General features: G+C 39.6%; 6 protein-coding genes, 1 long non-coding RNA gene, 2 other non-coding genes and 4 pseudogenes across 25 annotated transcripts; 11 read left to right on the top strand and 2 right to left on the bottom strand.

Moving 5' to 3' along the window:
- The first annotated feature begins 28,970 nt into the window (after positions 1-28,970).
- LOC144249690 (ornithine decarboxylase) lies at positions 28,971-30,925 on the top strand. The gene has a single exon (XM_077791829.1). The coding sequence runs from the start codon at positions 29,222-29,224 to the stop codon at positions 30,605-30,607; it is 1,386 nt and encodes a 461-aa protein (XP_077647955.1). The 5' UTR covers positions 28,971-29,221; the 3' UTR covers positions 30,608-30,925.
- A 64,563-nt stretch (positions 30,926-95,488) lies between these two features.
- Positions 95,489-95,562, top strand: Trnav-cac (transfer RNA valine (anticodon CAC)). The gene has a single exon. It is a non-coding gene; the product is annotated as a tRNA-Val (tRNA).
- Positions 95,563-125,626: 30,064 nt separating this feature from the next.
- On the top strand, positions 125,627-130,481 carry Fam136a (family with sequence similarity 136 member A). Its single transcript, XM_026405139.2, has 3 exons — positions 125,627-125,786; positions 126,720-126,860; positions 128,977-130,481. Exons 1-3 carry the CDS (start codon positions 125,700-125,702, stop codon positions 129,163-129,165), a joined length of 417 nt encoding a protein of 138 aa, XP_026260924.2. The 5' UTR covers positions 125,627-125,699; the 3' UTR covers positions 129,166-130,481.
- Positions 130,482-131,611: 1,130 nt separating this feature from the next.
- Snrpg (small nuclear ribonucleoprotein polypeptide G) lies at positions 131,612-145,419 on the top strand. The gene is made up of 4 exons (XM_026405135.2): positions 131,612-131,743; positions 137,344-137,366; positions 138,366-138,490; positions 145,172-145,419. Exons 1-4 carry the CDS (start codon positions 131,712-131,714, stop codon positions 145,220-145,222), a joined length of 231 nt encoding a protein of 76 aa, XP_026260920.1. The 5' UTR covers positions 131,612-131,711; the 3' UTR covers positions 145,223-145,419.
- Positions 145,420-145,985: 566 nt separating this feature from the next.
- On the bottom strand, positions 145,986-166,132 carry Pcyox1 (prenylcysteine oxidase 1). The gene is made up of 6 exons (XM_026405111.2): positions 165,962-166,132; positions 164,761-164,967; positions 163,445-163,619; positions 150,522-150,733; positions 149,799-149,948; positions 145,986-149,387 (listed from the first exon to the last, which is right to left on the bottom strand). The coding sequence occupies exons 1-6, from the start codon at positions 166,071-166,073 to the stop codon at positions 148,729-148,731; spliced, it is 1,515 nt and encodes a 504-aa protein (XP_026260896.1). The 5' UTR covers positions 166,074-166,132; the 3' UTR covers positions 145,986-148,728.
- On the top strand, positions 155,956-156,851 carry LOC144249829 (ceramide synthase 2-like; annotated as a pseudogene).
- A 417-nt stretch (positions 166,133-166,549) lies between the features above and the next one.
- Positions 166,550-169,991, top strand: LOC113194153 (eukaryotic translation elongation factor 1 epsilon-1 pseudogene; annotated as a pseudogene).
- Positions 169,992-177,590: 7,599 nt separating this feature from the next.
- Trnag-ccc (transfer RNA glycine (anticodon CCC)) lies at positions 177,591-177,661 on the top strand. Its single transcript has one exon. It is a non-coding gene; the product is annotated as a tRNA-Gly (tRNA).
- Positions 177,662-177,973: 312 nt separating this feature from the next.
- Positions 177,974-210,835, top strand: Tia1 (TIA1 cytotoxic granule associated RNA binding protein). 8 transcript variants are annotated; one of them, XM_026405114.2, is made up of 13 exons: positions 177,974-178,227; positions 190,085-190,181; positions 193,894-193,992; positions 194,820-194,874; positions 195,044-195,076; positions 196,294-196,381; positions 199,450-199,525; positions 203,876-203,984; positions 204,376-204,471; positions 204,592-204,676; positions 205,050-205,173; positions 206,274-206,419; positions 208,131-210,835. In XM_026405114.2, the coding sequence occupies exons 1-13, from the start codon at positions 178,202-178,204 to the stop codon at positions 208,255-208,257; spliced, it is 1,161 nt and encodes a 386-aa protein (XP_026260899.1). In that variant the 5' UTR covers positions 177,974-178,201; the 3' UTR covers positions 208,258-210,835. The 8 variants fall into 8 exon arrangements, 7 of the variants coding, with proteins under 7 accessions (XP_026260899.1, XP_026260900.1, XP_026260904.1 ...); XM_026405115.2 differs by lacking the exon at positions 195,044-195,076; XR_013342256.1 differs by lacking the exons at positions 203,876-203,984; positions 205,050-205,173; positions 206,274-206,419; positions 208,131-210,835 and having other exon boundaries at positions 204,592-204,674.
- A 1,396-nt stretch (positions 210,836-212,231) lies between these two features.
- Positions 212,232-212,330, top strand: LOC113194171 (U6 spliceosomal RNA; annotated as a pseudogene).
- Positions 212,331-216,484: 4,154 nt separating this feature from the next.
- On the top strand, positions 216,485-251,284 carry C12H2orf42 (chromosome 12 C2orf42 homolog). Of its 8 annotated transcripts, XM_077791828.1 has the most exons (11): positions 216,673-216,720; positions 219,975-220,067; positions 223,322-223,600; positions 224,343-225,177; positions 226,449-226,559; positions 231,439-231,543; positions 235,605-235,709; positions 237,960-238,067; positions 240,446-240,546; positions 242,232-242,394; positions 249,687-251,283. In XM_077791828.1, exons 4-11 carry the CDS (start codon positions 224,355-224,357, stop codon positions 249,893-249,895), a joined length of 1,725 nt encoding a protein of 574 aa, XP_077647954.1. In that variant the 5' UTR covers positions 216,673-216,720; positions 219,975-220,067; positions 223,322-223,600; positions 224,343-224,354; the 3' UTR covers positions 249,896-251,283. The 8 variants fall into 8 exon arrangements, with proteins under 8 accessions (XP_026260887.1, XP_026260891.1, XP_026260892.1 ...); XM_026405102.2 differs by lacking the exons at positions 216,673-216,720; positions 219,975-220,067 and adding an exon at positions 216,485-216,558; XM_026405107.2 differs by lacking the exon at positions 219,975-220,067 and having other exon boundaries at positions 216,642-216,720; positions 226,479-226,559; positions 249,687-251,284.
- A 3,346-nt stretch (positions 251,285-254,630) lies between these two features.
- LOC113194145 (uncharacterized) lies at positions 254,631-271,197 on the top strand. Of its 3 annotated transcripts, none has more exons than XR_013342322.1 (3): positions 254,631-254,694; positions 262,863-263,092; positions 270,851-271,197. It is a non-coding gene; the product is annotated as an uncharacterized LOC113194145 (long non-coding RNA). The 3 variants fall into 3 exon arrangements; XR_003302234.1 differs by having other exon boundaries at positions 262,863-263,110; XR_003302235.1 differs by lacking the exon at positions 270,851-271,197 and adding an exon at positions 263,987-264,068.
- LOC113194172 (small nucleolar RNA SNORA70) lies at positions 257,074-257,185 on the bottom strand (annotated as a pseudogene).
- Positions 271,198-288,358: the final 17,161 nt, after the last annotated feature.

The raw sequence follows: 288,358 nt of genomic DNA, 5'->3' as shown, positions 1-288,358 counted from the left end.
TATATACACAGCTGATAATAGATTGAAGATTCCACCTTCCTTCAAAAAGAATGACATGCACACCTGCACTTACCAATCCCATAGGACAAATCATCAACAAATGCTCTGAGGAGATATTTGAGGACTGTAGAATGTGAGGTAGAGTCACACAAGTATTGCTTTTTATGACTTACAGTATCAACCTGAAGACATGTTAAATTTTTTAAATAATAAGTAAGCTACATCTTTTTACACAAAAACAAAGGAAGAAGTGCTTTAAATACTGTATTAAGGGTTTGTGAGAGTTGCACATGAAAATAAAATTATTTCAAAAGGTCCTTCCTGATATGGTCTGAATATGTCCCCAAAAGTTAATTTTGGAAAGTTAATATGCACTCAACAGTAACTGGAAGATGGGGCCTGACAAAAGGCAATTAGGTGGTGAGGGTGCCTGGGTTAATGCTTTATCACAGCCGTGGGTTAGTTAACCCAGAAGTGGATTTGTTATAAAAGAGACGCCTTGATAGAAACATTAATGACACTGACTTGATCACTGTAGTGAACGTACACTGTATACATGTGCATGGGTGTATTGAAACATCACACATAAATATGTACAATTATTATGTGATAATTTAAATCACTTAAAGATAAAATAAATAAACAAAAGAACTTCTTTCACGTGCACCTACCCTCCTGTCCTTTGACCTTCTGCTATAGGATGACACAGCAAGATTCTTGCCAGATTCCTGCACCTTGGTATTGGACTTCCTAGTCTCCAGAACTAAGAAAAATAAATTTCTTTTTATTATCAATTAAAAAAAAAAAAGAAAGAAAGGGTCAAATGGAACACTGTACAGATAAGACAGCCAAGTTTTCGTTAAGCAAGGTCCAGTTCCACCAAAGGAAGAGGTTGAGGACATAATCAATTTTTCTGGTAATCAAGAGTTCTGTAGGGCATGGTAGGAGGACTAGGGGCAGAGAGGCGTGGGAGATTAGTCAGACCGGGAATATGCAGAGCTGCCTTAAGGAGTTGTGCCAGGTGTGGTAGCTCATGCCTTGTAATCCCAGCAACTCAGGAGGCTGAGCCAGGAGGATCCCAAGTTCAAAGCCAGCCTTAACAACTTAGCAAGGCCCTGAGCAACTTGGTAAAACCCTATCTCAAAAAAAAAAAAAATTAAAGGGGTGGGGATGTGGCTCAGTGGTTAAGCTCCCCTGGGTTCAGTCCCCAGTACCAAAAATAAAAAATAAAAATAGATAAAAGAAGAAGAAGAAGAGTTTTCTGGATGATACCCCAAGAGTCTAAACAGAAAGGCAAAGCTCATGGGATGGGTCTTATTATGTCTGAAGGAAAGTGCGCCTCTATCTTAGGACTGGTCTTTTAATAAACTCTATAGTAGTGAAGCAGGCTTGTTGAGCATCAGGAAATAGTTATTTTCCCACTTAGCAGAAGCACATAGAACTCAGTTGACCTCCCTCAAATCATTTTATTCAATAACACTTTTGCCCCAAGCTCTAACTGATCTCTTGGTGAACTCAATTGTGTACAGCTATCAGCCTCCCTTGGCTGAAGTCCCAACTCTCAACCCCATCTGCCTCTGGATCCTTTCTCCTCAAGGCCTCCAGTTCCTTTGGCGCTTACCTTTTATGGCCTTGAGGAGACACCAGTTCTCTTAAGACCAAATGGAACTGACCCCCTTCCAGTCTTCCCAAGTTCCCAGGCTGGCAGCAGCTGCTAGAACATCTTTGCACACAGAACCAACAGGAGAATACCAAGCCTCATGCAAAAACAGGCCCAGGCCCTTGGAGGAAGACCCAGGAAATGTACTTGTGCATGGTTGCCATGTGAGTGGAGATGTCTGAGGGAGGGAATCTTGAACATACCATAGTAGATGAAAGGAGTCCTCTTGGTTTGTACACTTAAAATCCAGGCCCTTGTACAAAATACAGCATCCCAGTGCGAGGACAGAAGGTTACATCACAGCTGCTCTGCTGCATCAGTTCAGCCTTAGATTGTAAGCTGCAGGTATCTCAATAGTAGGTAACTCAAGCAGGCGAGAAATATCCATCCCTTTATTTTTTGTAACTCAGTTTCTGGCTCTAGGTCCCCTTCCCAGTGGGATGGGAAAAAAAAAAGGAAAAAAAAAAGTAACTTGATTATCCTTGGTGCTTCCTCCCTAGGGTTATATAAGACTATCAGGATCAGGCATTAGCCATGTGTCCCCACAGGCTTTCTCTAAAAGGCTTCCATGGTTCTTTGGACCTAGGGACTTCCTACTGGGACTGTGTCATATACTGAGCAAAGAATTATTATTATTTTTTGCAGCCACCAAAAGGCTTATGTGCCTAGAGTCCCCACATATCCATTCTCTGGGGTCCGACCATCTCCCAGTTATACTCTCTGAGGCAGGACTCAACTCCAACTGCTCTCTCCTTTCTTCTCCCCTATCAGTTTTGGAAACATCTCGAGTTTGGGGGAAGATCCCAATCTCCCCTGACTCTGCTCTGAATTCCTGTTCTCCCTTCCAGCTTCTCCTCACTGAGCTTTCCTAAAGGATTAGGCTTTCTGAAATACTAGACTAGATGTAGAGCAAGGAAAGGGGAATACCCAGGGTGAAAATGTTGATATCCAAAAAGAGCTAGCTACTGCTTGTATTGAACGCAATGTCATCAAAATCCCTCACATACTTTAAAGGGTGCTGCTGTGTAGACTTATCCCCCCCCCCACATCTTACTGTTTGTTTGCTTGCTTTTAATGAAGTCCATGACTTAACATTTTATCCTATTAAATTGTAATCTGTTAGTTTCTGTAAATTACTATGCAGATGGATTATAAGCTTGACTCCATGACCCAACATAATATAAAAACTATCATTCTATTGTCTCTATTCTAAAATGCAGATTTTTTAACATTTTAATGCTATGCAAATTGAAATATAACTCACATGTCCAAAGAAACTTAACCAGCTACCAGGCAAAGAAACAAATTAAAATGCTATTGTTACTAGCTGTGCATGTGAGAAATTATGTATGCATAGATATATCTGTTCATTTGACTCTTGTTTCTGTTGAATATTTATATTCACTTTTTAAACTTAAGTCTATATCCCTAATTACCAATTAAAATGCCTTTGGAAAGGATTATATTATGATGAAAAATTAAAACAGAAAGTTTTGTTACACAGAAGGGTTCCTGTCACATACAAAGCAGCTCAGTTAAATAATCCTCAAGAATAGATTCTAGAATTTTCAAAGCTAGGAGAAATTAGAGTGACCAATTCAAGCCCATTGTGAAGAATTATTCATGAGAAACTGAACATCCATGTGTCAAAAGCTGACTCCAAGCTGACATTCAAAGACACTTTCAATTTCCAATAATATTAACTCAACAAAACGGAGAGTCTAAGCTAATCAATTTAACTAATAGGCATATATTTTTTGTTGTGCCTCACATTTACCTTCATTTTCAGAGTCCAAGATCTCCATTCATGAAGGACAACCAACACCACGTAGGGGTACATTCTCTTTGGCAAACAATATGGCGGCCCCATCCCATGTCAAAGATCAATAGTGACTCCATTCTTCCACTCAGCTTCTAGCAGGGTTCTTCCTTTCTAAGAAAAAGATAGAGAAATGGCCCTTCTTGATCTCTAGACATGCTGTATCTGCATGCAAAGTCAGAACAGCTCCATCTACCTGCCAGAGCCTGTTCTGAAGAGAAGAGTGATGAACACAAGCTGGGACTTTGATGACATGGTTGAAAGGCTGAATTAGCCAGCCCTGAAACCCGTTTGATCTCAAAACTTTTAAGTCTGTTAGATGATAGATTTCCTGATTGCTTCAGCCTGGGGGTGTTAAGAGGCCAGTCTGTCACTGCAATTATTATCAATGGCTAAAAGTGGCTTAAAAGGATTATCTAATTTTGAATGTAATGTAATGTCTTGGTTTGGTTTTCAAATCTATCATGAGATTGATGATGTCAAGTAGACCCAGCATAATAGAGGTGCTGCCCAGAGGGAGAAGATGCATTTTGGAAAAATGTCAATTCCCTTAAGTTATTTGGAAGAATCGAAAGTTACATAACAAGGTAAAGAAAATATTTTTAATATAGATGGCAGTCAATATAGAGAATTTTGTTACAGTTGATAAGAGAAAAATGGAAAGGAGCCAACAAAGTGAACTTGCAACTGACAGAAGAAAAATGTGCAAATACTCAATGATAAAAATTTATTGTACTGTTATATGTAACTAATTAAAACAAAACAAAAAACTTCTACCTCACAAATGATGAAAGATGCATTTCAGAGCCATGACCAGGATTGATATGCATTAATGTTGCTAATAAACCCACATTCCCTGGGAAAGTGCTCAGTACCCAAAGCCCTCTCAGGCCTCCACCCTACAGTAGGATACCCCTACTGTTCCCCACTGCAGCCCTGCAGCTCTTTGAACCATTCCCATGATCCAGTAACTAATGGGTTTTTGCCTCACCAGCAGGGATTCCCCAGGTCCCTGCATCTCTGTTATGTCTGGCATCTGTTCCTGGGTTATTGGGAATACTAACAAAGAAAGTGTAATTTGGTGTAACTTTCCTAGAGGGAAATTTAGTGGCAACATAAAAACTATAAACTAGATATTTTCTTTGGCTCAGCAATTTCACTTCCAGGAATTTATCCTGAGGGAAGAGACAGATGCAAGGTAAGAAACAACCCAGGAGAAGATCAACCTCTCCAAAAACTGAAGAAATGTTTATTAGTATGACAGGGGATGCTACTTTAAATTACTAGAAGTGTGAATGGACACAATTTCCTGAAGAACTTAACTCATTGTTAAAAAGTGCAATTTCATATATGAAAAAAATGTGCAATATCTCTAGCAATTAGAGAAATGCAAATCAAAACTACTCTAAGATTTCATTTCACTCCAGTCAGAATAGCGGATATTAAGAATACAAATAACAATAATTGTTGGTGAGGATGTGGGAAAAAAGGCACACTCATACATTACTGGTTGGATTGCAAAATGATGCAGCCAATATGGAAAGCAGTATGGAGATTCCTTGGAAAATTGGAAATGGAACCACCATTTGACCTAGCTATCCCTCTCCTCAGTCTATACCCAAAGAACTTAAAAACAGCATACTACAGGGACACAGCCACATCAATGTTTATAGCAGCATAATTCACAATAACTAAACTGTGGAACCAACCTAGATTCCCTTCAATAGATGAATATATAAAGAAAATGTGGTATATATACACAATGGAATATTACTTATCAATAAAAGAGAATAAAATCATGGCATTTGTAGGTAAATTGATAGAGCTGGAGAATATAATGAAGGTAGCCAATCCCAAAAAAACAAATGCCGAATGTTTTCTCTGACATAAGGAGGCTCATTCATAGTGGCATTGGGAGGGGGAGCATGGGAATATTAGATGAACCCTAGATAGAGCAAAGGGGAGGAAGGAGATGGGAAGGGGCAAGGGGGTAAAAAAGATGTGGAATTAAATGGATATCATTACCCTAAGTACATGTATGAAGACACGAATGGTGTGACTCTACTTTGTATACAACCAGGGATATGAAAAATTGTGCCCTATATGTGTAATATGAATTATATGTGTAATGCATTCTGTTGTCATATATTAACAGATGAGAATTTAAACATTTTAAACTACAATTTCAACTATAATCTCTAGGAAATCATGATGAATGTAGTAAAATTTTTACCTACAAGATTATTACCAAAATTTTACAACAGAAGAAAACTGTTATGTGTCCATCAATAGGGATATGGTTGAATAAATCATAGTACATCAGTGGAATTCTATGAAATCATTAAAAATTGTCAGAGATAATAAAAAATACCACAGACAAAATGTTCCTGTTGTTTTTTAAATGAATTAGCAGATTATAAAATAGTATACAGTTCTATTTTTATAAAACAAATATTGGTTTATGCATATGAATACAGATTTTTAATGAAATTATTCTGGGCATATGGTAAGAATTTTTCAATATTAGTCATTTTTAAGTTTTAATAAAGAGGTTTATTTTTTCTTTTTTTTAATTTGTTCTAATTTAATTTGCTCCACCCATTTACTCCACCCATATACATGACAGTAGAATGATTTTGACACATCAAATATAAATGGAGTATAACTTCTCATTCTTCTGGTAGTATATGATGTAGAGCAAACTGTAATCATATATGCACATAGGGTAATAATGTCTGATTTAATTTACTATCCTTCTTACCCCCGAACCTGCTCCATTCCCTTCACTACTCTCTATCTAACCCAAAGTATCTATTTTTCCCCTGCACCACCATCCCAGTTTTATTGTGAGTTAGCATCTGCATATCAGAAAACATTGGAACTTTGGTTTTTGGATTGGCTTATTTTGCTTAGCATGATATTCTCCAGCTCCACCCATTTACTGGTAAATGCCATAATTTCATTCTTTTTTAAGGCTGAGTAATAGTTCATTGTATATTTATATACATATGTATATGTACCACATTTTCTTTATCCATTCATCTGTTGAAGGGCACTTAGGTTGGTTCCAGAGTTTAGCTATTTTGAGTTGAGCTGCTATAAACACTGATGTGACTGTGTCACTGTAGCATGCTGATTTTAAGTCCTTTCGAAATAAACAGAGGAGTGGGATAACTGGATCAAATGGTGATTACGTTCCAACTTTTCTAATGAATCTATACAGCTTCCCAGAATGGTTGCACCAATTTGCAGTCCCACCAGCAATGTAGGAGTGTACCTTTTTAGCCACATCCTCACCAACATTTATTGTTGCTTATATTCTAGATAACTGCCATTCTTATTTGAATGAGATGAAATCTTAAAGTAGTTTTGATTTGCATTTCTCTAATTGCTAGAGATGTTGAACATTTTTTCATATATTTATTGATCAATTGTATTTCTTCATCTGTGAAGTGTCTGTTCAGTTCTTTAGCCCACTTATCAATTGGGTTATTTGGGGTTTTTTGGTGTTTCTTACACTCTTTATACATCCTGGAGATTATTGCTCTATCTTAGGTGCATGTGGTAATGATTTTTTCCCATTCTAAAGGCTCTCTGTTCAAGTTCCTTTTTTTAATATTTTTTAGTTGTAGGTGGACAAGATTCCTTTATTTTATTTTTGTGTGGTGCTGAGGATCGAACCCAATGTGCCAAAAACATACATTGGAGAAAAGATAGCCTCTTCAACAAATGTTGCTGGGAAAATTGGAAATCCATATGTGGCAAAATGAAATTAAACCCCTAGCTGTCATCTGGCACAAAAATCAACTCCAAGTGGATCAAAGGACACGTTACTATGCGAGCACTCTACCACTGAGCCACAACCCCAGCCCCTCTCTGTTCAAGTTCTTGATTGTTTCCTTTGCTATGAAGAAGCTTTTTTAGTTTGAATCCTTCCCAATTATTGATTCTTGATTTTACTTCTTGCACTTTAGGGGTCTTGTTAAGGAAGTCCATTTCTAAGCTGACATGGTGAAATCGTAGGCCTACTTTTTCTTCTATTAGGCACAGGGTCTCTGTTCTAGTGCCACTTGGAGTTGATTTTTGTGCCAGGTGACAGATATGGGTTTAATTTCATTTTGCCACATATGGATTTCCAATTTTCCCAGCAACATTTGTTGAAGAGGCTATCTTTTCTCCAATGTATGTTTTTGGCACAAAAGAGGTCTATTTTGGCTCATGGTTCTAGGTCCAAGGTCAAGAGGCCACATCTAGTGATGGACTTCTTGCTGGTAGAATTCTGACAGCCATTATTTTTTAATCCTCACTTTCATCCTATAAGGGAGGCACACTATTATTACCTCCAATTTCAGATGTAGAATCTGAGACAAAGGATGAAGTTACTTGTCCAAGTTCACATAGCTTATAAGAAGAGTTAACATAAGTCCAAGTTCACATAGCTCATTGAAGAATTAACATGTGATGCCTGGAGGAAAATGACGGGGACATAGTAAAACTCCATTACTTTTTAAATTTTATTTGGATCCTATGAAAACCAACTCAGATTTAACTGGGTATTATCTTTTCCTGGGAACTTATGAAATGTTTAAAAATGGAAAGAAATAAAAAAGAGTATCCCTACTCTTGACCATGGAGAAACCCACTAATAGTTTCTTGCTATTGCTGGTCCTTATATCCTCTCTCAGCTCTCCCCAGTGGCATGATGACTTTATTTTTCAGCCTTCAGGACAACCTGTTGAGAATCATCCTAGGTGGCCCAGAGTTCGGCACTGGCCAACACCAGTGGATGGGACATTTTGTTCTCACATTCCTGGCATCTGATCTGGCTGCTTGTTATAGAAAGTTTACTTTTCCCACTGAATCCAAGCTAAATGAAAACCCACCCACTGGTGTTTCTTTACATACACTGATGCCCTTTCTAGAATATTCCTTGAGAATGGAATTTAAGAAGTTTCTCAGCCATCAAACATCTCCTTCACATTTAGAAAGTGAATGTGGATGAATTAAATAGAAGGGCAATTAGAAAGACTCAAATTAAAGAAACCAAATTAGAATATATAAGGGGTGAAGACTTACTTATTGGACTCTAAACAGTTACTTAATTTCATAGTGGAGGTCTTAAAAGTGGAAGATGTAGGGAGAGACACTTAGAAACCTTGGATGTTTCATGTGGATACTGAGTTTCTTCAAACAGGACTATACCTGAAACTTTCTCAGAGGTTGTCCAGGAATGCGCACCTCCCACCTTCACACTCTGCAGATGAAGCAGTGTCTTGCTAGCATGCTGTCGCTCCAGGTTTCCCCTGTGCTCAGGAGGAAAGTACAAACTGAGTACACAGCTCAGTGTTACTGCATTATATGCTTGATATGCAAGAAGCACTGAGTTCTATCCCCAGCATTAAAAATAAATAAATAAATAAATAAGAAAATTACACAGAGTTAGGCAAATCAGTAGGTATATCTGCACTTATGCAAAGTAATGAATAACATATATATAACTTAATTCATTGTAAGCCATTCCAGCTCAAAGATTTTAATAAGCTTGATGACAATAATTGGGACACCTCCACCTAGACATTCACCTGACCTTCATTAGCTTCCTTTCCAGTTTACAGCTTTATGGGGTGTTTAATGTGTCTCTTCAAATGACATTCTTCTCCCTGGGAGCTCTCAGTGGTCCTCCCAGGGACCCCCTCACCATCCTTGAGGGAGCATCATGGCTATTCTTTAAGCCTCATTAGGAAAGATAATGATCTCTCACTGCTTTTAGCCACTGTTTCCCTCCCATCCTAATCCTAAGGAGGCTCTAGATAGAATGTCTGATCACAGTTCTTGCTACAGTGACCTCAGTTCTTTGGAGAAAATATGCCCCTCAAAAAGCTAAAAGCTAAGACTTACCTTGTCTAACAATCACTTGCCTGGTGTTCTTAAGCACCTTTTGTTCAGGAGGAAAGTGACGAATGATAGCATCCCCCTCCCCTTACACTTGGCTTGGTACTAATTGTCTAGCACACATGCTTTACCACTGAACTACATCCCTAGCCCTTTTTTAATTTTATTTTGAGACAGAGTCTCATTCAGTTGCTAAGGCTAGCTGTGAGGAGATGCCACTCATCTCTTGGAGCAGGGAGCTGGCAGCCAAATCAACCCATCAATTTTTTTTTTCCTTTTTTTTAACTGTATAATGCACAAGCTCTAAGAACAATTTTTACATTTTTTAATGATGTAAGGAAAAAATCAAAAAACTTTATGATATATGCAATTCAAATTTCTGTGTCCATGCGTGACATTTTTGGGACACAGTCTATGTACATTCAAGTATTATCTGTGGCTACTTTCAAGCTAAATAGCAGAGATAAATAAGTGTGACAGAAGCCAAATGACCCACTAAAACCAATATGCATACTATCTGGCCTTTCCAGAAAAACCTTGGAGTAATATCCTTGACAGGTAGCCTGTGTTGGTCAGCTTTCCATTACTATAACAAAACGTCTGAGATAACTTTTAAAAATGGAAAAGTTTATTTTGGTTCACTTTTGAAATTTTCACAAGATGGCTGGTTGGTCCCATTGCTTCTGGGCCTGTGGTGAGGCCATACGTCATGGCAGGATGGCATGGAGGAAGAAGCTGCTTACCTCATGGCAACTGGGAAGCAAAGAGAGAAGAGAGGCCAAGGTCATAACATCCTTTTCAAGGTCACACCCCCAGTGACCTAATTCCTTCCACTTGGCCTCACCTACTAAAAGTTCCACCACCTCCCAGTCAAACCATGGGCTGGAGACCAAACTTTCAACACATAGTCCCTTGGAAGACATTCAAGATCCGAACTATAACAGGCCTCCAGGCATTAGGTGGGGCCATACCTGGAGCTTCCAGAGGAGTCATCCCTCAGCGCATTTGCAAACCCAGCCTTTTCCCATCTGAACTGGCTAAGAACACATCTAATGGGAACAGAATTTTTAGACCTGACTGCACATCGGAATCACCTGAAAAAGCTTAAGCTGTAGCCCAGTGGTAGAGAGCTTGCTGAGGCCCTGGATGAGATTCCCAGCTACACACACATATACACACACAAGAATCACTTAGGGACCTTTTCGAAAACCACATGCTTGGTGGCACACACCATCCTAGTGACTCAGGAGGCTGAGGCAGGAGGATTGCAAGTCTGAGGCCTGCCTCAGCAACTTAGTGAGGCTCTAAGAAACTTTGTGAGACCCTGTCTCAAGATGAAAAAATAGAAGGTTGGGGACTTAGCTCAGCGGTAAAGTACCCCTGGCTTTAATTCCCAGTACCAAACAAACAACAACTACAAAATACCATGATTGATTCCTACCCAGACTAATTAAATCAAAATCTCATACTGGGGAATGAGATGGATCAAAATATATAATGTGCATGTATAAATATGGCAATCCCACTGCTATACATAATTTTAATGCACCAATTAAAAAAACAGAAAAGAAAGAAAGAAAAATCTGAGGATGACCCAGCCATCTTTGTCTTTCAGAAGATCCCCAGGTGATTGCAAGTCATTTCTTGCCAATGTCAGGCCTAGTTTCTGGAGCTTTTTTCTAAGCAAACACCACCTCCCACCCTCAGGCAAGTGTTTTGGGAACAACCCATCAGCACCATGCTGGGGTGGAGCTGGGCAAAGAGGTGGAGGAGCAAGCTGTGGTTAACCCCACCTTCCATTTTTACAGGTGCACAGCCAAATGACCTCACCTGTGTACAGGAGAGTTCCTGAGGTTTCCCAGGCTGGGGAGTCCTTGCCACAAGAGCTCTCCTCGTATCTCATGCCAACTCTCAGCACAGAAAATACAGTGTGTCACCCTAACTGCCCCTTCCTGGCTTATTTTCCTTCATCTAAGAAGGAAACAAAAGCTGGTCACTGCCCACCCAGAGACACTTTAGATGCACATCTTTCTTAATGACACCAGACAACTCTATTCTCCTTGGCATATAATTGGAACTATAGACTCCTTTCCTTCATTCACTCACTCAACAGATATTGGCTAAACAGCAACCTCTCACCAAGAAAGATGGATATTAAAAATATAGTTATGAATAAGAGCTCCACAACTAGGGGAAGAGACAGGCAAATTAGCCTATGATGCTACAGAGCTGCCCTTGAGAGATATCCACGAGAGGCCACCAGGGCTCAGTGCCGGCCTTCCCTCCAATGGTTGTGTTTGAAGAATTCTTTGTCAAGTGAAGGAAGGCACTTCATGCTGAGGATAGAGAATCTATTAATATGGTGACTGGAAAGAGCGTGGCAGGGATACGACTGGAGCAGAAGGCTCTTGAGGTGGGCAGGAGTTGAGGTTGGAGAAGAAAGTTGGAGGAAGCTTTGGGAATGGCAGCCCAGCCAAACCAACAGAGCTTTCCAGGAGGAGAGGAGCGAGCTTCTGCAGGAAGCCCTGGCTGGGTTGCTGGATTCCAGAGGACAGCAGGGAGGGAGGGGGAAGTAGAGGAGGAAAGAAAAGAATAAAAGGGAGGAAGGCTCAGGGTGAGATGTGCTCAGCTCCTGAACGGCCGCCATGCGGGTGGGTACAGAACAGAGGAGCTGGAATCAAGAAACATTTCAGAAATGCATCCAGCTGGACTTGGAGATCAATTTATGAGGGGTGACAGAGTCCCTGCCAAACTCACCCAATGCCCACCCCACTTCCCAAGGTTGCCACATCTCTGTTCCCATCCCCAGCCAGGGCCAGCAGGAGAGAATATCAGGAAGGGAAATAATACTATTTGGGGTTTGGGGGTTTGTTTTTTCTTTGTGTTCTTTAATACCTGTTATGGTTGTGGGTAAGCCATCCAAAAGTGTCCTGTTTTTATATATAATTTTTTTCTGGTTTGGTTTGGTTTGGTTTTTTGGTTTTTGTTTATTTTTTTCAGATGGGGTCTTACTATGTTGCCCAGGCTGATCTTAAACTTGAAATCCTCCTGCCTTAACCTCCCAAGTAGCTGGGATTATGAGTACACCACTGCTCCTAGCTTCCCTTAACTATTCTTTAAAGTGGATTTTTTTTTTTAAAGAGAGAGTGAGAGAGGGGGGAGAGAGAGAGAGAGAGAGAGAATTTTTAATTTGGTTTGGTTTGGTTTTTTGGTTTTTGTTTATTTTTTTCAGATGGGGTCTTACTATGTTGCCCAGGCTGATCTTAAACTTGAAATCCTCCTGCCTTAACCTCCCAAGTAGCTGGGATTATGAGTACACCACTGCTCCTAGCTTCCCTTAACTATTCTTTAAAGTGGATTTTTTTTTTAAAGAGAGAGTGAGAGAGGGGAGAGAGAGAGAGAGAGAGAGAGAATTTTTAATATTTATTTTTTAGTTCTCGGCGGACACAACATCTTTGTTGGTATGTGGTGCTGAGGATCGAACCCGGGCCGCACGCATGCCAGGCGAGCGCGCTACCGCTTGAGCCACATCCCCAGCCCCTAAAGTGGATTTTTTGAAAACAGTTCTGGGAGCCTCCCGCGTAGGCCATGATCTCATTGCTGAAGCTCCGTAGCACCCTTGAGAGACAGTGTTGCTCTCTGGCTATCCTCATGGGCTCCGGCATCACAAAGGTCTAGATTTAAACCATGGCTCCACCATTTACCGGCTGAAAAGCCTGGTCAAGTCATATAGCCTTGTATCCAATCCTCAGTCTTTTCATCTGTCACATGTGTAGAATTCCCACCCTCTGAGATTGCACTGAGGATTAAGTGAGATAGTAAAATAAAGCCTTTAGCACAGAGCCTTGCACTTAAATCTGCTTGATAAATTCGAGCTATAGCTAGCTGAGGCCCCAGTGAACCCTTATCTATTCATTCATCCAAATGAATCTTCAAGAATGTTTATCAAGGGTCTTTACATATTCCAGTGGTGGTACTAGACATTAGGAATACAGAAGTGAGCCTAAAAGTAAAGATCCCCGTCCACTTGGAGCATATATTTTTAGGGGAGAGATAAGCAAAGTAATAAATAGGATAATTACAGATTGAGAAAGTTGAAAAGAAATGCACTAAAAGATGTTGGCACTATGATGAGCCCAAGACAGAAAGGCTGAAGTGATAGTGGAGAAAAGACAATGTTTAAGAAACTAAAAGAATTGTAGCAGCTGCGTGGTGTCATGAGCAAGCTCCACCATTCACATAGACCAAGCACCCTTGTGTTCGTGTATATGTGTATGTTTTTTTCCTCTCCTTGCTGAGGAAAATCGCCACAGTGCTGACCCTCTAATTTCTTGTCCCCTTGGGCTTCTGCACAGTGTGGTTTTCCCTGCCCGTAATGAAGACACACAGGTCACTCCAAGCCGGCTCCTCAAACTGGCACTCTGAAGCTGAAACTATTGTCCTACTGGACTCTCTGCCTTGACAGCTCTTGACAAATCATTGGAATCCTCACCTGGCCAAATTCTACTCTTATATTGTATGCACGTATGAATATATAACAAAGCATCCCACCATGATGTATGATGATGTTGCACTGATAAAAATGTGGGGGAAAAAAACACAAAAATTAAAAAGGCTGTTCGAGTTCAAAAAATCTGTAGATCTTTAACCACCTACAGTGCCTCTTTGACTCTTCCAATTACCTCTTTCCCTGCCTGTACTCTTGGCACAGCATCCTATAATCCTGTGATTGCCATAACTTTCTTAGAATATATATGTCTTCTAAGAAAGCATATATATATATATGATATATATGATGTGGTACACATATGTCCCTTTGTTTATATATACAAAGATATTTAAATAAATAGGTAGATATAAATATATACATGCAGATATAGCTATTTAGATCACAACATATACAAACAATGTGTTGATTAAATTTTGCATACTTTTCACCTTTAGAAAAAGGTATTATGTGATAGCCTTCTAGGACTTGCTTTTTCACTTGACATCATTTTGCTAATATTTATCCTTAGTGATACATATAGTCAGAGACCCATTTTCACTGCTATGTAATATTCCATTGTGTGGCCACTCTACGATTTATATGTATTATTATTAACTAAAGTCCATACATCATTTAATTTGATTTTGTTTTGTTTTTACCAAATGTCTTCTTTCTGTTCCAGAATCCCATTCAGAACCCCACATTGCATTTAGTAGTTGTGTCTCCTTGAGCTGTTCTTGGCTGTGATAGTTTCTTAGGCTTCTGTTGTTTTTGATGATCTTGACCATTTGGGGAGAATCTGGTCAGGTGTTTTATAGATGCCTCAATTGGGATTTGTCTGATGTTTTCCTCATAATTAGGTTATGGTTGTGTGGTTTGGGGAGAATGATCACAGAGGTGGCATGCCAAGGAAACATACTATCAACATGATTTACCATTATTGATGTTGAACTTGATTATCTGACTGAGTTCAGGTTTCTCCACTGGAACATCACTCATGTTTCCCCTTTTATGTACTGTCCTTGGGTGGAAGTCAGTGTGTCAGCCCATATTTAAGGAGTAGAGAATGTGCTGGACTGAACAGTGGCCCCTGACTGTGCCCATGTTCTAATCCCCAGAACCTTCAGTATTAGCCATTTCCATGTGCATATGGATCGAAAGTGATTTTGCAATTGTGATTAAATTAAGGATCTTGGCATGTGGAGATGATCCTGGATTATCTGAATGGGCCCTAACTGTAGTCACTAGGATTCTTATAAGAGAGGGGCAGAGGAAGGTTGACACAGGATAGGAGACTGAGACAGAGATTGAAGTGATATGGCCAACATGACTTCCAGAAACTGGAAGAGGCAAGTAGCAGATTCTTCCCTGGAGCCTCCAGAAGAAGCTCAGACCTGCCCGCACCTTGATTTTGGTTCAGCGATATGGACTTCAGACTTCAGGCTTCTGCAACTATAAAAAGAATAGATCATTGTTTCAAGTCCCAAGTTTGTGGTGATTTGTTACAACAGCCACAGGAAACTAATACAGACTTCTGTCCCACCCAATTCAGGGTGGAGCATCTAACAAATCTATTGAAATCCTTCAGCATGACATCTTTTTCTCTTTATTCGATCATTTATTTACAACAGTATGGACTCAAGTTGTTTTGTTTTGGCTGTGTTTCTCACCAACTCTGAGACCTTGGGCAAGTTAACGCCCTGGTCTCTTCTCATCTGTGAAGTTGAGATCATATTCATGTCATGGGTCATGTGAGGAGTAGAAGGAGTCATGCGCCTACTCAGGACATGCAGAGCTGGGACCACTACAACCCTCACCTCTGTTATTACCGTGATGGTACTCAGTGAAATCATAATAACAGCACAATCTCTGCAGTCAGAGAAAGTTGGTTTCAAATGCCAGCTCCACCACTAGACCTCTTGATCTCCCTGTCCGCAAAATGGGTAAAAGTCTCATAGATCTGAAGATTAAAATGAAATAAAATTAAATTGGAAGATGCATATGAGGCACTTAGTATAGTGCTCAGAACATTGAATGAATTCAATAATATTGTTATCATATTGTTTTTGTACTCCACATCATACCTATCAATATGTGTTGGTCCATGTTAACATAGTTGCTGAGGTCCAGCAAGCTCAGTCCCTGGTTGTGAGTTGACCTTAATCAGACCAGGAATTTCGTTAGGAGCCCAACCCTCATCTCATCCTTCCTCCCCCCACTACACAAGTGGGTTCCTAAATTGTTCTTACTGACTTAAATTAATGTAGACCCAAATTGCCATCTGCAATCTTGTCCCTAACTCTAACCATTGACTCTCCTTCTGCCTTGGGTTTCTAAGTAGGCCCTTGAAAAGGCCAAAAGGGAGCCCCGGCCCCATGCTTAGCACGCCCTAAACTTGACTCCCTGCCTAGCAGGCATGAGCCCACTCTCAAGCCTGGAGCATTCTACCTCCACCTGCTGGCTACAGCCTGCCTCACCTCCCACACCCCTCTCTACAGCTAAGTAAGGGCTTGCTCAAACCCCATAAGGCTCACCTCAGCCACCAGGTATGACCCCATGGATGCTGGCACAGGCTGGCTCAAACTGGAGGCCACTGTGACCACTAAGACTCTGACATCCCAAATGCCATCCCCCTCCCAGTCCCTCTATCCCGGGCCCACACCCTCTAGCTATCTCCTGCCCTGCTGATCTCCTGCTTGCTCCACAGCTGAGACACCGAGTGTTCCCATTACCTTGTTTTATCTCCATAACTTTCCAATTGTCCCATTTCACTGAGGAGGAGACCAAGATATTCTGTGATTTGCCCAGTGTCCTGTGACTAGTGAGTTCCAGAGAACTTGGGCTCCTCTAACCTCTAATTCAGGGTCCACTTAGCTTCTTCTGTCACCAGTCCAAAGTTCAGGAGAGCCAGCTCCCTAATTTTCACTTTGGATGGCAGCGAATCAAACTTGAAAGACTTGGCAGGTAGAGCTGTTCCTGACTCCCAGGCATTTGGCACTGGTTGGTGTATGTTTCCAGAGATACTTTTCTGCATGGAGGAAAAAAAGGAGGTGACATATTTCTGTTTGACTAATAAACATGTAATTCTCCAGAACTTTACAATGTTTTATGCTTCCAAATAGCACAGAGACCTGTGCATGTGGGAGAGACAGAGTGGTATTGAGTTGGGTGGAAACATCTGAATTTTATTGCAAAAAGGTCCTTTAGGATATAAGTGCTGTTAAAAAAAAAAAAAGAAGAAGAAGAAAGAAAGAAAGAAAGAAAGAAAGAAAGAAAGGAAGGAAGGAAGGAAGGAAGGAAGGAAGGAAGGAAGGAAGGAAGGAAGGAAGGATATAAGTGCTGTTAGCATGATCCCAAGTGGAAGCAAACAAGATTTTCCAAGATTCTCTCACACTTGGTGGTATTATTTTATCTCAGAGGAGTTAGGGCCCTTGGTATCTGACCAATTAGAACCTCCTTTCACCTGTCTTGGGAAGGAATGGGCATAGATGAATTAATTTACAGGAGTGTTCCAGAGCTCTGGGCACAAAGTGCCCTGAGACAATCATCTTAACGAAGCCTTCATTAGGTCATGTACCCATCCTCATGTACCCATCCTCTACCTAGGGAAGATCAAGGCCCATCCAGAATTCTTCCTGATGATATTTTACTTTTTAAATGTTTTTAATTGTGCATTATAGTTATACGTAATAGTGCGGTTCATTTTGTCGTATCCATACAGGCACGGGATATAATTTGCTCTATTTCAGTTCAGTACTTTCTCTTTCCCTTCCCATCCTCTCTCCCCCTGTTCCCTTTCCTCTACCCTACAGATCTTCCTTCTATTTAGTTCTTGTTTTTTTTTAATTGGTGCTTTACAGATATGCATAAAGGTGGAATTCACTGTGGTATATTCATAGAGGTACATAGCGTAATTTGGTCAAATCCATTCCGCAGTTCCTCCCTTTTCCCATCCTTCCTTCTTCCCCCTGAAACTTCCTTTACTCCACTGATCTTCCTTCTATTTTTGTGGCATCACCACCCACCTTTTTTTCCCCTTATTTTGCACTAGCTTCTGCATATGAGAGAGAATAGCTGGCCCTTGACCTTCTGAGTCTGGCTTATTTCACTTATCATTATGCTCTCCAGTTCCACCCAAACACCAGCAAAGGGCATAATTTCATTCCTCTTCATGGCTAAGTAAAATTAAATAATGAAGGCACCATGGACTCTGCTATAGTTTGAATATGGTTTGAGTATGTCCCCCAACTGTTTATATGTTAGAAGCTTTGTCCCCACTTTGACAATATTAAGGGGGTAAAACCTTTTAAGAGGTAGAAACAAAGAATAAAACTGGGATCTCTCCACCTTCTCTGACTTCCTGTCTCACCATGTGATCTCTCGGTCTCATGGGTGTTCTCACTATGATGCCACAAAATCATGCAGCTAAGGGGAACTTCACCAGATTCCAAACAGATGAGGCCACACTTTCAGCCTCCAAAACTATGAACTAAATAAATTTATTTTCTTTATAAAGTACCCAGATTGGGTATTTTTATTATAGCAACTGAAAATGGAATAATACAGCCTGCTAACACCCTCCAAGGAGGTGGTTCTCCCAAAGAACTACAAAAAGAAAATCTGTTCTTTCCTATTAGATTTGTGTCCCATAATAGTTGGACATGGGCTGTGGCCTCTTGCAGCATGCTTTGTCTTGAACCCTCAACCTCACCTGGCCAACCATCACGTTAATTCCCACGACAACACCACCTCTATCCTCTTAGAAGGAGACCAGGGTCTCCATCCAACAGGGAAAGGGGAAACAGTCTAATTCAGGAAGTATGGAGGCCTACCAGTGTCTCTTTTCTAGAGAAGGGCTTTGTAGACATCCTAGATTCCACTCCTTTCCAGAAGACACACCCCACATCATCTCTAGTGGCCACCTCAGGGAAGAACATGCAATATCCCTCAGCTTTCCACAGGGCTGATCTCCAAAACCAATCTCTCCTCTGCCCACTGGCAGTGATTCCATTTTGGGTGCCAAGAAAGTGGTACTTTAGCTGGGAGGTCAAACGGAAAGGAAAAGATACATAACTGCAGCTGCCCCATGTCATGAAGTCAGGGTCTGGAAACCAAAGAAGGCACAGGATGGAGAAAGGGGAGGGAGGTTTGTTTGGAAACCATCTCACACAGTCCAAATTAAACAGTCTGTTTGCTCAAGTCCAATTTCCACCTCTGATCCCCCCCACCTCTCTCTCTCCCTCCTCCTAATTCTCACCTCTCCTAAGAGCTTTCTCCCTCTCCCCAGTGTCCCATTTCTATGAGAATCTACGAAATTCTTGCAGATCTTCCCCAGCTTGAGTTGCCCTCAGAAACCTAGGATCACCTGCCCCAAATTTCCCAATGCCAAGGATAGGTCAAGGTTCACCTCTCCTCTTTGATCTTTCTTGACACTTGCAGTTGTTCCTAAACTCTGCTTCCTCGCCCGTCTTGGAATGTGTCAAGAGCACTAGCGCCTCTGCTCTGACCAGCTGAGGTTATGACTTTTTCAACTTGACGACTCGCAGCTTGTTTCATGCAAGTATCCTGTCTTCCCAGGAAAACCGCAAGCTCCCTGGAGTCTAGAACCGGGTCACGTAGTTCTTTGGTTTGTGACATGGTTGGTGTACCCCTCATGGTTCTGAATACCTAGAAAATATTCAAATTTCTGGAGTTGCACTGAGCTGAACAAAATTAAAAAGAGGCTATAACAAAACATGAAGCCACTGGGCACTCATCAGGAAAATGGTTAGTGGCCTCCAATTTCAGATGAGTAATGCCTAGGATGGGTCCAAGGTGTGTGCCAGAATGACAAATGAGCCAGTACCTGTTATAACAGGTAGGCTGATGGCAGTGCAGAGCTCTGAATTGAGCAGTCTGAATGTGAAGAGGAAAAGGAAGGAAAGTCCATTATTTGCACCAAGATTCAATACAAAACCACAGGCCAGGCCAAGCTGCAAAATGACAAAGATCCTCAAGATCAGCGGGCAGGTTCACATGACTTACTGTTTGTCAGTCCACTCTTGCTACCACCTAATTTTACTTCAATCGCCACCTTTGTTAAAGCAAAAAATAAATCCCCAGTTTGTCTGATGGAAAGAAGTCAGTCTGAAGAAGCATTGGGAGGTAAATTGACAGCCCTGCAGTTCCCAGTCTGCTCCCTGGAATTAGAACTAGGCTTCCCTGTCCTCTCATAAACATATGTGAACTCCAAGAGGACTATTTATTTTGATGACCTCCCAGGCAGATGTTAACAAAAAGAAATTTCCTGGCCACGTTATAAATGGGAGAAATCAGCAACCTGAGAAAAGATTGAGTTCACAAGAGTGTACAGTGTGAGGCTAATGGCAGAAGTGCTTAGAGTAGGTGTCTGAGATAGGAGGAACTCCAGAGACCACCTGCTCAACTGCTGATGTGACAGACCAGAAGCCTGAGGGCCCAGGAGGTTGCATGACCTCCCCAAGGTCACACAATCTGATAACTGCTTCTGGAGCTGAGGCTCCAGTCTCCTACTCCCAGTCCTCCAGGATCCAAGAAAAGAATGCAAAGAATAAAAAAGCAAAGTATAAACTTTATGGTTACACTTGGGGGAGCAGGACATCCTTGGAGAGCTCTCAGTGAACTGCAAAAGAAACATCCCACAGGACAACTGAAGTCTATTAAGTACTCATAGTTGCCAAAAACCCACACAGTGCCCACCAGACCCAGCATATCTGCTTGCTAGGGCATCTACAACTATGGACTGGGAGGCTTAGACAACAGAAATCCCTGTTCTCACAGTCTAAAGGCAGGAAGTCAGAGATTGAGGTGTGGGTAGGGTTGGTGTCTTCTGAGGCCTCTCCTGGCTCATACATGGCGCCTCCCCCTGGGTCTCCACACAGTCTTCCTTGTGTACACCCGTATCCTATTCTCCTCTTCTAAGAAGGACACTTATTAAGACCCATGCTAATGACCTCATTTTAATTACCTCCTTAAAATCTCTACCTGCAAATACATTCCTAGTTACTACAGGTTAGGACTTTTTTTTTTTTTTTTTTTTAGTTCTCGGCGGACACAACATTTTTGTTGGTATGTGGTGCTGAGGATGGAACCCCGGGCCGCACACATACCAGGCGAGCGCGCTACTGCTTGAGCCACATCCCCAGCCCCAGGTTAGGACTTTAACATATGAATTTGGAGAGGACCCAATTCAATCCATAGTCCTCCGTACCATTTTCTTGTGGATGTAGAGTGGGAAGTTGTCAAATTCTCCTCCCTGAAGAGAGATTGGACAAGACTAGTAGGACTCTGACCTAGAACTACAGTGGGATTGGGATCCCTCAGTTCAACAACCAGGCTAGGACACAAGAGTCACAGCCAGCCATCTGGGAGCTGCTGTTCTAGAACATTCCAGGCACTCTTGTCAGATTCTCCAAGGATCTCCGTATACACAAGTACATAATAAACAAAGGACTTTCTAGAAGAAGTGGGCTTTCAACATTACTCTATTCATGAAGAACAGAACTTCTGGGTTAAAGAATGAGAGGCAATTGTGAAGGAAATGAAGGTTCCACTGCTTGTCTGACCTCGTCCCAAGCAGCAGCCTTGGGTCCTCAGGCTGGTCAGGCTGCGGCCAACACAGGCACCCAGCCTGCATTTAGCCGGGTGAGCTGGGGCGGGGCAGCCCCTCCTTCTGGCTTCACACTCTCTTCAGATTCTTCACACATCTGCAGCAGCTTCCTGAAGACAGAAATCTGTTGGTGCCTGCCTATGTTTGGAAAGCCACCAAAGCAAAAAGAGCATCCAAATTTGTAGGAAAGCTGTTTCAAATCTGCAAAATAGTCTTTAATTCTGTAAAAGGGGGCGGGGTCGGTAAAGCCATAAAGGTGACACAGAAATTGTATTACTCAGGGAAAATTGTGTGTTTTTAAAATGCAAGGAATGGGAGCTGTGTTGTGAATTATGTCCCACAATTGGGGGAAGAAGAACCAATGCGTACAAGAGGCCAACTAAGCAAAAACAAAACAAATAAAAACTCATCTTCCCTCCTGTCAAGGGACTTGCGACATGGACAGGTTTGCCTGGCTCCCGCTGGGACAACAACAAACATCAAGGGAACATCAAAAACACTTCTCAAACCTTGCCTAACCCACTTGACAGTTTGCAAATGAGCCCTGCCTGCCGACAGATGTCCAGCTTTCTATGAAAAGGATGAAATTGGTTACTTTGTTGACTTCTTGGTCATGTTTGTCATAATCTCTTGGTCCACGGTTGTTAGAGGGACTGGACATCCTTGGACACAAAACTCAAGGTCGAGAACCACCTACACCTTTTGTCTTCATGCCCCTGTGCAGCTATGGGCTTCCTTAACAAGGTTGGGGGAGCAGAGCTTGCGGGCTCCTTTGCTTGTGGTTGATTATTCAGCATTAGCCAGTCTCCAGGACCTCTCAGGGGCCACCAAGCACTGTCTTTATGGAAAGCACAGCATATTCAGGATAGGAAGTAGCTCCCATGGCTGTTTTACTTAAGGAACATGTTGCTTTACCTAAGGTGAAATTTTTCTTCTTTATTTTTAAATATTTTTTTTTAGTTGTAGATGGACACAATATCTTTATTTATTTTTATGTGGTGCTGAGGATTGAACCCAGCGCCTAACACATGCGAGGCAAGCGTTTTACCACTGAGCTACAATCCCAACCTGAACTTTTCTTCTTAATGTCCAACCACACGTGAACTCAAAATAGGTCCAAGTTAACCAAGCACATGCTGTATAGGAATTTTAAAAATGGAAAGGACAAAACAGAGCATTCCTAAATAAGCAGACCAAAAAAAATGCTGTGTTCTTATATTTGTAAGGACTTAGCAGATACATAATAATAAAATGTGAGTAAGTAAATGCTCCTGAGGAGTGTGTTCCATGCTGGTCCCCAGACTCAGTGGGAACCAGGAAGGCCATAGGCCCTTCATCCCCTCCCAGGGCCCTTCCCAGAGGCCATTCCACATACCACACAGGGGTGTGCAGATTCAGCCTTATTTCTTATTTCTTATTTGAATGTGAGATTGCTAGAATGTCAGTGATGATATTTAATATTCACATTGGTTTAATAAAAAGGGTTAGTTTTCCCCCATATAATCAAAATGAAACTTGACACCCTGACAAAGAAAATCCAAAGAGTTCCAGTAATATCCATCCAATTAGACATCCCGTGACACAACTGGCTTTCATAATAAAGGAACGCTAATTGTTCTGTAGAAGAACAAGGTATATAAACACTCATTGGCAGAAACTTCCAGTTCATTTTTCAGTTGGTAACGAAAGGCTGCCCACTGGCCAAATTTAGGATGTTATTATCCTAATCAGGATAAAGGCCCAGAACTGTCACACAATAGCCTCAAGGAATAAGCAGGGTAGTATGAGCCAACTCAACCTGCTAGGATAGTGAATTGAAGTAGAGACCCGGATATGGGAGAAGTTTAAATGAAACTTCCACAGCCTGGATGAGGAAAGGAAGCCCCAGCCCTGGGCAGGAACAGGTTGGTAGAACATTCTACCTGGGCCACACTTCCTGCTGCACCCAGCACCCAACCCCAGCCCCCAGGGCATGCAGATGAGAGAGACAACCCAGCTCTGCCCTGCCCTTGTGGAGGTGAGGGGGGGGGCTGGGAAGAGTTGATTAATGTCCATGGAACTATCAGAAAGTAACCCAGGCTGTGTGTGAAGCAACGCTGGGAAGGTTCTGACCAGACAGGACAGAAATGCAGAAAGGGCAGTGCTGGGGTGGGCCGGGTTAGCCAGAGCTCACAGAGGGAGGACTTAACCCAGTGCTTAGGGGACCTTAGAAGAGGACATCCTGAAACAGGGAAGAGCATCCAGAATAGGAGAAGGGAAAAAGGAAGAAAGAAGATATCTTTATAAAATGAAGCCACCTCTTAAAAGTTTTCTGTCCTAAGTTATTAATTACAGAAAGCTCTTGAGGGCCTGGTGTGTTTGCCCACTTTCTCTTTTTCACTTTTTCACAACTTTTTCACAACTGTGAAACCAAAGGGCATCACCTTGCAAATCAGCATGTTTGAGGTGGCCTAAGGTCATTCACACTTATCACTGGCAAATTTGGGTGACTCACACCACAACCTCTGATAGGCAGAAAGATTGGGTACAAGAGAATCATGATTCATTCTTTCTCACACTAGAAACCAGGTTCCCTGGCATGGCAGACAGCCTGACTTCTCCAGGGCAGTTGACCAAGTACTTCTGGTGGGTTTAATGAACTTGTTCAACCTGCCTTCTCCTGAAGGCTGCTGGGACTTACTACAGAAGACCCAGCTGAGGAGGATGGTGACTTGTCAACCCCAGGGAATCTGAGAACGAGGCATCAAAGCCAGAATTCATTCCACCCTTTACCCACCTTCCATATAACCTCTTTCTGGAATGTCTCATAGGTTCAAAATGTCTTAGAAAGTTGACTACATGAATGGGCTTTATAAATTGCCTCTATGTATCACAGATAAGGGCATAAATCTTAAGAAGTTGAATGATCTACTCAAGGTCACAGAGACAGTTCTATCAGACAGGATGCCTACCAGACAGGATGCCTACCAGACAGGATGTCTACCAGACTGGAACCCAAGCTTCCTGGATCTGAGTCAAGGCTCCCTCAACCACACCTGGTAATATTAAAAGATTTGCCCAGGAATGGGCAAACTATTTCTATAAAGGGCCAGAAAATAAATATTTTGGGCTTTGCAGTCCATATGTACTCAACTGCACCCATTCAACTAGGCCTTTGTAGCTTGAAAGCAGTCTTAGACAATAAGTGAACAAAAGGGTGTGACTGTTGCAATAAAACTTTATTTACAATAATAGGAGGCTGGCAGGGTTTGGCCCACCAGCTACAGCTTGTCAACCTCTGAACAAAAATGTGGATCATTTTTTTGGTCACTTACAATATTTCAAAATCTGTGCCAGGCACTTTGGAGGCATTTTCTCATTCTAGACAATCCTCGGAGAACATTATTCCCACAGCTCCACGGACATGAAAGCTGAGACTCAGCACTATCCACAGCTAACCAATCTGGAAGCTGGGAGCTAGAGGCTGGAAGCTGTAACTGGCAGGGCTGTAAGTCTAACTTAGATCTTAATAATTCCAATTCCAGGCTAGTCAACAATAGACTGTAATATCTCCCAGAGGCACCGAAACCTTTCTGGTTTTGGTTTTGGATGTGTAATGAACTTCCTTTGAAGACTGCTCCTATCTAGGGCCATACTAAGTGATCAAGAATCCCAATTTGCCTGAAACTGAGGAGTCTCCCAAATTGCAGGACTTTCAGTAATGAAATCTGGAGTCCCAGGCAACCTGGATAATGGGTCACCCTGCCATCAGACATTTTTATGACATGCTTAGGACTTGTTCAACTGAACACAGTAAAGAAGACACCGGTGACTACCTCAGTTAAGATTTGAACTGAGGCCCTGTGAATCGAGTGGAGCAGAGCTCAAGAGAGCAAAGACACATTACAGAATAAACCCAGAGGAAATGGATACTAGAAAGAGAAGGATGGGTAATTTTTCTCAAAAGGCCAAGTAGAAGTCATATTTATGCTTCCTGGTTGGTCCCATCCATATTTTTTCTCTGTTTCTCCTCTCTTAACCTCACTCGATCTTCCAGAGTCCTCTAAAGACCACCACCCCCCTTTCTGCAGTCCCCACAATCCTATTTGCACACTGGTTGAATAGGGAAGTAGAATTCCCTGGAAAGGCTGTCCTGGCAGACGCCAGCTAGAGCTTCAGTGTGTGCCTAAAACACATTTGGGCCCATTGCCTATTTCTTCAAGATGTCCCAATCCAGGCTACTTCCTCTGGAAATCTTTTCCCCCTTCCTCTCCCTCAACTCACTCTCTCTCTCTCTCTCTCTCTCTCTCACCTCCCTCTATCACTCTGGATATGGCTCCCATGACTGTGATGTTCTCATGAGCATATAATTACCGGTTTGGCTTGTCTATATGCCTGGTTAGACCTTAAGCTCAGTGTCAGCCACTCCTGTCCCTGGTGCCTATTAAAAGAACATGTCAAAAATAAGTCAAGTCTTCATTGAAAAGGCAGTGCATTAGTTCAAGAGAAAGATAATGGTATTTTTATCAGATTTTTAGGACACAATGAATACCCCATATACATTTTGGGGATAAATGGATGGATGTAGGCCTGATCGTCCTGAACCCATAATGGGTACATTTTTTGAACTTCTCTCCATAGATTTGTCTAGTATATTTTGGTCTTCTTGGCCCTTTAAGACTCCACTCCTCAGAATAACTGGGCAAGACAAATAAATAAAACACATCCAAATTGGAAGGAAAAAGTAAAATTGTATTCAGAGATGATATGATTTTATCATGTCATGATCTTGTATAAAGAAAATCCAAAGAAATCAAGTTAAAAAAATCTATTAAGAATAATTAATAAGTTCAGCAAGGTTGTAGAATATGAGATCAATGTGCAGAAATCAATTCTATTTCTACATAAGTGTGATAAATAACCTTAAAATTAAATTTAGAAAAATAATTTATTCATGATGGCATCAAAAAGACTAAAATACTTAGGAATAAAATTACAAAAATTTTATTCTACTCTGAAAACTACAAAACAGTGCTGAAAGAAATTAAAGATCTAAATCAATGAAAAGCATCCACTGTTTATGAATCTATAGACAACACTGGTAAGATGGCAAAATTCCCCAAACTGACCTAAAAATTCAACAAAAAACTAATCAGAATCCTTTCTGACTTCTTTATAGAAATTGACAACATGATTGTAAAATTCACAGAGTTTCAAGGGACGCCAAGTAGTCAAAGCAATCCTGGAAAAGACCAAAATGGGAGGAGTTACATTCCCTGATTTCAAAACTTATACAAAGCAGCAGTGAAGACAGTATGATAACTAGCACAAAGATAGACGTGTGGATCAATGAAATAAAACTAAAATTAAGTCCAGAAATAAACCCACACACCTATGGCCAACTAATTTTCTACAGAGGTACCAAGATATTAGATGGTGAAAGAATAGTCCTTTGGACAAATGGTTCTGCATAGGCACAGGCAAAAGAATATAGTTGAATCCTTAATCCTCACACCATATGCAAAAATTAGCTCAACTGGTCATTAAGGAAATGCAGATCAAAATGACAATGAAACACTGCTTAATACCCATGAGGATGCCTACAATATTTTTTTCCCAGTACTAGGGATCGAACCCAGAACCCAGAGGCACTTTACCACTGAGCAACATCCCCAGCCCTTTTTAATTTTTATTCGAGAGAGGGTCTCACTAACTTGCCGAGGTTAGCTTGAAACCTGCTATCCTCTTGCCTCAGCTCCCAGAGTAGCTAGTATCATAAACATGCACCACTATGCCCAATTATAATAAATTTTTAAAAACAGAAAAAAATAAGTCTTGAAAAAGATGTAGAGAAATTAGAACTCTCATGCATGGCTGGCAAGAATGGAAAATGAAGCAACTGCTATGAAAAACAGTCTGGAAGTTCCTCAAGATGTTAAACAGAATTACCATGATGTACCACCTTGCCACAGGCCCAAAAGCAACACAGCCAAATGACTGTAGACTGAATCTTCTGAAACTGTGAGCCAAAATAAAGTTTTCCTATCTCTAAGTTTATTAGTGCAGGTATTTCGTCACAGTGACAGAAAGCTGACTATTATGATATACAATTAATATAATTCATCCGTAAAAAAGAAATGAAGTACTAATAGATGCTATAATTTGGAAGATCCTCAAAAACATTATGCTAACTGAAAGAAACCGAATGCAAAAGGTAATACGTTGTAAAACTCCTCTATACTAAAATCCAGAAAAAAGAAAATCCATAGAGACAGAAATCAACTAGTAGTTTTTCAGGAGCAGGGGCTAATAGAGAGTCATTTTTCGATGAAATGTGTTGTTCTTGGGTGGTGAAAGTTTTGAAACCAAAGAGAGGTGATGGTTTCACAACATTATAAATGTACTAAATGTCACTGAATTATACACATTAATTGTATGTTATGTGAATTTTGTCTCAAATTTTTTAAAGTTAATTCAAAATGGATCGAAGACCTAAATTTAAGAACTAAAACTATAAAATTCTGGACAGCAGCTACACGCGCCGGCGGGGAACGCGGACCGGACCCACTAGGACAGGTCCGGCGGACGGCTGAGGGCTAGGCCTGTCCCCTCCCCCAGTGTCTGCAGGTAGGCGGGACTGTGAACACCAGCAGAGCGGGGCCCAAAGCCTGCTGAGGGGCGGAACCGGCCCCTCCCCCAGTGCCTGCAAGCAGGGCGAACCTGCAAGCCACGGGCGGGCGGGTCAGGACCAGCAACCAGCCAAGTGACTGCAGCTACACGCGCCGGCGGGGAACGCAGACCGGACCCACTAGGACAGGTCCGGTGGAGGGCTAGGCCTGTCCCCTCCCCCAGTGTCTGCAGGTAGGCGGGGGACTGTGAACACCAGCAGAGCAGGCCCAAAGCCTGCTGAGGGGCGGAACCGGCCCCTCCCCCAGTGCCTGCAAGCTAGGCCAACCTGCAACCCATCGGGAGGTTAGGCCCAGCAACCTATGGAGTGACGCAGGTGCCCCTGGAGCCTGCTGGGTAGGTGGACCTTTGACAGACCAGCAAAGCAGACCTAGGGCCTGCCAGCATGGTAGACGGATCACACTAATTGGAGGAGGATCACAGCCACTACCTGCCCTGAAAGGGTGATTTTTCAACTATACAAGAGCAATATAAATAAATAGAGGGGGAAAATATCAAAGACACAACAATTTCACCAAGCAGAAAGAAACGCCAGCAGTATGAAACGACAAGGAAAGAAAGGACCACAGGCAATGCAGGTCAACTCAACTTTAGAAGAGGTAATAGCTGCAACAGATGGAATGTCAGATAGAGAGCTCAGGACATACATGCTTCAGATGATCTGGAGTCTCAAGGAAGACATGAGACAGCAAAATCAGACAATGAAAGATCACATTGAGGTCAGTCCCTGCAGCCGCCGCGGCCGGCCGCCCTCAGCCAGCAGCTCGGCGCCACCTCGGGCCGGCGTCTCGGGCGGGCGGGAGCGAGGCGGCTGACGGGCGCGGCGGGGGCGGCCGAGCGCTCCTCCGGCTCCGGCTCCGGCTCCGGCGCGGCGCAGCTCGGGCGGCGGCATCTCCATGGGACCGGCCCGCGGCGCCCGGGCGCTCTGAGAATATTTCCACTGCTGGACCGAGGACACGGGGTTTGGAATTCCTGGAGAATTACCTTTGAGAGAAGCTGGAAATAATTTCTTTAAATTTCATCTCTTAGTTTCCATCTTGTTGCATTTCTGAGGCTTATCCAGGAGCCATGAACAACTTTAGTAATGAAGAGTTTGACTGCCACTTCCTTGATGAAGGCTTTACTGCCAAGGACATTTTGGACCAAAAAATTAATGAAGTGTCTTCTTCTGACGATAAGGATGCCTTTTATGTCGCAGATCTTGGAGACATTCTAAAGAAACATCTAAGATGGTTAAAAGCTCTTCCTCGTGTTACCCCCTTTTATGCAGTCAAATGCAATGATAGCAGAGCCATAGTGAAGACCTTAGCTGCCATTGGGACAGGATTTGACTGTGCTAGCAAGACTGAAATACAGTTGGTGCAGAGTCTCGGAGTGCCTCCAGAGAGGATTATCTATGCAAATCCTTGTAAGCAGGTGTCTCAAATTAAATATGCTGCCAGTATTGGAGTCCAAATGATGACTTTTGACAGTGAAGTTGAGTTGATGAAGGTTGCCAGAGCACATCCAAAGGCAAAGTTGGTTTTGCGGATTGCTACTGATGATTCCAAAGCAGTCTGTCGTCTCAGTGTTAAATTCGGTGCCACACTCAAAACCAGCAGACTTCTTTTGGAACGAGCTAAAGAATTAAATATTGATGTCATTGGTGTCAGCTTTCACGTGGGGAGTGGCTGCACTGATCCTGAGACCTTCGTGCAGGCCATCTCTGACGCCCGCTGTGTCTTTGACATGGGAGCTGAGGCTGGTTTCAGCATGCGTCTGCTGGATATTGGTGGTGGCTTCCCTGGATCTGAGGATGTGAAGCTTAAGTTTGAGGAGATCACCAGTGTGATCAATCCAGCACTGGACAAATACTTTCCATCAGACTCTGGAGTGAGAATCATAGCTGAACCAGGAAGATATTATGTTGCTTCAGCTTTCACGCTTGCAGTTAATATCATTGCCAAAAAACTCGTATTAAAGGAACAGACAGGCTCTGATGATGAAGATGAGGCAAGTGAACAGACCTTTATGTATTATGTGAATGACGGAGTATACGGATCATTTAATTGCATCCTTTATGATCATGCACATGTAAAGCCCCTGCTGCAGAAGAGACCTAAACCAGATGAGAAGTATTATTCATCCAGCATATGGGGACCGACCTGTGATGGCCTTGATCGGATTGTTGAGCGCTGTGACCTTCCTGAAATGCATGTGGGTGATTGGATGCTTTTTGAAAACATGGGTGCATACACTGTTGCTGCTGCTTCTACTTTCAATGGATTCCAGAGGCCAACTATCTATTATGTGATGTCAGGACCAACATGGCAGTGCATGCAGCAAATCCAGAACCATGGCTTCCCACCCGAAGTGGAGGAGCAGGACGTTGGCACTCTGCCCGTGTCTTGTGCTCAGGAAAGCAGCATGAAACGTCACCCAGCAGCGTGCGCCTCCACTAGTATCAATGTGTAGATGCCGCTCTGTAGCTGTTCACTACAGATTTAGCTTAAGTTAAGGGATCTGGGGGGACCATTTAACTTAATTACTGCTAGTTTTGAAATGTCTTTGTAAGAGTAGGGTTGGCACAGATGCAGCAATACGGACGACTAGAAGATGGGGTCACACTTATCTGTGTTCCTATGGAAACTATTTGAATATTTGTTTTATATGGATTTTTATTCACTTTTCAAACAAGCTACTAAAGAGTGCCCCCTCAGCTGCCCAGCAAGCATTTGTAGCTTGTACAGTGGCAGAATGGGCCAAAAGCTTAAAGTTGTGACCTGTTTTGAAAATAAAGTATCTTGAAATAAAAAAAAAAAAAAAAAAAAAAAAAAAAAAAAAAAAAGAAAGAAAGATCACATTGACAAACAAATCCAGGAAGTAAAAGATCAATTTCACAGGGAGATAGAGGTAATAAAAAACAAACAAATAGAAATACTAGAAATGCAGGAAACAATAAACCAACTTAAAAACTCAATTGAGAATACTACCAGCAGAGTGGATCACTTAGAAGATAGAACATCAGACAATGAAGACAGAGTATTTCAACATGAAAAGAACATAGATAGCTCAGCAAGTCTACTAAGAAACCATGAGCAGAACATTCAAGAGCTATGGGATAATATCAAAAGACCAAACTTAAGAGTCATTGGGATACAGGAAGGCACAGAGCTCCAAACCAAAGGATTAAGCAATCTATTCAGTGAAATAATACAAGAAAACTTCACAGACTTGAAGAATGAGACAGAATCCCAAATCCTAGAAGCCTACAGGACGCCGAATGTGCAAAATCATAAGAGATCCACACCTAGACACATTATAATGAAGATGTCCAACATACAGAATAAGGAGAGAATTTTAAAAGCTACAAGGGAAAGGAAGCAGATTACATTTAGGGGTAAACCAATCAGAATAACAGCTGATCTCTCAACACAGATTCTAAAAGCTAGAAGATCCTGGAATAACATATTTCAAACACTGAAAGAAAATGGATTCCAACCAAGAATCTTGTATCCGGCGAAATTAAGCTTCAGGTTAGAAGATGAAATTAAAACCTTCCACGATAAACAAAAGTTAAAAGAATTCGCAGCTAGAAAACCATTTCTTCAAAAAATCCTTGGCAAAACATTACAGGAAGAGGAAATGGAAAATAACATTGAAAACCAACAATGGGAGGTAGGACAGTAAAGGGGGGAAAGTAGTCAAAGAGGATAACAAATCAGGTTTAGTAACATCAATAAACAAACATGGATAGAAGAACAAACCATATCTCAATAATAACCCTAAATGTTAATGGCTTAAACTCACCAATTAAGAGACACAGGCTAGTAGAATGGATCAAAAAACAAGACCCAACAATATGCTGTCTACAGGAGACGCATTTGATAGGAAAAGATATACATAGACTGAAGGTGAAAGGTTGGGAAAAATCATATCACTCATATGGACCGCGGAAACAAGCAGGAGTGTCCATACTCATATCTAATAAAATAGATTTCAAGCCAAAGCTAATCAAAAGGGACAAAGAAGGACACTTCATACTGCTCAAGGGAACCATACACCAACAAGACATAACAATCATAAATATATATGCCCCAAATAATGGTGCAGCTGTGTTCATCAAGCAAACTCTTCTCAAGTTCAAGAGTCTAATAGACCACCATACAATAATCATGGGAGACTTCAACACACCTCTCTCACCACTGGACAGATCTTCCAAACAAAAGTTAAATAAGGAAACTATAGAACTCAATAACACAATTAACAACCTAGACATAATTGACATATATAGACTATACCACCCAACATCAAGTAGCTACACTTTTTTCTCAGCAGCACATGGAACCTTCTCAAAAATAGACCATATACTATGTCACAGGGCAACTCTTAGACAATACAAAGAGGTAGAGATAATACCATGCATCTTGTCTGATCATAATGGAATGAAACTGAAAATCAATGATAAAAGAAGAAAGGAAAAATCAAGCATCACCTGGAGAATGAACAATAGGTTGCTGAGTGATCAATGGGTTTTAGAAGACATCAAGGAGGAAATTAAAAAATTCCTAGAGTTAAATGAAAACACAGACACAACATATCGGAATCTATGGGACACATTGAAAGCAGTTCTAAGAGGAAAATTCATTGCTTGGAGTTCATTCCTCAAAAAAAGAAAAAACCAACAAATAAATGATCTCATACTTCATCTCAAAATCCTAGAAAAAGAAGAGCAAAACAACAGCAAAAGAAGTAGAAGGCAAGAAATAATTAAAATCAGAGCTGAAATTAATGAAATTGAAACAAAAGAAACAATTGAAAAAATTGACAAAACTAAAAGCTGGTTCTTTGAAAAAATAAATAAAATTGACAGACCCTTAGCCATGCTAACGAAGAGAAGAAGAGAGAGAACCCAAATTACTAGCATACGGGATGAAAAAGGCAATATCACAACAGACACTTCAGAAATACAGAAGATAATCAGAAATTACTTTGAATCCTTATACTCCAATAAAATAGAAGATAGTGAAGGCATAGATAAATTCCTTGAGTCTTATGATCTGCCCAGATTGAGCCAGGAGGATATAGACAACCTAAACAGACCAATAACAATAGAGGAAATAGAAGAAACCATGAAAAGACTACCAACTAAGAAAAGCCCAGGACCGGATGGGTATACAGCAGAGTTTTACAAAACCTTTAAAGAGGAACTAACACCAATACTTTTCAAGCTATTTCAGGAAATAGAAAAAGAGGGAGAACTTCCAAATTCGTTCTACGAGGCCAACATCACCCTGATTCCGAAACCAGACAAAGACACTTCAAAGAAAGAAAACTACAGACCAATATCTCTAATGAACCTTGATGCGAAAATCCTCAATAAAATTCTGGCGAATCGGATTCAAATACATATCAAAAAAATTATACACCATGATCAAGTAGGATTCATCCCTGGTATGCAAGGTTGGTTCAATATACGGAAATCAATAAATGTTATCCACCACATCAATAGACTTAAAAATAAAAACCATATGATCATCTCGATAGATGCAGAAAAAGCTTTCGACAAAGTACAGCATCCCTTTATGTTCAAAACTCTAGAAAAATTAGGGATAAATGGATCATACCTCAACATTGTAAAAGCAATCTATGATAAGCCACAGGCCAGCATCATTCTGAATGGAGAAAAATTGAAGGCATTCCCTCTAAGATCTGGTACAAGACAGGGATGCCCTCTCTCACCACTTCTGTTCAACATAGTCCTCGAAACACTGGCCAGAGCAATTAGGCAGACGAAAGAAATTAAAGGCATAAAAATAGGAAAAGAAGAACTTAAATTATCACTATTTGCAGATGATATGATTCTATACCTAGCAGACCCAAAAGGGTCTACAAAGAAGCTTTTAGAGCTAATAAATGAATTCAACAAAGTGGCAGGATATAAGATCAACACGCATAAATCAAAGGCATTCCTGTATATCAGCGACAAATCCTCTGAAACGGAAATGAGGACAACTACTCCATTCACAATATCCCCCCAAAAAATAAAATACTTGGGAATCAACCTAACAAAAGAGGTGAAAGATTTATACAATGAAAATTAGAGAACCCTAAAGAAAGACATAGAAGAAGACCTTAGAAGATGGAAAAATATACCCTGCTCATGGATAGGCAGAACTAACATCATCAAAATGGCGATATTACCAAAAGTCCTATATAAGTTCAATGCAATGACAATCAAAATCCCAACAGCATTTCTTGTAGAAATAGATAAAAGAATCATGAAATTCACATGGAATAATAAAAGACCCAGAATAGCAAAAACAATGCTAAGCAGGAAGTGTGAATCAGGCGGTATAGCGATACCAGACTTCAAACTACACTACAGAGCAATAGTAACAAAAACAGCATGGTACTGGTACCAAAACAGGCGGGTGGACCAATGGTACAGAATAGAGGACACAGTAACCAATCCACAAAACTACAACTATCTTATTTTTGATAAAGGGGCTAAAAGCATGCAATGGAGGAAGGATAGCATCTTCAACAAATGGTGCTGGGAAAACTGGAAATCCATTTGCACCAAAATGAATCTGAATCCCTATCTTTCGCCGTGCACAAAAGTTAACTCAAAATGGATCAAGGAGCTTGATATTAAATCAGAGACATGGCATCTGATAGAAGAAAAAGTTGGTTATGATCTACACGCTGTGGGATCGGGCTCCAAATTCCTCAATAGGACACCCATAGCGCAAGAGTTAACAACTAGAATCAACAAATGGGACTTACTCAAACTAAAAAGTTTTTTCTCAGCAAAAGAAACAATAAGAGAGATAAACAGGGAGCCTACATCCTGGGAACAAATCTTTACTCCACACACTTCAGATAGAGCCCTAATAACCAGAATATACAAAGAACTCAAAAAATTAGACAATAAGATAACAAATAACCCAATCAATAAATGGGCCAAGGACCTGAACAGACACTTCTCAGAGGAGGACATACAATCAATCAACAAGTACATGAAAAAATGCTCACCATCGCTAGCAGTCAGAGAAATGCAAATCAAAACTACCCTAAGATACCATCTCACTCCAGTAAGACTGGCAGCCATTAGGAAGTCAAACAACAATAAGTGCTGGAGAGGATGCGGGGAAAAGGGCACTCTTGTTCATTGCTGGTGGGACTGCAAATTGGTGCAGCCAATTTGGAAAGCAGTATGGAGATTTCTTGGAAAGCTGGGAATGGAACCACCATTTGACCCAGCTATTCCCCTTCTCGGTCTATTCCCTAAAGCCCTAACAAGAGCATGCTACAGGGACACTGCTACATCGATGTTCATAGCAGCTCAATTCACGATAGCAAGACTGTGGAACCAGCCTAGATGCCCTTCAATAGATGAATGGATAAAAAAAATGTGGCATTTATATACTATGGAGTATTACTCTGCATTAAAAAATGACAAAATCATAGAATTTGGAGGAAAATGGATGGCATTAGAGCAGATTATGCTAAGTGAAGCTAGTCAATCTTTAAAAAACAAATACCAAATGACTCCTTTGATATAAGGGGAGTAAACAAGGACAGGGTAGGGACAAAGAGCTTGAGAAGAAGATTTACATTAAACAGGGATGAGAGGTGGGAGGGAAAGGGAGTGAGAAGGGAAATTGCATGGAAATGGAAGGCGATCCTCAGGGTTATACAAAATGTCATATAAGAGGAAAGGAGGGGCAAGACAAGATAATACAAATGGAAGTAATGATTTACAGTAGAAGGGGTAGAGAGAGAAAAGGGGAGGGGAGGGGAGGGGAGGGGAGGGGGGATAGTAGAGAATAGGACAGACAGCAGAATACATCAGACACTAGAAAGGCAATATGTCAATCAATGGAAGGGAAACTGATGTGATACAGCAATTTGTATACGGGGTAAAAGCGGGAGTTCATAATCCACGTGAATCAACCGTGTAATATGATGTATTAAGAACTATGTAATGTTATGAACGACCAATAAAAAAAAAAGCAACACAATTTTTAAAAATAAAAAAAACTATAAAATTCTTAGCAAAAAAAAAATAGGGGCAAATATTTACAACACTGTGATTTGGAAAAAAAAACAATTCTGGGTATGGCATGAGCAACACAACAAATACATAAATTGGACTCCATCACAATTAAAAACTTTAATGCTTCAAAGTTCAACATCAAGAAAACGAAAAGACTACCCATAAAATGAAAAAAATACTTGCAAATCATATACCTGGTACAGGAATAGTACCTAGAATATATAAAGAACTTTTACAACTTCACAGACAAAAAAGAACAAGCATTAGCTAGAAAATGTGGAGCAACTAAAATTCTAATACATTGATTGTGAAAATACAAAATGGTAGGTACTTATGCTGTGGAAAACGGTCTGGCAGTTTCCCAAATGGTTAAACGTGGAGTTATCATATTCAACTAGGTCTATGCCCAAGAGAAATGAAAATGTACTTCCTCACAAAAATCTTGCAGACAAATAATTAATGCAACATTATCATATTAGCCAAAAGGTAAAAAAAAAAACAACCTGAATGGCCAATGAGTGGATTAAACAAAATGTAGCATATACATACAATAGAATAATATTCCACCATAGCAAGGAATGAAGTACTGATACATGCTGCAACACGGGTGACCCTTGAAAACATACCAAGTGAAAGAAGTCAGACACAAAGACCACATACTATGATTCCATTCATGTTAAAGGCCTGTATAGGGAAATCATAGAGACAGAAACTACATCCGTGGTTGTTTGAGGCTGAGGTGGGGGTGGGCAGAGGGGGTGATAGCCACAGGGTATGGGATTTATGTTTGATGTAATGAAATTTTATCAGATTGACTGATGATGATTGCACAACCCTATGTATACACTGAAGACCAGTGACTTGTACATTTTAAATGGGTAAATTGTATGGTTCATGAATTATATCTCAATAAAACTGTTTTACAAAAAAAAAAAATATCCACCAAATCCATTCCTCTCCCACACTTCCATACATCCACACAAAGCCATGTTGTCTTCAGAGCAACACCTGAAACTTCTTAAAATTGGGTCAGCCCATTCTCTGACCTTGGGGAACTTGGTCCTTATTTGAGATTTCTGGGCCCTTTTGACAGTTTGAGGTAATTGGCCATTTACACACAGGGCAAAGTAGTACTTTGGTAATTACTAAAGCCACAGTACTGAATCACGGGGAGTTTGGAGTTTGGAAAAACACATCAACCTCCCAACAGCCAGGGTCCCATGAAAAGAGGCTTCAGCTTCTGATCATCTCAAGCACATTCCTAGCACACTCCACCCGTTTCTAGCTTCTCCTTCCCCGTTTTGGCAAATTTCCCTTCCTCCCCCTACCCCACCCCAACGGACTCTGGACTCTGAAGAAAAAGAGCTTATGCCAACCATCTACTTTCCACCCAGCCCAACTGCCTGCAGCCCCAGCTCACACACCAAGACAACTGACCCTTCTGATTGGAGTTAAAAGCTTTGTGTTGTGTGTGCTAACAAGTTGGTGGGATGGGGGGGGGGGTGCCTCTTTCCTCCAGCTCCGATTACCTGGTTTCCGAGTGGGCCAACTCTGGGAGAAATCCTTCCAATCAATGCCTCCAGTTGAAGTCTAAATGTCCATACTTCTCTCTCTCTCTAGAGGAATAAGAAACAGACCAGAGGAAAAACATGTTGCAACACAGTTATTACATTAGTTCTTTATAACCAAGGTCTCCAGGCTGGGGTGGAGTGAGAGATGAAAGTTTTCATATTTAGTGAATAAATGCCTTGCAGTTCTCTTTGGTTTTTCTTAACTATAAATATGTAGCAAATGTGCTTTGTCCTCCATGTGACTCCCCTCTTGTGAAAGCCATTTCACAGATCCAGAAAGGGAGGCAGCAAGGAACCTGATAACTTCCTGACTCCCAAACAAATTCTTGGGCTACAACTTTCACCATCAAGTTTACCTCCCACCTTTCTTTGAATGCTCTTTCTAGACTCTTCCATTCCAGGCCATGCTTTTCCAGGCCAATCACTACTTCTGTCCAAACCTCTTTCTCCATGATGTGGCCACCAAAACACAGCCCATCCAGATTCTTTTTTCTTTTTTTTTTTTTTCTTTTTCAGTACCGGGGATTGAACTCAGGGGCATTTGACCACTGAACCACATCCCCAGACCTATTTTTGTATTTTATTTAGAGACAGGGTCTCACTGAGTTGCTTAGCACCTCACTTCTGCTGAGACTGGCTTTGAACTCGAGATCCTCCTACCTCAGACTCCTGAGCTACTGGGATTACAGGCGTGCACCACCGCACCTGGCCATCTTGATTATTACTTTTCTGGAACATACAAAATCAAGACACTAATTATATTGTATCAGATTCTCTAATTGTTTTCATGAGGATGGAGTGCCCTGCCAGAGTAGTGGTCTGTCAGATATTAAATTTTAGGGTAATTTTTTCCTTCTTTTTTTTGAGAGATTTTTTTAAAAATTTTTTAGTTTTCAGTGGACACAACATCTTTATTTTTATGTGGTGCTGAGGATTGAACTCAGCGCCCTGCGCATGCCAGACGAGCAAGCTACTGCTTGAGCCACATTCCCAGCCCTTCCTTCCTTTTTATAGAAGGATAATTATCAGCTTCCTCAAGACATTGGCCATGACATGAGGTAAAATAGCCTAAATTGGTATAGTCATTATGAAAAACAGTATGGAGATTCCACAAAAAATTAAAAATGAACTGGGCATGGTGGCACATGCCTATAATCCCAGTTATGAGGGTGGCTGAGGCAGGAGGATTGCAATTTCAAGGCCAGCCTGGGCAACTTAGGGAGAACTTGTTTCAAAATTAGAAGGGCCAGGGATGTTGCTCAGTTACACTGAGTTCAATCCCCAGTACCCCCCCAAAAAAATTGAAAGTAGAACTACTCAGCAAATCCCACTTCTGGATATATATCCAAAGGAAATGAAGTCAGTATATCATAAGAACATCTGCACCCCCATGTTTATCACAGAACTAGAGCAAAGATACAGAATCAAACTAAATTCCTATCCGATGATTAGATTTTAAAAATGTGGTGCATATACACAGTGGGCTACTGTTCACCCATAAAAAAGGATGAAATCCCACAACATGGAGAACATTATGTTCAATGAAATAAGCCAGGCATAGTACCACACAAGCTCACTTATATGTGGCAGCTGAAAAAGTTGATCCCATAGAAGTTGAGAATCAAATAGCATTTACCAGAGCTGGGGAGAGTAAGGGAGATGGGGAGACTGAGAACAGGTTGGTCAACAGGTGTAATGTTATAGTTAGAGGAATAAGTTCTGGCTCTCTATGGCACAGTAGGATGTCTAAAGCTAACAATAATGCACTGTGTATTTCAGATAGCTAGAAGAGAAGGTTTCCAACACTCTCACAACATAGAAATAACAAATGTTTAAGGTGGATGGATATGCTAATGACCCTGATTTGATCATTACCCAATGTATACATGTATCAAAACACATATTGTAGAACAAATAAAAAAAGAAAAATCACACATTGTACTCCATAATATGTACAATTATTATATCAATTAAAAATGCATTTAAAATTTTTTTGAAGAGGCACATTAAAAAGAACCATCAGAAACCCAGATCAGAACAGAGCAGGTGGAGGAAGATAACTGAAAGGCAGAGGAGAAACATGAGTACCTGAAAGAATACCAATGAGAAGCAAGATATTTTCTAAACAGAACTCCAAAAATGCTCAGAAACTGGAGAGAAAAGATTATCACAAGACAGGTGCCATGGTACACACCTGTAATCTCAGCAACTGCAGAGGCTGAGGAAGGAGGATCGCAAGTTCAAAGCCAGTCTCAGCAACATAGCAAGGCTATAAGCAATTCAGTGAGACCCTGTCTCTAAATAAAATATTTTAAAAAGGGCTGGGTATGTGGTTCAGTGTTAAGTGCCCCTGGGTTCAATCCCCACTACAAAAAAAAAATCATAAAAGGGAGAACAGATGCTAAACTAAAGCAGGGAGGTTGATTCAAAGTCCATAAATGGCTCCCTTTACGTTGAAACTGATCCCTTCTTCAGGCAGACATAAGATGACAACAATCTTTCCCCCGCCTCCAAGAAATTTAGTCTCTAAACCCCAGCACCCTCAGAATGGAGTGAGGGAAATGCACACCCCAAACCAGGGAGCTAAATGAAAGTCCACACACTGAACCAGAGTGAGATCCTCAGCCCTGCCAACAGCCTGCATTATAACCCCGGGCAAGGGTCTGAGTGACAACGTGTCTAACTTGGCACATTGAAAGTGTGAGAAGCACATGCTCTGTGATGGAAATGTAACTTAGGAGAACAGGCATCTGAACACAAAGTACCAGGACAGAAGAATGAGCTTGTTCCCTGACATGATTTGAAGTTGACAGGAGAGGGGGGCCTCTGCTGATTGCTAGCTTCAGAGCCACTTCAACTCCAACTGAACGAACTTGAAGACAAGAGGATTCATCTTTTGGGAAAACTGTCAAGCAGATACAATTGGCCTTTACAGGGAGCAAATGTCTTCTTAAATATTCCCAGATGCAGGAAGGGAAATGGGGCATCCAAATGGTTCACCTTGTTCTTAGGATAAAGCCCTTCTGTGTCCTGACCCCTCAGCCCACCTCTAACCCTGAAGCCTTCAAAATTTTCAACACCAGCTAAATCCTTTAGCTCCTCCCACGAAGGTCTCCTGGCCTTCGTCCATCTCTTCACCCCTCACCCTACTTACTCAAAACCAATCTAGATGCAAAGATGAACTGCTGCTTCTGGAGTGGAGTGTAGAGAAAGCTGGAGAAAATGATGGTTCTCGGAAAATAGAAGTTTGCATGTCTAACTTCACACCTTTCAACCTTCAGCCACTAGGAACCTTTTCTCTGTCCTCTCCTGCCCCTGAGGTGTCTCCGGTCAACTTGTCCATGCCAAGAAAGGAGGTCCTCCTCCTGCCCCTGAAGCTTCCTAGGGGAAGTTGTATAGACTCTTTGTCTTTCTCTCTGAATCCCAAGTCCCCAGGTGGTGTCTAAGGAGATGGAAGAGGGTTTGAAGTGTCTGTTCAAGCTAGAGAGATCAGTGAGCCCCCACACCCCCAAGACTTCTGGAAGCTGCAGCAGAAAACACTCAAAAAGGCTCTGAATGACCAGTTACCCAGCCTATTGATTCTAGTAGATCCACTGAAGTAGGACAAAGGATGGGAGTGGCCCCATAAAGGTAGAAGAAAGAACCTTTGGGTGTCTGATGAACTGTGGGCCCCACTAATAAGCCTCAATTCAGTGAGGCAAAAAGCAACAAATAGTAAGTGGTGTGTTCCAACCACCAAGGAACTTAACATTCTAATGCTAATATTGCATTTACTTTCTCTTTTTTTTTTTTTTACAATTAGGAATTTTAAATTTTTTTCAACAAGTATTACAGGGATTATTTATTTATTTTCATTGTGGTAAAATACAAATAACATAATTTCCCACTTTAACCATTTTATATGATACAACTCAGCAGCATTTGGACATTCACAATGTGGTACATCCAGTCACCACCATCTAGTTCCAAAATATTTCTGTTTCCCCAAAAGGAAACTTTATAGCTATTAATTGGAATCCCTCATTTACTACTCCTCCAGCCCCTAGCAGCCACTGACTTGCTTTCTTTCTCTGTGTGTTTAACCATTCTGAATTTAAATTTCATATAAGTAAATTATACAATATGTTGCCTTGTGTGTCTGCCTTCTTTTAGTATAATGTTTTTGAGGTTTATTTATGTCATAGTGTGTATCAGTACTTTACCCCTTTATGGTTGAATAATATTCCACTTGGGGGATTATAACATTTTGTTTCTTCGATCATCAGTTAATAAGATATTTGGGTTGCTTCCAACAGCATTACTTTTGGAATCAGGAAAAGAATTGTTTTATTTGGGTTACAAAATCCCTACTATCCATAAAACAGGAAGAGATTTATGGTCTATCTCTTTCTTCATCCACTGGCCAAAAGCAAATATATTTTCTCAATTCTGACTCAGTTTTTTATTTGTTTCTTGGTTTAGGATTTTCTAAAAAACTATTTCTGAAATATGAGTACATCATGTAACCTATGTTTACTTTCACAGTGGTGATTCTTTTTCCTTCCAGTAAAGCTATTGCTTTATTTCATCAAGTAAAAGCCACCAGGGGCTGGGGTTGTGGCTCAGAGGTAGAGCGCTCGCCAACCATGCGTGAGGCACCGGGTTCGATCCTCAGCACCACAGAAAAATAAAATAAAGATATTGTGTCCACCTATAACTAAAAAAAAATATATTTTTTAAAAAAAGTAAAAGCCACCAACAATGCTAAGACACACCATTATCTTATTTGCCAGGAAGAAAGCAAAACCCCTGGCAATTAAACTATGACACAATGCTTTTCTCCTCTTATGATTTTTCTATTTAAACTTCTTGCAAAAAAAAATTTTTTAAGACTAATCACTGTTTTTTGTTTATTTGTTTTTAATATTATAGATACATACAATACCTCCATTTTGTTTATTTATCCTTATGTGGTGCTGAGGATTGAACCCAGTGCCTCACACCTGTGAGGCAAGTGCTCCGCGCTAAGCCACAACCCCAGCCCTAATCATTGGTTTTTATCTTATATCACTCTTGGGCTTACATTCAAACTGGGTACAGGTATACCCTATTTGATACTATTATCCTACTAGTATAATTTTGCTAAAAGGAAGAATAAGAGAGAAAAAGGAAAGAGTGATGTGTCCCAAATGGACCTTTGCTACGAGGTAATTATGGAGTAGGGACTTTGGAGATTCAGAAAGTCTTTTGAGACCACCCCACTCGTTCTCACTCTACAGATAAGAACCTGTGGAGTCAAGTGAGGTTTGGCAACTTACCGCATCTTACTCAGAAGGAAAGCCAATCATTCTGTAGCATGCATGTTCATGTAGGAATACTGCACATCCCATGCTAACAGCTAAGTAAATCATATTACATCTTGCCAAGACAGGTTGTAAAAGACTTGCAAATGATTAAAAAGATGACTGGGTTATAATTGACCTTCATTTTCTTTGAGCTATTTTACCACTATGCAAATTGTCAAAATTGATAGTAATGCAAATTCCCTATATTCATAAAAATACAAATGAATTGTATTCAGTAAATGCAACTGATTATTGCCCTCTGGGTATTCCAATTTTTTACCTACTTGTAAATTCATTTCATCACTCCTTATTGTCTTTATATATATAGTTCTTTAAGTTCCCTCTTTGAACCAGTTATAACATCTTACTAGTTCCTTCATTAATTGATGAGAAATAAAATCTTTGACATGCTCATTTTATATGTGTATAAGAGTCATAATTTTACCTTTGAAAAATTATCCTTTAACAATCTGTACAAGAGTATCAGTCATCAAAAATTATATTTATAGAGTTTTTTTGCTTGAATAACAATAAGACAGCTTCAGAAATAAATGTCAAGTGCAGAAAGCAAGATATAATATTGAAAAATACAGTGTGAATCAACAATGTCAAAAATACAAAGACAATCTAAGGGAAAGAAGTAAAACAAAAAATGAATAGGGATTGCAAATAGGTACTAAGATTTATTAGTATTTTTTTTCTTGCTTCTTTGTACCATTCTGTACTTGGGACATTTTTACAATGAACATGAAATGCTTTTATAGCCATACACACACACACAAAAAAAAAAACTTTGAAGAGGAAAGAATAAAATATGTTCTCTACTAAGAGAAAGAACTAAGATACTGAGAAACAGGTAGAGCCGGGCCTAGGAAACAAACAGCACCTGCAAGATAATAAATGACCAAATGCCTCCACAGGGGAGAGAGAACTGGCAGTCTGCCAGGAAACTGAAGGGCCCCTTGTAGTTCACCGATATTTTATTTTTCCTCTTTATGATGGAAATATGCATGGCTCAGTGTTTGTTCCTAAGAAAACAAATTCTAGACTAATCAGTGTAAAATAAATAAAGATTAAATTTAAATTATATGTACAGCCTGGAAAAACACCTACATAGGCTTTAATCGCCACAGAGATGCTCATTAGGCAGCTTAGTGAATGCTTATTAACTGTCCCTGTCAGAGATAGGACCAGTGCCTTTTTTTTCCCCCAAGAACATTCTGGAACCTTCCAGAATTACACAAACTAGATCAACATTCCAAACCTTGTGTTTAACAGATGTCAGTCACTGGTACAAAAGGACACATGCCATATAAAGGATGATGTTTAAAGCTTAAACTAGGAAATAAAATGAGTTTGTTCATACTCACTTTTATATCTTTCTTTATAATAAAAGTATATGTAAATGTGTTTGTCAGATGCTTTTCTTAGGCCAAAGCTCAGCTCCCTCCCACTTCTTCTGGATCTGACATAAAGCTGCCCTCTCCCAGTTGCCACCACAACATGAAGGGAGAAGGAGAGAAGGCAGCTAATAAGGTGACCCTCTGGAATTAAACAATCACTCACCTCCTCCATTCACCCCAAACCCTTCTACCTCTGGACAGGGAGGATCAGTGATGGAATCAATAGAAATCATTTTTGGTCAATTAAAGTGACCTGCTACTTTTGCCTAAGTAAAAATTAATTCACAGAAAAATGGAGAAGATTCAAAGTGGGTAGTAATGAGGCTCGGGAGGAAGATATCTGGGAGAACTGGCAGCACTGAGCAAGGTCCCAGTCTGCTGAGAGATCAGGGTTCATCCTGAATTTCACTAGAGATACCACTTAAGATATTCATGTTTATTATTTACAACATTTGCTATGGGCTAAATTGTGTCCACCACCCAAAAAAAAAATATATATATATATATATATGTGTGTGTGTGTGTGTGTGTGTGTGTGTGTGTGTGTGTCAAACCTCAAACCCCAATGTGCTGCATTTGGAATAGCGTTTTAGGAAATATTTGAGATCCAAAAAGGACCATTGGGCAGGGTCTTCAAGCCAGGTAGAGAGCCCTCACCAGAAACTGAACCCTTCCAGAACCTTGATTTTGGAGATTCCAGCCTCTACAACTGTGGGGAAAATAGATTTCTGTTGTTTAAGCCATGCAGTCAATGTTGTTATGGCAGCCTGAGCTGATGAAGATACCACACCCTAAGTTCTTGAAAAACTTGTAACTTTTTCAAAAAAAAAAATTATACACATATCTTATTTAAAACATACATTCATATGTATCCTTAAAAGAAAACAGTTTTAAATCATTTGATTTTCTAAAATCAAGTAAAGTAAGATACTTTAATAAGAATTTAAATATGTACAAGACTCACTACACTCAGCTCTGGAGGTATAAAGATAAATAAGACAGGGAGATCATGCTGTTGCCTAGAGAGAAAACTGCATGTGCACAAAATTTTATTACAAAAATGATGAATGCCATAACTGAAATGTACTGGAGGGCCTGGGGAGTGCAGAAGAAGAAACACAGAACTTGGCCCAGCAAAAACAGTTTCTGGGTTGCAGACAATAAACAGTCAAATTGATTGAGGACGAGAGGTTCTTCCATTTAGAAATAGGGAGAGGATCTTCTAGGACAAGGGCAGAGCACTTGGCATAGAAGAGAAAGACCAATACTGTGGACCCTGTGACAATGCATGGCTGATGTGTAGAAGGAAAATGGCCAAAGGGCCGGACACGGGCCTGGAAAGACAGGGAGAAGCCTGATGACTACATCACAGACATCATGAAGCCTGCAGAGACTGGGCCCATGCAGGTCTTCAAGTGCCTTTTATCACATTGCTGATTACCTTAGCCATGAACAGTCCTGTGAGGCCACTGCTTACCCACTATGGCAAAGTATCATTTTGATTTATTAAAGTATAAACTTTGTAATTGTGCAGTATTCCCAGGCAGCATTAAAAATTGACCTGGATATGCCATTAAAAAAAATCTTCTTAGACCCTGAGAGCTCTGAATCCTTCTCTCAAGATCAGCAGTTTTATAAAAATAAGGTGCCTAGTCATCTGCTCATGTTGTCCTTCTCCCAGCCTGGCCCCTGTGGCCAGGATTCCCAAGCACTGCTAGGGAAAACCACATCATCATTGATGCCAATAAGATTCCAAGACTTGGGGCTAGGGTTGTGGCTCAGCAGTAGAGCACTTGCCTAGCACATGTGAGGAACTGGATTTGATCCTCAGCACCACATAAAAATAAATAAATAAAATAAAGGTATTGTCTTCAACTACAAGTAAAAAAAAAATATTTTAAAAAAAAAAGATTCCAAGACTCCATCCCTGCTGGGCCCTGGCACCATCTTGCACCTCTGCATGGTTTTGCTTAATCATTCCCTCTTCCCTCAACTCCTGTCTCATGCTCGTTCTCTCCCAGGGACTCCTTAAATTCCAAGTCACAGAGAGTTGAGGTTAACAATCCTGAGCTCCTTTGGTTGCTCTGCCCCACCTCCACTACCTGGCATTCCCTCCTGTGAGAGTGTCTACAAGGACCTATCTAGATGCCAACTCCTTCTGACCTTGATTACACCTTATCCGTTGGTCTGATCCATGAGTCCATCACTGGCCATTCACTGGGATTTCCACCCTCTCCCTTCGCCCATTCACCCTTTATCCCATCCAGACTGTTGACACTGTGATCACCTGGGCTGAAAGGAATGGCCTAAATCAGCATTGCTAGCACTGGGAAATTGCATGAGTGATACCCTAGTAGGAACCCAGACATGTCTTCAACTAGGGCTGGGAAGACGGGTCTTCTCAAATAAAAATTAACCCCTGAGCCCCATCCTGGGCTGTCCTACTCCAGCTAGAAACTGGAGCACAGCAAACTGAGTCTAGACTTCGAAAAGTTTAGGAATTCAATTCCTAATGATTCTGCCCCCTGCTCCCCCACCAAAAAGTCAGGATAGCTCCATGAGCCTCAAGTGGGAGATTTGGTTGGGAGATGTGAAGTCCAGGAGCAGAAAACTGTGACTATCAGAGGTTTAGAAACACTTTCTGCTTCTTGTATATCCATTCTCCCAGCGCCACTCTACACCAGAGCCCACCCACACCAAGCCCACAGCCTTCTCCCACCCCCAGTGCCTTGGCATTCGGAAAACTAGTTGTGCCCAGAAGCACATTCCCTGGGATTTTGAAACCCAGTTTGCATTATAAGAGAAAGTCAAGTCGCCCTGCGTGATTTATTTATGCTTACCTCTTCCGCTGGCTGTGCCAAGCTGCTTGAGCCCCCTCCACAATAAGCCTCCTTTCTTTGAAACAGGAAGTACATTTGGCCCAGGCTTAAAAGTGCTATTGGAACCCCTGGAGCAGCACCACCCAGGATTGGCTCTGGCACTTTGGGCACAGGGGGCTATGGGGTGGGATCAGGCAGACCTTAGGGGAAGCAGGAGATGAAGCTTACTGAAAGCTTCTCTGTAGTTAGGGCTTGTAGTTAGAACTGGGCCGAGTTTGCTGGGGAAAGACCTGAATGTTTGGTTTCAAAGAGATGAAATGTCCTCTGCAAGGAAGACTGAACAAGTGGTGTGGGTTTCTTATGACTAGGGCTGGGGGCGGGAAGTAAGATTTGCTGTGGGGCCGTGGGGCTGACCTTAGTGACAGCAGAAGGTTATAATCCATATTAGCCACAGCTGGTTAAGACTCCCCTCATCCTTCAGTCTCCATGCCCCCAAGCACCACCCAACTACAAGAACCACAGCCCTGGTTGAAGAAAACTATGCCTGATTTCCCCTCCAGGTAGTGAGGAGCCAACCAGGGTACTTTGAGAAATTCCAGGCTTGTCTTTGGCCCCACAACCTCAACCCTATTCTCCCTTCCTCTTATGCCACCAGATTTTCACCCAAAGTACTGGAACTCCCTGCCACAAGCTGAAAAGCTCAGAACACACCTGAAGAGTAGAAGACTTTCTGTTAGGAAGAGGAGAGAGCATGGAGGGGTTAGAGGGCCTCTCTTCTTCTTTTCAGGCCCACCTGCCTACCATGAAGAGAACACAAAGTCTACAGAGTCTGAACTGTTCCTGGGATCTAAGTTGGGTGTGTGCAAAAGGCCCCTAGAGGCTGCAATGCAATGAGGTCCAGTCTGCCACCATAGGGACAGGCAAGCATGAAGCAGCCCAGGGCTTGTGGAAAGTATCCATCCCCTGATTCTGGTCCTCTGCCTCTCAGATCACCATCAGTCAGGCAGCCTGAGTCCACTCTCAGGCTCCAGTCCATAAAGATAAATAAGAGATTCTGTTGCCAACCCAGAGGTTCCATTTTCTGACTATGAGGTCTTATGTAGCTCCTTGGGGCTATATGGTAAGTATAATAAAGATCCAGGTCCCTTTTGCCACATGGTGATGTCTCTCCTTCCTTCAAAAGGTGGAGTCTGTGTCTTTAGCCCCTTGAATCTAGGTGATCCTAGACTAGCTTGGTAACTACCTTTGATTAATAAAATATGAAGGAAATGTTCTATATGAGTTCCAGAGGCTGGGCTTTACAAAGCCATCTCCATGAAGATTCCATCTTCATTCTCATGCCTTCCAGTTAGTGTAACTTACTCCTAAGTAAGAGGCTACATGGGGAACCAAGACACCCAGCCAACAACCAGAACCCACAGACCACTTTGGCCCTTCCAATGTTCTAGCCACCATCTGTGGGTTTACAGCATTAGTGAGCCTGGGCAAGATCACAGAACTGCATGGCTCCTCACAAAGTCCTAAGAAATTACAGACTCTTTTTATCTTAAAATGCTCAGTCTTGTAATGATTTACTATGTAGCAGTAAGTAATTGAAATGATTTCTTATAGTGTTACTTGAAGCTGATATGCTAAGCTCAAATGCTCACCCCTGGGCTTCTGCCTTGCTCCAGTATCTCCCCACTTCAAAGCCTGGTGTCAGTCCCACTAACCCACCCCTTGGCAAGCCTGCCTCCATTCAGTAAGCACCAAGAGTGGCAAGACCATCTATCCCAGACTCCCTGCTCTGGGTTGACTGCTTTCTACCCTGGGGAATCCAACTTAGACGTCAACTTCTGCCTGAACCACGTTGGAACTCATCACCCACCTCACCTGCTGCCTGAATTTATACGTCAGCCCATGAACGAGCCTCCAGTGTCTACCCCATTACAAGGCCCTGCTCAGGTCACGTCCCTAAACTCTTTCAGTTTCATTCTGCCAGTCCAGATGGTTTGGGGCTAGATCCTGAAGATACAATAATTGTACTTTAATTAAACATTAATTGTCTTCACAGCTATGGGTTTCTGAAGAACAGGAAATGAATCATATATATTTGAATTTCCAAACTTCTTAGAGCATGGGAGAATTAATGTAGGAAGGAAGGATTTGGTAGGACAGTGGCCTTCCATTATCTTCACCCCTGCCCATTTCCCTAAATAATTGTAAGTCACATTAGATTAAGGGTTTTATCATTCTTCTATCCAATTCTGGTCTCACATTGCCTTTATATGCATAAGCAAAGTGAAGCACAGAGTAACTTGGCGATGAGACAGAATATTTGTACCTTTTCCCCAGGAGTGTCTAGGTGATGCCAGGATAGAGCAGACCTGATAGGGAAATTCAGAGAGACCCCAAAGCTGTCAGTCCCTATAACTGTTGGTTTGCTCCTGATGATCAGTCTCACAGAAAAGATGAGTGAAGTTGGCTTTGTTTCATCAAATCACTACCCAAGCAAAAATAATTCTGCTCTGGTTTGGATATGAGATGTCCCCCAAAAGCTCATGATTAGATTATGAGAGCTGCAATCTAATCGGTGCATTAATCCATTTGATGGTTTAATAATCTGAAAGGACTACCATACTGAATGATAATTGTATGCAGATAGAGTGTGGTTGAAGGAAACAGGTCTCTAGGAGTATGACTTTGGGGCTTATATTTTTCCCTGGTGCCTTGCCCTCTCTCTGCCTTCTGGCTACCATGAGCTGAGCCGCTTTCCTCCACTACCCCTCTCTGCCATGATGTTCTGCCTTACTCCACACCCAGAGCAATGGAATCAATCAGCTGACCACAAACTAAGACCTCTGAAATCATGAGCCAAAATAAACTTTTTCTTCCTCTCAATTGTTATTGTCAGGTATTTTGGTCGTAGAGACAAAAAGCTGACTCACACAGATTATTTCACAAAAATAGTCTAATTATATGTTTAATGAACTTTCTAAGATATTCAAGTAGCACAGCTTCTCTCTTGGTAAAGTACTGTACATGAAAAATAATTTTGTTAGATTGCAATGCTAAAATGTTAGCTAACGAACTCTTCTACATATTAAGCAAGGGTAGAATCCATACATGATGTAAAACAGTAGTTTTGTGAAACTGTCTTCAAAGTCACACAGATCTTGGATTCAAATCCAAGCTCTGCCTTAACTGGTCATGGGACCCCAAACTACTGGGCTCTAATTTCTCCATCTGTAAAATAACCTCAGGTGGTAGTGGGCATCAGAGATAATATATGTAAATTTCCCAAAGAGATCACCTGGAGCAGAATAACTGCCCAAAGAACTGCTTCTATTAATAATAAAAACAGAATAAATATTAGTTATTAGTAATCACAATATTACATAAGAGAAAGTTAAGTTCTCGAGAAGGATAAATTCCCTAAACGTTTCTTGCAGACAAGCCAGAGTCTGGGTGCTGAACAAAGTTGTAGCCTTAGGTCCCCGAGGAATGCACTGCCAGGCAGCCTCACCAAGATTCAGCAACTGAAAGGCACTGGGCAAGGAGGGAGAGTCTAAGTTTAAGGCAGCTGGAGTGACACCATGGGGACCATATGAGAGTGGGAGGAGATTGAGGAAATTCAACAACCCGAAAGGAAGTCTGCAGTTTTGTTTTATTGGGTGCTAGAGGCCTCATGTTTCCTGTGGCCAAGAATCCATAAAGGCACCATCAGGACCTGGCTCTCTTCCCCAGCTTTCCCTCTTTCCCCACTAGAGTTGCACTGATAAATGTTTAACAACCTGTGTGGGTGGGGTGGCATGTTTGCCTATAAATTTTAGGATATAAAGGGTGCAAATAACAATACTTAATATTCTTGATGAAAAAGTTCATCAAATTCCATCAAATCAATTAATTGGTAAGCCAAACAAAACTTCCATTGATTTTTGCCAAACTCTTTCACGGATAACCAACCTAATGTTGTGAATGATAAACAAGAATAGGTCCAACATAAATGCTGGCTGATATTTCATGTTTAGTAACAAGTGACTTGTTCATTATAATGCTAGAAGAATATTTCTTCAAATGTTTCTATTACTAGCAATGTAACAGCTAACAGCAACAGATGTGATACACTTACAAGTTTAGTCTTCAATATATCATTTTCTCCATCCCTACACGGCCATTTTTCAAGCTACTGACAAAATCGCTTCATATAGAGTTGGAAAGATGTTCAATAGCATACCATTACATAATATTTCCACTAATAACCTAATAACCTTGCAAACATAGATAAGCATTTAAATGTAGTTAAATAATTAAGATAATTTTGGTACTTATAATGTATTTAGTAAATGTCTTTAGCTGTAAGTTTATGTAAAGTAATTTTTAATAATAGCTATGTTTAATGGCTTAAAATTTGCTAGAAAGTTAGCAATTGACTCTGGCAGGTCCATAGGAACTGATTCTCATACACTGCTGTCCCAACCCCTACCTTCTCCCAGAATCCTGCTAGCACCATCTGCCTCATCCATCACCCCCAGGCTGAGCCATATACACTTTTCTTGGGTGGGTCTAGTAGGTGGGCTTAACCCAGTCTGGCAACTTTTGGAAAGAGATAAGTTTCCTCTATCAGAGGCACTGAGAGACAAACCAACAAAAAGGCATGAAGCTGGTAATTTTGTAGCCCAGGAATTTGTAAGAATAAAAATTTAAAATTCAGGGCAACCCCCATCAGGGATCCCCCCTTCCCCCTGCAGGAGTTGTTCTTAACACCTGAATAAGTCCTATTCCTTTCACTCTTGCCAGATAAGTAAATAATTATAATTTTTTTTACAAATTCCACAAATTTGTAAATTTGCAGGGATCCAAGTAATCTATGTAAGACTTATTAGTACTTGCTAGGTACCCAGCACTTTTCTAAGCACTCCTTATGTGCTAACTTGCTTAAAGTAGATCATTAATCTCCATATTAGGTAGGTTCTGACATTAAACTGAGGCACAGGAAAGTTAAGTACTTTGCCTGGGGTTACACAGCCAAGAGATGGCAGATCCAGGATTTGAACCACACCCAGAAAGAACTCTCAGCTCTCAGCAGAAAAGAGGCCTGTTTGGGTTTGGAAAAGAGCATTTCCCACTGAAATGACCTCCTCCAGGCATAGTGCCAGCCACTATTCAAGTCTTTGACAGAGGGAGGAGTATTTGGGGTGCGCTGTTACTGGACCCTTATATCCACTCAGAGTGAAATAAGATAAGCCAACAAGCCTCTGGTTTCCATGTTTAAGGACTTTGATCCACTAGGTGGGTGCCCTCCCTCCTTCCAGAGATTGTCGGGTCTAAACTCCTCAAGCATCTCAATGCTGTCCCCCAATGGTCAAAGCTCTAAGTGGAACACTTGCCTGCCACCACCCCTTTCTAGACTTCTCTATCTTTCCTTTAACATTGTTTCCCCCCCCCCCAAATATATGACTTCAGCATCATTTCCCTCTTCCAAATTCATTATTCATTGAAAAATTTGCCACCTGGCTCATACTTTCTCTGCTTCTTGGATGAGTCAGACATCTATCCACAAAATCAACCCATCCAAAACCTTGGCTTCACAGTTCCTCGACATCCTCATCTGCCCCTCAGCCACCCTGGACCTTGTCACCAAGATGCTCTTGTGGTACTCTGCAATTCTTCATGAGCTCCAATTTTGTGTTGAGTCTATTGATGTCTGACACCCTGGTAGAAGGTGAGCTTCAGGGGAGAAGAATCAGTTCTGCCTTGTCCATTATTGTGCCCCCAGCACCATGAAAGGTGCCTAACATATGGTAGGACCTTAGTCAATGTTAAAGTTACTTTGGGGTGGCACAGGGCTCTACCAAGTACTGGCTACTATGAGGTGCTATAGCACTACAGAGAAGGTGAAGGGGTAACAGGGAGAAAAGCTTACTTGCTTTGAAAGGGGGCTTCTGCAGAGAGAGGCAAAAAGCAGTTTGGCAGCCCCTGGAGGTTTATCTCAACAATAAATAGGTGTTACTGGAGCCTGAAGGACACGGGAGTTGTATGGGATCCAGTGCGCCACCTGGGGTGAGGGCGGCCCCAGCAGGGTAAAATGGTTTAAAGGAGGAAAGAGATGAAATCTAGAATGTGGAAGTTCATGGATGTTTGGTGGTCAAAAGAGAATGCAGCACAGACAGGTTCCAGGGGGTGTTACCTGTTCATTCTCACAGATCTATTGATTTCAAAATTTTACTCCCACATATGTCTCTCAGAATAGAAAGCTCTGGTTTTAGTAAGACCCCAATCCAATGCAACACCCCAAGAGAGGGTGCCCACTTTGTATAATGGATAACAGAAATGGGAATGCTGCTGATCACAGGACTGAGCTCCTGACAGCCTGAGGTCCCGACTCCATGGATGGAAGTCAAGTGGTTTGTGCAGGGGCTGAGCCAAAAAGGTCTCCCAAGTCCTACCCAGGATAAATCAGTGGTGGCCCTGAGAAGGTGATAAGGAAACTCCCAGTGAACTTCTCTTTTCAGTGAGGATTATTAGTTGAGAAACACTGAAGGATTCTTCCACTTAAATTGCTAAATAAGAGGCTGGAATCTCACCACACACCCAGCACAAGGATCCATACATTATTCGTTCATTCATTTGGCAATTATTTGCTCAGTGTCTAATGCACCCAGGCACTGTGCTAAGCTGTGATACCCTGAATATAAAGAATATTCCCTTTGGCCCAGAACTCAGAGCCCAATGGAAATGGCTTTTAGACATTACTGAGAAGAGTTATGGGTCGCATAGCCCAGAGTTCAAGAGGCCCAAGCTATCTTCTTTAAAATAAATTTCATTAGGTTTTTTCTTTTATAAAAGACAAATGTATTTATTGCATCTAAAAATACAGAAGTGTGCATGTATAAATATGTAGCAACAAATTCCACCATTATTTACAATTAAAATTCACCAATAAAAAATATGGAAAAATTTAAAAATCTAAAAAATTAAAATACAGAAAAGTAGAGGCAAGAAAGAAATGCCCATTGTCAAACAAGCAGACTACCATATCATTCATATATATGTGCATATATATGTATATATACATGTATGTCCATAAATACATATATATGCATATATAATTTTGAGTTTTTAATTTCTATGACCATAAGCATACTATATATACCAAAATGGCCTATTTTTTCACTAACTATATACATATATATATCATTGTATGCATTTCCTTTATTTTTAATGTTTAAGAACATCACTTTAATGACACCACACTATTTCATGGAATTGATGTATTTTATTCAGCCATGCTTTGAGTATAACACTTCATTAATTTCCATTTATCACTTAAAGAACATCTTTGTACATAAAATTTAGCTTAAGGGTTGGGGTACAGCTCAGTGGTAGAGCACTTACTAAGCATGTTCCACTTGATCCAGAATTTAAATTTGAGGATCAAAGGAGGAAGAAGAGAAAAGGGAATATTTGGGGGAACTCTTGCTATTCTTGCTCACCCCAACATACTTTAGAATACAGCACAACTCATTGGATTTAAGAGGACCACACCTTTGTAGTGGGCACATTTTACTGCCTGCCCTGCCTAGAGTTTCTGCAGGAACTGCCACACCCACTGACTCTGGAAGGGGTAGCTCTCTGTGGCCAATAGCTCTGTCCTTCATGTAGGTGGACAAGTTGATTGGATCAGGTTTGAACACATGATCTCCTTTGGCTGGCTAGAAACCAATGTATTCCTATCTTACCAATAATTGAACAAGAGATCCAGAGACCACAGGAAATAGGTGGTGGATACTTAAGAAGAAAACATAGTAAGTCAAAGTTAAGATGGTCAGCCTAGGTCATGCAGAAAATATGTGAGCAGAAGAGGTTGACCAGGAGGAAAATGAAAAGGGAATATGTACCTAGGAAAACAGAGAGAGAGAAAGAGGCCTTTGTTTCTACCAGCATTCTGGCTCCTACCCCGGCCCAGCTGTTTTCTGCCATGCTTTCCCCCACTAAATAAATCCCACTTAACATTTGATTTAGCTTGAGTAGTGTTTGTTCTCTTTAATCAAAAGATCCCTGATTGATAAATAAATAAATATTTCTTTTTAAAAAATCCCTGATAAAGCAAGTAGAATCTCAGGACTTCTTGGAGTTGCTGAATATTAGAACTGGAAAGTCATTGCTCCTGTTCCCTACTTCCATTCTCTGTTCAGCAGCAGCAGCTGTAGGGAACTTAGGGTTGACCCAGCCCAGCTCCAGGAGAAGTCCACAACCAATCAGGAGAACCCACTCAACTTGCTCCAGTGATAGGTCCTACTTCCTAACCAAAATGGGTTCAAGAATAGTCATTAGACCTAATATGGCCCAGTCAGAGCAAATAGTCTTTGTCTGTATACTGTACAGGAGGAGGAAAAGAAGAGGAAAGAACTCCCTTCGATACTATAAAAGGAGTGAATATGTCCTGAGGAAATTTTTTAAATAAGAAAAGGATGAATAATAAATTAAAATAGCCTCATTGGGAACTAGGGCAATACCAAAGAAAATCAATGAGATACCATTTTTCATTTATTGGATTGGCAATTTTTCCCTCATGATCAAGTGTTGATAAAATTGTAGGAAAGCAATATTTTAATAATGCAATTGGGACTACAATCATTACAGCTTCTATGGAGCACAAGTTGATTGCATCAACCATCAGTGGTTCCTCCATATCTGCCTTGAGAAACCTTCTGTACACATGCCCAGGGAGTCAAGGCTGTTCACATCTTTGTTTTGTTTTTGTGGTGCTGGGAATTGAACTGAGGGCCTCAGACATGCTCTTCCCTAAGCTATATCCCTACCCTCAAGGCTGTTCACTGAAAATTTGCAATGGGTTGCAAGTGGAAAGTACCCAAATGTCCATAAGAAAAGGAATAAATGTATAAATAAGTAAAACATACATAAAACAGAAAGTCATATATAGCTATATAAATATATAGCCATGTGTTGGAATATTTATTATAATAATTTTAATATTTACTATAAAGGTAATAGCTACAACAATAATTGTATTATTGTAAATATTATATGTACATATAATAAAATCACACTATGGACTATCATGCTGTAGTTAAAAGAATGAAGTAGATCTAGGTGTCATAACAGGACATCTTGAGAGGAAAATGCAAGTTGCAGAAAGAATGAACAGTCCAGTATCATTTATGCTTTTTAAAAGCCACTCACACAAAACAGGGATTCTCATCTGTGTGGTTCATTATATGCATGTTAATACAAAGGAAAAGCCACAAATGGAGTGATGGTCAATATGGACATAGTTTACTCTTACATAAAAATAAAATTTTGCATAAGACTGCAGTATTTCCAAAAACAATGGAAAACACACAAAGAAGCAAAAGAAATAACCTCCAATCTCGGCCTCTGCTAGCCCTCTGGAGCTCTGGAGTTCTTCCTTCAGAACTCTTCCTTTCATTGTTTTTGAAATGATCAAGGCTACTGCTGGGGCCACTCAAAGCATGTGGCCATCAGCTGCCCTTCTGCCCACAAGGGATTCTGGCACCATTCAACCCAGCAGAACTCCTAATCCAAATAGCACCTTGACTCTGCAAAGGTCAAGGAGCCCACCTACCATTTGTGATTCAGAATACAAAAACACTAAACAAAGTTCTGAATTTTCCCATGAGGACTTCAATGCTTCTTTTTAAGCAGTGAATATCAAAATCTTTCCAAACAAATGCTTCCCACCTCCTTTTCTTAGTTTGAGTATTTGTTTTGTTTTGCTTTGCTTTGCTTTGTTCTGTCTGGTTTTTTTATGTCCCTGCTTCTCAGTGCCCTAAACCCACACACAGTCTGCTTCTTGATTAATCCTGCACTGCTCCTTTCCCCACCCCCTAAGAAGACTTGTTTGCAAAGACACACCCAGTTTGCTGCCCCCACCCACCCCACATCTATTCCTCCTGTCTCAGTCTTACCATTGTGTCCAGGGCAAGCTGCAGAACAATGAATTCTTAGCAGATGATGGTGTTGCCCTGTCTCCACGTTCTGAGCCAACCCCAGTTATGCACGGCATCCGGGAGTCAGCATTTTGTAGGCTTCTGTGACATTTGAGAGCTCACATCCCACTTCTTCCAGCATTTGGAGAAGGGAAGGGACAGAGAGCTGCTCTTGTCACCACCAATGAGCTCATCCTCCTCTGAGAGGCAATAAGAAAGATAAATCTGACCCCATGAATCAGGAGACCTAACCTCATGAAAATCCCCAACTGCCTGACCCATTGGCTGACCTTTCCAGAAAAAGGAAAAGTAGACAAAGTCCTCCTCCCCAGAATGAAATAATTCATTGAACAAGGAAAGACTTTTTTTTTTTAAACTGGAACAAGCCCTTCATACCATCCACCTAAAGACGTTGATTTCTATAAGCCTTCCAAAGTCACATTTTCTTTTCAGCCCTCTTGGGTCTGAAGTCACACATTTCTGGGAGCTTTTCCCAACTTCAACACTGCTACAATGTAACCATGTCCAAGTCACTTAACCACTCTGAGTTTGGGTTTCTCAACCTGTAAGCTGCGAACATTATTTCCTTTTCTTTTGCATTGCTAAGAGGGTTCACTTTGTCAGCCTAGTACAAAATGCCCTTCAGCATTACTCACTATCTCAAAATAGTGGCCGCCCAACTCATAAATAAGTGGAGCCACAGGATTCTGTTTGAGCCCTCCGTGACTGCTCTGTTCTTTGGGAGGCCAAGCCCAGGAAGGGACAATATAATGTAACAGCACAGGTTCCAGAGAGTTCGACTGGGTTTACACATTCTTTCCTCCAACTTACTGGTGGCCAAATGATGAGCAACTTCTCAAATTCCCCAAATCCTAGTACTTTCCAATTAAAAGTAAGGAATTGGAGATATTAATGCCAAAGAAAAAAAATGCATATAATGCCCTTAGCACTATGCTTTTGATAAGACTTTGATTCTGATAAGATCTTAGCTATTCTTATGTTGGTGGTTATTCTAGGAACACTCTGAGTACACTGCTAGAGGACAGAATCATTAGATGCATCTACGATAAGATCACACATTCCCCGGGAGAAGTGTCAGGCTGGGGAAGGCTGTCAAAATTGATATAGCAAGCAGTGAAGGGATCAACAAGGGCTCCTCAAATTACAAGTGACAGATGTTCAACTCAATTTTCACAAATTTTAATGAAAGGGGGCTGTTAGCCCTTATGGCAGAGTTGGAGTTGGCCTTAAGCGTGACCAACTTAAAATATCCCCATTTATTAAGGCTAACTCCTTCCCTTCGTACTGATTCTCTCTGTGGATTGGTCTCATGAGTACTTTTTACAGATGATTTCCTCTATGCAGCAAGAGGAGAAAAATAGATCTTTAAGCCAGGAGAAAATTCTCATTTGCCTTCTTTCGATCATATGCCCATCCCTGGACCAATCACCTTGGTCAAATGAATGTGTAACAGTGGTCCCTGGTCCCTTCTTCACCTTCCGAAATGTAGCCCTCATTGCTCTAAGGCTTATTTTTATTAAAAAAAAAAAAAGGAGGGGATTCTCTCTTCTCCCCTCTCCCCCTTTCTAACAAGATTAGGGAGACAGTGTTATCTTTTCTTGCCCTAGTTAACTGCCCTTAAACACACCCACTAAGGAAGGAGATGCCCCCTGAGGATTTGAGAAGTGAATCTCTCCCAAATTAACAAATGAATCCTAACACTCCATCAGGGTGCCCTGGGACCCCCACCAGAGCAAACCTGGAATATAATAACCTTTGAAGGTTTCCTTTAAAACCCCCCTGTCCCTCCTGATGGAGAGAGTCACAGCCTTTGGGACAGGAGTCCCCTGTGTTTCTCCTTAGCTAACAAAGCAATAAATCTTCTTTTTCCTTTTTCTCAAAACCATATCCTCATTATAAAATTAACATTGATTGGCATTGGGGACAGGGACTGAGCTTTCAGTTACAAATGCAGTGTCCTGATCAGCCAAGCCTAGGCTACTGCAGTCTTTAGAGTGTTCTTCCTACCACAACCGCACAGAGTGAGGGTTGGTCAGTTCCACCAAGGAGCAGTGGCTACCAAAGAGGAGCACTGCAAATTGGTAAGGGGTACTGATCAGATGCCCTCTTGGCAGCATCTATTTCCTTTCTTTTTCTCCATGTTCAAGGTTCAGCTTTATTACTCAACACATTTCCAATCCTTAGAACACTAATTGCTAATTAAAACTAATTTAAAAATCTATTAATATGTAATATCTAATGTAATACTTATCTGTAGTAGTCCTAGGGAAAAAAAATCATCTCCAAGTTAAGAATGTAAAAAGTATATTATATATTATTAAATATCATTTACTTTCTTATTCCACAGTCATCAATAAGAAAAATCAGTTCTTTAAATTTTTCTGTTAAATCTACAAATGTTTTCTGTTTTCTACAATGGGGAAGGAGTGAAAATCCCCACTGCTTTTCCCCACTCTGTATGCTTGTGATGCATGCTGGAGTTACTTGTGCAAAATTTTTAAAGTCATAGATCACTTGTTCATCAAAATGCATCTCTTGGTCGAGAGAATTGAAGGAGACATGTTGTGGGAGAAGGCCCAGGCTCAGAAGCTTATTCTGGGTTCCTGGAACTCCTTGAGCAACTTGGTGTCTTTGCTGAGTTTTTTCTGGAAGTTTTCAGCCTCTTCAGAGTAAAAAAAAGTTTAACTGGAGCACCAAAAATATATTACTATTTTAGTTATAGGACTGCTGTATTTCTATAACCTCTCTTTCTTTTGATGTGTGGAGGGTTCTACTCTGACCTTCCTCGTTGGGAGATAACATTTCCAACTCTTACAGGATTCTAGAATGCCCTCCTTTCAACAGAATATCCAATAAATGATCTACCATGATTTATAGGTAAATGTGGCATGTTACAAAAGAAAAACAGAAATAAAACCTGTATGTTGAAAGTACTAAGAAGGGCAGATTCTTCCCCATAAATTCAATTAATTAAACTTGAACCATCTTGGCTAATAATTGTTAATGTGGTGTCATTGCACACTGTATGAGAATTGTAGGGTCCATAATTCAAACAACACACTGGAACAACAGGATTACTTTAATCTTTTAAGAACTTCTGCAAGCTATTCACTCCAGCCTGGCGCCATTGAGTTGTTGTCCCCAGTCTTACAAGACAGTGACCTGAGTCTCCCACCATAGGATGTCCAGAAAGGAGAAGTCTCCGTGTTCGTTGGCCATCTGGTCTTCTTCTTTCAAACTCAACTGACCACACAACCTGCTGGTCAACCTTCCTTCAGATCCCATAAATACAGAGCCAGACTGACCCTGTCCTCTTTCTAACATCTTGCTTTTACATTTATTTTAGAGCACATCTCTCTCTGACTTCTGTTTACTTTCCTTAGTGGGAATTTGAAGACTTTGGTATCAGTATCTACAGGGTCTTCATTCTTCTTTGGCCTATAGCCATGATCCTCCCATCTCTGCCAAATACCCAATACCACCTTTACTCTTCTTTGTTTTTCCCTTTCTCATTATCTGGGAACTATTTTTTCTATTATTGCTTGTCATGTTCATTTTTGTCCTCAGACAGCCTTAAATTGTGTCCTGACTTACATACTGAATTAGGGTGGACACTAAATCCAATGACTAGCATCTTTATAAAAACAGGAGAGGACCAGAGACATGAATCCAGCGGAGAATGCCATATGAAGACAGAGGTAGGAACAGGAGTAATGTAGCCACTAACCAAGGATACCAGGGACTGTCACAACCAGAAGCTAAGAGATAGAGATTAATCAGATTCTCCTTCAAGGCCTCCAGAAGGCCAACCCTAACCTTGTCTTGATGTCTGACTCCTGACTTCCAGAACTCTTGTTTTAAGCACCCATCCTCACCCCAAAAGAGAAAAATTCAACAGGTATTGACTGTGATGATGACTGCACAACTCTGTGTATTGTACACTTTGTGTGTGTGTGTGTGTGTGTGTGTGTGTGTGTGGTGCTGGGGATTAAACCCAGGTCTTTGTGCATATGAGGCAAGCACTCTACCAACTGAGCTATATCCCAAATTGGACACTTTAAACGTGTGAACCATGTGGTATGTGAATTGTATCTCAATATAGCTCTGATCTTTAAAACAATGTATCCTGACCTGTCAGTAGCCTCATTTCCTCCCAATTTCAAGACCAGCTTCAGAGCCTCATCAATATATTCCTTGCAGAGGTGTTTGTCCTATTCATACTTCTTGGGCTTCTTGCCCACATTGGTCCTAGTCCATGGACCTTCTCTTGATCCAGGGTTGAGGGTGGAACTGGCTCACACAGTTTGGGGGCTGGCAACTGCAAAATCTGTGGGATGAGCCAGCAATCTGAAAATTCTAACAGGAGCTTAAGTTGTGGTCTTGAATCCAAAGGTAGTCTGGAGACAGAATTTATCCTTTTCAAGTGACTTCAGTCTTTTCTCTTAAGGAGATCAACTAATTGGGTGAGAAATACATTGTGGAGAGAAATCTCTGTTTTCAAAGTCTACTTATTTAAGTGTTAACCTCATCTTTAATACCTTTCCAGCCTCATGCAAACACTATTCTAATCTCTATTTCTATAAAATCAAATTTGATGTTTTCCTATATGAGCAAGGACATATAGTATTTGTGTTTCTGTGCCTGGCTCATTTCACTTAACATAATATTATCTAGCTTATCCATGTTGTGAAAATGAAAAGATTTTTGCTCTTTTTATGGCCAAATAGTACTCCATTGTATGTGTACATATATACCACATATTTTAATCCATTCATCTATTAATGGACACTTAATATAATTCCAAATCTTGACTATTATGAATAATGTTGAAATAAACATGGAGTGCACCTAATATATATATAAATAGAGAGAGAGAGCTATAAAGTACCCTATAATTTTTAGTTATTTTGTTACTAGGGATGCTCTTGAAAGGATAAATTGCTCTTTAAAATACAGAGATTTTTAATTTCTCCAAAGCAATCTGAAGTGTGAGAGGTGAGGAGAAAAGAAGGGGAGAGAAAGAAAGGAAAGAGGAAATTATAAAATGGCTTAAGACTGGGCTTCACTGTCAATACGACCAACAAGAAATCATTAATGGTGGGTGGCAAAATGATTTTAAGAATAACATTCCACTTGCAGTTGCTCATGTTGCCATGATATAAACTCCTCCTCTGCCTCGACCCCAAGTACTCAGTAAAATCTGCTTCACACACAAATTGCCTTGATCAGTGGGAGTACAGATTGTGTGGAAATAAAGGAGGGATTGCATTGCACACATGGATGAGGCAGAGTCAAATGGAAACCATTCTTAAACCAAGCAAGCAGGAGTTTAGAGCCAGTGGGGACCACAGCCTCTCTGCTTCTGTTTTCCCTTCCCCACTCTAGCCCACAGCCCCAAGAACCTCCCAGATATGAACTATATCACTCAGAGGAGTCTTATCTAGTTCTTCGGGCATTAGGTAACCTTGAATGATGCTTGGGCCACATTTCAGTAGATTCAAACAGGCTTTAGTATTCACTTTATTCTGTTATTCAATTATGAGTCATTGAGGATCCAAGATGGCGGGCCAGAGGGAGGCTGCATTCCTTATTGCTCCATGACCTGGGCTTAAAGCAGTGGAAATACTGTTCCTCTGTGAGTTATCAGAGGACTCCCGACAGCTGATCCCACGCAGGTTCCCTGGCCTCAGTGCCCTCACAGGACCTCCCACCACTTTTCCCATGTGGACCCTCATCTCCCAAAGTGGGGCTTCCCTGGTCACCTCCACCTTGGGACACTGCAACCACTGCCATAGTCCCCTCTACACAGTACCCTGCATCTGGGGTCACCAGACAGGGTCTGGAGACAGCTGCCTGCCACAGCACTGCATGCCACTGAACTGCACTTCCAAGCATGCTGCCCAATGCCACTGCCCAGCGTTCCCCAGTGCCCCTTCTCTGAAAGTGGCCACTTCCATCTTGGGACACATTTGTCTCCATCTTGGGGATATGCTCTCTAACGCCATCACTGGTTTTAGTTGGGGCAACTCCCAGCTTGGGCTAGGGCCTAGAAGCAATATCAAGGAGAAGTATTGGAACCCTGCAGGGACACTAAAAGTCTACAGGGTAAACTGTAACAGCTCAGATCTACACTGCTAGAAGGGAAGACACACAAACAATATGAAAAAACAAGGGAATAAAGTGCCCCAAACAAACCAAGACACTACATTATTAGAATCCATGGCCAGCACAGCAGAAGAAATGACAGAGAAAGAGTTCAGGATGTACATAATTAAAATGTTCTGTAAATTAAAGGATAATATGAGAGAGCAAACACAGGCAGCAAAAGATCATTTTGATAAAGAGCTACATAAGCAAATACGAGAAGCAAAAGATTACTTCAATAGGGAGACAGAGATTGTGAAAAAAAATAGAAATCCTTGAAATGAAGGTAACGATAAACCAAATTAAAAACTCAATAAAAAGCATCACCAACAGATTAGATCACTTGGAAAGCAGAACCTCAGACAATGAAGACAAAATATATAATCTTGAAAATAAAGTTGACCATGCAGTGAAGATTGTAAGAAACCATAAGCAGAACATCCAAGAATTATGGGATAACATGAAAAGACCAAATTTAAGAATTATTGGGATAGAGGAAAGCAAACAGTTTCAAACCAAAGGAATGAACAATCTATCAATGAAATAATCACAGAAAACTTTCCAAACCTGAAGAATGAATTGGAAAATCAAATACAAGAGGCTTACAGGATACCAAATGTACAAAATCACAAAGATCTACACCAAAGCACATTATAATGAAAATGCCTAGCATACAAAAAAGGAGAATTTTAGAAACCACAAGAGAAAGGAATTAGATTACCTATAGGGGAAAACCTAACTGGTTTTGAGAAATCTACAGATTTCTCAACCCAGACCCTAAAAGCTAGAAGATCATGTGATAACATACACCAATCTCTGAAAGAAAATGGGTGCCAACCAAGAATCTTGTATCCAGCCAAATTAAGCTTTAGATTTGAAGATGAAAGAAAAACCTTCCACAATAAACAAAAGTTAAAAGAATTTACAACTCGAAATGAGCACGCACTACAGAACATCCTTGGCAAAATATTCCATGAGGAGGAAATGAAAAACAACAATGAAAACCAGCAAAGGGAGGTATTACACTAAAGGAAAAAAAATCAATCAAAGGAGAAACCAAGTCAAGCTAAAAACCAAAAATAAACAAAAATGACCAGAATTGGTTCAATATACGGAAATCAATAAATGTTATTCACCACATCAACAGACTTAAAAATAAGAACCATATGATCATCTCGATAGATGCAGAAAAAGCATTCGACAAAGTACAGCATCCCTTTATGTTCAAAACTCTAGAAAAATTAGGGATAACTGGATCATACCTCAACATTGTAAAAGCAATCTATGATAAGCCACAGGCCAGCATCATTCTGAATGGAGAAAAATTGAAGGCATTCCCTCTAAGATCTGGTACAAGACAGGGATGCCCTCTCTCACCACTTCTGTTCAACATAGTCCTCGAAACACTGGCCAGAGCAATTAGGCAGACGAAAGAAATTAAAGGCATAAAAATAGGAAAAGAAGAACTTAAATTATCACTATTTGCAGATGATATGATCCTATACCTAGCAGACCCAAAAGGGTCTACAAAGAAGCTATTAGAGCTAATAAATGAATTCAGCAAAGTGGCAGGATATAAGATCAACACGCATAAATCAAAGGCATTCCTGTATATCAGTGACAAATCCTCTGAAACTGAAATGAGGACAACTACTCCATTCACAATATCCCCCCAAAAAATAAAATACTTGGGAATCAACCTAACAAAAGAGGTGAAAGATTTATACAATGAAAATTACAGAACCCTAAAGAAAGATATTGAAGAAGACCTTAGAAGATGGAAAAATATACCCTGCTCATGGATAGGCAGAACTAACATCATCAAAATGGCGATATTACCAAAAGTTCTCTATAAGTTCAATGCAATGCCAATCAAAATCCCAACAGCATATCTTGTAGAAATTGATAAAAGAATCATGAAATTCATATGGAATAATAAAAGACCCAGAATAGCAAAAACAATGCTAAGCAGGAAGTGTGAATCACGTGGTATAGCGATACCAGACTTCAAACTATACTACAGAGCAATAGTAACAAAAACAGCATGGTACTGGTACCAAAACAGGCGGGTAGACCAATGGTACAGAATAGAGGACACAGTAACCAATCCACAAAACTACAACTATCTTATATTTGATAAAGGGGCTAAAAGCGTGCAATGGAGGAAGGATAGTATCTTCAACAAATGGTGCTGGGAAAACTGGAAATCCATTTGCATCAAAATGAATCTGAATCCCTATCTCTCGCCATGCACAAAAGTTAACTCAAAATGGATCAAGGAGCTTGATATTAAATCAGAGACACGGCATCTGATAGAAGAAAAAGTTGGTTATGATCTACATGCTGTGGGATCGGGCTCCAAATTCCTCAATAGGACACCCATAGCGCAAGAGTTAACAACTAGAATCAACAAATGGGACTTACTCAAACTAAAAAGTTTTTTCTCAGCAAAAGAAACAATAAGAGAGATAAACAGGGAGCCTACATCCTGGGAACAAATCTTTACTCCACACACTTCAGATAGAGCCCTAATAACCAGAATATGCAAAGAACTCAAAAAATTAGACAATAAGATAACAAATAACCCAATCAATAAATGGGCCAAGGACCTGAACAGACACTTCTCAGAGGAGGACATACAATCAATCAATAAATACATGAAAAAATGCTCACCATCGCTAGCAGTCAGAGAAATGCAAATCAAAACCACCCTAAGATACCATCTCACTCCAGTAAGATTGGCAGCCATTAGGAAGTCAAACAACAATAAGTGCTGGAGAGGATGCGGGGAAAAGGGCACTCTTGTTCATTGCTGGTGGGACTGCAAACTGGTGCAGCCAATTTGGAAAGCAGTATGGAGATTTCTTGGAAAGCTGGGAATGGAACCACCATTTGACCCAGCTATTCCCCTTCTCGGTCTATTCCCTAAAGACCTAATAAGAGCATGCTACAGGGACACTGCTACATCGATGTTCATAGCAGCTCAATTCACGATAGCAAGACTGTGGAATCAGCCTAGATGCCCTTCAATAGATGAATGGATTAAAAAATGTGGCATTTATACACTATGGAGTATTACTCTGCATTAAAAAATGACAAAATCATAGAATTTGGAGGGAAATGGATGGCATTAGAGCAGATTATGCTAAGTGAAGCTAGTCAATCTTTAAAAAATAAATACCAAATGACTCCTTTGATATAAGGGGAGTAAACAAGGACAGGGTAGGGACGAAGAGCTTGAGAAGAAGATTTACATTAAACAGGGATGAGAGGTGGGAGGGAAAGGGAGTGAGAAGGGGAATCGCATGGAAATGGAAGGCGATCCTCAGGGTTATACAAAATGACATATAAGAGGAAAGGAGGGGTAAGACAAGATAATACAAATGGAAGAAATGATTTACAGTAGAAGGGGTAGAGAGAGAAAAGGGGAGGGGAGGGGAGGGGAGGGGGGATAGTAGAGAATAGGACAGACAGCAGAATACATTAGACACTAGAAAGGCAATATGTCAATCAATGGAAGGGTAACTGATGTGATTCAGCAATCTGTATACGGGGTGGAAGTGGGAGTTCATAACCCCCTTGAATCAAACCGTGTAATATGATGTATTAAGAACTATGTAATATTTTGAAAGACCAATAAAAAAAATGACCAGAATTTTACAAACTATGTCTCAATAATATCCTGAATGTGAATGACCTAAACTCACCAATCAAAAGACATAGACTGGCAGATTGGATTTTTAAAAAAGACCCAACAATATGCTTCCTTTAAGAGACTCATCTCATAGGAAAAGACATCCATAGACTGAAAGTGAAAGGTTGAGAAAAAACATATCACTCACATGACTGCGTAAACAAGCAGGAGTTTCCATCCTCAGATCAAATAAAGTAGACTTCAAGCCAAAGTTAATCAAAAGGGACAAAGATGGACATTTCATATTGTTTAAGGGAACCATACATCAACAAGACATAACAATTATAAATACATATGTCCCAAACAATGAAGCAAACTCTTCTCAATTTCAAGAGTCAAATAGACCACAACACAATAATTCTGGGTGACTTTAACACACATCTTTCACCATTGGAAATATTTTCCAAACAAAAGCTAAACAAAGAAACTATAGAACTTGACAATACAATTAATAATTTAGACTTAACAGACATATACAGAATATTTCATCCATCAACAAGTGAATACACTTTCTTCTCTACAGCACATGGATCCTTCTCTGAAATAGACCATATACTATGCCACAAAGCAACTCTTTACAAATATAAAAAAGTAGAGATACTACCCTGCATTCTATCATATCATAATGGAATAAAATTAAAAATCAATGATAAAATAAAAAATAGAAGCTATTCCAACATCAGGAGACTAAATAATATGATATTTAATGAACAATGGATTGCAGAAGACATCAGAGAGGAGATTAAAAAATTCTTAGAGGGGGATGAGAACACTAATACAACATATCAAAATCTCTGGGACAATATGAAGGCAGTCCTAAGAGGAAAGTTCATTGCTTAGAGTTCATTCCTTAAAAGAAGAAAAAGTCAACAAATAAATGACCTAAAATTACATCTCAAAGCCCTAGAAAAAGAAGAACAAATCAACACCAAAAAATCAAAGCTGAAATCAATGAAGTTGAAATAAAAGAAACAATTGAAAAAATTGACAAAATGAAAAGTTGATTCTTTGAAAAAATAAATATAATTGATAAACCCTTAGCCATGCTAATGAAGAGAAGGAGAGCAAAAACTCAATAAAATTGTGATGAAAAAAGAAATATCACAATAGACACAACAGAAGATAATCAGAAACTATTTTGAAAATTTGTACTCCAATAAAATAGAAAATCTTGAAGATATTGACAAATTTCTAGAGACATATGACTTACCCAAACTGAATCAAGATGATATACATAAGTTCAATGGATCAATTTCAAGCAATGAAATAGAAGATGCCATCAAAAGCCTACTAACCAAGAAAAGCCCAGGACCAGATGGATACACAGCTGAATTCTACAAGACCTTCAAAGAAGAACTAATACCAATACTCCTCAAATTATTCCATTAAATAGAAAAAGAGAGAACACTTCCAAACTCATTCTATGAGGCCAATATCACCCTGATTCCAAAACCAGGCAGAGACACATCAAGGAAGGAAACGTCAGACCAATATTTCTAATGAACATAGATATAAAAATTCTAGCAAATCTAATACAAAAATATTAAAAAGATAGTGCACCACAATCTAGTGGGGTTCATCCCAGGTATGCAAGGTTTGTTCAACATTTGGAAATCAATAAATGTAATTCATCACATCAATAGACTTAAAAATAAGAATCAGGGCTGGGATTGTAGTTCAGTAGTGAGAGTACTCACCTCTCACATGTGAGAAACTGGGTTCCATCCTCAGCACCATATAAAAACAAAATAAAAGTATTATGTCCATCTACAACTAAAAAATTATGGGGCTGGGGATGTGGCTCAAGCGGTAGCGCGCTCGCCTGGCATGCGTGCGGCCCGGGTTCGATCCTCAGCACCACATACAAACAAAGATGTTGTGTCTGCCAAATACTAAAAAATAAATATTAAAATTCTCTCTTTCTCTCTCTCTCTCTCTCACTCTCTCTTTTAAAAAAAATTACTTAAAAATGATAAGAATCATATGATCATATTAGTAGATGCGGAAAAGGCATTCGACAAAATACATCACCGCTTCATGTTCAAAACACTAGAACAACTAGGGATATCAGGAACATATCTCAACATTATAAAAACTATCTATGCTAAGCCCAAGGCCAACATCATTCTAAATGGAGAAAAATTGAAAGCATTCCCTCTAAAAACTGGAACAAGACAGAGATGCCCACTTTCACTATAACATAATCCTTGAAACTCTAGCCAGAGCAATTAGATGAATGAAAAAAATTAAAGGGTTACAAATAGAACTCAAATTATCACTATTTGCCAACGACATGATTCTTTATTTAAAAGATCAGAAAACTTCTAGAACTAATAAATTAATTCAACAAAGTAGCAGGATTTATCTACACCCATAAATCAAAGGCATTTCTGTATATCAGTGATGAATCCTCTGAAACAGAAATTAGGAAAACTACCCCATTTACAATAGCCTCAAAAAAAATAATAAAATACTTGGGAATCAACTTTAAAAAAGATGTGAAAGACCTCTAAAATTAAAACTACAGAACACTAAAGAAAGAAATTTAAAAAGACTTTAAAAGATAGAAAGATCTCCCTGTTCTTGGATAGGCAGAATTAATATTGTCAAAATGACCATACTGCCAAAAGCACTATATAGATTTAATGCAATTGCAATCAAAATCCCAAAGACATTCCTCATAGAAATAGAAAAAGCAATCATGAAATTCATTTGGAAATATATAGAGACCCACAATAGCCATAGTAATCCTTAGCAAGAAGAGTGAACCGGTTGGCATCACTATACCAGAACTTAAACTATAATACAGAGCAATTGTATCCAAAAAAAAAAAAAAAAACGGCCTGGTATTGACCAAAAATAGACTTGTAAACCAATGGTACAGAAAAAAGAACACAGAGACAAACCCACATAAATACAGTTATCTCATACTAGGCAAAGGCACCAAAAACATACATTGGAGAAAAGATAGCCTCTTCAACAAATGGTGTTGGGAAAACTGGGAATTCATATGCAGCAAAATGAAACTAAGCCCCTATTTCTCACCATACACAAAACTCAACTCAAAGCGGATCAAGGACCTAGGAATTAGACCATAGACCCTGCTCCTAATAGAGGAAAAATTAGGCCCAAATCTTTATCACATTGGATTAGACCCTGATTTCTTTAACAAGACTCCTAATGTGCAAGAAATAAAATCAAGAATTGATAAATGGGATGGATTCAAACTAAAAAGCTTCTTCTCAGCAAAAGAAACAATCAATGAGGTGAAGAGAGAGCTGATATTTTGGGAACAAATTTTTGCCACATGCACGTCAAATAGAGCACTAATCTCCAGGATATATAAAGAACTCAAAACACTTAACATTAGGGCTGGTGTTGTAGCTCAGCAATAGAGCACTTGCTTAGCAAATGTGAGGCCCTGGGTTCAATCCTCAGCACCAAATAAAGATAAATAAAATAAAGGTACTGTGTCCATCTACAACTAGTATATTTATTAAAAAAAAAACTTAACACCAAAAAAAATCAATAAATGGGCTAAGAAGCTGAACAGACACTTCTCAGAAGAAGATATATAATTAATCAATACATATGAAAAAATGTTCAACATCTCTAGTAACTAGAGAAATGCAAATCAAAACTCTAAGATTTCATTTCACCCTAGTCAGAATGGCAGTTATCAAAAATACAAACAAAAAATAAGTGTAGGTGAGGATGTGGGGGGAAAGGCACACTCATACACTGGTAGTGGGACTACACATTGGTCTTTCCAATCACTCTGGAAAGCAGTATGGTGATTCCTTAGAAAACTTAGAATGGAACCATCATTTCACCCAACTATCCCATTCCTTGGCATATAACCAAAGGACTTAAGAACAGCATACTAAAGTAAAGCAGCCACATCAATGTTTATTGCAGCTCAATTCACACTAGCTAAATTGTGAAAGCAACCTAGATGCCCTTCAGTAGATGAATAGATAAAGAAACTGTGGTATATATACACAATGGAATATTACTCAGCATTAAAGAGAATAAAATTATGGCATTTGCAGGTAAATGGATGGAGTTGGAGAACATCATGCTAAGCAAAGTAAGCCAATCCCCCCCACCCCTCAAAAAAAGACGAAATATTATCTCTGATAAGTGAATGCTGATCCATAATGGAGCGGGACATGGGGGGGGGTCAGAAAAATGGAGGAACTTTAATTGGGAAAAGGGGAGGAAGTAGAAGGGAGTGGGTATGGGGGAAAGATGGTGGAATGAGATGGACACCATACCCTAGGTACATATATGACTGCACATATGGTGCAAAGCTACATCGCTACATCATATACAACTAGAAAAATTAAAAGTTGTGCTGCATTTGCATACAATGACTCCAAATGCATTCTGCTGTCATATACACCTAATTAAAATAAATAAATAATTTTTTAAAAAATATATGAGTCATTTATCCACTCGGGCATGCAGACAGCCAATGAATCACATTTACAGGGAACTGGCTACTTGGAAGGCACTGAACACCAACCACTGAAGAATTCAACCAAACAGTGAACAAGTCACCTGCCCTTCCCCTTGAGGCACTCCTGAGTGATGAGTGACTCCAACAAGATGAGCACAAAAGACTGTGTGCTATGGTCAGATGAACACCTGGGGGAAAGGAGGCACAGGACCCAGCCATCTTGGCAATTGTCCAGGCTCTGGGCAGTACACAAGACAATGAAGCCCTCCCTTTGGACATGACTTGGCTGCAGCTGGCATCTCTTGAGTCCCCCAAAAGGCCTTCCTTTTATCTAGGTTCCAAACCCATTCTAGTTACAGTTACCTTTCCTCCAAGCAGCAAGTTTCTTGCCATCACAGATATGGCCACTCTGACCTCTGGATTCTTCTCCCCTCCTCTTCCCACCCCCTGTTCAAGCAGTAAAGTAGGACATGTTCTCCTCAGCTCCTTTTTTGAATTATTCCCCAAAATGAAGTACTCAGGAATCTTGGGTTTAATTACTATGGAATAATTGGTATTACTATGCATAATATGATAATTACTATGGAATTATAGGAAAATGATAAAATGAGTCTATATTTCATACAGATTCCAAAATCATACCATATTCTTACAGTCCTGTTATTAAGTCAGAAGCTCCTGATTTTCTCTGTGATAGATAGTAAATGAAATACTGATAATAATAGTAGCAGCTATGGGGTTTCTAGGATGTACAGGTTCTTTGAATTCCAAAAAGAACACTAGTTCAGTAAGATGGTGCCCTTTTTATGGAAAGAAAACAGAAGCTTGGTATTAAGTGCCCCATCCAAGGATGCAAAGCTATTAAGAACCAAAAGCCAAGGCCACACCATTTATGGACCTCAACCTTCCATGTGCACGCCTGGATCCAAAACTCACCATATCCCCCCTCCCTCTTTTGCTTAGAGCTTGGGCAAAGGTCAAAAGGACACTTTCTTTCCAGATTCAAAGCTCTTTCTTGTTTCCAGTAGGCAATTTGCCTCGCCAAGGATTTCTGGACTGGGTGGTGCCCACACTATGCTGAGTTCAAGACTGACCTGGTTGCCACAACCCCCTTTCCCTCACAAACCCCTTCTTTCCATGCTTAGGTGAAGAATGAACTCCTCCAAGCATACCTCCTATTTCACATTTTGTTTTTTTTTTTATTTATTTTTTAGTTTTCAGCAGACACAAATCTTTGTTGGTATGTGGTGCTGAGGATCGAACCCGGGCCGCACGCATGCCAGGCGAGCGCGCTACCGCCTGAGCCACATCCCTAGCCCCTCACATTTTGTTGTAAATGACAATACTTAACAAAATGGGCACTGGATGTGTGTGAGCAGAAACTGAACAAGTTTTCACTCATCTCTGACAGACTGGCAAATTATTCTCAAGCATCTACACAGTGAATGCCCCTCCTTCCCAAATCTTGATCTCTTCCCTGTTTTACCATCTCTCCTCTCAGAAGCAGCCTTACTCTTTCAAGTCTCACCCCTCAGTCCGGATGTTGGATCCCACTCCTCCCCAGACCAGGCTGTATCAATTATTCCATTTTAGTCTTTGATTTCTCATCCTTTCCTCTGCCTGTGTACATGCTTAGTCTTATCCAAAAAAAAACTTTAAAAAATGATAATCTCTTGACTATCTCAAGTTATCACCCTTTACTCCCTCTCATCACTTCCAGACTCCCATAATACCATCCTTACCTGACTTCCAGCAAGTGACATTATAAAAGTCATCAGTCACTTCCTCATTGCCAAATCCAATGGTGTCTTTTTAGTCTTGATTTTGCTGCCACACTTGACCCTGAGGACCACTCCCTCTTCCTGGAAACTGACCCAGCACGTGCCACCATTCTCACTGGGTTCTCCTCCTATATCTCAAGCCATACCATCTTAGTCTCCTTTGCTATCTCTTAACTTCAAATGTTGGAGGCTCTCAGTTTTTTCTCCTTGACACCCTTTTCTTCTGACTTCATGCATTTTCCTTGGGCGATCTTACCCACAAATACATGTTCAACAGTCTTCCAAATTAGCACTTCCAGTGCCCAAGTATTGAAAATGTAGAGCCGGCCATAGTTTATTGCAAACTAAGGATACGAGAGGCAGCATTGTTCTTTCCAAAGCTTGCCCTTCTCCTAGTGACCCACAGGCACTTTATGCTTAGTTTTCAGAGTGGATTTTTGTGTAAGGTCTTCTGCTAGGGACTGGGGGAAATGCACAAAGACTTAAAACCCTGCAAATTGGTTACTAGCCCTGCTTCTTTTTTGTTGGGTTCCCTTCCCTTAGGACATCTGCAGAGCCACATACCCCATTGTAGCCACCTCAAGCTCTATGAAACATAAAAAACAATCAATTCCAAAGGATGAACTGTTATATCTTTGCTAACATCCAAATTCCTTTTTCTCTCTTCCCATCGCTCTTCCCAACATTCTCCCCATCCTTCTACCCATGAATCTGATGTCTCATGACAACAGTGCCCTCTAGGGGAGTGTTCTTCAAATTGCAATGGTGCCCTCAATAGGTGTTTTTCAAAGATGATGAGTATCTCCCATCCTTTCTGCTCTTCTTAAAATGAGACTTTGAAGCTCCATCCATCATGGTGATGAAGCCTGTGCTTCCTTCTTTGAATTGCAGTGGAATTGTGAATGTGGAGGAAACGGTGCTATGTGACTTCCAAGGCTAGGCTATCTTCTGCCTGGTCCTTACCTTTGGCACTCTGAGGTACCTTAATCAATTTGACTGCCCTGAGGCTGCCATAATATCAGCCCATGCAGACAGACCACATTAGAAAGACTACATGGAGAAAGCTGATTCAACTGCCACTGTTCCAGCCCCAATTACTATCTATAATCATGTGAAACACCTAAATCAGGACAGCCCTACTGAACCCTTTTTAAATTCCTGCCCTACAGAAAGCATAAGATAATAAAATGATTATTGTTGCTTTAAGCCACTAAGTTTTGGAATGATTTTTTTTGTGCGTGTATCAAAAGATAACCAGAACAGTGGGTCATGAAATCGTGTATCAGCATGTTTTCAAAAATGAAGCAAAACAAAATAGAAAAGAAAATGAAATATAAAGGTAAACATTGTTGAGAAGTTTTTTCAATAAGTATGTTTGCATATGTATATCCTGGATCACGAAGTGAAATGCAGTGGTGGGCACTTATAATCTGAGCTACACAGGAGGCTGAGGCAGGTGAATCACAAGTTCAACGCCAGCCTGGGAAACTTAGTAAGATCCTGTCTCAAAACAAAATAAAAAGTGCTGGGGATGTAGACCGGTGGTGAGATGCTTACCTAACACATGCGAGGCCGTGGGTTCAACCCCCAGTATCGAAAGAAGAAGGAGAAGGAACCAACCCCAGTAAAGTCAGTGAAGTCATTATCTTATGAGTCAAGGAGGCTGGGAATCCTAGAATTCTAAGAGCACATTACATATGGACATATTTAGCTTTATTATCTAGACTAGACAGGAAGGCAGAAAAACTGTCTGCTTGTGAAAGCAAGAACAAAGGGGACTCCTAGGACTGGGGTGTTCCAGGTAGTTCTTGTACATTTTTACTATAATACTTAGGTGCTTTGATTTGCTCAGCACATGCTGTTGCATTTGTGTAATTTCTTAAACAGGTTGATGGCATGTTTCTCCTTGAAATTCCTGCATCAGAATCATTTGGGGACTTGTAAAACTGAACATCCCTGGCCACTTTTCAAACTTACGGAATTAGAGGCTGGGGCCCAAGACCTCATCTCATAAGCACAAAGAATTATGAGGTCTACTGAGTCCCAGGGAAGACTGTCAGAATATCTGAAATCCAAATTCCCATAGAAAATGAAGGGTTAACTCAGGTATACAAAGGCCTTTAAGGTGAACAGAATACTCAGAGGTCACCAGTGCACCTTGGATGCCACTGGAAAAGGCCCTGATTATCAAGGAAGCTTATCAAAGCTCCTATAAAATAAGAACCAAGGAAGGAGATGCCTTTGTTTTTAACACTTTCTGAAAAATAGGTGTGTATGTCTGCCCTGTGTGTGTGTGTTTGTGTGTGTGTGTTGTTGTGTGTATATCTGTATCTGAGTGAGTATGTCTCTGTCTGAATGTGTTTCTATGTGTGCCTGGGTGTTGCATCTTTGTGGCTGTATGGGTGTGTCTGGGGTCTGTGTATGTCCGTCTGTCCCTCTGAATGGGTGGGTGTGTGCCTGTCTGAGTGTGTGTGTGGCCATGGCAGGAGTCTTGAGGAGGCCCGTTAGTCACATGTTCCCTGATAAACTCCAAATACAGTCCTATATGTCCAGGTGACGTAAGCCTTGAACTTGATTGCTTTCGTCATTCACCCACTGTGCACACAGAGAGACACACATACACACACTTCAACTGGAAGATCCCTAAGATCCTATTGGATGGTGCTTCCTCTCTTTTCTTCTTGTTTTCCAGAACTACATCCATATTAGCCTAGATACACTGGCCCAAAAAGAACTTTAGAGATCCTAGTATCCAATGTTTTCTTAAGAAATTTAACAATAATACTTTTTTAAAATTATCATGCTTTGACCTAATGCCAGTAGTTCATTTGGTTTCTACCAAAATGGTCTCATAGGGGAGTTAAATGCTACACAAAATAATCAAAAATTTATTCATGTTGCTTTAACTCATAATGGAGAGAAAATATTAGATAAATTAATTTTTTGTATGAAGAATGAAAAGCATAATCTGTTACAAAAATGTGTATGAGTTGCAAGACAAAAGACATATCATAGAGCAATATAATTAAATCAAAGACAGAATTCAATGCCACCATCATCTGGTGGAGCACACTCTCAACCCCATATTCCCAGGCCAGGTCACTAGCCCTTAAAGGTAGTTTATTACATAATAATAACCAAAACAGGGCTGGGGATGTGGCTCAAGAGGTAGTGTGCTCGCCTGGCATGCGTGCGGCCCGGGTTTGATCCTCAGCACCACATACAAACAAAGATGTTGTGTCCGCCGAGAACTAAAAAATAAATATTAAAATTCTCTCTCTCTCTCTCTCTCTCTCTCTCTCTCTCTCTCTCTCTCTCTCTCTCTTTCTCTTTCTCTTTAAAATAATAATAATAACCACAACATGTGTGCTTACATTTAAGAAAAAATACTGCCTTCATTATTCTGAGAGTTGGTTAGGTTGGTTTTAGGACATTTATGATCATCTCACAAAAAAACGGATTTAGAAACAATGATTTAACCTCATTTTCAGTTGGAAAATAACCTATCCAAGATGGCAAGTTGTTTTTTTTTTTTTCTATCAGACTTTCAGAAGAAAAAATTACTTGGAGAAGACTTAAAGGCATCCTAAGGACTTCCTTGTCTTTGATCTCCCCCAATCTTTATTTTTTGTTGTTGTTTATGGTACTAGGGATGGAATCCAGGGGTGCTTAACCACTGAGCCACATCCCTAGTCCTTTTTATTTTTTATTCTGAGACAGGGTCTCACTAAGTTGCTTAGGGCCTCGCTATATTGCTGAGGTTGACTTTGATTTGCGGTCCTCCTACCTTGACCTCTGATGTCGCTGGGATTACAGGCACACACCACCACCACGCCCAGCTCTTGTCTCTGATCTTAAGGGAACTCTTGGGCCATGAGGGGCCAATGAGCTGCCAGGACTCATGGACAGAGTCAAAAGACCCAGAGCTATTGCTACAATTTTCAAGGTGTTAAGTATTTAAAATAGAGATGTGGTCCTTGGGTCTTATTCAGTGGTGTGATATGATTATTTTCTTAATATGCATAGCTGTCTAAGGAGCTTATAAATAACTTCTGATTTAATTGGGTGAGTCTCATTTGCCTACATGCATTCTTAGTCCCAGCAATCAGTTCAGGGAGTGAACTCACTCCCATTTGCTGTGGTGATGCTGGCAGGAGCCACAATGAAGTCAGATCCCTTCAGCTCCACTGTGCACTTTGGCACAGTTAATATAGACCCTCTGGGATAAACAGCTGGAACAAAGCCACCCTGGTTTCCCTTGAGCATAACACTGAGAAGCTGATGAAAAGCTGGCACCTTGATAATAACTTTATGTACAGCGACCCCTGCTGCCGAGTCCTGGAGACACATGTGAAAACCGTGGTGCCAACCTGAGGAGAGGCTCTGGCCCCTCCATTCTCCCTGTACCAAAGGACTTGTCCAAAGCCTACACTCCCCACCAGCAAAGCTCATAGATAAGCATTGTGTGTGCAGAGTCCAATTGTGGACTAGAAGGTGGCACCACAGAGAAGCTAAGGGTGAGGGATGGCAGTAAAGGCATCAAGGTGAGCATAAACACTAAAGGGAGTAGTCTCAGAGCAATCTACAGCAGTTTTAAACTGAGAAATGCATACACATTTATTTATTTGTTTGTTTGTTTATTTTTATGTGGTGCTGAAAATTGAACCCAGTGCCTCTCACGTGCCAGATGAGTGCGCTACAACTGAGCCACAACCCCAGACTCTGCATACACATTTTTAAGGAAAGTTCCAGGCCCAAAACCAAGAAATTTCTACTGCCTAAGACCACAGTTGGAAAAACACCTCAACTTCTAAGCTAAAAAACATCACTTGAAGACATCATTCAGTTAATTTAAGGCATGCTTGTATTAACTTTTTTTTAGATTGTTAACAAAATGAAAATACAGCCATATAGGACTGCAATCTCATAAATGTGTCATTCGGCAGTTTTGTCAGTGTTCAAACATCGTAGAGTATACTTATATAAACCTATATGGTATAACCTACTATACTCCTAGGTTGTATGGTATAATCACTGTCATACCTGCAGCCTACCATTGACCAAAAGATCATTGTGTGGTACGTGATTGTACAACATTAAAAATCTATACAGAACATACAGGGGCCGGGATTGTAGCTTAGCGGTAGAGCACTCACCTAGCACATGTGAGGCCCCAGGTTCGATCCTCAGCACCACATAAAAATAAAGAAATAAAATAAAGATATTGTGTCCAACTACAACTAAAAAATAAACATAAAAAAAAAGAACATACAAACTCGGAATACACCTGAGGTCCCCAGTGGTTCATGAATCCCTGAAGAAACATAAAGTAGACAGAGTTTGGACTTGTACAGATGGTTGGATCTGGAAAATAAAGGTCTGACTCTGGTAAGGGGAAAAAAAGTGTCTCCCCTGCTTGAACTATGAGCAGTCTGGGATTGATAAGTGAAGTAAAGGTTGCTGAGTCTCCTCTCTGAACAACTGGGATTTCTAAGTTTTACCAGACTGCCCAGTCGGCTCCACCAGCATGAAGGTGTGACCAGCACCAAGGAGAAGGGTGCTCAAAGGCCAGTTAATTTATATATATTGGGAAACAGAGGGGTCAGGTGCAAAAGAGCAGCGTCCCATCCTGGAATGGACACAAGAGGACTGTAGTCAAGGCTGGGCTGGCCCTTGGGAGGAATGGGATCTGGTATTTGGGGTCAGGACACATACTGAAACAAGATTTTACAAAGTCCCCATGTCACAACAGGGAGTAAGAAGGTTAGGATCTCACTGATAATTAGACCAGCCAAACCATAAGCAACTGCTGAGTGGAGAGAGGTTAGTGGGTATAGTACATCAGAGGCTTCCTCCTCAAAATTTTAGATTGGAAATGTAGACTAGGAAATGGAAAGAGTCCACAGTCTTGCATAATATGGAATCCAAAACCAAGTCAAGGTAAGCACAAAGAAAAAAAAATTATATAGGCCATTCTCAAGAATGTTTTTTAAACCCTAAATAAAATATCAGCAAATTGAACCTAACAGTATTTAAAATAATTTTATATCATGACCAAATATAATTTAATTGAAGAATATAAAGACAGTTCTACATGACTAATACTATTAACATAATTTAGTACATAAATGGACCAAGGAAGAAAAGCCCTATGAGCATCTTAACTGAAAAAAAGGGGGAAAAAAGAAAGTGTCCTAACTGGATAAAGTTTATTTACCAAACATTTCATTTAACTTAACACTAGAAGCATTCGCTAAAGCCAGAGAAACAATAAAAATGCCCTCTATTATTAGTAATGGGGGGGGGGATCCTGACCAGAGCATGAACATAAAAATGTACATAAAAAGTGACGCTCATTATTTTCACAATTTACAGAAACCCACCTATTAAGACTATCCAAAGAAAACTACCAGAAAATATAAATAAAAAGAGTTCACTAAGATAATCTGACACAAAATCAATAAATGGAAATCTATAGATTCCTTATACACCAACACCAGATTCTCCCCTAGACCCTTCAAAATGACCAAAGCCCTTTCAATACTTTGACTTTGGCCCAGTGAGACCCATGCCAGGATCTGGCCTCCAAAACTGTAAGAACAAAAATCTGTATTGTTTTAAGCCACTAAGTTTGTGGTAATTTGTTATAGCAGCAATAGGAAATTAATACAGGAAATATTCAATGTTATTAAATTTTTAATTATTCTTACATTATTATCCATAATTCAATGTAATCCCAATCAAAATTTTAAAAATTTATGAAATTTCATAATCTGATTTTAAAACCATCCAGAAAAGAAATGTACAATAGTCATGCAATTTTTTTTTTAAAGAGAGCAACAACCCTGCCTCTACCACGCGGCCTGCGCAGTGGTTTCATTAATGAGGTTCTAGGCATAAAGTTAGTTAGACGAGATCGAAATAAAAACACAAGACTCAATTACCTTAATTCTATTGCTAGGTCCGAGACGGCTCCCCTCTCTGGTTCGCTCCTCTAGCCGCCCAGCAGGGCAGCAAGGATTACTCAGGGCTAGCAGGAGAGAGAGAGCGAGCACGCTGGGGAGTAGCCTTTTATTGGGGAACAAGAGATTCAGGGGAGAATTCCATCCAATGAAGGTTGAGGGGGGGCTGCACTCCAAGGTCAGGGTCAGCGATTGAGTCCCCGGGGTCAGTGGTCAGGCACACCCCCACACGGATGGGCTCTCTCATCAGGAGAGGGCCGGGAAAAACTTCGACTTATGCCAAAGTGCCTCAGACCCTCAACGGGAGGCACCCGATCACGTGTGAGAATGGCTCCCAACACCTGCCCACCCACCCCACCACACAGAGGCCTGGAGATCCAGACAGAGGCCCACCCTGCACCTGCTCAGGGAACCACCCCGCTCTGAAATTCCTTATTCACCAAAGTGTGGCTCCACAGCCCCAAAATCAGGATACATATAGGCTTGAAGCTACCATGGCCACGAAACTGGGATATCCCTGCTTCTATCAAGGGCTAACATTAAGGACCTGGTAAGAAGTCACCAAAGTCCCTGTGGGTCTGGCTGCACCAGAGGTTTCTCTACTAGGGGTGCTAACAGTTATCCCATTGCTGAGGTAATAAGGAGTCTTGCATGGGATAACTGTTAGCACCCCTAGAGTCATGCCTCTCTTGTTTCTCCTACTAAGAGCCAACTTCTTATGATTACTCTCTCACTATTCATATAATCTAATATCTCCATATTCTTACATCCTACCTCATAAACATCTCAGCCAACACTCTTTCCCCCCTTCTACCATTAGAAACTGTAAGTCATTATGCAAACCTTTTGACTATATGGTAGAAGATAACCAAACTCATCATTTCTGATTATAGTGACAAAACTGTAAATGTAAAAATAGAAGCTAACTGATATATGGCTGCACATTGGTTACATTGAGTGCTGTAATATTGATCTCTCCCTTAAAAGTGAGGTACTGGTAACCTATAAGGACACTATAAGACAATAGGGCAAAAGCTGTAATACCTAGGATCTACACTGCAAGAGAGGAAGACACACAGACATCATGAAAAAACAAGGGAGGAAAGTGCCCCAAACAAACCAAGATACTAAAACAATAGAATCCATAGATAGTGAAGTAGGTGAAATGTCAGAGAAGGGGTTCAGAATATACATAACTAAAATGATTTGGGAATTAAAGAACGATCTAGGGCTGGAGTTGTGGCCCAGCGGTAGAGCACTCATCTAGCAAGTGGGAGGCCCTGGGTTCGATCTTCAGCACCACATTAAAATAAAGGTATTGTGTCCAACTAAAAAACAAAATATTAAAAAAAAAAAAAGAACAACCTAAGTGAGCAGATACAGGCAAAATTTGATTGCTCCAACAAAGAGATAAGAGAACAAGTACAGGTGTCCATCAGTCACACCAACAAAGAAATAAGAGAGCAAATACAGGTTGCAAGAGATTATGTCAAGAAAGAAATAGACACTGAAAACAAACAAACAGAAATCCTTGAAATGAAAGAAACAATAAGCCAATTTAAAAATTCAATAGATAGCATCACCAACAGACAAGACATTCAGAAGACAGGATCTCAGGTAATGAAGAAAAAATATAAAATCTTGAAAATAAAGTAGACTTCACAGTAAAGATGGTAAGAAACCATGAACAGATTATTCAACAATTATGGGATATCATCAAAAGACCAAATTTAAGATTTATTGGGATAGAGGAAGATTCAGAGATTCAAACCAAAGGAATGCACAATCTCTTCAATGAAATAATATCAGAAAACTTCCCAAGCATGAATAATGAACTGGAAAATCAAATACAAGAGGCCTATAGGACATTAAATGTATAAAATTACAACACATCTACACCAGGACACATTATAATGAAAATGCCTAGCATACAGAATAAGGATAGAATTTTAAAGGCCACAAGAGAGAAAAACCAGATTATCTATAAGGGAAGACCAATTCAGATCTCAGCATATTTTTCAACCCAGACTCTCAAAGCCAGAAGATCCTGGAACAATATATACCAAGCTCTAAAAGATAATAGATGCCAACCAAGAATCTTATATCCAGCAAAATTAAGCTTCAAATTTGACAATGAAATAAAAACCTTCCATAATAAACAAAAGCTAAAAGAATTTACAGCAAGAAAGCCTGCACTACAGAACATTCTTGGCAAAATATTTCATGAGCAAGAAATGAAAATCTGCAAAGGAAAGAACTACAATAAAGGAACATCCAACCAAAGGAGAAACAAAATCAAGCTAAATACCAAAAATAAGCAAAAATGACCGATAATACAAACCGTGCCTCAATAATAACCCTAAATGTTAATGGCCTAAACTCACCAATCAAAAAACATAGACTGGTAGACAGGATTTTTTTTAAAAAAGACCCAACAATATGCTGCCTTCAAGAGACTCATCTCATAGGAAAAGACATCCCCAGACTGAAGGTGAAAGGTTGAGATAAAATATGCCATTTGCATGTTCTACATAAACAAGCAGGAGTTTCCATCATCATATCAAATAAAGTAGACTTCAAGCCAAAGTTAATCAAAAGGGATAAAGATGGACATTGCATATACTGCATACATCAACAAGACATAACAGTTATAAATACATACGCCCCAAACAATGGATTATCTACATTCATCAATTAAATTCTTCTCAAGTTCAAGAGTCAAATAGACTACAATACAATAATTCAGGGTGACTTTAACCCACCTCTTTCACCACTGGATAGATCTTCCAAACAAAACCTAAACAAAGAAACTATAGAACTCAATAATACAATCAATAATGTAGACTTAACTGACATATATAGAGTATATTATTCATCAATGAGTGAATACATTTTCTTCTCAGCAGCACATAGAACCTTTTCTAAAATAAACTATATATTATGCCACAAAGCAACTCTCAACAAATACAAAAAAGCATTCTATCAGACCACATGGCATGAAATTAGAAATCAATAATAAAATTAAAAAATAGAAGCTACTCCAACACCTGGAGACTAAATAATATGTTACTGAATGAACAATGGGTTGAAAAAGATATCAAGGAGGAAATTAAAAAACTCTTAGAGGTAAATGAGAACACTGATAAAATATATCTCTGCAACACTATGAAGGAAGTTCTAAGAGGAAAGTTCATTGCGTGGAGTACATTCCTTAAAGGAAGAAAAAGTCAACAAATAAATAACCTAACATTACATCTCAAAGTCCTAGAAAAAGAAGAACAAATCAACCCCAAAAGCAGTAAAAGGAAATAATTAAAATCAGAAATGAAATCAATAAAATTGAAACAAAAGAAACAATTGAAAAAACAAAAAGTTGGTTCTTTGAAAACATAAATAAAATTAATAAACCATCAGCCATGCTAATGAACAGAAGGAGAGATAAAACTAAAATTACTAATATCCATGATGAAATAGGAAATACTATGAAGTACACTACAGAAATACAAAATATAATTAGAAGTTATTTTGAAAACTTGTACTCCAATAAAATAGAAAATATCTGAGACATCAACAAATTTCTAAGAGTCCTATTATATGCCCAAACTAAATCAGGATGATATACACAATTTAAACAGATCAATTTCAAGCAAGGAAATAGAGGATGCCATCAGAAGCCTCCCAATCAAGAAAAGCCCAGGACTGGATGGATGCACAGCAGAGTTCTACAAGACCTTTAAAGAAGAACTAATAGTTCTCAGACTATTTCATAAAATAGAAAAAGAAGGAACACTTCCAAACACATTCTATGAAGCAAATATCACCCTGATTCCAAAACCAAAGACACGTCAAAGAAAGGAAACTTCAAACCAATATCTCTAATGAACATAGATGCAAAAATTCTCAATAAAATTCTGGCAAATTGAATAAAAAAAACATATCAAAAAGATAGTGCACCATAATCAAGTAGGGTTCATCCCAGGGATGCAAGGTTGGTTCAACATATGGAAATTAATAAATGTAATTCATCACATCATTAGCTTCAAAGGTAAAAATCATATGATCATCTCAATAAATGCAGAGAAAGCATTTGATAAAATACAGCATCCCTTCATGTTTAAAACACGAGAAAAACTAGAGATATCAGGAACAAATCTCAACATTGTAAAGGCTATCTATGCTAAGCCCAAGGCCAACATAATTCTAAATGGAGAAAAATTGAAATCATTCCCTCTAAAAACTAGAACAAGACAGGGATGCTCTCTTTCACCACTTCTATTTAGCATAGTTCTTGAAAATCTAGCCAGAGCAATCAGACAGATGAAAGAAATTAAAGGGATACGGATAGGAAAAGAAGAATTCAAATTATCACTATTTGCAGACAATATGATTTTATATAGAAGACCCAAAACATTCCACAAGAAATCTCCTAGAACTAATAAATGAATTCAGCAAAGTAGCTGGATTTAAAATCAACACCTATAAATCAAAGGCATTTCTGTACATCAGTGACAAATCCTCTTAAAGAGAAACTATTTACAATAGCCTCAAAAAAAAATAAAATTCGTGGGAATAAACTTAATGAAAGAGGTGAAAGATCTTTACAGTGAAAACTACAGCACGCTGAAGAAAGAAATTAAAGAAGACTTTAGAAGATAGAAAGATCTACCTTGTTCTTGAATAGACAGAATTAAAATTGTCAAAATGACCATACTACCAAAATAACTATATAGAGTCAATGCAATCCCATTCAGAATCCCAATGACATTCCCCATAGAAATAGAAAAAGCAAGCATGAAATTCATCTGGAAAAATAAGAGACCCAGAATATCCAAAGCAATCCTTAGCAAGAAGACCTTAAACTATATTACATAGCAATAGTAACAAAAATAGCATGGTTTTGGCACCAAAATAGACCTGTAGACCAATGGTACAGAATAGAGGACACGGAGTCTAACCCACATAACTACAGTTATCTTATATTAGACAAAGGCACCAAAAACATACATTGGAAAAAAGATAGCCTCTTTAACAAATGGTGCTGGGAAAACTGGGAATCCACATGTAATAAAATGAAATTAAACCTCTATCTCTCACCATGCACAAAACTCAACTCAAAGTGGATCAAGGACCTAGGAATTAAACCACAGACCTTGCACCTAATGGAAGAAAAAATAGACCCAAATCTTCATCATGTCAGATTAGCCCCCAACTTCCTTAATAAGACTCCTATAGCACAAGAATTAAAACCAAGAATCAATAAATGGGATGGATTAAAACTAAAAAGCTTTTTCTAAGCAAAAGAAACAACCAGTGAGATAAATAGAGAGCCTACAGAATGGGAGCAAATCTTTACCACAAGCACATCAGATGGAGCACTAATCTCTAGAATATATAAAGCACTCAAAACCTTAACACCAAAAAAAACAAATAACCCAATCAATAAATGGGCCAAGGAACTGAACACACACTTCTCAGAAGAAGATATACAGTCAACAAACATGAAAAAATGTTCAACATCTCTAGCAATTAGAGAAATGCAAATCAAAACTATTCTAAGATTTCATCTCATTCCAGTCAGAATGGCAACTATCAAGAACATGAACAACAATAAGTATTGGTGAGGATGTGGGAAAAAGGCACACTAATACATTGCTGGTAGGACTGCAAGTTGGTGCAGCCAATCTGGAAAGCAGTATGGAGATTCTTTGGAAAACTTGTAATGGAACCACCATTCGACCCAGCTATCTCTCTCCTCAGTCTATATCCAAAGGACTTAAAAACAGCATACTACAGGGAGACAGGCACATCAATGTTTATAGCAGCACAATTCACAATAGCTAAACTGTGGAACCAACACAGATGCCCTTCAGTAGATGAATCAATAGGGAAACTTTGGTATATATACACAATGGAACATTACTCAGCATTAAAAGAGAATAAATTATGGGATTTGCAGGTAAATAGATGGAGTTGGAGAATATAATGCTAAGTGAAGTAAGCCAATCCCAAAAAACTAAAGGCCGAATGTTTTCTTTGATGTGAGGATGCTGACTCATAATGGCAATGGAGGGGGAGCATAGGTGGAATGGAGGAACTTTAGATAGGGCAAAGGGGGGAGGGGAAGGGAGGGGGGAAAGGGGTAGGAATGATGGTAGAATGATTTAGACATCATTACCCTAAATACATGTATGAAGACATGAATAGTGTGAAAACACTTTGTGTACAATCAGTGACTTGAAAAATTGTGCTCTATATGTGTAATATGAAATGAATTGTATTCTGCCATCATGTATAACAATTTAGAATAAATAAATAATAAAAAGAGCAACAATGTAGGCAGACTTTTTCTCTTAAATATTAAATCATTTTATAAAACTGTATGGGATTAGTGGTCTTAGTTATATGAAAGAACAGAATAAGGTATATATGGAAATTTAGTATATGATCAAGGAACATCTCAAAATGAATACATATTTGAAATACACATTTTTTTCAAATAGACATTTTTTCTATTTGAAAAAGAAAGTAAAGCTACATTTCGACCTGACATGATACCCTCTAAGGAATACATTTTTTAAACTATAATAGTATTAAAAGAAAGTATGTAACTCTCAGGGCAAGCAGGATTTCTTTGGCTCCCCTCTTTTAAAAAATTCCCTGTCCTCCCTGATGGGGAGAATCAAGCCTCTGGGACTGGAGTCCCCTGTGTTTCTCCTTTGCTAGCAAATCAATAAAACTTCTTTTTCTTTTCTCTCCAAAAAAAAAGAAAGAAAGTGAAAATGTGTTTATGTCACATTGAAGATCCTCTCAATCCAAACACAAATAAACAAGTCATAATGGCAGTGTCTTAAGTTTGTTTGAGCTGCTCACACACAGAAATTTATTTCTCTCGGTTCTGGAACCTAGGAAATCCAAGGTCAAGGTGCTAGCAGACTTAATGTCTGATAAGGGCTCACTTTCTGGTTCAGAGATACCAGTCTTCTCCCTGCAACTTCACCTGGTGAAAAGAACAACAACTCTCTATGGTTTATTTTTTGGTTGTTTTTTGTTTGTTTGTTTGTTTGTTTGTTTTTTTATTGATTGTTCAAAATATTACAAAGATTGCAAAATCACATCGGTTACACATCCACATTTTTACATAATGCCATATTAGTAACTGTTGTATTCTGCTACATTTCCTATCCTCTACTATCCCCCTCCCCTCCCCTCCCATCTTCTCTCTCTACCCCATCTACTGTAATTCATTTCTCTCCTTGTTTTTTTTTTCCCATTCCACTCACAACCTCTTATATGTAATTTTGTATAGCAATGAGGGTCTCCTTCTGTTTCCATGCAATTTCCCTTTTCTCTCCCTTTCCCTCCCACCTCATGTCTCTGTTTAATGTTAATCTTTTCCTCTTGCTCTTCCTCCCTGCTCTGTTCTTAGTTGCTCTCATTATGTCAAAGAAGACATTTGGCATTTGTCTTTTAGGGATTGGCTAGCTTCACTTAGCATAATCTGCTCTAGTGCCATCCATTTCCCTGCAAATTCCATGATTTTGTCATTTTTCAGTGCTGCATAATACTCCATTGGGTATAAATGCCACATTTTTTTATCCATTCATCTATTGAAAGGCATCTGGGTTGGTTCCACAGTCTAGCTATTGTGAATTGTGCTGCTATGAACATCGATGTGGCAGTATCCCTGTAGTACGCTCTTTTAAGGTCTTCAGGGAATAGTCCGAGAAGGGCAATAGCTGAGTCAAATGGTGGTTCCATTCCCAGCTTTCCCAGGAATCTCCATACTGCTTTCCAAATTGGCCGCACCAATTTGCAGTCCCACCAGCAATGTACAAGAGTACCCTTTTCCCCACATCCTTGCCAGCACTTGTTGTTGTTTGACTTCATAATGGCTGCCAATCTTACAGGAGTGAGATGGTATCTTAGGGTGGTTTTGATTTGCATTTCTCTGACTGCTAGAGATGGTGAGCATTTTTTCATGTACTTGTTGATTGATTGTATGTCCTCCTCTGAGAAGTGTCTGTTCAGGTCCTTGGCCCATTTGTTGATTGGGTTATTTGTTATCTTATTGTCTAATTTTTTGAGTTCTTTGTATACTCTGGATATTAGGGCTCTATCTGAAGTGTGAGGAGTAAAAATTTGTTCCCATGATGTAGGCTCCCTATTTACCTCTCTTATTGTTTCTCTTGCTGAGAAAAACTTTTTAGTTTAAGTAAGTCCCATTTGTTGATTCTTGTTATTAACTCTTGTGCTATGGGTGTCCTATTAAGGAATTTGGAGCCCGACCCCACAATATGTAGATCAGAGCCAACTTTTTCTTCTATCAGATGCATAGTCTCTGATTTTATATCAAGGTCCTTGATCCATTTTGAGTTAACTTTTGTGCATGGCGAGAGAAGGGGATTCAGTTTCATTTTGTTGCATATGGATTTCCAGTTTTCCCAGCACCATTTGTTGAAGATGCTATCCTTCCTCCATTGCATGCTTTTAGCCCCTTTATCGAATATAAGATAGTTGTAATTTTGTGGATTGGTTTCTGTGTCCTCTATTCTATACCATTGGTCCACCTGCCTGTTTTGGTACCAGTACCATGCTGTTTTTGTTATTAGTGCTCTGTAGTACAGTTTGAAATCTGGTATCGAGACACCTCCTGATTCACACTTCCTGCTTAGAATTGCTTTTGCTATTCTGGGTCTTTTATTTTTCCATATGAATTTCATGATTGCTTTATCTATTTCTACAAGAAATGCCATTGGGATTTTGATTGGCATTGCATTGAACCTATAGAGAATTTTTGGTAATATCGCCATTTTGATGATGTTAGTTCTGCCTATCCATGAACAGGGAACATTTTTCCATCTTCTAAGATCTTTTTCTATTTCACTCTTTAGGGTTCTGTAGTTTTCATTGTATAAATCTTTCACCTCTTTTGTTAGGTTGATTCCCAAGTATTTTTTTTTTTTTTGAGGATACGGTGAATGGGGTGGTTTTCCTCATTTCTAGTTCAGAAGATTTGTTGCTAATATACAGGAATGCCTTTGATTTATGCGTGTTGATTTTATATCCTGCCACTTTGCTGAATTCATTTATTATCTCTAGTAGTTTCTTTGTAGACCCTTTTGTGTCTTCTAGGTATAGGATCATATCATCCACAAATAGTGATAATTAAATTCTTCTTTTCCTATCTTAATGCCTTTAATTTCTTTTGTCTAATTGCTCTGGCCAGTATTTCGAGAACTATATTGAATAGAAGTGGTGAGAGAGGGCATCCCTGTCTTGTTACAGATTTTAGAGGGAATGCCTTCAGTTTTTTTCCATTCAGAATGATGCTAGCCTGAGGCTTAGCATAGATAGCTTTTACAATGTCGAGGTAAGTTCCTGTTATCCCTAATTTTTCTAATGTTTTGAACATAAAGGGATGTTGTACACTGTCAAATGCTTTTTCTGCATCTATCGAGATGATCATATGGTTCTTATCTTTAAGTCTATTGATGTGGTGAATAACATTTATTGATTTCCATATATTGAATCATCCTTGCATCCCAGGAATGAATCCCACTTGATCATGGTGCACAATTTTTTTGATGTGCCTTTGTATCCGATTCGCCAGAATTTTATTGAGGATTTTTGCATCTAGGTTCATCAGAGATATTGGTCTGTAGTTTTCTTTCTTTGAGGTGTCTTTGTCTGGTTTCGGAATCAGGGTGATGTTGGCCTCAAAGAATGAATTTGGAAGAACTCCCTCTTTTTCTATTTCCTGAAATAACTTGAAAAGTATTGGTATTAATTCTTCTTTAAAGGTTTTGTAAAACTCCGCTGTATACCCATCCAGTCCTGGGCTTTTCTTGGTTGGTAGTCTTTTGATTGCTTCTTCTATTTCATCCATTGATATTTGTCTGTTCAAATTGTGTGTATCCTCCTGACTCAGTCTGGGCAAATCATATGACTTAAGAAATTTATCGATGTCTTCACTATCTTCTATTTTATTGGAATATAGGTTTTCAAAATAATTTCTAATTGTCTTCTGTTTTCTGTAGCATCTGTTGTGATATTGCCTTTTTCATCCTGTATGTTAGTAATTTGAGTTCTCTCTCTTCTTCTCTTCATTAGCATGGCTAAGGGTCTGTTGATCTTATTTATTTTTTCGAAGAACCAACTTTTAGTTTTGTTAATTTTTTCAGTAGTTTCTTTTGTTTCAATTTCATTGATTTCCGCTCTTTTTTAAATTATTTCTTGCCTTCTGCTACATTTGCAGTTGTTTTGCTCTTCCTTTTCTAGGGCTTTGAGATGAAGTGTGAGCTCATTTATTTGTTGGTTTTTCCTTTTTTTCAGGAATGACCTCCAGGCGATGAATTTTCCTCTTATAACTGCTTTCATTGTGTCCCATAGATTCCGATATGTTGTGTCTGTATTTTCATTTATCTCTAAGAATTTTTTGATTTCCTCCTTTTTGTTTTCTGTAACCCATTGATCATTCAGTAACATATTGTTCATTTTCCATGTGATGTAGGATTTTTCCTTTCTTCTTTTATCATTGATTTCCAGTTTCATTCCATTATGATCAGATAAGATGCATGGTATTATCTCCACCCCTTTATATTTACTGAGGGTTGCCCTATGGCATAATATATGGTCTATTTTTGAGAAGGATCCATGTGCTGCTGAGAAAAAAGTATATCCACACGATGATGGTTGATATATTCTATATATGTCAGTTAAGTCCAGGTTATTGATTGTGATATTGAGTTCTATAGTTTCTTTATTCAACTTTTGTTTGGAGGATCTGTCCAATGGTGAGAGAGGTGTGTTGAAGTCACCCATAATTATTGTGTTGTTATCTATTTGATTCTTGAACTTGAGGAGAATTTGTTTTATGAACATCGAAGCACCATTATTTGGTGCATAAATATTGATAATTGTTATGTCTTGTTGGTGAATGGTTCCTTTTAACAGTATATAATGTCCTTCCTTATCCCTTTTGATTAACTTAGTCTTGAAGTCGATTTTATTCGATATGAGGATAGCCACCCCTGCTTGCTTATGAGGACTGTGTGCGTGGTATATTTTTTCCCAACCTTTCACCTTCAGCCTGTGTATGTCTTTTCCAATCAGATGTGTCTCCTGGATTTGTTGGATTTGTTTTTTCTAATCCATGTTACCAGCCTATGTCGCTTTATTGGAGAGTTTAAGCCATTATCATTTAGAGTTACTATTGATATATGGTTTGTACTTCCTGCCATGTTTGATTATTTATCTTTTTTTTCTAATTTAGTTTGTTTCTCCATGATTAGCTTTCCCCCCACCCTCCGTCTTTACCAAGGCACTTCCCACTGATGGTTTTGGTTATTGTTTTTCATTTCTTCCTTGTGTAGTGTTTTGCTCAAGACGCTTTGCAATGCTGGTTTTCTGGCTGCAAATTCTTTTAGCTTTTGTTTATAATGAAAGATTTTTATTTTGTTGTCATACCTGAAGCTTAATTTTGCTGGATACAGAATTCTTAATTGGCATCCATTGTCTTTCAGTGTTTGAAATACGTTGTTCCAGGATCTTCTTGCTTTCAGCGTCTGTGATAAAAAATCCATTGTTAACCTTATTGGTTTACCCCTGAATGTAATCTGCCTCCTTTCTCTTGTAGCTTTTAATATTTTCTCTTTGTTTTGTATATTGGATATCTTCATAACAATGTGTCTTGGCATTGGTCTACTGTGATTTTGTGTGCTCGGTGTCCTGTATGCATCAACAATTTGTATATCCGTTTCCTTTTTTATTTCTGGAAAGTTTTCTGTAATTATTTCATTCAGCAGGTTACTCATTCCCTTGGTTTGAATCTCTATACCTTCCTCTATCCTGATGACTGTTAAATTTGTTTTTTTTTTATGTTATTCCATATCTCTTGGATGTTTTTCTCGTGATTTTTAACCAGCCGTTCTGAGTTGGCTAGACTCTTTTCAAGATGATATATTTTGTCTTCATTATCTGACGTTCTGGCTCCTACTTGCTCCACTCTGTTAGTGATACTCTCATTACAGTTTTTAATTTGGTTTATAGTTTCTTTCATTTCTAGAATTATTGTTTGATTTTTTTTATAATCTCTATCTCCTGATAAAGATGCTTAACTTCTTCTTTTATCTGTTTATGTAATTCGTTTTCAATGTATTCTTTCACTGTTTGAATTTGCTGTCTCGTATCCTCTTTAAGGTTCCATTCCATCTGTCTAAGGTATTCCTTGAGTTTTTTATATGACCATTTTTCTGATGACTCTAGGTCCTCCTGAATATTTAGGCTGTCCTGCATTGTTTGTACTCCTTTTTTTCCTTGCTTTTTCATGCTGCTCATGTTACTTCTTGTTCTGTTTGACTGCTGAGTTACTGTTTACTCCTATAAATTTATTTGAATCTTGGGAGGAAAGGTATTAGAAGGGAAGGGAAGAAGTCACTAAAGAGAATGAGAGTAAGCAGGTAGAATTCAAGGAAGGGGGAATAAGAGAATTGAAAAGAAATGAAAAGACAAAAGAAAAAATAGAAATAAAAAAAGAAAAAAATTTAAAAAATAATTAAAAAAATGAAAATTAAAATTTAAAAAATAAAATAAAATAATTTTTAAAAAAATTAAAAAACAACAAAAAAATGAAAATGAAAAAAAAACAAAAAACCCAAGTTTAAAAAAAATTAATAAATGCAGTCTTAGAGTTTGATTAACTTCTCTTCCAGTAGGTGGGGCTGTGCCCACTGGGCCAAGCTTCTCCTCTCAATAGGCGGGAACCAATCACTGTGCAGCAGCTCTTCCTCCCAGACTGGGTGGGTCTCCAATCCTGAGTGCCTAGGGCCTTCTCTTGTGTCTAGTCACTTCCCCACTTTTCCTCAAGCCAGGCCCCGCTCACCGGTGACGCTCACCACAATACTGGCTACACGCCAGGTCTGCTGCTCCTGGGAGCTCTGTTTTCATGAACGCCTGGGCACACTTTCCCTGTTTGCCATTCCCTCAGACCCTAAGTTTGTAGAGCTTGGGGCTGAGAACCCCCAGTGAATTTGCTTGCCCTCTGGTAGCCACGCCCCCAGTAGCTGGTGCAAGGGACCTCAGTTGTCAGCACTGGTGGGAGCAGTAGCCCGGAGTTCCCCACCGCGAGTCCCACGCCACTCCCAATTCCCTCGGTCTAGCTATCGAGCTCACGGGTGAGCTAGGAGGGGCCCTTAAGGTTTCCCTGCTGTGTGGAGAGGGATGGCTAGGGGATTACACACCTGTCACCCCTGTTCAATGAAGTTATCTCCTCCGCTGCATTCTAATGACGTCAGTTCTCTGCCATGGTGGTATCTCATGCAAATGGTGACAGTTCGATCCCTTTGCCAGGTGACCAATGCAACGGGTGACCAATGCAACGGGTGTTTTATGAACGTTGAAGCACCATTATTTGGTGCATAAATATTGATAATTGTTATGTCTTGTTGGTGAATGGTCCCTTTTAACAGTATATAATGAAAAATAAATAAATAACAAGGAAGAAAAGAGAAATAAGAGAAGGAAAAGGAAAGTAAGATAGAAATAAAGAAGAAAAATGAGGGGAAGGTGGGCTATATGCAATTCCTCTATATTATATTACTTTGGTAATTCAGTTGTTCATGCACAGTTCTTGGTTTCACATATGCTGAAGTTGTGGAAGAGAGAGAAGAAAAGAGAGAAAGAAAGAGAAAAAAAAAGTCTCTCAGAACACTGTTTTCCCTGCTTTCAGTAGGTGGCGTTGTCTATTCCTAGCTTGAGCCTCTGTATTCAGGGTGGTGGGTATAGCCAGTGTGAAAGGAAATGAGCTTCCACCTGTATCTTCCCTACTCTAGTCTCTGAGGTAGAAACCAGGTGCCTATACAGTTGTTGTTTTGCGTTGATAGCTACAACCCCCAAAAGCTTGTGGGAAATATTTTGAGTTATGGCCGCTAAGGGTGGGGGAGTTGGAAACCGGGTACCTGGATCAGCCACAGAACCGTGCTGGTAGCCACACCCCCTTTGATGGGTTTTAAGGGTTGATGGGCTTCCTCCGGACTAGCACTCAGGGTGGGGCCGGACTTCCTCCTCCCGTCTGGCTTGGCGCCTAGCGTCTTCCTCCTCTGGTCTTCTATGGTTTCTTATAAAGACACTAATCCTACAACCTAATCACCACACAGAGGTCATACCTCCAAGGACTACCATATTGGGAGTGAGGCTTAACATAGGAATTGTGATGTATACACACATTCAGCCTACCACAGAAAGGAAATAATAAGTATGACCACTTTAAAAGAAAACATTCCAGGTACCCAAAGATATCTTAAATAAAGTCAAAGGGAAAGTTACATTTTGTTTTTGTTGTCATTTAATCGAGGAAGACCTATATCCCATCTAGTATGGAAAGATGGCCAAGTGAAAAACACAAAGTATGAAAGATTGCATACAGTATAATCACATTTGGATAAATGAAAAAACCACAACACTCCAAGTCTTTATAAAGTCATTTGCATATAAATCCATCATTAAAAGTATACAGCATAATAAACACCAGGCTAAAAATAGCAGATTCCCTGTAAACACACAGATAACTGGGTGAGGTTGAGCAAGACATTGTGCCCTATATTTGCACCTTCTAAAATATGCATATTTCTATTATTTATGTAATTTAAAACAAATTCTAAAAGTTATTTAATGGCCCCTTCCACCAAATCCTTTAAGTTTGCAAATTGTGTCTATTGAAACTTTCAAGAAGAGAGAGTGGGGGGGAAAGGAAAGCCAATTGATGTCTTAGGTCAAGCCTAGTTAGGATTGCTTGAGATTCAACAGTTGAATTCTGACATCCCCTTTCCCAAACCAAAGTACTCAAAAAACTGAATTAACCATCAGATTGTCTATGAAAAATGGAATCCTAACAGTGTAATTTGAATAGCTTTAAGGGACATTTACCAAAATCTGGGGAAGCCCAATGAACTATGCCTGCCACACAGTAAACTTCACCTCTGTGGGGCCTCACTAAATAGATAAATGACATGATTCTCAGTGGAATTGTACAGTCATACCATCTTTAGGACACCTTGAAAAGTATAATGCATTTTCCCAAATGCCTAGTTAATTTTTAGAATTGAGTAACCCTAGGATAGATTTTTCTTCTCTTTAAATTAAATTAAAAACTTTTTATGGGGCTGGGGATGTAGCTCAGTTGGTAGAGTGTTTGCCTCACATGCACAAGGCCCTGGGTTCAATCCCCAGCACCACACACACACACACACACACACACACACACACACACAATTATTAACATACTAATACAATGTGGTGTTTTTATATAGGTATACATGTGGAATGATCAAATCAGGATAATTAGCATATCTATTACCTCAAATACTTTTAATTTATTTGTGGTAAAAATAAAGTCCTCTCTTTTAGCTAAAAAAAAAAAAAAAAAAAAAAAAAAATATGTGGGTCTGTCACACCATTGTGGTGCTGATGGTATTATCATCTTCTTGGTACTGGTTGTTTGTTTGTTTTCTCTGTGTGTGTGTGTGTGTGTGTGTGTGTGTGTGTGTGGTGCTGAGGGTTGAACCCAGGGCATTACACATAAGAGGCAAGCACGCTACCAAGTGAGCCATATCTCCAGCCCCCTTGTTACCGTTTTGATTGTTAAAATCATTGGGTGCATTACTGGCATTTGACGGTTGAGAGCCAAAGGTACTGTTGTATTTTTAGGGCATACAACAGTGCCCTACAATGAAGAATTGTTCTGAATCCTGAATGAGGTTTGAACATCAAATTGGACATTTACGTACATGAAAAAGCTGACTTCCAAGTATTTGAGTCAAATTTGAACCAAATTCTATCATACGTATAAATAAAAGTTAACTTGGAACTGTTAGAATGTAATCCAGATTTCCCAGATATACAACTACAGAATAAACCAAAAGAAACTTATGTTTTGTGTTTCCAGAAATTTGCTCAAAGTTGTCCACCATTTTGAAAACACCATCACTGTGGCAATCCCTCTTTTTATATTTGAGTCCCCTGATACAGTTGAGAAGAGGTGCAGCATTTGTAGCTATTGCATTCATGTGTTTGTTCACATGGGTAGAAGCACCTATTTCCTCATGTGTTCTAATTAGTTATGCCTAAGCACTGGAATATATGCTGAGAAATATATCTGATGTGTCAAGGGTGTAGAGTGTATCTGTGGTGGAATACATGCATGAGGCCCCAGTTTCAATTGAAGGAGAGAGACAGACAGATAGACCTGAAATATATACCAAGATAATGAAAGACATTCACTGTGGCAGCCAGATTATGATGCTCTTAACTCCATAAACAATTCTGAGACAAGGCCATATTGTGACCAAATTTGGAGGCAAGGCTACTCTACAACCACAAAAATGACTAAGTATACCCCTTTTATGACTAACAAGAGTGATTACTTCCTTACCAACTGCCACTCTAATTGAACTTTAATCCTCCCCAGAACTTCACTAGAATCCACCTAGATAAAGATTGTTCAGATAGTCAATCCCCACATACCCCGATTTCTTGACAATCTCCCATCCTGGCCCAGCCCCTCCTTTCTTAATCTCTCCTTAGAACCACTCACCTTAAGCCCAAGGCTTATAAGAGGCCTCTCTCACCTCTCTCTTTTTATGCCTCATCTGGGGTGTGTTCTCCCCAGCTGCAGCAAGCTAAGTAACCTAACTTTTTTTACTGCCAGGATGATTCTGGTTGTCTTTTCTCAGTGAACATCAACAATACTATTTTATTATCAATTCTTTTCATTTAATTTTATATGGTGGGCCATGATATTGATTTTTTAATTATGTGTGTACACATAAGTTATATTATTCATGACTTCATTTCAAGAAGGTAAAGAGGGCATTATTATAAATATTTGTTTTAAAAAAGGAGCTCCAAGTCAGGCAGGAATGAGAATCACCAGAAGAAAGAATCCTTTATTTGCCAGATGGCAATACAGGTTTAAATTCTGACATTTTTCAACCTACCCTGAACCAAGCAGGGTCACTGGGCTCCCCAATTGGGCTATATGGCACATTTTCCCAGGTGCTGGTGGGTAACAGCCAGGACTGAGTGGGGACCTCTCAGTTCGTGGGGTCAAGTCAGCCTGAGAAGAAAGGAGTTTCTCCCACAGATGATGCCACCAGGGCCTGGCCACACACAATATCCAGATGGAGCTGGACCAAATGAGAACTCCAAATCAGTGTTCTTCAGCAGAAAGACCCATCATCCTCCACTGGAAGGACCATTAAGAGACTGAGCCATCACACACAAAAGAGCAAGAAGCTGGTGTGAAAGGATAACAGGAAAGCTTGCAGGTCAATCCGTAGTCAAGGAAGCATTGCTGGATCAGAAAAAAAGAGTGACATGACAGCAACAGAGCAGAGAAGACTTTATGATGTCCACTAGAAAAGTATGCACCTACCTAGAACAATCTTCTCCAACTGCCATTTGCCCTGATGAAATGCAGGATTAAGAGGAGACTTAATAGGACCCAGTCTTCTATCCCCTGAGGTAAAGAAGAGAGAATTACTGGGGGTGAGACGCTGCAGCCTCTCTACCACACTCTGTCTCCCTAAGAGCAAAGCAAATGTCTGAGGGGCTGCATGTAGATACCTGGATGTAAGGAACACTGGGAACAAAGGCAATCATAACTAGAAAACATGAGCCCAGAATCTGACCTTTACTCATTTTTCTCAGGAGTCATGTTCTGTAAAGTTGGCTGGAATACCGAATTCCAAAAACTGAACTGCAGCTCCTAGGAGAAATAGAGGTTAGGGTCCCCTGAGCCTCCGGTCACATTTTCCTCAAGTGATCAATACGTATCCCCATTTATGTGTACTTCTGTTTAGAGGCATCTTATACAATACATATTATTGATTCACCAGCACTTTAACTCCAACTTACGTGACCTGTACTTTCTCCATAAGGGGTAGTAACTAGCACTTCAGCACTGTGCCATTTTAACAATGAAATCCTCAATAAAAAGGACAAAAATGCAAATCAAAGTTGCATTAAGTAGACTGCAAAAAGGACAATTGTTTCCAGTCTGAGAGCTGAAACAAGAACCGGCACCTGATTCTGCCTTAGCTGTTTTCCATAAACCACAAAAGCACCACAAGTACTGATTTAGAAGTTAAATAAATAAATAAATAACAAGTAGTCTAATTCAAGTAACCTTTTTATCTCAGCACATGAGGGATGAAGAGTGGTCCTCTTCAGAACTACCCCATGTGAACAGCCCCTCCAGGTAGGGACTACCAGCTGGCTACTCACGATCCTGGCCAGAGCACCAAGGCCAGCCGACCAGGAAGCAACCAATTTAAGCCACTGGTCCAGTGCTTTTATAGTATCATGTAGCCCTGGGCTGACCACCAGGAAAAGATCACATGATCCTTTTGCCATGAATTGAGTGGCCAAGCTGTGCTGCAGGTGGGAAGGCAGGGGACCAGGGTAGTGCTCACAGACACCTCCATCCCCTTCAGAAATGTTTCAGAGCATATGCTAGTATTTGTCAGTGTTCTCCAGAGAAACAGAACTCCAGAGTGGAAAAAATGACAGAGATGAACTGGCTCCTGTAGTTGTGAGGGCTGGAAAGTCTAGGAATCTATGAAGCAGGCCAGCAGCTGGAAATTCCAGCAGAAGCCAATACTGCAGCCTTGAATCCAAAGATAACTCTGGAGACAGAATTCCTTCCTCCCCAGGGAACTTCAGTCCTTGAAGGCCTTTAAAATTGTTTGGGTGAGCCAGATGTAGTGGTGCATGCCTGTAATACCAGTGATTCCTGAGACTGAGGCAGGAAGATTGCAAGTTCAAAGCCAGCCTCAGCAACATAGCAAGACCCTAAACAACTTAGTGAGTCCCTGTCAAAATAAAAAGTAAAAAGTCTAGGAATGTAGCTCAGTGGTAAAGTGCTCCTAGGTTCAATCCCTAGTACCAAAACAAAAACAAAATTAGAGAGAGAGAGAGAGAATTGATTGGATGAGGCCTATACACATATGGAGAGTTGTGGGAGACCAACCTTTCACGTGACTGAGTCAACTCCCCTGCTAAGTGATGAGGCATCAAGCGGCAGCCATGCTGCTAGACTGCCCCACTTTTCTAGGGTTTGAGTAATTGTGTCTTTGTGCATGGGCGTGCTTTCCTGCATACTCATGGGTGAAGCTATGCTCACCTGTTCCTTTGTAATATTACCCCTTGCCCTGTTTGGGATAGAATGTTCCATGGAAACACCCTTTGTGTGTCCCCTTATCTTTCTGTGTCCTTGGGTGTGGCCTACCCAGATGTCAGTCAACCTGCTGACAGTGGACATCATGAAGCTAGACTCAGCCCCTTGAAACCTGACCCCTTGCCTTATTTGAATTGCTTCTCCTCAATAAAAGGGGTCAGCATGTACGGGCTCTCTCTCTCTCTCTCTCTCTCTCTCTCTCTCTCTCTCTCTCTCTCTCTCTCTCTCTCCTCCCCCTCACCCACCCTTAAGGTCAGAGGAGCCATCACAGCACCCCCAAAGAAAAAGGTATTTTTGTCTCTTGTGTGGTTATTTCATGCAGCCCAGTTAGCCCAGTTTCCCTAGAGTAACCCCTGAGTGTTTTAGTCAAGAGCAACCCAGCAGAGAGTAATCTGCTTTACTCTTACTTCTGATTAAATATTAAATTCGTGTAAAAAAATAATGCCTCATAGCAACCTCTAAACTAGTGTGTGACCAAACAATTGGGCACCATTGCCCAGTCAAGTTAACACATAAAACTAATCATCATACTTGAACACAGACCCTACCTCGTCCCTACCTGCCTCTGAACCACCCTATGTCACCACAGGGTACCCCCAGCACCTTCCCATCATCCACTGCCTTAGTCCTGGCCTCTCACCTTGACCCTTCAGTGTTCTCAGAGACTACCAGCTCCAGATCCTCTTAGCTTCTGACTTTACTGGATTATTCTATTTGCTATATTTGCTGACTATATCTATTCACCTTCCCTTCAGGTCCACCCTCAAAAGTGCTTTTCTTTTTTTTTTTTTTTTTTTTCATAGCCTAAATTTCCCACTAACATCACTTGGATTCTCCCTTATACACACTGTGTTCAGGCAGCTTGAGTTTCAGCTTTGACAGGGTCTGAACACACTGGGTTTGGTGGGGGTCAAATAAGAGAACAGGAAAACTGGAGGTGGAAATGAGCAGGGTCCACAAGTCCCATAGCAGGGAGAACACCCAAGAACCAGTTCCAAGTTCAGGATGGAGTTGTCTGATCAGGATACTCTAGGATGAGAGTCAAATCTAGTCTCCAAGAAAGCTGGCTGCAAAGGTTCTGTGACCTTCCTTTGCAGACCAAACTGTGTGCCATGTGCAAATCTTGAGGGCCAAGAGTTCCTCTGGAGATTAACTGGCAAATTAAGTATAGGATATGCTGTAGAGAAGCCAGAATTACTATTAAAGCTCTCTCCATGTACATAGAGAGTTGTTAATAAGTACTTGTAGAGGGGGTCAGATAAAATAGGAAATGTACAGTGAAATTTGAAGTTCAGATAAGATCAAATTTTATTTACATGATACATATACTAAAAAATTACTCATTGTTTATTTAAATTTTTTTTTTAGAGAGAGAGAGAGAGAGAGAGAGAACTTTTTTTTTTTTAATATTTATTTTTTTTTAGTTTTCGGCGGACACAACATCTTTGTTGGTATGTGGTGCTGAGGATCGAACCCGGGCCGCACGCTTGCCAGGCAAGCGCGCTACCGCTTGAGCCACATCCCCAGCCCCTCATTGTTTATTTAAATTCAAGTTTGTCTAGTGCCCTGTATATGTAATTGCTAAATCTGGCAATCCTAAATGTGTGGCTGTTGTGGCATGTGGAATTCAATCTCTTTATCAGTATGATAAAGAGCACTATAAATAGAATGGGAACCCCATGTTTAAATTGATGTTTAACAGGTCTGTTTAAATTAGGGGAGCTTCAAAAGATACTCTTTTAAAAATAACTGTGTAGCCCAATCATAGTTAAGAAAGAACAGCTCCTTCTGTATAATGATTGAAGCTGAAAATAGTCTGGCCCAGGTATAAAGTAGTCCTTCTTAGTTAGGGCTCCCCCTGGAAGAGTGTTCTTTCAATGTCTTTGGGTGGGGGAGAGGACAATAAATAAATAAATAAATAAATAAATAAATAAATAAATTCAATTAAGGCCCAGGCATTCACTGTCTGGCCCTTCATCGGGGCACTGTCCACTGTGGGTTCCTCTGGCTCCACAGGGACACATATAGCTGAGATCAGTTTTTTAAAGTGTTTATAAATTGATTAGTTCATCACACAATGTCTACAGGGCAGAACACTTTACAGGTACAAGACAGTTTGTAGTCAGACTTTCTTTCTAGCTGTGGGATCTTGGGCACGTTACTTATTTTCTCTGAATACTGCACTGCCCCCACTTTCCTCACCTGTGAAATAGGAGTAGCTATATTAGCGCTTGCACGGGTACTAGTGAGGTTGACAGTGGATCCTCAAGACCAATTACAGCACACAAATTGCCAGAATGCCTCTTCTACTTTAAAAACTACTTGGTGTACCCCAGAGAGCCCATCAGAACAGCCAAAGCCCCAGCTGCCCCCATCTCTATGCAGTCTGAACTCCAGGGCTCCTGCCATATACCAGCTCACCTGCTTTTCCAAAGCTCCAGACAAAGGAAAGATAACCCCGTTCAACTTTAAAGTGATTTACAATGGGCAGGGCAGCAGAAGTTAGTAGGAGCGTGTTTTCTTCAAGCTGAAGGAGGTGAGAAGAAAAAAAAAATAGTTGTAACAATCACTTTGTCAGTACCAAGGACACGGTGATGCAGGGCAGGTCCTTGGCAAGCAGACACTGAGCTGGGATAGGCCCACACCCGATAGTCAGAATAGCATTCTGTGATCCAAGAGGGAAGGAATGCATCTGCTCAGGAAACCAGGTGAGGCAAGCCTGTCATTAAGGCAATCTGGGCAGAGCTATGATTACAGATGGACCAGCCTGTCTGGAAGAAAACCAGAATTCACAGTGCCCGCTCCCTACCGTGCAGCCAGCCTCTTCCATGCTGTCCTTTGGTCCAGCTGGTATATCTGGGTAGTGACATGGCCTTAAGTATTTGTGGATAAAGCACCTGATACTTAGCAAAAATAATAATAATTTAAGAGTGTTAATGAGTGAGCTTTTGTTTTACATGAACTAATCAATCCTCACTCTCTTGCTTGTGAATTAGATATAATGTTCTAAATTGAGATGGGTGTTGTTGTTGCTGTTGTTATTTTTGCTTTTTGCTTTGTTTTTCTTTGTTTTGCTTCATTTTTATGGTGTTATAGATTGAACCCAGGGCCTCACACACACTAGAGAAGCACTCTACCATTAAGCCATACCCCCAGCCTTAAGATAATTTTTACTTAACCAACATAGAATCATTTAGAAACCCCACCTGAATATTAAGAAAAAAATTATAAGCTGGTTAGTGGTGCACACCTATAATCTGATGGCTCAGGAGGCTGAGACAGAAGGATCCGTGAGTTCAAGTTCAGCCTCAGCAACTTAGCAAGCCCTAAGCAACTCAGCAAGACCCTGTATCTAAATAAAATATTTTTTAAAGGAGGGGGGCTGGGAATGTGGCCCAGTGGTTAAGCACCCCGGGTTCAGTCCCTGGTACCAAAAAAAAGAAAAAATTGTAATCATTTCTAATCCTGTGACCCATATACAATGACCCTGAACATGTTACAGAGTAACTCTTCACACTTTTCTTCTATGCAGATATAAAACACATTTATTTCTTATGAAAAATAATATCATAAGTACAGACTGTTTTGTTTCTTGATTTTTTTTCTCTCGATCAAGTATAACATACATCTTTCCATGTCAAAAATAAAGCATTCCTCCAGGTGCAGTGGTTCATGCCTGTAATCCCAACAGCTTGATCACGAGTTCAAAGCCAGCCTCAGCAAAAGAAAGGCACTAAATAACTCAGTGAGACCCTGTCTCTAAATAAAATACAAAATAGTGCTGGGGATGTGGCTCAGTGGTTAAGTGTCCCTGGGTTCAATCTCTGGTACCAAAAAAAAAGAAAAGAAAAGAAAAGAAAACATTCCTACAGAATCATTCTTTTTTTTTTATTTGTTCTAATTAGTTATATATGAGAATAGAATGCACATTGACACATCATAACATAAATGGAGTAAAACTTCTCATTCTTCTGGTTGAACATGATGTAGAATCACACAGGTCTAGTAGTTATATATGTACACAGGTTAATAATGTCATTCTATCCTTTCTATCTCCATACCCCTTCTGTCTCTTCACTCCCCTCTACCTAATCCAAAGTAACAACTTGCACAGTGATTTGGTTTTTTGTTTGTTTGTTTGGGGGGTGGGGGGGTACCAGGGGTTGAACTCAGAGGCACTCCACCACTGAGCCACATCCCCAGCAGTATTTTGTATTTTATTTAGAGACAGGGTCATTCTGAGTTGCTCAGTGCCTCGACATTGTTGAGGCTGGCTTTGAACTCGAGATCCTCCTGTCTCAGCCTCCCAAGGCATTGGGATTACAGGCATGTGCCACCGTGCCCAGCCTTGTTTTATTTTTGATCTCTTCAACTTTTAGTGAATCTGGGTGTTAGCTCATGCATGCTAATTCCCTAGGGCTATTGTAACAAAGTATGAAAAACAACAGAAATTGACAGTCCCGTAGTTCTATAAGCCAGAAGTCTGAAATCAAAGCGTCAACAGGGCCATGGGCCAGGCTCCCTCCAGAGTCATCAGGGAGGATTTGTCCCAGGCCTCTCTCCTAACTTCAGGTAGCCTCTTGTAGACAGCTATATTCCCCCTGTCTCTTCATATCATCTTCTCTCTGTCCGTGTCTGCTTTCATGTCCAAATTTTCTCTTTTTTGTAATAAAGGATCCCAGTCACATTGAATTAGGGCCCAATCTAGTCATCTCAATTTAACTTGATTATTTTTGAACAGACTCTATTCCCAAATAAGTCATGTTCTGAGATACTGGAGGCTGTTGGGACTTCAACATATCTTTTGGGGAGGTCATCACCTCCCCAAACAATATGCATGGCTCATGGATCAGCAGCATGGACTTCACCTGGGAGCTTGTTGGAAGCAGAGAATCTTCATTTCCCCCAAGCCTCCTGAATCAGAATCTGCACAGGATGCTGTGTATGCACGCCTGCAGTTGAAGAAGCATAGGAGTAGTGAGGATTTGCTAATTCAAGAAGCAAAGAAAGAAATTAAATTCCTAAACTATGAAAAAAGAAGGAGGAAGAGGAGGAGGAGGAGGAGGAGAAAGAGAAGGAAAGAACGGTTCCTTGAAGATGCCATGAATAGGGGCTGGGGTTGTGGCTCAGCAGTAGAGCACTGCCTAGCATGGGCGAGGCACTGGGTTTGATCCTCAGCACCACATAAAAATAAATAAATAAAATAAAAGTATTGTGTCCAACTACAACCAAAAACTATATATTTAAAAATATAGATGAATGAGTAAACTTACATCTGGAGGAAAAGGAAGCATTAAGTCAACACAGGGAAGGAAGAGTACAGCAGGCAGAGGGGACAGAATGTGTTCAGCCCCTCTGACGATGGAAACCTGATGCATGTAAAGAACCAAAAAGGCCTGCAGGCCTGGAACACAGAGCTCCAGGCAGCGCTCCAGGGGAGATGAGCTTGCAGAGAGAGGAGGGGCCAAATACACAGACCCTTACGGAGGAGTTTTGTTTTATGTTCAAAGCAATAAAAATTTATGGTTATGTTTCAAGCATGGGCATAACTTAATTGCAGTATATTTGGACTACACCTCCTTTATGTCTCTGAGCACAAGCTGGAAGGTTGTGAATTTCCTGTTGCCAAGATCGGCATTCTTCTCCACGTGGAGGATAAAATAGAGCCAACACACAAAGAAATGCAAAAAGGAGAAACTAAAAACTCTCAGACTGCTCTGAGGTCTTTAGATTGAGGCAAAGCTAGCTTCATCTCTGCTCTTTCTTTGTCTGATGACACAAACTAACAAATTCCTTTGATACTTTCTTTTCTTTTTTTTTTTTTCTTTTAACTAGAGATTGACAGAATGAGACACCAGACTCATCTTTTCCTAGAAGGTCTAAAAGAACTCAGCCTGTTTTTATCTTGGACTCATTTTCTCTGGAAATCCCTGAAAAGAATTTTGCCTGCCTTTGCAGGCTGCCCCCCTGTGTGTAGCCTTTCTGGGTTACTTCGTTTTCATGGCGTCTCTTAACAGTGGCTGCCCTTCACTTCAAGTGTACCTCCATGAAGTAATGAAAGGTGAGTGTGGACTTCCAGGACCTTGGTTAGTTTGTGTCTTGCCCTTGGTTGCCAGCTACATTACTCAGCCTTCCATCACTTGACACAATGCCTGAGAAAATCAATTTATAAGGGAATAGTTTATTTCAACTCATGGTTTCAGAGATTTCTGGCCACTAGAATTATCCGTTGTTTGGCACTGTTGCTTTGGGCCTGTGGTGGCACAGTATATTAAGGTAGGAGCATATGGCAGAGGAGGCTGCTCACCTCATGGCATCTGGGAACACAAACAAGAGAGAGAAGGGGTTAGGGCCTCTTCAAGAGTACACCCCCAATGAACTATTTAGGCTCAAACTCCTAAAAGTTCCACCATTTCCCAGTAGCACCCCAAGACAATCATTAAGCCTTTAACACATGGGTCTTTGAAGGACATTTAAGATCCAAACTATAGCACCAGCCCAACCTACCCTGCTTCCCTCTAATGACTATGCAACACAGAAGACTCTCTGGCCAACTTTCTCTTCTCCTCTGGTGTTTTTATCTTCATAACTACTTAGGATTTTCCTGTCCTGATTCAGTTTCTATCTCTTTCCCAAACTTTTCTACTGTGCTCATTCAAATTAATTTTGCATATGTTAAGTCCTCCCATACCATCAACCTCTCCACTAAATGCTTTCAGTGGAAATATTTCTTCACTTCCTTCTCTTAACCAAAACTAGATTTTCCCATGGGATCTCCACTTCTAAAATATATTTAAAGTCTGTGGAAACTCTACCCCCACTATGTCATTTCAACATTCTTTCCCTTTAATTTCTTTTGTATTCCTTTTTATTTATGTGTTCTATTGGGAAGTTCCATGTTATTTTTGCCTACTGTCCCATGATCTCATCTTTTTTTTTTTTAATCTTTCCTGGAAACCACATTTTCTTGACTTTTATCTAACAAAAAAAAAGTGCAGATATTATCTGAAATTTTGTTCTGCTTCTTGCAACAAATATTTTCTAAAAACATGTTTTTCTTTGTTTATTCTGTGTTACAATATTCCTTCAGATCCTAGAAATTTTTATTTCATTGCAGTGCTAGGGATCAAACCAGGATCTTGCATGTACTAAGCAAATGCTCTATACCATTGAGCTACACCCTCAGTCCCAAGTCTTAGAATTTTTTTTAATAGGATTTACATGGGTCTTTTTTCTCAGTTTACTAATTCCTAAAATAAAAGAGTTTGGGGACTCAGTGTTAGAGTGCCTGCCTAGCATGCACAAGACCCCAGCACTGGAAAAAGAAGGAGGAGGAGGAGGAGGAGGAGGAAGAAGTAGAAGTGGAAGTCTGGTTTTTCTCCTAGAAACTGGGTGGGTGGGCTCTCATTAACTCCCCTCACTCTCTATTTGTAGGCAAGAATTCAAGTACCTCAGGTTGAAGGGTGCTGGGCCTATTCAGTGGTCCAGGTATCTCAGGGGAACCAGGGCCAGGTATAATCAAGAGAGAGGAACTTTGCAAGTATCTTCTGCATTTTTAGTGAAGTTGCTATGCTATGCAACTCCTGGTGGTTCATCAGCCCTACTTAACATCCAGAACAAGTTATCAACATCCATAACTATTGCCACAGCCATGACTGATGATAGGCAGGCAACCCCCTAGCAGCCCAGCAGATCTTCCCTTCCCTCTCCCACATCAAGCACCATTAAACCAAACTCACACCTCTTCGATCTGTGAAGAGCTTTTTTTTTTTTTTTTTTTTTTTTGGTGTGGGGAGGGATAACTAGGGATTCAAGTCAAGGGCACTCAACCACTGAGCCACCTCCCCAGCCCTATTTTGTATTTTATTTAGAGACAGGGTCTCACTGAGTTGTTTAGGGCCTCACTATTTCTGAGGCTGACTTTGAACTCATGATCCTCCTGCCTTAGCCTCCTGAATCACTGGGATTATAGACACCATGTGACCAGCTTGTGATGACACTCTAAACTTCTCCACAGAAGCCACTAAATACTTGCTATCTCATTATAGGCCCCTGAGTCTCCACTGCCCCCTGCCACCACTGCCCACAGATCCCACTGGACCACAATGACCATAGGAACTCCTGTCATAAGCAAGAAGGCATGGTGGTTGAGGGTGGCCCAGCTGTGAATCCTGGCTTTGCTACTTGCAAACACATGGCCTTGGGCAAGATATCTGCTTTCCTGTTTCCTCATCTGTAAAATGGGAACAACAACAATCCCATAGGATTATGTTGGTGGTGGTGGTGCTGCTGCTGGGAATTGAACCCAGGACCTTGTACATACAAGGTAAGCACTCTACCAGCTGAGCTACCTCCCCAGCCAAAATATTTTCTTTTTTTTTTTTTTTTAGATGTTAATGGATCTTTATTTCATTCATTCATTTATATGTGGTGCTGAGAATCGAACCCAGCACCTCACACATGCTAGAAGAGCACTCTACCACTGAGCCACCAGCCCAGCCCCATAGGATTATAATGAGGATTAAATGAATAGATATTTGCAAAGTGGCTAGGATTATGCCTGGCACATAGTAAGCTAGATCTTTTTAAATAAGTAACTTAGACTTTCCATACCACCAGACCTATTTACTCTATGCTTGGCATTGATCATGGGGTCCATAGTCTTCTCCATTTGTTTTCCTTCTAATTTTTAATTTGAAATGTTTCATGCAAACAGGAATGTATATTGAGACTAACAAAGTCAATATTTATGTGCTTATCAGTCAAACTACTTTTTAAAATATTTGCATAGCAGATACATATAGATAGATATAGATAAGTAAATTATAAGAATTAAAAGTGAAATTAGCAATGAGGAGAAATTGTTCTTTTACTTAACTTGGAAAACAAGCAAAGCTTCCAAGTCTTGGGCAGGGTGGTCAGAGTAAAACACACAAAAGAAAACTTGGGGATTGGAGCCACAAAGAAAAACACAATAAGAGTGGAGGAAAGAGGACCCAAACCTCATGGCAGGCAGAATGTTCCACATCTCCACTGAAGGTAGGAATGGTGGAACACATTACGAACTCTACTCTCTTTGTTCAAATTAAAGTTGTTTGCTATACTGTGATGCCATATGACTTCTCTTGTTGCCTCAAACTTTCAGTCAACAACTGCCATTCATGCAAGAGAGTGTAGGAACCAAGATGGTACCTAGTAGGATGACAAGGTTTAGAAATGGAAGGGAGAACTCTACACGGGAAGAGAATTCCAGCCAAGGTTAAATAGAGAAATGTAAACCCCTTAGAGTTCTCAGAGGAACTGGGAGAAGGTTGTCATATTTCCTGGCACATGTGGATGAAGGTCCAAAACCATTTTATTTCAATCTTAAAGGGCAAAGAGGAGGCTTTTGCAGACATTCAGTGGCCAATAGTGAATTTATATCTTAAACACGTTTGCCAAAGTGGGAAGAAATGACAGAACTTGGCCTCCAATACAGGGCCCATTAGAAAACGTAAGATACTTTCATGTGTTCTCTTAAATCTCTGTCTACTGAATCTGTTCCTCTTAGTTCAGGCAACAGTGTCTAGCAAATGTGGGTTGGAATGCATTTATTATGTTCTAGATTATTCATACACAAATTGGCTGCCTTCCTCTTAGCACTTAAAAAAAGGAATATTCTTTCCATTACTCCTTTATGCAGTTATTAGGCTATATGTAGGACTTTCCTGGATTCCAAAGGAATTGAGATCAAAACTAAAATGATTTAATGCTCTCAGAGTTCACAGTCAGATCTGATGGGGATGAAGAGCTGGGAGAAAATAATGTTATGCCAACAAGTGCTACAGAAAACCAGAGAAATGGGATAGATCTTCACAAGTAGGAGAATCACAAAAAAAGGCTGGATCTTGAAGGACAGGTAGGTCTGAGTAGGGGAAAAGATGGTCCATATTGACTTGTTCCACTGTCTCCTTAGCATAAGCACATCATTAGCCCATGAGAGCCCCACTTCAAAGAAGCAAGAGCTCAGGATTGTCACTTGAGTTTGCCTAATGTTTAGCAGAACAAAGAATTTACTACCTCTGTGACTTTCCAAACATGGTTCGAACTCCTCCTCCTTTAGTGGTTTGAACAGGGACTATTAAACTTTACCTTCCACACTCTTTTCTTCTAATCAAACTTCCCAGGATCCTTAACCAACCACATAACTAAGAGACCACTGCCACAGACCTAGGAGATTCAAGCACTGTTCTCTAAAGGGAGAAACTGCCTCAGGGGATGTAGGTCTATCTTGGAGATCCCTGCTATGCCATCAGAACAGTCCAAGTCCTTGGATATACAATGCCCCGAGCATCTATAATAGAACTGTGACTGCAACCTGCAACCACCTGCCCAGCAAACCAAACCTTATCTACAATAAACCACCCAGGAAGCCAGCCTGCTGTAAATCAGACTGTGGGAGGCCAGATTGCTATCTCCAGTGACAACCCCAGAACTAAACAACAACTTCCATAGCAATCATCTCAAAATGGCCAGGATTTGATTAATAACCAAAAGCTTCCCTAATTTTTGTCTCCACTTCCAATTTAGAACCAACCAGAGAAAGTCAACTATACTCTCCTAATGAATTATATAGGATGCCTTGTTTCTCCTTAGCCAGGCTAGGCTTCCCCAGGCCAACAAGGCAGGCCTAATGCTTTCCCCATTTTCCATTTACAGTTCTTTCCCACTCCTCTTCCTGACTTTGAGTCTGCTAAAATGCAAGTCATGGTGGCTGACTCCTTATCTAGCAAGTTCAGAATAAATAGTTTTTGCTTTTCTCACTTGATTGGTCTTCAATTATTTCTACAATCCACTAATGTCACATCTCTAGGTTACAGGAGGCCCAAGGTGCCATCAGCATATAAAGGTTCCAGGGGAGGCTCAGTAATCAGAGACAAATAGGCATGAGGAAATTGGTGCTAATATGCACTCGAGGCCCACATACCTATAACCTGCCTTACTCCAGCCAACTCCTTGGCTACCTACCAACTAGTTCCTTCCTTCTTCCTCAGCCGCCACACACAGCCCACTCTTTGTGGATCTCCAGGGACAATATCTGTCTCTTCCATGTCTGCCTGTCAAGTACATTTTAACTTTATTATTTCCATGCAAATAGTGGAGAAAGCCAACCCTTGGCCATGCCCCATAGCTCATTCCCATGAGGAACACACAGCTCCCCTCTGAGTACCTGGAAGTCTTCCCATGCCATGTAGGGGTTTTCTGGTGCAGGTGAACCCAGGGTATTTGTTTTCCCTCTTCTGTCCCTCCATTACAAATGTGCTCACCTAGCCCTCTGGTAAATACTCTTCCTGGTCCCAGTAAGGAAGAGAGAAAATCATGCTGATCATCCTTCTGGTCATTGTCAATATTATCTAACCCCACCTCCTCTGGTGTTCCATAGAGCTGTCCCTGCAAGTCTACTAAGAGTTTAACTGGAACTTGATGGTCCTGCCTCTCTTAGGTTCCTAACCAGGAGCCACAAGCCCAGAAGTCCTAAAGCCCAGAAGTGCTGCTGGTAAAATGACAGCTCTTCTCCCCACTTCAGCATATCTTAAATTATTTCAACACAGACCACCTAAATAAAAACTCTTCCTAATCCACCATCACACCCCATGCCCCAGCAAGTTGTGTTGACTTAGTGAAATAAGTAAATGTGCATATTTGGACTTTAAAAGTTACTTGGGCATAGTGGCATGTGCCTGTATTTCCAACTACTCAAGAGACTGAGGCAAGAGAATGGCAAGTTCAAGGCCAGCCTGGACAACTTAGAAAGAGCCTGTCTCAAAATAAAAATCAAAAAAGGTAGAGGACTTGCCTAGCATGCATTAAACCCTGGCTTCAGGCCCCAGTACCAGGAGAAAAGAAGCTGAAAACAACCTTTTTATATTTCCAGGATCAAATACCCTCAGTGGTCCTGGGCCTGATGGGGAATGAGCTGCTTGTGCTTGGCCTGTCAGATCTGAGCTGTCCTGACTTGACATGAAGTGCCACTCACATTCTAATACCACTAAGAGAAACTATGTCTAGCCCATTTGTATCATACTTCTCGTTGAACTTGGGTGTATTGTTAATATCTGCATCACATGGTGTTTGAAGTACACAAATATTTATTATTTATAGTAGATGAAATAAATCTTCAACAATTCTAGATTTCTCCATAAAGCCCCTCTCCTAATCCCTGGTCCTCTCAGGAGACTAGTGTCCTTATTTGGCAGAACCCATCAATCCTCACCACCTCCACCAAGTCTTTTTAAGACTCTGTTATGATTTGGATGAATGCCTCCCAGAGGCCTGAGTGTTAAAGGCTTGGTCACCTGCTTATGTGCTAGTGAGAAGTGATGGAAACTTGAAGAGGCGGGGTTTAGTGGGAGGAAGTTAGGTCACTGGGGGTATGCCCTTGAAGAGTATAATGGGACCCCAGATCCTTCTCTCCCTTTTTCTTCCCAGATGCCATGAGGTATGCATTTATTATGTTCTAGATATTCTGCCTCACCACAGGACCAAAAGCAATGGGCCAATCAACCATAAACTGAAACCTCCAAAGCTGACCCAAAATAAACATTCTCTCCTTTAAAATTTGATTATCTCAGGTATTTGTTACAGTGACAGAAAGCTAACTAACACAGCCTTAGAACAGACCTTTCCTCACCTCTAACTCTCCAAAATGTGGCTATCTGGTGTATTTCTCAATTAGCAAGGGTCTCTCAGTCTCTTTGGAAAGGGTGTTAAAGGGAGTAAAATTGATGAGAACCATAGATATGGATTAATTCAATTTTGCCCATTTTAGAGATAAAGAAACAGTTCCAGAAAAAAAGAAAAGAAAGCCTAAGACCAGCATATATCCACAGACTTCAACCAAATTTCCCAAAATGGACTTTTATTATAATGAGAAGCAGAGCTCTTTGAGTTAAGAGTGTGAATGACAGGGTCAGGTGGGGTGGTACATGCCTATAATCTCAGTGACTTGGGAGGCTAAGGTAGGATGATCTCAAGTTCCAGGCCAGCCTTGGCAACTTAGTGAGACCCTCAGCAAATTAAAAACACCATGTCTCAAAAAATATAAAAGGTCTGAGGATGGAGCTCAGTAGCAAAACACCCCCTGGAGATTTGGTTCAATCTCCAGTACAAAAAAAAAAAAGAGTGTATGTGACAGGCTCAGGCCCCTCCTCCCAGGCAAACTGAACACTACCCCACAACTGTCCTTCCTTATGGAGGCTCCTCACCACTTCAGCTCCCAAAGCCTGACCCACAACAGGTTCCATGAATCATTATCATTACCATCATTATTATTTTTATTATGACAACCAAAGTAATAAGAGGGAGAGAGAGGGAAATACAGAATTCCCAGCAACAATAATAATTATTTGCCTCATACCTCAGAACCATTAACTACACCCCTGAGACCTAATAACACTGTCTACAATTTACAGAAGAGAAAAGGAAGGAAGGGAAAAGGGAGTGGCTCTGGCATTGAGTTAGCTGAGGGTCAACTTGTCAGAGGTAAGCTGAGAACACACAAAAGAGTTTGTTGCTCAGTCCAAGATTGAACCCGTAGATCAGTGTTTCAACAGAACCTATCTATGTGTCCTACACAATCCCTCAGCTCAGGCTTTCCAAACTCTTTGGACCATTACCCATGGTAAGAATTGAAGGCTATGGGAAATGACAACACCCAAGACGGTATTGACAATCCCTGTGGAGAAAGGCGAAACATTGACCCTTCACAATAAATCTTTCCCCAGTGATAGGACAATCCCTGGGAAGGAGATACTCATCAATTTTAAAATGGCAGTCCCTGGGAAAAGGACAAGCACTGATCCTTTCCCAATAAATTTTTTCCTAGTGTCAGTACAATAGACCCTGGAGGGAAAGAGATAAGCACTGAATGCTAGACCCTCCATCCTTGCCCAATAAAAACATTGCATAAAAACAAGTTTCAGCCGGGCACAGTGCCACATGCCTGTAATCCCAGCAGCTTTGGAGGCTGAGACAGGAGGATTGTGGGTTCAAAGCCAGCCTCAGCAATGGCAAGGCACTAAGTGACTCAGTGAGACACAGTCTCTGAATAAAATACAAAATAGGGCTTGGGATGTGGCTCAGTGGTTTAGTGCCCCTGAATTCAATCCCTGGTACTCCACATCCCCCAAAAAGAATTTCTTTAAATTCTCAAAATTTGTTTACTGTGTAAGGGTAAAATTTCTAAGCTGATTCTAAGCCACAAAGCCTGAGTTAAAGTGTAAAAGACTGGGCATTGTAAAGTTTCCAAGCTGCAGGGCCTGAGTTAAAAAGTGAAGGACCAGGTATTGTTAAAATCCTCTGTTAGGACAATACCCGAACTGCCCAGTAAATATTCCCACTGACTCCCTGGTTGTCTAATAACCTGGGACTCTGTGTAGTTTGTCACGTAGTCCTTTATGCCCTAAAACCAATCAGTTCTAATGTGTACCCCGCTTAAAAGTGACCAATCACCCCCATCCAATCTGTTCCCACCAATGAATGTACTAATCATGTCTCAGAGTTGTTGTTCAATTTTCCCATGCCTCATAATGATTTGTTCTGATGTATGCAAAGCCCCCGCCCTCCCCAAAAAGTGTACTTAAGCACTGCTTGACCTCTGCTCAAGGCTCTGGGCTGCTCTCGATTTTTGAGCAAGCCTGCCTGGGGCCTCAGCGCGCTGAATTGGATCCTCAATAAACTCCCTCCTGCTTATTGCATGAAGCCAGTCTCTTGTGGTCTCTTCCTCCAACGTTTCGCCGGACCCTTACAACTGAATGCCCAAACTTGAAACATTCTGTTAAAGAGATTAAGTCATCTGTCAGTGTAATCTATAAAAACCCAAACCCCTTCTGTAATTGGTGGGCTATTTTCTTTTTCTTTTTTTTAATATTTATTTTTTAGTTTTCGGTGGACACAACACCTTTGTTTGTATGTGGTGCTAAGGATCGAACCCGGGCTGCATGCATGCCAGGCAAGTGCGATACTGCTTAAGTCACATCCCCAGCCCTGGTGGGCTATTTCCTACCCAGAAAGTGAGCCTAACTCTACTGCTGAATAAAAGGCATGACTGATCCATGAACTCGGTTCCCATCCCAGTTATTTGTCCATTTATTATGGTGCCAAAACTGTTTTGGTTATTTTTGCTTACAAGAGTTAATTATTTTACACACCTTTCACACACATACATACACATACACATCTGAGATAAAAGTTTTCACAAAACAATCCTTTTATCCTTACCAGCATAATATACTATTTCAATATTTTCTGTTTCATTCTAGTCTATTCTAGTTTGTTTTTTTTAAAGTACTAGTTACAGGCTGGGGCTGTAGCTCAGTGGTAGAGCACTTGCCTAGTACATGTGAGGCACTGGGTTTGATTTTCAACACCACATAAAAATAAATAAAATATTGGGGCTGGGGATGTGGCTCAAGCGGTAGCGCGCTTGCCTGGCATATGTGCGGCCCGGGTTCGATCCTCAGCACCACATACAAAGATGTTGTGTCCACCGAAAACTAAAAAAATAAATAAATATTGAAATTCTCTCTCTCTCTCTCTCTCTCTCTCTCTCTCTCTCTCTCTTCCTCTCAAAAAAAATTAATTAAATAAAGGTATTGTGTCCATCTACTACTAAAAATATTTTTTAAAAATAAACAAAGTACTAGTTATGATCACATAAATTTACTTCAATGCACATTAATGAGTTATGACTTACAGTTGAAAAAAATACATCTTCAGAGTCAGGCATGGTGCACATACCTATAATTCCAGCAACTCAGAAGGCTGAGGCAGGAGGATCACAGGTTCAAGGCCAGCCTCAGAAATTTAGCAAGATGGCTGGCAAGAGCCACTGACACAATTTTAGACCAGTAAGTTTCTTAGGAGCCAGGGAGCATGTATGGGTTTGGGAGTCATCAGATCTCATTTGAGTCCCTTTTCTACTGTTCTAACTCTGTGACTTTAGACAATTTATTTGTCTAAAAAACTACTTTCTCCTGACAATGTTGAATTTCACTTGAGCCCAATGGTTTTGGAAAACAATAAAGGTTAGAAATTCCTTTGTGTCCCAGAAAAACAGCCTACTGATAGGAACCATATTTTCCTATGTGACCTAGAGAAGACCCACAGATGCCTCCCTTGATAACTAGGACTAGGCCAGACATAGTCCCTACAAATTCCCATTCTTTGCCTTAAAATGACAAGCTGAACCGCTTGTCCTCATTGATCAATCAGAATAAGGGGCTTGTAAACCATATTTTGGGTTGAGATTTTCTTCTCTCTCCAGGCCCTGAACTTGGTCTACTCCTAGCCTGAGCCAGCATACAACCCTCCTTTTAGATCCCTCCCAGACAAAGCTGGCCACAGAGTAAAATCTCCTGTCTCCTCTCTGCTGATCATGCCATCCTTTCATCCCACTTCCCCACACTTGGTTCTTTCTTGCTTTGTTTACTCATCTACAACTGGAAAACTCTTGCCCAGCTTTTGAGGCTTGCAAATCTAATGATGACAGGGTGCTCTCTATTGCAATAGCATCCTTCCTTAGGGCAATAGTCCTCCTTCCTATTGCAACAATATTTTGAATTAAAATATCTTCTTACTAAACCTGGATTTGTTTTTATTTGACACTTCCCTGTCAAAAGGATAAAAGTAACACCCACCACCCTGCAGAAAAGGTTAGAGATTCCACCCATATCACCTAGAATATCTATCACCCAGTATGTGCTCAATTAACAGATGCTACTGTTATCATTATTCAAGGCAACATCCCAGAAAAGAAAAATGAGCTCTACTCAGCTCTCAGCATAGGTCCAGCCCCAGGCCCCACTCTTCAACAAGAAGCATTACCTCGATGTGATAGTATTAATAGAGGAAAGTGATCACATGGGACATTTCAAAAGCCACATGCTTGCCCATCTACCTAATCCCCTTGGAACTAGACCACCAGTTTCTCCAAGGAAGCTTTGTTCTCTGCCCACCAGAGTTATTACCAGGTGAGAATAAGAAAAAGAGCTGATTTGGGTGGAACCCTCTCAAGTATTGTTGGGTTTGTCATATGTGAATCATAGAATTTCCCACAAGGAGAACTCTGTTGCTCTTTCCGGTGAGCATTGGCTCATATATTCAATGATTTGACTCATAATAATAATCCTCTGTGTTAAAAGAGATTTTCTTCTAAGAATCCAAAAATACTATTTATACCTCCCTGAAACTGGCTAGGGGTTATAGATTTGGGTCTCATATTAGAAACGGAGGGGCTGGGGATGTGGCTCAAGCGGTAGCGCGCTCGCCTGGCATGCGTGCGGCCCGGGTTCGATCCTCAGCACCTCATACAAACAAAGATGTTGTGTCCACCAAAAACTAAAAAATAAATATTAAAAAAATTCTCTCTCTCTCTCTCTCTCTCTCTCTCTCTCTCTCTCTCTCTCTCTCTCTCTCTCTAAAAAGAAAGAAAGAAAGAAAGAAACTGAGACCCAAAAGAGGAAAAGTCTCAATTAGAGTCATAAGGCTGGAGGGTCAAACATGGTTGGGAACAACTTCTAGGCAGGTCCCAACCAGGTAATCCCCACCCTCCACCCCTCTCTTCCCTCTGTGACTCTGGTTAAAGTTATTTCTCCACAAGGGGCTTGATTTTTCTCTGTCAACAGCCCTTGGGCTAGTTACTCAGTATCACCCCAAATACAAAGAGTTCAGCCAACATCCCCTAGTGAGGTCTGTGTTATACTGAAACCAGTGCTAAGGAGAATGCAAAGAACAGCACCCTGGACAGTCTCCAGAGGCTCACCATCTAGGGGGATGAAAATAAAGAAAAGAATAATAGGCTTACTGAAGAGGTGCCAGGCCTGGGTTACCATTTTTTTTTATGGGGGCACATAGAGTTTGAGGGGAAAAATTGAGAATATATTTTTCAGGCTGCCTAGTCCCCATCATTCTCCACACACAGGTCTTACACCAAGTCAACTTCACCTGCCCATGCTCCCCCCAGGGCAAAAGGTGGGTGAGTTTGAGACCCCTGTTTTCTGAAAGGATAATAAGATCACAATGGGAGGGGTCAGATAACACAATACTGCGGGAGCCCACAGGGGCAGGACCTCCTTGTGTGGCTTTTGAGCCAAGGCTTAAGGAGGATCCCACAGGAGAAGGGAGTTGGGGCAGGGCTGGGGATACACAGGAGCCCAGAGGCTTGAAAAGGGATGAAGATACATTTAAGGGACTATAAGTGGCTGGACATGGGTGGCACATGGTAAGGAAGATCTGGAGAGCTAGTGTGAACAGGCAGGTTATGGGCAGATCCTGATGGGCCTGGAGATCCATCCTAAGAAGGCAGAACTTTCCTCTGGAAAGCTGGTGGGGGACTTTGAGTGGACAATGGATTTGGGGGAACTATCAATAACATCATATTTACAGTTTAGAAAACTAATGAAGGTTTGGAGCACAGATAATCATAAGATTCAACAAAGGTAGTTTTAATAGTCTTGGAGGGATAAGGGTGCTGAACCCAGGGAATGGCTAATGTCATTCAGGTCCCACTCCAGGAAGAGTGAGTTGGTTGCTGAGGTCCATCTGGACACAGAAAGCAACCAGAAGAGTGCCTTCTCAGAGCCTAGAAATGGGAAGATAAAGAGCTGGTTCTGGCATCCTGAGTAAAGAAGTAGAACTCCCATTTTCTTAGTCACTGAAGATGCCCATGGAGCGTGCGTGCGTGTGTGTGTGTGTGTGTGTGTGTGTGTGTATGTGTGTGTGTTTTCCTTCTTTTATTTTATTATTTTTTTTTTGGGGGGGGTGATGCTGGGACTGAACCGAGGGCCTTATGAATGCTAGGCAGCACTCTACCAACTGAGCTATATCCCCAGCCCCTCCTTTTTTTTAATATTTATTTTTTAGTTTTAGTTGGACACAATACCTTTATTTATTTATTTTTATGTGGTGCTGAGGATTGAACCCAGGGCCTCACACTTACTAGGCAAGCGCTGTACTGTGAGCCACAACCCCAGCCCATGTGTGTTGTGTGTGTGTGTGTGTGTGTGTGTGTTGTGTTGTGTTTTCCAATTGTATTCTTCACCTAAGGAACATACTTGGCTAATACAAATCTCAGTCCATAAGCTTCCATATAATTTTATTTTTCTAAGTCTATGAAATTTCTAAATTTGAGCTACCGTCTGCCAGGTAATCTCAATCAATTTAGAAGCCTGCACCAGAGCTACATCTCAGTGACAAGATACTTGGTGGGAGGGTAAGTCATATCACCTGCCCACACTGGCTTCTCCAAGGGAAAAGCTCATGCCAGCCACCACAGGATCTGTCCAAGTCTAGCCCTCTGGGCTCTGTGCTTGCTTCAGCTGCCTGGAGATCATTAGGCAGCTCCCCTTCCGGGCCATAGGACGGAGTGCTCCCAGGCTATCTGAGGCCTGTCTGGTTTCAGGTTGCTCTGGGGCAGCTCCGAGGCACACTGAGCCTTGGAGAACCCCTGGGGCTGCCCAAGACCCTCTCTGATCATAAACAACTAATAATAAAAATAAAAATAAATAATAAAAAATAAAAAAATAAAATAAACCTAAGCCATTGACATTACCCCTCTGGAGTCTGAGCCTTCCCTGGGACTGCACTGTGGGAAGCCACCCTGAATGAACACACCTTTAAGTCCTGACGCAGGGGGCTCTGACCAATTACTACATTTTGTAGTGACTTAGACGTTGTCTCAGCTCAAAAAACAAGGCATGGCTCCAGGTGCAGACGTCCCTGCTGGGGTTGAGTTATACTCACCTGTTCCCTTGGAATCCTACTCCTTCTGCTTTTTTTTGGATAGAATGTTCAAAAAAACAGCATCCCCCCAAATAAAAGCCCACTTCTGAACATGTTTGCCCTCTCTTTCGCCGACCTCTCATGACTTTCTCTTGTTCTCCTTTTTGGGGAGCTTGAGGCCGGGAGCCAGGGAAAGCCCTCCTGAAGCTTGTGTAAAGGTATTTTGTGTCTGAGTTTTAATTTGCAACACCCCAAATTCACATAAGCTGCCCCAGAGCAACCTGAAACCAGACAGGCCTCAGATAACATAAGTTCAGCCACCCACGCTGGTCAGGCGCACTTGTTCAAACCTTAACATTTGTATTTTAATTCCAGTCCTCTTCTACTTAACCTTAACCACTGACTACATGCTATGTTGCCCTTTATTTTTGCATAATGATATGCAAACACTTATAAGTATAAAAGCAAAGTATCCAAGCATATATATTTTATTACTGCAATGTTTTTTAAAAAACAACACATAGGGGTTTGGGGTTGTGGCTCAGAGGTAGAGCACTCGCCTAGCACGTACAAAGGCCCTGGGTTCGATCCTCAGCACCACATAAAAATAAATAAACAAAATAAAGGTATTATGTCCAAATATAACTAAAAAATAAAATATTAAAAAAACAACACAGGAAAAAAGATTGGAAAGACATAAATCCATATAAATAAATCAATACCATATACCATATAGATGGACATGGAAAAACAATCAGAAAAATCATGGAGCTGCCATATGAACCCTAGACTGCTTATCTTCAGATGATAGGGAAGAAATAAACATTTATCATTTATAAACAAAAGAAAGGAAGGAAGGAAAAGGAAAGGAAGGAAGGATCAAAATACTGTTGGGTGTAGTGGTACACACCTATAATCCCAGCTACCCAGGAGGCTGAGGCAGGAAGATCACAAGTTATAAGCCCAGTCCATAAAGCTTAGCAAATAAAAATTCAAAATAAAATTTAAAAGAGCCAGAAATTCAGCTCAGTGGTAGAGCACTTACCTAGCATAAATAAAACCCTGGATTCATAGTAGGCCGGGCGTAGTGGCATATGCCTGTAATCCCAATTGCTTGGGAAGCTGACAGGGTAGAAGGTGCTAAGAAAATACATGAGAGAGAAGCATACATGAAGGAAGGGAGCCAATCAGAAAAGACTTCTCTGATACCAGGATTGCAAGTTCAAAGCCAGCCTCAGAAATTTAGCAAGTCCCTAAGCAAGTTAGCAAGACCCTGTCTCAAAATAAAAAAATAAAAAGGGCTGGAATGTCACTCATTGGTTAAATGTCCCTGAGTTTAATCCCTGGTCCAAAACACAAAAACAAAAACAGGGGCTGGGGCTATAGCTCAGTGGCAAAGTGCTTGCATTGCATGTGTGAAGCACTGGGTTCGATCGTCAGCACCACATAAAAATAAATAAAGACATTGAGAGTCCATCTAGAACTAAAAACAATATTAAAAAAAAAAAAAACATGGCCCAGCACAATGGCAGATGCCTATAATCCCACCAGCTCAGGAGGCTGAGGCAGGAGGATTGAGAGGTCAAAGCCAGTCTCAGCAAAAGTGAGGCACTAAGCAACTCAGTGAGACCCTGTCTCTAAATAAAATACAAAGAATTAACTGAAAGAGTTAACTGTTATCATTGTGTTATGTCCCTCCTACACCTGGCAATGAATGCCTTGTGTGTATCTTGAAGTCAGACTAAAAATAAATAAATGACTGGGTACAGTGGCATATGCCTGTCATCCCAGAAGCTCTCGGGAGGCTGAGGCAGGAGGATAGAGAATTAAAAGCCAGCCTCATCAAGTGAGACGCTAAGGCTGGGATATACCTCAGTTGGTAGAGTGCTTGCCTCACATGCACAAGGCCCTGGATTCAATCCCCAGGACCACACACACACAAAAAAAATAGGGCTGGGGATATAGCTCAGTGGTTGAGTGCCCCTGAGTTTAATCCCCAGTGCCCACCCCCCCAAAAAAAACCTGAATTCAATGTCCAGCACTGCAAAAAAAGTAAAATAGTAGGGTAGTATGGATTTTTACACTTTTATCTATTTATTGTTGCTTTTCTCTGGTTTCCAATTATTTTTAGTAACTTGATTAATTACTTTTTAATGAAATTAATTAGTTTATTCAGTCATTAAACAAATTTTTACTAAAGAGTTAGTATTTGCCAGACACTAAGCAAAGAAATTGGAAACAGCAGTGAAAAACACACATGGTCCCTGTCCTCTTTGAGTGTTTAATCTATCAAAGAAAAATCCGGGACAAGTAATGAGCTGTAGTGACAGGCACTGTCACAGTACAAGGTGCTAAGAAAATACATGACAGAGAAGCATACATGATGGAAGGGAGCCAATCAGAAAAGACTTCTCTGTACCATAAAGCAAGTTTCAACAAATCAAAAGACCAAAATTATACAGAGTATGTTTGCTGACCATAATCAAATCACAAAAAAAATTACCTAAAAATTACCCATCTGTTTGGAAATTAAAAAATACTTTTCTAAATAACCTATGAATCGAAGAATTTGTGATGGAAATTAGAAAATGTTTGAAAAAAATACTACACATTGAAATGTGGCAATAGCTAAAGCAGTATTAAGAGACATTTATAGAATCAGAATGTATATACTAAAAAGGTAAAAGACTGAATAAAATAAATAAATACAATTTTTAACATCTTAAGAATACATTAATGTCTTGGAGTTCACAAACATCTTTTTTAACAAAATGCAAAAAGAATGACCAATGAAGGGGAAAATTACAACTAGGACTACACTTATATTAAGATTTCTTTCATCAATTCATGTTATTTAAAAAGTGAAAAGGCAAGTCACACAATAGAAAAGATATTTGTGACACTTTCAACTGACAAAGAGCTCATTATAAGACTATATAAATATATTCTACAGGCCAAATAAAAGATGACTCAATTGGAAGATATGCAAAAACTTAAGCATGGCAAATTATAGCAGCCCAAGCAAATAATAATAATGAAAACTTTAGGGTGGTAAATAGTAGGCTAGAGAGATGTTCATAGATTCAAGAGACTTTTATGTGGTATGATATATCATAAAACATTTGCTTTATTTATTTTTATAAAATAAACATAAAATAACCATTGTAAGTTTCAAGTGTATTTTAATACTTTAGGCTTCTAAAAGGTTGAATACCTTGTTCCGCAGAAAATATTGTCCTTTGGGTGAGGGTTGTATTTTCCACAGCAAGGCTTCCTAATCTACCAAGGAGTATCATAATTTGAAAATGATAACTTAAGAAATGCTCATTGATCCATAAATGTTCATCCAGAACTCTTCAACCAGACTTGGCTATAGCTAGTTCTTTGGCTGTCACCCACTACTAACCTGAGGATTAGAAAATGTGGCAGCAATGAGCAAAATTCACTCCTCCCCTCATCCCAGCTCTTCAGGTCCGCATTTGTCCCACCCACATCCTAAATATAATAAGGAAGAGCCCTGATCCATCTAGAGCCATGGTCTCTGCTGGAGTGACTGGGAGTGTATCTGCCACTGTTGGGCCTCCCCCAAAGACCTGAGTTCAGTGGAGATCAGAAGTGCAGAAGAGATCAGAAAGAAATCAAGACTACATAACTAAGCACCCCAGATCCTAAAAGAACTCAGACTTGCTTCCAGTGAGTCAGTCAAGGCTAGAGCCAGATAATCCTGAAACCTCATTATCTATTCTCAGAGCACCAGAATAATAACACAATCAGGTATCTGAGCTTCCTAATATGAGATTAAACTCTGCTTTCACCATGCTTCCCATTGATGTCCAAAGCCAACTAGAAGTCAGGAATCACTTTTCATAAAAACTAAAGAGCCATTTATTTGGGGGCTGGGGAGATAGCTCAGTGGTAAAGTGCCTCCTAGCATGCATGAGGCCCTGAGTTCAATCCCCATCACCATATAAAAAATAAACAACAATAAAAATAAAAATTATATTTTTGAAAAGCCATTCATTTTGCATACACTAGTTTGCATAAACTGACAAAGACATATTACTGGAAGACTTTTAAACTCATTTTAGTATAATTAACTGGGCTCCTACACCTAGAAGTTGCCAGAAATATTTAGTCTGACATTTTAGGAATATGGGAGCAAAGTGAGGAGTTTTAGACTATGCCCTAAAGAAGAAAGAACTTTCCATGGGATTTATAACTTAATATACTTTGAGATTCCTATTCCAGCCACTTCTCCAAAGCTTCAAAGCTTGTTGGAATTGTTCTGTTTACAACAGCCTCTCAGGCCTGGACAAAAGAGATTTCTTACTTCTACAGTAAGAAATGGATGTCAGCCCATCAGGGTTGGTTGTCTAGCTTGCAACCTTTGGCAAGTGACTGCACCTCTTAGGCCTGGGATTTCTGCCCCTGAGTGGGGGAAAGTGCATAACAAAGTAACCATCCCAGAGAATTGTTGTGGAAATTAAATCAGATAATCCATTTTTAAAAAAACCTTAAAAACAACACCTGGTCACTAGCATCATCTGGGTTCCAGCTGCTGCTGGGAGCAGTCTGTAGCCTGATTTTAAGTGGAAAGAATGTCATGGACCCTGAAACATGGATTTCCAGGGGGTTCATTGGCACGTGGGTCTGATGATAGAAGAACAACTTTGGGATGATGGTCTTTTCTTTATTGATGCTAGAAAATCAAACCAAAGACTTTGACCGACAGAGCTAAGTACTGTGCTACCCCTAGTCCAAGAACAACTTTCTTTTTGGGGAGGAGAGGGGACTGGGGATTGAACTCAGGGGCACTTGACCACTTAGCCACATCTCCAACCCTGTTTTGTATTTTATTTTGAGACAGGTCTCATTGGCACCTCGCTTTTGCTAAGGCTGGCTTTGAACTCTCCATCCTCCTGCCTCAGCCTCCAGAGCTGATGGGATTACAGGGCGTGCGCCACCCTGCAGGCGAGAACAATTTCCTTGAAAGGATCATGGTTGGAGTCCAGATGCCCACAGCCCTCAAACCAGAGTTGCCCTGCCATCTAGTGCCCAATGGCAGCAAATGCCTGAATTCCACCCATAGGACCTCATTCCTTTGTGTCCCAATCACCCACTAGTCTCCTTCCCCGCTCCAGGCACTTCCCCAAGGCTTCAATCTGGTTTGCTCTCTGTTTTGCTCAAGACAGCCTCCGGAGCCTGGCCTCCGAGACTCTTGTATGCCCAGCGAAGGCCTGCTCCTCAATTCAATCAGATTGAATGCAAAGGCGTTCCTGGGGCACCTGGGCGCTCATTTCCTTCTTGCCCGTGGGGCCATCTCCTATAGCACTGTTATTCCAATACTACCTGCAACTGTCAACTTCCCCTTCTCACTGATGCTACCTTCTGCACCCAAGATCCTACCTAGCACAGTGCCCACAATGTGTTTGATATATGAACGTTTAGGATAGTAAAGATGGGGGTGCGGTGGGGCATGCTAGATAGAACCACTCCAGAGTTCAAAAACAGCCTCCTGTTGCTTTCACATATATGCTTCGCCATTGATTGGATATCTGTACCCCCCCCCGCCCTGCCCTTGATGCTAATTTTTTATAATATATATACACACACACACACACACACACACCTACCCAATTTCACTTCTAGATATTTACCCAAGATTAAAGAAATTCTGTGTCTTGAAAAAGACTTGCTAAGAGATGTTCCTAGTGACTGCTTTATTCATAATAGCTAATAATTGGACAAATGCCTTCCAACAAGGGAAAGGATAAAGTGTGGTTGCCCATTCAAAGTGATACTCCTTGGCAGCAAAAAGGGAACCAAAAACATGGTTCTACTTCAAAAGCATTATGCTAAGTGGGGGAAAAAAAAAAAGCTAGACACAATGAGTATATGCTCAATAATCACATACACATGAAGCTTTAGAATGGGAAAAATGTAATCTATAGTAACAGAAAGAGCGGAGTTTGGCAATGGACACGGCTTGTTAAAACTCATCAAGTTGTACACCTAAGATCTGAGTGTTTGTATGTTAATTCCACGTTTTGTTTTGTTTTTTAAGAATTTTAAGGATGGAACGGAAGAAGAAATAATGGAGGAGAGAAAAAAGAGAGGCAGGTGGGCAACCAGCCGCAGCTGCGCTCGCTGCCGGGCGGGCGCACATGCCCGCGGTTGCGGGTGGCTGGCTGCGCACGAGCCTGCGGGAGGCGGACCAGGGACTGCGCGGCGTGCGCAAACGCTGGCGTGCAATTGCTCCCTTTGGACGCCAGGGAGCAGCACGGGCCTGGGGAGGGCGGGCCGAGAGCCGGGACGCGGCGGCGAGGGGCGGAACGTGCGCTGAGTCCATGTGGGCGCCGGCGCGGCGTTGCGCGGGGTCGCCATGGCGGAGGTGCAGCAGCTCCGGGTGCAGGAGGCGGTGGACTCCATGGTGAAGAGTGTGGAGAGGGAGAACATCCGGAAGATGCAGGTAACAAGGGGGACCGAACTGAGGTCCCCTTTCCCGCGGTCTGATTCCCAGACTCCCTCAGCTGCTGCTCTATGCGCGGCACCGCTGTCCCATCCCTGCAGACCGAGTCTGGGCGCCTCTGGGGTGACCGTGGCGTCCTTCAGCCCGCCTCCCCCTCAGACAGGGCTTTGGAGCTTAGGTTTAAGGGGTGAAATCCTTGGCCCGGCCACGCTGTAGGCCGTTGTCCACCCAGTTCGACCTGGATGAGAGGGTTCCACGGGCCAGAGTTAGAAGGCTTGGGTGTGTGGGGCGTTCGTCCCGCCCCCCGATCCTCTCTGGCTCGGCCCCTTACGCAGGTGAACAGCCCGAGACCCAGAAAGGACAAGATGGAAGGTCAAGTAGAAAAAAAATCTCCCGGTCTCCCCAATAGCCAGGTCATGCCCGGTTCTGTTGCCCCGAACCTTGCATTACAAAACGCTAGTGTGTGTACTGTTCTGCTTTGACCCCCACCCCACCCCCGCCCTAAATGTTTTGTGATTATTCGTCCCGCCTCCCTCACCGGATTGTGGGTTTCCTTTATACTGTCGCTTGAGTCAAGGATTAATTGGCCGAATGCCATTTGGTGGAAGTAAGATTACTAGGTTGCCGACCTCTGTACCTGTGGGTTACCTGGTTTCACCTGTCCATTTCTTCCTTCCCTATCCACTCAGCCATTGGTACCAACAGGTACCAATGAGCTAGCCATAAGAATGCCATGAAACACTGTACTAAGCACAGGATAATTTTCTTGGTCGTGGTTTTAAGGTCCTGATATCTATTCTAATGGAAGATAAAAGCAGGTTAAGAGAGACATGTAAATACACATGTAACCTCCTAAGCCTTGTATTTACTACTTGATCATCTCTGTCCCTCTGAAGCTTTTCTACCTGACCAGGCTCTGTCCTCTCTCCCCAGGGCCTCATGTTCCGGTGCAGCGCCAGCTGCTGTGAGGACAGCCAGGCTTCCATGCAGCAAGTACACCAGTGCATTGAGCGCTGCCATGCACCTCTGGCTCAAGCCCAGGCCTTGGTGACCAGTGAGTTGGAGAAGTTCCAGGTGAGGAATACCCCAAATAGAGGTGTCTAGTCCTTGATGTACTCTGCAGGAGATAACAAGTGTTTGTTCAGGCTCTTGGCTTTAGTGTCTTAGTTCTGTTTAAATTTGTAATAGTCCTAATGCTAATCAATCTTCCCAGGGTTTGAAATTTTGAAAAGATCCTGAAAGTTGAGTTTTAAGTTGAACTATCTTTTTCCATAAGACAATGATGTAAAAAGGAATTACCAGACCTGGTGTGGTGGCACAAGCCTGCAATCCCAGCAGCTCAGGAGGCTGAGGCAGGAGGATCACAATTTCAAAGCCAGCCTCAGCAATTTAGCAAGGACCTAAGCAACTTAAGAAGACACTATCTCAAAATAAAAAAGGACTGGGGATATGGCTCAGTGGGTTAAGGGCCCCTGGATAAATCTCCAGGACAAAAAAAAAAAAAAAAAAGGAGTTGCCAGGGGAGTTTATGACCAAAAGCCCTTATACTTTGTGTTGTAAAGTTTGGAGTGTTTTAGACACATACAGATAGTGTGTATGCTATGTAGTATAAAATTTTCTAAAACGTATGTTGATCCATTTTTAAGAATTCCCAGGAAAGTAGAATAAGACAGTCTTTAAAGGTACACAGTTAGAGCAAAACCCTGCATTTATTTTGTGAACTTACAAGACCCACCCAAGACTACCCCTGCTTGCCTCACCCAAGGGGCAGTTCTGGTGTCACTGGGAGTGGTCATTTATATGAAGCATTTTTGTTGACTGATGCCTGGCTCAGAAACGCCCCCTGACATTCCTAAGAGAGTTGCCTTTTACCTTTTCATTTTATTCCCTTCTTCCATGTATATTTAGAGCCCTCTTCTGAACCAGTCTCTCATAGCCTGAGATTCCATTCACAGGAAAAAGAATCACACCTAATCAAGCATGGTGGCACATGCCTTTAGTCCCAGCTACTAAGAAAGGTGAGGGAGGTGGGAAGATCACTTGAACCCAGGAAGGAGTTCAAACCCAGCCAGGGCCAACATAGTGAGAGACCCCACCACCACCACCTCTCAAAATAAATTAATTTATAAAAATAAAAAAGAAGAAATTGCACCTTATGTATGATACATTTTTTACAATTGTGCTATACAAAAACTCTTCAAAATTACTGCCATTATGAAGGGATAATTTCTCCAAGATCATGGAAAACCCTCCAAAGGATTTCTTTGTTCATTTAACAGTTAATTTTATAGACGAGGTCTTTGAAAACTTGATTCTTGGATTACTATATAATTTTCTCCTTCTGTTCTCTTTGTAGTCTTGATTCATGCAGACTTCCACCTTCCACTGTACCAGAACTGTTCTTGCAGTTGTGAGTGCACCTCCTTGGGAATAAATCCAGTGATCATTGTGCAGTCCTCATCTTAATCAACCTATCTGCATCATTATGCAGTGACTCCCTCACCTCTCCGAAGCACTTTATCCTTTGGCCATCAGAGCACCTCTCTCCCTTTCCCTCTTTCTTGGCCTCCTTTGCTGGCACTTTCCTTTCCAACCTCTTGAGCGTTGGAAATGCCCAGGCTATACTGGAACCCTGTCTCTTTTTCTAATTTTTTTCTAATTACTTGTCTGGTCTAAAAGTATCATCTGTATCGGATAACTCCTACATTCACATCTCAGGACCAGACCTCACTCCTGAACTCCAGATTCATATGTCCAATGGTTTCCTCAACAGGTCCATTTACTGATTTTGTTGGTCTCTCCCCTCAATGAAATGCAAGTTCCATGGGGGCAAGAACTTGTATCTGTTTACTCATTGCTATATTCCACAACATTAGAAAAATGACTGGTCCTCAATAAATATTTGAATTGAATTGAGTGTTCCTCTGTCACAAAAACAGACAATAAAGAATCAAGACGTTTCAAGATAGTACAGCGGTTTCCACATAATTTACCCTCTCGTTCCCCTTCTTTCTAGTAATGGTTTGTCTGGATCTTCCTGGTGTGACCTTCTGTTTCACCCAAGACAATCTTAATTAATTGAACTTAGTATTCCTTTAACTGATCCAGATATGAATGCCAAGACTAGCACATGATGAGCACTTAGTAAATGGAACCCAGCCTCTCAGCCTTCTCTTCCTTCTTGCTTTAGGACCGCCTGGCCCGGTGTACCATGCATTGCAACGACAAAGCCAAAGATTCAATAGATGCTGGGAATAAAGAGCTTCAGGTGAAGCGGCAACTGGACAGTTGTGTGACCAAGTGTGTGGATGACCACATGCAACTCATCCCAACTATGACCAAGAAGATGAAAGAGTCTCTCTCATCCATTGGGAAATAAAAGTTCTTGCCAGTGACCATTGGGGCTCAGAGCAGGAATCTATTTTAAAAGGATTGAGAATTTTTAGTCTCTTAAGCAAAGTTTATATGAATGAAGAAACTAAGGATGGCAGCAAGTTTAAGGCATATATCACTTGACTCTAGACACTGGTTCCTTTGTGTCTTGATCCAAGAAAATGAAATGGGAAAAAAAAAATGGTGCTAAAATTTGAGTGAAAGGATGGGAGAGCCTTTTAGAGCCTAAATTTTACATGGCAAGTGGTTATCCTAACAGTAGAAAGCTCCCTTGTACCAAGCCAGAGTCCTCTAAGGTACCAGATTCTTACAAAACAGGTATCTACAGGATGGCAGGTTCTTCCAGACTGCCAGTGACCTGGTAGAATTTGAGAAGAGGTGTTTTTTGTTTGTTGCCAACCTCCTGTTTACCAGAAGTAACATACCATTTTCCATAAGCTGTAAAACAAAATCCAGGAGATCACTAATCTAGGAGAGGGGAAAGATTTCCAGATCTTTATTTGGTTTGGTAGTTTTTTATATACAAGGCATGAAATGGACTTAAGATGTGAATCTGAGAGGGAGAATAGATTGAATAAGAACTTGGAAAGCTTCAAGCTTCCTTGTGTATACCCTTTATGGCCATCGAGATATGGATTTCTTGACATTTTTATTGCATCTCTCAGCTGGGAGACCACTGCAAAAACACAAGAGGCAATGTCACATTAAGTATGGGAAGCAGAGCTTCTAATACCAGCATATGAGCCTTGAGGCATTCTGCAGCAAAGTGACAGAATAATCTTTCCCCCTTTAAAAGAAAGGAATTTTGATTGTGATACATATACCAGTATCTGGAAATAGTAAAACAGTGACTGTTCACTAGCTAAGGGAATTGTGAAGTACTGTCCTTGGAAGAAAAAAAAAAAAAAAAACAGCTTTTCATAGAACAGAAAGGAACAGAAGCCTAAATCCAGCATTGCTTATTTAGTTCCCTGAATTAACAGAGCCTTATGGAGATAATCCCCTGGCAACAGGAAAGTTAAAAAGTAAACAGCTTGGGCTAGGAAAAACTGTGACACCCACTCCCACTTTGAGAGCAAAGGAAGGACAACCCAAACAGTAACCTTTACCATTTTTGCCTGGGGCCTTTGCAACATGCAATATTCCTGCCCCAGCTTGGCACCTTAACTTCTGGATAAGGAGCATGTTGTCTTTTTTACAAATTTATTACTTGAAATGATAGTATAGCCTGTCTGTTTGCTCTGTCAAGGCTGTAATATATTTTCCTAGTGGTTTGGTTTTAAAATAAATAGTTTCATTATCTCCCTGTGATGATGTTTCTTTGTATCTGGACAGTGATTTTGTCACTTTCTTAGTATGTTTCTTCTCATTATGTGTGAAATTTTTTAAGATGTATGGAAGAGTGGAAATTAATTATATGTTCAGATGTAGGACCAATTCACAGAGGGAAGGCTAGGACATGATGACTTGAAATCCATTAATGAAGAAAAGAAACTAAAAAAACCATATGTCAAGTTTCTAGTTTCAACAGTAACAGCAAGTAATGGAAAAGCTACATTGTTATGACCCTTCAAGAGAAAATTCAGTGCCTAGGATTTTTGAGTACCATCATACATCAAATATATGATGTATTTTGTCTTTACTATACTGAACATTAGGAATGCATTTAACTTTAATCTGGATTTTACTGTTTGGGATAACAACAGAAAACAAATGGGAATCCACTTTTTAGACTTGTATACTTGATGTTGAAAATCAATACCTCCTTAGAGAATATCTACGCTGCACTTTGCGTTTCATAGATTGGGTGCGTGGTACATTGAATGGAGTTCTGGAGGCAGTGTTAAAAGAATTACTGGGGACTGGGATTATGACTCAGTGGCAGAGGGCTTGCCTAGCATGCATGAAGCACTAGGTTTGATCCCCAGCACCACATTAAAAAAAAAAAACTAAATAAATAAAGGTATTGTGTTCATCTACAACTAAAAATAATAATTTAAAAAGAGAGAGAGAGAAGAAAGAATTACTGGGCCATCAATAGGGACCACATTCCAAGGCTCTAGGTTCAAATTCCTGGAGACAGACCCAGCAGCCTTACTTCTAAATCATTAATTTGGGTGTTATGGGAAGCCCAGGAACAAAGTAGTAATTCCTGCCAAAGAAATATAGGCCCACTCCTCCAGAACTCATTTCCATTCGGCATATATAAAGAAAATAAGCAACATGATCCACAAACATAACTGGCCGGGGTTACCCAGAACCAGACACCTGACCTCAACTTCACAAAAAGGAAACAATCAAGGCCCCTCCTCTCCGTCAAGGCCAATCGCCCACGACGTAACCGGAAACCGGCGCCTGACCAACGTGCTTGGACTTCCTGTAAGTATCGCGAGGTGAGATGTAAAAATTACCGACCAACGATTGGCTATCGGGCCGGTGACGTCAATCGTGAAACGCCGAGTCTACCGCGGTAGCGTGAAGGAGGCCGCCAATTCCGATTCAAAGCGGCTTTGAGCTTGAAGAGTAGACAATATGAGCAAGGCTCATCCTCCCGAGCTGAAAAAGTGAGTATGTGTGAGGTCCGCACGGAAAGGGCCGCTTCCATGCGTGCCCCAAGTTTCTTTAAGTCTTCTCCATTTCCCGCCATTGTGACTGGCGTGAGTATGCCGAACCGGCTTGGGCCCCTTTCTGCCCATTTCTTATTCGGACCTGAAGCCCCTCGGGATTCACACCAGGGTCTGGCTCTCGAGCCGGAAGCCCGGGCAATCGAAAAGACAAAAATGCATAACTATTTCTTTGAGCTTTTACTAAGAAATTCCATTCCTTTTTTCTTTCTCCTTTTTAAATTTAAGTTCATTTGTAATTCATACATAGAAATCCTACTTACAAGGGCTGGGGTTGTGGCTCAGTGATAGAACACTCGCCCTGGGTTCGAATTCTCAGCACCACATAAATAAATAAAAGTATCGTGTCCATCTACAAAGAAATATTTAAAAAATAAGAAGAAAGAAAGAAATCCTACATATGAATAGGGTACCACGTGCTGTTTCGATACATTCTTGCCCTGTTGTAATTAAGTTAAACTTGAATGTGGTGTTATATCTTGTTCTGGTGTTAGAATTGTGTGAGAACATTAATTTTTCTAACCAAGAAAGGCTAGTCCTTTGGAGTTTTGTTCTGCGCCTAGTAGAATCACCATAGATGTCTTTAAGTAGTTCCCGGTTTAAAGCTTAACCTCCGCAAAACTTTTTGCCCGAACTTAACGTATGTCCTGTCTACGAAGTACTTGTCTTCTTTATAACCAAGTAGTAATTTATACATCGTTCTTTATCTGCATGTGTTAATTGGATTGCACAGCCATATAATCTGCCTTTTGTATAATCTGTTTTTTAGTGGTCCTGAAAAAAAGATAGACATAAGGAAGCGTTTGTATTTAAATGTACATTTTTATCAAAGCAACTACTGTGTGCAAATCCGTGTGTATTTTAATTGAATTTGTTAAAGAATTATTATCTGGGGATAAGATTGGAGGTAGAGTGCTTACCTAACATGCGAGGCCTAGGGTTCAATCCCAGTACAGCAAAAAAGAAGAAAAATTATTAAACCATAAGTTCCAACATTAAGAAGAATAGAGATTTTTGTGACAACGTTTATTTAAACATTATTTTGTTGGTGAGCTGATGAATGAAGTCTTGTAGGTATCTGAATTCATCAGAGACTGGTAAAATGGTGATTATTTAAAAAGCAAAAGGACTGTTCTCATGTGTAATTTTAGATTTCCTTCCTGTTTCTTAACAAATATTTGAGAATTTCAGAGAATGAAACTAGTTCTCATTCTTAGATGTTATGAATTGTTAAATCCTATCAGGTATTCCTGCAAATGAGTAGATTTCTTCTTTCTTTAGTTTCCTGCAGATACTTTCTTCTATCTTTGTATTCTTCTCCTGCTCAACATTTCTCAGTGATTCTTAAGAGGGGCTGAGGAGTTTAGTGCTGCCGGCGTCTGGTGGGTCAAGGTTGGGGATGCGCTAAACATCCCACAAGATATTGGATGGCCTTCAACAACCAAGAAGTATCTGAACCCAAATGTCAGTAATGCTGAGGGTGTAATACCCTGGCCCAGCTAATTGACCCTCCCACATCTTAAAGTTTGGTGCCCAGATAAGTCTTGCCAATTATTGACTGTGTTTTAACAACTTACCACTGTCTGCAAAATAAAGTCCAGATTTCATATCTTAGCATTGAGTCCCTCCACCTAAACTCCAAGCATCAAATCTTAACAACCACTGATATTTGAGTGTCTTTTTCTTCAGTCAAATTGAACTGTTTGTGTTGCACACACTTTCTCACTAACTGGGTGACTTTGGGCAATTTACTTAAACTTTCTGAGCCTTGGTTCCCTGTCTGTAAAATGGTGGTAAACTATAATTGTCAGCTCCACATAAATAAATAAAGGTATTATGTTCATCTATAACTAAGAAATATTTTTTTTAAAAAAGAAGAAAGAATCGAGCTCTTGTTATAATATGCTGCTAAACATAGGTCCTACTAAAATGTATGATTTTATTCATTATATTTAATAAATGTATTTTTATTTGTAAATGTATTTATTCCTGCCTACAGTCAGTCCCCATGTGTTATTATCTTTGAATTCTTCCATGATACCTTTACATTAAAATTGAATGGGGCTGGGGGCATAGCAGGGTACTTGCCTAGCATGTGCAAGGCCCTGGGCTCAATCCCCAGTACCATTAAAAAAAAAAAAAAGAAGAAGATTTTTTTTTTCTCTTTCTTTTTAATGGGCCAGGTACCATGCCTGTAATATCAGCTACTTGGGAGGGTGAGACACCAGGATCACAAGTTAAGATCATGTCTCAAAATAAAAAGGGCTGGGGGCTGGGGTTGTAGCACAGTGGTAGAGCGCTTGCCTAGCATGTGTGAGGCACTAGGTTCAATCCTCAGTACTACATAAACATAAAGTAAAAGGTATGTGTCCATCTTCAACTAAAAAAAAAAAATGTTTTTTTAAATAAAATAAAAACAAAAATGGCTGGGATTGGGCACCACCACTCCCCCCCCAAAAAAAAAGAACAAAATTTCATATTTACTGGCCTTTAACTTAAAGTGGTAGGAATTGATTTGGCTGCATGGCTTAATGTTCACATACTATCCTACTGAGATGGGATTTTTCTTATTTAACTGAAATTTCAAAAGAATACATTTATTGTTTTGTGTTGAGAGCTGCCCTTAATACTTAATGATTTAATATTAACCTATTTTTTGTCCCAAAGTCCCAGATGTGAAACACCTATAAGAATTTAAATATAAGGGCTATGGTGTAGTTTGATGGTAGAGAGCTTGCCTAGCATACACAAGGCCCTGGGTTCAATCTCCAGTACTGGGGAAAATAAAACTTAGATATAGCCAGGCATGGTAGTACATACCTATAATTTCCCAGCTACTTGAGAGGCCAAGGCAGGAAGATTACAAGTTAGAGGCCAGTCTGGGCAATTTAGCCAAATCCTACCTCAAATCAAAAGAGCTGGACAGGCTGGAGTTGTGGCTCAGTGGAAGAGTGCTTGTCTAGGACATGTGAGGCACTGGATTTAATCCTCAGCAAAAGAAAGAAAGAAAGAGAGAGAGAGAGGGAGGGAGGGAGGGAGGAAGGAAGGAAGGAAAAGAAAGAGAAAGAAATTGTGTCCATCTACAACTAAAAAATTTAAAAAAAAAAAAAAAGGCTATGGGTGTACCTCAATGGTAAAGTGCCCCTACTTCAATTCCCAGGACTACCCAAGGTGGGGTGGAACTACTTCAATAAGTGCATAGTTATATTGCGATAAAAATATAATTGTAATATGATATTAAGTAATAATATAATCTCTAGATTATGAGTTCTGACCTATTTTAATGAACCTCTGTCAGTTTCATTGAGCAAGTTGTAAAATTGAAATCTTGGGACTTAATAGGTTAAATAAGACAATACTACTTATTATCTTAGGTATAAAATTAAATACTTATTGAATTGGATATAGTTTGATTACTATTTTGGAAATAACCAGAACATAACCAGATTTTCGTTTTTCTGTTTTGATTATAAAATCCAGTCATTGAAAATTGGGTTAGTGAAGCAACAACATGGTATTGAACAACAGTAATACTTTTGAAATTCACATTTAAGATTCAATTTAAGGGGCTGGGGATGTGGCTCAAGCGGTAGCGCGCTTGCCTGGCATGCATGCGGCCTGGTTCGATCCTCAGCACCACATACCAACAAAGATGTTGTGTCCGCCGAGAACTAAAAAATAAATATTTTTTTAAAAAAAGATTCAATTTAATGTAGATTAATATAGTCTACACATTCTGTTTTATTGTCTTGCACCATCCCAAATTTTGTTATTTTGTATGATGTCTAATTTAGGTAACCTTTTGATCCATCACCCTTTACAATAATATAAGATTTTTACTATTTTAAACTTCTTATTCCAATTGTATAAATTTCAGCAAATTTTTTTTTAATGAAAATATTTTATATTTTTATTGTGATGTTGATAACATGACGTCAGGCATTCACTAAAGATAACCTCACTGTGAACATAAAATGATCGAATCTTATTTTAGTGTAATTTATACTTCAGTAACACCATTAAAAATATTGACATTTGCTGTTATTGATGTTTTTTATATTTATGAAGTTTTATATTGTATATTTTTATACTGTCCACGCAAGAAACTGTACATGTTATGAAAAAAGTGAAACCAATCAAATTTAAGAACCTTTTTTGGATTTCTTTTTTTTTTTTTTTTTTTTTATTGGTTGTTCACAACATTACAAAGCTCTTGACATATCATATTTCATACATTAGATTGAAGTGGGTTATGAACTCCCAATTTTACCCCAAATGCAGATTGCAGAATCACGTCGGTTACACTTCCACAATTTTACATAATGCCCTATTAGTAACTGTTGTATTCTGCTATCTTTCCTATCCTCTACTATCCCCCCTCCCCTTCCCTCACATCTTCTCTCTCTACCCCATCTACTGTAATTCATTTCTCTCCTTGTTTATTTTCCCATTCCCCTCACAACCTCTTATATGTAATTTTGTGTAGCGATGAGGGTCTCCCTTCATTTCCATGCAATTTCCCTTTTCTCTCCCTTTCCCTCCCATCTCATGTCTCTGTTTAATATTAATCTTTTCTTCCTGCTCTTCCTCCCTGCTCTGTTCATAGTTGCTCTCATTATATCAAAGAAGACATTTGGTATTTGTTTTTTTAGGGATTGGCTAGCTTCACTAAGCATAATCTGCTCTAGTGCCATCCATTTCCCTGCAAATTCCATGATTTTGTCATTTTTTAGTGCTGCGTAATACTCCATGGTGTATAAATGCCACATTTTTTTTATCCATTCATCTATTGAAGGGCATCTGGGTTGGTTCCACAGTCTAGCTATTGTGAATTGTGCTGCTATGAACATCAATGTGGCAGTATCCCTGTAGTACGCTCTTTTAAGGTCTTCAGGGAATAGTCCGAGAAGGGCAATAGCTGAGTCAAATGGTGGTTCCATTCCCAGCTTTCCCAGGAATCTCCATACTGCTTTCCAAATTGGTCGCACCAATTTGCAGTCCCACCAGCAATGTACAAGTGTACCCTTTTCTCCATATCCTCGCCGGCACTTGTTGTTGTTTGACTTCATAATGGCTGCCAATCTTACTGGAGTGAGATGGTATCTTAGGGTGGTTTTGATTTGCATTTCTCTGACTGCTAGAGATGGTGAGCATTTTTTCATGTACTTGTTGATTGATTGTATGTCCTCCTCTGAGAAGTGTCTGTTCAGGTCCTTGGCCCATTTGTTGATTGGGTTATTTGTTATCTTATTGTCTAATTTTTTGAGTTCTTTGTATACTCTGGATATTAGGGCTCTATCTGAAGTGTGAGGAGTAAAAATTTGTTCCCATGATGTAGGCTCCCTATTTACCTCTCTTATTGTTTCTCTTGGTGAGAAAAAACTTTTTAGTTTAAGTAAGTCCCATTTGTTGATTCTTGTTATTAACTCTTGTGCTATGGATGTCCTATTAAAATTATTTTAATTGTACATACTTTTGTGCTTGTTTTTGCTTAAAATTTTTGAAACAGTTATATAATTTTTACCCTTTTGTTTTTTCAGATTTATGGACAAGAAGTTATCATGTAAGTTTGTTGCTTTGTCTTGGTTTTTTTTTTAATTATTCAGTTGCTTTTTACATGTATCTTTAGTGTCCAGTGTTTGGAGCCACTTGATAAAAATTTAAGCACACAGAACCTCTAATTCACATCCATTCATTAAGTAGGTTTATCAACCTACTTAATGTTATTAACCAGACAACTTTATTTACCTGATTTCTAATAGCACTTAAGATTTTGGATAATTTAATATAAGCCCTTCCTCACTTTGATAAAATTAACAGAAATTTTCTGTGCTGTAATATTTGAAAATTCAACTCATCAACCTTTTTTTCGTTTTAAAACAAGCTACAGGGCTGGGGTTGTGGCTCAGCGGTAGAGCACTGGCCTAGCTCTTATGGGGCCCTGGGTTTGATCCTTAGCACCACATATAAATAAACAAAATAAAGGTATTCTGTCCACCTAACTAAAAAAAAAAAAAAGTTTTTAAAAACAAGCCACAAAGGATTTAGACAAGGAGCGCTTACTCTGTTTCTTGGTAATATATAGGAAAAATTTATTTGTTAAACCTAAATAAAGGGGATGGGGTTGTGGCTCAAGGGTAGAGCACTGCCTAGCAGTGTGAGACACTAGGTTCGATCCTCAGCACCACATAAAGAAATAAAAATATTTAAAAATAAAATAAAAATCTGACCCATGCCATCAATTGAAGTACATAGGAATTAAGAGCATTAGGCTTTATAGGTAAGCAGTCTTTAGTTTGATTGAATCTCAGCTGTGACAAACTAACCTTAAAGCTTATTAATTTACAACTTCAGTTCCAGTGCCCTTGGATAAAGATATTATTCTGTTGAGGGTTCTTACAAATTAAAATGTAGAACTAAATATAAAATGTTTAGGCCAGTGTTTGACATATAGTAATGATAGTGGGTCAAACATCTCAGCTACCTGTGTCTTATCATACTTGGTTAGTAACGAATGGCTGTTAATGGATGGTTTTATTAAAACTTTTTTCCCTTTTTATAGTGAAATTAAATGGTGGCAGACATGTCCAAGGAATATTGCGGGGATTTGATCCCTTCATGAATCTTGTAATAGATGAATGTGTGGAGATGGCAACTAGTGGACAACAGAACAATATTGGAATGGTGGTAAGTAAAGAGAAGACCTCCATTAGAGATTTCATTTTTGCTTTAGAATATGTATTTTGTTCCCTTACGGTAAATTTTGTAGTTAGAGTATTGACCCCATAAAAGGCAAATATCAGGGAAGGTTAAGACTTCCCATTTCCTTTTTGGTTTATCATACCTGAAAATAAGTTTTCAAGTACACAAAATCTTATAAGGTCCTGTAGCATGAAATAGCTGTTAAAAATCATTTTTTAACTTTATAAGAGAGACCTATAATCAGTTCTTCAATAAAGTAGTAAAGTAATACTTGAATATGTATATGAATCCCCAGGGCACCTTATTAAAATGCAGAGTCTGATTCAATCGGTGTGGGATAGACCTTGAGATTTTATTTGTGTACGTAGTTAACTTTAATTTTCTGATTTATCACACCCAAAATTTAAAAGTAGCAAGGGATAATCATGGCAGCCATTCACATGGGAGAAAAGAAGGGGTGAGTGTGTGTTAGACTCTTTATTTTAGGGTAAACATTCCTATATTCATTAGGCCAGAGTTATATGGCTACCAAAGAAAGTTTTGGTGTTGTGTTTTTGTGAATGTTTTGTTTTTATTGGTGCATTATAATTGTATATAGTGATGGGACTCGTTTCATATGTGTACATGCACACAATATAACAATGTACTTTGGCCAGTATCACTCCCTAGCACTTTCCCCTTTTACTCTGTAGTCCCTTTCCTCTACTGATCTTTTGATTTTCATGAGATTCCCACCTCCACCACCTTTCTTTTCCTTTCTGGCTTCCATATATAAGAGAAAACACACAACCCTTGACTTTCAGAGTTTGGCTTATTTTGCTTAATATAATGGTCTCAGGTTCCATCAACTTCCCTGCAAATTTGACGTGATTTCATTTTTCTTTATGGCTAAGTAAAACTCTATTGTGTATACATACCACATTTTCTTTATCCATTCATCTGTTGATGGAAACCTAGGCTGGTTCCATAATTTGCCTATTGTGAATTATGCTGCTATAAATATGGGTATGTATTTCTATGATGATTTAATTCCTTAGGATAAATACCAAGTAGTAGTGTAGCTAAGTCATATGGTGGTTCCATGCCTAGTCTTTTGAGAAACCTCCATACTGATTTCCATAGTGGTTATACTAATTTACAGTCGAACCACAGATGTAAAAGTGTTCCTTTTTTTCCCATCCTCAATAGCATTTATTATTGTTTATATCCTTGAAGACTGCCATTCTGACTGGTATGAGATGAAATTTTAGTGTAGTTTTGATTTGCATTTCCCTAATTGCTGATGTTAAACATTTTTCATATATTTATTGGCCATTTGTATTTCTTCTTTGAGGAGTATCTGTTTAATTCATTTGCCCATTTATAAATTAAGTTATGTGGGGTTTTGGGGGGTTTGAGTTTTTTATAATCTTTTGTCAGAAGAGTAGCTAGCAAAGATTTTTCTCATTGTGTATATTCTCTCTCCACATTATTGTTTCCTTTGCCATGCAGACGCTTTTTAACTTGACACCATCCCATTTACCAACTCTCAGCATTATGTCCTGAGCTTTAGGTTCCTATTGAGAAATTTGTTGCCTGTGTCTATATGCTAGAATATCAACCCTATCTTGTCATCTAGGGGTTGCATAGTTTTTGGTCTAAAAGCCTAAATTTCTTGTAAAAGGTGATAAAGACCTCCAAAGAACCCAGTGCAATTGCATGTACATGTAATCCCACGGACTCCAAAGACTGAGCAGAAGGATCACAAGCTAGAAGCCAATATCAGCAACTTATCGAGATCCCATCTTAAAAATAAAAGGGCTGGGCACTGTGGTACACATCTGTAATCCCAGGGGGCTCAGTAGGCTAAGGCAGGCGAATCACAAGTTAAAAACCAGCCTCAGCAACTTAGCGAGATCCTGTCTTAAAATAAAAAAGGGCTGGTGATATGGCTCAGTGGTAGAGCATCCCTGGGTTCAATCCCCAGTACCCCAAAACAAAAACGAAATTTGACCTCAAGAAATAGTAAGGGTTAGCCTTGGTGGGTTGGGTTTTTTCCCTCCCACTTCTTCCCTGTTGTGCTAGGGATTGGACCCCGGGCTATATTCCCAGCTCAGTGGATATATAATGTTTGGTTTTTTCCTTAAAGTTTGAGCACTAGAGGGACAAGGATAAACCCAGTTTTGACAAATTCGCCTGTATTTTGTTTTTTTTATTGTGGTCCTGGGGGGTTGAACCCAGAGTCTTGAACATGGCTAGACAAGTGCTCTACCACTGAGCTGCATCTCTGGTGCTTTTGAGTTTGTGGCCTTCCTGCTTCAGCCACCTACTCAGCTGAGATTATAGGCATGTACCACCACTCTTGGCTATGACTTGTTTTTTTTTTTTAGTCATTGCGAGGTTTATGTTAGTACTTATCTCAGATGTGTTTCCATTACTGCATTTTGAAAAGCAAATCAGTAGACTTGACTGAAAAACAGGTTGCACAACACCCCAAATTTTCCAGCAAATTGATCTCTACCTTTCAGACACATACCCCTAGAGCTTGTGTCGAATAAAAATATAGTGGAATTAAAACTACTGAATTTGGGCTGGGGTTGTGACTCAGTGGTAGAGCAATTCCTAGCACATGTGAGGCACTGGGTTCGAACCTCAGCACCACATAAATATAATTAATTAAAATTATGTCCATCTATGCCTAAAAAAAATTTTTTTAAAACATACTGAATTTGCACCCCCATTACCACCCCCAAACTAGGAACTTCCTCCTGCTGAGAGTGAAATCTGAAGGGCTACAATTCTCCCAACCCTGACAGGTGCCAAAGAAACAGGAGAGCTGAGGCCTGCCCACAGTCCCCTTTTGCTGCCCAGTCCTGTCTAGCACAGGCTAACTAAAAATGCATATATGTTCATTGCACAGCTCCTCTCCTACTTATTTTCAAGGATTTAAAAGGCAATATATGAAATCATATAAGTTTCTATCTTCCTTCAAAGATGGCTTTGAATAAAACCTATTTTCTTACCAATTTGACTCCTAATATTTCTGGAGCAGCAATTATTGTAGCCTAGCCTCTTTTCCCCCAGACAGTATTAGAGTCTCTGGGTAACAGAATCATTAACAACCAGGTTCTAATACTCACCAAAAGACTGTCACAGTGGTGCACACTTGTTATGACCTGGTGACTCTGAAGGCTGAGGCAGTAGGATAGCAAGTTGGAAGCTAGCCTGGGCAATTTAATTTAGTAAGACTCTTAAAAAAGGACTGGGGGGATTGGGCTGGTGATGTGGCTCAAGCGGTAGCGCGCTCGCCTGGCATGCGTGCGGCCCGGGTTCCATCCTCAGTACCACATACCAACAAAGATGTTGTGTCCGCCAAGAACTAAAAAATAAATATTAAAAAAATTCTCTCTCTCTCTCTCTCTCTCTCTCTCTCTCTCTCTCTCTCTCTCTCCTCTCACTCTCTCTTTAAAAAAAAAAAATTCTTTAAAAAAAAAAAGGACTGGGGGTGTAGCTTGGTGATAGAGCACCCCAGTGCCACAGAAAATAAAAAATACATACTCCCAAGCTTCCTTCTAGCCCTTCTTAAAAGTTAGGAAATCTTCATTCTAATAGAGGATAGATTATATTTTGCATCTCAACAAATGATTCAGAAACATCTTTGGCATCTAAATTTTGATTCTAATTTGAGAAGGGTTTTGTTTTTGTTTTTTGTTTGTTTGTTTCCAGATAATCGTGTGCTCATTAGAATTTTATCATATAAGGAATTGAACTTGGATCATGGGTCTTTCTGTCAATTTTCCCCTGAATCTTGCTGGACTTAATTTTCTTTACAGAGAAATTGGTTAAAAGCAATGTTATCTCAAGTAATTTAAATAATGAGTACCTACTTGCTATGTTAGGCAGTCAGCTCTTTTACTTCAAATATTATGTGACCAAAAAAAGTTTTTTCTCAGTAGACAGTAATTCTTTTAGCTGAGTCATCACTTTCACACAGTGATGATAATACACCAATTATATTTAATAAACAAACATTTTAAAGAAAACGCAAAAATGGGAGTGAACTTTTGACTTCTAAAGTAGGAAGAAGGGAAACAGGTTAAATTTTTTTTTCCTCAGATATTCTTAACAAAGGAGACATATTATCTTGTCCAAGTCAGTGATCCATTGTGTTTTCTGAGGGGAAGGTGTGTGTGTGTGTTTGTGTTTGTGTGAATGTTTGCGCACGCATACTCATGCATATGTGTTTTCATTCTGAGAAGGAGATGGATAATTACCTAATAAGTCGACTGTCCTCTTCTGAAACGCCCTCCTCCCCCAGAGCTCTTGGCAGTATCACCTGTCTTATTTCCTGAAGATAGGATGACTTTGCTCCAGGTCCCCCAAAGAATATAGTAAAAATTCTGTGTATTTTGATGCTGCATGTTTCAGGAGCTCTTGCTAAAATTTTGTATGTATGTTTTTGTGTTTGTGTATGTGTGTGTAAGAATTGTGCTGTAGTAGGATCATCTTATTAGACAACTGCCCTGTGAAGAGGCTGCAAGCCAAAGCAACACTTAACAAAAGGAGGGATATTGATTCTGGATCTGATGTTTCTGGTTAATTGGTAGAATTGAGTCTTGAACATATGGCAGAAGAAGAAGGGCAAAGGTGTTCAACAAGTAGCCTATTCCTAAATACTATGTGATGAGGTTCTCAGATCAGAAAATCTTAGTTTTCTAAAATAACCTCTTTATCACCTTCCACTTCTAGGGTAGAAGTGTCCGACATGGACAAATTTATGAGAAAACTGGGAAGGAAGAAAGCTAGTTGTTTTTCATGTTGTGATCAGTGCAATGATTTTTCATCATCTGTTGGTCAAAGGGGGATAAAAAAGGATGTGCTCATGGTAGAGCAGTTAACCTAGCACGCTTGAGGCCCTGAGTTCTATTCCCAGCACCATTAAAATAGAGCCAGGAATTTTAAAAACTAGGTAAACTTACTGTTTAGCTCTCTACATTTCTCTCCCTAACTTACTAAAAGTCACAGATTCCTTTAGTCCTCTTTACCGATTTTAGGGCATTGTTCTCTTAAATCCGCTCTTTAATTCTTTGACATCTTTCACCATACTAGTTGCTATTAATTCCCAGGCTCTGAGACACTCTCTCACACCTGTTGTGTACCTTCCAGTCTTGTGCAGAGCTCTTTTTTTTTTTTAAGTTGTCAATGGACCTTTGTTTTATTCATTAATATGTAGTGCTGAGAATTGAACCCAGTGCCTCGAACATGGTAGGCAAACACTCTGCCACTGAGCCAGAACCCCAGCCCAAAATGCCTCTATTTTTAATAAACACTTCGATAATCACATTTTTTATCATCCCACTCCTGTCCTTTCATTCTTCAGTTCTACTTCACTGGTCTGTGATCCACAGATCTTCATGATCCATAAGTCCATCAGAGACTTCTTATTTCCAGTCCCTTCCAATTTCCACTTGTTTTTCTATCCCTCTTGAATTTACTTATCACCATTTCATCTATGTTCTCATAAATATCCTGCTTATCATTATTTATAGCATATTTACTAAGTCAGGCACTGTATTCCTAGGGCCCTTTCTAACTTCCTGCCTCTAAGCACCTTCATTCATATTTACATACGTTGTTGCCAGGACTGTTATTGTCTTTCCTCTAATCATTAAGTTTTATTTTAACTGGCAAACTATTGGTTTGTCAGTTAAATGCCCTCCATTTTAAGATTGGCATTTGAGACCTTTTAAGATTGGATACCAAGTATCTTGGTTTCCACCTTCCTTCATGACTTTCCTGTGACATTCAAATTAGATTCTTTCCTTATTCCCTTATACTTTGTCTTCATCCTCATTCTGTTGAGAATTTACCCTGTCGAAGTTCTACCCACTTTCCTAAGTAGGTCCAGCTGATATTGCACAAATTCCCTCCTAAGTTTTTTCACATATGTGTGTACTGACATATATACCCTTCTTTGCCTGTTTTTCCCATTGATTTTTAGATCTGAAGGATAGGACTGTGCATTGTTTGAGTCCTGTAAGTTTAAAAGGTAAATTGAATCAGTGGGGATTTGGCATCTCAAAAAGTAATTATTGGGGCTGGGAATATGGCTCAGGCAGTAGCGCGCTCGTCTGGCATGCATGCGGCCAGGGTTCAATCCTCAGCACCACATACCAACAAAGATGTTGTGTCTGCCGAGAACTAAAAAAAATAAAATAAATATTTTTTAAAAAATTCTCTCTCTCTCTCTCCTCTCTCACTCTCTTTTTTAAAAAAAAAGTAATTATTGGCTGGATGCAGTGGCACACGCCTATTATCTCAGCAGCTCAGGAGGCTGAGACAATAGGATCATGAGTTCAAAACCAACCTCAGCAATGACAAAGTGCTAAGGCAACTCAGTAAGACCCGTTCTCTAAATAAAATACAAAATAAGGCTGGAGATGTGGCTCAGTGGTTGGTTGAGTGCCCTTGAGTTCAATATCTGGTACCCCCTGTACCCCCAAAAGAAAAGGAATTATGTATCTCTTCCAAAGGACTTAGTATACTGTTTCATGTCAGGATTAAAAGATTTATTTGGTCACCCTATGACTTGAAAAAAAGTCTCACAAACTGATATGTAATGTGGAGAATCTATTAATGATTTGGTAGAAATTATCTACTGAATGAAATTTACTTTTCTCTTTCCAGGTAATACGAGGAAACAGTATCATCATGTTAGAAGCCTTAGAACGAGTATAAATAACGGCTGTTCAGCAGAGAAATCTATGTCCTCCCTCCAGAAGCCCTGTTTAACTATGACTTGAAAATTGGGTCATGTACACTTTCATATTAAACTTTTTGTTAAATAAACTTCAATAACAAAAAGCTTTGTCAGATGTTTCGAATGCAGACATAGAATGTTAGCTCCTAACTTTTCTAACGTGAATTTTCATGGTTGAGACTGATTCTAAAAAGTATATTTATACATTAAAATAGGAGAATCTTACTGAGTGTGAAACATTACAAGGATTTTTCTCCATTTTTTAGTGCTGAGAGAAAGAAACAGCCAACCTGAATGCATGAGTGGGGTTGCTATGAAACATGTAAACTGGTAACTTATACTCTGACTTTTCCAAGTGTAGATTATCCCTTATCCAAATGCTTGGGATTAGAAGTGTTTCAGATTTTAGAATATTTGTACAAACAGTAAGTTATGGGATGAGACCCAAAGCTAGTGTTTGCTGCATTTTGACAGCAGCTAGTCGCATGAGGACTGGTATGAGTGCTCAAAAAAAAAGTTGTAGTATTGCAGATAACGATTGCTCATTCTGTACATCTACATTCTAAGTATAGTGCAACAGAAGTAAAACACAGGACATAATAATATAGTGTTTTATTTTTTAAACATAATCATTACGTGGAGAAATTTTGAAGAGTAGAAATAGAATTTCAGAGAAAAGCATTCCAGTGTATTGTGGCTCTTAGAATAGAGAAGAGCAGTGAGAATGCTGTCCACAATATATTCATCTAGTTCATGAAATTTTATTTATGGCTCACAAGCTCAAATGAGAGGTTTATTACAGATGGTTGTATTATAAGCCTAACCTTAAACATTCCAAGAAAATGCTTAAGGCCTATTTTTATGATCTGAAAAAAGCCTGCAAATCAGTTAAAACTATGTATACATGAATACATACGGGAATATGTAAGTTTTTTAACACAATGAAGAGTATAGATATAGTATTTCCTATTTATAGAAACTATAAAACAAAAGAACAGCCAAAGAGATCAAACTAAATCACAGTAAAATGAGTTGACAAGAAGTCCAGTATATTCTTTAGCATTTCTGTTTTCACTGCTGGTAATTTTTGCAGCCATACAAACTAACTTGTAGAACCAGTTCTCCCAAGTGTGGTTCCTAGAACAATAGCATCACCTTAGAACATAAATAAAAGTTTTTGTATCCCACTACAGATCATACTTAATTCAGTTGGAGAACCACTGGAGTAGAGTTGTCTTCGTTCCACCCCTACATCATTTCTCCCAGTCTCTTCCATTAAAAAATAATAATAATCTCCTGGAATAGCAAAACCTGATAGTATTTTTGTTTTAATAAAATTATTCTTTAATGCTGTAGTTACATTAAAACTAGTGGGCCTGGAATAGCAGGCTTTAATAGTAATTTTTCTTCTAGAAAAAACTATTATTTTTAATACTGTAATTATACTGAAACTACCTAATACTCCTGCTAGAACCTGTTTTGGTTTTGAGGAAGCAATTTCAGATGCCCTACTGGAATTTTAAGTCAGTAGGTTTGATATGAAACATTTTAAATAGGTATTCTTACAAGAAAAAATATATCCCATTGTAAAACAAGTGTACAAATGATAAAAGTTAAACCATTTCATTAGTATTTACCAATATTTACAGTAGTCCTCCCATACCTGTGGTTTCATTTTCCAATTTTTAGTTTACCCTTAGTCAACCACGGTCTGAGTGTACTAAATGGAAAATGACAGAAATAAGTTTAAAATAACATTTGTTATATTATTTTTTTATGATTATTGTTAATCTAATGTGCCTAATTTATAAATTAAACTTTATATGTGTATAGATATATAGGAAAAGACTGTCTTTTGCTATGTATACTGTCTACAGTTTCAGGAATCCACTAGGAATATTCCAACATAATTTCCCTCAGATGGGGGAGGGACTATCAAAGCATATAACAATGTTACATTCACTACAAATAGTCTTCATTAAAACCACAAAAGGAGAACATAAATGCCTCTTAACATACTTGATAAGAATAAAATTAGAAAAAATATAACCCTTCAACAAATGATAAACTTAATTCCTGCCTCTATATCAACTATCTTGGCAGTTTTTTTCAGATATCAGTATTCAGAGACATAGTAGGGAAGAAATAATGGTTAAGAGTCAGCATTTTCTCACATCATTTTGCTAAAGTAGCTACTGCCATAATCTGGCACTTAACCTGGTTTCAGTTATTATTAATGCATAAGCTTTATATGGGTTCTTTTCTACCAGTGACTATGACATTGATTCATGATCTCCATATAGCAGATGTAGAACTGATTCTCAAGTTTGGTTGTGTACAGGAAGCACTAAGCCCTACAGTTGATTCTAACAGCCAAAGTTGAGAGCCACTGCCACTGAGATTTTAGCAACCAACTTTTCACCTCACGTGCTACAGTAACTGATGCATTTAACATTCCAAAACTATCTGAACTTGGTTAAGTTTAGTGGCATTCTAAATGTTCCTCTCTAATGCCAGGTGCTCTAGGGTTATAGAAGTTGCCTCTGCTGTTAGGCTGTCAGTGTTTCTTACTATCAAGATTAATTCTGAAGTTCTCATTGAGATTCCTTGCAATGGATCTGCTCTGATGTTTTGTGTTTCTTACTACTTTTAAGGCACTTTTTAAAAACCCTTTATAGACATTTTAATTCCCCCATCTGTGCTTCTCTAGTTGCACACTAGAAACTTTAAACTGACAAGGTGGTATCCTTAGTCCTCCTTTAAATGACAAGTTGGTATCCTCAGTCCTTTAACTCCTAATCTCTAGTTGTGAGGGCCTATCAGTAATTTTTAAAAGCTCTTCAAGTGAGAACATTAGAACGAAGGTTGTGGTTCAGTGACAGAGTGTTTGCCTGGCATGCCATTTTTTTAAATTTTAAGATTATACTCTCTATGACTTCTGAATTTTACCCCTAATAAAATCAAAACATAAACAATCAAAAGTCAAGGTTTTAGGCATTTACATCAAAAAGGCATATAAATTACTAAGCCAACTTCCAGAGTGGTTTTATCTAACTAAAGATTTTATTCAGCTGTGAAGCTCAAATAAACTAGTACCCAACTAAGATGTCTTTAAGTTCTTCCTCAAGTACTCATCTTAAAACACTTTTGATCAAACTCCAGGGTCCCACCCCTGAACCTACTGAATTAGAATCTCAAAGAGAGAACCCTTGTTTAACGAACTCCAGATGATTCTTATACTCAGGAGCTTGGGCATCACTGCCAATGGATATTGCAAGAAATTTTGGAGATGGATAAGGGCAAGAGTTATCCAAACCTTGTAATTTTCTTGGAACACAACAGGATTACTTTGTAAAATGATGAAAATGGCAAAATATCTGTTTCAAAATCATTTCTGCTCAGATTTTTCTTTTTTCTTTTTTTTTTTTTTTTTTTGCCAGTGGTACTCATGGGGAACCAGGAGAGGAAAAACGAGAATGTTATTTCATAGCTCCGTTTTAAGTTTCTCATAGAGGCCATCTTGGTCAATCATGTCTGTGTTCCCATTCCAGCGGTGATAGGCAAGGAGTGCAGCATTATGGGCTGCGATGGCACTCATTTCCATGGCACTTGCTGCAAACTCTATACCATTGAGGTAATACAGCCGATCATGGAGTATGATGGAGGGACATTTCTCCGGGGGCTTATAGTGAGGATATGCAAGCCAAGACTTCTTCACAGCATAATCATAGGACAAAAAGAGCTTAAAAATTTGCTGTTTAGTAAGAATTTCTGGGGAAAAAGTCTTCCAAACATATGTTCCATCTGTTGATGGTTGAGGACTGTCCTTTTCTCTTACAGAGGACACAATCCCAACATTGTTAATAAACAGGTCTGAACTATCAGTGGTCAAAACTGTAGACAGGCCAAACTGATTTTTGGCTCTAGAGCTAAATACAGTTGAATTCAATTCTCCCTTAACCAAAGTTGTCACTATATGTTGGTAATACTGATGAAATTCCTCAATTGGAGGATCAAAGTTGAGGAAAGTAATGTTGGACATTTTTTGATTCAATGGAGTGGCCACCAAGACGATGTCATAGAAGTCTGAGTGGGTCTCGGATCCACTTTGGTACACTACTTCATACATCTTTGTGGGATTTCCTAGAAAGAAAAAGGCAGCACACATTTCTTAGTGTTTCTAACATACTGTATTTTATACCATCTAAAAATAATTCTAAAACTTAAATAGTTTCTCTTTAATTCTAAGAAATTAAAGAGTTTTAGCCCTTAAGCTAACTAAAGGTTCCTTGCAATTTTATTACATTGAGGACAATTTCCTATTCAGAATGTCAATAAATACAAAATATGGCATTGTTACTCTTGATGAGATTGCTTTTTAAATCCAAAGAGTCATGCCATTGTATTTGAGAACATTTGGGAATATTTCTACATGGTATAACATAAACAATTTAAAATTCTATCGTTTTGAAACAATGAGAGATGCAAAAGGAGTTTTTCTCACTGAACAACCATTTTCTGCAGGGATAATTAGAAATAAAAATTCAAACTCACCTGTCTGCTTGGTCCTTGTTTTCTCTATATACATTACTGAGCCAGATATAAGATTGCTGTTGGAAGCCTGGAGGAGCCGTGAGCAAACAAGTTTATTACCACCTTCTACTGCCCAAAGGCCAGAATCAGCAGCAGTCAGTGACACTGCCCCTGTTGTCAAAAGGGGAAAAAAGAAATATGTTTTCATTCTGACTTTGAAAGAAGCCCAATAACCACTCTCCCTTTCCAATTAAATGTTCTGTTCAGAATGTCTTCTGACACTGCCAAATGGCCCTTTGGGGCAAAATCTTACCCAGTTGAGAACCAATTAACTATTGGAAGCTAAGAACCTTCTCCTAAAAATACACACCTATAAATACATAATTTTGCTAACAATGTCTGAATTTGGGGGTTTTTTTGTTGTTGTTGTTTTGGTACTGGGAATTGAATCCAGTAGGCCTTAATCACTGAGCCACATCCCCAGTCTTTTTAATTTTATTTTGAGACAGGGTCTCGCTGAGTTGCTCAAGACCTCGCTAAGTTGCTGAGGATGGCTTTCAACTCGCAATTCTCTCAGCCTTTGGAGCCATTGGAATTATAGGGGTGCACCACCATGCCCAGCAATGTCTGCAATTTTGAGAAAGACAGCCTTCTCCAAACCATGGCCCAAAGTGAGGAACCATCCTAACACCATCAAGTTCTTTTATGAACAATCATGCAACACTTTTTCAAGGCCTGGCTTACCCACAAAGGCATTGATGTCTGTGCTTTGACCGTAATTGACCCTCATGACGGGAGCAATCATTTCATTGAGGAATTTCTCAGAGAAGCCTGCTTTCTGCAAGGTTTCATGAAGCGTTCGGTTAAGCAACCCAAGGAAGTCATCTCCTCCTACAGCATGGAGTAATTTTTCTACACTACTGAAGGCATAGTCATGAGACTGGTAGCGGTAGATCCTTGCAAAAAGAAGAAAAATGCCATTAAGCACCAAAAAAGATGGGGAAAAGGGATATATAAAGATAGAAAAGAACATCATAAAAGTCAAATTGACTTCCATGTTTCCTTCTGGTGAGTTTCTACCTATCCTCTGAGAGACAGCTTAGCCATCACCTTCCCCAGCTCTCCCAGAAGCTCTTGGCCCTCCCCCATCCTCCACCTCTTCTGAAGTCCATGGTCCTTTGAACACACTCTTCTTTTTCTGCACTAGGATCACCTTATAAAGAAATGGGGCTGGGCATGCTAACACACACCTATAATCCAAGTGGCCTGGGAGGCTGAGGCAGGAGGATTGCAGGTTCAAAGTCAGCCTCAGCAACTTAGCGAGCCTATAAGCAACCTAGTGAGACCCTGTCTCAAAATATAAAAAGGAATGGGGATATGTCTCAGTGGTAAAGCACCCTTGGGTTCAATCTACCCAAAAATTCTTGCTTATTAAACAAAAGTCCAGATCATTTAGCCTGATATCAAAAAAAGGAATTGCATGCAGGTGTGGTGGCACACACCTGTAATCCCAGCTATACAGAACACTGAGGCTGGAGGATCACACGTTCAGGCTGGCCTGGGCAACTCAGTGAAGCTCTGTTTCAAAAATATAAAGGGCTAGGGATGAAGTTCAGTGGTATATCACCACTGGTTCCAATCCCTAGTACATTAAATTAATTAATTAATTAATTAATGAAAAAGTAGAAGCAAAAGGCTTTGTCTAAAGGTGACATGCAAATAGAAGGCTTAAAAGCACAACTTGACATTTCTACCCTCAATCACTCACACATCCTCCACCTGTGCACTTCTGAACCATTCACTGATCTTAACTATCTCTGCATAGTCCCCTCAGGACTGTATAGGCTCTTCCCTCTCTCTGGACTTCCCATTCCAAACACAGAACAGCTACATCTTTTCCAGAGAGCTTGAGTCCTGCCTTCTCTGCAAAGTCTTGCCCAACTTCCCAGTCCACAGGAATGTCACTATCTCCAAAGTCCATAAAATTTAACATCAATGCCACTCACTCTCAGAAAATATCACATGACATTTCTTTGCACTCCATGGATTTTTAAAGAACATTTACACAAATTAACACTTGTAGTAATTCAATGAATGGTTGTTCAGGTTTTGCAAGGGGTATAAAGACAAGAAAGACATGGCTCCTTTCCCTCAAGAAGCTACGGTTATAGACAGGGTACACACACAGATAAATATATGAAATAACGGAAGAAATAAGAGCCAAGGAAAGATACTTCTCAGTGATCATAAGAGGAAAGCTTTTATATAGTTTCTTCTCAAATAATAATAATAATAATAATAATAATAATGTTTTTAGAGAGTAAAGGGACAATATTATAAGCTTTTTTTTTCTTTCAATACTGGAGATTGAACCCAGGGGTACTCTACCAATAAGCCACATCCCCAAAGACTTACCAATATTTTTTTTTTTTAGAGAGAATTTTTAATATTTATTTTTTTTAGTTCTCGGCGGACACAACATCTTTGTTGGTATGTGGTGCTGAGGATCGAACCCGGGCCGCACGCATGCCAGGCGAGCGAGCTACCACTTGAGCCACATCCCCAGCCCCTTACCAATATTTTTTGACATCAATCTCACTAAGTAAAGGAGGCTGGCCTCAAACTTTCTGACCCTCCACTCAGCCTTCCGAGTAGCTAGGATTAGAGATGTGCACCACTGTGCCTGGCTATATGCATTTCAGTTTTACCTACTAAGAATGTAGTGTACAGGGGCTGGGGATGTATCTCAGTGGTAGAGTGCTTGCCTTGCATGCATGAGGCCCTAGGTTCGATCCTCAGCACCACATAAAAATAAATAAAAATAAAGGTATTGTGTCTATCTACAACTTAAAAAAAATTAAAAAAAAAAAAAGAATGTAGTGTACAAAATGTAAAAATAAGGTTTCATTAGAAAAAATGATTGGATTCAGTGCCACAACAGAAATACTAAAACAACATCATCCAACCATATCATTTGAGTTTTAGTTTTAGGAGCTAGGAAAAACTAATATGAAAACACTGAATTCTTGGTAGAGCACATGACTAGCAAATGAAAGGCCCTTGGTTTAAATCAAAAGAAAGAAGGAAAGAAGGAAGGAAGGCAACAAACACTGAGTTCTTCAGAAAAATAACCAACTGAATAGAACGTAAGATGAAGAGTAATCTTTGGCTAATAGCATGACAAAATAATAACCAATTAAATAACCTATAAGTGGTGCTATCAGTCAAATAATCTGCCAATGAACTTCACCCCCATTCAGTCAAGCGTCCTGAGATAAGTCCATCTGGAGGGTGAGACAAGACCTCAAATATGAACACTGAGAATTGTACCTATTATACAACAGTAGGTGCAACTAAAAAATCAGACATGTAAACAGCTGGTAGTTTCTGCTGGTAAGACTGCTTATAGTCTTTTTTTTTCCAAGTGACATTTTTATAACCTTAATATTTACTTACTTATTCAGTCAACAAATATTTATGAACTTTGAGCCAGGCACTGTTCTAGGTGATGAAAATACAAAGGTCAACATAACATAGATAAAAAGAATCACTAACTTCAGGCAGTTTGTGTTATACTCGAGGAAACAGGTAATAAAATTCAAGAAACTAAAGTAAGTTATTTAATAGGTACAAGGATAACTATTAAAGAGAAAAACAAATCAAAAAGAAAAGGAATGCATGGGGCAAGCAAAGTTGTAATTGTAAATAAGATGGCTCAAGAAATAAGTTCAGTGGTCAGGGAAGTCTCACTGACAAGGCAACACCTGAACAAATATGAGGGAGGGCAGATGCAAGCCATGCAAACACCTGGGGGGTAAATTTTCAGGTAGAAGTAAAAGTAATACAAAGGCCACATAACAGAACCTGGTTTCTTGAATAAACAGTGAGGCCAGTGCAGCTGAAGCACAGTGACCCAGTAGGACAGGAAACATACATTCAGAAAAGGGGCAGAGGACTTGAAACACTTCCAGAATGGTTAATGAGGACCTCTGAGAATCAGCTCCTCCATGAGAGCAAGGAGTGAGGACAGTGGCAAAAACTGTCAGCACTGGGCTGGGGATGTAGCTCAGTGGCAGAGCACTTGCCTAGCATGCATGAGGCCCTAAATTACAAAAATAAAATGTCAACATTTTGAAAGTCAACATTTCTTTTTCAGAACTCAGGAAATAAATCAAACCCTTAACAAACTATAAGGAGTATTTATTCAAGGAAAACGGCTAAATCTCAATAAAAACGATGAGCTCTGTAGAATTACAATTTGCCTATTCCCATTCCCCTCTTGTCAGCTCTGCAGTAGCCTTAAAAAGCAGCCAACTTGCAACAACAACTATGAAACCACCAAGCTAGAAGCCACTGGAAAAGGCAGAATGGATTTGGAGCTCCTAAAAAAGCATAATCCCCAGAGAAATGTTACTCTTTGACCTATCTGGGAACTCAGGAAAAGCACTATCTTCAGGGCTTGTCTTTATTTGATCTGATTCAGACCTCACTCTGTACAAACCAGCTCCCACCCCAAACCATTTGTCCAAAAAAAATCATTGGCAACTATTTAACATCACTGCCGCCTTAGGGTTGTGATACCAATTGGGGCTAATAAGAAGCTGACTAAAAAACTATAAAAAGATACTAGGGAATGAAAATGTTTCCAGGAATCTAGAAAGTCATGTGATTGTGCAAGGCTGTCTGTCCTGGGCCAAGGAAAGTCCTGAGACAGCTTCCATCTATCCGTCAACTTTTAAAGACTTTGAGGCTTAGAGTAAGCAGGAAATTAAGGCTAAAGTAGAGTTTTAAACTATATGCTGGAGCACTGAAAATATACACCAACATACACACTTAAGTGGCCTTATATGACAAAGAATACAGAACTGATCCCAGAAAGTCAGTAAACAAACCAATAGTAGCAACAATAAGCAGCCTGGGGGTCCAGGAGAATCCAGTTTCCAGAGCTGCCCACCATGCCCAGTCCAAAGTCTTTAAATCAACTATTATAAATATGTTCAAGTAACTAAAGAAAATCATGTCTAAAGAACAAAATCAAGTATGAGAATAATGTCTCATTCACCAAATACAGAATCTCAACAAAGAGGAAAAAGTGAGTAAAAAAAAAAAAAAGAATCAAGCCAAGCACAGTGGCACACATCTGTAATCCCAGCGGCTTGGGAGGCTGAGGCAGGAGGATCACAAATTCAAAGCCAGCCTCAGCAACTTAGTGAGGCACTTAGCTAGACCCTGTCTCCCATAAAATACAAAAAAAAAAGGGGGGGGCTGGGGATATGGCTCAGTTATTAAGCACCCTGGATTCAATCCCCAGTACCAAAAAAAAAAAAAAAAAATTCTGGAGTTGAAAAGTATAGTACCTGAAATGAAAAACTCACCATAGGGACTAAACAATAGATTTGAAATGGTAGAAGGACCAGCAAACTTGAAGACAGATCAACTGAAAGTATAGTTTAAGGAAACGAAAGAAAAAAAAAAGTTTAAAAAAATAAGCAGCCACAAGACCTATGGGACAACCTGAAGTTTACCAACATGCAAACACTGAGAATCCTAGAAGGAGAAAAGGAAAAGAAAGGGACATAAAATTATTCAAAAAAATAAAGGCCCAGCCAGGCACAGTAGCGCACACCTCTAATCCCAGTACCTCAGGAGGCCGAAGCGGGAGGATCACAAGTTTAAGTCCAGCCTCAGCAACTTAGGCCTTTCTCAAAATAATAAATAAAAAGGGTTGGGGGGGGATAGTTCAATGGTAAAGCATCATTAGCTCAGTCCCTGTACCAAAATTAATTCCCAAAACTTCCCAAATTTGATGAAAAACATTAATCTGCACATCCAAGAAGTTCAACAAACTCTACCCATAAAAAGGTCTTCAGTTAATCTTAACAACTGACTTCTCACTAGAAACCATAGAAGCCACAGATAGTGGGATGATAGGCTGATATCCTTCAAAATGACACAAAATTACGGCATTCCCAAGTAAACAAAAAACAGAAAATTCAACACTAGCAGATCTGCCCTACTCTTATAGGCTGACCAGGAGGCTGGAGGAAAGGGGGTTCTCATGAAACGGAGACCCAGAATAACCCTGCCTGAGCCTGCAGTTCCTTCCCCTCCCAGCTTAGGGGCTGGGAGCATTTCAAAAGAACCAAACACCTCTCACTTATGTCCCTTCCTCAGTTACATGGCTACACCACTGACCACCTTCTTGAATGCAAAGGGGAAAATTTGGCTGTGGGCAACTCCCAATGCTACCTTGGAGCATTGCTACCCAACCAGTGGCAAGCAGCCCAAGCAGGAGGACGTAACACTTTTGTCCTGGTAGAGTGGGCTCTCTGGATGCCAGGTGGAGTACTGGTTCTGCTATCACTGCAATCAGAACCAGCCCACTCTCCTCAAGAAGGTCTGAGAAGCTAGTTGGAGGTTCACATTTTACCTGATTTCCTTCGTTGCTGGGATGGCCATCATTGTGGGTAAGCCCTAGTCTATGACATGAGGAAAATTTGGGAGAGATATCCCATACAGAGCATCATCCCTTCTCAGTACTGGTACCACGGTTGAACTTTCCTTCTTCTGATCAATGCTTTCAGCATTGCCTCTGACATCAACCAAAAGCTTGTTTCTTTCTTTGAGTGGAGGTGGGGACCAGGGATTGAACCCAGGAGCACTTAACCAATGAGACACATTTTTTTATTTTGAGACATGATTTAAGTTGCTAGGTCCTAGCTAAATTGCAGGGTCTGGCCCCAAACTTGTGATCCTCCAGGCTCAGCATCCTGAGCCTCTGGGATTACAGGTATACGCTATCACATCTGTCAAGCTTCTCCTGTTTTGCCAATTACCTCTGAGAGGAAACTCTCATCTTGGCTCTGCCTGACTCTTCAGACTATAATCAGCCAAGATGTTTAACTACGTGACATCTTCATGGTTTTGGCTATTGTTTTTATCATCACGGGACTGGTAATCCTGCCCTTGTGGATGCTGCACTACACCCGGGTATACCCGCTGGAACTCTAGCCTGCCTTCCTTGATTACTACTTCTTCATTGTCATGATGGAAGTGCAACAGATGCAGACGTAGGGTCCCAGCCAATGGCCACCCCATCTGCAATCACAACCATCGTAAGAATAACTGAACAAGTGTCCTAGCTGCCTCCCAGATTAATGCATAAAGCCAAGGAACTAGCCAATCTTGCCCATAGGGTCACTTCCTGCCCTAGAGAGATCTAAGGAGAAGGGGGGAAAAGACTTCTCTGTGTCCTCCCTCCTGCTTTGTCAACCAGTCGCCTTTAAAACAAATTCTAACCAGGCTATCCCCAGGTAGAGAGGAGGCTGGTTATCTACTTTATTAGCAAGGGGATAGTTTTATTTTCCTTTGTTCTCTAGGTTATCTTTTCTATTGCTTTCAGGACCCTTCCTCAGTTCTGGGAGTAGGGATTACAATTCACATTCCTTATTCTTGAAAATTTGGTCCTGTTTGCCTGTGACTCCCTCACTTCCAGATCTAGGTTGTGCCTTAATGTGGGTCTTATTCTGCCAAAATTGGACCAAGGCTCACTTTTCTAAGCTCCCTGACTTGGGTCAAAAACCAAAGCTAAATATGTACAATATGTCAAAATACACTCTACTGTCATATGTATCTAAAAAAGAATTTTGAAAAAAGAAAAAGTTTAACTGACTCTTATTCCCTCCTGAAAAAAAAATGAACTAAGCACAGGAGGGTACACAGGACCCTTCCTCTGCCAATAAGTGGTGACGACACCAGGACTGCTCAGATGACTATGATGCTACTTCTCTGCCAGCTGTGCCACAGCCACTAGTCCAAGATCTTCCAGCTTCCTCTCTTGGGCCTCTTCCCATTCCTCTTCTCTTCAGCTAGGCTAGCTTGTTTGGAGTACAACGGCAACTAGTCCTGATTTTTTAATTATTAAACATTTAGAGTTTGGGTTTTAAAGCCAGAATTACAGCTACCACCTGGCACTTCAGGAGAGGACCATTTCAGACAAAAATATACTGCTAATTTTTTTAAATATGTATATTAACAATTAATATATTAAAGAATAAGTAAAGTGTGGCAACAAGTTAAAAAAAAAGAGGCTGAGATAGAATATTAGGCAAAAGCTTGACTCCACATGAAGAAGACCACTAGTAAAGACATTTACAGAAATAAATATAAAAGGCAGTTTGAAGGCATATTTGTTTGTAACTTTTATTCTCCTATTTCACTTAAAAGACATCTGCATAAAGCAATGATGATAAAACTGTGATAATGTGATTATAATAAAGAAAGATAGAATTTATGTAACTACAAAAGGTGGGGGTTACAAAGCCATGATAGAGTGAGTTGGTATTAAAATAATAAAGTTATTTTAATTAGTTTATTTTTAACAATCAAAGTTGTCCTAAAATATTGTTTGTTTGTTTTTTTTAAAGTTGTAACCAACAGAAATTTTTTTTTTATTTTTTAAAGAGAGAGTGAGAGAGGAGAGACAGAGAGAGAGAAATTTTAATATTTATTTTTTTAGTTCTCGGCGGACACAACATCTTTGTTGGTATGTGGTGCTGAGGATTGAACCCGGGGCCGCACGCATGCCAGGCGAGTGCGCTACCGCTTGAGCCACATCCCCAGCCCTAAAATATTGTTAGAGAATAATTCAAAAAATATATAACGAGCCAGACATGGTGGCATATGCCTGTAATCTCAGGGGCTCCAGAGGCTGAGGCAAGAGGATCTCAAGTTCAAAGCCAGCCTCAGCAACAATGAGGCACTAAGCAACTCAGTGAGACCCTGTTTCTAAATAAAATACAAAATAAGGCTAGGGATGTGGCTCAGTAGTCTAGTGCCCCTGAAATCAATCCCTGGTACCCCAAAAATAATAATTAAAATGGTACTCAAAAAAAATCTATTTAAAGCAAAAGAAGGCACCAGGCACAGTGATGGACAGCTTTAATCCCAGCAGCTCAGGATTCAAAGTTCAGTCAGTGTACAACAAAAATAAATTAAAAATAAAGACAGAAAATCTAGACCTGTTGGGTCTTCTGTACCATGGTACAAATTTTGGCTGTGACTCTATGAAATAGAGAGCACTGAAGGTTTCTGAGTGAGGAGTAGTATGAGAATCTTTAGCTAGTATCCTGAAAAGAAGAATGGCACAAGGATACAGCAAGGAGATGTTCAAGAGGTATATTAGGGCTGGGACTGTGGCTCAAGAGGTAGCGCGCTCGCCTGGCATGTGTGCGGCCCGGGTTCGATCCTCAGCACCACATACAAACAAAGATGTTATGTCTACCAAAAAATTTTAAAAAATAAATTTTAAAAAATTCTCTCTAAGAACTCACTCTTTAAAAAAAAAAGAGGTATATTAGTTTCCCTGTTATAATAAACTCAATGGCTTAAAATAACACAAAGGCATGATAGACAAGAACTCCGCTAAACTACATCCCAAGCCCTTCACTACTATGCATAACTGGCACATGCTGGCTGAATACCAACGTTCTCTTCAACTGTTGTTGTTGCTGCTCTTTGTTCGTTTGGCACCACAGATTGAACCCATGGACACTTATCACTGGGCCACCTCCCCAGCCCTTTTTATTTTTTACTTTGAGACAGGGTCTCACTAAGTTGCTGAGGCTGGCATCAAACTTGCAATCCTCCTGCCTCAGCCTCTAGTGTTGCTGGGATTACAGGTGTGTACTACCATGCACAGCTCTCCAACTGTTTTACAGAATGAAAAAAGCATCAAAACAAAACTTACATGATACTGATTCACACAAAGAAAGAGATGTATGATGAACATAAAGATCAGTGTATACAAACAAATGTCAAGGATGAGGGCCATCCTATCCACTATCCACAGACTAGTGCATTCAAGGAGTGACCCCTATCATTTCCTGTCTTTGCCCTGAAGAAACTGTCTCTTTTCTACTTACTTAAATAAATCCTACTCTTTTTTTTTTTTTGGGGGGGGGGCGGGGTGAGGGGTACTGGGGATTAAACTCAGGGGCATTCAACCACTGAGCCACATCCCCAGCCCTATTTTGTATTTTATTTAAAGACAGGGTGTCTCACTGAGCTCCCTTTTGCTATAGCTGGCTTTGAACTCGAGATCTTCTTGCCTCGGCCTCTGGAGCTGCTGGGAATACAGGTATGTGCTGCAGTTCCCAGATAAACCCTCTCTTCCATGCTTTAAAAAAAAAAAAAAAAAAGGGGCTGGGGATGTGGTTCAAGCGGTAGCACGTTCGCCTGGAATGCGTGCGGCCTGGGTTCGATCCTCAGCACCACATACCAACAAAGATGTGTCCACCGAGAACTAAAAAATAAATATTAAAAATTCTCTCTCCCTCTCTCTCTCCTCCCTCACTCTCTCTTTAAAAAAAAAAAAAAAAAAAAAAAGATGGGAGCCATCAGATATTTGACAAAGGCACCAAAAATATATCTTGGAGAAAAGATAGCCTTTTTATAAGGCTGGGAAAGATGCTAGGAAAACTGGATAGCTATATGTAGAAAAATGAAATTAGACCCCCTTCTCTCTCACCCTGCACAAAATTCATATCTAAATGGATCAAAGACTGAGGAATTAGATAAGAAACTTTACAACTGCTAGAAGAAAACAGGGTCAACACTTCATTACATAAATATAGGCACCAACTACCTTAACAAGACCCCCAAAGCACCAGAAATAAAAATCAAAACTCAATAAGTGAAATGTCATCAAACTAAAAAGGTGCACGGCAAAGACAACAATTAAGGGCATAAAGAGAGAACTTACAGAATGGGAGAAAATCTGGACCAGCTACTCCTCCAAGAGGGAGGAGTATTTATATATCCAGAATACACAAAGAACTTAAAAAACTTAACAAAAAGAACTGAATAACCCAATCAATCAATAAAAGAACTAAAGAGAAACTTCTCAAAAGAAGAAACACAAATGGCTGATATATGACAAAATGTTCCCCATCTCTACCAACCAGGGAAACGCAAATCAAAATTACCTAAGAAGAGCATGGTGGCACACACCTGTAATCCCAGTGGCTCGGGAGGCTGAAACAGGAGGATCGTGAGTTCAAAGCCAGCCTCAGCAAAAGCAAGATGCTAAGCAACTCAGTGAAACCATGTCTCTCAATAACATACAAAATAGTGCTGGGAATATAACTCAGTGGTCAAGTGCCCTTGAGTTTAATCCCCAGTACCAAAAAAAAAAAAAAAAAACTACACTAAGATTTCATCTGACTTCCATCAAAATGGCAATGATCAAAAATAGGAACAAGAGGGACTGGAATTGTAGCTCAGTGGAAGAGCACTTGCCTAGCATGTGTGAGGCACTGGGTTCAATTCTCAGCACCACATACAAATAAATACATAAAAGTCCATTAACAACTAAAAAATATTTTTTTAAAATAGGAAAAAGAATAAATGATGGCAAGGTTGTAAGGAAAAAGGAACACTTGGACATTGTTGGTGGGACCACAGACTAGTACAACCACTCTGGAAAGCAGAATGGAGATTCCTCAATAAACTAGGGATAGAACCACCATATGATCAAGCCATCCACTCTTTGGTATTTTCCCAAAAGATCTAAAATCAGCATACTACAGTGACACAGCCACATCAATGTTTATGGCAATCAATTCACAATAGCTAAATTATGGAATCAGCCCAGATGTTGTCAATAGATGAGTGGATTAAGAAACTGTGGAGTGGGCTGGAGATGTGGCTCAGCGGTAGCTCGCTCGCCTGGCATGCGTGCGGCCCGGGTTCGATCCTCAGCACCACATACCAACAAAGATGTTGTGTCTGCCGAGAACTAAAAAATAAATATTAAAAAAAATTTTCTCTCTCTCTCTCTCTCTCCTCTCTCACTCTCTCTTTAAAAAAAAAAAAAAAGAAACTGTGGAGTGTGTGTGTGTGTGTGTGTGTGTGTGTAGAATGGAATATTGCTCACCATAAAAATGAATGAAATTATGGCATTTGCTGGTGGAAATGAAGGGATAGAAATGAAGACTATTATGCTAAATGAAATAAGCCAAACTCAGGAACTCAAAAGTTGAATGTTTTCTCTCATATACAGAAGCTACAGTAAAATAAAGGAAAGGGGGAGGGAAGGACAAGATAATATAAAGAACCAATCAAATATAAATTAATAGATAAGCAAAAGGAAGTCAAGTAGAGAAAGGAGAGTGAGAGGGGGAAGGAGGACAGGAGGAAAAAGGAGGGAATCATGAACTGAAATTGATTTCTAGGCATGTATGAGTTTGTCAGAAGGAACCTACTACTATGTATAACTATAAAGCTCTAATTTAAAAAAAAAATTAAGATGGAGGAAGTACAGTAATACCATAAAGTCTGAGAATTCTTTTTCTATTTTTTTTCTTTGGTGGAGTAGGGGTACTTGGATTGAACTGAGGGGTGTTTAACTACTGTGCTACATCCTCAGTCCTTTTTATTTTTTTCTTTTGAGACAAGGTCTCACTAAGTTGCTGAGGGTCTCACTAAGTTGCTGTGGTTGGCCTTAAACTTGAGATTTTCCTGCCTCAGCCTCCAAAATTGCTGAGATGGGAATTCTTTTTTTTTTTTTGTATTGGGGATTGAACCCAGGGTGCTTAACCACAGAGCTACATCCCCAGCCCTTTTTATTTTGAGACAGGGTCTTACTAAATTGCTGAAGCTGGTCTTGAACTTGGCAATCCTCTTGCCTTGGCCTCCTGAGTCACTGGGATTACAGGCATGCACCACCGCACCCAGCTGAGAAGGGAATTCTTTTCAAAATCCAAAACAGTACAATCTAGGAGCTATAGAAGCTCAGTAGTAGAACAATTGCCTGACATACTCAAAGCCCTGGGTTTGATCCCTAGCACTTGGAGAATCAGAGAGAGAGGAAGGAAATAAAGAAAAGACTAAAAAAGAAAAAGAGTCACCTGCATTCTTGCTACCCAAGACTGCTGTCATTTAATACTGACATTTAAATTCTTAGGGCACAAGCCTGATACTCTACTTCAGACTGTTGATTCATTGAAATATCATCACTATTAAAACTCATTCAAAGGACCAGAAATATAGCTCAATCTGCCTAGCATATGCAAGGCCCTGAATTCAATCCCTGGGAGGGAGGGAGGGAGGGAGGGAGGGAAGGAAGGAAGGAAGGAAGGAAGGAAGGAAGGAAGGAAGGAAGGCAGGCAGGCAGACAGAAAGAAAGATAGAAAGGGAATGAATGAAAAGAGAAAAAAAAAAAACTTCATTTAAGCTTAAATGAGTTTTCTTATAGCTTTTCAATCATCTACACACCAGCACAGTGCTGACACTAAGACTCTAATTCAGACTACCTGGTAACTCAGCTCCACCACTTACCAGGTGGGTGAACTTATACACTTAAAACCTCTGGATGCTTCCACCTTCTATATCTATAGAAAGAAGCCAATAATAGTACCTACCTGAGAAAGTTGCCATGAGAATTCAAAGAGTTGATTTTTATAGAGCACCTAAGAGTGACAACACTAAAGAAGCATTTGTGAAGTACATTTCAGAAGCACATAACAAACTACAACTTCAATTCCCAATAGGATCAATGCATGTTTTCTACAAAACAGTGTGCCTAAGAATCTTACAAATGGGGCTTGCAGTTAGATACAGGACTGTTCCTAAAGGTCTTAAACCAGATGGAAAGGGGAGAAAATTACCTCATGAACTTGTCCAACACATCTTCAACCCACATGTGCATTCGGAGTGACTGAAATCCATAGCGCCAAACTAGTTTAATCATGTTCATTATAAACCAGCTGCTCTCCTCAAACACCAGAGTCTGTCCATCGTACACCCCCAGTAGGCCACCCGAAGCCTGAACAGTGGAGAGACCTGCAAAAATAGAGAAAGGGCAGCTAAGTCAGTGGTTTCCAGGCTGATCAAATGAAAGAAAACAATCCAGAGGATGTCCCAGGAACACTGTGAATTTGGGGCTTCCATCAATTCTCAGGAGATACATTAAAGGAGCTCTATTTAGAAGAGCATGATACACTAACACTCACTGCACTGTCCAAAAGCAGAATCCCTAGAGGATGGGTCAGAAGATCATGCAGATGTATCTTCATTAGACTGGCTGTTCTTAGTCACAGAGACAGAAGCACAGGAAGCACCCACAGGGGATGCACAAGGTAGCCAAAGAGAAGAGGCATTCCCATTCCAATTTGAATCTTCTTTTGCAAAACTGGATTTTTCAGGTAAGTGGAAGGAGGCCAAAATTTCACAATATTTCCTAAAGAAAGTGCCTGCAGAGGCCTGCCAGACTTCCTCCACAACCTGTCCAGCACCTCTGCTTGGCAAGGCAGCAGTGAAATATCCTGAGCAGTGAGCACATGTCAGCACCCATAGCTGTGTGAATGACCTTAAGCCAGGCACTCCAAGCCACTGGGTCTCATTTCCTCAGCTGTAACATGAGTACTCTAAGGTCTCTGCTAGCTCAAAACATTCTCTGATTCTTCGCACAAACTGAGAGGTTTAAGAATTGACAACAGCAGCTGGGCAGGGTGGCACATGCCTGTAATCCCAACAGCTGGAGAGGCTGAGGCAGGAGGATCGCATGTTCAAAGCCAGCCTCAGCAAAAAAGCGAGACACTAAGCAACTCAATGAGACCCTCTCTAAATAAATTCAAAATGGGGAGGGGAGATGGCTCAATGATCAAGTGCCCCTGAGTTCAATACCCAGTAACCACCCCCATCAAAAAAAAAAAAAAAAAAAGAATTGACAACAACAGCCATCTTCTCAACCCCATGGCTGTAATTCCAGATAACAGAAGATACAGATAACTAGTCTCCCATTACAGGAGAATGACTCCTAAAACAGCACCAACTGCTATCTGGACAGTAAGGGAAACTATTTCACCAACTTCTTTGTAAATGACAATAAACAAGGCAGAAAAGTTTCAGTTCTTCCTATGATAAAAATATCCAGGGTTGGTCATACTGAATTCTGCTTAGCTCTAAGACCAAAATTACATACCCAGGTCTTTGACAAAACGCTTCATGTGCAGATTTAAAGGATGTATGACAGAACCTCCTGCCTCATATTCTTGCCCTTCCACAGTCAGGGTGGCTAAACGGCCCCCCACCTCTTTTCTTTCAAACAGGTCAATCTTCACATCTTTCCCAAATTTCTGCCGCAGATAATAGGCTGATGAAGTGCCACCAATTCCAGCTCCAATAATTGCTATGAGAGGAAAGAAAAAAGTTTTTTTGTTTTTTCTTTTTTCTTACCAGTGTGGGTTTTGTTTTGCCTTCAAAAGGTCGCAAGCTAATAACAGAGGTTATGCAAGGCTACTGTCAACAATTTAGGGAAGCCTGAAGGGGAAGGTTCTAATGAAAGAACTCCCAGAATGTGGACAGAGGCTGCTCCCAGTCAAATGCAGATTAAGTTACAAACTGACATCAATTCAATTCTTTTCCAGATGCCCAAAGATTCTCACAGGTCTGTGGAGGCACCAGTGGGCCTGCAAACCCCTTTTCCGTGTCCCAACTCATGGATGCATTTTAAATAAAGGGGCCGCCATTTTTGCCTAGCTTTGTTCTTTGTCTCAAGGGTAGACTCAGTGTAGACAGGTTAATGATTCGGAATAACAGAGCTTTAATTGGTGGGTAAAGGGACCAGAAGTAAAAAACCAAGACGACTGAAACGAGAAACAGAATAGATTATTTCGGAAGCTGCAGCAACCCTAGGCAAAGAAACTGGGCAATCCCAGGGCCTCAGAGCAGGCCGACCTCAGCAAAGTGGAGAGGGGGAGAGGGGGTTTCAGCCTAACAAGGGAAGCAGACAGGGTCAGCTTGTTTGCACTGCTCCCTGTGCTGTGTCTGGGCGAGCCTGAAATCTGCTTGGCAGGAGCAGCCAGGCGTTCCAGGACCGGTCAAAAGACTGGCCTCCCGAAAAGGCAGCATAAAGGCAGGCAGCAAAAAGGACCCCTATCCTCCCCAGAGCCCCAGGCCTCCAAGACTAGGGCTGCAGGGACGCTTGGTCCCCATCACAGCCCATGCTTCAAGTGGGCATCTCTCCAAGCCCAGGAAGCGCAATCCGTCTTTAGGAAGACGGAAAGCTGACCACAGGTGTGAATCGGTCAAGGCGCGACCTGCCCGCCCTGCCTGAATCCTGGCTTTCGGACCTGGGCGCACTACGCTCCAGAGCCCTCCCGCGCCGCCCCCTTCTGGCCTACCGATCTTCTCCGGTGGAGCCCGCAGCTCGGCGCTACCGAGGCACCCCCAGCTGCACAGCAGCAGCCACAGCCACAGCAGCGACAAGCCGAGCTCCCCGGCGACGTGCCCCATGGCCTTCCCAAACGCAGCAACCGGCCTCCAGTTCCCCGCAGTCCCCACGCAGCGGCGCGTCTGCGCGCTCACTCGCCCCGCCCCTAGACTGCCAGGCCCTCCGAGCCCCGCCCAGGCTCGGCGCAGGCCCGCCCAGTTCCTCCCCGGCCACGCCCCTAACAGGCCACGCCCCTGCCCTGTCCCTCGTTTCCCAAATCCACCCCAACTCCATATCCTAGGCCACTCAGTCCCCCAAGCGCGCTACGCTTCTCGGAAACCCACCCTCCTTCAGAAAAGATCCAAGGCATGGTTAGAAGCTTGCCCCATCTGTTCTTCCTCCCGATAAAACACCTTTCTTCACCATCACAGAGAACGCACACAGCTGTCAGAAACTGGCCAGGGGGACAACAAATGCTTATTGAGTGATCACTTTATTCCAGGGCCTCATGAGACAAATGGGTAAATGGTACTGGGTGAAAAGAAAAATAAGACTGGCGATGGGGCAGTGCAAAGTGGAGGTAGCACAATATAGTGACAGAAATGAATAAAAGTAGTGTATCTGTAAAAGCCCAGAATGTGCATCTCAAAATATGCCTCTTTGGCATAAAGATTATTTAAAGCTGAAGGCAACTGTAAAAATGTAGGTACAAGAAAAGCTCTCTGTCCCACCAAAATTGCCTAAAAGTAGGACACAAATTTTCAAACACAAAGGTGTCTCTTCTTCCCTCTCTACCTGGAAGGATAAGAGTTACTTTCTGAAGACAAATTTAGATCTTAAAAAAAAAAAAAAATTATAGGAAACCATTAGTCTGGACAGAGTTCGTGCAATAGGTCCAATAAACCAAACCAAACCAAATGGAGTCACTCATGCTAAAGTTCCTTGCCACCAAGCTGAAACTATGTTATCTGACCAGACTTCCAAGAAATCAGGAGAGATATAACACAGCTAAATTTTCAAACAGGCTGGTTATAGCAGACAAGAGAAAGAAGTTCTCTTTGCTTTAATCTTTCAAAGAGAAGTAACTTTGAAATTACTAATATGCTTTTTGTCCTCTGTTTCTGCTTTCCTCAGCCCTTTTCTGTCTATAAAGCCAACCTCCTCTGCTCAGCTCATTGGATATTCATTCTATTTTACAGAATGAGGCATTTCCCAACTCTAGAATCACAAATAAAAGCCAATGGAAGGGGCTGGGATTGTGGCTCAGAGTGAGAGCGCTCGCCTCGCACGTGTGAGGCACTGGGTTAGATCTTCAGCACCATTTAGAAATAAAGATATATTTTTAAAAAGCCAATGGAAACCTTTAAATTTGTCATAATTTTGTCTTTTGGCAGGCTTTAATTAGCCATGACCAGAGGAATCTATATCTAACTTTATCCAAGAGCTTTTCTCTACCATTTATTTGTCTTCCCACAATTTGCTGCCCCTAGAGACTCAAAAATCCTTTTCCTTGTCTTGTCATTTTTTTAAAACTGTACTGTTCTTAGGGGCTGGGGGTTGTGGCTCAGTGATGGAGCACTTGCCTGTCATGTGAGAGGCACTGGGTTTGATCCTCAGCACCCATATAAAATAAATAAATAAGGGTATTGTGTCCATTTACAATTAAAAAATATTTTTTAAAAAAATTTACTGTTCTTCACTGAAGATGCTATAAACCTGAATTCAAAGTCAACCTCTTAGATATTTACTCATTTCTCTGGGTATCTTCTACATATACATGTGATAAACATTTTGTTTATTCTTCTCTTGTTAATCTGTCTTTTGTTACAGGGATCTGTACGAATCAAGAAGGACACTAATCAGAAGGATAGAGGAAAAATTATTTTTTCCTCTCCTACATACTAATGTTGTTAACACAAGAAGACCAGGATGAACGCAAACTTCACAGATCAGATCAGCACTTTATTCAGCAACAAAGTTTAACACAGGAACAGGGGATGCAGGGATGAAATGATGCCGTGGTGGGACCCACTTTCCTAGTGGAAAATGAGCCCCTGAAATGGGAAGGGCCTGGACTTATATAGGTTATCCTGAGAGGTGGTCTAATGAGCATACCAGTTTTCTTGGGCACCCAGGAATTTGGGGTTTGTTCTATAGTGAAGGGGTCAGTTTGAGTGCTGAGAAATTTGAGCTCTTGGGTCAGGGGTCTGTGCTCCGCATCTGGAGAGGATTTACTCCAAGGAAGGTCAGTGCCCCTGAGAGGCTATCACCTCAGTGGGAGGAGACACCTCTTTCCTGCCTGCAATTAGCATCAGAGAAGCATTTGTCTTGGGAAATGAAAGCTGTCAACGCATGGCTTTCTTTTTACTCCCTTTTTCTCAGGCCACATTATTTGGGGGATTCTTCATTTTCCATCTATTAGATGCCATTCAGTAGAACACTATGCATTCATTAATAAGAATGTCTGGTCTATAACTATTTTCCCAATATATTAGTTAAGGAAAACTGGTGGCTGAATGATGCTTATAAAATGAGCCCATTTCTATTATTACAATACTTTTACCCAAAGAAACAAACTAACTGACAACTATAAGAGCATAAAGATGGGTTGGGGCTGGGGATGTGGCTCAAGCGGTAGTGCGCTCGCCCGGCATGCGTGCGGCCCGGGTTCGATCCTCAGCACCACATACCAACAAAGATGTTGTGTCCGCCGAGAACTAAAAAATAAAAAAATAAAAAATAATAAAAAAATAAAAAAAGATGGGTTGGGATTGTAGCTCAGTGATAGAGCGCTTACCTAGAATGCATGAGGCACTGGGTTCCATCCTTGGTGCCACATAAAAATAAAAACAAATAAAATAAAGGTATTGTGTCCATCTACAACTAAAAAAATGAACAAAAAGAATGGACTGGATGGGAGGAATCTGAGTTGGATACAAAGAAAAGTTTAGCTTAGACACAGAGTAGAAAATTCAGAGCAAAAAGCATTTATCCATTAAACAAATGTTGTGTTCCATTCTAAATGGTCTAGATATTTTTGAAAATCAGACTCTTTAAAAACTAAAAGCTTGGGGTTGGAGTTGTAGCTCAGTGGTAGAGCACTTGCCTCGTATGTGTGAGGCACTGTGCTCAATTCTCAGTACCACATATAAATAAGCAAATAAAAGGTCCATCAACAAGTAAAAAGAGGGGGCTGGGGATATAGTTCAGTTGGTAGAGTGCTTGTCTCGTATGCACAAGACCCTGGGTTCAATCCCCAGCACCACACACACACAAAAAAAATTCCTCTAAGGAAGTTGATATCCCAGTGGGAATGTGGGGTAGTAATTGGAGTAAATAAGTAAATAGGTAAAAGATCTAATATAGAGACTAGGGTGAGAGGAATGGGAAATGGGTTGCAATTTTAAATAGGATGGTCAGGGTTAGCCTCATTGAGTAGGTAGCACTTTAGCAAAAATTTGTAGGATATAAGAGAAGCTAAGAGATGCCTTGCAGATTTGAGGGTCAACAAGGAGGCTAGGCTGGAGAAGTCCCTGGGGCTGAGTAAGGGAAATAAGTATAGTGCCCAGGGCGAGCAACAGATTCCAGTTCTTCAAACAATGGTCCAAGCCTAACAGGATTGACTACCATAGCAACTCATCTAGTCAAAGAAGCCAACAAGGAGTATTTGCTGGGTAGTACTGCAGAAGAAAAAGCAACAGTTCAGCAGTGGCTGGAGTAAAGGGTCATCGAGTAGATAGACATCCCCAGTTAAGAGGATATCCACACTCTGTTGAAGGATCTGAATTTGTATCTTGAAGATAAAGTCAACCTTACAGGATATAACTTTAACTTAGCAGATATTCTTACTGTACTATGGACTTCATCGCTTTATAGTTGACCTGACAGCTCAAGAAAAGGAGAAAGATCTCAATGTGTCTCGCAGGTTTTGTCACATTTAGCATTACCCAGGCGTCAGGCAACATCTGTCTAGTGTTGTCTTCATCAAGAACAGACTATAGGGCTGGGGATGTGGCTCAAGCGGTAGCGCGCTCGCCTGGCATGCGTGCGGTCCGGGTTCGATCCTCAGCGCCACATACCAACAAAGATGTTGTTTCCGCCGAGAACTAAAAAATAAATAAAAATTCTCTCTCTCTCTCTCTCCCCCCTCTCTCACTCTCTCTTTTAAAAAAAAAAAAAAACACACAGACTATACACTAACTCCCACTAGAAGTCACCATGCCACACACGGCGTGATTAAAATGTCTTAAATGGAAAGTGCATCTGGACCATAGTACTAATGTAAATTGATATGCTATCATTGTTTATTTGTTGGTAGAATTTTTGAAGTGTAAAACTGTGTCTGAATGTTTTATTTGTTCTTTAGTTGAAGTTTTGCAAATTTTGATGTAAAGAAATTCAACTGCTGTCCCCCAAAAAATCAAGTGAAATCAAGTTATAAATTACCTGGTTTTTAAAAGATTAAATTTATTTTAATAAAAGTTGCAAATCAGTGACTTATCTTAAAAAAAAGGCAGTACTTTCAATGGTTGATGTACTTGGCTATTTATTAACCTCTCTTTCATATTTTAAAATTCTTTTTCCTATGGATATTTACCATACTTTGTTTATTAAAAACTGTGATAACTTATCCCAAGGATTGAGAAAGGGAAGACAGATGTATTTGATTTAAATATTTATGTGAGCTAGTAAACGTGGCTGAAAAACTCAAAAAAAAAAAAAAAAAAACAAGGAGGCTAATGGAATAGAATAAGGAGGACAGGGTGGAGGTGTTAATGGAAGAGATGTAGGTATTAAGGAAATAAACACATATTTAAGAACATAACAATATCAAGATTTTTCAATATCTTTTTTACTACATTTTTTTTTTGAATTTTAATATTTATTTATTTTCTTAGTTTTCGGCGGACACAAAATCTTTGTTTGTATGTGGTGCTGAGGATCGAACCCGGGCGGCACGCATGCCAGGTGAGTGCGCTACCGCTGGAGCCACATCCCCAGCCCTTTTCACTACATCTTGATATTACAAAGAAAAAAACTAAACCGTCTTTTACTTTCCATTTTCAAAATTATATTATTCCTATAATACTTCAGGGCATTAAATACAATAGGCCCTCAATAAATGTTTACTAGTTGATTAGAACTGGCCATGTAATTGACTGTGGCCCAAGGGTTGTATTTGGAAACTGATCTCTGATAATGAAACCTTGTGAAAGAATTGACTGAATGGGCATTTCAATGAAGACATACCTTAGAAAAATTTGCAAAATGGGAGGCAGAGGCTTTTTCATTCTGCACCCTTGCCCTTTCAAAATAATGCTTATTTTTTTAAATATTTATTTATTTATTTTAAAGTTGTAGTTGGACACAATATTTTTATTTATTTATTTTTATGTGGTATTGGAATTTGAACCCAGGGCCTCGCCTGTGCTAGGCAAGCGCTCTACCACTGAGCCACAACCCCAGCCCCAAAAATAATATTTATTAAGGAAATTCCAAAAGGTTAAAAAAAAAAAAAAAAAGAATCATGGGGGAAAATGTTACCACATACCTAAAGGAAAACTATAAGGTAATGTAACATTTAGTAGATGAACACAATACCTTTATTTTATTTTTATGTGGTGCTGAGGATTGAACCCAATGCTTCACACGTGCTAGGTAAGTGCTCTGCCAACCTAGCTACAACCCCAACCCGGTAAGGTAACTTTTAGTCAAAGGAATGTTGTCCATAAACATAGTCTAGAAAGCTAAACACTGAAGAAGATTCTCTCCTTGACCAAACTCTAACCAGGCCCTCTTCTGAGCACTTTTTTTTTTTCCTACTTGGCTTCACTTTTGGCCTACAAAGACATTGTAACATTGTTTCAAGTAACTCAAAGCCACAATCCTACCTCTGAAAGTACCTGCCTGAAAAAACTAAAAACTGCTAAGAATTTACTGCTTGTTTCAACCAACATCTGAAGATAGGGCTTATTGTCTCCCAGCCTCCATGGGAGGTTAGGAAGGTAATTTAAATGTAGTTAACAAACTCAGTCAAGAGTCAGTTAATTAGCATGATTGGTTGCACATGGGCCAAACCTTACTCGCTACATTTAAAAAATTTTCACCACCCTACCCTATAATTTGATGTCCTACTCACCCCCTTCTCTAGTCCCTCATTCTTCCTTTAAAAGTAGTCAGGCATAGTGATGAGTGGTTAATGTTTAAATTATATATATTTTATTTTAGGCAAAGTAGAAAATTCAGAAGCAATATAAATTGAACATTCGGACTGGAGTTTGGTTCAGTGGTAGAGCACTTGTCTAGCATGTCTGAGGCCCTGGGTTTCATCGATTGCCAACTCTGCAAAAAGAAAAAGAAAAAGAAAAAAGATAAACAAACATGTGATTACATAAAATCTATCCATTTTCAGATGTCAGAGGATAGCATTTTAAAGTAAAATAATAAACAATAATGCATAAGAAAAGTATTTACCATTAATAATAAAAGAGAATTTAATATTACAAGCATACAAAAAGCTCTACAAATTGATAAGAAGAGGTAAACTGCTTCATCTCTCAGCTTTCAGATTCCTCATCCAAACACTTATAACTAAATATTAGTTGGTTACTGGATCAGCCTGAGCTACCTTAAAGAGGTACATGAGGCTCTGCTTTGATGGGAATGGACCATGTGGGAATAATATACTAAAAAACAAAAGCTCATTCTAGAGTTTGGCAGGCCCATATCCACAGTAACTCGGAGAAAGCTCCTGAGCACTGATTGAACCATTACTTTCGTGCATTTTCTTCTGAGACACTTTCTAGAAAGATGTGTATGTTATTCCTCTGTTTGCTGGGAGAAAATTAAAGGCCTAGAGACAGGAAGAGATAGAAACAGGCTGGAGCAGAACAAGAGTTAACTGAGGAAACATATGAAGTCATGAGTTCTTGAACCCTAGTCCCCTCTCCATCCTCTCTTTCAGTTTGCTATAGTGCATCTTAAGAACCCTCATGGCAATCTGAAAGGTGGCTTGCAGCTCTAGCAGCTCCAGCAGCTCCAGCTTGATAAGTCCCAAGCAAAAAATGCTGGGGAGCAACAGGTCTAGCCAAAGCAGGGACAGATACACCAGTCTCATAGATATAAGTCACTCACTTCAAGCCAATGGTTACCCTCCCCAAACCCCCTAGCACTGAACATGCCTAAAGATTAAGAGTTGGTCTATAGCAACAGTTGTCACAGAGCATTTAAAACTCATGATTTTCACCTTCTAAATTTTGGCCAAGAGACTGAGGCAGGAAGATCACAAATTAGAGACCAGCCTCAGCAACTTAACTAGAACCCCCTCAATTAGGCAAGGCCCTGTCTTAAAATAAAAAACGAAAGGGGGCTGGAAGTGGAGCTCAGTGGTGGAGTGCTTGCCACACACAGAGGAGGCCTTGGGTTCAATCCTCAGGACTGCATAAAAATAAATAAAGTAAAGGTATTGTGTCCATCTACAACTAAAAATATAATATATATTTTTAAAAAGGGGCCAGGTCAGGTGGCAGCCGCCTATAATCCCAGTGACTAGAGAGACTGAGGCAGGAGGAATACAAATTCTAGGCCAGCCTCAGTAATTTAGCAAGGCCCTCAGCAACTTAGCAAGACCTTGTCTCAAAAAAATAAAATAAAAAAGGGTAGGGATGTGGCTCAGTGGTAAAGCCCCTCTGGATTCAACCCCCAGTAGCAAAATAATAATAATGATAATAATTAATTAAAACAACTAGGGATGTAGTTTGGTATAGAACATCTCTGAGTTCAATCCCCAGTACTTAAAAATAAATAGATTTGAGCTGGGCGCAGTAGCGCATGTCTATAATCCCAGTGGTTGGGGAGGCTGAGGCAGGAGGATCCTGAGTTCAAAGCCAGCCTCAGCAAAAGCAAGGTGCTAAGCAACTCAGTGAGAACCTGTCTCTAATAAGATAGGGCTGGGGATGTGCCTCAGTAGTCAAGTGCCCCAGAGCTCAATCCTGGGACCAAAATAAGTAAATAAATAACTAAGTAGATTTTTGGCAAAGTTTAACAGCCAAATAAGGATGCTAATTAAAGATTGCTTCCCCCCCCACACACACAGAGGTTAAAAAAAAGGTAAGAAGTAGTAAGAAAAGGATGTGGTCAATATTATAAGCATATAAACAGCTCTATAAAGTAATAAAAAGAGGTAAACAACTTCATAAATATAGACTAAGTATATGAATAGGCAACTCATAAAAGAGTAACTGTCAAGGGTAAAAAGATAGATAGATAGATAGATAGATAAAGAAAGAAAGAAAGAAAAAAAGAAGCTCAAGGGCTGGGGTTGTGGCTCAGTAGTGGAGCACTCGCCTAGCACATGTGAGGCTGTGGGTTCGATCCTCAGCACCACATTAAAAAAACACATAAAATAAAGGTATTGTGTCCAACTACAAATAAAAAACAAATATTAAAAAAAAAAAAAGATGCTCAACCCTTTAGGCAAATGCAAGTAGTTTAGGCAAATGCAAGCTAAAACAAGGAGATGCCATTTATTATCTAACATAGTGGCAAAAATTAGTAAGAATAATAACATATTTTTTTTAAAGAGAGAGAGAGAATTTTAATATTTATTTTTTTTTAGTTTTCAGCAGACACAACATCTTTGTTTGTATGTGGTGCTGAGGATCAAACCCGGGCCGCATGCATGCCAGGCAAGCACACTACCGCTTAAGCCACATCCCCAGCCCTAATAACATCTTAATGCAGAAGAAAATGGAGCAAGTTTGGTGAAGGACTCAGGGACTTTCAATTATTGTTGGTAGAAATGTGAATGATTATAACCTTTAATATATAAGGATATATGTACCAGGATTGCAACACCATTTGTAATAGAAAAAAGGTAGAGTAACTTGAAGGTCTATCAACACCAATTATGGTAATTTATTCAATTTACCTTTGAATAAGTTGTGCACATTCATTCTATGGACTATTTTGCCACAACTAAAGTTGGGACTGGGAGTATAACTCAATGGTAGTATGTTTAATATGCCCAAGGTCCTAGATTCCAGTCCTTGTATGCACATATAAAAAGATCTGTATTCATCAAACTGGATAATACTATGATGTAAGCTTAAGTGAAAAAAGTTGCAAAGTATATATCATGTATTTTGAAATAACTAAAAATCCTAAGTACTTACATATAAGTGTATCTGGATACATATAGAGTAAGATGTGGAAGCTTACAGACTAATTTGTTAATATTAGTTCTTTTTTTTTCTTTTTTTAATTTTTATTGGTTGTTCACAACATTACAAAGCTCTTGACATATCATATTTCATACATTAGATTGAAGTGGGTTATGAACTCCCAATTTTACCCCAAATGCAGATTGCAGAATCACGTCAGTTACACATCCACAATTTTACATAATGCCCAATTAGTAATTGTTGTATTCTGCTACCTTTCCTATCCCCTACTATCCCCCCTCCCCTCCCCTCCCATCTTCTCTCTCTACGCCATCTACTGTAATTCATTTCTCTCCTTGTTTATTTTCCCATTCCCCTCACAACCTCTTATATGTAATTTTGTATAGCAATGAGGGTCTCCCTTCATTTCCATGCAATTTCCCTTTTCTCTCCCTTTCCCTCCCATCTCATGTCTCTGTTTAATGTTAATCTTTTCTTCCTGCTCTTCCTCCCTCTCTGTTCATAGTTGCTCTCATTATATCAAAGACGACATTTGGTATTTGTTTTTTAGGGATTGACTAGCTTCACTAAGCATAATCTGCTCTAGTGCCATCCATTTCCCTGCAAATTCTATGATTTTGTCATTTTTTTACTGCTGCATAGTACTCCACTGTGTATAGATGCCACATTTTTTTTATCCATTCATCTATTGAAGGGCATCTGGGTTGGTTCCACAGTCTAGCTATTGTGAATTGTGCTGCTATGATAATATTAGTTCTTAAAGAGGGAAGAATAAGGAAATTTTTAATCTTTTCTTTAGGGGCTGGGGATGTGGCTCAAGCGGTAGCGTGCTCGCCTGCCATGCGTGTGGCCCGGGTTCGATCCTCAGCACCACATACCAACAAAGATGTTGTGTCTGCCGCCGAGAACTAAAAAAAAATAAATATTAAAAAAAATAATAATAATCTTTTCTTTATATTATCTATATTATTTCACTTGTGATAGTGAACATGTAGTACTTTTATAACATTTTAAAAAATGACTGTATTAGCCTGGTACAGTGGTGCACACCTGTAATCCCAGCAGTTTGGGAGGCTGAGACAGGAGAATCATGAGTTCAAAGCCAGCCTCAGAAATTTAGTGAAGCCCTAAACAACTCAGTGAGACCCTCTCTCTAAAAAAAAAATACAAAAATAAAAAAAAAGAGCTGGGGATGTGGTTCAGTGGTTGAGTGCCCCTAAGTTCAATTCCAAGTACCAAAACAAACCAAAAATCTACAGTACTAAAAGAACATTGCAAAGGGACTTGGGATATAGCTCAGTGCAAGGCCCTGGATTCAATCCCCAGCACTGTAAAAAAAAATATAATAATACAAACAAAAACAGTTCAAAATATTTGAGGAGGAAAAAAAAAAGGAAAGGTGCCAAAGAGGAAACTGATAGATACAACATATATGAACCTTGAAAGCATAATACTAAGTGAAAGAAACCAGTTTCAAGGGAACACATAGTGTGCAATTCCATTTCTATGAAATGCCCAGAATAGGTAGATCCAAAAGTGACTGTTAATTGGAAAAAGTTTCATTTGGAAGAATGAAAATGTTCTAAAAATGATTGTAGAAATGGTTGAACATCTCTATGAATAAACTAAAAAAAACTACTTTAAATGGGTGTCTCAAAAATGTGTTTAAAAATACTGTCCACTATAACATCTGCCTCATCCTCAAGAAATAAATCTTGATATCTTTTAATATAATCTGAAGAATGCATCAGGGACTCTCAAGGCAATTCCAAAAATGGAAATCAGAAATGTATCATAGTTCTAAAGGAACTATTTTGAAGAGGATATAGTTTTTGGATGTGTAAATTCTCCTATGTTTATAAAATATTTCATATAACTTATAAAGTTCATTATGAAATGCATAACGAATACACTGAATCACATTTTAGAGCCCTAATTTTCCTTCCTTCTAAAAGAGTACTTAAATTTATGTATCTTCTGATTCACTTACCTTATGATTCTTGTGACCAATTTGCTACAGAAACCACTTCTTAAATGCTTTTCAATGTACATTGAATACACCACAGAAAGGCAAAATAAAGAAAAATAAAGGGTCTGAAAATATTTTTTCAAGTCTCAAATAATTGGTTAGCACCAACAAGGCAAATTCTTCTTACTGAAACACGTTTTTAAGTAAAAAAAAAAATTAAAATTGAATTTTTTTCTGTACAGAAAAAATAGAAACATCCATCCAACTGCACTGCAATGAGATAATTCGTTTCTCAAAGCAATGAAAAAAATAGCAGATATGAACTATCAAACCATCAGTAGTACACTTTTATTTTCAAATTAAAATAACAATATATGAAGTGCATCTTTGAATGGGAATGTGTGCTTGCGTTTTCTTCTAGGAGACTCTGGCGAGCGTTTGCACCAACAGCGCCGCTGGTGTAGTGGTATCATGCAAGATTCCCATTCTTGCGACCCGGGTTCGATTCCCGGGCGGCGCAGGCATTCTTTTTGCTCAAGAATGTCTTAAAAGAATCTTCATAAATCTTTCCTGTAGTGAAAATACTTAGAATTTTTAATTACCCTGAAGACCTCCATTTCATTATAATTCACTGATGAAACATTCGGATCTGGAGCTAACCGACAGTTTACGAAAGTTTTGAAATAGTTAAGCTTTGCGCCTGCGCAATCCGAGCCAACACGAGTCGGGTGAAAGAGCGGCTGCGCAACAAGTGAACCTACGGATTGAGGTGTAGCCCCGCGCCGCGAGGGTGAGAGTGCAGGGTCATTCTGCGCCTGCGCGGTCTGGGTCACTTCGCTGGCTGCTCCTAGGCGCCCGGCTCGCCGCCATCTTGAATCGGGGCTTCATTGTTCGCGCTGTGCGGGGCAAATCGGCGTAATTACCGCGGAAGAAGACGGCGAAGTAACCTCTGCTCAGCCGAGAAACCCCGCCATCCCGCAGCCATAGCCGTTCATACGATTTGGGAGGTAGTGAAGGGCAGGGAGCTGGACCCAGAGGCGCCGCCGCGACAGCAGCAGCCATGGAGGACGAGATGCCCAAGACTCTGTGAGTCTGGAGCAACGATGAGGGAGGCGGGATGGTGGTCGTCCCGGAGGGAGGCCTCGGCCCTGCGCCGCTCCCCAGCCTATTGTCTCCGTGGACGCCGCGATATCGTGGTTCCTCTCTCCTTAGCACACACCTGGATGCTTAGAGCCAAGACCCGGGCTGTGAGAGGACGAAGTGGAGGGACTGGGGGTCGACCCTCAGAATTAATCCCTTCGCCTTAACTGCACCAGCGCGCGGCCTTTGGCCTCGCCGCCCGCCCTCTGGGGTCCTTAGACCTGGAGAAAAGACTTTTTCATTCAAACCTCTCTTTAGAACTCGGCGGACCCTCCTGTCGTCCCATGCTTGCTTGCTTCTCTTTTTTTTTTTTTTTCCCGCCTCCCCCCCCTGTAATTAACCTCTTTATATCTTTTCAGACTTCCCTTTCATTTTATTTTTCTCCTGAAACTCCTCCTTTCGTTTTCTTCTCGTTGGTAGGAATTTTTTTCCCCCATCTTGAGGCTGAGGTAAACTTTATTCTCGCAGTTGCCAACTGGAAAAAAGCCAAATATCTTTCTTTAACCTCTCTTTGGCTTTTCTTCTGTAGCACCCCCGACCCTCGACCAAAAAGCCTAACCGGACCACCCAAGGATTTTGAAACTGCTTTTCTAAAAAAAAAAAAAAAAAAAAAAAAATGGAAATCTCACCCAGAGGAATATATCTACTGAGGGAAAGTGGATCTAATACATCTTTATAATCGCTTGCTACTCTGGTGATTGACATGTTGCCGATCAAGCAGGCAATTTTTATGAAGCAACAGTTGATTATATAACGTATTTAGGCAAGAATTTTTTAGTATTAAGTGATCCGAGCTGGGGATATTTTCTTTGTCCTGTAGTTCCCCCCCCCCCTGCATTCTTTGTTTTCAGAATATTAATTGGATGAGCGATCCTGCCTTTGTTGCATTTCTGGGGGGGGGGGGAGGAAAAGCTCATTGAGATATGTTTTGGATGTTTACTTTATTGTGTGAATTTGAGGTTTACAAATAATGTTTAATATGAAATACACAGAGCAAATTGGTTACCCCAGTAAAGCCGACTTAACATATTTATCATCTCACATAGTTAACTTTTCAGTGAGTTCCTGACATGGCTTTTTGTTTTACTGTTGGATACTGGCAGTTTGAGAGCTCAATGCATTAAAAATACAATTTTAGGTTTCTTTTCACAACTCTAGATATTAAAGTTCTGAACTAGAGAGTTGTTTTTTTCACCAAAATTTTTTGAATTCTAAATTGTTATTTCTTATATATATGGGAAATGTTGTTACATTTTACATTTCTTTTTTAAAACTTATATTTTTATTTATTTTATTTTTTTGCAGTGCTCAGGATTGTACCCAGAACCTTGCACATACTAGGCAAATGCTCTACCACTCAGCTAAATCCCCAGACTTATTTTCTTAATAGGTTAAATATTCTGCTAGTTTATGGGTATCTTTTTATAAGGATGCAGCAATTAGGGAATGGACTTTGCTTCTGGAAAGTTTGTATCTACAGAAGAACACTCCCTAAAAACCTACTAGACTTTTTTTCCTCTTAGATCTTAGCTAGAAGCATGATAGCCACATATTGGATTAAGCACTGCTCATATTTTATAATGCCTTTACATTTACGATTCTTACATTATTTTGAAATTTTTTAATTTCAGAAACTGCCAGGAATATATGGGAACTTAACCTTTTTAGTACGTTGATTTGGGAATATCAAATAATGAAGACAACTTCAGCAATCTCAGGCCAGTCTACAAAAGCAGGTAGTTAAATAGTACTAGACTGGGGACAGGGGGCTAATCATTGCAGGAGAAATAATAGTTTTATTAATTCACAGAGAGTCATTAAATGCTTAGTATGTGCCAGGCTCTGTATTAAGTGCTTTAAATGCTCTTTTAGTACTCATCTGAACATTAAAATAATTTATTCCATTTTGAAGCCAGAAAAAGCAAAATTAGAGTCTAATTAACTCACCCAAGATCATATACCTTTTTATTCCTCATCCTGCACTTCGACTGTCTTCAGCTCTTAACCATTACACTAATGACTGATTTTGCCTTGAACCTCTCATTAGAACACCCCATTTAAGAATCTTTTTTTGCTCGAAGTAGTCCTATTATCTTCTCACTTGCTTCTGTCTCCCTCAGCCAAAATCTCTCATTTTTCCAGTTACACCAATCTTGGTTAAATATGGGTAGGCACTAATTCCTAAGTTTTCCCAGCAGCATTCTTACTTTTAATGTTTGCTTTCATGACTCTGGAACTTATAATATGTCAGGGGTTTTTAATATGTTCTTGGCACAGCATCTGGTCCATGGTAAGTGATTTAATAGATTTGTTTTAAAATGTGATACAGTTCAAGAAGAGAATCAAGATTTTACTCATTTGAGAATAAAATAGTCTGAATTCTAATACAACCTGTGTTCCTAAATGGCTTAGAGGAAATATCCATTTGCCACATCTCAGTGGTCAGCATCACCGTGTTAAATTTGAGATTGCCAGTATTCATCTTTCTCTCAGCAGTACTTTGGAAACACATTGTAAGAAAAACATTCTTAAAGATTTTCCTGCAAGACTATTTTGAGGAGTGTTCAAAGTAATTAGTAATTCAGACATTTGTAGTGAGTGGATGGGTTATATTTACATACTATTATTCTTATGTGTAAATTTGAAATTGTCCATAATGAAAAATAAAAATGTGTATAGTGAATCTGAATTGGCCTTGGTCACTTTGAAAACTTTAAATTTGTGAAATAAAAGCGACACACTAAACTATAAAAACATTGCTGGTGTTAATTGCTGGAAGTTAATTCCTTTAGATCCAGGCACTTTAATGTCCTCTGAGTGATTTACTCTCAAATGCATTTTGATATAGCTATACAGTTACTGTATGGCTTTGACATTATTAACAATGTAGATCTCTTTAAAAGCCCTCAGCTAAATAATTGCTGTCTAATTATTACTAATGAGGGCCTTGCCTTTCCATCACCCCATGCATCTTTCTTATTTCTACACCACTCTTCTCCAAACACTTTTGTAGAAGGAAATAACTCTTTTTTGTTGAGTTCAGTTGGCTTATTCATTCTTAACTAGTAAGGTGAGACTGAAGGAAAGTTTGACTAAAATGAGAATTTTAGTTATTGGATAATACATTGTTTCTGAAGAATGGCCATGAATCCTTGTAATCCCAGCAACTCAGGAGGCCAAGGCAGGAGGATTCCAAGTTTGAGGTCAACCTCAGTAATTTAGCAAGACCCTATCTCAAAAAACTAAAAGGGCTGGAGATGTGGCTCAGACAAAAAAAAAAAAAAAATTGACAATGTGCTACAAACATATTCATTAGTAATATTTGAGAATGTAACTCGTGGCTATCACTGTTCTAGGAACTGGAAACACATAGATCTTTTTAGAACTTACATAAATAATTGTTAGGTGGTAATTAAGTTCTATAGAGAAAAATAATGCAAGATAGGGAAGATAGAGTGGAAATTATAGAGAACAGTAAGGAAAAGTCACCGTGAAGGGAGAACTGAAGAAGGTGAGGGAGAACTATGCATATATCTGAGGAAGGGGCACTGTAGAAAGAGCTGGTGGCCCATGGTGAGGCATGCTTGTTGCAGAAACTGAAGAGATAGGAGAGAATTAGGAAATGTGGTTAGAATGATGTGAGGGGAGAAGGGGTTATTAGGGGAGGTAGAAGATAACAGATCATATAGGGCCCTATGAGGGCTGTGTCTTGGAAAAAAAGTGGTAAGGGAAGCAATCAGAGGATTTTAAGCAAGGGAGTGATATAATCTGTTTTAACCATTGAAAGGGCAGAGTCAAGTAGACTAGTATAGTTCAGTTGAGTGACCAAATGGTGATTTAAAAAGTAATACTAGTAGAATGATGAAAAGTAGAAGGATTTTGAATATGTCTTGAAAATCTAGCAGCAGAGATTATCAGTGGATTGAATGTGTTATGTGAGAATGACACCAACGTTAAGTGGATTTATTTAGAAGTGTATATCAATCTAAAATGTTTGCTGAATAAGTAAAAATGAATGCCATTTTGAGAGCATGGATATCCCTTAAGATGTCTTCAATTTTAATATTAGATACATTTGTTCAATCTGGTTTGTGTGTATGGCCGCACAAACCAACTGAAAGAATTACTAGCTAATAAATAAGATAGCTTCCGCAATGTGTAACAGACTATCCTTTGTGAATTGTTTAATAATAGGTTAGGATGCTGACATGGTGTATATATACACATTACAGGTTTGTTTAGGTTTTTTTTAGAGAGAAAATTTTTTTAATATTTATTTTTTAGTTTTCGGTGGACACAACATATTTTATTTTTATGTGGTACTGAGGTTGGAACCCAGCACCCCACGCATACCAAGCAAGTGCGTTGCCGCTTGAGCCACATCCCCAGCCCATCTACAGGTGTTAATTAGAAAATAATTGTTTCCCCTGTTAACTTTAGTAACTCGGGCAAAATAATTTCCTAGCAAATTGCAAATGTTCTGAAGTCATCTAGAGAGTATAGTTATTCAGCAAATATTTATAGAGTACATAGCAATGTTCCAGTCAGTGTTCTATATAGTGTATTTCCAGTCTGAATTTTTAAAATCCGTACTCTTATGAAATTTATCATTAAGTTAAAACTTACTTATCCATGCTTTTTTACTCATTTTCACGGGGATTTCTTTATTAAATTCTCCATTTTAATGATTATGGCTAGAAACAAACCCATTCTGCTTTGTACATTTTCTTTGTAGGTTAATTGTCTAGAGCTTGTATTAATAAAAAATGAATATTTTAAGTGTTCTTGGATTCCAGTTTTGTAACTATTCGACTTAGTTACCAACTTGTGTATTAAGATAATATGAAATTCTATCCCTGGCAGAGCTGTCATGTGGTCACTAGTAGCAGTGATGACTATTGATTCTACTTCTCAGGTATTATTTATTTTGAGAAATTAAAAAACCTACAGAGAAGTAACACAAATTGTACATTGAAGACTTAACATGCTTTTCAGGTGGAATTAGCAATTATTGATATTTAGCCATTTATGGGGGGTTTTGTTTTTGTTTGGGGGGTATTTTTGCAGAAACATTTGAATTAATTGAAGACATCATGACACTTCGTGTTTAAATACTTTATTTCCTAAGAATGAGGACATTCTGTTACATAATCACAGTATAATTCTTCACCTTAAGGAGATTACATTAGTACAATATTTGTGTGTTGCTGGAAATTGAACCCAGATTCTCTGGTGCTAAGCATGTGCTCTTCAACTAAATTACATCCCCAGATATATTACCTCCAGATATAATATTAACTAATGTTTATTTTATATTCATATTTATCCAGCTGCCCCAAAAGACATGCTGTGGTTGGGTGTGGTTTGTCCCTGAAAGATTCATATTCAGGAATTTAGATCCTTAATGTGGCAGTGTTAAGTGGTGAAACCTTTTAAGAGGTGGGGCCTAGTGAAAGGTGATTAGGTCATGGGTGCATTGCCTTGGAAAGGAATTTTAAATGTAGTTCTTATAAGACTGGGTTGTAGCAAGACCAACTGCACTTGCTGGGCCCCTTTCTGTTTCAATGTGTTGTGATGCAGCTGGGGCTTTTTTGGTCAGATGCCAGTGCCATGATATCTGAACTTTCCAACCACCAGAATGTGAATCAAATAAACCTTTTCTTTAAAAGTTACTCAGCCTCAGGTATTTTGTTACAGTAACAAAAAATGGCATTTTTAAATTGATTACCTTAACAAATAATTCTGTCTCCATTTTCCAGTTCTGCACAGGATTGGTACATTATCCCAGGGGTGATACAGTAAATAACAATATGAGATACTTAAATCTTTGGTGTTAGTGAGAAGTCCATGGAATAGCTAGAAAAGACATTTAAATATTATTCAAAAAAATAAGTTCAAGGGTGTGGCTTAGTCATTGAGGACTTGCCTACTATGCTTAAAGCCCTTGGTTGGATCCCTAATGTGGCAAAATAAATAACATTGGTATGGTATACATCAAAAAAAGTAAACATTTGAAAAATAAAAACTAGATAAAATTAAATTGTACATTTGTTTAGTAGTTCAGTAGACATCATGATAGGTGACCTTGGTTTGCAACTGCTTTAGTAGAAAATTTTTTTTTTTAAGGTATAGTTGGACACAGTGTCTTTTATTTTATTTACTTATTTTATGTGGTGCTGAGGATCAAACCTAGGGCCTCTCCTGTGCTAGGCAAGCACTTTACCGCTGAGCTACAACCCCAGCCCCAGTACAAATTTTTATATAAAGATTAAGTATATGTAGCAAGGGAGTACTTTATGGGTACTTTAACTGAAAGGAGCTTATTAAAAATATATTGGACACTCTTAAGAATTTGTAGGAAGGTCATGGAACTTGGCTTGGAAAAGAGAGACAACTATTAGTCACAGTCATAATCAAATGACAGACCATCCCAGAAAGGATCCTGCTTCCACAAACACTGAAGATCAGACACCACAGTTTGTACTAGCACTGCTCTATTGTGCCACCAAAACATTTTTCTTTTTAAGGCCTCTGTGAAGTCTGTTCAGCTCTGGTATTTTTAATACAACTAACTTCCATCATATTCAAATGTTCCAGCTGCAAGGAGGTCTACAAAACCTATTTGTCATTTTCAGCTTCTGTAGAGAATAGGACTCTGCCATAAGGTAGTAACTCTCTAAAAGTCGGTAAGGGAGATATTTGGTAGCCAAAAAAAAAAAAAAAAAATCCTCTACACATAAAACTTTTAAAGCCATATTTCAGAGAATCCTTTGTTTTTAGAAACCAAATAGTAAGGAAAGACTAAAGAAACTTTCATATATAAAAATGAGAATGAACTGTAAAACATTTTGCAAGATGTAAGAAAACCTCCCAGTGTCTCAGGAGGCTGAGGCAGTAGAATCACAAGCTCAAAGCCAGCCTCAGCAATGGCTAAGCAACTCAGTGAGACCCTTACTCTAACTAAAAAATATAAAATAGGGCTGGGGATGTGGCTCAGTGCTTGAATGCCCCTAAGTTCACTCTGGTGTGTGTGCGCGCGCATGTGCACAACACACACACATATATATGAATGTATAATTTGTTTTCCATTGAAAGTATGTATAAAAAGATAAAAAAGGGTTGTTTTTATTTTGATTTGTGGTACTGGGATTGACCCAGGGACAGTTTACCACTGAACCATATCCCCAGCCCTTTTTATTTTTTATTTTGAGATAAGGTTGCTGAATTGCTTAGGGCCTCACTAAGTTGCTGAGGCTGGTCTTGAATTTGCAGTCCTGCCTCAGCCTCCCAGAACACTGGGATTACAGGCATGCAATACCGTGCCCCACTAGTGAGTATTAAAAGGAACTGCAGATTTCATATTTTTAGGCTTTCAGTCTCAAACTATTATTGAGCAAATATACTTGTAATAGCATTGTTTATAAAAATTTGAGGTATTAGTGACTGACATTGGTAAAAAGTTAAAGATTACTATAATGGGTTTTATTTTTTTGCACAAAGATTTTGTCATTGATTAACATGAAAATGTATTGTTACCTATAGTCTATTGTAATGATGTCCAAGATTGAGAGCAAGTTTTGTGTACAGCTTCCTCAAAAGAGAATAAACAGCTATGTGTGGGATGAATTGATGGAGGCTCCTGGAGATTATTACAGGCTAAATTAAGCAAGTAAACATAAAGACAATACAAACTCTGTGTGTGTGTGTGTGTGTGTGTGTGTGTGTGTAGCTGCATGCCCCCCAAAAAAGTGTTTTGGTACTGGGGATTGAACCTGGGGTGCTTAACCACTGAGCTACATCTCCAGCCCTTTTCAATTTTGAGACAGGGTATTGCCAAGTTGCTGAGGCTGATATCACACTTGTGAACCTCCTGCTTCAGCTTCCAGAATGATGGGGATTACAGGCATGGTACTCTGCTTGGCCAGTGTTTCTTTTAAACCAGCTTGTTCTTACTGCTTATTATTACCTATCTTCAAATCAAGTATCAGAAAATATTTGAATTTAGACAATTTTGCAAAGAGTAAGTGATAAGATTAAAGTTCTAAAAACTACCCACTTGTCACTAGATCTCTGCCTTTGGCAGAGTAGATCTAAAGTTTCAGAAGATCCATTTTTTTCATTTAGACTTAATTGCAGTTTTGTGGATTTTTTATCAGCACAAAAGTTAGGTGAGAATAGATACAGGCAGAAATGGTTTTGGAATTCTCACAGTCACCCAGCTTCCCTTAATATTAACATTTTACATAATCATTCTACAATTCACAAAAATAAGAAATTGACATTGGTGGATGCAAAGCTGTTAATTACAAGTTTTATTCCACCTCGCCCAGTGTTTTTGCACCACTAACCTTTTTTTTGTTTTCCAGAATCCAATGCAAGATAATACATTACATTTAGTCAAGTCTCTTATACCTTTTGAATCTGTGAGGAGATACCTTGTATGAACTGAAAGTTTCAAAATACTGTTTCTTCAGTGTACAGTGACTGCTTTCTGAAAATGGTTTGTTGAAGTGAATCAACTAGCCAGATGTAATGGTACACATCTGTGATCCCAGGAACTCAGGAGGCTGAGGCAGGAGGATCACAAGTTCAAGGATATCCTCAGCAACTTACTGAGACACTGCTCAAAATAAAAAAGGGCTGGGGATGAAGGTCAGTGTTATAACACCCCTGGGTTCAGTCCCCAGTGCCTCAGGAGAAAAAAAAAACGAAGATGAATCACTGAAATTAGCTTACACTCAAGAAGAGAGGATTGAGGTGCATTTCCTAGAGAGATATATATCAAGAGAATTTGTGGTCAGAAGATAAAAATCTATTAACTGGTTAAAGCCAGAGACTTTGAGGCTATGCAAGTATTTTTCCTTAAAATTCATCAACTAATTTTAGTTTTCACGGGTGGATCTTGCATGTAGCAATTATTACTGTAGAGGGTTTTGTTTTTTAATATTTATTTTTTTAGTTTTTCGGTGGACACAACATCTTTGTTTGTATGTGGTGCTGAGGATCGAACCCCGGCCGCACGTGTGCCAGGCGAGCGCGCTACCGCTTGAGCCACATCCCCAGCCCCGGACACAACATCTTTGTGGTGCTGAGGATCGAACCCGGGCCACACGCATGCCAGGCAAGCGTGCTACCACTTGAGCCACATCCCCAGTCCTACTGTAGAGTTTTAATGGTGATTTTTTTCCCCTCTCATTTCTTCTATATTTATTAGCATTCTGCAAGAACAAGCTCTTTTTCTCCTATCTAGGATCCAGTCAAGGATTATTAATTATATTTTGTTGTCACTATATACCTTGTAAGTCTGTAGTCCTATTTTTTTTTTTTTTTAATTAGGGCTATCATGGATTTTTGTTATTTTAGTGCTGAGGAGTGAACCCAGGGCCTCACACATGCCAGATAGGATTTTTAAAAAAACTTAAGATTTATATATGACAGCAGAATGCATTATAATTCATATTATTCATATAGAGCACAAATTTTTCATATCTCTGGTTGTATACAAAGTATATTCACACCAATTTGTGTCTTCATACATGTACATTGGATAATGATGTCCATCACATTCCACCTCATTTCTAACCCTATGCCCTCTCCCTTCGCCTCCTATTCCTCTGCCCTATCTAGAGTTTGTCTATTCCTCCTATGCTCCCCCTCCCTACCCCACTAACTCCATCCATTTATCTGCAAATGCCATGATTTTATTCTCATTGCTGAGTAATATTCCATTGTGTATATTGTAGATAGACATAATACCTTTTTTTATTTATTTTTATGTGGTGCTGAGGACCGAACCCAGGGCCTCAGTCATGCCAGGCTGAGCTAACAACCCCAGCCCCTAAGCAGGATCTCTTAACAATGAGCTACACCCCAGATGCAGGACAATTTCTTGAAGAGATCAAGTTGTCTTATAAAATGTCTAACATCTAGATTTTGTGGTTATCTCTATATGCCCAATATCCTATAAACTTAAATCAAATTTTTAAGCTTGATCAGATTAGGTTAAACTTCTTTGATATGAATACTCCATAAGTGATATTGTTAATACATGTTATACAGTTTCTCATTGCCCATCTATAAGGTGAATTAAATTTTGATTACTGGGTCATAATGGTGATAGCCAAAGCACTCATTTTTAAGGTAGGGTTTTCCCTTTGCAATTATTTAGATAATCCATGATAATTTTGGCACACTGATTATCCATTTATACACCAACCTTTCACCTAGTTATTTTAGTATAAATGAATGAACTTACTGATTTTATTATAGCTTATATATTGTTAATTTAATGTCGTCCTGTATTTATTAATTAGAATTCTGTAAAAAAAGAGCTTCCCCTCATTTTCTCTCTCTCCTTCTCTCTCTCCCTCCCCCTTGAATCCAGATGCTGTACCACTGAGTTATATCTCCAGCCCTACTCTCTCTTTTTTAAAATGTCATTATTCTACCTGATCTTTAAATGTTGTTTGTTCTTTAAAATTAAACACTTCTCCCTTTAACCTGTTCGAATAGTTTAATTCTAATAGGCACTCGATATGTTTGTTGGGACAGTAGAGAGAAGAAATGGAATCCATGCTTTGTGGACATGTATAGGCGTTTATTTTTCTAAGGGAGAGTCTAGTTTTCAAGTTCTCTGAAGCGTACCTGGTGAAAGAACTCTACAGTTACTAAACGCTACTGTATTTTATCGTGTCAGAAGTAGTAAATGTGTAATATGCTTAGAGGTAATCTCATTTGAAAAGCCCATTTTGAGAACTTATTTATAAACCCTTTATAAAGATTATGTGGACTTGTAGTGCCCTGTTTATATTAATTAAGTTCATTGGTCATCAACTCAAATTATCTGGAACCTTGTTACTGTCTTTTATTTTTCTTCCACTGATCAGTGATGTTTAGTGAAAGCTTCCCATCTGTTTGTGAACTCTACCGCACCTGAGAAACAACTTTCTCATGATTTTTATAAAATTTTTTCATTGCATATTCAAAGTCATTTGGAAGAAAACAAATGATTTCTGTATTAATATAGAAAAAGCTGGACATGGTGGCATGAGCTTGTAATCCCATTGACTTGAGAGACTGAAGCAGGAGGATCACAAGGCCAGCCTTAGCAACCTTAGCAAGACCCCCCCCCCCAAAATAAAAACTAAAAAGGGCTGGGGTGGAGCTAAGTGGGGGAATACCCTTGGATTAAACCCCCAGTAACATCAAAAAAGGAAAAATTACAATACGTCCCAGGATTGATTGCATAAAATATTTTATACATCTAATAATGATTCATTTTAAGAGTTTCAAAAACAACTTCCTAAGGTATGCCTAGAAACTTAAAGGGCAACAAATTTAATTTGCAAAACCTTAACCAAAATAGACATAGTGGTGTACATCTGTAATCTCAGCTACTCTGAAGTCTGAGACCAGAGGATTTGCTAAATTTGAGGTCAGCCTGGGCATCTTAAACTGTCTCAAAATAATAAAGGGCTGGGGGTGTAGCTCAGTGGCAGAGTACTTGCCTAGCATGTGTGAGGCCCTGGGTTCAATCCCCACTGCTGCCAAAATAAATACATGCATATGCTCAAACACTATCTTCCATTCTACAAGCAGTGTCTAATATATTTGCACATACTATATTTTGAATCCATGTGAGTTTTTTTGAAGTGTTGGCAAACATTTACAAGGTAATTCCTAATAGTATAGTGTAAGGCAAAGATTTGTCATCTCCCAGCATTCATATTACAGTAAGCAACTTTAGGAACTGATGCAAAAGAAGCAAATCTGAAATGATAAATTGCTCTTCTTTGTGTTTCAGATATGTTGGTAACCTTTCCAGAGATGTAACAGAAGCTCTGATTCTCCAACTCTTCAGCCAGATTGGACCTTGTAAAAACTGCAAAATGATTATGGATGTAAGGGTATTTTACTTAAGTTAACTTTCTTCTTTTTGACATACTTGTTAAAACCATTACTTCAAAGACTTCTTAGTTTATGTCTAAATTCATAGGGATTTTAGCATATTTATAATAAATCTGTCTTAGCAATGGATTTTAATTTATTTGCTAAATAAAGGAAGAGAACAGAACTACTAATCATTCCTAGAGCAGATAACTATGTGTGGGTATATATATATATGTATCTAGGTTTTTGTTTTCAAATGCATTGAAGTATCAATTAATTATTGTTCAGTTAATCTACAGTTTAAGTTATAATTAGACTAGAAACGGGGTTAAAAAAAATAAGATGCATTTAGTACAGTGAAAGTGTTTTTGTTTTGTGCCAGGGATTGAACATGTTTAACCACTGAGCAACATCCTCAGCCTTTATTTATTTATTTGTAGTTGTAGATAGATAGCACACTTTTATTTTATTTGCCTATTTTTGTATGCAGTACTAAGGATTGAACTCAGTCCCTCGCACATGCTAGATAAGTAGTCTGCCACTCAGCCCCAGCCCCTCCATCCCCTTTTTATATTTTATTTTAGAAACAGGGTCTTGCCAAGTTGCTTAGGGCCTCACTAAATTGCTACAATTGGCTTTGAACTCTCTATTCTCCTGTCTCAGCCTCCCAAATTGCTGGGACTGCAGGCATGTGCCACCACACCTGGCTGAAAGTGTTTTTAATTTTATTTTTGAGGGTCAAGTTTTTCTCAGATTTAGGCAGTTCAAAACTAGGTAGAGACCTTAATAGGTAGAGAAAACAATAGAATTTATTCATATAATTGGTATTAACCCTGAATGATAATATGTATAGAAAAACAAATTTTTAAAAATTTGATGAGGAATTTTATATTCCTGAGTATACATGCTGATAATGTATATATGCTTAGCTTATTTTTACTTGAAAAGTTTGTTTTTTTCTGGATACAAATTAGCATGCATGGGCTGGGATTGTGGCTCCTTGGTAGAACACTCACCTATCGTGTGAGGCACTGGGTTCAATCTTCAGCACCACATAAAAATAAAATAAAGGTATTGTGTCCATCTACAACTAAAAATTAAATATTAAAAAAATAGCATGCATGATCTTTTCCATCTGTTTGCTCTAATCTTAATTGCAAGCTACTTTTTTTAACCATATTCTTATACTTGAGAACATTGATCTTTTTTTTTTTTTTTTTTTAAAGAGAAAGTGAGAGAGGAGAGAGAGAGAGAGAGAGAGAGAGAGAGAGAGAGAGAGAATTTTTAATATTTATTTTTTTAGTTCTCGGCGGACACAACATCTTGGTTGGTATGTGGTGCTGAGGATCGAACCCGGGCCGCACGCATGCCAGGCGAGCGCGCTACCGCTTGAGCCACATCCCCAGCCCGAGAACATTGATCTTTGAAATAGAATTCTCATTAAGTTTATCATTAGTTTGAATTACATAATTTTTATATTCTCTAATTTTTTTAACACATAGTCCCAGTATATTGAATTATGTGTTTGCCACTTTTGAATTTTGAATCAGTTCTGCTTAGATTACAGAAAGAAATAAATGAACTATTAAATTGTTTAGCGTTTTGCACTGATAGGTATAATATATTAGAATTTTTCTTTTTTTCTGCTTTAATTTATAATAAAACTACATATTTGGTTTGAGTGTAGCTCAACTTGGGTGTAGCATGTTTACCTAGCATTCTCAAGACCCTGAGTTTAGTCCCTAGCATCCCAACAAAAGTAAAAACAAAGCATCCAAGTCATCTTATCCCAACACCAGCAGAGAATAAGAGAATTTTTTTATATTAAAGCATTTTGGTTTTATTTGTTGTTATTAGATTTTTATTCTACTTCTGTCATCACAGTGAGAAGTAAAATTTAATATCTTTATTTATATATTTTTATGTGGTGCTGAGGATCAAACCCAGTGCCTCACACATGCAAGGCAGGCTCTCTATCACTGAGCTATAGCCCCAGCCCACAGTGAGCAAATTTATATGATACTAATCTAGTTGAGATTACAAATTTTTTTTTTTTTTGATGGGAGTGGATTTTTAAAAGCTTTCTAAATAGTCAAAATATCTGTGTCAGAAAGTCCACGTTCTAAAACTTCTAGCCAAGTACAGTGGCAAGTGCCTGTAATCCAGCTATTTGGGAAGCTAAGACAGAAGGATCTCAAGTTGGAGCCCAGCCTTGGCAGCTTAGCAAAACCCTGTCTCAAAATAAAAAATAAAAAGGGCTAATCCCTGAAGTCTATAAGTCAATCTCTGGTACCACAAATATACATACATATGTACATACATAAATCCCATTCTTAAACTTTACTTACCAGAGAACTTCTTTAGTTTCCAGAGCCTATTTACCTATATTTTAGAAACAGGTCTAAGAAGTTGGCTAAGAATTTCAGCAAGTTAGAAGCAGTAAGGGGATGTGTACAGTTGTAGCAATTAAACTAATATATAACCAACAGGATTAAAAATTATAAAATGGCAAAAGACTACTTGGGAGGCTGAGGCAGGAAGATCAGAAGTTCTAGGCCAACCTATCATCCTAATAAGACCGTGATTCAAAATAAATAATTTTTAAAAAAGAGATGGAGATATAGTTTAGTTTAGTAGTATTGTGCTAGTCTAGCAAGCATCAGGCCCTGGGTTCAGCATCTAGTACCACAATTTCCCCCCAAAAAAAGAAAGGAGAATTTGAGAATGTTAACCAAACTCTGTACCTGAAAGAAATGGTTATGTGTTTATGGGGGCAAATAAACATACATAGTATTAGTATGTATTAGTAAATATTAATAAATAGAGTAACTATTTTTACTTAGTACACTTAGTCATTATTAAAAGAAAGCTACAGCATTGTAGTATAAGCCTAAGAAGATAACTTCCTATAAAAAAATTTTTTTTAAGTGTTAACTTTTTAATCTAAAAATTTACTTTTGAAGTATACCATTCATTTTCCATAACCTGAGAAGTATATAAAACTTAATTTATAAGAAAAATATCTTGGGCTGGGGATGTGGCTCAAGCGGTAGCATGCTCGCCTGGCATGTGTGCGGCCCGGATTCGATCCCCAGCACCACATACCAACAAAGATGTTGTGTCCGCCGAGAACTAAAAAATAAATATTAAAAATTCTCTCTCTCTCTCTCTCTCTCTCCCTCCCTCTCTCCTCTCTCCTCTCTCCTCTCTCCTCTCTCACTCTCTCTTTAAAAAAAAAAAAAGAAAAGAAAAATATCTTGCTAGGGGACTGGGGTTGTGGCTCGGTGGTAGAGTACTTACCTAGCATGCCTGAGGCACTGGGTTCAATCCCCAGCACCACATAAAAATAAATAAATAAAATAAAGGTATTGTGTCCATCTACAACTAAAATTGATATTTGAAAAAAGAAAAGAAAAATATCTTGCTAGGTGTGGTGGCGCACACATGTAATTCCAGCGGCTCCGGAGGCTGAGGCAGGAGAATTTCGAGTTCAAAGCCAGCCTCAGCAATGGTTAGGTGCTGAGCAACTCAATGAAATCCTGTCTCTGAATAAAATACAAAATAGGGCCGAGGATGTGGCTCAGTGGTCAAGTGCCCCTGAGTTCAATCCCTGGTACCTGCCTTCCCCACTCCCCCCGAAAAAAAAAAAAAAAATCTGTACATAGTTTTAAAATAATGGGAGAATAAAGCTTAAATTTGACTTGTGTATTTGTTCTTAAACAGACAGCTGGAAACGATCCATATTGTTTTGTGGAGTTTCATGAACATCGTCATGCAGCTGCAGCACTTGCTGCTATGAATGGGCGGAAGATAATGGGTAAGGTAAGCTGTCATAATTCAAAAAGGTGACTTGTGCTGGTAAATTTTAAGTTATATGGTTTCATTTCCATTTTAGAAACATGTTCACTTTATCCTAAAAAGTCATTCACATTTAATATTAAAATGGCAGGATAAAGCTTTTAGAGGGGAGAGGCCTGTGTTTATGTTGGTATCATGCATGGTGCTTGAACATAAGTGCTAAAATATTTTTGAATTACTAAAGCTTGGAAGAAACTAAGGGAAAACATACATTGATACTATTTGTTTTAAAAAAAGGTTATTTGAATGTTAACAGAAATGTATAAAGATTAGGGTTTGTTAAAGTTATTGGCATAAATATAAGTCAAAAGATGAGCATCAAAACTTGACTTGAGGAACTGGGGATGTGGCTCAAGCGGTAGCGCGCTCGCCTGGCATGCCTGCGGCCCGGGTTCAATCCTCAGCACCACATACAAACAAAGATGTAGTGTCCGCCAATAACCAAAAAATAAATATTAAAAAAAAAAAAAACTTGAGAGGCTGGGGTTGTGGCTCAGTGATGGAGCATTTGCCTTGCATGAGGTACTAGGTTTAATTCGCAACACCACATATAAATAGATAGATAGATAGATAGATAGATAGATAGATAGATAGATAGATAGATAGATGAATGTCCATTGACAACTTGAAAAATATTAAAAAAAAAAAAAAAACAAAAAACACTTCACCAGAACTGGTGTTCAATGTTTCATCTCAGACATATCTTTCTTATGTATTCATAGATACAAATCTGATTTTGAGCTTTGTTTTTATGGAATATAAATGTAGAAAATTTTTTTTTTTTTTTTAAGGAAGTCAAAGTGAATTGGGCAACTACTCCCAGCAGTCAAAAGAAAGATACAAGCAGTAAGTATATTTTATACTCTTTGAAAATTTGTTTTTGTTATACCCAGTAGTTTTATTGTAAAACATATAAACGTACATGTTTGCAGTAATGTTTTGATCGTTATCCTAAGATATGATTTAATGTGTTTGTGTTAATAAATTTAAGAACAAATCTAATCTTTGTCATCAGGTAGTACCGTTGTCAGCACACAGCGTTCACAAGGTAATTGTATCTTCTTAAACATAAAATGAAATCTCTTGAAAGGGTATTCACTAACCACCTGAATTTTTTTTGTCTGATATGGGAGGGGGGAGGGATTAGGTAGTAATCTCTTTGTTATGTCTCTTTGGCAATATTTTCCCCCTTCCTCCCAGCATTGACCAAGTGTGACTTGTCCACTACTGTGGTGCTAGTTCAAGGAATTCTCTTGGTAGCAGCTGATGTTTTAGAAATACTTTCACCAACTAAAAGACAAGATACCCTGCTTCCTTGAGGTCACCTGGGCTTCATATACAGATCTTCCAAGTGTTTGAGTTGCTCCTGAAACTTTACGGAAGAGCAACCCAATATGTTGCTTGAGGCCTACCACATAGGGGTAATTTTTCTTTCCAAATATTCTTTATCAAAACTATATATTTATACATATGTGACCATTTTAAAGTATTCAAAAATTTTGCATTTTTTGTGTTTCTTGAGAATTGTCTTTTTTAGAAAAGTTTCACATATAGGATGGTTATTTCTCTCCAATGCTTTTTTAATGGTTCTGATATAAAGTGAAGGGATTACTGTTTTCATTCTGTTGCCTTCAGTCTTAGTTCACTTGCACATGGATTCACATAAACTGAATGGTGTAATGTCTGGGCAACCAAAACTGTTGGCTTTTGAGAAAACTGTCAAATACTTTAACATCAAACTGTTGCAATGCAAGGTATTTCTTTGATTGTTCTTCACAAAATATGGTTAAACCAAGTATATGATGTAGCTAGCTTCAGTAAATTGTCTTAACTGAGGCCAATCTAGTCTATATAAATTAATACCACTGTTTTAATTTGTAAAGCCTTCATATAGTGGTAAAATGAATAAAAGTAAATAATTCCTTTCAGAATATTAACTAAGTCTTTAAATTTTTACAGTACTGAAGCTTGTTATATATTATTAGTTTATTCTCTTAGACCAGTATAATTGACTATAAATAGAAATATAACTGCAGTTTTCAGTTAGCTATATCATAGTCTTTTTAGAAGAATCTTTCCTATATTGTTACCTCGATGTATTATGTTTAAAATTGATAGGCTTTTTATAGAGATAGGATAGTTTTTTAAAATACTTTATTATAATCCATAAATTATATTAAGATTGCTTTATTGTATAAATTTTGATCTTTTTTAAATTCTAAAGTTCTATTTTTCTTTTCACTTCCCCTTCTATCCCCTTATAAGATCATTTCCATGTCTTTGTTGGTGATCTCAGTCCAGAAATTACAACTGAAGATATAAAAGCAGCTTTTGCACCATTTGGAAGAATATCGTAAGTAGCAGAAGATAAATAAAATGTTTTTAGTTAGAAACAATTTAAAAGTAATAAAAATAATTCTATTGTGAATTTGGGACATTAATTTTTAACTCTTGAATTATAGTATATTACATTGTTTAGAGACCATTCAAGACTTTAAGAGCAAAAAATTGTTTTTCCATTAATAAATCTTTGATCTCTATCTTAAACTATTTTTTCAAAGATTTTAAGCATTAGTTTTTAAGAGACATTTGCATTGTACATATTATAGATTCTTATATAGGTGTCTTGCTGGCTTGATAATAATCTATAGTAACTTAGATTTATGATTAAGGAATTATTTGGGCACTTCTATGATACCATGCATTTTGTGTTAATGTAATTTAACAAAAAGAATTTTTAACAATTGTATCTAAAAGCAGCTATTAAGTTTATCTCCGAAGTATTTACCCTCTTTTTTAACTATTAACAATTGTGCCTTTATAGTATTTTATAAGGCACTATCTTGATTGCATTTAATAATAATTATACATTTTAGGCCCATATATATCTCAATCAAGGTAGCATTCATCATAGAAGAATTTTAATATTTTGAAAAGCATGCCATATTAGCATAAGAATAGCAAAAATTTTTTATAGTACCTTTTAAGGAGTAATGGTTGAATTTGGAAAGAAATTTTTTTTAGGATTTCTAGTGCTTCAGTATTGTTTCAGATAGAAGAATAAGTAAAAGGAAGTTCTCACTTTGGTTTGTATTGAGCAGACCAAGAGAGAAATAAGGAGGTGATGAGACGGCAAAATAAATGCCAGTAGCATTGCTGATGAATTTGGGGAGTTTTCATTTGAAGAGTTACAGTTCATTAGTATGGCCAACTTTTTAAGGCAGTCACAGATTAGGGCTTATAAATGGACTCTTGTTAGTGTTGACATTTTTCTTTTAATTTCTTAATAGTTCCTCTTAGTCTGTCTAAGGGTTTCAGTAGTGGTTACCTTGCTTTCAAAAATCTAGACTTGCAGGGCCTTAACCTTTGGCATCTCAAGGACTCTCTAAATTTCTTGCAAAATTGTGTTTGTTTTCATTTTGATGTGGAGAAAATAAATGTCATCCTATCCTCAGAGTAGTCACAGGACCATAAAAGGATTAAGAACCTTGGTCTAGGTCTTTGCTACTGCTTTTTCAGGGAAGCCTTTCAGAGAGAAATAAGTAACCGTTAAGTATATTTGGAAACTGATGTTTCCTGAAACTTTAAAAAGAAAAACCTCGATCTAACGTTGCAAACAGATTAAGTAGCTGTTTTGTTAAATGCTTTGATTTTGATTGAAGCAGGTTTTCCAAAAATGAGAATTTTAGTTTGGGATTAAATAAAGATTATTTTTAAAAGTTTGTGAGTTTAGATTAAATAACCTTTTTAACAGTTTCATGATTTTTTAAATCATGGATCAGTAATTTCGTTTTGTTAAATATGTTGGCATCATATTTTCAGTCTGTAGATTTTCTTTTGGTCCCACAATTACTGATGTGTACATTAGTTGTTTTCTTGGTAAGGCCTTTCTTTAATGTTATAATTTTATATTGAGGTATTATGTAATGTCTGAGTTTTAGGCTATATAAGGAGTTAGTTTTCCTAAATTTAAAAGACAACTGGCAGCATATTTTCCTGACTTTTCTTTCTTTCTTTAATTTTTGGTGGTGGTTGTTGTTAAGAGATAAGTAATAACTATATGTTGAAGGGTTCTCATGATAGGCATTTTTAATAGGGAGCCTTTAACAGTGCTTTATTTTCTAGAAGGTATATAATAAACAGTGGCCTATTAAAAATTTAGTATAAGAAATATAATACTTCCCTAATTTACAGAACTTGAACTCCTCATGTTTCTTGAGTTTAGGGTAATGTAGCATATTTTGGTATAGAAGTGAATCACATACCAAATTAAATGCATGTGTACCATACAGGTAATTTAATAAGTTAATTTTACATTTTGTAAAGTGACTTGCTTTAGTTTTCCCTTTTCACCAGCACTTCTTGTCATTTTGACTACACTTAATAAATCAATTTCTATATTGATCTAAAATATGCTTATGTGTACTTTAATATGAAATTACATTGCATGGCTTTCTGACTTGGGTTTTTGTTATAAAAGTGCCTGTTTTGTTCATGTGTCCTGAGAGAGCAAGCATTGTGACATACCTGGCTAAATTAAAAGCAGATTGTGAAGCACAATATGAGTCCAATTTTTTGAGGTATGGAGTTTTAGCTATCATGGCTGGGTTTTTACTCAATCTCAAATAATAGGGCTCTGGTTATTTTGCAGAGTGTCTCTGAAGAATGGACAGAATTGCCCTGGCTAACTACAAGCTACGGTTCACAGTGGATAAATGTTGGCGTGCTTTTTTACTTTCTGACTTTTTTAAAATTTTGCTTTTATATCTTATAGTTTCCAATCAATCTTAATATGAATGCTATTATAAAATTCAGTATAAAATCTTCTTGTATATTTTAAAACTGAAGTGTATCTAGTATTCTTCTTCAATGATTTAACATTTCTCAAATTATGAAGTTCTCAAAATTTACCATTCCCAAAAGTGGGGGGTATAAATTGATCCTAGAAAATGAAATAATTTAGTTAGTTTAGGGAATATACAACTTTTTAATTCTTTTATTTCCAGTTCTCTATTTTAATTTTTTATGATTAGGTAGAATATGGTATCAAATAGCAAATTATAAGTTGCATGGTTAAAGAAAGCCAATATTTAATGTGCCTGGAAACTTTATAAGTGGTTAAATAATTCATGTGAATAGCTACTTTTACAATGTCTAATATTTAAAAGTTTAAAAAACATTTTGAAATGGGAGGCAATTTCTGAATAATATATACAAATATTTAAGAAGTTATTGATTTGCATGTTTATAACATAAAGCCTCACTTGTTAATACATGTAAATTTGTAGATTAAAAGGTAAATTTACATTAAAGGTTTACTTTAATGAAGGTGAAACCTGAAAATGAGTTGTATATAAAATTTTCATTTTATATCTAGAAAACAGTTTGCAAACCTAAACTTCTGGTTGTTTCTGTTTTCAGAGATGCCCGAGTGGTAAAAGATATGGCAACAGGAAAGTCTAAGGGATATGGCTTTGTCTCCTTTTTCAACAAATGGGTGAGCTCAATCAGAAGTGCATGTGCAGTGCTTTAAGAGTAAAGGATGTAAAAAGTTTATTTTTCTTACATCTTTTATTTTGCCAATAATTAGCACCCTCACTAGAAGATATCTTCTTTCTCCTTTCTGATTATTTAGTCAACATTTATTTAACATGTGATGCATACAAAGTACTGATACAGTGTTTCAGAATATACATAGTAAAGATATTTAAATTATCAGTCAAAAGTAGATGTTAAAAATCTCTGTTATGGGGACTGGGGACATGGTTGAATAGTAGATCACAGCTTAGCATGCTCCAGACCCTGAGTTCAATCCCCAAGCACCTAAATAGAAGGAAGGAAGGAAGAAAGAAAAATCTTGTTATTCCCCTTTTATATTTCCAGAGTAATTAAAAAGTAAGTAATAAAATTCTCTGATGGTTGAGAACCTCTTTAAAAAAAAAGATACATTGTATTGAAACTTCTCATATTTTCCTTTCATTCTACAAATAGTTACTAAACCCCAATTTGCATTAATTTGAAATTTCTGATTTTTGTAGAGACAAGGAAGGGTAGCATACTCGTTGTAGAAAGATTTCTATAGGTATTATTAGCTGGAAAGCTAATTTTCATTAAAAGGAAAGGGACTTGTATTAAAGTGTGTTTGGGTGTTTTTTTTCCCTTGTGGGGATAAAAAAAGTCTCCTTGCAGGGTTTTGGGTCTGGGGGTAGTTGTTGAGAAACAAGCAGATGAAGTAATACACTGTACATTGTGTTGTAGTTATTAATGTAAGTATATTATCAATTCAAATAATTAAGTGCTTAAAACTTTTTAATATAACTAAAGGTCAGAGCAGTTAAATGAAGTAGGATCACACTTGCAAAACTACAGGGATACATGTGGGAGAATTTATTTTATTTTTAATTTTATTTATTTATATTTATTTTAGTTGTTGAGGCACCTTTCTTTTTTATTTATATGCAGTGCTGAGAATTGAACCCAGTGCCTCACACATTTAAGGCAAGCGCTCTACCACTGAGCCCCAACCCCAGTCCAGGAGAATTTATATGTACAAATCTTTCAGCATATACTACATTTGCATTAAACTTTGAATTTTATTGTTCACCATTATATTAAGACAGGTAGTTGCCTAAAAGTTTTTCAAACTTGACATGTTGGTGCACTCCTATAATCCCAGGATGATGTCAAGTTCAAGGCCAGCCTGGGCAACTTAGTAAGACCCTGTCTCAAAAAAAATCGTTTTTTTCTAGTTCCTATGTCTACTTACATTGACCTTATGTCTGATTATTCCTATGAACTTTTACCATCTAGATATGTACTATAACTACTTATGATCATTTGCCCCAAATTTACTGTCCAAATTAGAAATTTGCTTTAAAAGCCTAGATATGGCTAGCAAGGCCAAAAAAGAGAATATAAAATGTCCTACAATTATAATTCAGTCATTCTCAGAACAACTTATGTCTTCTGATCAGATGATCCGGTGGTTGTGGCAATGTATAGTATAGCTATCATCTTTACTATGTAAAATATAACTGTCTTCTAAAAAAAGAAAAATCTGTGAAGAAAATAGGTAAGCTTATAGTATTGGAAAGAACCCATATATTAGAAGAAAAGTTAGAAATTGTAAAAGCATCTTGACAAGTGAAAATCAGTCATGTATGTGTCCCATCTATCAATTATAAGATATTTTTCCTATAAGGTGAGAAAATAAAAATAATTATGAAGCATAGTTTTACTTTATTGTTAGTCACAGTATAATATTTTGGAAAGATAAACAATTTATACGATGGATTAATAGCCACAATTAATTTGAGTTCCTTAGGGTATTGAATTCATAGGTTTTGAAGGTGATTAATACAATGTAGGGAAATGAAGTTGCAGGTTTGGGTGGGCTAGAACTCATTTTTCCCATTTGAGAATATGGAATGTAAGTTTCTACTATTTAAAAAATTACTAGTGAATGCATATTTAGTAAGAACTAAAATCAAATGGTCTTTGTTTAGATGAGTCACAGACATCTTAAACTTAAAAGCAGAACTCTTCATTTATCCCTCAAACCTGTTCCCCACCTCCCTCCTAGTCTGCTCTCATTTTAGTTAAAGCTGACACTGTTCTTCCAACTTCTGAAGCAGGAACCTAGGAATTATCTTAGATTTGTCCCCTTTTGCTTACTGTGTCCTCCCCAGTACCCCATTTTGTTGGCCTTTCTTTTAGATTATAGCCACAGCTACTGGCCAACAGCATTTTTAAAAATCTGCAATGTTGAAGTAGTCTCAAAATGTCCTTTTCCTTTTAATATCCATTCCCCTAAATCATTTTTCTTCTAGCATTAAGAATACCCTTAAAACATGGATCAAGCTGGTATGGTGACATATGCCTGTAATCGCAATGGCTCAGGAGGCTGAAGCAGGAGGATCTCAAGTTCAAAGCCAGCCTCAGCAACTTAATGAGGCCTTAAGCAATTTAGCAAGACCCTTTCTCAAAATAAAAAATATATTTTATAATAGCCTCAGCCTCTTGGTTCAATCCCTGCTACCAAAGAAAACAGATTAGATCATGATGCACTTTCTTAAAGTTTTTCAGTTCTCTGGCACTCTCCCTTTTTATGCACTAGATTCTGTTGAAACTAATCTTCCACATGTTTTTGTGACACAGACCAAACTCTTTCCTGCCTTAGAACTGGCAGTGCTTTTCCATCTACTGGGGCTTTGTGGTGAGCCGTTTCTGTGAACTGTGGCCGCCATTACAAGATGGCGCTGGTTTCCCCTGTAGTCTGTGACAAACAACTCCTTATCAGAATGAGTTGGCACGCTGTGACTTGGCACCCTATGAGAAAAGTCCACGTGGCAGTTGTGCATTGGGGCTTTATCTGCTTTATTAAGGCTGGGGCACACGGGAGTAGTAGTAGTAGCAGTAGTAGTAGTGGCAGTAGTAGTAGCAGTAGTAGTAGTGGCAGTAGGAGTAGCAGTAGAAGCTAAAAGACATGTCAATACAAAGGCCTGAATAAACTGCTGAAAGAAGAAAAAGTATCAAGGACCTGAATAAACTGCTGAAAGAAGATTCCTGAGTTGCGTCCTCCTTGCGGGCAAGGGGTCGCGACAGGGCTTACTTCCCCTTTATTTTGACTTGGCTAGCTTCTGCTCTTCACAGTCTCAGATTATATCATTTTAAAAAGTACTTTCCTGCCAGGCTCGGTGGCACACACCTATAATCCCAGTGGCTCCGGAGGTTGAGGCAGGAGAATCATGAATTCAAAGCCAGCCTCAGTAAAAAGTGAACACTAAGCAACTCAGTGAGACCTTGTCTCTAAATAAAATACAGAATAGGGCTGGGATGTGGCTCAGTGGTCAAATACTCCTGAGTTCAATCCCAGTACCAAAAAAAAAAAAAAAAAGCATTTTCCTACTCATGCTGTCTAAAGTAGATCCCCATGCCCATATTATTTATCTTAGTATTTTGTTCCTGTCATGGTACCTACCACAATTTATAATTGCTTTTTGTCCTCCTACCACAGTGTATTCCCAGCTCTTAACCTAGTACCTAGAACTCCATATTTACTTTTAGATGAATGAGAAACCCAATACTATCATAAATAAGTTTGTTGGGATCGTGTAAAATAAAATTTTTATTTATATTAGGTTGAGTTTTTGCATAAAGTTGATGATAGCTACCTTATTATTAGGGGATTGGGACTTGGACTTTTTCAGATAATTAATGTTACCAAAGTCTGATATCCAAAAAAGATAATTAAAAGGCACCATTACTGTGTGTGTGTTTGTGTGTATATGTGTGTGTGTGAGAGTGATACCAGAGATTGAACCCAGGGGAGCTAAACCACTGAACTATATCCCCAGCCCTATTTATTTTTTATTTTGAGGCAGGGTCTCTCTAAGTTGCTGAGGCTGCCCTTGAATGTGGGGGCTTCTCTTGCCCCAGCCTCTCCAGCCTTTGACATTACAGGTGTGTGCCACTGCGCCCAGTTTAGCACCATTGCATTTTTTGGTGGGGGATCAAACTCAGGGACACTCAACCACTGAGCCACATCCCTAGTCTTAATTTTGTTTATTATTTAGAGACAGGGTCTCACTGAGTTGCTTAGTGACTCACCATTGCTGAGACTGGCTTTGAACATGCAGCCTCCCTAGCTGCTGGGATTACCCAGGCATGCGTCATGGTGCCTAGCATCACCATTGCATTTTTAGAAAGCTGTTATAAATTGTATGTTTAATAAAGTATCTTCACTAAAAAACACTAACAAAAAGCACAAAGTTATGTCTACCGCTAAAAGTTGTTTACCATCTACTAATGGTATATTCTTTGTCATTTCTAATATTGTGCGGAACAGGATGCCGAAAACGCTATTCAACAGATGGGTGGCCAATGGCTTGGTGGACGACAAATCAGAACTAACTGGGCAACCCGAAAGCCTCCAGCTCCAAAGAGTACATATGAGTGTAGGTGTATTGGAGAAGAAAAGGAAATGTGGAATTTTGGAGAAAAATACACTAGATTGTAAATGTTAGAGCTGTTCCCGGAGACTTATTGCAGAAATAGATGAGAAGCAAATCAAGACTACTGTTCAAAAATGTACTTAGTTTTCATTTTTGTAATTTTTAAATAGTAAATGATATTCAATCTCTAATGTCAAGTCTCCTATTACATAGAGAATACTGGGTAATTTTTTAGACATTCTTGGGGGAGGTTTAATCCTAATGTCAAATGTAATGTGTGTTCTCTAAGCATTTTGATCAAATATTGCTATTATAGTAGTGTAGTTAATGCTGCTTTTGTCCTTCTGAACATTTATTTAATGAATTGAAAATGTAAAACTTTTTCCTTCTCCAGCAAACACTAAACAGCTATCATATGATGAGGTTGTAAATCAGTCTAGTCCAAGCAACTGTACTGTTTACTGTGGAGGTGTTACTTCTGGACTAACAGGTATGGGAGCTTTACCTATGTGCTATCTGGAAATTAATCTTTAAGCTGAGAAGCTTAATATTTGTAGGATTTTACTATAACTGAGTGTGGTTTCTTTTGTTTTTGTTTTTTGTCTAACAGAACAACTAATGCGTCAGACTTTTTCACCATTTGGGCAAATAATGGAAATTCGAGTCTTTCCAGATAAAGGATATTCATTTGTGAGGTAGGGATGGTTTTTGTGAAAACTTTCCCCCTTCAAATAATTTCTGAACATTTAACAATGGTTTCTTAAGAATTTACCTCATTTATAAAGACATGGGAATTTCTCTAGCATATAGCATTTTTGCTCCTGTATGTTTTATTCTCCCTTCTTCCAACATATCCTCTATTTAGAAAAGTTTCTCCAGAACTAAAAGATCTTTTAAAGAAATGGCAAAGAAAACCAACCAACTGCTTGTTCTACCTTAAGATCATCTTGATCTTTTTTCCCCTGCCAAACGGCTATTGAGTTTATTTGCCTTGATTTTAAAAATAGGTCTTATTCTTAAATTCAATTTAAAAGAATTTTTATTGATTCTTAATATTGTTTTCAATAGGTTTAATTCCCATGAAAGTGCTGCACATGCAATTGTTTCTGTTAATGGTACTACTATTGAAGGTCATGTTGTGAAATGCTATTGGGGCAAAGAAACTCTTGATATGATAAATCCTGTGCAACAGGTAAGAGGGTCCTGAACTTTGGGAAGTAATTGCTGGGTTAATATTAGTAAGGTTATTTTAAAATGAGAATTGTTGATAATCTTTGCTAATGAGTTTCTAGTTCAATTCATAATATGTAAGAGCTCTTCCTATATGTATTATAGTTCCAGAGTGGTGTTTTCATGGATTGCAGTGCTGACGTGATGAGTGTAACTGCCTCAATTGACTCATGCTCACACAGTGAATTTTAAAATGCTCTGACAAACCTAACAGGGCATTAAGTCTTTAATACTTGGTAGATTTTTTTTTTTTTTTTTTTTTTTTTCTCTTTTTTTTTCTTTTTTTTTTTGTTTTTTTTTTTTTTTATTTTAATACTTGGTAGATTTATTCACATACTATTTGGAGAATTCACAGGTGTGCTTGACTCAACTGATTAAAAGAAAAAGCTATAAATATGTTTAGCACCTTGGAATTTCTTCCAGATTTTGCTGTTTTTTGTTTTTCTAGGCAACTTTAAACTTGATCTCATAAAGATTTTTTTGAGGAAGTATAAGTGGAGCAGAGAGGTGGGAGTAAGAAAATCCTAAACTATATAGATTTCTTCATTTAAGTAAATAATTTACCAAACACTTAAACATTATATTAAGTTTATTGTTGGGGCATTATCACTGCCTTATAGACTATAGAAAATGATGTAGAGTTGCAGCAGGAGAACCTAAGGGTTTTTTTGTTTGTTTGTTACCGGGGATTGAATTCAGGGACACTTAATCACTGAGCCACATTCCCAGCCCTTTTTTTGTATTTTATTTAGAGACAGGGTGTGACTGAGTAGCTTAGCTCCTTGCTAAATTGCTGAGGCTGGCTTTGAATTCTGGATCCTCCTGCTTTAGTATCCCTGACTGCTGAGATTACAGGCATGGGCCATGCCATTTGGCCCTAAGGGGTTTTTTGTTGTTGTTTTGTTTTGTTTTAGTAATCACTAAATTATTGTTTATCCTGTCATTTTAATTATAAAGATGTTTTATATATGTTTTGTTAAGTATTTGTGGTATATCAAGAACTGCATATATACAAATAATTTAAAATAATACTAAATTATCTCTTATAATTTTACCTAATAGCAGAATCAAATTGGATATCCACAAGCTTATGGCCAGTGGGGCCAGTGGTATGGAAACGCACAACAAATTGGCCAGTATATGCCTAATGGATGGCAAGTACCTGCATATGGAATGTATGGCCAGGCATGGAACCAGCAGGGATTTAAGTAAGCATGTTTGACCTTTTGCTTTATTAACATTCGAAAATGTCCAAAAGAAATTTTAAGTAATTAGTAGGCAATGTGGCCCCCTATGCAAAGCACAACTATAACCTTTGAAGGACTTACTTTTAGAATAGTAATTTATGGTTTGGTTTGATACTGGAGATTGAACCCAGGAGCACTTTACCAGTGAGCTACATCCCCAGAACTTTTTATTTTTTGAGACAGGGAGGGTCTCACTAAGTTGCCCAGGCTGTCCTCAAACTTGGAATCCTCCTGCTTCAGCTTCTTGAGTGTCTTGACAGTAAACACATGTGCTGCTATGCCTGCCTAATTTATAGTTTTAAATAATTATCTTTAAAAATTTGCCTAGAAGGCTGGGGATGTAGCCCAGTGGTAGAGCATTTGCCTAGCATGTGCAGGCCTTGGGTTCGATCCCCAGTACTGCCCGGGTCGGGGGCGGGTGATGTTTTTTGTTTGTCTGGGGTTTTTTTTCTTCTTCTTCTTCTTCTTCTTGGTGATTTTTCCTAGAAACTTGTTGCCTTGAAGTATAATCAGAGTCATACAAATTCTGGTAATGTTTGGTAAAAAAATCAACTAATTTTTTTAGTGAGGGGAAAAAGTACTTAATAGTTGTTAAGCCTTTCAGACGACTAATGGTCACTTAGCCACTCTTAGATGCACATTTTTTCAACCCAAGAGTAAAGTATTTGTTTGCATTTAGTGAACTTCTCTCCACATGGCTTTTAGCTACCAAGGACATAGTCACACAAAAAAAATCTCCTCAGCTCTTCTAGAGAGGAATTTGGACTTGATGATGATGATGACTGGCTACTTTGAGAATTTTCCCTTTCCCAGAACTGTAGTAGCTAAATTGCACCACATCACTGGTGGCAGCAGTTCCAGGCTTGTTTTGGCAGCACTTTATCTGCTCACTGACCAACGTTCAATTTTATTAAGTCTGACAGTTTGGTTTATTAAGTCTGACAGTTTTCGGTAATACCTCATACCATCTTTCGAAAGTAACTAAGTGCTATTTGTCAGAATTGATTCTATGGTAATAATACACGCCACCAGCATTATCCTGGCCTCCCAGGTGCTTTTGGTTCTTGCCACTGCAGCTCTGGCCATGCTCACTTGGCCCTGAAGTTTCTTCAGTCCCTGGTCGTCTTCTTTCTAATAGCATATCAGCAACTGAAACAAAAGAGTAGTATAGGGGCTGGGGTTGTAGTTCAGTGGCTGAGTGTTCGCCTCACATGCATGAGGCACTGGGTTTGATCCTCAGCACCACGTACAGTGTTGAAAAATTTATGAGTTACACATGCTCATACTTATTTTAATTTATTTAATATAAATGCTAGTTTTTTTGTTTTATCTTGTTGGGTGCTGGGGATTGTACCTAGGGTCTTGTACATGTGAGGTAAGCATTTTACCACTGAGCCACATCCCCAGCCCTAAATGCTAGTACTTATTATACCAAATGATGGAGTTTCTTTCAGGTAGTAACTTACTCAGTTTAAGTACAACTCAGAGGGAGAATATATAGATATTTTTACTTTACTTTTGCGTTTACTTTCTCTGGCTTTACAGTTACTTTTATATTTGGGTTTAAGTAAAAGTTTGTTTTCCCTTTCCATGTTGTGATTTGTTCTTAGCATTGCATTGTTTTAACTGGTAGATGTCCCTTCTCTTCTGCTTCTTTCACCTTCTCTACCAGTCAGACACAGTCTTCTGCACCTTGGATGGGACCAAATTACGGAGTACAGCCACCTCAAGGACAGAATGGCAGCATGTTGCCTAATCAGCCAGCGGGATATCGAGTGGCAGGGTATGAAACCCAGTGAAAAAGGACTCTAGAATATAAAGCCAGTGGCTTGAGGCTACAGGGAGTGTAGTAAAGCCGTTGTTTACTTAAAAGATTTATCAAATCAGTCAGTGCAAATATCAGATACAATGTATTTATTTAAAAGATTCATTTTTTTAATCATGAAATTACTTATCATCCACATTGTTTTTAAAAAGAAACAAGATGCTGGATGTCTGCCAATTTTTGCCTTCATTACCTTTTTTGATAAAGTTTCTCAGATCCTTGTTTCAAATACAAATGCAGGGATTGCTGCCACTTTTTAAAAATTAAGAGGCAGAAAATTGCACAATGTTGAACATTTTTCCACTAAAGTAGTGTGCAGTTGTAGTTTGCATTCCTGATATGATTTAAAACATGTAATGTAAAGATGGTTTTAAAAAAAAGAAAGAAAAACCAAAACTGTGCAAAGTCTAGAAGTTCTTTGTTATCTTCAGCTTGTGCACAATTCTGTTTTAGATTTAAAAAATAATAGGCATTGTTTGAGCTGTCCCATCTTCACTGTTACCCCTTGGGGTTTTTAAATATAAATTATTAGTTTACATCATTTTTGTATTTACATTTTTTCACAAATTTGTCTTGCCTTATTAAAGTTCTGTAAAATATAGTTAAATGGAAAAAAATGATGTTCACTTAGATTGAAAACTTTTCTCAGATGGATTGATAACTACATTCATCTTGTGTTTTATATGAGAAGGTGCCTCAAGAATTCCGTTGGATTTGTTTAAAAGGATTTTTATCTTCTGTGATAAACTTTGCTGTGTACCAGGAACTGTAAAAACAAAAACTTGTTACTCAAGAAAAATCTCTGAAATGTGATAAGTTCTTATGCCATGTAACTTTCATGTGTCAACTTATACATTTACATGTATTATTTCATTATGTAAAATGTTTTAGCAGTTTAATATTTTGCACAGTTACCAAACTTTGTATGTCATTTCCTTTTTAAAGGCATCATGCAGAGTTGACATAAGATTTATAAGGTTTTAGGTTGTTTGCATGTGAATATCAAATACATACTTTGGTAGTCTTTGAATACAAAATCATCTCTTGTTTTTCAAGAATTTTGAGACACAAAGTTGTATGTAAAGGAATATAATTTGCCATTTTCTAGTTAGATTTACTTAAAAAGAGTAAATCAACTTAATATGTACAAATGATAGCTGTGAAACTGTAGAATATCCTTATGTCAGGCTTGGGGTTCATTATAAACTCCAAAAATAGCCTGAAGGACCAGCCGGGCAAAGCATTTTTTAAATGTTCAGAGGCCAAAAGATAAATAAAAACAAACAAAAGAAAAAAAAAAAAAAGAAAAGAAAACCTTAAAATCCTACCTCCTTAAACAGCCTTCAAAGAAGAGAATCCTCAGTGCAATCACTATTTTGATTCTTTGGGTACCTGTTTTATTGGAGTTACCAATTTTATTATTTTGGTGTGGCTCCAAGCATTAAGAGGTTTAATCTTTGATGGCATTGTTCTAGTTTTGAAATTTCTAGTACATTTCAGAGTCTCTTAGAAGAGTTGTGGGAGATGTGATTTTTGTTTTGTTTTCAGTGAAGGTCACAAATCCTCCTTGACTCACAGAGAGGAAGGGTCCCCAGTGTATGTGTTTAAAAGGTTGGTGGTTTTTAAGATTCTTCGAGAGCTCCCAGTATTTTATTTAGGAACCGCAAAGGCCTGTGAAGTCAAATGAGTTTCCTGGCCTGTATCTTCCAGGTAGGACAAATGACTCTAAGCTGGTCTCTAAGCCAATAATACTTTGTAAACCAGAGCCCAGGAAAGACAGCTTGTAAGTGTATAGTTTTCTGGAGCTCAATTCTATGCAGTTGTACTGATGTTTCATTAAGTCACTGTGTATTTTTAAGTGTTGATAATACATTAAAAGTTGCTTTATGGAAGATGAGTAAATTTTTTAAATACTTGGAAATGTTATTTCCTTGTTAACTTCTACAGATCAGGGCATGCAACCAAAAGCAGCTTAAATACTCAAAATAAAATATCAGGAAGCTATTTTTAGATTCTTCTGGCTTATGTTTCTATTTTAGAAGCCTCATTTTTCTCTTATTGAAAAGTATTTTCCTATACACTCATGGACTGCAGGGTAAGTTGTTTGGGCATAAGTAATTTAATCTGAACACAAGTGTAGCTTTCTTCTCATTTTGACTATCTCAAGTAGTAACAGTTTTTATTTGCCAGTATATTTTCTTACTGTACAAGCTTTCAACTGTACATTGACTACTTTTTGAGGAGAAAGAGATACCCAGTATTCAGAATGAAAAGGTCACTACTGAACAAATTCATATTTCAGAAACATTGCTAACTTTGGTTTAAACCTTAGTGTTAAAACAAGTCATTTAAAGATTTTTCAGTCTAAAAAATCATACTGGAATTAGTATCAGGTAAGGAAATTAAAATTTTTAATAATTTCATTCTCTGCAATATGCATTCAGACTTTCTGGTACTGTAAAGAACCTGAAATGATTCACTCTTAATGGGTCATTTTAATCCAGAATTCTTTACCCTGTTTGGATATTAAAGTTCCTTTATGTTTTCTATAACCTGTGGGATCTTCTTGGCAGTGATTATTGTGTGTGAGAATTTTTTTCTTTTTGGTCTAGCCAATTGTTATATTCACTCATTCAGATGTTTATATATTTTAATTCTTATTCCAAAAACCGTGGTTTGCATTGGGTTAGCTGTTTAATACCACAAAGAATTTGCATTCTGCAGTTTTAACTAAATGTGAAACTAGGGTCTCATTTTCCTTGTTAATATTATCTCCTGTTGAAAATGAGATTCACATTCTAGTTTTTATTCTCCTGTTTTATTCTTGTGATTGGTCATCTTCCTTTTATGTAAGCATTAGAGTCCCATTTAAAAAGGCAATCGAAAAGGACTAGATTGCACTTACAAAGGGAGTGACTAAATTCACTAAGTGAATTAGGAAAAAAAAGTGTTTGGGGCTGGGGTTGTGGCTCAGTAGAGCGCTCACTTGGTGCGTGTGAGGCCCTGGGTTCGATCCTCAGCACCACATAAAAATAAATAAATAAAGGTATTGGGTCCAACCGCAACTAAAAAATAAATATTTTTTAAAATGTATTTATAGAAAATAAAAAAGCAAACCTCTTAAATGATTTTTAGATACATTTATGCCTTTATAGTGGGTTATTCCTATTACATCTTATTTCATCCACTTCATTTTGACTGCTATGTTTAGGATTTAAAGACCATAACTCCAAAACTCTGAATTTTAATTTAAAAGCTTTAATAAAATGATTGAGTATGTTCCATTTGAATAGGATTTTTCTCCTTTCATTTGGAGACTTTAATTCACATAGATATCATATAAGGAATTAACCAAATATAAAGTCTATAAATATTTATAGTGGATTACCTTGAGTGAGTACCCTTTAGTTATTAAAAATTTCTGTTTTATTCAGTCATCTGCAGCACTGGATTTGGAACTGAGATTTTTACCAAGATTGACCAGTAATAATGATTTCTGAAATGGGAGGCTAATGTTACTCTGATAAGAATTCAACTGAAAAAAGGAAACAGTATACTTCCTTACTAGGCCATGCTGTACAGAAAAGGAACATTTACCGTATAAATTCATATTCCCTAGCATCTTATCTTTCTTCAGCTCTAGAATATATATATCCACCAGGCAAGATGTTGGAGAATCCTTCTGTGAAAAAAACTGAATGACTACCAAAAGGCAGGCACTGACATTTAAAAACTCTCCACCAAAACAAAAACAAAAATTGGCCACTAGTCACCCTACTTTGAATTGTGCCAGTCAGAAATACTAAAAGACAAGGAAATGGGCTGGGGCAAAGCATTTGCCTTGATCCTCAGCACCACATAAAAATAAATAAAATAAAGGCATACTGTCCATCTACAACTTAAAAAAAAAAAAAGTCTTTGAATAGAAATCAAAAGCAAAGAGAAGTACTTGCTTTGGCAGCACATACTAACATTGGAAAAGCACAGAAATTAGTATGGTCCCTGCACAAGAATGACAGGCAAATTTGTAAAGCATTCCAATTCTTTTGAGGTTATTATGTTAAGTGAAATTAGCCAAACTCAGAAGGTCAAGAGTCTTAGGTTTTCTCTCATATGTGGAAACTAAAGGAAAAGGATAAGAAAGGTGAAGGAGAGGGAAATCTCATGAAAATATCTAAGAGAGATAAGTAGAACAGAGGAAAGGGATCAGAGGAGAGAGGAGAGGGAAAGGGGAAATACTGGGGGGTGGTATTGAGCAAATCATTGTTGTGTGCATGTATGAATATGCAACCACAAATCCCACTATTATGTACAGATATAATCACCAGTTTTTTAAAAAAAAGGAGAAAAAAAGCAAAGGGGAAAAAAAGTTGGACCAATTTAGGAGATCGTATACAACTAATCAGACTCCAGGAAGAGAACTTGAGATTGTGAGTGGAATTTGAAATTTTTTCCTGATGAAATGATAGGTTTGGGGATCATAACAAAGCTATTATTGAATTAAAAACCTGTACCACTAAGAAATTTTGGAACATTCTAAAAGTTGTGAAATGGAAAAAGGACAGAATAATACTGGACTTTGATTCTCAACAGCAACATTGAAAACGAGGGGTCAATAGGATATTGCCTCCAAAAAATTGTATGAATTAGCCATGGTGGTGCACACCTATAATCCTAAGCACCGAGGAGGCTAAGGTAAGATGATAAGTTCAAGGCCAGCTTGGGCAACTTGACAAGACCCTCTCTCAAAATGAAAAAAAAAAAAAAAAACTGTGGATATATATAGTTCAGTGGTAGGGCCAGTATGGGGAAAAAAGAAAGTATGATGGAGTGTCTAGAGATGGGATTCAGCACAGGAATGGATAAAGGGAAGTGCTAGGATGATGGCTTTGACCACTTGGCAGCCAGTCTACACTGATGGTCAGAGGCGTAGACCTTGTTATTAGGTTGAACTGTGTAGAGTTAGATAATGGAACATTTTTATAGCAGTATGGAGGATGTAAAAAAAGACATGTACTGGTCATAATAAGGGAAACTCTGAAATGGGATTCAATTTTAAAAAAAAGAGTTCTATTGACAAGGGTCTGTGAATTAAGATGCGTGTAATAATAGAAAGGTAATACTAAACTGATGAATCAAAAATGCTGGGGGCTGAGGAAATCGCTCAGTTGGTAGAGTGCTTGCCTAGCATGCACAAAGCCCTGAGTTCAGTCCCCAGCACCACACACACACACACACACACACACACACACACACAAAAAAAGCATATTCTAAGTATGGAGACAAACCAATGGGGAGAAAGACTCTCCTTTAATTTTCTCATTTGCAAAATGGAAATAGTATTATCTGTTCCATAGAGAAGCAGAGAATTAAGACAGCACATAGTGAGGCCCTAAACAACTTAGCAAGACCCTGTCAAAATACTTTAAATGGGGCTGGAGATGTGGTTCAATGGTTAAGCAATCCCTGGTATCCCCCCCCCCCAAGGGAAAAAAAAAAAACTGGGTTTAATCACTAGTACCAAAAGAAAAAAACCAAAAATGTTTAAAAGCTCTACACAGCAAAGAAAACAAGAATGTGTGAAAAAGAGAACCTACAGAATGGGAGAAAATCTTTATTAGCTACTCTTCTGACAGGATTAAATCAAGAATGTAGAAAGAGCTTAAACAGACACTTCTCAAAAGAAGAAATACAAATAATCAACAAACATGAAAAATGTCCAATATCATTAGAAATTGGGGAAATTCAAATAAAAAATACCCTGAGATTTCATCTCATACCAATCAGAACGGCAGTCTTCAAGAATACAGACAATAGGGGCTCAGGATGTGGCTTAAGTGGTTGCATGCTTGCCTGGCATGCATGAGGCACTGGGTTTGATCCTCAGCACCACATAAAAATAAAATAAAGATATTGTGTCCATCTAAAACTAAGAAATAAATATTTAAAAATTATTAAATAAAAGGATACAAACAATAATGTTAGGATGTGGAGAAAAAGGAACATACACTATTAGTGGGATTGTAAATTAGTACAACCACTACAGAAATCAGAGTGGAGGTTGCTCAAAAGACTAGGCATGGAACAACTATATGACCCAGTTATACCATTTCTCAGTCTTTATCCTAAGGAATTAAGTAATCGTAGAAATACATGCATACCCATGTTTATAGCAGCACAATTCACAATAGCTGTCAACTATAGAACCAGCCTAGGTTTCCATTATTAGATGAATGTATAAAGAAAATATGGCACATATACACAATGAAATTTAATTCAACATAAAGAAAAATTAAATTGTCATTTATAGGAAAATGGATGGGACTTGAGGATATTATGTTAAATAAGCTAAACTGAGATGGTCAAGGGTCTTATTTTTTTCTCATGTGGAATCTATAGAGGAAAAAGGAAAAGAATGGGGGGATCTCATGAAAATCTAAGGGAAATCAGAATAGAGGCAAGGGAATAGGAAGGGGCAGGGGAAAAACTGGGGGATAATATTGGTCAAATGTTGTGTGCATGTATGAATATTTAACAGCCAATCCCACCATTCTGTACAACTATAATACACCAATAAAAAATATGGGGAAAAAAATAAGAACTGAGGATGTAGCTCAGTGGTTGAGGGCCCCTGGGTTCAATCTCCAGTACCACCAAAAAAGGAAGGAAAGAAGAAGACTTTAAGCGTCAGAAGCTATCATTCAATCAATTAACAGAAAAATAAAGCAAAGTTTCAAAAGGAAAGAAAAAAATAACTTATGTTTTCTGACCATAAAGAAATTAGGTTAGAAATCAATAACAAAAATCTGTTGTGATTCTAATTTACACTTGTGTAAATAACGTGGTATAAAGTATATAACAATTTCTTTTCTTTTTTGGTACCCGGGATTGAATCCAGGGGCACTTAAGCACTGAACCACATCCCCAGCCCTTTTTTGTTTTAAATATTTTTTTAGTTGTAGATGGACACAATATTTTATTTATTATTTATGTGGTGCTGAGGATCAAACCCAGTGCCTCACTCATGCAAGGCAAGCGCTCTACCACTGAGCCACAACCCTGCCCCAGAGAATATATTACAAAAATTCTGGTTGTCACACTGATAGCAAACATGCTAAAAAGTGAGAAAAGTGCACTTCAGAATAGGAGAAAAAATTCTGGTTGTTATAAGGCTTAACAATACGTTATTTATGAGACATAAAGCATTTAGCACAAAGCGTATAACATTGCTAAGCACATAACAGCCATTATTACATGTTTCAGATCCTGGTTTGCCCAGGGCTAGGGATGTGGCTCAGTAGTCAAGTGCCCCTGAGTTCAATCCCCAGTACCAAAAAGAAAAGCATAATAAAACCCAGGGGACCTTAACCACTGAGCCACATCCCCACCCCTTTTTTGTGTTTTAGAGGTCTCACTGAGTTGCATAGGGCCTTGCTAAGTTGCTGAGGCTGGCTTTGAACACTCAATCCTCCTGTCTCAGCCTCCAGAGCCACAGGTTGGCAAATGTGCATCACCATGACTTTGATTTGATGGTTAAGTGACCCCTGAGTGCAATCCTCAGTAACCCACCAAAAAAAAATTTTTTTTTCCTCAGTGGTAAAGAACCTGCCCACAGCGCCACTAGAAGGAAGCAGCTAGACTAGGGCGAGGGGTGCAGAAAATCTCATCACAGGGTTTTCTGAGTCCTCACTTTGAGACACATTGTATTGGGAAGCTGTCTCCAATCATGTTCAAAGATTTTGAGTTTATTCTGTGTGGTTCCAAGACTGGAACTAGGATTACAGGAGGCCAATTTCGGCTCATTGTAAGGGAAAACGTTCAATAGGTCAAACTAACTAAGGGAGGAAAGGATAACTTATTATAAACATACAAGAGATAGAAACAACAAGCACTTTGGTGGGCAAGATCTCTAAACAAAAATCACGACATCCGCTAGAGTAGAAAATCTCAGACGACTTTTGCATCAATTTCCAGTGAAACTATACACAGAAACATGATTTTTGCGGGTCTGAAGTAACGGTTTTCCTTGGAGTTGTGTTGGTGCCTTCCACACCAGTAGGGTTAAATCCAGCGACAGAACCTAAGCGGCACCGGATCCTGCCGGAAGTTCTCAGCGCTCTCCAGGAGTAGAAAACTACAATTCCCATAAGACGAAGCGAGCTGAAGTGGGTGGGCATTTGCCGCGCGTGGGCGGCTCTGACCAATAACGACCGCCGTTACAAGCGAACAGTTTGGCCATGTTTGTAAAAGGCCGCGGCAGGCGAAGAGAGAAGAGGTGAGGGCGGTCATCCGCGAGGGGCCCTGGGGCTCACGGGGGGGGGGGGGCGCAGGGCCGGTAAGACGACTGTATGGAGAGAGGGCCCCGACGCGTTGGGACAGGGGTGTAGGGCTGGGGATTCTGGAGGAGAGCTTATCCAAGGAACAGGATGCCGACGAGGTGATGCTTCTGCTTGGGCCTACTTAGTACCGGAAGTGAGCGGTCGCGCGGGTAGGATGCCGGGAAGCAGGTCCCGGGGGATGTGCGTCTCGCGGCAGGCGGGTCCCCGGAAGCGGGAGTTTCGCGTCCTGGAGGCCGGCGGCCAGACGTGTCCCCGAAGGATGTCTTTTCCCTCCGAGGCAGTACAGGGCTAATGTGCCGTCTCCTCTCACTTGTGGTTTGACAGGAAATCCAGCACATTACAAACTCATGTTAGATGACCGCTGGCTGTGACAATTTCGTTAAATCTCAGCCAGTTTCATCTCCAAGATGGGCAATTCTTCACAGGCTCGTATGAGCATTACATGAGTAAATGCGTAGAAAGGGCTTATCCACACGGAGGGTACTCGTGTAGTTGTGTGTGTGTGTAATCGGTGTGTGTATTTACATTCATGATCGTCATTCATTCACTTCTAACCGTTTCGCAAGCGTTAAAAAGCATTCTGCAAACTATATAGTTGCACAGCCAGATAGAACCAGGATGAAAACCCACCACTTCAGGGAGCGGTCAGGGCTTAACTCTTCCATCACCAGCCCCTTTACATTCTCTTGCTAAGGAGACTGTTTTGTAAATTTTCCAAAAAGAGACTACCTAGAGACCTTCCATCTTTCAAATACAGGGTCTTTACAAGTTAAGTGTTTGTATATGCTTTCAATACAGAATCTGTAATAAGTGGTACTAGCACACATTAAAATTAAAATAGTACAAAACAGTGAAAGGTAAGTCTTCTTTCCAGACCCACTGTTTCCCTAGTCACAAATCACTTCTGTGGCAGTAAACGTTCATACACATGTATACACCCCTATTCTCTGTCCCCTTTAAAACCAAGAATAGCATGTTATAAGCAAAGTACTACAATTTTTTTTTCATTTCACAATATACGTTGATATTTGAACCACAGTACACATACATCTGTTCAGTTCTTGTTTTATTTTGTTTTGCAGTATGGGGATCCAGATCAGAAGTGTTCTACTTTTAAGTTATATCCCCGGATATGTTTTTTTTCCCTTCTGTACTTGGGACTGACCCCAGAGGTGCTTTATCACTGAGCTAGATTTCCAGCCCTTTTTATTTTTTATTTTGAGACAGGGTCTCACCAAGTTGCAGAACTGTCCTGGAACAGGCCTCCTGCCTCAGCCTCTTGAGTAGCTTGAGATATAGGTCTGCACCAAACCTGGCTGTTGTCTGATTCTTTTTAATAGCATATTGTGTGATTACACTAAAATTTTCTTATGTTAGTTCTCTACTGATGAGCTCTTAGACTGTTTCTATAGTTCTGTATTTATGGACAATTCTGCAGTGAGTATCCTTTATATACTTTTTGCACATGTGAGAATACATGCAGTATCATAAGTGGAATTGTTAAGGCAAAGTATGTATATGACATTTATTGTATTTACATCTCTTCCAAGAGTTTTACAATAACAGTATAGAATGTTTCTCCCCATTCTCATGAATACAGTGATAATTTTCTTATTTTTTTTCCACTTTGCCAAAGTGTTATCTTGGCTTTTTTGTGTTTGTGTGGGTTTTTTGCTGTTGTTATCTTTTTTGTTTTTCACTTTGTGGTGCTGGGGATTGAACCTAGAGCTTTGAACATGTGGAACAAGTACTTTCCCACAGAGCTGTACTTAGCCCTGTTACCTTGTTTTAAATTTGCCTCTTCCTTACTACAAGGTTGAGTGTCTTCACATATTTAAAATCACTTTTAATTTTTCTTTTTCTCAACCTTCTTTTAATGTCTTTTCTCCTTTTTTCTAAAGGATTTTTTTAAGAGAGAATTTTAATATTTTTTTAATGTTTATTTCCTAGTTTTAGGTGGACATAATGGTTTTTTTATATTTATTTTTTAGCTTTAGGTGGACACAATATCTTTATTTTATTTTTATGTGGTGCTGAGGATCGAACCCAGTGCCTTGTTTATGCTAAGCAAGCACTCTACCACTGAGTCACAACCCCAGTCCTTTCTTACTGGTTTTTAAAAACTCAGGAAATTAGACCTTTGGCATTTGAATTCCAAATATTTTTGTCTTTTTAAAAATAATAACAGCTTCATTAAAATATTCATATAACAAAATTTAGCCTTTTAAAAGGTGTTACAATTTAAAGGTTTTAGTATATCCACACTATATTTCATCACTCCAGAAAGAAACCTCATACCCATTAGCAGTTAACTGCCAATTTCCCCTTTCTTCCAGCTGTGGCAACCACTAATATTCTTTCTTTTAATTTTAAATTTATGTTTTGGCACTAGGGATTGAATTCTGGGGCACTAATTACTGAGTGACATTTCCAGCCCTTTTTATTTTGAGTCAGGGTCTCACTAAGTTGCTGAGGGTCTCACTAAATTGTTGAGGCTGGCCTCAAGTTCAGGATCCTCCTGCCTCAGCCTCCCAAGTCTGGGATTATTGGCATGCACCACTGTGTCCAGTTTACTAATTGCTTTCGTCTCTATATACTTTGCTATTCTGGATATTTTTTTTTTGTCAGTGGACCTTTATTTATTGATTGATACATGGTGCTGAGAATCGAACCCAGTGCCTCACACATGCTAGGCAAGCGCTCTGCCTCTGAGCCACAACCCCAGCCCTCTGGATATTTTATTTAAGTGGAATCACATAACGTGTGGTCTTTAGTGTCTGGCTTCTTTGATACAGCATAAATATTCCATATGATTACCTAAGCATGAGAAATGTGGCACAACATCATTATTCACTAGAGATTTGTAAATAAAACCATGGTGAGATACCATTTTAGGTCCACTAATCAAATGGCCATAATGAAGAAGACCATAACAAGCACTGGCCAGGGGTAGAAAAGTGGGAATCCTTTTGGGTTGTTGGAGAAAATGTAAAATGGTACAGCCACTTGTTATCAACAGTTTGGCAGTATCTTAGAATGTTTATATATTTATAGAAGAGATAGATATGTTTATTCTGATTTGAACATTATACAATGTTTATATATATTGAGACATTACATGGTATCCACAAATATGTACTGTGTGTGTGTGTGTGTGTGTGTGTGTGTGTGTGTGTTGCTGGGGATTGGTACCACTAAGCTACATTCCCAGGTTTTTGTTTTTTTTGTTTTTTGGGGGGGTTTTTTGTAACCTGGAGATTGGACAAAAGGGTGCTTTATCACTGAGTTATATCCCTTGGGGGTTTTTTGTTGTTGTTGTTGTTATTTGTTTATATTTTTGTTTTTGAGACAGTCTTGTTAAGTTGCTGAGGGTCTCACTAAATTGCAGAGGCTAGCCTTGATCATGTGATCCTCCTGCCTCAGCCTCCTGAATCACTGGGAACAGGTGTGTGCCATTGTGCCTGGCTTTTGTTTTTTTAAAGCTATAAGGAAACCTTACTTTTGGGAAAGTATTCCATTTTACATATGTGTATATGTATGTATGACATAATTAATTTATCCAGTTTCATCTATGAAGAACATTAGGTTATTTGTGAGCTCTACTGTTAACAAAAGTGCTTGTGAGTAGCTTTATATTTCCCTCACTTTACACATGTGGGAACCTGTAAGATAAATTCTTATTAGTGGAATTATACTAAAGGAGTATGCAAAGGAAATATCAACAACCTCAAATTGAGGAACATTCTATAAAATTCCTGACTCTTCAAAATATGTTAGGATTATTAAGACCAAGGAAACATAGTAACTCACAGGCCTGTGAAGACTAAGGAGATATGATAGCTAAATGTAATGTGATATTTTGGATTGGCTCCTGGAGAGAAAGAAGACTATGACTGGAGTTCAGTTAATAAGGTGCCTCTGCTGGTTTCTTAGTTTTGACAAATGTCCTGTGGTAATATGTAGTACATCACTATTGGTTAATGTTAGAAGAAAATGAGTTAGGGGTATCTGCAAACTCTATTCTATCTGCAGCTTTTCTGAAAATCTATAATTATTCTGAAGTAGACAGTTTATTCTTTTAAAAAGAAGGCATTAGAAAAATTGGTGAAATCCAAATGAAGTCTGTAGTAGAGTGAGTCGTATCGCACCAATGTTAAACCTTATTGTGACAGATGTCTCATAGTTATGTAAGATATTAATCTTTGGGGGAAACTAGGTGAAGCATATACAGGAATTCTTTGTACTGTCTTTGTAGCTTTTCTACAAAATAAGTTCCAAAGTTGAACTTTTTTATTTATTTTTTTTCAGTGCTGGGGATTGAACTCAGGGTCTTAGACATGTTAGGCAAACAGTCTGCCTTTGAACTACATCCTCAGCCCATGAAAGTCTTTTGTTGTTATTGTTGATTGTTGTTTTTAAGAAATATGCAGGGCTGGGGCTGTAACTCAGTGATAGAGCACTTATCTGACATGTGCCAAGTCCTGGGTTCCCAAAGAACAAATATTCAGTTGTAATTTTGAAAGATACCAGCAAGTTGCCTTCTACAGGGCATAAAGCAAACAGCAAAAGCTGGGAATGGAAGTACACGACTGTAATCCCAGTGAGTCAGGAGGCTGAGGCAAGAGGATTGCAAGTTCAAAGCCAGCCTTGGCAACTTATCGAGATCATTTCAAAATAAAAAGGTCTACAGATGTTGCTAAGTGGTTCAATCAATGCTACAAAAAAAAAAAAAAAAAGTAAATCGTCCTTTGAAATTGGGGGGAAAACAATGCTAACTGCCAATTTAAAAATCAGATTACTTTTTTAAAAAGCATTAAAATTCAATATTTAAAACATTGAATGTTAGCCAGGTGTGGTAGTGCATGCCTGTGATCCCTGTGATTAGGGGGACTGAAGATGGATGATAGCAAGTTTGAGGCTAGCCTCAGCAATTTATTGAGACCCTGTTTCAAAATAAAAAAGTAAAAACAGTTGGGGATGTAGCTCAGTAGTAAGAGTGCCCTTGAGTTAAACCCAGTACTGTATAAATAAATATTTAGATAATGATATCCATGCCAAACTTGTTATTTGTTTTGTTTTTGTTTTTTGTTGTTGGAATTTGTGTGTGTGTGTGTGTGTGTGTGTGTGTGTGTATGTGTGTGTGTACCAGAGATTGAACCAGGGGCACTTTACCACCGAGCCACATCCCCAGCCCTTTTTTATATTTAATTAGAGACACAGTCTTGCTGAGTTGCTTAGGGCTTCACTAAGTTTTTGAGGCTGGCTTTGAACTCAGGATCCTTCTTCCTCAGCCTCCCAAACTGCTGGGATTACAGGTGTATGTCACCATGTGGGGCTTTTAATTTGAAATACATCAAAATATGAGAGGAACTGACAGAGGAAGGATAACTAGACATAATAAAGCAAATATAATAAAATGTTAATTGTAAAACCCAATGGGTGGGCACATGAGGAACTCACTGTATAATTTTATATCCTTGAAATTTTTCATAATATTGAGGGGGAAAATCACAGGTAGAAACTTGGTACTTTTGTGTGTTTGCAGAAACAGCATTGCCAATATTGCTGGCTGGAAAGGAAGGAATTACATAATTTCTTTATTTTCATCTATAGAGCAATTGTTTGGCTTAAATGAGATATCTTATATTGTGAAATGCAAATGAAATAATGAATGTGAAAGCAATCTAGAAAATGTAAAGCACTCTTTTTTTTAACAGTACCTGGTCAATCAATGTTCATTAAATAAATGTTTTTCTGTTTCATAGTTTTGCTGACTTATAAAATCATAATAGTTGACATTTATATCTGATTTCAAATTTTCTAGTCTTATCTGAATTTAATACCAACAAATATTTCATGAAGGATCTGGTTGTTCTCCTTGGCATTAATTACGAAAGTTATACTCCAGCTCTTTTTCCATCTTCAGTTTTACCATCTCCTCTAAAGACAGGCTCTTTTTGTTTCCTTTAGCACCTCTGTGGACTTGAAAATACAACATTGATAAGTGAGATTAGAGACTTCCACCATCAAACACCTTTTCACTGTGTGAATCTTTTGCAGAAGACAAAAGCCAATTGCAGCTGTGTTTGCAGAGAATCCACAGTTTAATTATGCACTGGATGGGTGTGGTGACAAGCTTGCCTCTTTACAATGATGATGATCTAGGTTTTAGAGGTCTTAGTCCATGGATGGCTGACTCCATTCCTTGGGGCCAGAGATGAGGCAGAACATCATAGTAGAAGATTATGGTGGAGGAAAGCAGCTCAGGACATGGCAACAGGAAGCCTAGCCATAAAGCACTCTTAGGAATGTAATATATTACTTTTAGGAAAGATGAACATTTGGCCAATTCTATATCATGGCTCTAGGTGTTCTTGTCAACTGGAGGTGGAGTAAAGTTAACATTGTTTCACTTTCTTGAAGTTAGAAGTATAAAACATTTAACCATTTCCATAACAATTTGTCAACTATTTCTCAAATAATTGTGAAAGACTTAGCTTCTGTGATTTTTATTTCTTTTGTTATCTTTTTTTTTTTTTTTTTTTTTTTGTGTGTGTGTGTGTGCACTGAGGATTGAACCCAGGCTCTCACCCATGCTAAGTTTGTGCTCTACTACTGAACTGTACTCCCAGCCTGTATTCTGTCTGAACCATCTCATCTTTGTATGATATTAATATTTTTTTCTTGTTTTACTTGTAGACCACCAAAATCTCCACTTAGGGAAGTGGGAATCTTTGACTGTGGAACATTGGGCAGGAGCTTTGCGATTGGCTGGTCAAGAAGGAGGAGGCAGAATGTCTGCATTGTTACACCATAGAATTCAAAATTGAGAAGACTTTGTGTTAAACAGTATCATTTACTCTGCAAATGATCATGCCTTTACCTGTCCTCTCTGATGATCACAAACTAACGAAACATACTTTAAGTCTTATAAATTCAGGTTACACTGTTTTTCAGATGCCCTGGCAGCTAGTACAGGTAGGACTGGACTGGGTTTTATGGGGAATGGAGAAAGGGAAAGAATTTGTCTTTCCTGTTCTCTAGTCCTTGCTTAAGTTAAACATCTATGCATTAAAGATTTGATTAAATAGCTAGATGTAGTTGTGCTCACCTGTAATCACGGTGATTTGGGAGGCTGAGGCAGGAGGATCCTAAGTTCAAGGCCAGACTGGGCAGTTTAGCAAGACTCTGCCTCACAATTTACTAAAAAAAAATTTTAAAGGGTTGGGGTTGTATCTCAGTGGTAGAATGCCCCTAGCACCAAAAAACAAAACCAAAACCCAGATAAAACAAATTTGGTGAAATTACTTCAAATGCTTACAGAAGAGATCGTGGAAAAAATGCTTTGGTTGCTACAGTAGAATTTTTTAAATGTATAGAGAAGTAGAAAGAAAAGTTTTATCCAATTTATTTTAAGTATATTTTTTAGTTGTAGCTGAACACAATACCTTTTTTTTTTGTGTGTGATGCTGAGGATCGAATCCAGTATCTCACATGTGCTAGACAAGTGTTCTACCACTGAGCCACAACCCCAGCCCCAGTTTTATCCACTTTTTATTTCATTTGATGATTTAGATTTATGTTGTTTTGTGATATGATTTCAAAATATTGGATAGTTTACACACACTATGCTAAATATTACAAGTGACTTCAGCTGTGTGTGTGTGTGTGTGTGTGTGTGTGTGATTGTGTACTCATCCTAATGGGCTTGTCTTCCTAGGGCCTGTGAAAAATGGAACCAAACTCTCTGAGGACTAAAGTCCCAGCTTTTTTGTCTGACTTGGGGAAGGCCACATTGAGGGGAATCAGAAAGTGTCCCCGCTGCGGCACATACAATGGAACCCGGGGCCTGAGCTGTAAGAACAAGACATGTGGAACCATATTTCGCTATGGTGCACGGAAGCAGCCTAGTGTTGAAGCTGTCAAAATCATCACAGGCTCTGATCTGCAGGTCTACTCTGTACGGCAAAGAGACCGGGGTCCTGATTACCGATGCTTTGTGGAGCTTGGTGTTTCAGAGACGACAATCCAGACAGTAGATGGAACTATCATCACTCAGCTGAGCTCTGGACGGTGTTACGTCCCATCCTGCCTGAAAGCTGCTACCCAAGGCGTTGTGGAAAACCAATGCCAACACATCAAACTGGCAGTGAATTGCCAGGCAGAAGCTACCCCTCTGACCCTGAAGAGTTCAGTCTTGAATGCCATGCAGGCCTCCCCAGAAACCAAACAGACCATTTGGCAGTTGGCCACAGAACCCACGGGTCCCCTGGTACAGAGGATTACTAAAAACATCTTGGTGGTGAAATGCAAGGCAAGCCAGAAGCATAGTTTGGGATATTTGCATACATCTTTTGTGCAGAAAATCAGTGCCAAAAGCTTGCCTGAGCGCCGCTTCTTCTGCTCCTGTCAGACTCTGAAATCGCACAAGTCAAGCTCTTCTAAGGAAGAGGCAGCCCAGAGATGCATTCATTTCTTTGCTTGCATCTGTGCCTTTGCTAGTGATGAGACATTGGCTCAGGAATTCTCAGACTTCCTAAATTTTGATTCCAGCGGTAGGTGGTATGATTGATGCGTAGTTCTGTTTTTCTAAAATAGCAATGAAAGAGTTTCACTGATAGATTTGGAGATTGTCCTGGCAACCTTCAGAAACAGTTGCTGGATAATTCAAATGAAAAGCATTCCTTCTTTTAATCACAGTCAGCATAAAGGTTGATTGCTTGGTTGATTTGTTGGATGGATAAATTTGATGAAGAGAGTTGGGCATTTTTATTGAGGCAATAAATCTAGCAACCTTAGCTTTACTTTGTTTTACTTCACAGTTGTTTTATGTTAACAACAACAGCAAAAAAGAACAAATCCCTTTCACTCTTGTTTCCTACCTGAAGATAAGGGAAAACTAGCACCTTAATCAAAAGACCTTTAGAAGCATCTTCATCAAGTCTCTTGTTTTCATTTACATATATATATATATATATATATATATTTTTTTTTTTTTTTTTTTTTTTTTTTTTTTGGCAGTACTGATACTGGGGATCAATCCCAAGGGCCCTGTACCATGGAACTACATTACCAGCCCTTTTTTTAATTTTTATTTTTAGATAGGATCTAAGTTGCTGAGGATGACCTCCAACTTAAAATCCTGCCTCAGCCTCTCAAGTTGCTAAAATTACAGGCATGTGCCACTATGCCCAGCTGTACACTTTTAATTTCTTCATGATTTTCTTCATGATCATTAGCAGGTAGCAGCTCCCAACTTTTAGTTTTATATTACTCTGTAGAGTCTTCTATCAAGTTAATGATCTATGAATAAATGCGTATGTTTTGGGAAATTTTTTCAAGGAACTTATTTTTATCATTATTTTTATGTGGTACTGTGGATTGAACCCAGGGTGCTTTACGACCAAGTTATAACCCCAGCCCTTTTTATTTATTTAATTTATTTTTAGTTGAACATGGACATAATGCCTTTATTTTGTTTATTTATTATATGTGGTGCTGAGGATTGAACCCAGGGCCTCACATGTCCTAGGCAAGCACTCTACCACTGAGCTACAACCCCAGCCCCCTTTTTATTTTTTTAAGGCAGGGTATCACTAAGTTGCTGAGGCTGGTTTCCAACTTGTGATCCTCCTGCCTCAGCATCCCAAGGAACTGGAATTAAAGGTATGCACCATCAGGCCGGGCTCAAGGAACTTATTTTAAAGCGGCAATCATTCCATCTTTTGTGTTGGGGATTTAGATTTTTATAAATTAGTTTTTCTCTAAATGGGGGTCCATACTTACTCTTGGATAGTATTAGTAACTCAGAAATCTTATTTTTTAGGTCTAAAAGAGATTATTGTGCCCCAAATAGGTTGCCATTCAGAATCATCTGTATCAGCTTGTGAGTCTACTGCCTCCAAGCCAAAGAAGAGGAAAAAGGATGAAGTATCTGGTGAGGAACTATTTTGTTTCTTTTGGTGGTAGAGTCTCTGGGTATTGTTTTAGAGGTAGTTGTGTGTAGGTGTGAGTATGGGCATGTATATGTAGTGCTGGGGATTGAGACCATGTCCCTGAACATGCTAAGGAAGTGCTCTACCACTAAGCTACATCCTCAGCCCATCGTTTTACTGTTTTGTATCTTTCCTTGAATCTTAGAAATTATGAGAAGTCATTTTTGTTCTTATGGAGTGTGTGTGTATGTGTGTGTGTGTGTGTGTGTGTTTGGTGCTAGGGATTGAACCCAAGGCCTTACATATGCTAGACAAACATTTTACCACTGAGCTACAGCCCCAGACCTTTTTATGACTTTTTTATTACCCATTGATAATTCCTTTTTTTAAAGATGGACACAGTACCTTTATTCTGTTTGTTTATTTAATTTTTTAAAAAAAATTAGTTGTCAATGGACCTTTATTTTATTTATTTATATGTGGGTACTGAGAATCAAACCCAGTGCCTCACATGTGATAGGCAAGCACTGTACCACTGAGCTATAACCCCAGCCCTATTTATTTAATTTTTATATGATGCTGAGGATCGAACCCAGTGCCTTACACATGCTAGGCAACCACTCTACTACTGAGCTAAACGTCAGCCCTCCATTGATAATTCTTTATCAAGTCAAGCTGAAAGTTGCTTCTACTGACCAAAAGTAAGATCCAACCAAATTTAAAGTCAGACTAATCTTTTTTTTTTAATATTTATTTTTTAGTTTTAGGTGGACACGATATCTTTGTTTTATTTTTATGTGGCACTGAGGATCAAACCCAGTGCCTAATCCCTGCTAGGCGAGCACTCTACTACTGAGACACAATCCCAGCCCTAAAGTCAGACTAATCTTATTATACTTTAATATGCCTTAGGACAACATTTTGAAGTTTTCCTTCACAGAGGACTTTAAAAAACTGTTGGGCTGAAGGTATAGTTCAGTTGAAGAGCATGTGTTTAGCATACACAAGGCCCTGGATTCAATCTCCAGAATCAAAAACTTGTAACAATATAACAATTATATTTCTCACTCTAATTTAGGAATACAGTTTGCTTATATTTTCAGCAAGTGGAGATACATAACATACAAATACACATACACATACACAATGTTCCTTGACTTATGAAGGTTACATTCTGATAAACTCATCATAAATTAAAAATATCTTAAAGGAAAATGTATCTAATATACTAATCTATCAAACATCATAGCTTAGTGACATAGTATACTGTGGAGTATCCATTGTTTCCCCTAGGGATCTTGTGACTAACTGGGATCTGTACCTCACTGCCACTCACAGAGAATTATACCACATATTGTTAACCCAGGAAAAGATGAAAATTCAAATTAGGGTTTTTACTGAACATGGATGGTTTTCATATCATAGTAAAGTCAAAAATGCCTAAGTGAAACCATCATAAATCAGGAACCATCTATGCACATATATACACATATTAATTCAAATATTTAATGTCAGTTAATGACTCATATAAATCTGTAAAAATGTTGAAATACCCTAGTAAATAAATTTCAAGAAATCTAAACAAGGGCTTGGCATATAGTTTAGTTGGTAGAGTGCTTGCCTTGCATGCACAAGGCCCTGGGTTCAATCCCCAGCCCCACACACACAAAAAAAGAAATCTAAACGGAAAGAAAATATCCACTGCATGCATGTGTAACAAATTGCAAACTCACTAGTAAATAGACTCATGCAAGCCTTTTAGAAATTCAAAAGTGAAACTAAATAACTTTTGCAACCAAATTAGCAAAGATTTTTTAAAATGATGAGACCCCAGGTAAAGGTGAAATCTGGGGTCTTAGATGGGTGTGGTGGCACACACCTATAATCCCAGCAGCTGGGGAGACTGAGGCAGGAGGAGTGGAGTTCAAAGCCAGCCTCAGCAAAAAGCAAGGTGCTAAGCAACTCAGTGAGACCTTGTTTCAAAATACAAAAAAAGGTCTGGGGCTGGGGCTCAGTGGTCATATGCCCTGAAGTTCAATCCCCAATACCCTCACCTCCAAAAAACAAAATTCTGGGGTCTTGGGCATGGCTAATGTGGTATAAGTTGTTTAAATCATTTTTAAAAATAGCTTGCAGTATTTGTTAAGAATTTAAAATGGTTAGGTGTCATGGCACATGCCCGTAATCCCAATGAACTCAGCAGCCTGAGGCAGAACGATCCTAAATTCAAGGCCAGCCTCAGCAGTTTACTGAGATTCTGTCTAAAAATGAAAAATAAAAAGGCAGAGCATGGTGTGCACAGCTGTAATCCCAGAGGATCAGGAGGCTGAGGCAGGAGGATCTCGAGTTCAAAGCCAACTTCATCAAAAGCAAGGGGCTAAGCAACTCAGTGAGGACCCTGTCTCTAAATGAAATACAAAATAGGGCTGGGGATGTGAGTCAGTGGTCAAGTGCTTCTGAGTTCTATCCCTGGTGCTCACCCCCACAAAAAAATTAAATTAAAATTAAAAAGGGCTAGAGATGTAGTTCAGTGGTTACCAAAAACGCATGGGTTCAATACCCAATCCTGCAAAACAAAACAAAAACCAGAATTGAGGAAGTGTTTAGGTCATTCATATGCTCAGATAAAGTACAGAGTGCTCAAACTTGAGTTTAAGATAAATAACAATTGTTAGTATAAATACCTCCCATGTAACATTTGGAACATATTTAAAAAATTATTTATTGCTTATTCAGAAATTCAAAAGAAAATTTTTTACTATTCTGGCAATCCTGATGCAATTGTAGTTACTTAAAAATCACAAAACTGGGGCTGGGGATGTGGCTTAAGCGGTAGCGCGCTCGCCTGGCATGCGTGCGGCCCCGGGTTCGATCCTCAGCACCACATACCAACAAAGATGTTGTGTCCGCCGAGAACTAGAAAAAAAAAAAAAAAGAAAAAGACCTATTTAAAAAAAAAAAAATCACAAAACTAGCAAAACAAACTAGTGACAGAAGAAAATAGAATATAGGTCCCTGCAAAGTTAGTTATAATTATCTGAGAGGTGAGAACAGTGGGTGACTTCTTTTTTTTCCTTTTACTTCTATCCTCTACCCTCCAATTTCCTATAAAGAGCATAAAAAGTTTAAATTGTATGTGTAAATGGTTAATGCTAGGAGCTGGGGATGTAGCTCAGTGGTAAGACATTTACCTAGCATGAGGCCCTGGGTTTAATCCCCAGCACCAGAAGAAAAAAAAAAAAAAATTAGTACTAATTCCTTTTAAAAACTGTGAAGCTAACTAATATTCTACTGTGTATAAATGCCACATTTTTTTAAATCCATTCATCTAGGTTGGTTCCACAATTTAGCTATTGTGAATTGTGCTGCTATAAACACTGACGTGGCTGTGTATGCTGTTTTTAAGTCCTTTGGGTATAGACCGAGGAGAGGGATAGCTAGGTCAAATGGTAGTTCATTCCCAATTTTCCAAGGAATCTCCATACTGCTTTCCATATGGCTGCACCAATTTGCAGTCCCACCAGCAGTGTGTGAATGTACCTTTTTCCCCACATCCTCGCCAACACTTATTGTTGTTTGTATTCATAATACCTGATATTCTGACTGAAGTGAGGTGAAATCTTAGAGTAGTTTTGACTTGCATTTCTCTAATTGCTAGCGATGATGAACATTTCTTCATATATTTGTTGATTGATTATATATCATCTTCTGAGAAGTGTCTATTCAGGTCCTTGGTCCATTTATTGATTGGGTTATTTCTTTTTTGGTGTTAAGTTTTTGAGTTCTTTATATATCCAAGAGATTAGTGCTGTATCTGATGGCTTGTGGTAAATATTTGCTCCCATTCTGTAGGCTCTCTATTCACCTCATTGATTGTTTCTTTTGCTGAGAAGAAGCTTTTTAGTTTGAATCCATTTCATTTGATTCTTGATTTTAATTCTTGTGCCATAGGAGCCTTATTAAGGAAATTGGGGCCTAATCCCACATGATAGAGATTAGGACCTACTTTTTCTTCTATTAGATGCAGGGTCTCTGATTTTATTCCCAGGTCCTTGATCCATTTTGAGTTGAGTTTTGTGCATGGTGAGAGATAGGAGTTTAATTTCATTTTGTTGCATAAGGATTTCCAGTTTTCCCAGCACCATTTGTTAAAGAGGCTATCTTTTCTCCAATGCATGTTTTTGGCACCTTTGTCTGATATAATATAATTGTAATTTTGTGGGTTCGTCTCTGTGTCCTCTATTCTGACCATTGGTTTACCAGTCTGTTTTGGTGCCAATACCATGCTGTTTTTGTTGCTATTGCTCTGTAGTATAGTTTAAGGTCTGGTATAGTGATGTCACCTGCTTCACTCTTCCTGCTAAGGATTGAGAATAAAATCATGGCATTTGCAGGTAAATGGATGGCATTGGAGGAGATAATGCTAAGTGAAGTTAGCCAATCCCAACAAACCAAATGCCGAATGTTTTCTCTGTTATAAGGAGGCTGATTCGTGGTGGGGTAGGGAGGGAAAGCATGGAAGGAATAGACAAACTCTAGATAGCGCAGAGGGGTGGAAAGGGAAGGGAGGGCATGGGGTTAAAAATGATGGTGGAATATGATGGTCATCATTATCCAAAGTACATGGATGAAGACACTAATTGGTGTGACTATACTTTGTATACAACCAGAGATATGAAAAATTGTGTTCTATATGTGTAATATAAATTGTAGTGTATTCCGCTGTCATATATAAATTAAAAAAACAAACAAACCTGTGAAGGTAGCCTAGAAATTAGCAAAGACAGATTGATTATATGTTTTAGAATCCTTAGAAATTAATATCTAGTCAATATATATTCTGCAGATACGTTTAAATACTGTAAATAATTTGTGATTCAGGTGCACAGATGAACAATTCACTAATGCCTCCAGATGCAGTGAGCAGTAATCTAAGGAAGAGTGGCCTGAAAAAACCCGTGGTTGCTTCTTCATTAAAAAGGCAGGGTAAGTTTCCCTTCCCTAGAATAGGCTGCAGTGGTGATAAGTCACCCTAAAGTCAGAAGCAGTGTAATCAAGACATTCTGCATGTTGTCTCTCCCAAAAAGTGCTGATGTTATAAACACTTGTACATGAATTTATCTGAGCTTGGGTCTTTCCTTTTCCAACAATTTCAAATCATGCTCAAAAATAAATTACAACTAAAATCATAGAGACCAAAAATAGATTAATAGATGCTGCCAGGTGTGGTAAATAGAAAGGAGTCTTGGAACAGAATTGTTTTATGTATTGTCTGTAGCGGCAGTCACACAAATCTACACATGATAATATTGCATGGAACTATACACACACACCACACAAGTCCATGTAAAACGGGTGAAATATGAATAAGCTCACTGGATTGCCTCCATGTCGTTGACCTGATTGTGATATTGTACTATAATTTTACAAAATATTATTGGGGAAATCTGGGTGTAGGGTATATAAACTTTAAGTTTCTTATAATTGCATATATAATTATCTCAAAAATGTTTTTGGTTTTGTTTTGTTTGGGGGGTACCAGGGATTTAATCAGTGGCACTCAACCACTGAGCCACATCCCCAGCCCTGTTTTGTATTTTATTAAGAGACAGGGTCTCGCTGAGTTGTGTAGCATCTCGCCTTTGCTGAGGCTGGCTTTGAACTTTCGATCCTCCTGCCTCAGCCTCCCAAGCCACACAGAGGCACTCAACCACTGAGCCACATCCCCAGCCCTATTTTGTATTTTATTTAGAGACAGGGTCTCAATGAGTTGCTAAGCGCCTCAACATTGCTGAGTCTGGCTTTGAATTCACGATCCTCTTGTCTCAACCTTCCGAGCCACTGGGATTACAGGTGTGTGCCACTGCACCCGACTCAAAAATGTTTTTAAACAACATTTGAAAAGCCTTAAAGCTGGGGGCTGGGATTATGGCTCAGCATTAGGCCCTGGGTTTGATCCTCAGCACGACATATAAATAAATAAATAAAGATATTGTGTCCAGCTACAACTAAAAAATAAATATTAGGAAAAAAAAAAGAAAAGCCTTAAAGCTGGGCATGGAGCCAGGCACAGTGGTGCACGCCTGTAATCTCAGCCTCTCAGCAGGCTAAGACAGGAGGATCACAAGATGTTCAAGGCCAGACTTTGCAATTTAGCAAATCCCTAAGCAACTAAGCGAGACCTGTTTCAAAATAAAAGAACAAAAAGAGATAGGGATATAACTCAGTAGTAGTGTGTCCCTGGATTTAATCCCCAGTACAAAAAAAAAAAAAAAAAAAAAGCTGGGCATGGTGGTGCATGAAAATATTGCATGGAACTCTATGCACACACAGCCAGCTACTTGCCAGCTGCTTTGGAAGCTAAGGCAAGAGGGTCATAAATTTGAGGCCAGCCTCTGCAACTTAGTAACATACTATCTCAAAAATGAAAATGGGGCTGGGGTTGTCCTTAGTGTAGAGCACTTGCCTAACATATTTGAAGCCCTGGGTTCAATTCTCAGCACCGCATACAAATAAATAAAATAAAGATCCACTGACAACTAAAAAATATTAAAAAAAAAAAAAAAAAAAAAAAAAAAAAGGCTGGGGATCTAACTCAGTGTGGAATGCCACTGGGTTCATTCCCTGTTACCTCCCCCACATACACACACACAATGGCCTTAGACATTTCTAAAAACAAATAAACAAAAAACCAAATTATGTCTTTTTTTTTTTTTACAGTGCTGAGGAATGAACCTGGGGCTTTACACATGCTATGATTGAACTATACTTCTAGCCCCTAAATTATATTTTTAAATTAAAAATTACTGACATGGGACTGTGGGTGTAGCTCAGTGGTAGGACACTTACTTAGCATTTGTGAAGCCCTGGGTTCAAATGCCAGCACTATAAAAACAAAAATTACTAACATGTTTTGGTAGCAGGTGTTTTTTAAAATGTGTGTGTTCCTTTTATTACTTCTTACCTATAATGTAGTTGGTATGAGATTCAAAGTAGAAGGAAAAAATAATATATTTTATAATTATGCAGTGAAAAGTATTTGTTGAGAAAGATAAAATATAGACTGTTTCCAAAGTCAGTGAAGCTTGAAAACATATCTAAGAGCAGTGGCATGACTGTTGCTCTGAATTAATGAGACAGAATGACTTAATTTTTTTTTTTTTCCAGAGATTGAACCCAGGGCGTTTAACCATTGAGCCAAATCCTCAGCCCCCCTATTGTTTTTCATTTTGAGACAGGGTCTCAAGTTGCTTAGAGTCTCACTGAATTTCTAAGGGTGGCTTTAAACTTGAGATCCTTTGATCTCAGCTGCTGGGATTACAGGCTTGTGGCACTACAGCCAGTAGAATGACTTAATTTTGAACATAATTTATGAATTTAAATGTATCTCTTCTCTACTCAGAATTAACTAAGCTTGAAAATTTTGGAATCAACTGTTCATATAAATTATATAGAAATAATTTAGTTCAATTTTGGCAGTATTTATTGAATACTTGTTGTGATGTGGCTGGCCATATACTATGACTGACAGATTAAAATCAGGACATCAGCCTTACTCTTATACCCTGAATTTAGAACAAGACCAATACATGCTATATGGTATTATAATATTGAATATTTATAACTGTTTTATCGAGAACTTGCACCTTCTATTTATGGTTTTGGATAGTCAGGAAGTAAACATGGACAATATGAAATAGAAGATTTTGAATTTTTCATCACTTCTTTCAGTGCAAAGAAAAAAGATGCTGAGTGTTGTGACGCATTCCTATAATTCCCCAGCAATTATAGGAATGCAGCAATTATAGGGAGGCAGAAGAATTGAAAGTTCAAGGCCAGCCCCAGGAACTTAATGAGGCTTTAATAAAAAATAGAAAGGGCTGGAGTTGTGGCTCAGTGGTTAAGTACCTAAGGATTCAGTCCCTTGTACTAAAAAAGAAAAGGACAATGGCCTCCATTCAAATTATCATTGTATGTATTTACATATAATTTTAGTTTAAGTGAATAGTAGTTATGGCAGTGTTTGTTTATTTATTTATTTATTTTGGTACTGGAAATTGAACCCAGGGTGCTTTACCATTGAGCTACTTCCCCAGTTCTTTTTTTGGGGGGGGGAGTGGTACCAGGGATTGAACTCGGGTACTCAACCATGGAGCCACATCCCCAGCCCTATTTTGTATTTTATTTTATTTTTTTAAATGAGAGTTTTTTCTCTTTTTTAACATTTATTTTTTTAGTTGTGGGTAGACACAATACCTTTATTTTATTTTTACGTGGTGCTAAGGATCGAACCCAGTGCCTCACACATGCTTGGCAAGTGATCTACATCTGAGCCACAACCCAAGCCCTCTGTTTTGTATTTTATTTAGAGACAGGGTCTCACCGAGTTTGCTTCGCACCTTTCTGTTGCTGAGGCTGGCTTTGAAACCTTGATCCTCCTGCCCCAGCCTCCTGAGTCGCTGGGATTATCGGCATACACCACTGCGCCTGGCCCCAGTTCTTTTTATTTTTTGAGACAGCCTCTACTAAGTTTCTTAGGGTCTTACCAAATTACTGAGGTTGACCTCAAACTTGCAATTCTCCTGCCTCAATTTCCCAAGTACTAGTCTTTAAGAACTTTCATTTATTTTTCTCAATGATTTCTTTAAAAACAATTGGTCTATTGAATTATCACACTGTCCCCCATACATATGTATAGTTATTATGTTAATTAAGAAGCAAAACCTAGGGCTGGGGCTACAGCTCAGTGACAGAGCTCCCATCTAGCACATGTGAGGCACTGGGTTCGATCCTTAGTACCACATAAAAATAAACAAATAAAATAAAGGCATGCTGTTCATTTACAACTACCAAAAAAAATTTTTTAAACAAAAGAAAAAACAATGTCCCAGAATCTGTTTCACTTACTCCCAACTACTTTCTTTGAATTCCAGCTTCATGTACTTTTTTCTGTACAAACTCTATATTACTTTTTCAAACTTTATTTATTCTGAAAGAAATAACATTGAGAAGAAGGTTTTTTTGTTTTTTTTGTTTTCTTTTTCTAGCATGTGGCCAGCTGTTAGATGAGGCACAAGTGACCCTATCCTTCCAAGACTGGCTGGCCAGTGTGACAGAACGTATTCATCAAACCATGCACTATCAGTTTGATGGTAAGTATTGGTCATCCAATTGGGCTGTTGCAGAAAGTAAAAGAAATTAATGTAATTTTGCTATAGTTCTACTCTGTTTTGATAAGAAAAATAAGTGCACTTTAATCCAGAGAGCGTTGGGCCACATGAAAGTAGAAAGTTGATAGAAAGGAATAATCATAACTAAATCATTTATTTAATCATAATTAAAGTTTAGCACCTACAAAATGAGTTTAGACATAGAAGAGAAAACACAGCAAATAACAAGTAAAGGTAGATTCCCTTGCTCTTGTCTGTGTATTTTTATGTGTTTGGTAAAAGAAATAGCAAAGCTTTAAAATAGATTATTCTAACCCTCAAACTTAAAATCAAAGTGTGTGTGTGGGGGGGTGGGGGCTTATAGAAAACCTAAACATGTGAGACTGAAATAGTTATATCAAATTACATAAACATGGTACCAGAAGTGGTGGTGCACACATGTAATCCCCAGCTACTTGGGAGGATGAGGCAGGAGAATTACAAGTTTGAGGCCAACCTAGGTAATTTAGTGAGACCCCGTCTCAGTTTAGAAAATAAAAAGGTCGGGAGATGTAGATCAGTAGTTCAAACTCCAGTACTGGTGGCGGGGGGATTACATAGACATGCTAAGGAATATTGGAGAGTGCAGGCTGGATTTGGGTGTGATTTGTTGTAGCCTAATGGAACTCAGTGATGTCAGAGGCAAGTACTCAGCTGGTCCTTCCCATTACCTTGAACACATCCTCAGTGGATGGTTTCCAGGCTTTGTTCAGTGCTTTTTGAGCTCATAACATAATACTTTTCATTGCTTTTAGTTCTGTGTTCTAGCTACATGGTAGGTGTGGTCTCATTTCCAAAAACCAGTCCCTGCCACTGCATACACATAGACCCCTTGACTTGCTTGACAAGTCTTCTTTTTTCCAAGCAATACATCTCAATTCATCAAACACTCCTCATAACATCTTCACAGACCTCATATCATCTTGATGTTATTTGTTGAATATATTCTAGCTAATGAACATCATTTTAAAAAATAAAGTTCCTCGGGACTGGAGTTGTAGCTCAGTGGTAGATCACTTGCCTTGCATGCGTGAGACACTGGGTTCAAATCTCAGCACCACATAAAAATAAATAAATAAATAATATTGTGTCCAGGCTGGGGATGTGACTCAAGTGGTAGTGCGCTTGCCTGGCATGCGTGCGGCACTGGGTTCGATCCTTAGCACCACATACAAATAAAAATAAAGATGTTGTGTCCACTGAAAAACTTTTTTAAAAAAATATTGTGTCCATCTATAACTAAAAATATATATATATTTATAAATAAATAAAGTTCCTCGAAACAGAGCAAGATGGTACATATATGTAATCCCAGCAACTCCAGAGACTAAGTCAGGAGGATCACACATTTGAGGCCATGTCTCAAAAAGAAAAGGAGTTGGGGATGTAACTCAGTGGTAGCGCACCACAGGTTCCAACCCCAGTACCAATAAATGAACAAAATGAGAATTCTGGGGAGCAAGAAAAATGAATTCCAAGTTTTCCTTAAACATTTCTCCCAAGGGCTAGTGCAATCAGAGAGAAAACATCCAAAACCATGTGGATAAACACAGAAATTTGATCTTCATAATTTTTTTTTAAATAAAAAGAAATTTGACCTTCCTGGATGTACCTCTTGACTTTTTGTTGGCTCAGGTTTCTTTGAGAGATCTCAGTACTTTTCAAATATTTTACCTGTCTTCAGAGCATTCTTAGAACAACTGATGCTTACTAGATAAGCAGTGTCCTAGTTTTGCAGTCTCTCAGCAATCATTTTCCTGACCATCCAGGTAAGAGCATACTTTGCTTAGATATGAATGCAAATAGCAAAGTGACCAGGGATAGTGAGCAGGAATGAAACAAGTAGATACAGATGATTAGGTTTTCCTCAGCTTGGCCTCAATGTTCTCAGCTCATTTCACATATCCTTTAAGGAGAAAAAATGAGCATGGTGATATTTACAAAATTGGGGATTCAAAAGTTATCCTTAATGGGAAACAAGGGTCTGCCATGTGTTTTATGATTGAAGGGCACAAGAATAGGGATGATGACTGCTTGACTCATGAAGGTCCATCTGAGCCTTATTTTTGCTTCTGTGTAAAGAAACCCCAGGAGTGTGGTTGTTACTGCTCCTTCATTTCTCTTCCTTTACCTCTCTCTGCACATCAGAAAGCCCACTGAGTTTTTTAAATGACTTCCTTCTCATTTCTGTAGGCAAACCAGAGCCACTGGTGTTCCACATTCCTCAGTCCTTTTTTGATGCGCTGCAACAGAGAATATCAATAGGAAGTGCAAAAAAACGTCTCCCCAACTCCACCACAGGTACAGAATTCTCCTTTAGGAACAGCAATGGATATTTGACCTTAGAGAATTATTGAGAAAAAAATTGTATAAACTTTCAGGGTTAGGACTTCTAGACATGCTTGGAGCATGAAGCCTTCAATAATTTGCTCTTGGAATAGTGACCACACTCTTCAAAGGCCCTTTTCTTACTTATTCCAGTAAGAGGTTAGAAGAAAAATTAAGAAAACATAAGCTTGGTAAAAGAACAATTAAGAGCACAGCAGGACCAGGTGTGGTGGCCACACCTATAATCCCAGATACTCCAGAGGCCAAGGCAGGAGGGTTGTAAGTTTGAGGCCAGTCTCTGCAATTTAGCAAACCTTGTCTAAAAATAAAAAGGGCTGGAGTTGTATTTTAGCTATTGAGTTCCCCTGAGTTCACTTCTCTGTACTGTAAAATAGATAAACAATTGATTGATGATAGATAGGTAAGTAGGTAAGTTTGAAATTTCTAATTAGGAACCAATTTCTGCAAAAGCATTGCAGGCCCTAGTAGTTATTTGGACCAGCTTCTTGGAAGAGGATTATATATAAATTAAAACATTTTGGTTTTTAAAAATCTTTTTTTTTCAACATTTGATGAAGGAGTAATTTATAGGCTTTGACCTTTATATATTTGGTACTGGGAACTAAATCCAGGACCTTACACATGCTAAGAATGGACTCTACCACTGAGATACATCCCTAACTCTAACACTTTATTATATTGTTCCAGTACTTATTAACATCTCTCTTCTAGGGATCTCAAGACACTTATTAAATAGTATAGGAAATAAGGAAAGGAAATGGATGAAAAAAAATATTATTTAGTGGCAAATGGCCAAGAGTAACTACACACAGAAACTAGTGTTATTCAGTAAATTATTCTTTGATACAATCGTGACTTCTTGAGTTTTAACTCATTTTTTGAACATTGCAAGCTGTGGGTCACTATGTTTGGGGACATATAAATCTTTGTGTTCATAGCTTAACAATCTGACTTTTGAAACAGTGTAGAGTCTTTTTTCCAGTTTAAACTTGAGACCTAATACAGTAATTTCAACCCATCCATTGTCTATTTTTCTAGGCTCTTTGGTGGAACTACATATAATCCTGCATGTAGGCAGTGGATTGGCAGGATTGGCAGTCATGTTAGAAATCTTAAACTCCATGTAATTGTTTTTTTTTTTTTTTCTTTTTGAGGTGCTGGGGATTAAACCCAGGGCTTTATGCATGTAAGACAAGTGTTTATGTAATTATTTTAAAGATTATAATTTAATTTAAGCTGTAACATCTGAAGTAGTAAGAGTCTATTTTAAAGTGGAGTCCTGTGCACATGCCTTTACAAGTGTCTAAGGTAGCAAAAATAAGTAGGATCTCAAAAGGAGCACTAGAGACTTCACATAGCAGAAATCTTTATCACTGGATTTGTCACATATCTGCCAAACCCTGCTATATATTTTAAAGTGTTGAGATTTGGGCTGGGATTGTGGCTCAGTGGTAGAATGCTTGCCTAGCATGTGTGAAGCACTGGATTTGATCCTCAGCACCACATAAAACAATAAATAAATAAAATAAAGGTATTGTGTCCATCTACAATGAAAAATATATATTTTTTAAAAGTGTTGAGATTCGATGAGTGCAGTGGTGCACATCTATAAACCCAGTAGCTTGAGAGGCTGGCACAGGAGAATCACAGGTTTAAAGGCAGCCTCAGCAACTTGGTGAGCCTCTAAGCAGCTGGGCTGGTACAATTCCTGGTACCAAAAAAAAAAAAACTAAAGTCTTGAAATTCTAGGTCACAGCAGTGAAAAAGCTGACTAAAACATAGGGTCTAACGGTCTTATAGGAAAGTTCTTTCTGTAATATTCCACAAAGCTATCTGCTTAATCCACCCATGAACTTCCTAATCTTTTGGTGGACACCTTGGGAGTTGGGGCTCCCTGCAGTATGTGCCTAAAGTGGCAGAGGTTTACCAGGACAGAACTTAGATTGAGACATGCTTCAGTTAAATGCAAGAGTTAGTACTGTTCGCCCCTGGAAGAAATTGTTAGGCTCTCTATGCCTTAGTTTCTTCACCTATAAAATAGAGATGATAGTAGTACCTACTTCATAGTTTTATTTTGAAGATTAAATTGGCACTTGTAAGCATTTGGCATACAGTTGCTATTATTATGATGCATAAAAATATGTAAGGAAGTCATTGCCATACAGCATGATTCATGCAACAATAAAAATATGTTCAAGATAAAAAAAAAGTGTTGAGATTATATAAGGAAAAGGTAGCATTGCACTGAACTCTAGAAATCGAGTAGCAAATACAGTGAAAGGGAATGGTATTGTATGGTAGTCTAATTTTGTCCCTTTTTTACATTGAAGCTTTTGTTCGAAAAGATGCCTTGCCGCTGGGAACCTTTTCCAAGTACACCTGGCATATCACTAATATTCTACAAGTTAAGCAAATCTTAGATACCCCAGAGGTAAGAGTTTATTTCTACAGTAGTGGGAGGGCAGGGAGGGAAGCTAGTGTAGGGAGTAAGTTTGCAGTAGTTCCCTGAGATCTTTGCCAGTTCTGAGTTCCTTTTTTTCATGCCAGAGGTTATTCAGAAGTAGTTGTTACAGTTCTGACTCTGATTTTACTGGGTATTCCCACTTTAAAAAATTGTCATAAACAGATATGGTGGCACATGCTTGTAATCCCAGCTACTTGGGAGGCTGTGGCAGGAGGATCACAAATTCAAAGCCAGCCTAAACAACTTCCTGAAACCCTGTCTCAAAATTTAAAAAAAAAAAAAAAATTCTAAGGGCTAGAGATGTAGTCAATGATGAAGTGTTTGCCTTGCATGCACAAAGCCCTGGTTTCAATCCCACCAACAATAAAAAGATGTCTTAAAGTATAATTTTTCTCTGCCTTCAGATTCAGAAAGCAGGGTCTTATAAATTCAGTAATGATCCCATAGTAGCTATGATGACCCCTAGATTTGATTAGCAGGCAGCTAGAAAGGATATGAGTTACTTTAGATGATATACTCTTTGTAAAGTCAAGTGGGTACAATTAAACCCTCCTTCCCAAAGTGTAATTTGGTTTTTGCAAGAGAAATGGCCCTTAATTATCATTGTCTTTCACCAGAGACACAATAGACATTTTAAAAATTTTCAAACAGATCTTGAGAATTTGAGAAGGAATATTGTAGAAAATTCAGCATACTGTGATTTTTTTTTTTTTTTAGAGAGAGAGAATTTTTAATATTTATTTTTTAGTTCTCGGCAGACACAACATCTTTGTTTATATGTGGTGCTGAGGATCGAACCCGGGCCGCACGCATGCCAGGCAAGCGCGCTACCGCTTGAGCCACATCCCCAACCCAGCATACTGTGATTTGATACATTAAGACTACCTCAGTGGCAAAGCATTTTTATGTTCAGAAAAAGAATAAGTTGTTTGGTAGCTATGGAACTTTCCTATGAACCCAGGAAAAGGCCTGTGTTAGCACTAAAGACTTGGGAACTTTAAATGCAGGGTGTCCAGAGGCAGCTTCTAGCCTAGAATAGGTGGCATTCAGGAAAGCATCAAAGCAACCCAAGGCAAAGGCAGGTTAGGAGAACGAGCCAGTGATCATTGACCAGCTTTTCCTGGTCATTATTTACCTACATTGTCTCCTTTACCCTCCCAGCCATGCATGGGTAGACACTGAGTTTTGCAGATGAGAAAACAGGCCCTGAGAAGTTAGCTTGCTCAGGGCCACCCTGCTATTTGGTTCAGACTCTATCTGGCTCAGTCCTAGGATAGTGTGAAGCACACAGGATGTGAGGTGAGCCGTAAGTGCTATCAAAACACTGTTCAGAAGAATGCTGCCAGGAGGAGAAGTAATGAAACTGATTTTAGAGCATGTCTGTGTCAGTAGCAGCCCTGTAGTTGTGAAGATCTTACAGGTTCAATTGGTATATGATTTTGCTGGAGTTCAAATTAAGGAAAGCCAGAAATGATGTAAAGGAGAAAAGGCAGATTTGTGAACAGGATTTACTCAGAAATACAAAGGAAAGTTTTAATTCATTGGCACTTAACAAGAAAGAAGGAATCGTAAAAGATTTATTGCCATCCAGGTATTTGTCTACTTTGAAAGTTTTCCATGTCTCACCTTTCTTGTTTTGTCCTGGTATCCAGATGCCCTTGGAAATCACCCGTAGCTTTATCCAGAACCGAGATGGGACTTATGAGCTGTTTAAATGCCCCAAAGTGGAAGTGGAGTGCATAGCAGAAACTTACGGTCGCATAGAAAAGCAACCAGTGCTTCGACCCTTGGAACTAAAAACTTTCCTCAAAGTTGGTGAGTTTCTTCCTTCAAGGGTCGTCTCTGTACATTACACTCTCTGAGGCTTTAAATTATTTATTTATTTAGTTAGTTAGTTAGTTAGTTATTTTGGTACCAGGGATTGAACCTGGGGCACTTAACCACTGAGCCACAACCCAATCCTTTTTATGTTTTATTTTGAGACAGGGTCTCATTAAGTTGCTCAGAGCCTCACTGAATTGCTGAGGCTGGCTTTGAACTCACACCTGCCTTAGCCTCCCAAGTCGTTGGGATTACAGGCATGCACCACCACATCTGGCTTTCTGAGGCTTTGAATCTTGACCTTAATCAAAAAAAGACACATATATTCATTTCGTAAAGGCAGTGATGGGATAAAGTATTTTGTCTCATTTGAGCCACTGCTTCAAAATAAAATTACTGAAGTCATACATGTTAAGAGAAATAGAGTCTCTCTGGAGAAAAATTATAGATTTCATTATAGAACATAAAGGACTAAATTTAAAACCACATTTAATCCCCACCCCTCCATGCAGTAGGGAGCATCACTGTTAAGTTCTTGGTGCATATCCTTTCAGACTCTTCTGTACATCAAGAGTTTCCAAAACATGGGATGTACTTCTGCTGCTTTTTTTTTTTTTTAACTTATTACTACATGATGAACTGCTTTCCATGTCTATCTTTTTTTTTTTTTTTTTTTTAGTTGTAGATAGACACAACATCTTTATTTTATTTATTTAGTTTTCTATGTGGTGCTGAGGATCGAACCCAATGCCTCACACATGCTAGGCAAGCGCTCTACCACTGAGCCACAACCCCAGCCCTCCATGTCTGTCTTTAATGTTATTTTTTAAACTTTTTTATCATTATTTAAAAATATACATAGTAGAAAATTTACCATTTTTATTTATTTTTTAATTTTTTGTACTGAGAGTTGAACTCACGGGCACTTTACCATTGAGCCACATCCTCAGCAGCCCTTTTTATTTTTCATCTTGAGACAGGGTGTTCCTAAGTTGTTTGAGCTGGCCTCAGCCTCCTGAGTCACTGGGATTACAGGTATGCACCACCACACCAGTTTAAAACTACTTTTTTTTAAAAAGAGTACCAGGGATTGAACTCAGGGAAACTCAACCACTGAGCCACATCCCCGGCCCTATTTGTATTTTATTTAGAGATAGGGTTTCATGAGTTGCTTAGTGCCTCACTTTTTTGTTGAGGCTGGCTTTGAACTCGTGATCCTCCTGCCTCAGACTCCCAAGTCACTGGGATTACAGGTGTACGCCATGCACCCAGCTTAAAACTATTTTTTAGTGTACAATTATTTTGCATTAAGTACATTCACATTGCTGAGTAACCATCACTTAATCTTCAGAACTTTTTATTTTCCTCAACTGAACTCATATTCTGGGCTGGGGATATAGCTCAGTTGGTAGAATGCTTGCCTTGCATGTACAAGGCTCTGGGTTCAATCCCCAACACCACACACACACACACACACACCAAAAAAAAAAAAACTGAACTCATTTTCTGCTCTCCATACCTGCCTCCTCCAAATCCCTAGCCACCCACCTTCTACTTCTGTCTCTGAGTTTAACTACTCTTAGTACCTACATAAGTGGAATCATACAATACCTGTTCTTTTGCACCTGCTTATGTTACTTAGCATAAGTTCTCTCTAAGGTTCGTAGCTTAAGTCAAAATCTCCTTCTTTCATAAGGTGAATAACATTCCATTGTATGTATATATACCTTTTTGTTTATTCATTCATCTATAGATGTGCACTTGGGTTGCTTCTGCATTTTAGCTATTGTGAATACACAAGGTTTTGTTTGTTTGTTTGTTTCATTTTTTGTGGGTTATGTGGTGCTGGAGATTGAACTCAGGGTCTTGGGCATGCTAAGCACATGTTTTACACTGAATACGCCCCCAACTTACAGTGTTATTTATGTATGTATGTCTGTATTTTGGTACTGGGGATTGAATCCAGAGGTGCTTTATCATTGATCTACATTCCTAGCCCGTTTAATTTTTTATTTTATTTTGAGACAGGGTCTCATGAAGTTGCTTAGAGCCTCACTAAGTTGTAGAGACTGACTTTGAACTTGATCCTCCTGCCTCTGTCTCCTGAATTGCTGGGATTATAGGCATGGGCCACTGCACCCAGCATACAATAATATTTTTTAGCAGTTGCATAAAACTCAATTACTGCACATGCTCAGTGGCATACACTTGTAATCCTAATGACTCTGGAGGCAGAAGAGGCAGGAGGATTGCAAGTTTGAGGCCAGCCGCAATTTAGTGAGACCCTGTCTCAAAATAAAAAGGGCTAGGGTGTGGCTCAGTGGTAAAGCACCCCGAGATTTGAACCCCAGCAACAACAATAACAAAAAAAGAAAAAAATACATAAAGACATATAAATATATGTGTGTATATGCATATATATATATATATTTATATATATATGTACATATACACACGTGTATATAAAATTCATTCATTGGAATGTCACCTAATCAATCCCCTACTTAAGTTGTTTCAAACTTTTTTCTATTAACTAAAACAGTACTGAAATTAGCTTCCTCATAAATAAACTTTTCTTATTTTCTAACTTATGTAGGATATTCCCTGGGACAAAGTCTTAAAAAAGAAATTGGAGGGTCAAAGTTTATGTATATATTAAGGCTTTTATCCATCAGCTCTCTAGAAAGATTGTAATATTTTTAGAATGTATTCCTGCTAGCCATGTTTAAGCATTTCTTGGACTAGGGCTATAGTTCATTGGTAGGGTGCTTGTCTAGCATGCACAGGGCTCTGGGTTCAATCCCCAGTACTGTAGAAAGGAAAAGAAAAAAAAAGAGAGAGAGAGAAAAGGAGAAACTCTTTTTTAATTTTTGTTGATTTGATAGATTAAAAAAAATTCTCTTTTAATTTGCATTTTCCTCAAATATTAAAGAGGGTTAACTTTGCATATTTATCATTTGTGGTATTTTTTATTTTTAAAATATTTTTTAAGTTGTCCATGGACCATTTTTTTAACTTCATTTTTTTACTTATTTATATGTGGTGCTGAGGTTTGAACCCAGTCCCTCACATGTATGAGGCAAACACTCTGCCACTGAGCCATGGGTTTTTTTATTATTAAGGAAATTAAATTCAGAATGAACACACATACACAAAAAGAAATCTTTAGGCCTAGATGTTTCACTGGGAGAATTCTATCAAAAGTCATTTCTGTTTGATGAATTGTTTTTTTTTTTTTTTGGTTTGTTTGTTTTTAATTAGGGTATTTATGCAATAATGTCTATAAAAAGCATTTAATTAGCAATTGCTTTGTGCCAGGTGTTATTTTAAATGGTTTATATAGCCTGGCATAGTGGCACACACCTGTAATCAGGAGGCTGAGGCAGGAGGATCACAACATTTGAGACCAGCCTCAGCAATCTAGTGAGACCTTCAGAAACTTAGCAAGACTCTGTCTCAAAATAAAAAATAAAAAGGGCTGGGGATGTGGCTCAGTAAAGCACCCCTGGATTCAATCCCCAGTACCAAAAAAAAAATTAAATGCTTTATATGTGCCTTATATTTCCTCATTTTATGCTCATCAGTCCACTGAGAGGTAGATTTCATAATCCCCATTTACAGAGGAAGAAACAGAAGAGAAGGTCAGTGCAGCGCCCCCTCCCCCCCCCCAGGGTTACCTACCTAGTAAGTGGTAGTGCTGCTTCAACCTCACACCATTTTGGACTCCAGAGCCTGCACCAACCATCTAGTACTCAGTTTTCTTTCCACTGACTATACTATAAGCCCTTCCAAGGCAGTGAACTGTGGCACTCCTGTTAATCACTGTACCACATGGTCTAATGATGGCTAAATGCCTGGTCATAATAGGTATTCATTAAAGACTTGTTAAATGTCTGAATGAATGCTAGGCATATTGGGGCATTTTCCTTTTTTTTTTTTCCCCTTACATCAGCCATAGTTTTTTTGTTTTTGTTTTTTAAGAGAGAGAGAGAGAGAGAGAGAATTTTTTAATATTTATTTTTTAGTTTTCGGCAGACATAACATCTTTATTTGTATGTGGTGCTGAGGATGGAACCTGGGCCGCACGCATGCCAGGCAAGTGCGCTACCGCTTGAGCCACATCTTCAGCCCCAGCCATAGTTTTAATTATTTTTCTAGCTTTGTGATCTATCTAGCAGGCCCCTTCTTTTCTTTCAACTGTGTATTATTCCAGGAGAAAATTATAATTTATAATTATTTTATCAGATTCTTATGAACATATTCTTAGGTATATTACATTTTACATTTTTTTGTTGCTCTTGTGAATGAGATAGTTGTTTCTAACTTGTTATTGCCACTGTATGGAAAGCTCTTGGTTTTGGTATACAGTAATACCCTTATCTGCAATTTTCTGTTTTCTGTAGTTTTAGTTACCCTCAGTCAACTTCTATCTGATAATGTTAAATGGAAAATTACAGAAATACATAATTCATAAGTTTCTTTTGTTGTTGTTGTTTGTTTTTCTGTATGGGGGATTAAACCCAGGGTTGCTTAGCCACTGAGCTAGATTCCCAGTTCTTTTTTATATTTTATTTTGAAAAAGGGTCTCACCAAGTTGCTGAGGCTGGCTTTGAACTTGTGATCCTCCTGCCTCAGCCTCTTCAGCTGCTACGACTCCAGGCATGCAACACTGCTCCCAACACAACAATTTATAAGTTTGAAATTGCACATCATTCTGAGTAGCATGATGAAATTAGGTGTTAATCTTTCTCCATACCACCTGAGATGTAAATCATCCCTTTGTCCAGTGAGTCCATACTATATATATACTACCTGCCCATTGGACACTTAACAGCTATCTCAGGAGCCAAAATTATTTATTTATTTATTTTTGCAGTGCCAAGAGTTGGACCTAGGGCCTCACACATGCTAGGCACAAGTGCTTCACCAGTGAGCTATATCCCCACTCCTCAGAGACTAAATCTTAACTATCAGTTCAGTATTTGTAGACAGATGACCCTTATTTTACTTAATAATGACCCCAAAGCACAAGAGTAGTGATGCTGGTAATTTTATTATGGTATATTGTTATAACTGTTTTACTTTATTATTATTATTAATTTCTTAGTGTGTCTAATATATAAATTGAAGTTTATATGTGTGTCATAATATGCAACAGAATCAGAGTCATTCCTGGTGGATTGGGCTGACAATAAAAAAAATACACAAACACAGAAAATACCTTTTTCGGGATTCAGGACAGCTCTGCAGCCTCAAGAATCAAGCTCCTATGCTGAAGGGCAAGGAGAGCAAGGAAGACAAGAGGCAGGCAAGAGAGCAAGCACACTTGAAACCCCCCTATTGATTGGGGAGAAGCCATTCATAGAATATTCCACCCAAATAAGGCAAGAGATTGGATTTTGGAGGGTGGAATCTTGCTTGATGATGTCTTGTGGTCGGCAGTCTGACTGAAAGCTTAGAAAGCCACACCCATCTCAGGTGCCTGTGGGATCAAAGGCAGAGCAACCGAAAAGGCACACATAACATTGCACAGCCCAATCAGGCAGCAATGTCAGTTCAGTTCCTTTATAAGCTCACATGTGCATAGCTCACTCACATAGCACATGGGCTGACTCAAGACAAATGTGTATATATGTGTGTATATATCAACAGAGAGAGAGTGTGTGTGTGTGTGTGTGTGTGTGTGTGTGTGTGTGTGTTTGGGAAACCATCCATTGAAGGTCTTAGAATATATCCCATGAAGATGAGAGGCCCCTTCTTTTCTCTGTGTATTATTCCAGGAGAAAATTATAATTATTTTGTCAGATTCTTAACCAAGTTTCTTAACCTTAATAAAGTCTTAGTAATGATAATAGTAGTTGCTTCCCTCCCATTTCTGTAAAATTGGTGACATCACCTACAAAAATCATGATCATTTTATTTCCTATCAAACATTTTTATCTTTTTTTCTTGTTCAGACAGTGAGGATTTCAAGAGCAATGATGAAAAAAAAAAAAAAAAAAAAAACAACTAGGAGTCATGCCTATCTTTTCTTTTCCCCTGCATAATAAAATCTTTCCAGTGTAGTATTTTCCAGCTCTGTCTTTAAGAAGAGATAGTAATAAGTATTTTGTGGGAAAAAAAAGCATTACTTTTTTTTTAAAATAAATAAGTTTGGCAGATCTTACATATTATATCTTTGTGATTCTAAGGTCCTTGATTACAAAATGCTTAGTAGATGTAGATGTACTAGCCACTTTTCTGATGGGAAAAGAAACTTTGCCATGTGAAAACTGTTGTGGTTTTAAGATGATACAAAGAGATCTCAGAAACTATGTTACAATTTGATAGAAGGGGCAGTAAGGAGAAGTGTCTTAGAATATAATTTATTTCTTGCCTAGCATGCATGAGGCCCTGGGTTCCAGCACTGGAAGAAAAAAAAAAGAAGAAGAAGAAGAAGAAAGGATGAAAAGTTATTGGGGATAAAATGGAGGGGGAATAAGATAGTGAAGTGAAAAACAGAATATTAGGGGTCTGGAGTTGTGGCTCAGTGGTAGAGCACTCGCCTAGCACATGCAAGGCTCTGGGTTCAATCCTCAGCACCACATAAAAATTAAAAAATAAAATAAAGGTACTGTGCCCAACTACAACTAAAAACTAAATATTTTTTAAAAATAGAATATTAGTTTATGAAGTCAGAAATAAGTAATACTGAGAGAAAAAAAAGGTATACTGTACATATATTTAGTTAGGGTCTTTCTCCTCTATCATTTTTTTATTATATATTTTAAAAATTTTTGTTTTTTACTTTTTCTCCTGAAAACCATCCTTATTTTAACTGACAGAAATTGAATCTGGGGGCTGGGAATGTGGCTCAGGCGCTAGCGCGCTTGTCTGGCATGCATGCGGCCCGGGTTCGATCCTCAGCACCACATACCAACAAAGATGTTGTGTCCGCCAACTAAAAAATAAATATTAAAAATTCTCTCTGTCTCTCCTCTCTCACTCTCTCTTAAAAAAAAAAAAAATTGAATCTGAATTTTTTGTTTCATATCTGCCATTCAGCTGACACTCTAGCCTGCAATATCAGTTAAGAAAGACCTAAATTACAAATATGTGTTTTAATTTTATAATGATCAGAAAACCTGATACTCTATTCACCATTAACTATGTAGGCCCTTCTCAACTTTCTGATTATCAAAGCTGAGGAGACTGTTCCATCCCAAGACACTTCTTGCTATAAGGAATGCCCATGAGAGTCAGGTGGAATTGTACTAATTAGTGGTCCTTCTCCCTCCCACTTTTAGGAAACACTTCCCCAGACCAAAAAGAGCCCACACCTTTCATCATCGAGTGGATCCCAGACATCCTTCCCCAATCCAAGATTGGCGAGCTGCGGATCAAGTTTGAGTATGGTCACCACCGGAATGGGCATGTGGCAGACTACCAAGACCAACGGGCCCCTCTGGACCAGCCCTTGGAACTGGCCCCTTTGACCACTCTCACTTTCCCTTGAGGCAAAACAAGAGTTTTTTTGCTGCTAAATTTGCACATCCTCACCTTGACCACTTTAAATACTAGTTTGGCACTTAGATGGCCCCATTCTTTAGTGAAACTGCTCTTAGCTAATCGGGTTCTGCTGAAGAAAAACTCATAAATAGCCTTTTGGGTGCTGCTTTGTATTATCTTCATTATAAGTTGGACAGTTTAAAACTGGCTACAGTTTTAAAAGGAACAAAAAGAAAACCAACTCACTTTCCTTCTTATAGATTCACCCTTAGACTTTATTTCAACCTTTTTCTAGTTCTCTAAGAAGTTAGCAGCACTCAGCCTTATGCCAACAGTGTTAGAAAATTAATACCCCAGTTAGGGCAGAAGGTAAAGGACCATCTTGGCAGAGTTCCAGCCATGCTTTTTATTCTGTTCTCAAATAAAGCAAAGTGTCACTAGTTTTTCCAAATTATACCTCATGCTGGCCTAATTATTCCACTGTAAACTTTAGGAGAGATTGACCTGATAGTGAAATATAGGGAAAAAAGGTCTGGGCAGCAAGAGATTATTGATATTTCTAACTAATGCTTATAATTGCTTAGTCACTTGACATTTATTTCCTTTTTTTATTCTTCAAAAAGTTTTAAGTTGGTAAAATTCTGTTTATGGATTCACTGATCACAGAATGGAGATACTAAAAAAGAAATGGAAAGGTGTCTTCAAGGAGGAAAGAAGGGAACATATATTTTCTATGTGCTTACCATATACCAGGCACTTTGTTTTACATTCTCATATCATCATTTTTCTCATTGAATCCTTTTTTTTTTTTAAGTAAGCAGCCTCTTTGAGGTTATATATCTTGTTGGAAACACATTAAAAGGAATGTTTAGGGGGCCTAGAGTTTAGGCTCAGTGGTAGAGCGCTTGCCTAGCATGTGTGAGGCACTGGGTTCGATTCTCAGCATAAATAAATGAATAAAGGCCCATCAACAACTAAAAATATATATATTTTTTAAAATGTTTAGTTTTACTTCAGTATTCTAATTACAATAACGTGTTGCTTCAATATCTTTCTTAAATTCATTGTCCTTGGAAAGCAAGGACAGTAAGCTAAAAAAATCCATATGAAGTAGGCTCTTGGTCGTCTTTCAATTACAGATGATAGAAACTCAGTTCTAGCCAGCTTAGAATGAACAACTGTTCATGGACACTAAAATAGGGCTGGACAACCACATGGGAGTAGAGGTGGGCCACTATCCAGGGCAAGAGTTCATCTGATCCACTTCCTACTGAGGCTTATTCATGCTCAGAACAGAACAGCTCCTGGCAGGAACTATGGCTCCTGAAACCTGAAAGTATGGATTCCACAGAGTTTGTTTTATAATGGCCCATTTAAACTTTTAACATGCATAGGAATCACCAAAGGGATCTGATTAAAAGGTGTATTCTGATTCATAAATTCTAAGTCTTCAAGATTCTGCATTTCTATCAAGTTTCCAAGTGACACAAAGTGCCCAACTGTAGGACTGTGACCTGATCCATAACTTTCCTTCCACCTTTCATTGCCACTAATAAGAGCAGCGCTAGAGGTTGGTGCACTTGAGATGCACTTGTGAGGGGTTTTCTGACACTACCATAAAGTTGTTCTAACAGATGAGGGCACTAGCCTCATTCCTTGTGAATATTTCCAATTGATCCGTCCAAAAGTAGAAAACATTCCGATTCCACAGCTCTGTGAATTTCCTGTGGGTTTTTCTCCCTAGCTTCATTTTTCAGTCTTGTCTTTCCCAGTCTTCATTTTAAGGTTCAAATCTTAAGCCCTGAATTTGAAAACCCAGCTCCGCCACCCTTATTAAAGTACGACTTTGGGCAAGTTATTTAACACTGCACCCATTCCTCATCTGGATGATGTGAGTTACAGCACATCAGCTGTGAATCACTCATCTCACCTATTTTTTTTTTAACTCTTCTTAAGAAGTCTTGAAGCTCAAGTGATGTTTTTTGTCATTTCTAGGGAATTATTGTAATTAATACCACTGTTATACAGTAAGATCACAACTGTGTTCAATGCAAGGGAAGGTAGATAGTTAAAAATGACTGGGAATGCTGATAACAATGTAATTTTCTTAACATCTAAATTTTCTAAAATAAATCATATTAGCTTGACAAATTCTAAAAGAGACAAAGTAAAAAAAAAAGTGGAGGCACAATTAAACTTTCACACTATCCTGGGAGCAGAAGAAAAAAAAATAAAAGACGACACTAAAACACCCCGGGTGGGGGCTGGTCACGCGGCAGCCGCCTGCTCGCCTCCGCGCGATGACGTAAGTCACGCTCTCCCCTCGCCCGCGCCGCCGCTTCCGGCCGCCTTAGCGGCTTTCTTCCACCAGGCGGCGCCGCAGGACGTTCAGTTACCTACGCTGCTTGCGCAGCCGTATTGGAGCCTAGGACACGTCACCACCTTCGCGTCTTTTCTGGAGAGCGCGGGAATGCGAGGGCTGGAAGGTGGTGACGTCACCGGGGTTCCCCGCGTGGCTTGCGGGGGCGGGGCTGGGGACGTGGCGCGCGCTGCGGCCCTCTCAGGGAGGGGAGTGGAGAGCGAAGAGGGGGAGGGGAAAGGAAAGAGGGGGAGGTGCGGGAGGGAGGAGGGCAAGCTGCGCGCGCTGGTCTGGCGGGGGCCGCGCCCGCCTCGTGACCCACCCTGGGGCCCAGCCTGGACCTGCGCGCCCAGCCGAGCTGCTGACTAAGCGGGCACGAAGCGGCCTGGCGCGAGGCTCCTCAGAGGGCGATCGTTGGGCGGTCGCGCACCGACTTCCTAGCACCCTGGGCGGCTGCGCCCTCCTGCGGACAGGCCTACGCCTGGATGTGGGCACGAGGTCCTCTGGGGCGGCGGAGCGGCCTCAGAGCACGAGGTGCCGAGTAGCACCCGAGCTCCCAACCGCGCGTCGCTGCAGGGAACGCTGCGCCCAGGGCCCCGCCCCGCCCTGTGCCGGCGCTAATTTGTCGTCAGCCCTTTCTAGCATTTTGCAGCCCTCACCTGGGCGGTGCCTGTCAGGTAGGGAAAGAATAGGGCGCCCCGAAAAGAGCTGTGCGTTTGCACCCGGGCCACCGCTTGCTGTGTGCTGCTAGCCTTGAGCAAGCCATTCAGCATCTCTGAAATTCGGTTTTCCTTTGTGAAGTACTTGTAGCACCGTCCGCCTCACTGAACCAGTAGTCCGTCTGGCGCGTGGTGGGCGTTGCGTCTACCTGCATTGATGTCTTCACTAATTCCCACCTGATCAGAAGGGTCAGCTTTAAGAAGGCGGTGATTCCTGCGTTGTCCATAAAACAAAAGATTTTGGGGTTTCCTTGTTCAGGCTGTTAATAGCAGCTTCTCTTTTCTTAGGATGCGTTTCATAACCCAACGAGGGGCTTTGGAAGAAAGGATGGCCAAAGGCTCATCTGTGACCCTCTGCCTCATGTGAACTGTGGGAAGTTTTCTCTACCCTAGCACCTACTTCACTCTTTACTGGAAGACCCGTATAGGATGCATGCACAGTTTTTACTGCCCCTCCCCAGAATTTTTCACCTTGTGTGACATTGCTGTGACCATCATGGGAGGGTGGCCTGAACCCTGGAGAGGAGTTAGCCTCCAGTAGCTTGAAGGAGACTGACAAGGACCATCTCCTGTAAGGAAGAAAAGAAAGTGCTAATGTGGCACAGGTCAGGGACTGACCTAAATTTTTTTCACAAGTGAGCTCATCTGAGGGGCTGAGGCTATAGCTCAATGGTAAAGTGCTTGCCTCTCATGTGTGAGGCACTGGGTTCGATCCTCAGCACCACGTAAAAATAAAGATACAAGTGAGCTCATCTGAGTCCATAAGGGTGTTGTGAGGTAGGTGGAACATTTGATATAAGGAAATTGGTTCAGCAGTTTGAAATGGGTCACCTCATATCTCATAGCAGGGATGACATAGAGCCATACTCTTGGAGACTCCACTGAAGTTGTATTCTAGGGTTCTGGCAAGAAAGGATCATCTGGTCAGGTCTCCCTCACAGTCTTGAGATGCTAGGGACCATATTAGAGGGTATGAACGAAGGCATCTTACACTATGGCCTACCCCTCCAAGTTCTCAGCCGTTTGTCTCAGAACAAAACCACACTAGGTAGCCAGGTGTTCAGGCGTATGCCTGTAATCCCTGCTACTTGGGAGGCTGAGGGAAGGAGATTGCAAGACCAGCCAAAACAATTTAGTGAGACCGTGTCTCAAAAAAGGGCTGGGGATATAGCTCAGTGGTTAAGTGCTCCCATGTTCTATCCCTTGTACCAAAAAACAACAACAAAATAAAACACACATTAAACCATGCGGGGTGGCTTATGCCTGTAATCCCAGCAGTTTGGCAGTTTGGGAGGCTGAGACAGGAGCATTGCAAGTTCAAAGCCAGCCTCAGCAAAAGCGAGGTGCTAAGCAACTCGGTGAGACCCTGTCTCTAAATAAAATACAAATTAGCACTGGGGATGTGGCTCAGTGGCCTAGTGCCCCTGAGTTCAATCCCTGGTTAAAAACAAACAAACAAAAAAAACCGCATAAGTAACAGATGAAGGAGGGCATTGAGGTAGAATCCCCAAAAGGCAGAGGAGAGGCAACCCTCCCCCACTCTTCCTTGGTCTTGGAGGGGTTAATGAAAGGAGTCCTGTGTATCAGAGTTGGGCCTTTTTTTAGCACCATCTGGCAGGAGTCACCTCTCCTGCACCTGCTACTTATACAAACCATTGCTCCTTTGCCAATCAGCAGTGCAGAGATGTGACGCCTGTGTAATTTGGATTCAATGCCCCCCAGGGTCAGGTATGTTCTTTGCTTCATGTTATGAGAATGGAAGCCCCTACTTGCTGTTGAGTTGTATGTGGAACCATAGGGACAAGAGAAAGTCAACAGAGGCAGAAGTCTCTCTCCCCCAGCCTCCAATCTCAAAACTTGGCTGAAGTATGAGAAAGAGAAACTTCCAAGGCAAACAAATGAAGGCCTAAGTATTTAGGAATAGTTCTTCAAAACACAGGGCTTTGTAGGTAGGTACTTCTTAGTTCTGAACAGGTAGCTTCTATGTTTCAGATCAAAACAGTGCATGAAACTGGTTGACCCAGGGACCCGTGGAATTGAGTGAGGTTTTCCCTTCCTTTCTTTGCTGCCAAAGCAGCTTTTCCTGACCTAAATTAGCTGACATACTTATTGAGACCTACAAAGTGTGGACCCTCAGGAACTTGCAGACAAGTGAGGGGCTGGAGAGTGACTATAATTTAGGTTAAGTCTACTCAGTTATGTTATGAACCAGTTTGAAGAAGTGAACAGAAGGGGTCTGGTCATCCTCAGAAGTATAGAAGTGAGCCTTGGCAAGACCCATGCTGGTGGTGACTAACTGGGGCTAGATCCTGACTAAGGAGACTTGAGCTCTGATTTCTGTGGTCAGGTGGCTCCTGTAGCAATGAGAAGCTCTTGCCTTAACAGAGAACTGACTTTAGGTGGTTACTTTTGTTTTACATTTACTAAGCAGTCTTCAGCGCATGGGGAGATCAACTGGTTAGGCCAGTTCAAGTATTCCAGTCCACCTGGTCTGTCACCATTCCTCAGGGTCAGTCAGCAAATTGACATTTGGTTTGTATGTCCCTCAACTCTGTGTGAACTTGGTAAATAGGTGTTTGAGATATAACTCCCCTCACTATAGACCAGCCTGAAAGTATCAGGCCCACATCTGGGTCCTTGTCCTGGGTCCATTTAGCACTGGCTGATGAACTGTGGGAAAAGGGAGTGGAAAGGGGACAGGAAACCAGCTTTTCCCAGGAAATACTAACCAGTGTCTACTACTGGCCTGATTGCAGTCACATTATTCAGGAAAAGTATATTTGTGTGTGTGTGTGTGTATACACACACACACACACACACACACAGTAGAAAATGCTGAATTCTAGGTAAGGGACACATACCTGGGTTGCGGTGGATTCAGGGGAGGGTGAGATTGCTGGGGAAGGTTAAGGGATAGTGCCACAGAGGAGTGAGTAGGTCCTACAGAATAATGTAATGTCAGTAGCTGGAGATGGAGGGGAACTACCTAGAGCCAATGGAAAGGCATGTTTTTTGTGGGAGAGGGAAGTGGTAGAGCCCAGAAATAAGGAAGACCTATTGAAAGAAAACTATTCATTCAACAGTTTGTTCAACATTTCTTGAATAGCTAATATGTGTAAGGCGCTGATCTGAGTCCTGGAGCTACAACTCTGTGTGAACTTGGTAAATAGGTTTTTGAGATATAACATGAAAAAAAAGTCCTGTTTTCAAAAAGTTACATTTTAAACTAGGTGTGGTAGTGCATTCCTATAATCTCAATTACTTGGGAGGCTGAGGCAGCCTCAACAACTTAGTGAGGCCCTGAACAACCTTGTGTCAAAGAATTTTTAAAAAGGAGCTGGGGATGTGGCTCAGTGGTTAAAATTCCCCAGGGACCAATCCCCAGTACCAATTAAGTAAATAAGTAAATTTAGGACTGAGGATGGGATGTAGCTTAATGATAAAGTGCCCCTGGTTTCAATTCCCAATACAAAAGCAACCCCGAAAAAGTCTACATTCTAGTGAGGAGAGAGAGCTAACACAAATGAACTATATAGTATGACAGAAGGTGATAAAGGTGCTTTGGAGAAAATTCAAATCAGGAGTGAAAGGCAGGAAGAAATGCTGAAATGTCTCCCTCCTCTTTTATTTTAGTAGGCGTAAGTAAGAAAGAAGCTGCCCAGTGGAAACCCTTAGGAGCCAGGGCCTGCCACAGCCATTTGGGATAAGCTCCTTCTCAGCCACCATGTCTCCAAACTCACCTGAATTATGGCCCCACCTCTTTGAGATGTGGATATTGTATAGACAGAGAACTCATTCTTTCTCTTCTTTCCTTTTTTCTCCTTCTTGCAGTGATGGGCATCAAACCCAGGGCCTTGTGCATGCTAGGCAAACACTCTACCATTGAGCTATATTCCCCAACCCTAAGACAGGGAACTTAAATGTGGCCCTGCATAGTTTCAGTTACATACTCCTGGTTCTGCAGCATGGTGTGGATGGTCATAAAGACTTGGCCAGTGTGAACCCTGGCCACTGTGCCCTGACACATCCCAAAGACACCCCACATACCTGTCTGGAGCCTAGATTGGTGCCTGCATGAAGTCAGAGACATGAACGTCCACTGGAAATAGCTGTCTCCAAGGTCCCTGCGGCAACCAAAAAACAACAACAACAACAACAACAACAACAACTGGTTGCGTGCACCACCAGGGAGGCTACTGTTTGTGGTCACTGTGCACAGCCCCCATGAGTTTTCTCCAGATTTTAGTAAATTGTATTCAAGTGAATATAAAAGTAAAAGGGATACACAGTCTTTAATAATTTTTCTGTGAATTGGGGAGCTGACCCTGTTGTGCCACAAAAGATAAAATGTGTGAATATGACTCATGGCCTGGAGAAAAATAAGCCAAGAGCTCTGAATCCAGCATGTTCTCTGAAAGCCAGAAAAGCCAAGTTCAATGATAGAGGAAAATGGAATCTTACCCTAGACAGAAACACTACAGTTCTGCTTTTATTTTGATATTTTTTGTGGTGGTATTGGTTGTTTTGTTTTAGGTATATACCCAGATGCCCAGTCCTTCTTTTATTTTTCAGTTTGAGGTAGGATCTCACTAACTTGCCCTGGCTGGCCTCAAACTTATGATCCTCCTGCCTTAGTTTCCCATGTGGGATTATAGGTGTGTATCACTCTGCCAGGTGATAGACTATAGTTCTAAGAAAATAACTGGACTGTGATAAGAGCTAAACTGGGAAGAGGAATGAGCTAAAGAAGCACATTCTCAGCAACTTTTCCTGCTCTGGGCATGGGGCTGGGGAGCAAAGAGTAGGGAAGGAAGACTCTGAGCCAGTTATAGCTGTGTAATCAATGAAAACCACATGTGTTTCCTCAAGAGGCTCCCTGTCCCCTGATGTAAGCCTGGACATACTACTGACTGAGGCAGGGATCTCAGAATGCTCACCAGCACCATTTTCAGAACCAAGACGTGTGTGGTGTGTGTGTGTGTGTGTGTGTGTGTGTGTGTGTATGAGAGAGAGAGAGAGAGACAACACCACTCAGGACCTTGTGTATGCTAGACAAGCACTCTACCACTGAACTATATCCCCAGCCCCTAGAACCAAGACTTTCAAAACTATGAAGTGTTATCATTACCAGAGATGAAACTGGAACACAGGATAGGGCATGTAGCTCAGTGATAAAGTGTTTGCCTAGCATGTGCAAGGCCCTGGGTTTGATCCGCAATACTGAAAGAAGAAAGAAAGAAAAGAAATTGAATACACACACACACACACACACACACACACACACAAGTATTTGGAAGTTTTTAATAGTTTAAGAACAAAATGGGACAAAATAGTAGACTGAAGTAAAAGCTTGTGGTTAAAAGGGAAAGATTAAATATGGCACAGTATGAACACTGGTGTCAACAGGTAGTACCTGTTGTTGTGTTGAGGTTGAAAGATGGACGTCAGTTCCTCCACACTAGCCAGCCAAATATGGTGAAGCAAGCCTGTAATCCCAGTGGCTCCAGAGGCTGAGGCAGGAGGATCAGTTCAAAGTTCAAAGCCAGCCTCAGCAATTTAGCAAGGCCCTAAGCAACTTAGTGGGACTAAAAAGAGCTGGGGATATGGCTCAGTGGTTAAACCCCCTTGGGTCCATCCCTGGTACCAAAAAATTTTAAAACAATCCACATTGACCTTTAAGACCTTTGAAAGAGTGGTCCACTATATTCTTTTTGAAGCTGAAGGGGAAATGAGGCCAGATATATACAACCCAAAATGAGTAAGGCTGGTAGCTGAACTACACTTAGTGACTTAAATTCCTGGTATCACCTGAACCCTCTAGTTGCCCCCTCTGTTAATTATCAGTTGGGGGAAATTTAAATGGATGCCTAATAGAAGAGCATCTGGGAGACCAGTTTTTGGCTGGCTCTGCTGACCTCCAGATCTACCCTTGGGCAAATGCCTCTACCCCTTGGAATTCTGGCTGCTGTTTCTGCATGAGAAGGGCTTGAACTGACCTCTCTTGGTCCTTCAGGCTCAGACATTCTGTAAAGAAATGATGGGGGGGCTGGGGATGTGGCTCAAGCGGTGGCGCGCTCGCCTGGCATGCGTGCGGCCCGGGTTCGATCCTCGGCACCACATGCCAACGGGGATGTTGTGTCCACCGAGAACTAAAAAATAAATGTTAAAAATTCTCTCTCTCTCTCCCTCTCTCTCTCTCCTCTCTCTTTAAAAAAAAAAAAAAAAAAAGAAATGATGGGGGACTGGGATTGTGGCTCAGTGGTAGAGTGCTCACCTCACATGCATGAGGCACGAGGTTTGATCATCATCAACACCACATAAAAATAAAATAAAGATATTGTGTCTTGGGCTGGGGATGTGGCTCAAGCGGTAGCGCGCTCGCCTGGCATGCGTGCGGCCCGGGTTCGATCCTCAGCACCACATACCAACAAAGATGTTGTGTCCGCTGAGAACTAAAAAATAAATATTAAAAATTCTCTCTCTCTCTCTCCTCTCTCACTCTCTCTTAAAAAAAAAAAAAAGATATTGTGTCCACCTACAACCAACCAATCAATCAATCAATCAATAAAAAGAAATGATGGGGCTTTTCCCTTACATCCTGGCCTGATGGTGTAGAAGGAAGTTGGCCACTTAACAGTAGTTCATGCCATCCTTTTCTAAACAGGGTGTTTACTTTTTACTTCCTTTTCACAGAAGGGACCATGGAAATAAGCATAAGAGAAGACCTTTAGGGACCTGAGGAGTGGCTTCACCCCTAAGACACAGAAATGTATGGTGGAGACCACCAGCTTTTAAATTCTGAGAAAGCAGAGTACACCTGTAGTTTTGAAGAATCAGTAGGTTGACCAATACTTTCTGCATGTGGTCTGGCATTGCCCATGAGAAATTATAAAAGTATCCATACTCTTTGACATTAAGGCTCACCCTGTGTCCACCCACTTCTTGCCACTCCCAGGGCACGACCTTGGTTCAGCTATCTTCATCTTGCTCCTGGTTCCCTGCAAGGTTCCACCTGGTATTCCTGCTCCCATTAACTCTTTTCAAGTCTTTTTGTAGCATGTAGCAAACCTGGCCATATGGTTCTGCTTGGAACCCTTCTGTGGTTCCCTGTTATCTTCAGTTGTTCATTGACAAATAATTGTGTCCATCTTTTATTTTTTTAATGCTTGGGTGATAAAGCAAACATAAAACCCAGCCCCTGGGGAATGAATGTTGCTCGGTTGTAGAGAGGTTTTGATCCCCAGCACAGCACTGAACACACACAAAAAAAAAAAAGAAAGAAAGAAAATAAAACAGACCCAGCCTTCCTTAACATGATGACAAGGGCCTTAGTCACCTAGTTCTGCTCATTTCTCCATCTACCCTCATCCCTTCCACCCTAACTCTGTTACCCTCTGTTTTCCATCCACACTGAATCATTCATTGTTCTAACTGAGCCATGTTTCCTCTCTCCTTTGTTCCATTGTGCATATTGCCTGCCCCACCTCACCCCCAACCTTCTTTCTTTTCCCCACTTCCCTGGCTAACCTTCAGGCATCACAGCCTGTGCTTACTTTTCCCTAACATTCTGTGTGCCCCCATCCTTAAAACAAGATTAGTATAGTAATAATAGTGGCAGCACTTTGGGCACACAACCATCGTACTGCCTTACTGGAACTGTTGGCTTATTTTGCTCTCTGATGTTTTGTTTGAGAGAGAGAGAGAATTTTTAATATTTATTTTTTAGTTCTCGGAAGACACAAGATCTTTTTTTGTATGTGGTGCTGAGGATCGAACCGGGGCCACACGCATGCCAGGCGAGCGCGCTACCGCTTAAGCCACATCCCCAGCCCTGCTCTCTGATGTTACATTCTGAACTTCTTCAATACAGAGAAATGAGTCTTAATTCACCTCTGCACTTCCAGTACCTAGAATACTGCTTGGAACCTCAGAGGTGTTTATAAATATCTTTATAATTATATTTATATTTATAAATATCTGTTGAATGAGTGAATGAACAAATTAATGAACAGATAGATGAGTGATCTCTCTGATCCTGAACTTGCCATGACAAGCCAGAGTGTAGGGAGGGCCCTGGCCTACACCCTGCTTTTAAGGGATTCTCCTTCATCCTGTGGTCTTGCCAGGGAGACAGTATATACTCTTTAGTGTAGCTTTACACTGTTCAATGCCAGGTGGCAAGGCATGTGGTCCCATGGACACTGGGAATTCACAGATAATCTTCAGAGTCACAAGCAAAATGAAGGCTGCCACTTACCCAGTAATGCTTGTATCCCAAATTTGTCATAACCTTATGGCAAATTTGGTCCAAGCCTATTGATTTAACATAGGGCCCCTTCTACTCAGAATGTGTGCATGGAGCCTTCCCCAGGCTAGATTCTTTGAGCCAGTTCATGTCCTCATGTTCTTAGGTTCCTCTTCACCTGGAAGAAAAACTACTTGTCATTAATTGGAACAGGTTATTTTCATACCTGCTTTTGAACTGTGTTTTGCAGACTGACAGATCTCTAGATTCTCAAGGACATGATCTGCCTCCATAGGCCTTCTGGAAGCTTCCCATCTGTCTGTTCTCTTATATTTTGCAGTGCCAGCCCTGTGTCTCAAGCCAGGATGTCCTGACAGGGAACCTAAGTTAACATATTTTCTACTTCTTCCTGCTGGCATGTTTTGTGTGGGCATGTGGGAACCACCACTGTGTGGTAGCTTCTTCCTGCTACCTACAGTCTGTGGTGTTCATCACCTTCTGCCTGATGGGGGTTTCCTTTGAGAATAATTCAGTAAGGAATGAATCTTGAGGTATCATTCCTGGTGACGCTGTACGTGTGTAATAGAGAGTGAGCATTCTGCCTCCATAGGCCTTCTGCTCGTCATTCCCTGTAAGTTTAACAGCACCCAAGGGAAGGAGTGTTCTGCTCCAGCATCCTCTGGGGAGATATATGGTGTGATTCTAGACACCTGAATCCCAGCCCGGCTCAGCTTCTGTGAGAATGATTTGCTTTTAGACTCACATTTGATTTGAGCAAAACCCATCATTGGGAAGACATCTCCAATTTCCTGCACATTAGCCAAGGAATTCTAGCTAATGAAAGAAAGCTATGTCACTCTTATAGCTAAATTAACACCCTGAAAGTTCAGTGAGTCTTATGTGAATTACTTAAGAGTTAGAAGAACTTCTGGGCTGGGGATGTGGCTCAAGCGGTAGCGCGCTTGCCTGGCATGCGTGCGGCCCGGGTTCGATCCTCCAGCACCATATACAAACAAAGATGTTGTGTCCGCCAATAACTAAAAAATAAATAAATATTTAAAAAAAAAGAGTTAGAACTTCAGCTATGATCTCTGCAATATAAAAATCTGTTTTCCCCAAAACCTCAAAAAAGGGAGAGGGTAGAAAGTTATGCCCATAAATCATATTTCTGACATAGACAACCAAAAAATGGACTTAAAACAAAATAAAACAAGCCAGACACAATGATAAGTTGAAGGTATCCTAATACAGTTGTTAAAGTTTGGCAGACAGGAGCTAGGTCTCATATTTGGTGCTGTCCCTGCCCAGGGCCTCACAGCAATGGAGACATATTCGGTGTTGATTAACAGTCACTGTATTACTGAATGGAAATTTACTGGGGCTCATTGTGCGGCTAGACACCACACTCAAACAGACCTGCCCCATGGGATTCCTCACAAGAACAGATATTTTATGAGAACTGTCACTCTGACGTGATTGAGCTGACAAAGTGAAACCAAATAGATTTTCTCTGCAAAATTTTACAATTGGGACATTTTTCTTTGGCTGGGGAGTTGAACAAAATAATGTGTAATTTGAGGTTTTTAAGTTCTATGAAAATACCAGGGTTTTTTTTGTTGTTGTTGTTGTTATTGTTGTTTATTTTTTTAAGACAGATGAACCCAGCAGGTGAGCTTGGCAGGAAGTCTGACTGCAGTCCTTGCTGAGAGGATGACACAGGCCAAAGAGAGGAAGGAAAACAACAAGCCAGAGCTCTACAGCACTTTGCAGTTGCAGAGCTTTCCAGGTTTCTCTGGAAAATGGAAGAAAAGGAGAGCAAAGGGCAGAAGAAGATGGGTTGACAACTGCCTTCAGAAAGCTGACTCAGGGATTCACCTACTGGTTTGTTTTCTAGGTCGGGTAAGGAAAGAGGGTGTGCTGGGCTTAGCTGCTTATTGGCAGGACATAGGAAGTCCATGTGCTAAAGCTGTCCTTAGAGCCACCAGGGAGTCAGGGTGGCCCACTGCCCTGGAAGACATTAGAAAGGGGGACAGAGACTGCCCTCCAGAAATGGATGTTTAAACAATACAAGGATTTTGTCTGATTTTGCCCTTAAACCGTATATATGCATTGACTTCTCAGAATAGGTATTTCACTTACAGTGTTCAAAAAAATAAAATAAGCTAAGCATAGTGTCACATGCTTATAATTCCAGCTACTCAAGAGGCTGAGGCAAGAGTATTGCAAATTCAAGGGCCAGCCAGCCTGGTGCAGAGTCTTAAAATAAAAAATAAAAAGGACTAGGGATCTAGTACATTTATATATCTAACAAATCAATCTTTGTGGTGCACGCCTGATCCCAGGAACTCAGGAGGCTGCGGCAGGAAGATTGCCAGTTCGAGGCCAGGCTCAGTAACTTAGTGAGGCCCTAAGCAACTTAGTGAGACCCTGATTCAAAAAAAAAAAAAAAAAAAAAATGGACTTGGGATGTAACTCAATGGTTATACACCCCTGGATTTAATCCCCAGTGCAGTTTTTCAAAATTTTGAGGCTATAAGTCTGAAGTCTGAAATAAGTGTCACTAGGCTGAAACCAGGCTGCGGGCAGAGGTGTGCTGGGCTATGTCAGTAAAGCCATGCTCTATCCAGAACTGTAGGGAAGAATTCATTTGTTGTCTCTATCAGTTTCTGGGGACTGCTGACTTACAGTACTTGACTTGCAACTGCAATACTCTTCTCCATGGTCACAATACTGCCTCCTCTGCCACTTGTCAAAGCTTTCTCTCTTTGTCAAAAGGACACCTGTGCTTAGCTCAGTGACGCACTCCTGGGATTCCAGTGATCCAGGAGGCTGAGGCAGGAGGATCACAAGTTCCAGGTGAGTTTTAGTAATTTATCAAGACTCTCCTAACTTAGGGAGACCCTGTGTCAAAATAAAAAGAATTGAGGATGTAGCTTAGTGATAGAGTACTCCTGGGTTCAATCCCCAGTACCATAAAACAAACCAAAAAAAGAAAAAGAAAGAAAAGGATCAGGATCAGGTGTCCTTTTTTTTTTTATACAGGCAGTTGAACCCAGGAGCACTCTACATCTCCAGTCCTTTTATTTTTTATTTTGACACAGGGATTCCCTAAGTTACTGACACAGGGTCTCAATAAATTACTAAGGCTGGCCTGGAACTTGTGATCCACATCCTCCCAAAATCAGCCTCAGCAACTTAGTGAGACCCTGACTCAAAATTTTAAAAAAGGGCTGGGAATGTAGCTCAGTGGCTAAGCACCTCTGGGTTCGATCCCCTGTGTCCAAAAAAAAAAAGTGCTGGGGATATAGCTCAGTTGGTAGTCAGTTGGTAGAGTACTTGCCTAGCATTCATAAGACCTCTATTCTGAGACCTATACTTTAGAAGACCCCGAACCACAGACATAAAATAATAAATTATTTAAAGAACAAATTATTATTGTGATGATGATGATGATGATGATGACGATGACAATAATTATGGAGGAACTGTGGATTGAGACCAGGGATTGAGAATGCTGGGCAAGTACTTTACCACTCAACTACACCCCCAGCCCAAGAAACTCTTTTATACATGGTTTGCAGGAATCAATTCTAAAAATATTAGATTGTTTATTTTTAGAGAGTCTTAAAACATCTGTTTTAGCATTATTCATTAGTAGTTTTACTAAAATGGAGAAAAGAAAAATTAATTTTATGAATGTATGCTTTAAGAATTATGTTTGGCTGGGTATGGTGGCACACACCTGTATTCCCAGTAGCTCTGGAGGCTGAGACAGTAGGTTTGTGAGTTCAAAGCCAGCCTCAGCAACTTAGTGAAGCTCTAAGCAACTCAGTGACACCCTATCTTTAAATAAAATATAAAAAAGGGATGGGGATGTGGCTCAGTGGTTAAGTGCCCCTGGGTTCAATCTCTGGTACAAAAAAAGAATTATGTTTGTCTTTATTTTACTACTGATCACATTACCAGTCTATTGATATTCCAGGCATGTAATAATTAAATTCACTTAATGTTGGTATTTTGCACACTTTTTTTTTTGTTTTTTATTTCATTTTATTTTATTGGCACCAGGAATTGACCCCAGGGGCACTTGACCATTGACCCACATCCCCAGCCCTTTTTATTTTTAATTTTGAGACAGGGTCTTGCCAAGTTGTTTAGGGCCTCATTAAGTTTCTGAATTTGGCTTCAAATTTGTGATCCTTCTGCCTCAGCTTCCTGAGTTGCTGGGATTATTACAGACATGCACCACTATGCCCAGCATATACTTTATTTTTAAAAATATGTGTGTATGTATATATATATAATTTAGTTGTAGATGGACACAATACATTTATTTATTTATTTATTTATTTATTTATTTATTATGTGATGCAGAGTATTGACCTCAATGCTTCACACATGCAGCAGGTACTCTACCACTGAGCTAGCCCCCAGCATATATAATATTATATATATATATATATATATATATATATATATATATATATATATATATTATTTTTTGTGTGTGGTGTCGGGGATTGAACCTAGGGCCTTGTGCATGCGAGGCAAGCACTCTACCAATTGAGCTATATCCCCAGCCCCACCAAGTATATACTTTCAATTTCATAGTTTCACTCATAGATTACAATTTTGTTGTTTTTGAGGGTATAAGTCATATGTATATGGGCCTCCATTTGCTCTCTTTCCTCAAAAGATTAGGGCTGGTAAGGTACGGTGGCACACACCTGTAATCCCAGCAGCTCAAGAGGCTGAGGCAAAAAGATCGCTTGTTTGAGGCCAGCCTTAGCAACTTAACAAGTCCTTGTCTCAAAATAAAAAGGAATGGAGATGTAGCTCTGTGATAAAGTGCCCCTGATTCAACCCCTAATAGTAATTAGGGCTGTTTCTAATTACTTTCTCTCCTCTGTATGACCAGGCACAGTTGGAGGGGTGACATTTTAGGCAATATGTTCTTTGATTAATTAATTAATTAATGATGATGCTAGGATTGAACCCAGGACCTCCTCCTCCCCATAGCCTTCCTTTATGGCACTGCTTACCGCGTGCTTTCTTATTCCTGAATACCTTTCCACATTCCCTCTGATTCTCCTCAACCTTTTGCTTTCAATGCAATAAATATTTATTGACTAAATAAAGCAATGTGAGGTGTGGCTATCTATAAGGACTTTCACATACATCACCTGCCTGGAGTACAACTGATCACTCAAGGTAGGAAATAGCAGAGAAGGAAATAGACTGAGAAAGTCTGAGGGATGTGACTAAAGTTTAACAGTTAATAACCTGGGGTCTCTTGTGCTAAAGTTCTTACTCTTTCCACTTCATTTTGTTGCTCTGTGCTAGGTTTTGGGAGCTGCAGCCGAAAGAAATAAATTCTCCTTGCCTTCAAGTTTACAGTTTCCTAGTGGGAAGAAGGGAAAGAAAGAACAAGACATATGGGCCTCAGAGAGGTACACCTCAAAGGTTGTGGTTCTCTAAGGAAAAAAAAAAAATCCAACTATTTGGGAGAAAAGAAAAGCTTCATGGAATAGGAAAGATTTGGATTGGGCTCTGATTTGGACTGGAGATATAGCAGTTAGGGAAGCATGTCACGGAGCCAATACCATAAACACAGGAGAAAACAGCGGTTTAGTGTGGCTGAAGCTCAGATCTGTGTTCAAGACAAAAAGGAAATAAGGGGACAGACAGGGCTGTTTTGATGAGGCCTGGGAAGAGCACTGATCTCCCTTCCTTCTTCAATATTAGGTGCCACCAAATTCTGGATATTGCCAATTCATTACTCAGCAATGGTATCCATTTTTTATTACACAATACCATTTTTATTTTATTTATTTATTGTTACATGGTGCTGAGGATCAAACCCAGGGCATAGCACATGATAGGCAAGGACTCTACCACTGAGCCACAACCCCAGCCCCCAATTTTTTTTAATCACCTGTCTCAGAGTTCAAACATTGTTTTTTTTTTTAATTTTTTTTTGTTGTTGTTATAGATGAACACAATACCTTTATTTGATTTATTTATCTTTATGTGTGCTGAGGATCAAACCCAGTGCCTCACACCTGCTAGGCAAGCGCTCTACCACTGAGCCACAACCCCAGCCCCAGCCATGGTATCCTATGTTTATTATTATATCTGATTCCTAAGAACTCTGAACTCTAAAAGAGTCTTGCTAATACTTCTGTTTTTCTGTTTCCTTTTTCTTTTTTTCTTTCTTTCTTTTTCTTTTCTTTTCTTTCTTTTTTTTTTTTGACAAGGGCCTTTCTAAATTGCTGAGGCTGTCCTCACACTTACCTCAGCTTTCTGAGTTGCTGGGATTGCAGGAGTATACCATGTGCCTGGCAGGTCTTGCTTGTAAAAAGTTACTTCAGATGTTCGCTTCCTTTGTTGAACTTATCATTCATATTTATGTTCTTATTTTATTTGGAAACATTTCTTACCTACCAAATATAATACCACTTTGTGAGTCACATGTGTTGGAAATATGTTTTCCTGGTTTGTGCATTGTTTCTTTGTCTATTTGGAAGTCTCCAAGCCACATCATCTGAACGGAATGAATGAGGTCACCATAACAGTAATATCAAAATCTCATTAATTCAATTTAATAATCGCCTAATTTACTGCTAATAATATGAACATTTACTGAGCATATACTAGGTGCTTTGTGTGCCATTAATCCTCAAAATTACTCTATAAAGTGGGTACCGTTATGAGTTCCACTTTATAGGTCAAAAAACAAAAATAGGAGAAGATAAGTAATTTGTCCAGTAAGGACAAATTAAGGATTGGAATTTGGATATAGAATCCTGACCTGTCCAGCTTCCATGTCCTAGGTTTCAACCTTGCACTGTCCAGGACAGTAGCCACTTATGGCCATTGAGCACTTGAAATGGGGTCAGCCTGATTAAAGAAAAATGAGTTACCTCATTAATGTTTGTATTGTTTTCTTTCTTTGTTTGTTTATTTTGGGGTACCAGTGATTGAACTCAGGGGCACTCACCACTAAGCCACATCCCTAGCCCTATTTTGTATTTTAATAGAGACAGGGTCTCACTGAGTTGCTTAGTACCTTGCTAAATTGCTACGGCTGGCTTTTTTTTTTTAATAGTAGATGAAAACAATACCTTCATTTTTATTTTTATGAGGTGCTGAGGATCAAACCCAATGCTTCACACGTGCTAGGCAAGTGCTCTACCAACTGAGCTACACCCCCAGCCCCTGAGGCTGGCTTTGAACCCCATGATCTTCCTGCCTCAGCCTCCTGAGCCACTGGGATTATAGGCCAGCAATGTGTACCAGCCAGTTACTTATTTATTTTTGAGATAGGGGTCTTGCTATGTTGCCCAGATTGGACTCAACATTCTCTAGGGGCTGGGATTGTGGCTCAGTGGTAGAGTATGCCTAGCATGTGTGAGGTACCGGGTTCAAGCCTCAGCATCACATAAAGAAATAATAAAGGGCTGGAGATGTGGCTCAGCGGTAGCGCGCTCGCCTGGCATGCGTGCGGCCCGGGTTCGATCCTCAGCACCACATACCAACAAAGATGTTGTGTCCGCCGAGAACTAAAAAATAAATATTAAAAATTCTCTCTCTCTCCTCTCTCACTCTCTCTTTAAAAAAAAAAAAAAACTAAATATAAAAAAAAAAAGAAAGAAATAATAAAACAAAGGTATTTTGTCCATCTAAAACTAAAAAAAAAAAAAAACTAATCTCCAGCCTCAGTTTTCTGAGTAGCTAGGGTTATAGGGCTCATTATTATTTTTTAATTTTTTTAATAATTTCAAATATTTGTTTTATTTATTTATTTATTTATTTTTACATCTTCATACATGTATTTTGTATAATGCTGAGGATCTCCTTTCACCATCCATGCTATTCCCCTTCATTTTTATTTTTTAAATTAATGACATTTTGAAATGATAATGGGGGAGGAGCTACTGGGGATTGAATTTGGGGCATTCTACCTCTGAGCTACATCCCCAGCCCAGTTCATTTTACTTTTATTTCTTTGGTAACAAGGATTAAACCCATGAGTGTTTAACCACCAAGTAACATCCCCAGCCCTTTTTATTTTTTTATTTTGAGACAGGGCCTCCCTAAATTGCTTAGGCAGGCTTTGAATTTACAATCCATTTGCCTCAGCCTCCAGAGTAACTTGGTTTACAAATGCACGCCATAGAGCCAGGTTTATATTATTTTTTAGACAGTTGTGCTAAATTACTCAGACTGGCTTTGAACCCGTTATCCTCCTACCTCAGTCTCCCGAGTGGCTGGCTAGGATTACAGGCATAGGCCAACACTTCCAGCTCTCAATATTTTTGATACACAAGTTCAGTAAAATGTTTTATTGTCTTGTTTTATGTTTTGAATGTTGCTACCAGAAAATTTAAATATGATTCACATATCCTGACAGCTCAGTTCTAACCACTTTATTACCCTGCTATCTTTTAGTTGGATGAAGATGGTCTTTGTAGGTGATATGAATCTTCTCTCCCTCAGTAATATCGTACTGTTGGTTCCGTTTAAATTTTAAAGTTCAACCTCCAGTTGCTTTTTGCCTGTTTCTACATGAATAGAAATCACCCCAGGGGGGCTGGGAGTGTAGCTGACTGGCAGAGCTCTTGTCCAGCCTGTTCAAGGTCCTGGATTCCATTCCAACAAGGCAAAAGGGGGTGACGGTGGAGGTCAGGAAATGGGGGTTAAAATGGTAAATTTTCTTATGTACATTTCATCAGAATAAAAATTTTTTTAAAAAGGAATGCATTCTCATATATGCTACCACATGGATGAACCTTGAAAACATTCAACTAAGCAAAACAAGCCTGACACAAAAGGGCAAATATTGCATGATCCCACTTACATAGAAAAATCTAGATAGGCAAATTCCTAGAGACAGAAAGTAGAGCAAAAGTGACTGGGGGCGGCGGGGAGGGGAAAGGGGAAAAAAAAAAAAGAATAAGAATACTGGGGAGCAAATGGCTGCCTGGAAGAGAAGGGAGTGGGCGGCCGCGCGGGTGCGTGGGCGCCAGGGAGCTATGGGGTCGCGCGCGCCGCCCCGCGCTCCCGCCGCGCAGGCGCCTTTGTCCCCGGCGGCGACGCGCACGCCCACCGGTCCCCGCGCCGCGCATCCCCTCCCTCACCATCTTCACCTAACAAAGGGCTGAGAGACGCCCCTTTCCGCACAGCTCTGCGGGCGCTAGCGCCCCACGCCCGGAGGTCACCCGCAGTGACGAGGTGCGGGGAGGACTTCTGGGCCGCCTGGTGCCCCTTCCCCGCCGCCGTGTCGCCGAGCCTTGGGGCCCCGGGGCGGGGTGACGAGGCAGTTTTGCATTTGCCCCGTTTACCCTCTGAGTAGTTAGGATTTCTTCCCCTGCCTCTGTCTCACGTTCCACCATCCCGATTTGGACTAGCAGGAGTATATACTCCCGCCATTGCTCTCGTATCCACGTACAACGACCCGCACCCGCACGCAGCGTTTGCTTTTGTTTTCTAAAATAGCACCATCAAGTAGGCGAGTCTCCCCAGTACAACGTGGAAACCCCCCAATCCCAGTTTATTCGCTCTTCTGACACGAATCCAGCGCGCGAAGGCACCTCTGTGCATTTAATAATTCTTTTGTTCCCTGTGTTTTGGCACCAGAAACTGCGATGCGATGAATGCGCGCCACCCACAGCTGGAACAATCCGCCGTTTCTCCCCAGTTGAGTTTGACAACAACTCTCCAACCCCGGGAGCGTCCTGCCAGCCGGCCTAGTGGAAGTGACCTTGTGTCGCTGCTGCCTTTCCGAGATGGCGCCCACCAGCAGTGGCTCTGAATCTTCCTGGCCTCCTCCTCGCCATTTGCGCCCTGCCATGAAGAAGGCCTTCTCCCTGACGACACTACCCGGTTTTGGAGCCCTGCGCTCCCTGCTGTTCTCCTGCCCAGTCTCTGTTCACTTAACCCTTCCCCCCACATTTTCAATTTCATTTTCCAGAGTTGCCCAGTCTCCCCAGTCCAAGGGGGAAAAAAAAGAACCTGGTCTGCCCAGTGTTATTGTCCTCTTTCTTTCCTTCCATTTTCTATATAATTTGGACAACTTTTCCTCATTAGTTTGTTATTACATGCTCACTGCTCACAATTCAAAGGATAATAGAAACAAAGACAGACAAGCCAGAGGAGGTGGTGCCATGGCATATAATCCTAGAGACCTGGGAGGCTGAGGCAGGAGGATCACGAGGGGAGGCGGCAAAGCCTGGTCATCTTAGCGGGGCCCTGTCTCAAAAATGAAAAGGGCTGGGGATGTAGCACAGTGGTAGAATACCCTGGATTCAATCCCCATTCCCCAACCTGCGCCCTGTCACCTCCACACACACTCAGGCAGCAGAGCCCTGTCTGCTAACCGCTCACTTTCCTCCCTCAAGGCCACCACTGATGCCACTTTCTTGTGTATTTTTCTGGAAAAAATTATAGCTCTGAATTTATATTCACCACAGTAGCATGAAAGGTACAGACTGCCCTGCAATGCAGCAGAACTTCTTGGAAGGCTACCTGCTCCCTCTGGCTCCTCACCAGCTTCTTAACCATTCTCTTCTGCAGTCCTCACACCACTGCAGCTCCTTGGCTCTAAGGGATGGCACTCATCTCTAGTTTCTTCCAGCAGGTTCTGTATCTTATCAACTTGCTGGGTCCCAACAGTGTGACCTTTCTGACCTTTATCATATCTGTTGTTCCAGTCTCTCTTCCTTATTCCTTTGACTCCACCTTCTTTGGGCCTCATTTGTCACCCTGCCAGGTCACTGCAGTAGCTTCCTGACTGCCCCCAACCAAGATTTCATTATTGATCCCTCATCCTGCCACTGGGGGTTGATTCGTACTTTGTAGCAAATCCTGTTCCTAGGAAACGGCTCTTTCATTTCAGAAGATCTAAAAGGTTTATTGCATGAAAGAAGCACTGGCCTGAGTGATGGGAGGCCAGGGTTAGAACCTGGACCCTGCCTTTTCCTTGCCTGGTACTGCAGTCAGCAAATTGTTCACTTCTCTAGTTTCCTTACCAGATGACCTCCAAGGCTCAGGTGGCTGTAGCTAAGGATGTAATTACAATTCCATTCCTCCCTGGTCATGCCCCATCTTGCTCCCTGTAAGACCCTTTCCCCAGTCAGCCACACTTCACTTTCCCGCTCACAGCACCTCTGGAAAGCCCTTCTTCTGTTTCTTACTGTTTGTTTTTGTGGTACTGAACATAGAACCCAGAGCTTCATGCATGTGAGGCAAGCCATTTCACCACTGAGCCACATCTCCAGCCCAATCATTGCTCCCCTTTTTTGGTACTGGAGATTGAACCCAGGGGTGCTTAATCACTGGGCCACATCCCCAACCCTTATTATTATTTTATTTAGAGACAAGGTCTTGCTGAGTTGCTTAGGGCCTCACTAAATTACTGAGGCTGGCTTTGAACTAAATCCTCCTGCCTCACCTCCCAAGATGCTGGGATTACAGGGGTGTGCTCCCTTCTTATTCTGAACATCCAGATCCTGTTCATCCTTTGTGTCTCCCCAAAGCCTCCTGCATGTCCTCTGGTAGGAAGAATTGCTCTGTCCTTGCAAAGCCACTGTCCTTAGCACTTTATCTGTAGTTCACTAATGTCATTAACTTTTATGTCTGTTCTGCTTTTATGTCTGAACTGCTTTTGGCTTGGTAATTTACATATGGGAGAAGATATGGTTTGGAGAGTCCCAAGACCTGAGCCCATGTATGGCTGTGACACTAAATAGTTATATTACCTTGTATATGTCACTTTGCCTTTTTTATTTATTTATTTATTTATTTATTTATTTATTTTTAAAGAAAGAGAGAGAGGGAGAGGGAGAGAGAGAGAATTTTAATATTTATTTTTTAGTTTTCGGCAGACACAACATCTTTGTCTGTATGTGGTGCTGAGGATTGAACCTGGGCCGCACGCATGCCAGGCAAGCACGCTACCGCTTGAGCCACATCCCCAGCCCCTCACTTTGCCTTTTAAACCTCAGTTTCCTTAAATGTAAAATGGAAATGGTAACCTAGTTCATGGTGTGCTTATGTGATTAGGTAAGACAATATTTATGAGAAAGTGCTTTGTGAACACTAAAGCTATTTACAGATGTAAATAATAATACTAAAAATTAAGAAAAATATTACCCAAGCAGGACATGGTGGTGCAGGCCTGTAATCTCAGCAGCTCGGAAGGCTGAGATAGGAAGATTGTGAGTTCAAAGCTACCCTTAGCAACAAAGAGGTGCTAAGCAACTCAGTGTCTCTAAATAAAAATACAAAATAGGGCTAAGGATGTGGCTCAGTGTTTGAGTGACCCTGAGTTCAATCCTGATACCAAAAAAAACCAAAAAAACAAAAAACCCAGATGTGGGAAGAATGATTTCCTTTCCAAACAGAATTTAAAAAAAAAAAAAAAAAAAAAGTTGGGAAAAGTATAGAAAATGTAAGGATTTTTTTTTTTTTTGGCACTGGGGAGGGTACTTATAGGAGATTGAACTCAGGGACATTCAACCTCCGAGCCAATCCCCAGCCCTATTTTGTATTTTATTTAGAGACAGGATCTCACTGAGTTGCTTAACACCTCACCATTGCTGAGGCTGGCTTTGAACTTTCGATCCTCCTTCCTCAGCCTCCTGCCTTAGCCTCCTGAGGCAGGGGGATTACTGGCATGTGCCACCGTGCCCCGCCTAAGGACTCTTTTTCTTAGTTGCTGACTCAAAATTTGGAGGTCAATTTTTAACTATTCCTTTTAAATAAATTACCAGATGGTTTTCAATATACTAGTAAAAGTCAGGCACAGTGACCTATGCCTGTAATCCTAACAAATTATGAGGCTGAGGCAGGAGGATCTCCAGTTTCAGGCCAGCCTCAGCAATTTAGCAAGGACCTGTCTCAAAAAAAATAAATAAATAAAAATAAAAAGGATTGGGAAATGTGTCCTAGTGGTAAAAGTGCCCCTGAGTTTAATCTACATTAACATACACACACACACACACACACACACACACACACACACACACACAAATGCACATTTCTGAAGAATGTTTAATGACATAAAACCCCCAAAATTCAGGATACTGAAAAATGTTTATAGAGAAGTATAAGAAAAGACTTTCCCCACCACTTCCAAAGCTTTCTATTAGGCCTCCAAATGGGGCACCTAGTGCCAAAGAGCTTGGGATACCTTCCAGGGCCTGAGTCTTACACAAATAGCTCCTTTCCTGTCTCCCAAGAGCCAAGGATTCAGGGCGGATGAACCAGAACCCTAGTGCCTCCAGGGAGGCCATGGACTGTCCCAGATCCAAGGACAGGTTTTAGTTTGCCTCTGGGTTCCTGTGGCCTGGCATTCTAGGGTCGTCTGTCCACTACGAGACCTAGCTGAATTGTGGACCTCAGAAAAAAACAACCTCTCGGGTCCAGAGTGGGTTTACAGGAAAGCAGCTCTCCAGATGAAAATCAGGCTCCGAGAACAAACACGGGAGGAGGAAGCTCAGAGAAAGCAGCCACGTTGGCCACGCTGGCCACAGGAAAGGGCAGAGTGAGCTCTCACAGGTGGGTGGGGAAGCAAGGGGCTCCAAAGGGAAGGTGGAAGAATTGTTGTAATTTGTCAGATGGAGCTATTGTTGCCCAAAGCTCAGTCCTTATCCCTGATGCCAATCCAATAAGGAGGACACGGGTTTGAGAAAAAGGAAAAAGAATGTTTTTTTTTGCTTTGCTAGCAAAGGAAAAACACAGGGGCCTCCTGTCCCAAAGGCTGTGGTTCTGCCCATCAGCAGGAACAGGGGAGGGTATTTAAAGAGATGATTCAGAGAAACTGAGATTAGGGAAGAGAGATGAGGAAGGAGAAGATCAGGGAAAATATATCAGGGAGGAGAAGGTTAGAAAAAGAATATAGGGAGAAGACAGTTGGGGAAAAGGGAAAAAAACCTGTTAAGTTTCAAAGCCACAAGGGATATATGGTCAAAGCATCAAGTGAATCCCTGTTACAACATGATCATTAAGATAAAGTTGAATGGTGTTATCTTCCATTTCATTCTTAAGGATGAGAGAGGAAAAATATTTTGTTTAAAATATGCTTGCTTTCCCTTATTAAAACTTTTCAAGTTGAGATGTATGTAGTTCAGTGGTAGAGAAAATCAACAGAAATTCTTGTTCATGTGGGACAAGTTTAGCTCCAATTTCTCCCCTCGCCCCTTCTCTTTCTCTTTCTCTCACACACACCCGCCCTTACCCCCTCCCATCCATTGGCAAATCCCAAATCCTGCCAGTCTACCTTCAACACATACACACTGACCAGTTCTCCTTACCTTCTCTCTGTCTTGATCTACTGATCCTGGCGCACTTCATTGCAGTAGCCCCTGTCTGGTGTCCCGTCTCTATCTTCAGTCCCTACATCTATCTCCCAACTCCCAAGTCTGTTTTCCACATTGCTCTCTTCAGAGTGCTCCTTTTTTGTGTGTGTGTGTACCAGGAATTGAGATGCATCCTCAGCCCTTTTTTTGGTGGGGGTACAGGGGACTGAACGAACTCAGGGGCACTCAGCCACTGAGCCACATCCCCAGCCCTATTTTGCATTTTATTTAGAGACAGGGTCTCACTGAGTTGCTTAGTGCCTCACTTTTGCTGAGGCTGGCTTTGAACTCGAGATCCTCCTATTTTAGCCTCCAGAGCTGCTGGGATTACAAGGCATGGGCCACTGAGCCCAGCCAGAGTGTTGCTTTTAAAACATAAGTCAGTCACATAATGTCCCTTCTCAAAATTCTCCCCTTCTTACTCAAAGAAAAAGTCAAGTCCTTAGATGGCCACAGTGTTCTCCTAGATGACCTGTCCTGGCTACTTGGCTGATTTTGCCTCCTCCCTTTTGTTGACTGTACTCCCGCCACAGGGGCTTCCTTTCTGTTCCTCAAAGGCAGTAAAAGTATATGGTTGCCTCAGGGTCTTTGCACTGGCCTTTCTCTTAGCTTAGATTTCTTTGGGAGTTCTGGCCTTTCTATCAGCTCTCTGACAAACTGCCACTCCTCAGCGGGCCTCCCAGACCACCTAACTAAATCTGCAAAGTCCTCCCACACCCTCTTCTCTACTGTGCTTCCCCCCAGGGCACTTTTTTTTACCAGCTTCTTTGATATCTTTTGTGTTAATCTCAAACCCCAGATTTACAGCCTCACTCTGTCTCTTAAGAAAACCGCTCCAGTTTCTGTCTCAATCCTTTTTTTCCACTGAGGTTCAACAGTCCCCTCGTCTGCATCTCCCTGCCCCCAGGCCTGATTTCCCCAAACTACCTTCTTCGGCTCTCCCTTGTCAGGTCTAGAATCTGTACTCTGGGAGGAAGCACCAGGTTTCCAGGTCCCCAAATGGCTCAAACTCAAGTCTGAGGGTAGACTTTGCAAGAGATCATAACAACGGGACAAGTTTTTACTATTGTAGACAACCTGAACACACCCATGATTGTTTCCTTGAGATAAATTATTTGAAGAGGAATTATTGAATCAAAGGATGCATGATTTGCAAGGCTTCTGGGTGTGTTTTGCGAATTTTTTCTCTGGTTTATCTAATTATATTCCCACCAGCTGCATGTGATGCCTTTTATAGTTTTACATCCTTGACAAAACTGGGTATTTAAAATACATTGGGAGATGAAAAAAAAACTATAGCTTGCTTTAACTGACATTATTAGTTAATTTGAAGTTCTTTTTAATCTGTTGCCTTTTTCTTTTTAATGATTTTTTTTGGGGGGAGGGAGGGTTGCTGGGAATTGAACTCAGGGGCTCTTAACCACTGAGCCACATCCCCAGCCCTTTTTATTTTTTATTTTGAGACCGAGTCTCACTAAATTGCTTAAGGCCTTACTAAATTGGTAAGACTGATTTTGAATTTGAATTTGTGATCCTCCTGCCTCAAGCTCCTGAGCTGCTGGGATTACAGACGTGAGCCGCCATGCCTGGCAGTTCCCTTTTTATTTTTTATTTTGAGTCAGGGTCTTGTTAAATTGATGAGACTGGCCTCCAACTTGCAATTCTCCAGCCTCAGCCTCCTGAGGATTACAGATATATGCCAAAATGCCCAGTCTTTTCCTCTTGATTTATAATCATTATTTCAATATTAAGAATACATTTTGAGCTGGACATGGTGGCACATGCCAGTAATCCCAGCAGTTTCGGAGGCTGAGGCAGGAGGATCGCGAGTTCAAAGCCAGCTTCAGCAAAAGCGAGGTGCTAAGCAATGCAGTGAGACTCTGACTCTAAATAAAATACAAAATAGGGCTGGGGATGTGGCTTAGTGGTCGAGTGCCCCTGAATTCAGTTCCCTGTACCCCCACCAAAAAAAAAAAAAAGGGCTAAGGATGTATCTCAGTGGTAAAATGTCCCTAGGTTCAATCCATGGTATCAAATAAATAAATAAAATTGAAATGTGCATGAACAAGTGTGTTTTTTTAAAAAAATATCAATTCTATTTTATACTTTTCAATACAGAAAATTAGAAATATTTACAAAATCAAGTCTCTAAATCTTTTTCATTGCAGCTTTTTGTTTTGGTTTCATGCTTCTAAGTGGCAAGTTTTAAACAGCCCTAACAGCTAAGACCTAATAGTAATTGGAGAGCATTGTAGATGGAAGGCCTTCCTCAATCCACCTAGCCAATGACTAAAAAAACTTTTTACTTCGATTTTTACATTTTGTTACATTTTATATTACAAACCCCTACACACAAAACTATTTATTTAAAATTGATGTTAGAATGTTTCGTGAAACATTGCTTATCATAGGCACATGTGATATAGCCAGATTATGACGATGATGATGATAATGATAATAATGATGATTGGCAGTAACCGGGGATTGAAACCAGGTGCTTAACCACTAAGCTACATCCCCTGTTCTTTTTTCAAATTTTTATTTTACGACAGGGTTTCACTAATTTGCCAAGGATGGCCTGAAACTTGTGATCCTCCTGCCTCAGCCTTTTGAGTCACTGAGATTATAGGCTTGTGCTACTGAAGCCAGATAGGTAGGTAGTGTAGTTAGGTAAATTGGGTCTAATATCGAGTAAGATAAATAAAATGGAGGCCATTATAGAGAATGGAGTCCAGGAAACCAGAACAGCCCTTGGGGAAATTGAAATGTGAATGTCCCCAAGGCCCAGAACCCATCCTAAGGAAACTGTTAATGAAACAGCTCTCAGCAAACAGGGAAGTGCTAATCAAAAGCCGCCCCAGGCCCTTCCTGCCCAGATTACTCCTTTAGCCCACCTGTCTCCCACCTTTTGTACCTTCCCACCTGCATTCTATCACTCACTGCAAGATAAAGGGAAACAAGGATTCCGCCTTTCTGGTCCCCTTCTTCCTCTGGGGAGAAGTCTTTTCTGCTGTCCTTTAATAAAGCTTCGACTTTCCATTCTACCCTTGCCTCCGAGTGCTTCTCTGGTGTTATACTTAGCATTCGGGGAAGCAAGGACTCGTCACTGGTAAACAGTGGTAACACTGCCATGCCTGGCTATAGTCTGAAATTTCTAAATAAGAAAGTCAAACAGACTAATTTTACTCTATTTCATTTTCAAGAAAATATTGAGAGAGCAGAGCATGGTGACACATGCCTGTAATCCTAGCAGCTCTGGAGGCTGAGCCAGGAGGATTTCAAGTTCAAGGCCAACCTCAGCAATTTAGTGAGGCCCTAAGCAGCTTAAGGAGAGCCTGTCTTAAAATAAAAATTTTGCTGGGCACAGTGGTGCAGGCCTGTAATCCCAGCTGCTTGGGAGGCTGAGGCAGGAGGATCAGGAGTTCAAAGCCAGCCTCAGCAATTTAGCGAGGCCCTAAGTAACTCAGGAAGACCCTGTCTCTAAATAAAATATTAAAAGGTCTGGGGATGTGTCTCAGTGGTTAGGCACCCCTGGGTTCAATCTCTAGTACCAAAAGTAAATTAAAAATGAAAATATAAAAATAACTGGAGAAATGAAGGTGAAGCTCCCCTGGGTTCAATCCTTAGTACAAAAAAAAAAAAAAAAAAAAAGTTTTGGGAGGCTCAGGCAGGAGGATTGCAAGTTGGAGGCCAATCTGGGGAATTTAGCAAGACCCTGTCTCAACATAAAAAATAAAAAGGGCTGAAGATGTAACTCAGTGGCAGAATGCCCTGGGGTTCAATCTCCAGTAACATTTAAAAATAGTAATTAAAAAAAATTTAAAATAGGGACTAGGTGCAGCTTTGTGGTAGAATGCATTTTTAGCATTTATGAAGTTCTGGTCTCAGTCCCCAACTTCAAACAAACAAAAACAGGTGTCAGTCTTAACCAAAGAAATTGATTTCACACATCAAGGAACTTAACTGAGTTTGAAAAACCTAAATTAGGACCAGGAAAAGGCTGGTTACTCTCTACAGATCTTATCTACTTCCATACCACTTTCACTCATCTCCCTCTCCAGAGAGGTGATGGAGAGGTCAGACAATCATAAATTCATAGAGGAACACCCAACACTTGTGTATGGGCACTCAGGCTGAACTAAGCTTTGATTGACATCTAACAGGCAAGAACCCAAACTCTGGTTTTGAATTTCAATCCTGAGGTTTAGCATAACATTCCTCCTAGTTCCACAGCCTGGAGCCCTTAGCTAACCACACTCACTTTAATATAGTCCTAGAAAACTCCTCTTGTCTACAGTGTAATCTGGGACTTGGCAACAAACCATCACCAGGATCTACTCCAGCTCAGCTGTTCTTACAATTAGAGCCCAAGAAAAGGATGACCTTACTTTCCTGGGCAGGGAAACTAACCGGATGCATTCTTTTTTTTTAGTTGTTGATGGACCTTTATTTTTTATTTATTTATATGCTGTGCTGAGAATCAAACCCAGTGCTTCCCACATGTTAGGCAAGCTCTCTACCACTGAGCCATAACCCCAGCCCCTCGGATGCATTCCTTGCACATACATTTAGACCAGCATGGAATCCAGCCCCATTGTTCAAGAGTAGAGAATATTTGGTAATTTACTTGGAAAAAATGGCTGAAGACAGGCCTGCACGATGGCGCACACCTGTAATCCCAGCTTCTCTGGAGGTGGAGGCAGGAAGATTGTGAGTTCAAAGCCAGCCTCAGAAACTTCGAGGCACTAAGTAACTCAGTGAGACCCTGTCTCTAAATAAAATAGACTTTAAAAAAATTTTTTTTTTGTAGTTGCAAATAGACACAATACCTTTATGTTATTTGTTTATTTTATTTTATTTTTTTTATGTGGTGTCAGGAATTGAACCTAGTGCCTCACACATGCTAGACAAGTCCTCTACCACTGAGCCACAACCCTGGTCTTCTAAATAAAAAACAATACAGGGCTGGGGATGTGGCTCCGTGGTCCAGCGCCCCTGAGTTCAATCTCTAGTACCACCCACAACAACTACCACCATCCATGACTCCCAGTAGCAAAAATGGCTGATGAGCCAGACATTGTGGTACACACCTATAATCCTAGTGACTCAGGAGGCTGAAAAAGGAGGATCACAAGTTACACTCCAGCCTGGGCTATTTAGCAAGACCCTATCTTATTATTATTTTATTTAGCAAGACCCTATCTTCTTCTTCTTCTTCTTCTTCTTCTTATTATTATTATTATTATTATTATTATTATTATTATCTTATTATTATTTTATTTATTTATTTTTTAAAAAGTTGGAAAAGTACTTCATGGGCTCAGGGCTCAAAGTGCCCCTAGATTCAATCCTCAGTACTGCAAAAAAAAAAAAAAAAAAAAATGCTGATGACATAAGAGTATAAATAAATAAGTGAAGATTCTATTAGTAAGTCCTCATAAGATACATGACCGGGGCTGGGGATGTGGCTCAAGCGGTAGCGCGCTCGCCTGGCATGCGTGCGGCCCGGGTTCGATCCTCAGCACCACATACCAACAAAGATGTTGTGTCCGCCGAGAACTAAAAAATAATAAATATTAAAAAATTCTCTCTCTCTTTCTCTCTCCTCTCTCACTCTCTCTTAAAAAAAAAAAAAAAAAAAAGTCAACCATTCTTTCTAGGATTTCCCAACCTTCTGTTCTGTAATAAATCAAAATTCCTCCATGCCTCAATCATTCCTCCACAAATGGTTATAACTGCAGCTTTCTCAGGACTGTAGAGAAATGCAATCTAAATACATAGCAATAAGGTGTTAAGCAAAGGTACTTGCTGCCGTTGGTTCATTACAGAGACCTTCCTGACTCTGAAAAGCTGTTCAATATGGTCATTAATTTGGATAGTGATTTCTGTCTAGAATTCAGCTTCAGTCAGAGCTAATAGTTCTACTATTCTTCAAAGGGTTTTAGAATTTGGACCAGGAACTCCTGGTTATTTCTTGTTAGGACTCATTGTGCAGGCACAAGTTTCTATGTAATGAACCCCAAAACAGTTACACTGAGTCAAATGCCTGGCACACATTTTTATTTCTTTTTTTGTAGAGAGCCCCAGGGGTTTCCTGGAAAATGAGTACAGTCTGCCTCTCAGGCATCTCTGAGCTTTCTAGATTGTATGCCTTCCTTCTCCCTTCCCTGAGCAGCCCTTCACTCAATAGCCCCCAAAGTGTGCCTTTGCAGATAAGCTCTGGAACATTGAAGTTGGTATAGGTAAAAAGAGTTCAAAGGCTGCAGATACACAATCAGGTCAAAATGGCAGATATGCTGCCCAAGTTTGCAACCGTGAGGATGAGGCTATGAGTGGAATAAGGCTGACAACTCAGGCTCAATTTATAGTTCAGAACATTTCCATGAGAACTTCTCAGGTGACAGGGCACTTCTGTTGCGTTTTTCTCTTTCCCAGAAAATTTGCAGCTCAGAACACAGGGGGAGGGATTACTTGGCCCCTCAAGGGACTTCTCTGCCAACCCCCAGCCTGCACAATAGTGCATGCCTGTAGTTCCAGCAACTAGGGAGGCTGAGGCAGGAGAATCGCAAGTTAGAGAGCAGTCTTAGCAATGTAGTGAGGCTCTAAAACAACTTAGTGAGACCCTGTCTCAAAATAAGGAATAAAAAGGGTTCAGAATGTAGGTCAGTGGTAAAGCACCCTTGGAGTCAAATCCTAGTAACTCCTCCCCCAAAAAAGCAACACCTAGGATGAGCCTAGGTTCCACATCTGGGGTGCAGGACCCTGCAACCCTGGACAGAGCTGACTGACAGGGCTGCAGACACATAATCCGGGCAGGCAAACCAGGATTCTCTCTCCTGGGAATTTGAAACCTGAACAGAGAGTCTCTGAGTCAGCCAAGCTCGCAGCAGTGTCACATGAGCCACAGTGTTTTAGAAAAGAAGGTCCCAGGCTGCCCTCATTCCTGCCTGTCTGCTGCTGCTTGTTACCTGTTCCCACAGTGTCCTTTGAGCCACTGCAGCCTCCTCCCAGTTGTAGTAGGTGGTCAGAGTTGCTTTGGGGGGATTCAAACAGAAAACCAAACCAGCCAGATGAGAAGGCCATTATGAACATTATAACATCTGAGGAAGAGAAGCATGGTATAGTGGAAGGGCCACAAACTTTTTTTTTTTTTTAACTCTTTCCATACTCAAAAGTAGCTTTGAATATTGCTTTTCAACTGGTCAGCTGTATAAATTTAGGCAAGCCACCCTTCCTGAGCCTTAATTTCCTCAGCTATAAAAACGGGGATCACTTACCCTCGTAAAGTTGGTTCTTCAGTTAGTCAACTGACATCTCTTGTGGTCAGTGTGGCTATTTTTGCTCATTTCCTAGTCTACTGGCTGTGTGACAGACCTCGGGATGGTGATGAAGTTAGGGTTCTTTAAATATCACTACATTTGAACGTTTTATTAAACCAAGGATCCTCTCTTCTCCATTTTCTCTAAGAATCAATGTTTTAATATTTCCCTATTGAAAAGGGCTTTTGTTTAGGGCCGGGGTTGTGGCTCAGCAGGAGAGCGCTTGCCTAACATGTGTGAGGCACTGGGTTTGATTCTCAGCACTGCATATAAATAAATAAAATAAAGGTCCATCAACAATAACAACAACAAAAAATTTAAAAAAATAAATTAAAAAAAAAAGGTTTTTGTTTAGTTGATTTAAAATTCCACTCCACAGAAAGGTTAAGGATAACAACTGCACATTCAGGATTTTGTTTTGTTTTTTTGGACCAGGGATTGAACACATGGGTGTTTAACCACAGAGCCACATCCCCAGCCCTTTTTTATATTTTATTTAGAGACAGGGACTTATGGAGTTATTTAGCGCCTCATTAAGTTGGATTTGAATTCCCAATCCTCCTGCCTCAGCTTCCTGAGTGGCTGCTTTTTTTTTTTTAATTGTGAAGAAATACACAGGACATAAAATTTGCATCTTAACTATTCTTGTCTCTCTCTCCTCTTCTTTCTATCTTTTTTTCTTTTCTTTTCTTTTTTTGGCAATGTTAGAGGATCAAATCGAGGTCTTCATATATGATGACCAAATGCTGTGTCCCTGAGCTACACCCTCAGCCTCTTATCCATTTTTAAGTATACACTTCAGTGCCATTAGTACATCCTTGTTTGAAGGTGATTCCAAATATTGAATTGCATTGTAAGCGTTATGAAAACTTATCATGCTAAAAAAAAAAAAAAAAACAGAACAACTTTTTTTTCCATTGAGCTACAACCCCAGCCCTATTTATTTATTTATTTATTTATTTACTTCTTTTTGGTACTGAGGAATGAACTCAGGGGCACTTAACCACTGAGCCACATCCCCAGCCATTTTTATATTTTATTTAGAGACAGGGTCTCTGTAAGTTGCTGAGGATCTCACTAAATTTCTGAGGCTGGCCTCAAATTTGTAATTCTCCTCCCTCAGCCTTCTGGAATCCCTGGGATTACAGGTATGCTGGACTGTGCCCAGCTAATAATAAAAAAAAAAAAAAAAAAAAAAAAACTTTCAAACCCTTGTCAGATTACCTGTCTATTTTTCTGGTTTAGAAAATACAGTAGTTGTTAGCATGCACTGAGTCAAGTTCTTTCTTTTTTGCAGTAATAGGGGTTGAGCCCAGGGGCCTTTCACATGCTAGGCAAGCTTTATACCACCAAGCTACATCCACAGCCTAAAGTAGGTCAGGTTCTAAGCAATTTTTATATTCTACCCTGGAGAAAAGTTCTCACAAGTTAGTGCGGGGAGGGAGTTTAGGAATTGTCCAGTCCAAGGCCTTAATTTTCATAGTCCCCAGTTAGTTGGTCATTCAAGCATCAAACCTATATTGAGCCTGTGTGCCAGGAGCTGGATGGGAACTGAAGGAAGGACACAGAAGTGGCTGAGCCACTGTCCTTTCCACTGGAGCTCAGGGCTGTCCACAGAAAAACATGGACATAAGGGATAAGTAGGCTGGAGAGCAGGACACAGATAGTTGTAGTTTATTCATGAGATTTTTAAAAAAGCCTGGGGCTGGGGATGTGGTTCAAGAAGTAGCGCGCTCGCCTGGCATGCACGCGGCCCAGGTTCGATCCTCAGCACCACATACAAAGATGTTGTGTTCACCGAGAACTAAAAAATAAATATTAAAAATTCTCTCTCTCTGGGCTGGGGATGTGGCTCAAGCGGTAGTGCGTTCCCCCTGGCACGCATGCGGACAAGGTTCGATCCTCAGCACCACGTACAAATGATGTTGTTGTGTTCGAAAAAAAAAAAAAATCTCTCTCTTAAAAAAAAAAAAAAAATTAGAAAAAAGCCTGGGACCAGATTTTGAAGGGCTTCAAATGCAAAAGAGTAGAGCTTCAATTTTTTTTTTTTTGGGGGGGGGGTGGAGTAGGATTGGATGGGCGGGGGGGGGGGGGGGGGGGCGGGCTCCTACCATTGAGCTACATCCTCAGCCTTATTATTATTATTATTTTATTTCGAGACAGGGTCTTGCCTAATTGACCTGGATGGCCTCAAGCTTGCTGTGATCCTCCCATCTCAGTCTCCTGAATAGCTGAGATTTCATTTGTGTGCCACAGTGCCTGGCTTAGACTTGCCTTTTTTCCCACTATAGGTATCCCATGGAGGTAGTGGGGTGGGAGTGAGGATGGCGTCAGATGTGCATTTTAGGGCCAGTGTGGGCAGCAATGCAGATAGTGGGCTGGAGGGCTGCTAAACAGAGCTTGGAGGGAGGCCTCTTTGTCCTCAGCAGCTTGAAATCAATAAATATCTTTTTAATCACACAGTGATGGAGGCAGGTCCCTTCTCTGGTCCTGGGTGTTTTCTAAACAATTGCCACAGGATGGATTTTCAAAACTTTGCAATGATATTTCCTTCCAAAGAAGATTCCCTCCCATCCCATCCTTGTTCTTCCTTCATTCCATGGCCATTTCCTGAGGCCTCCCTGGGGGAAGGTCCCTCCTAGAAAATATAGGAATGAAACTTGCTAGAAAAATGTGAAACATTCCCCCAAACCACCTCCACACCCATGGCAGCCTTTGCAAAGCTATACTTGTACCTTCCAGATAAACAGATCAAAATTTCTCCACAATCTGATTCCCCAGACTGGTTCACAGGAGCAGGGGTGGAGTGGGGAGGAGGGATAGGGTGAAGTACTGAGAGGCCACAGATGGAAATTTCTGTTCCAAAGGTGAAGTCTCTGTCTCAACTGGCAGCTCCCGATCTGCACTAGCAGTCCTGCCCTCTGGCTAATAGGATCAGACACAAAATCTAGGGCAGAGTCTGACCTTGATCTAGTATCCTGGAATGTCCAAGCTGGAAGGATCCTTGTGAGGCCAACCCACCCATTTCACAAATGGGGAAGTTGAGCCCCTAGCAGTGGCAGACCAGCCTGGACATCATGCCCCTTTCCACAATTTCTTGCTGCTTTCATCCAGTGGTCATGTGTATGTGTGTTCAGATTTTAAAATAAGTACAAGGCCCAGTGTGGTCGCTCATGCCTGTAATCCCAGTAGCTCAGGAGGCTGAGGCAGGAGGATTGTGAATTCGAAGCCAGCCTCATTAATTTAGCAAGGTCCGAAGCAACTGAGCAAGATCCTGTCTCTAAATAAAATACCAAAAATGGTTTGGGGTTGTGGCTCAGTGGTAGAGCACTTGCCTAGCATGGGTGAGGCACTGGTTCAATTCTCAGCACCCCATATAAATAAAATAAAGGTGCATTAACAACTTAAAAAAAAAATACAAAAAAGGTTTGGGGATGCGGCTCAGTGGTTGAGTGCCCCTGGGTTCAAGATCCAGTACACTCCCCCACAAAAAAAGTGTAACTCCAGGAAAAAATAAGGTGGAACAGAATGCCCCCCAAAGCAGCTGAATTTTTAAAAAGATGCCCATTCAGAAAGAGTCCAAGTCAAAATGCTGTGTCTTAAAGAAGCACTATGGTCCTTTGCAGTGAGCTCTGTTGCTCTAGCAACACTGTCCTTAATTTGGGGCATCAGACCAGCCTGACATGGTTATGATGGGGTGGGCAGTATAGACTGGAAGAGCAAAAGAGAGAGCTGGGGTTGGGCGACCAATTACCTATTTACTCCAGTGGTTTTCAACCAAGGCTACTCATGAGGATCACCTGGGAAGATGTTAGAAATCCCAAAGCCCTGGTCCCAAACCACAGACATATGGGAATCTTTAGGGATGAGGCCCATGCATCAGGATTTTTCAAAACTCCCCAGATGATTACATCTGGACAGACAAGATGGAGAATGATAGCTCTCTCTCTTTTATTTTAACTCGGGATTGAACCCAGGATGTCTAACCACTGATCTACATCCCCAGCACTTTTTATTTTGAGACAGGTTCTGGCTAAGTTGCTCAAGGCCTTGTTAAATTGTTGAGGCTGGCCTCAAACTTGCAACCCTCCTGCCTCAGCCTCCTGAGCCACTGGGGTTGCCACTGGGGTTACAGATGTGCGCCACTGCAGCCAGTTTGCTGGCTGTACATCTGTAATCCCAGTGGGTTAAAAAAATACTCAGTCAGGTTAAAAAAATACTAAAAATACTAAAAGGTCTAAGTGTTCCTGAAGGTAGGTTTTGTTTGTTGTTTGGCTGGGACCTGTGTGAATTTTTGTTTCATTTTTCCCTGAGGGTAGTGGGTTTTTAACTTGGGTGTCCTCTGCTGTGTGACAGCTCCATATGTGAGCAGTTTATGTTTTGTCAGAACATGTGTCTGTGGTGTGCCCCAAATAGTCCCTAAGGTCTTTGTCACTAGGAAGGCATTTTGGCTTCATAGTTAATAATGGGGGTTCTGGAAGCGGCAGATTAGCTTTCTGACTTAGGGCAAGTTACCAAATCAGTGCAAAGTGCCTAGCAAGTAGTTAACCTTATAAAAACCAGTGCCATTATTATTATAAATGGCTTTTGTGCCTTCATGCTTCCTTGGGCAAAGTAAGTATCCAATAAAAATTCAGTGGTCAATGAAGTTAATGCAGCATTAGCCAATAGAATTTAATAGACGACACATATGTAATTTCAGATCTTCTAGAAACCATATATAAAAAGTCTAATGAAGTGTCTGGTGGCATAGCTTAGTGGTAAAGTGCTTGCCTAGCCATCCCCTAACACTGCCAAAAAAAACAGGTGAAATCAATTAAACAACACAGTTAACTTAATGCAAATATCATTCCAACACGTAGTCAGTATTAAAGTTGTTAATAAATTATTAGTGATCTATTTTACACCGTCCACTAAGTCTTGGAATTCAATATATTCTTTACATTTTAGTTTAGAGGATCGCAGTTCAAGTCTTTGACAGCTCCCTGTGGCAAGTGGCTACTGTGCTGGACGATGCAGGTTTCCTTCATGCCTCAAATCTGCAGGCTGTAAGTTCCCATCACACCTGCTGTTTTGCGCTGGTCCTGTCCCCCCCCCCCACAAGACCCCTTCTCACAGTAGCACCTAAGCTCCCCAGGCCTTCTCTTGTTCCAGCTTGAGCTGTTTTGAAAAGGCCACATTTTTAGCTTGCTATCTTGCATCCCCATTCTTGTGCAAAGAGACCCAGGCCTTTGAAAGATTGCTTGCTCACGATGGGAAATTTCTGACAGTAAGAGGAAAGCCCTATTTACTATCTTAATATTTACAAAAGTATTTATTAGATTGGCCCCAAAGGCAGTCTGCCCTTTAGTTAGGAAAAAGAAAAAGCAAAAGAAAAAGCAGACTGTTCAGGGGCAGGTTGGGAAGTTTGCAGGAATCTCTGCACCTTCCACTCTTCCCACCCAGGCCCCTCCCCGCTGGGGGTGGTA

The sequence above is a fragment of the Urocitellus parryii genome, chromosome 12 (genome assembly GCF_045843805.1).
Source record: "Urocitellus parryii isolate mUroPar1 chromosome 12, mUroPar1.hap1, whole genome shotgun sequence".
Taxonomy (NCBI): Eukaryota; Metazoa; Chordata; class Mammalia; order Rodentia; family Sciuridae; genus Urocitellus; species Urocitellus parryii.
This window is presented reverse-complemented; position numbering and strand designations above follow the sequence as displayed.

Bases quoted from the DNA above. Each gene is read 5' to 3' on its own strand.
- LOC144249690 (XM_077791829.1), top strand. From the start codon at position 29,222: ATGAACAACTTTAGTAATGAAGAGTTTGACTGCCACTTCCTTGATGAA.
- Fam136a (XM_026405139.2), top strand. From the start codon at position 125,700: ATGGCGGAGGTGCAGCAGCTCCGGGTGCAGGAGGCGGTGGACTCCATG. The intron at 125,787-126,719 runs GTAACAAGGGGG...CTCTCTCCCCAG, and splicing joins AGAACATCCGGAAGATGCAG to GGCCTCATGTTCCGGTGCAG. The intron at 126,861-128,976 runs GTGAGGAATACC...TTCTTGCTTTAG, and splicing joins GTGAGTTGGAGAAGTTCCAG to GACCGCCTGGCCCGGTGTAC.
- Snrpg (XM_026405135.2), top strand. From the start codon at position 131,712: ATGAGCAAGGCTCATCCTCCCGAGCTGAAAAA. The intron at 137,367-138,365 runs GTAAGTTTGTTG...CCCTTTTTATAG, and splicing joins TATGGACAAGAAGTTATCAT to TGAAATTAAATGGTGGCAGA. The intron at 138,491-145,171 runs GTAAGTAAAGAG...TTCTCTTTCCAG, and splicing joins AGAACAATATTGGAATGGTG to GTAATACGAGGAAACAGTAT.
- Pcyox1 (XM_026405111.2), bottom strand. From the start codon at position 166,073: ATGGGGCACGTCGCCGGGGAGCTCGGCTTGTCGCTGCTGTGGCTGTGG. The intron at 163,620-164,760 runs GTATGTAATTTT...CTATTTTTGCAG, and splicing joins GCGTTTTGTCAAAGACCTGG to GTCTCTCCACTGTTCAGGCT. The intron at 149,388-149,798 runs GTGAGTTTGAAT...TTTTCTTTCTAG, and splicing joins AACAAGGACCAAGCAGACAG to GAAATCCCACAAAGATGTAT.
- Tia1 (XM_026405114.2), top strand. From the start codon at position 178,202: ATGGAGGACGAGATGCCCAAGACTCT. The intron at 190,182-193,893 runs GTAAGGGTATTT...GTTCTTAAACAG, and splicing joins ACTGCAAAATGATTATGGAT to ACAGCTGGAAACGATCCATA. The intron at 204,677-205,049 runs GTAGGGATGGTT...TGTTTTCAATAG, and splicing joins AAAGGATATTCATTTGTGAG to GTTTAATTCCCATGAAAGTG.
- C12H2orf42 (XM_026405106.2), top strand. From the start codon at position 224,355: ATGGAACCAAACTCTCTGAGGACTAAAGTCCCAGCTTTTTTGTCTGAC. The intron at 238,068-240,445 runs GTACAGAATTCT...TTTACATTGAAG, and splicing joins TCTCCCCAACTCCACCACAG to CTTTTGTTCGAAAAGATGCC. The intron at 240,547-242,231 runs GTAAGAGTTTAT...CCTGGTATCCAG, and splicing joins AAATCTTAGATACCCCAGAG to ATGCCCTTGGAAATCACCCG.